The sequence below is a fragment of the Equus caballus genome, chromosome 17, assembly GCF_041296265.1.
Source record: "Equus caballus isolate H_3958 breed thoroughbred chromosome 17, TB-T2T, whole genome shotgun sequence".
Classification (NCBI taxonomy): Eukaryota; Metazoa; Chordata; class Mammalia; order Perissodactyla; family Equidae; genus Equus; species Equus caballus.
This window is the reverse complement of record NC_091700.1, coordinates 71,823,356-72,111,713: the sequence shown is the minus strand read 5'-3', so window position 1 is coordinate 72,111,713 and position 288,358 is coordinate 71,823,356. Positions and strand designations below refer to the sequence as shown.

The 288,358-nt window shown below is 38.5% G+C and overlaps 2 long non-coding RNA genes across 13 annotated transcripts; one reads left to right on the top strand and one right to left on the bottom strand.

The window, feature by feature from the left end:
- Positions 1–56,204: 56,204 nt before the first annotated feature.
- Positions 56,205–283,028, bottom strand: LOC138918543 (uncharacterized). 10 transcript variants are annotated; one of them, XR_011428023.1, is made up of 7 exons: positions 282,729–283,028; positions 70,665–71,046; positions 66,423–66,505; positions 64,468–64,569; positions 64,232–64,327; positions 60,173–60,243; positions 56,205–58,957 (listed from the first exon to the last, which is right to left on the bottom strand). It is a non-coding gene; the product is annotated as an uncharacterized lncRNA (long non-coding RNA). The 10 variants fall into 10 exon arrangements; XR_011428025.1 differs by having other exon boundaries at positions 64,232–64,324; XR_011428028.1 differs by lacking the exons at positions 60,173–60,243; positions 64,468–64,569 and adding an exon at positions 97,345–97,460.
- On the top strand, positions 241,736–251,870 carry LOC138918544 (uncharacterized). Of its 3 annotated transcripts, none has more exons than XR_011428033.1 (4): positions 241,736–241,906; positions 246,375–246,490; positions 247,903–248,009; positions 251,518–251,870. It is a non-coding gene; the product is annotated as an uncharacterized lncRNA (long non-coding RNA). The 3 variants fall into 3 exon arrangements; XR_011428032.1 differs by having other exon boundaries at positions 247,903–248,219; XR_011428031.1 differs by having other exon boundaries at positions 247,903–251,870.
- Positions 283,029–288,358: the final 5,330 nt, after the last annotated feature.

Here is a 288,358-nt window from a genome sequence, read left to right as displayed (position 1 = left end):
ACTGAAGAGTTGTGACTTACGAAAGGAATACGGCGCATACCTTCTTCTCTGATTTGACACTGTCATGTTTGTAAAATCTGGAAGAAGAGAAATCAAGTTTTATTTCCATTTGTGTGTGTGATACAGGAATGAAATGGTGTGCTTTCTGCATGATTAAAGTAATGGCTTCATTTCAAGAAAAATAAGTGGCGTTGATAAAACCTTATCAAAGTGTTTAAAAGCAATGTGGCTACAGATAGCAGCGCACCTTGACTTCCAACATGGCACTTTGATGGAGAAAAGCATTAAGTTCCTGGGTCCTATTTTGGGATGTAGGAAATCAACAGCATTAATTCACTACCTTCCTCTTAATCATTTTATTAGACATCCTTTAAATCTTGTGTGTGATTAGGATAGCGAATAAGCTGTGACAAAACTTGGTGTATATTAGATTAACTAAAAGTAATGTCATATTGAAGTTTTGGATAATAAATGTTGTCTGGTTTTAATATACTATCAATGAGGAATGTGGCATGACCTGGCTGTGGACGACGTTAATAACCTGCTCAGACAGAAGTAGGTGTGATAAAGATCATGCCGTCCAACTTTAAATAATGGGCTGCCTTTTATCTACCTTAGTCCTTCCACTCAGAGCTAGACTTTTCCCGACTGTTTCTGCACAGACGATACAGAAGTTAGGAAGCATTCAGTCACATCCTCCACTCACCCACCTGCTATTTCTCATTATACCAAATCCCTCTGATCGTTCCTCACTCATGAGGAATGAATTTCAAAGGCAGCTCATACCGGAAGAAAAGTAGTCTGAAAAGCTTGCAAAGCACTTGGTGTCTCCTTCTTAAATTCTTGGGTTCTTTACCTTATAGCTCATATTATTGTTACTATTATTATTTTACCTTATTAATAACCATTAGGCTAATGTTCTTTCAAAACAGATTTGTTCTCGTTCCCTTTGTTCACCAGCAGCTCATTTCAGTGCAAAGAATAAAATTCTTTTGGTAAGGAACTGTTAGATTTGCCTCCTGTCTGCAATTTACTCTAGAGTTTTCCACAGCACTTTAAAATACATATTTGGAAAGTTGTATTGTTTTAAATGCATGCCAAAGCCATAGAAATCCTTTTAGTTTTAGTCCTCAACCTCTCTGATATACCTTTAGTGTTTGAGTGCTATTTATGTGACGTGAATGTTGCCAGCTGGAATCAAGAAACCCCCAAAGTGTGTCCATTGTGTGTGGTGTTCAGGCTAAACCACACGTGCAATCTACTATCTAATTCAGATTAAACACTCACTGAGCACCCATAAGAAGCCAAATTCTGTTCTAGCCATTCATGGACACACTGCATCCTTTCTAACCACTTGGAAAATATAGTAAATGAATTTTTGTCCATTTTAATGTAATTTTACTCAGATGCTTTGACTAGCCTCACAGCATTTATTTTAAATAAATAATTGTACTATTTTCATTCAGATAAAAATGAAGGATAAATAAATGAGTTATTCTGAGAAATGAAAGTCTGTGTATTTTTCAAAATAGCAGTTTTTGTAAATATAAAAGGCCTCTCGAAGAAAAAGGACGATAAATATATATTGGCTGCCTACTGTTTGCCCCTGTACCTATGTTACCTGCTCTCCCCAAAATATTAACTGAGCGTTTACTTTGTGACGGGCATGGTGCTTAGCAAGGGGGTGTGAGGGTGGATAAGGTAATGCTCAATGCGTTCGAGGGGGTATAGAGAAGTGAGCAAGCCCTTTATACACAATGTTCTACTTGCTACAGAAATGGTGAGTGCGGAGTGTTATCTTCTAGGAACACATAGAGAGTTGCCTGGTTCCTCTTTGTTCAGGAAGACTACACAAAGTGACGCTAATGTCGGGGCTCTAGCTTCTGTTTAGGATCCTTCTCTTCACTCTCCCTGCTTTCTTCCCTCCCTGCCTCTCTCCTTTCTCCTTCCTCCTTCCTCCTTTCCTTTTCACTTTACTAGGTTTTAAAAAAATTACAAAACCATCATCTGATTTTTGTAACACATCTAACAATGAAGAGACATAGAAAACAAAGGTTAACAAGATCCTCATTATTTACTCCCAATAATGATAATTCTCTGAGGTAACTATAGAAAAAAGATATTATATGTATATTTTTTTCCAAAAAATGAGATTGCACTGTACAGATTATTCTGTAACTTATTTTTTATTTTATTTTATTTTTTTTAAGATTGGCACCTGAGCTAACAACTGTTGCTAATCTTATTTTTGTTTGTTTGTTTTTTTCTTCCTCTTGTCCCCAAAGCCCCCCAGTACATAGTTGTATAGCCTAGTTGTGAGTGCCTCTGGTTGTGCTATGTGGGACACCACCTCAACGTGGCCTGATGAGCGGTGCCGAGTCCTCACCCAGGATTTGAACTGGAGAAACCCTGGGCCGCCGAAGTGGAGCGCGCAAACTTAACCACTCAGCCACGGGACCCGCCCAAGTCAAATTCATTTAGCTATTTATCTATGGGTGGTTGATTGGTTGTTTTTTGACACTACAAAAAATCTTGCAACAAATATCCTTCTATATATGTCCTATGTACTGCAGCTTTTATTTCCTAAGAATAAATTCTCCCAAATAGAGATTGCTGGGTTCAAGTATAGGTGTGTACTTTTAGCTTTATAGCAATGGCCAGATTGCTTTAAGGTTATGGAAATATTTGTCAGCAATATAGGAGACTCTTCTGGTACCTTCATCGACACAGGATCTTATTGCTCTTTATGGTGGAGGTTGGTATCATCTGTCTTATTGTTATTTTTAGTAAAAATGATTTAAGCATATAACTATTATGATCTTTGTAGCTGGTTTTTATAGTAGTCTGTATCACACTTAAGTAATTTCTTTCTATTTCTTTTATATGTAAAATTTTTTTTTTTTGAGGAAGATTAGCTCTGAGCTAAGTGCTGCCAATCCTCCTCGTTTTGCTGAGGAAGACTGGCCCTGAGCTAACATCCGCACCCATCTTCCTCTGCTTTATATGTGGGATGCCTACTACAGCATGGTTTGCCAAGTGGTGCCATGTCTGCACCCGGGATCCGAGCTGGGGTACCCTGGGCCGCCGAGAAGCGGCACGTGTGAACTTAACTGCTGCGCCACCGGGCAGGCCCCTATATGAAAAATTCTTATTGAAATAATTGCTAATTTTTAAAGTGTCTATTCAACATCTATCAATACAATCATATGGGTTATCATATTACATTTTTTGATGTGATTATGTTGTTGGATCATTCATGTATTCCTGGACTTAACCCTTAACTTGTCATATTTCTTGTGGATTTAATTCTTTAGTATTTTATTTAGGATATTTGTCTGTATCCTAAGTCAAATTTTTACCTGTGTTTTCCATTTTGTACTATTTTATCAAGCTTTGATATCCTGTTAGTGACTTTTACTATTGTTTTCCTCATTTTTTCTCTTCTTTTTTTTTCTGCTTTTTTTCTCCCCAAATCACCCCCAGTATATAGTTGTATATTTTAGTTGTGGGTCCTTCTATTTGTGGCATGTGGGATGCTGCCTCAACAGGGCCTGATGAACGGTGCCATGTCCACGCCCAGGATCCCAACCAGAGAAACCCCAGGCCGCTGAAGGAGAGTGTGCGAACTTAACCACTTGGCCACGGGACCGGCCCCTGTTTTCCTCATTTTTTATATCCTAAATTCTTTTGTTCTCTAGTTTCACAGAGTAGAATCTAAAAGGAGGGCATGTTGTCTCTAGACAAGGAACCAGATTTCTTTAACAACAAATGGGATGTCCTTTGAAGTTTTGTGTTTCTCATCATGAATTAAATTATCTGAATCTATTGTAGAGGGAATGTTCCTCTGACTGGGAGATTTGATCTAGTTGAATTTTAAGGTCCCATCCAACCCTGACATTGAGGATTGTTGAATTACGTAGGGGTTAGGAGTGTAGCCTCCAGAGTCTGATTCCTGGGTTTGGGTTTGGGCTGTAACACTCCCTAGTGGTGGCAATTTATGTAACCTCACCAAGCCTAAGTGTCTTCATTTTTCCAAAGGTGAGGATCAAACGAATAAACCTGTGTAAGGTATTTAGCATGGTGTTTGGCACATGATAAGCAGTCTTTAAATATTAGCAAGTAATTTCTTGGGGTAGGAAACTTTCCACAAATTTATCAGAAAGAATACCCTTCATTTAATTTTAAGATGTGGTTTGTGTAAGAAAGAAAATTGCTCTTCTAATATTATGATGTTCTAGAAAATATCCTACTTTGCATAATCCCTAGTCTTAAAAAAAATCTTACCTGTTTCTTAGATGGCATTATTTTTCATTGCCTGTTTTGGACCCTTTTTCTGCTCTGCACATATTTTCCGGGTAGTTACTAACACTCTCTTGGCTTTAATTATCATCTATTTGTTGATGACTCTCAAACAGCTCTCTCTCCTGAGCTTCCAATTCATATATCTACCTGCTTACTAGATGTACCCACCTGGAGATCCCACAGGCACCTCCATTGCAATACAACCAGAACAAACCCACTCTCTCTCCTAAGATGTTCCTTTAAGATTCTCTTCCTCCACTGTCACCTGTCTCAAGGAATGAGTCTACTTTTCTTGCTCAAACCAGAAATCCAGAGTTATCCTTGACTCCTTCACTCTGTCTCCCTACCCTCACCTCTAATTCCAAATTCGAAAATATTCCTTAAAGCAGTCCGTCACTCTCTAACTCCACTGACCCCTTTCTAGTTTTGGAAAGCTTTCAAAGAACTTCCCTTTCAGTAATGAGCCCCATTTTTGAAAATGTAAATCTGATGGCTCAAGCTGACTATTTCAGAATCATTTCTAGTCTCACCCTCCCACTTTGTTCTACAGCCATAACGAATTTCTTTTAGTGACTTTAACACATCATGCTCTTTCTTGGTTCTATCTGTTTACGGGGATTCCTAAGTAGAACACTTTCCTCTTGTTTGTTAACTAGCTTACTGCTGTTTATCCTTCAGGTCTCTGCTAAACAAAAGCAACATCAACGGTAATGTCAATGGAAACAACGATAATAATAGCAAACCGAATATGCTTCCCATGTGCCAGGCACTCTGCAAAATGCTTTAAGTACATCATCTCACTTCATCTTCCTGGCAACCTGTGAGGTGAGAATGCATTATCCCATTCTCATGCATGAAGAATCTGAGGCTTAGAGAGTGTAAGTAATTTTCCTGAGGTCGTGGAGCCTGTATGTGGAGGAGTTAGGATCTCAACCTTGATCTCTCTCACTCCCTGGAACCTGTTTTCTTTAGGTGTCATCAGCTCTGGGAAGTGTTTCTTGTACCGGCGTCCTGCTTCCTCTATGTTCATTTGCACATCTCACTGTCTTTGTTTGTCTTGGTCCCTTTGGGCTGCTGTAACAAAATACCATAGACTGAGTGGCTTATAAACAACATTTATTTGTCACAGTTCTGGAGGCTGGGATATCCAAGATTCTTTCAGAGGCAGATTTGGTATCTGGTGAGAGTTTCCTGGTTCATAGACAGCTATCTTTTCACTGTGTCCTTACATGGCAGAAGGGGCTAGGTAGCTCTATCTGGTCTCTTTCATAGGATTACTAGTCCTAAGGTACGTAATCATCTCCCAAAAGCCCCACCTCTTAATGCTATCATCTTGGCAGTTAGGATTTCAACATATGAATTCTGGGGGGACACAAATGTTCAGATCATAGCATTATTCCAACATACTAACACTCAAGTGTAACCACTTGTTCTGTTCTCTGTGTCTCCAACTATTTTGTAAGCACTGCAAAATCAAGCACTGTTTGTCCTTGTAATCCTAGTACCAAGCACAGTGCCAGGCACACAGTAGGTGCTTCATAAATATTTGATATATAACCTAGATGTCACTGGTGCTTCACTGTTCTTTGGCCATCCCTGTTCTTTGGGGGTCTAGCACTTTGCCTGCAATTCCTTTTCATTCTAGCCCTATTTACTCATGGTCCCATCTCTCTCTGCTTCTGCATTGTAGCCTACCATCTCGGTTAACCCTATGTCCCATCTTTTGCTATTTTCTCCCCAAAACTCCTACCTCACCTGGATTTCATGAGTTTGTTCATTTTACTGAAGTCTCAAGGACTTACAGGGAAGGAGCATGCTACTCACAGCCTCCCATTCTCTTTCTTTCTGCTCTTCTTCTTATGCTCTGCTGCCTTGAATCCCCAATACGTGACTCTCCCTGCCACGCTCAACATCCAGGTAGGGATGACTTTTTATGACTTACTGGAATTCTGGTAACAAACATTTACCGTCATATTATACCTAAATGAATAAATGAATAAAAGTGTAAATGAATGAATAAGTCCAGGCTGAAGATTTGAGCTTAGAGCTACTTTATATGATTTTAAGCTACCCCAAAAACCTTTCTTTAAGGCTGAGTCATTGAATATATTGATATACCACATCTGCTAAAAATATATTTTCACAGGCAATTCTGTTTAGCTCTCCTTTAGGTACTGTATTATGAGAGAGAATTGTTTGTTTTTACGAAGCGCATGTTTATCTATTTTGGGCTCTGACACGGTGAGGAATATGTCCTATACTTCTTTGTGTCTGCCACGTGATTTAGCAAAATGCCTTGTGTGGAGTGGCCACTCAGTTAATAGTGAGTTGATTGATTGAGTAATCATTCCACCTATAAACACTTCTGCAGTATATTACCTGATGAGTGTCTATTTCAATATGACGATGGCTATGACCTTCGTGTAGTTCATTAGCAAATGAAAAGTATGCTCATTTCCATGGGAGGAAATGAGAATATAAAAAATGTGGTTCTATTTGTAGTGCCATTACTGTCTTACTGTTTGATTAAGAACAAATTCTTTACCTTTTAATGTTACTAGTTACCTATGACTCTCATCTCAAGGGCTACTGCAATACCAAAATCCTGGGAAGGATAATATAATAACCCTGACCCATTTGAAGGGCTAAAAATAGGCCACAAATGAGGGAACTCATTGACCAGAATTACTAGGTAGTGGAGGAGAGGTGATGTCTTTAGAAACAAACAAACAAGCAAAGAAGCAAACAAGCCGTTGCACAATCATATTATGTAATTATAACCATTTCCTAGGAGAGTATCACCATTTAGCTGATAAGGACAATAAGGCTGAGAAATTTTAAGTTATTTGAGTCAAGTCATGAAACTAGTGAGAGGCAGCCATTCCTGGTCCACTGTTATCTCTACTCTCCCTGCCCCCTACATCAACCCATTGTTCATTGTCGGCTTCTCAGTTCCAAAATGTTTGTGGTAGGATGCCTAAGGCCATGACGATCCAGTTCCTTAGGAAAAGGAAAACAGAATTCCTCTGAAGTGGCAGCTGAAAATGAGAAACCTGGTCATAAAATCTTTGCACATTACTTGCTGTTATGCAGCTGATGTGCATTTACTGAACCCCTTTTCTGTGCCAAGCACTGGGCCATGTAGTAGGGGTGTGCAAGAAGAGAGGAGCAACCTCGCTGCCTTTTAGAGGATTCTGGTCATGAAGGGTGAGAAGGTTCCCAGATGGACGAGGGAGGAAGGAGATTGCAGATAGAGGGCACAGCAGGCACAAAGGCAGAGAAGCAGGCAGGTCTGGGCATCTAGGGGCTGGGAGTGTTTCAGTCTAGCTGGAGGGCCAAGGGCCATTGCAGATGTGAAAGCAAAGGAGAGTGGAAAGACAAAAGAGACAGAGAAAAGGAGAACCTTGAGCTGACGAATTTGGCTTTACCTGGAGGCAATGGAGCGCCAGCAAAGAATTTTAAGCAGGAGACTCTTAGGATCAAATTTGCATTTTAGAAACAATTTACTGATACTGAAGAAGAAGATGCATCAGAGGTAGTCCGTGGAGATGGGAGAAAAATGGAGACTGTTGGGGTGTAGGAAGCTATTGCTGTCGACAAACAAAAATGGCAAGCAATAGAATATTTTGGAGTATATGAGGAAGGCATTTTGTGTAAACCTAATTCAGTCTGACTTTGTTTTCCCAAAGGGCTTGAAGTGGCCATTTAGCATGTATTGTATATCTGCTTTAACCATTCACTATGTTCCAAAGACAAAAACAAATGGCCTTAAGATAAAGGTGCAACTTCCCCCACATTGGCATTTCCTTAAGGATAAGCATCTTTCCCTAGGCTGGGAACTGATTACTGGGCTCACCTGTGACCACCCAGCTCAAGACAGCAGACCTACTACTTGCTGTGTCCATCAGTCGCTATGCAGATAGAGCAGTCTCGTGACTATCGTAAAAGGGACATTTCAATCATATGTGAAACATACTCTTTGAGGGTATATAACCACTCTTTACACCCCACTTCTTTGGTGTCCTTCCTTCTTTGGGGAAGGAAGGCCCCAGGCTATATGGTCCTCACATTTGGCTCAGAATCAACTCACCCCAATTTTCATTTATAGACTGGTTATGGATTATTTGTGTCGACACTGTGAATTGGAAGCTGAAGCCACTTTTCCTTTGGCAGGTAGGTGGGAGATGCTATACTATTGGTTTTAGTCAATGATTTGATTTGGGTAGTAGACCCAAGAAAGTCGATACATTGGGTATACTTTAAAGTTTCCACTGAGTAGCAATTCTAGTTGCTCCTTCTTCTAAATTAAATCTTACCCAAGTGATTTTATGGCCTTCTCTGCGCTCAGATGGTGATGTTTCTTTTCACTAATGCCCTTTCCTTATTTGCTTCCGTAGACTGCTTAAATCCTTTCCTGCCTATTTACTGTTTCTATCATAACTCGCTGTGTTTGCTCTTAATGTGTTATAATTCTTCATAATCTGGTCTTCACCTGATCCTGATTCTCTCTAATATTTCTTTTTTCTCCCTTGAGGAAAGTATATCCATTTTTGGTTTCAAATGCTCCTCACTTTTTGTAAATATTAAGGCAACGATTCAATTTAATTTAAAAAATAATGTTTTTCTATTTCTTCTTCTGTCCATAAATTACCTTTGCCATCTTTTAAAGCTGTATTGTCTCATAATTTTCTTCTCTGCCCTTGTTGTTTCATTTTGTTGTTCCCCAGAGGATGTAAGAATATATATTGATATAATGAACAATGTGGAAATAAAAAAATAAAAAACAAGAATAATTTAGGGTCATATTCATACTCTGCAGTGTTTACTAGTGATCTATTTCAAAGTAAAACATATATTTCAGTCCTGATGAATCAAATATTTAAGAAACATTCTTTAAGTGGAGAAATATACAGGGAAAAAATCACTACTGACCCTGAGAGGCCTCTTTGAAAGATTCTGGCCAAGGATCATTTAACTTCGATTTCAGTCCTACTTTTCCTACCAAAGTTATCACAGTGAACATTGCTCATGAGGGTTCTGGGAGTATCAATGGGGGTCAAAGATCAAAAAACATAAGATATAATATTAGATAAAATATTAGCAGCCTTGGAAATATTCACAAAGTCATACATTATGTTAGAGCTACTGTATTCCATGTAAGAAAATAAAAATGGGAAATTTCACAAGCTACTTTCTTTCTCATTACAGAAATTAAAGGTCTAGTTTAGAATTGTGAATTTATGTAAATAGCCACTAATACCATTTTATTAGTTCAGGTACTCAGGGTATGAACACATAAATACAGCAGAAGTTTTATAGCGTCTGCATTAGTAATTAAATATATACATATATGTGTGTATATTTATGATAAAGTTTTTAAAATTTAAGAACTGCAAAGAGGCTCTGAGCAGCCCTTCAAGTTCATATTCAACCATGTTTATGAAAGTTGCTTAATAGATACATTTGCTTCTTCCTCTCTACCACTTACATGATGGTGTGTGATGATACTGGGGCAAACAAGGATGATGGTAAAAGCTATCAGTTCTAATAAGTACTTTGGCACTTTCTGCCATATATGCGCTGTGCCACTTGACCTTCTCAGTCCTGCAGTTTAGGCATTATTCTCATTTTACAGATGAAGGAAAAGAGACACAGGGAGACAGAGGAACTTGCCCAAGATCACATAAGTGTGTAGTACAACTGGGAATAAAAGTTAGTGCTGCCTGTTGTCAAACGCTGTGCTTTTCTGTTGATGTTAGTAATAAAGGAGCATTGAGTGTGAACAGAGGTGACAGTGACTCCATTTAATTCATATTAAGATGGTAAATTTTCTTCACTGGGGACGTTCACAAAGAATCCTGATGACAACTCTGCATAGTTTCTTTCTGCGTTATATGATTTATTATATGACCCAGAAGGTCATCATGTACTTCATAAATATCTAAGTCTTAGACAAAAAGTAACAACCTTTGTTCTTTTTCTTTATCATCTTCCTTGGGCTGGCTTGAGAATTTGTGCCTCTACTGGTGAAAGTGGAGAATTAAATCATTATTGATTCAGTAAACTTGATCAACCTGAATTGTGTAGACTATTTCTTTCCCTTGTTTTACTCATTTTTACCTTTAAAAAATTGAAATGTAATATATATACCAAAAAATATAAATAATATGTACATGTAATTTAAAAGAATTAGTAAAAGGAACATCTATATACTCACCAACCCAGCTTACCAAAGAGAACAACACGAGTAACTTGAAGACCTTGTTAGATCTTTCTGGAACACATTTCTCTCCCTCCCTCCCAGAGATAACCACTATTCTGAATTGTGTTCTTAACACACGCTTGCTTTTCTTTGTGATTTTCCCATACGAGTAGGTATTTCCACAGGTTCATTGTGTGGTTTTATTTTCGAACTCAACATCAGGCTTTTAAGATTCATCCATTTGAATGCTTGTAGTTGTAGTTTTTCATTTTCACTGCATAGTATTTTATTAATACTGTGTTGGGTATTAGTATACCACAATCAATCCATTCTATATCAATAGGCATTTGGATTTTTCACGTATTTTTGCTGTTCCATTTACAGTTGCTATGAATATGTTCGTACATATCTCCATATACACACATACAAGGGTTTCTCCAGAGTATTTGCCTAGGAATGACATTGATGTATTGTACTGTGTATAAACCCTCTAATCAAGTGGGACAGGCTGTATTATTTTCTAAAGTAGTTGTACCAATGTTCATTCTCTTTTTGTATGATCATTGGCATTTATGTTTCCTCTTCTGGTAAAATGCCTATTTCTGTCTGTTCCTCATTTTTCTAATAGTTGTCAGTCTTTTCCTTATTATTCTTTTCCCAGGAACTAAAAAACTATCTGGCTACCAGTCGTTTGTCAGTTGTATGTGTTGTCTCCCAGTTTTTGGCTTGTCAAATAAGAACTTCCTTTCTGCAGGTCCCTCTCCTCTCTCCCTGCTACTTCTCCCAAGAGTAGTCAGGAAACATTGGAAAGGAGAGGAAAGGAGAGACAGAAAAAGCCGACCACACCCCTTGCCTGTCAGAGCTTTCTCCCTGAAGGAGGCATAATTTGAAATGAAGGTGGAAGAAGCTTTGGCGATGACACTGAACCGCACATTCAAAGCACAGAGCTGAGAGTACTTTTGGTGATTAAAGTCGGCAGAGGACTTTGAATTACCTAAGAGTGACCAGCATAGTCACGGGACTGTCCAAGTTTTTCTCCAGAAGAGGGGAGTTTTTCTCTGCAGCATATATTTCAAAAGGCTAGCAGGAAACAAAATTCAGTTGCACTATGATTAAATCCAACAAGGCCTGATTGTTCAATATACACATTCATATTTGCTGAGGACCTCTCAAGTATTGGGCACCAGCATAAGTTCTAGGTATGGAAGGGGCAAGATAAACACTGCTTTGCTCTTGGGGAGCCTGTCATCTCGTTTGGTCAGAGAACCTTTGGGAAGGAGAAAGTGATGGCCCAAATCTCCTCAAATCTCTGGCAGAACTTTGGCCATGTTGCTTGTGGGAAATATGGCTTCAATGATTAGCCACCTGAGTGTAAATTTGTATGAAGGTGAAACTTACGAAAAAAGCTAAGGTGGGAAGAAGGCTAAGGTGGTCTTCTGCTACTCCCACATCCGCATATTATGCTTCTCTATACATAAAGGAAATTAACCAATGGAATGTGAATTTCTTCATTATCATACAACAACTCAGTTAGTTTTAGCTGTAGTGTGAGTTAATAAGTTGAAAATCTCAGTGGAACTGTGGCAATAGAACATAATTGTAACTAACCACTTTCTCACAAACTAATCATATTTAATGTCAATGACATAGCCCTTTCTGCAGATAATCATGTTTTAATTTCAAAAGTAAGAATACTAATAGAATTAAATGGGACACCAATAATAGTTTACTCTTGATGAATTAGAGTCAGGATAAAGCGACTAGCTTTAGTAAGGTATCAGTAGTAGCTATAAGGGGAAAAAATTTATAAATACCTGTAATTTAGGAAAATAAAAATATGAGAAAATAAAGTAAAACTTTAGTAGCATCAATGTCATTGAAACAAATATAACCAGGCATGTACTATATGAAACACCTTTGGAAGGCAATTAAATCAGGATATTAAATTGAAGTTTTGGGGAAGATACCAAGTTACAATAATTGCTACACCCTGATGGATATGTTGGATCATATGAAGAATTTACCAAAGAAGCAACAGAAAATTGGTTAGAAGTGTCCTGAGCTCCTCATCCACTGAAAATATAAAATTGTTGTGAGAGTAGAGATGGTCAGAGCTATTTGTGAGCATTTTCTTTTTTCTTTTTTTTTTTTGGAGAGAGAGAGCTGCTCCAAGCATCCTCTCCTCTACATGGGGGAGGATGTGGAAAAGTGCTGTTTCCTACACCCAATCTGAGAAGAGAGGCTTCATTAGGTCTCCTGTGATGCTTACCATATAGCTCTTGCAGATAGGTATGCATTCTGACATGCTACCATGGAAATCTAAATGGCAAGAGAGATGGACCATTGAATTGTTTTGGCAGCAGAGTGAAGGAGCATGGCTGATGGTTGGAAATTGACCTGTACCCCAGAATTGGTCAGGGCACAAAGTATATGAATGTTTCCTTTGGTCAGAGGAGGGTCATGTGAAGAAAGAGCTGACCTGGAGGCCATTTTAAACTCTACTCAGGGAAATATGGATAATTTGGGAATTGCTTTAAAATATCCCTGGGGGAAAAAAAGCTAGGTGAAAAATGTTGATAACTATTGAAGCTAGATGATTGGTACATTGGGGTTCATTATAACATTCTCTCTTCTTTGGGAATGCTTGAAAAAGTCCTTAATAGAATGTTTAGAAAATCCTACTCACGAGAACCTCCATGGAAAGGCAGCGGGATTTCAACAGAGAAGGTCTATTTGGCATATACCTCTTGGCAAACTAGGAGCTGAGGGAGCATAGAGGCTGAAGGAGTAGAACCCACTGTCTTCATCAAGAGAACTTCAGGAGAGGTACCCAATGCTTGAGAATCTCTGTAGAGTGTGTGAAAGTCCCTCCATGGGAAAAGTCTCCTTTAAATGTTTCTCCAGCCCAAACATTGAGAAGCCATCATCAACAGAACCAGTCAAGTAACAGCTATGCTGTTCCCACTCATTCTTCTTTTTCTCTTTCAAAAAGAGGTCTGGCAAGTGGAGGAGGAGATAAGCAAGAGAGAGAAGAATCAGGGAAGGAAGTAAGTAAGACAGAAGGAGAAGAAGAGGAGGGGGTGAGTAAGGGAGAGAGAGAAGCTACACACCCCATTTCAGGTGGGCAGTCAGTTTAGTTAGGAAAAAGTGGAAACAAGGGATGGAGAAAGAAAACAGGAAGACCACACCCTGTCTACCATGTCAAGGGCCTGCAGGGAGCAGCGTTTTGCTGGGAAGGGGAGAAGGTTTTTAATTCTAAATCAAGATCACAGTTTTGATTAATACATGGGACTGAGCAATTTTGATTACTGAACTGACATTTGGTTTGTGATTTAAAGTATCTGAGGACTCTATAATATCTTGGAGTGACCTGTAAAGTCATGGGTCTTGCCTGAGTTTTCACCCAGTGACAGGGGAAGAGCTACCTGTGTTGAGTCCACTGAGAAGTTTTAAAGAGGCAGATTCAAAAAAAAAGATGAAGAAGATGCCCTTGGTTTACACTGCAAGCATTCTGCTTGTTCAGTCTGTTTTACACATATATTCTCTCATTTTGACCTCATACCAACCCTATGGGTGATCAAGGGAAGTATTATTCACCGCATTTTACCAGTAAAGAAATTAAAGAAGTAGAGTAATTTGCCCAGGATTACACTGTTACTAAATGGTTGAAGCAAAGCTTGAACTTGGGTCTTTAGTTCCTTCTCTGATCCAAGGTTTTTTGCACACTATCTCCTAAATCCAGGCCAGTCTTGGAGATTTAGAGAAACTCTAAAGAATGGGCTAGAAGAGTTAAGAACTGTCCTGGGGTAATGGAGAAGCACTGGGGGCCACTTTGTGGGTTTTACCCTTGCTCTGGAAGCTGGCCCCACTAGGCCCCAGAGCTGGGCCATTTCTCCAGGGATCTGGGAGATTGAGAGTTGATTCACATTTCGAGAAAGCTCCTAGGGACAACAAGTCATGCCTTTATTTACCAGAATTAAACCTCAGAGGTTTATGGAGATTGTGATTTTCTCCTGACAGCCTAAGATTGATCAATCAATTATTTAATCAATCATTCACTTGCTCATCAAGAATTAATTGAACACCTAGTATATCCAGTATTCTGCCAAGCTCCGTAATGTGCATGTGGGTGTTCCTTGCTGTCTGGAATATTGGAGAGTAAACCTGTGCAGTGACTGCCCATCAAGGATTCATTAGATTCTCAGTGAATGGAGAGGTGGATATTAACTAGTTTATATAGAGATAATTCTTAGATAAATTAATGAGCACCTACAATGTTCCACCACTGTGCTTGGCACTGGGGATATGATGGTCAGGGGGGAAAAAGGTAAAGAAAAAAAGAAAGGAAAGCAAAAGAGAAAGTGCTGTCTGTGGTGTCATGGGACATACAGTCTAGGAGAGAAACAGACCTTAATGAACGACTCATACAAAGAAAAGCTGAGCATCAGCTGTGACAAATGCTAAGAAGAAGAGCAACACGGTTCTGTAAGAAGCCAGTGCAGAGACTTGAGCCCTAGTTAGCAGAATCAGTAAACTGAAGGAATTTAACATTTCATCAGCAGAGATTAACTCAGTGCCTTCTGTTGGGGTCAGGGAGGGGGAAGGGAGATGGTTTTTAGAGACTTCCCCTCCAGAAGTGTTGTCTTTCTTCCTGAGAAAAATAGACTATTAATACAAATAGAATTAAAATTGCATTAATTTCCATGGGGAGAGCATCTTACTTTCCTTGATCTAGGAAACATGAAATATCTGAACTTAGTACTTTTGTAACTTCTGTGCTTTTAATTTTTGTGGAATAAGCTCTTTGTTATGCTCTAGGCTTTGAGGGAGCAGGAATTAAGTCTTGGACTTAATTTCTTTTTAATGAACATAGTGACAAAAGAAACTTCAGCAGGACTCAGCAATCGTCTTCCCTTCCTGAGGCAGAGGGGAGGGTGGCAGGCGGGACAGGAGGATTACAGTCAGGCAGCAAACAGACCCCCATAACAGCCTCAGGGGGTGGCAAGTCTCTGTAAAGAAGACAGAGCACCAAGGACCAGGGTTTCAATAAGGCTGTTGGTGACCCAGGGGTAACTCTCCGTGAGTGCTAGGATCCTCATGTCTCTCTCTTTATTTATTCCCATGCCTAACACAGTGCGTGGCACAAAACCATGTTCGTTGAGTGAATGATGGCACCCAAAACTACTTTTAAATGTCTTGAAACCAAGAATTCATACAAAGTAAGGTTATCAGTAGAAAGTGAGGACCTTGAAAAGAGTGGAGAAAGACCAAATTTGTCGAATAAGAGGGCTGATACAGTGGTTGTAAATCACTGAGCATCCAAATTTGCCCTCAGCTTCCTAGCCAGCCACATACTGTCAAACACTGATTTTTGGTTTAATGCTCAGGTGAATCAATGAGTCTCTACTCTTCTTTGTCAGTAGTGTATATGCAGGGCAGTTTTTGGAGACCTACAAAACCCAGCTCAGTCACTTGAGTGGGGAGAACAGGGTGATGAGTCAGGATGGCTAGTGTCAGATTACAGGTCATGGAAAGGGGCCCTGCTGCCTGCCGCCCAGGAGACACAGCAACACCCAACCATTCTCCTGCACTCCAGGTAGTGGGAAGAGGAGGGATGACTGCTGAGGGGAAGGGTTGAGTGCATCTTGTTTCCTGTTTCACTTTTGCTTTTGGTTGAAGCAATGATGACTTGGCCCCATGTATTTCTTTAAGACTTCTGTACATATTCACTGTATTTTTAATTACTAATAGCTGTCACACAGTGGCAGCATTCAATGAAGAGTCATATGTGTACTGCGCCATCATCATGACATCAAATCAATGTCTTTCTACACTCTTGGGAATATTCATAACTGCACTGCAGCTTCATATAAAGTACATTAATCAAACCAGGAAAATATACTGCAATAAATCAAAAGATGAATTGCAGAAATGACAATGTAACAGTGTGAAAGAGAGGGAGGGAACTGTTGCTCATTCAGAACTTTGCAAAAAATTTCAGTGTATCAATTTGCTTTTCTCTCTTAAGATAATTTTGATGCCTAGAACAGTGCCTGGCAAACTTAGGTGCTCAATAAATATTTGTTGAAATGAATAAATTTTCAGGCTGTGCTAATGCTCATTCTGTGAGTTTGAAAAAATAAATAATTAATTATACTTCTTCCTTGGAGTAATAATGGGCTCATGGAAATGAACCCCTTCTTTTCGAACCTGGTTTTGGGCCCTATGTGGCTTGCTCTTTAGGAATAAGTGTTATTTCTCAGAGTGCCTGGTTTTTGTGTTCTTTATTTGATCTTAATCTTGTTAGGTAGATTTTTAAAAAATCTTGGTATCAGAGTAGTAAATTTAAATTCATAACATCAAAAAAGTTACTTGAATGTATATATCTGGGCCATTAAGACAAGCCACTAGGAATCAACTACTCCCAAGCCTGACCTAAGAGCTGGTGGATGGCCTCACTCTTTAGGTGAATGTCAGGCTACAAGGCAACCTTGCTCGTAGCTATACCTAATTGCAGGTAAGTTCTGGGGTTCTTGTGACCCAGGTGGAGTGATGGTAGCTACACAGGAAGAGACCTCACAACTTACCTCCCTTGCCATGTCCCCAAGGGAACTTCCGGCTAGGTCAGGGAATTGTTTTATTATGGTGATGTAAACCCCCCCCCCCCCCGCAGCCCATCCCACCCACTGAGTACAACCAAAAACTCTGAGCGATATACAAAAAACAGCTATCAAGGACTCAAGAGTCAAAATTAACAAATGCAGCTAAATTGTGAAGGGACAATCCGAGGGGAAAGAGGTAGTGAGATATTCCTTGTTTTCTTTTTTTCTTCTATGGCTTTGCCCTGAGGGTGGCCCTCGGTTGCAGAGCTACTTGGTAGAAGTGGCTAAAACACTGGTAAAACCCTTCTTTTTCTGGATATAAGAACCAGAGAAAGGAGCATCTGTGGATCAGAGAGTTTGGGGGAATCTTGGAGAAGAAAGAGCTAGAGAAAGAGATCCCCTATTTCTATGTGTAAATCAACACAAGTCTCAGATTCACTGCTAGTCTGTGCGTGTGTGATTTAGACCCAAACCAGCACAGCCTAGGTTTAAAGACTTAAATTGAAATTTGGACCACTGCTCACAGAAGGTGAGACAGAATTTATAATCTGAACCTGAATGGGTTGATTGCTGGCTAAAAAAAAACTATCAACACTCTTTGGAGGATTATAATAGGACCCAGAGTCTACAGAATGTAACATTCATAGGGTCAAGCATACAATGCAAAATTACTCAAATCTAAAAAAAAAAAAAAATCAGGAAAATGTAACCAGTTCTCAGGATAAAGGACAAAGGACAACCAACAGATGCCAACCCCAAGATGATTCAGATGTTGAACTATTAAACAAAGACTTTAAACCAGTTATTATATCTATGACTCATGAAGTAAAGGAAAACAAACACTTCAGCAAAGTATAAAAGAGAATCAGATGGGAATTTTAGAACTGAAAATTTAATATCTGAAATAAATATCTCACTGAGTGGGCTCCATAAAAGAGTGGAGATAAAGGAATGATTGAAGATTGATCAATAGAAATTATCCAATTTGAAAAACAGTGAGCGAAGTAGATTGAAAAAAATAGTACAGAAATTCAGGCACCTGTGGGACAATATAAAGAGATCTGACATGCGAAAACAGAGTCTCAAAAGGAGAGGACAAAGATTGAGACCAAAAATATCTGAAGAAATAATAGCCAAACACAAATTTGATGAAAGGCAAAAATTTACAGAATCAAGCTCAGTAAAGAGCAAACAGGATGAACTCCAAGAAAGTCATGCTTAGACACGTTATAATTGGACTACTGAAAATCAAAGATAAAGTAAAAGTCCTAAAAGCAGCTAGAGAAAACAGCACTTTGCATACATGTAGACAATGAATTGAATTACTATGGATTGCTCATCAGAATCTATGGAGGCCAGAAGACAATGGAACAGCATTATTAAAGTGCTAAGAGAAAAGAACTGTTAATCCAAAATTCTAAATCCGGTGAAATATCCTTCAGAATTTAAAGTGAAATAAAGACATTTTTAGATGAAAGAAACTTGAAAATTTGTCTCCTGCTCTATAAGAAATGCTAAAGGATGTTATTCAGGCTGAAGGAAAATAATACTAGAAGGTGAATTGGATCTTTAGGAATAACGGAAGACCAATAGAAATGGTACATAGCTGGATAATTATAAAAGACTATTCTTTTTCCTTGTAAGTTCTTTAAAACATGCATAACTGATTAAAACGTAAATTGTAACGTGTCAGGTAGGGTTTTCAATGTGTAGAGGTGTAATTCATATGTCAACTGTAACATAACCTTCTGTTAGAGGGGTAGTAAAAGGACTATATGATTTCAAGTTTTTTCCATTTAATAGGAAGTAGTACAATATTAATCCTATGTAGATTGTGAAAGGTTAGGTACGTATATTATAACCTCTAGAGAAATCACTAAATGTAATAGAAAGAGACGTAGCAGAAAGGCTAATAGATAAATTAAACTAGAATAATAAAAAATATTCAAATAACCAAAAAGAAGGTGTCAAAGGAGGAACACAGAAACAAAATACAAAGTGACAAACAGAAAACAACAAAACGGTAGACCTAAGTCCAACCATATCAATAATTATATTAAATGTTAATGACTGAGACACTAAAATTAACGGGCAGAGATCGAGTAGATAAAAGGCAAGGATCTACTACATACTGCCTACAAAACATACACATTCAATATCAAGACACAGGTTAAAAGAAAATTGTGAAAAAATATACACTATGAAAATAGTAAACACATCAAGGCTGAAGTGGCTTTTCAAAATTTCAGATTAAATAGAGTTTCAAACTCAGAGTATTATCAAGGATAAACAGAGATATTTTAGGTGCTGGTCCTGTAGCCGAGTGATTAAGTTCACGTGCTCCACTTTGGTGGCCCAGGGTTTCCCCAGCTCAGATGCTTGGCGTGGACATGGCACTGCTTATCAGGCCATGCGGAGGTGGCATCCCTCATAGCACAGCCAGAAGGACCTGCAACTAGAATATATAACTATGTACTGGGGGGCTTTGGGGAGAAGAAGAAAAAAAAATGATAAGAAGATTGGCAACAGATGTTAGCTCAGGTGCCAATCTTTAAAAAAAAAAGATATTTTTATAATGATAATGGGAGCATTCATCAGGAAGACACGACAATTATAAATGTATATCCATCTAATTGTAGAGCTCCAACGCACACTCCAGCTCACCGGGCCACCTTGGGGAAGGTATCGCTGAGCCTGTTCGGTCCCTGCACGGCATCTGCAGCCTGGCTCCAGTGATGTGTAACACATGGGGCCCCTGAGTCAAGCTGGGCCTAACATAAAGTTAGGAGAGCTAATACTCTCTCACCCTTGGCTAACTCGCTTTTGAAGAACATTTTGTCCATGGCATTATTAGTTTCTAGACATTTAATCTCTTCCAAGAGATCATCTTGTCTTCCCAGTAGAAAAACAAATGAAACCAAGTAACTTTTCGTTTCATTTTCATTTTTAATTTTCTAGGTGTTTTAAAGGGATGACTAACACAATGAAGATAATTTTTCAGAGAAATTCAAATGAAAGAAATAAATAAAAAATTTAGCTTCTATTTGAGTGAGTCTCTTCTGCATTTTCTGATAAATTTAGAAGGCTCTTCTTTTTGACAAAATACAGTGCCTAGTGGTGTAGAAGCAGGCACTATAACCCTTTGCAACTGAAAAATAATTTTCGGGTGTTATAGTCTAAACTGTGTTCCCCAAGATCTGTATATTAAAGTCCTAACCCGTAGTTATCTCAGAAAGTGGCTGTATTTGGAGATAGGGTCCTTAAAGAGGTAATTAAGTTAAATGAGGTCATTAGGGTGGGCCCTAATCCAACATGACTGCTATCTTTGTAAGAAGAGGAAACTAGGCCACAGACACACACAGAGGGAAGACCACGAGAAGACACAGAGAGAAGATGGCTATCCACAAGCCAAGGGGAGAGGCCCCACAAGAAACCAACCCTGCTGACACCTTGATCCGGACTTCTAGGCTCCAGAATTGTGAGCAAATAAATATCTGTCGTTTAAGCCACTCAGTCCATGGTACTTCGTTATTGCAGCCCTAGCAAACTAATACACTAGGCAAATGTCAGGGAAGCAGCAGGAATAAAGTGGGGTCCTTCTGGAACTGAGCAACACTTAGTCTGCAATAGAAAGCATTCCTGCCCCATGAGGGTAGTGACTCATATCCCAGGATTCTATTGTTAATATTTGTGAAGTTTTTCAATATGCATAAGTACATCTCCAGGATGTTCTTGTGTAATGAGAATAATGGAAGTCATAATAAACATTGGCGTGGAAGTAATTGTGGCAGAAAGGATGCTTTTATTATATGGGAAAGGATACTGTTGGGTAGAGCCAATTCATTAGCCTGCCCTGGCAGTCTGTTGTTATTATTATTATTTCTAGCCCTTACTAGATTTCATTCTTTTAGGTAAAAACATGCATATCAGCTTTGGAGTTTGATTGCCTTATGGGCATAAAGCTTTGCATATTTACTGCCCATGAATCATACCAGTATGTGAAATCCAGAGAATATTCAATTTTTCCTGCTAGATGCACCTCCAGCCGTTTAATTAAAATATGTATTATTAATAAAACTATATTTAAGTCATATTTTTTACAGATATGACTGAAACATTAAGTGCAAATTGTTTCATACTTTCATAGTAATTTGCTTTTAACGTTTTGTGCCTTAATCAAGGTAGCACACCAGTCGAAGGTTTGTGGGACCGCCGACTTCTCAGTAGTGAAGTTGAGAAAAGCAGATGGAAAGTGGTGATTAATGAAAGGACATATTTACTTTCCAGAAGGACTTCGTGATTTTATTGCAAAAGGGATCTGTACCGAATAGGAAAGTGCCATTAAATGAAATAGCAGAGAAGAATATTTAGTCTCTATTTCAGTACACAACAATGACATTTGCCATTTGCACGATAGCTTTTCTCATGTTTCTGAACCAACGCTGGGTTTCAGCCTGGCCGTCTGCCTTTAGATGTCACAGTTGTTCTTCCACTGAACTGAACCAACTTCAGCTCTGTGCTTTCATAGCTCTCCCACTTTCCAGAAACCTTGTCTAATGAGTAACACTGATTAGAAGCACTATGGCTCACTTACGTAATTCTTAGCAAGGCAGTGATTCAAAAGAGTTTTATTAAAATAGGTGATGAGGGTGACAGCTGGGTGACTCTGTTAGACACTGTATAGCTTGCTGTAAAAATGTACTCATGGTTTATGGAATTTGTTATTTCAGGTGATAAAATTTCCAAACTCACACATTTGGTCCAAGTGGTGACTGGAGGGAATGGGGCAGAGAAAGCGGAAAGAAAAACAGTTAATATGCAATGATTCCTACTATGTGCCAGGCACCGTGCTGACCCATTTGCCAATTATGTTACTCACAAAGCTTCAAGCAAGAAATGCTCATCTCACATGTTTCACACGAGGGAGTGTAGGTTCTAAGAAGGTATGTGACTGGCCCAGCATCGTAAATGGTAAATGACTGAGTTTAGTTCAAACCTTTGACTTTTTGACGTCAAAGCTCAAGTGAGACCATTGTATATTCTCTTGCCTACAGGGGCCTCTACAAACACATACATTTGTTGTGTCTGTCTCTAACCAATTATATGAACACCCTCCAGCCCACCGCATCTCCGACCCGCAAGGTCTCCAATCAGCCCAGCTTCTGCCCCTTGTGCTCTACTGCTCCAGTCCTGTCCTCATCCTTCGCGTTCCCTCCCTGCTTTCTCTCTGCACCAATGCACGGAAACTCCAAGTCACCCTAGGTGGAGTAATGAGGAACTTTCTATTTTGACATACTCTTTAACATAGAATCCTACATCCATTACGCTGTTTAATAGTGTCCATTAAATTCCATTATAAAAGTTCTTTGCTGAGTGGCCTAACTGATAAAATTTAATTTTTAAAAGTAATTTATTTGTGACTCTAGAGCTTGTAATTATAGAGCTCAGATTAACGAAGCCCTCTCCTTTACTTTGAAACTGGTTAGACCAGCTAAAACAAGAAGGCATTTTTACATGTTTCCTTTCGTTGGGGTGTGTGTGTGTGTGTGTGTGTGTCTATATATATATATATATATATATATATATATAGACACACACATAGTGTATTCTCTCTTTCCCTTTATATACACACACATGTACAGCATATACTTACATAGTATATATATAGTGTGGTTCTGACCCCATGACATCTACTTAGGTAGTGTTAGACTGGAAAGTTTTCCTTTAAGAAGAAAATAAGAGCTTAGAGCTGACTTAAGCCATAGAATAAAAATCTTCACTAAAATGTGTTTATTATGGTACAGAAACCTCTTCTAACCCTAAGTTCACATTATAGAGATACTTAAATACACCTTTTTACCTTCAGTTTTTCCCACTCCTCTACAGTAACTATAGATGTTGAACCGAGTATCATATTGCCACCTGAAAAATAGATGATTCTCTCTTTTCCCTAACCAGTGGGAGAGTTGACCTTTGTTTAAAATAATAACAATGATTATGCTTGAAAACCAAGGGAAGTCAACCAAAATCAGATCTAATTTTCAATAATTGCAAAAGAAACTCTAGACAAAAAAACCAGAAAGTCTCCAAAGCCCACACAATCCAAATTCTAGGAAACAAGTGGCAATTTGTGGGTCTGGTTTGGCAGGGTGCTGGTGAGTTTCTGCGCACTGTGCGTTTTTTTATTTTGTCTTTCCCTGAGTGTCCCTGGAGAGAGCTCCACTGGCTTCCCGGAGGAGGTGCTGCCTCTTGACTCCTCAGAGCGCTTGGTGTGGAAATTAACCAAACTCCAAAAGCCCTGAGTGCTCTGGAAAACAAACAACACACACTCTGAGGGACTTATTATCTGCAACACTCAAATTCCAAAACACGCACACACGCTCATGCACACACACATACACGCACTTATACATATTTCGAAGTGTGATAATCTACCGCGAAAATTTTGTAACTAGGCCCCCAAAGCAGCGTGCTCTCTCTCAAGCCAGCCTAACACATACAAAGTAGAAAATACCCAAAATAAATACAATTAACTGGGCATCAGATTTGCACAAACACCAGTCTTCAAAGAAGAAAAGCCTGAGAGGAAATAAGCTAGAGAAAGCCAGCAGCTCTGGCAGGAATGGGTGCTGGAGAAGCCCTTTGTAGAACGGCAGCTGCTAAAACCCCCGCCACACCAGATGGTCCAGGGGAGTGGGGCTCGGCCTCCATGAACATTGCTGGGTTAGGTGATGTTTTTTCCATTGTGCCACATTTATTTTCAGAATCAGCCTGTCCCGGGAGAACTTCATGGCAGCAAGGTAACTGAGATCTGTTAAACAAAGGGTTGTCTGCTGCTTTCCCTTATCTATAATTTTTCATTCTGGTTTTGGAGCTGAGGGAAGTTCAATAAGCCTCATGTACAGTCAAGCATCCATCACTTAACGATGGGGAAATGTTCCAAGAAATGCATCATTAGGCGATTTCGTCTTTTTGTGAACATTATAGAGTGTACTTACACAAACCTAGACGGTATAGCCCACTACACACCTAAGCTCCATGGTACTAATCTATGGGACCACTATTGTATATGTGGCCCACCGTTGACTGAAACGTCATTATGTGGTGCATGACTGTATTGGGTAGATGTGAATGAGATAAGACATTGAAAATTGAATTTAGTGAGTTTACTAAGTTCTGCTTTTGAAATTACATCTGATTAAATAAAAAATTTCAAATGACTTAGCTGCTTTCTTTTTGTTTTTTAACAGTCAATCCTATGAGGTTGGACTATGTTCTTCCTGATCAATCTGTTTGTCCTCCCCAGGTACCTGGTACCATGCTGTATACTGAGAGGGCAAGCAGCAACAGACATCATTATGGTAACCTGCATCTCTGTCTTCTTTCCAGTCTGATGGTTGCAATGAAAAATAGAATAAAAATCTGATTTTTAGATTGGAATTAAAAAAAGTTATACTGTGCTGTCATATTGCTGATGCTTACTTACCTAGGGAGCCGTTTCTGAAAACTCTACTCAGTTTTAGCAAGGGCCGGGAAGAGTGGTCCTGGTTCAGTCCCTATAGCTGCTTAGGGCTGCTAATAAGTAATTGTTCTTTTTCTTCTCTTCCTCCTTTTGTATTGCCTTGGGCAATGCAGTTGAGAAGTTGAATTACTTGTGAACCTGTTTTAGATATTTCCGAAAAATCCAGAGATATTTAAATTCTTTAGTACATTTTGCTTAAATTGTGAGGGTGAGGTGAGTCGTGGGTAGGAAAAGGAATTTGATGCCCCGGGAAACTTGGATGGCCTTTTCTTTCAAAGCCATTCTTGAACCCCAGGTTGGGCCAAGTGTCCATCCTTTGGGCTGCCATGAGACACAGGGAAAAGCCCTGTGTACCTCCCACATTTTATTCAACAGACACGTTTTTGAGCTTGTCTCTCTCAATGGAAAGCTCTTTGAGGGCAGGCACTGGGTCTGACTCCTCCGTGTGCCACAATTACCTATTTTGGTGACTTTGCACAGCATAGACCCTTAATAAATGTTTGTTTAACAGAACGGAAATGGGGCGGGGAATGGAGATAACTACCTTTTCTTGTAAGAATCTCCATTCCTTTTGAATTAGCCTTTATTTAAAAGGTATGATTGCATTTTGACTACAAATACCTGAGAGGCTCTTGCCAGACTTTTTGTATTGGATTTGCTTATTCTCCTCTCCTTGGGCAATATGTTGAATCTATCGATTTTTTAAAAAAAATTTCTGTGGTTAGACAATTTATTTTACAATAATTCTTCATCATGAAAATTAAGTTCTAGACCCTGCAACATAACTTTGCAAAAGGTTCTACTTAGATGCAACTTTACCGCACCGCTTGCTGGTCTCTACCATCTGTGGAAGCCAAGTATGCTTATTTGTAATATTCACTTCTAAGTATTTTCCAATTTCGATTATTTTTCGTAACCAATGAATTATTTAGAATAATTTTTTACTTTACAAATGATTGCTTATTGAAACTATCTTTTGTTATGATATCACTATTGACAATGCTGCCAGAGAATATCATCCATGTGATATTCTTTTTTTTAATAGACTTCATTTTTGGAGCAGTTTAGGTTCACAGAAAAATTGATTGGAATGTGCAGAGATTTCTCATGCAGCCCCTGCCCCCACATATGCATAACTTCCCCCAACATCAACATCCCCCATCAGAGTGGTCCAGTCCTTACAATTGATGAACCTACGTTGACATGTGATTATCACCAAGTCCATAGTTTACGTTGGGGTTCACTCTTGGTGTTGTACATTCCGTGAGTTCAGACAAATGTAAAATGATATGTATCCACCGCTATAATATCGCACAAAGTAGTTTCACTAAAAATCCTCTATACACCACCTGCTCATCCCTCTCTCCCCTCTAACCCCTGGCAACCACTGATCTTTTTACTGTCTCCACAGTTTTGCCTTTTCCAGAATGTCATATAGTTGGAATCATACACTATGTAGCCTTTTCATATTGGCTTCGTTCAGTTAGCAATATGCATTTAAGTTTCCTCCATGTCTTTTCAGCTAATTTCTTTTTATTGCTGAATAATATTCCATTACCCTAATGTACTACAGTTTATTCATTCACCTACTGAAGGACATCTTTGTTGCATCCAAATTTTGGCAATTATGAATAAAGCTGCTATAAACAGCCATGTGCATGTTTTTGAATGGACATAAGTTTTCAGCTCCTTTGGGTAAATTCGAAGGAAGGCAGTTGCTGGATTGTATGATAAGAGCATGTTGAGTTTTGTGAGAAAGCATCGAACTATCTTTCAAAGTAACTGTATCATTTTGCGTTCCCACCAGAAATGAGTGAGACTTCCCGTTGCTCCAGGTCCTTGGCAGCATTTGATGTGGTCAGTGTTTTGGATCTAGGTCATTCTAGTACATATGTAGCGAAATCTCATTGTTGTTTTAATTTGCAATTCCCTAATGACTTATGATGTTGAACACCTTTTTATATACTTACTTGCCATCTGTATATCTTCTTTGGTGAGTGTTTATACAGGTCTTTGTCCTTTTTTTAGTCGAATGCTTTTTTTGTTGTTGTTAAAGGCTAAGAGTTCTTTGTATATTTTGGGTAACAATCCTTTATCAGATATATCTTTTGCAAATATTTTCTCAGTCTGTGGTTTATCTTCTCATTCTCTTGACATTGTCTTTTGCAGAGCAGAAGTTTTTCATTTTAACGAAGTTCAGCTTGTCAATTATTTCTTTCATGGATTGTGCTTTTGGTGTCGTAGCTAAAAAGTCATTGCCAGACCCAAGGTAATCTAGATTTTCTGCTATGCTATCCTCTATGAGTTTTATACTTTTGCATTTTTCATTTAGATCTATAATTCATTTTGAGTTAATTTTTGTGAAGGCTGTAAGATCTATTTGTAGATTCTTTTTTTTTTTTGCGTCTGGACGTCCAGTTGTTCCAGAACCATTTGTTGAAAACAGTATCTTTTTTCCGTTCTATTTCCTTTGTTCCTTTGTCAAAGATCAATTGACTATATTCATTGGGTCTATTTCTGGGCTCTCTCTTCTATTTCATTGACTTATTTGTCTATTCTTTTGTAAACAACACAGTGTCTTGATTACCGTATCTTGATAGCAGAACTTGACGTCAGGTAGTGTCAGTCTTCCGATTTCTTTCTTTCCCTTCAATATTGTGTTGGCTGTTCCTGGTCTTTTCCCTCTCCATATAAACTTTAGAATCAAGGGAATTCAAATTAAAACTGCACTTTATCTATAGATTCAGTGCAATCTCAGTCAAAATCCCAACATGTTATTTTGTAGATCTCAACAAACTGATTCTAATGTTAAAAGACCCTCCACATGATGTGTCATCAGGGAGACAAATTCTTTTTTATGAATTGATACTTCCTGTATGGCCTAGAACATAGGAAATCTTTAAAAATGCTCCATGTGTGCCTAAGTAAATGTGTGTCCACTAATTTTTAGGTATAAGTTTCTATATATGTCTATTAGTTTGAGCTTTTTGATGTGTTGTTCAAATCTTCTCCATGTTTATTGATTTCTTGAAGGCTGGATCTATGTATTTTTTTGAGATCTGTTCTTTTTTTAAAAAAAAAAACAAATTTTATGGTAGATTTATCCATTTTTACTTATAATCTTTTAGTTTAACACTTTACATTTAGTGTGAATACTGATTTTGGGGGAACTAATTTATAATGTGTTATTTACTGTTTTAAATTTATTGTGCTTTTCATTGGTTCTTTTTTCTCCTTTCTATTTTCAATTTATTCAATTTTTAAAATTTTATTTCCATTTCTTTCTCTCTCTTAATTTGGAAGCTATATATTCAATGTCTATTCTTGCACTTACATTCACATTTTTACCATGCTTTTAATCATTATATGATTTAATCATATCAATAAGCAGTCAATAAGTCTATCTTCCTATTGAACAAGGTTCTTAGAATATTTCAATTCCAATTAACTACTAACATATTTTATGTTACTGTTTAATATTTTATTTTCACCTTCAACTTACTTGATTGTTGTCATAAATAATACTTTTGATTTTTAAAAGTTATTTTTTCTTTAGATTCATCTACATTTTTAGACTTCCTTTGCACACCATTTTCCTTGCATAGCATTCATTCTGAGTTTAATTCTTTTGTAACAGAAATATGTTCTTCAATTTTTTTGTTTGTATTTAATAAGGTATTAACTGTAAATGGTAAAGTTTTCAGTGTTTCTTTGTCTTAGAGTGTCTTTATTTTTGTTCATTTGAAAATTACGGTTTTGTTGTCCACAGAATTCTACTTTAACAATTATTGTCACCTCTGAATATCTTATTTCAATGTCTTTTGGCTTCTATCAATATAATTTATTCTTGGCATTTTTATGGGTAATTTTTTTCCCTCTTCAGTTAGCTTGTAAAATTTACTTCTAAAAATTCTATCTTGTTATTCAAGTTTGTTTATTTTTAGTTCTTTTTTTTTTGCCCTATTTTATCATGGTTTCTCTTTGTTTTATGCTTATTATTTTAGACGTACTTTTTAATATTTTTCTTTCAAATTATTTTATTTGTAGTGCCATTCCTCATTTGCTACATCTGCTGATGCTCCATATGGTGCTTTATTTTCTCAGTGTTTTATTGTGAGTTCATATTTGATAAGAGATTTTTGTTTGTCTTCTTGGAAAGTTCACTGTGCCTTGGGTTGAATATATTTTCCTATGTGGCGATTGTACATCTTTTGCCAGAATCCTAGAGGTTTTAATTTTTCAGTTTGGGATTTCCACTGCATAAGGATAATATAAATTTAGCCCTCCACATCTGTGCAAGGTACAAAATAGAACTTTTCATTTTTACGAACACTTTTTTTTCCTTCCTAGAAACAAGGGCATATAGCAATCTTCCTTACCATGTCTACCAGCAAGCGAATGGAGCAAGTAACTGGGTAGACCTTTTAAGGATCTCGGTTTTATAAGAGGTCTTTATCTCAGCTTCTCTCTCAAGATCGCTTTGCTTTTTCCTACACTGGCATTAAAACCACAGTCCGGCAACTCCTAGTATCATTTCTGGCTTTAAAATGTACCTGGGTAGCTGAGCTTTTGCTGGAAATGCAGCCCTGATTTTGAGCTCCTCTTTCAATCCTTCGTCTGGATTTAGCCTTTCTTATTTTTCAGCTTGGCTAGGTTTTCAAACATAGTTTTTAGCATCTTTAATCTAGTATGTCGAATTTTATTGCATCTATGGCTTGTCGCTAGAGGGGAATGCCTATTATCGCAATCTGCCATGATGCCAGCACTGGAATTAAACTATTCTTTAAAGAAAATAAAATAGGTTATGCAAACATATTTGAAATATATTAAGAAAAGAAGTAAGTTTCCAGTGATTTATTTATTATTCTACTTTTGTTTTATGTTTTTCTAAATCAACAGTTCACCTTTCTCTGAGTATTTGATTTAATTGTTTGCTTTTGTTTGCTTAGAATAACTATCCTTCTCAAATTAACTTGAGAGACAAAAAGTACTTACTGTCTTTAGGGGTGCAAAGGGCTTAACTGAGAGGAATTTACTGTTACCTTATATTCTGTCCAGGGAGAAGGAATGAATATGTTATGCTTTATATGTTTGTTTTCTTGTTTTTTAATTGGTATTTAAAATCCTCTGCATTATTTACCTACAGGAACCATTCAAAGAATCTGTTTTCTAACTTAAGCCAGTGATCCTCAATACATGCCGAGACTTAGGATTGTGCCCATTTGTTTACCACTGTAATTCCACGCCTAGCACAGTCCTAGCACGTGGTAAGCACTCAAGACCTAATTCTGAAACAAACACCAGGGTATGACTACGTGAATGTGCCCACGGTAACTCTCCAAGTACAACAACAGGAATGTGACATATGTTAGCTATTGCCAGAGAAATGCTGCCTAGAAAACTGTAGCCACAACTCAGTGGTTTAAAACGATAATCATTTATTTTTATATTAATGTGATCTGGCTCCTGTAGAGTAGATTCAACTGGACTCACTCAACACTCGTCTGTGTGTTGAGGATTGAAAATCTAGGCTGGGTTCACTGAAGGCAGCTTCACTCTGCTCAGAGTGCCTCTCTTGGAGCCGCTAGGGTCGGTGGGCTAGGCTAGACACGTTCTTTTAAGGTCAACGGCAGAGGCGAGGAGAGCAGATCAATTGCTCAAGAGCATTTCAAACCTGTCTGTCTCATGTCTGCTGACATCTTATTGGCCAAAACAGGAAACATGGCCAGGTCCAAGATCACTGAAATGGAATGTTTATGCGTCCTATGGAAGTGAGAACAATGATCCAATCTACCTCATGTGGTAAAAATTCAAACATACTGAAGAGTGGGTCTTCAAAGTACTTTTTCGGTTTAAAGGGTCCCTACTCTTGCAGAAATCCATGCAAACTGTAGGAAGTGTGAAACTCTCCTTTTAAAAATCTACACCGTTTTCTCGTATTATTAAGAATGGCTACTCTTTTTTGAGTGCCTACCTTGTGCAAGTGATTTATATGTACTATCAAATTCAATCATTGTAATATCCGAACAAAGTAACTATTTTACTCATCTTTACTTTTCAAATAAAAAAGTGGCTCACAATGTCACTCTGGGGCAGTCCCAAAAACACTTTCCACGTCTAATCCTTTGTTTTTAAGTTGTGCTTGCTTACAGGAACCAAGGCAAAACATGGTCAGATGACCAAATCACAGAACCGGTCCAAACCAGAAGGGTGTAAGACAGCCATAGGGTGCCCTGCACAAGAGGAAACGCGCGAAGGGTGCCGAGCACAAGAAGGGAAGATCTGCGCATGCCCCAGATGCCTCCGCTCAATGGATGACGAGGAGAGCCCTCCCACTTCACGTTCCATAAGAACCTTTCTCACCTTCCCTTTGGGGTGAAGGGAAAGTGTTCTAGCGCGCAGCTCTCACTTTCTGTGTTTCTTGATTGACAAGTAAAGTTTCTGTTCTGTTCTTCCGAACCCTGTCTCCTTCTACTGGTGTGAGCGACCCTGGGCAAAAGGACCCACTTGCAGGTCATCGGTCCCTTAGGGCTTGGTAACAAGAATAGTTAAGTACCTGGCTCTAAGTCAAACAGCTGGTAAGTGGTAGGGTGGGCATCCAAAACCACTTCTCCCTGAATCCAAAGTCCATGCTTTGGTGGTCTGGCAGCGTAGCTGATCCACTCTGCAAATCTGTACCACATTTTCACCAATACCCTCCTAAAGCTGCTTCAGAGGGATGAGTTCTGAGCTCTGAATAAAAAAAGGGATCTAAAGACAAGATTTATTTTTTAGAGGGCTATGTTTTCTTAACTACCAAAACAGGGATTTTTTTGTACAGTATCTCTGATTTATCGTTGGTTAGAACCGAATCAACTACTGATAGCTATAGCTTTTTCAAAGTAATATCAATTTGTTGCCACTGTCACCTTTACTTTCTTTCACCAATATTGTCATTTTATGGAATATTTGTACTTTTGATTGCATTTTTTCCTAAAAACCTGGCTTGCATTTTTCAAATATAAATCTACTTTAGTTCACGATGTCCTGGAAGCTCAGGCCTTCGTATGTCTTCAGTTGTAAAATACATTTACAATTTTTTAAAAGTAATATTCTGAGCACTAAATTGTAACTTATATCCTCTATGTTCTCAATATCTTCCTTGTTGGAATGTCCTCCGTAAACAACTATTGTCTGACAGTTTTACAACTCCAGGAAAAAAAATAAATAAAAACAGAATTGTCAGTTTACTATTGGGGATGGATATCTATATAGGTAGAGATATCACTATTTACCATTTTCAAAATGGGGGAAATCTCAGCAAGTTAATTGCTGATGCTTGAATTGGTGGTGAAGTGTGAGCAGAGAGATGTGAATTGATGATTGATAGAGGTGTGAGTACACAGTGGTAATTCTAGCTATTTTGGCTCTGCTGCCAGTTCTGCCTCCACTTATCTCTGTAATCTTGGTAAAGTCATGTTACCCCATCCCCCACTGAGCTATCAGTTCACAGCCTCTCCCGTGGTCAAACTATCCTCTTATTTATTTTGAACTTGTCACTGCTTCCTAGCATTGTTTTTGATAAAGAAGAACTTCAGGAGCTGGCCCTGCGGCCAAGAGGTTAAAGTTCTGCGTACTCTGCTTCCGTGGCTCTAGGCTTGCGGGTTCGGATCCAGGGTGCAGACCTACTCCACTCATCAGCCAAGATGTGGAGGCATCCCACATGCAAAGTAGAGGAAGCGTGACCCAGATGTTAGCTCAAGGCTAATCCTCCTCAATCAAAAAAAAAAAGAGGAGTATTGGCAACGGATGTTAGCTCAGGGCGAACCTTCCTTGCACACACACACACAAAAGAAAAACTTTGATGCTTTATCTCTTCTTTTTCTTTTAGAAAGAATGAACTAGACTTATGCATGGAGAGATTCTGTTGTGGCTTTTCAAAGTGCTGTGTGGATTGGAGGGTTGTAGTGTCAGACATGAGGAATTTATTGATTTCAAACATAGGTTTTTGAGAGCACTCTTAGAAGATGGAGTATCCCCAGCCTCTGTGAATCCTTCTGCATAATAGCCACCTTCCTTCTTTCTTGCTAACAGAATGCCAATTTTGTGTAGCAATGTTGGTAATTTCAGGCTTTCATCCTGTGCAGATTACTGCTCTGAGTCTATGAGATGTTGGAATTGAAGTAGCCCTCTTTCTGCTACAAGTACAAGGCCTAGAGTGGCATTGACACTGACTCAGCCCCCTGACTCCATGGAGCTCTTGAGCTAATTCTGGAATCACTCACCTCCAGAATGATTGTTATATAAGATAATTAAATGGTTTTCATTATTTTTGTCTCTATTAGTTTGGCTTTCTGATATTTATAGCCAAATGCATCTTTAAATACACTATTTGTGGGAAATCCTAATTCCTCATTGAATAGGCTTATATTCACTTTTTTTGGCATTCTGAATGCATCATTACCCTTTTCATTTAAAATCACTTTCCTATTTGTTTGTGAATTGGTCTAGGCATTGGAAAATAAATTGATAAGCAATTCAGACTCCACTATTCACCTGGTACTGGGTAGAGTGAAATGTGCCATCATCGTGTCACAGTCTTTTTATCAAGTAGCATAATCATTAAGAGTTTCTAGAGTGTGTTGAGCACCTTGGACGAAGTTACTTGGCTCAGAATAAATTGAAAAAGAATTTTAACCTCAGTTGAAGATTAATTTTTTCTCAAATCCCTCTCCTATTTTGTTTTATATTGTAAGTATAAAACTTTGTTGAAATACACAGAAAATGCTCCAGGGCCACAATATCCAATCAAGTTGTGATTTGGGGACAATGCAGTCAATTCAGTTTGCCTTTGGGGCAGTACGCCTGGTCATTTAAATCTATGTGGAACAAATCCCTCCCTCAAGAAACCTGATTATGAAGATGAGCAATTGTGTTTGTCTGACAACTTTCTCCTTCAATTGGCTCAAATTGCCAATCACCAGGTCAGGTTTTGCTGAAGAGGACTGGACTTGAGAACAATGAGAACCAGAATGACATTTGTATAACCTGCAGTATACTAGTGTGTTCTCCTGTGCCTATGTAATTAATATTAAAAAAAAAGTTCATGGCTCGAATGAGATTCAGCTTTGTGTCTTAGCTTATTTGTGTCACCCCATGCCATATGTTCCATGCCACATCATGTTGCATGACCAATATCAAGTAGTGACTCAGTCTTCCCTTCTCCAGACAAGTAATCATAATTACGATCATCTTACCATAAACTGTTTCTACATCAACCAAAAAGTGTCAGGTACAGGGTACAGCATCTTCCTTGAGAATCTCATCACATTTCCTGCATCTTGCATATCTGAAGGAGTCTGAAATCTGAACACCATGTTTACTTTACAGTTGCTTCAACCAATCAGGTTTGAAACTTGTACAGATTTGCAAAGATGCTTATATTTGAGGGCTCAGAATGTTGATTGTCAGGTCTTTCTTTTAAAGTTGTGATTGGATAGCCTACCAATGTTAGGCATGAAGTGACTGCTCTCCAGCAGCTGATGCTTTTGCGAAGGAACTGACATCAGAGGTCCAGTGCCAAGGTGATTTCAGCCCAGATCCCAAGCAGGAAATTATTTTTTTCATCAAATAAGATGTGAAATCCCTTCCTGTTGCTGTATGAAGGAATGCTGCCGGTGACCAGGAGAAAGCAGACCCGGTTGCATGCTCGGTTAATGAATGCTTGGGCTTAAAGAGATAGCCAGAGAGTTATGACACCTCAGGGCTGGTCTTTAGACCTTGTAAAGCAGGTGCCAGCACTTTGTAAAGCATATTGGAGAAAATCAAAGCTTATTGGAAAGACGAAATCCTTTCTTGGAATCTGATTGATATAGACTAAATACTTAATGACAGCACTTTGAACAAGTGCATTAGCAAAGACTAAGAAATTTCTGTAGTTCACAATAAGGAGGCAGGAAGCAGATATTCCAGTATAGACCAGCGAGGGGCAAGAAGCAGTTTGGTATCTGCCAAGGGCCATCAGCTATTGTGAGAAGGAACAGGAAACTGGCATCAGACCCCATCATGTGTGCTTCATATTTTGTGTCTATACATCATAAGTGAAATATAATTATCACCAAAGAGTGTGGGTTCACTTTGTAGTAAGAGGAATGTAATTGTCACTATGGAGTTTGTGTTCCATCATCTCATCATCTTCACCGCGTAGCAAGTAAAGAGACCACCTTGGGATGGTTTAGAGAGCTGCCTGGGTTGCCCAGCACTGATTTAGTGGGGAATGGGATACTAAGTCTTACAGAAATCTTAAGACTTACTTTAAGTGTTATTTCTATTGGTCTGACTGTATTTCTAGCTGTCTGTGACAAAGCCACCACATACAGCAGCACATTCCCTGTCTTGTATTCATACAGTTAAACTTCTCCCTCTTCAATTTTAATATCTGTTGATTAATGCGCCATTTATTTTGTTATTAATTCATTCAACTAACACTTTTTGGGGACCTATTATGGGTCTGGCATTTAGTTATACGTTGTATGTCCAAAGGACTCCACAGTCCAGTGAGGGAGATAAAAATCCACAGATAATCACGCTACAGGGTCATATGTGCTGGTTAACATGTGAGCAGGGTCAGGAAAGCTTCTTAGAGGGAATAGTTTTTAAACTTTACACTGAGGGGTGGTGAGCTTTTAGGGGAACAGAGAGGAGAAAAGGAAGAGGGAACAGTATTGGTGACACTAACAGGGAGTTGGAAGCAGCTCCTCTGGCTGAGGTGTGGGCTGCCCGTGGAGGCTGCAATCTGAGAAGATAGGTTAGACCAGGCTCCTGAGGTCTGACTTCTAGTTGAGGTGGTGGGGTTTGGACTTTGTCTTATAGGTGGTGGGGACTCTCTGAAAGCATATGAGCAGGGAAGAGACATATTTTTATTCATGTTTTAGAAAGCTGTGTCCTGATGGCAGCGTGCAGAACTGGAGCTGCAGCAAGCAGACAGGTTAGGATGGCTTTATAATGACCCAGACAAGATGATGCCAAGTAAGACAATGGGAATAAGGTTGTCCTGGCTGCCATCGTCCAGCATAATCGGCTGCAGGTAGTAAATACTGAGTGTTGCTCTCTCCTCCGCTAGACCAAGATTTCCTTAAATGCAAGGATTGTTTTTTATTCATCTTTGTATGATCAGTAATGAATGATCCATGATCCACCTCTTTTGAGTCAGACAGGCTCAGGTTCAAATTCCACCTCTATAACTTAATAAATGTGTGGTCTTAGCTAAGTCATTTTACCTTCTTATCTGTAAAATGGGGATAATATTTTTGTAGAGTAAGGACAATTAGTAAAGTAAGGATTACTTAAATAAATTTTACTACATAAAGCAATTATTGTTCCTGGAGGCTTACAATTTGTTTAGGAAAATATAATATGCATGTACATAATTCTTTATATGGCTCTAAATATGGCGAACCCCATGAGTAAGGGAGAATAAATATTAGTGTGTTTATGGGAAAGCCATTACCCTTCATATACACTTTGCTATTCTCTAGAGTACCCTGTGTCCACAGAAAATGCCTTTTCCCTGCATCTCCACCTGCCCCAACTCTTCCTATCTCTCACGTCCAAATGCAAATGTTACCATCACTGGACCATCTAAAGAGCTCGCTCCCTCCCTCCTCTGAGCCTCCATGGCACTTAGCATCTCTTTCCTATGGCGCTTCTCACTGTGTACCTTATAGTTGGGAGATATTTAAGAACAAGCTTTGTTTACCTCAACTCTGTAAAGTTATAAGGCTTTTCCAAGTCCTTCTGTTTCATCTTCTCTTGGTGCCTAAAGTAGTTCCATTCACACAGTGGAAACTTATTAAGTCAATATGAATGAATGCACAGATAAATACTCATTTCTGGGCAGAGAGCAGGGAAAGCTCTGACGGGGAAACTATTCAGCTGGCCTTGAAGAATGGTACGATTTGAGTGGGGAGAGATGGAGAGAGGGCATTTCAGAACTGGGGGAGGTGCACAGTGCAGATCTCCATCAGGCGGGGCCTAGCACTGAGGAGGGAACTTGTAAGATGTCTGGGGAATGGTGCATGTCAAGGCAGGGATTCTGTGGATAAAACCAGGAGGAAAGTGTTTTATATTAGTTAGGAAAGATGGGGGCCAGATTGCGAGGGTCTGGGATGGAGACTGAAATGTTTGGATTCTGTAGTCAGGATCAAATCTTGCAGACGTGTGCAGCCTAGATTGGCGGTGGAGAAAAGATTGGAGGCCAGTCTCTTGGGGTATCATTTCTTTATGAAATAATGAGGGCTGAGCTGCATTGATGTGGTGGAAATAAAAAGAAAGGGGAATGTGCTGATGATCATGCAACACTTAAAAGGAATTGGTGGTATGCAATTGCTTGGGTGAAGAGAAAAGGATGGAGAAGTAGAAAGCAGAATAATAGTGACATTAGGAATAATAGGGAATTCGCCAGTCAACACTGCTTCGTGGAAGGTGATGATTTTTTTTCCGAGGTTGATTATGAAGCCATTTTGTTGAAATCAAAAAGGTGATTGTGATTTTGGGAGAGAAATCAATATCTGCATTGTAGTTTTGAAAATCTTTAGATAGACATCATGGTTGAGTCGCAGACAGCTCAATGCCCTCTGTTTGTGCACTGGGTTCTCACAGTGGGTGTGTCTGGCAGTGGATCACCAATGGGAGGTGTCAAGTGGGAGCAACTAATGCATTTGTGATTTTTTCTGAACCTTGTCCAAGCTTTGTGTATGTCTTTCGCTCCTGTATGCTGGAGTGCCAAACCTGGACTTACCCATCTTTATGAAGTCGAAGTGGAAGAAGAAGAGGAAAAATTTTTGTTTCCACTTTATGGATGGGACTAACAGGGCTACTGAAAGTCAGAAATTATCCTCAACTCCCTCAAGCCTTAGCTTCCAGAGTTCAGGTTTTCCACATATAAAGAAGATGTATTACTTTGATAATTGATAATATAGCTCTCATATTAAGCAACAAATTCCCTTTTGCCACTTGGGTGTCTCCCAACACTCCTTAGGCATATGTGTAAGGGGACGTTCTCTTAACAAGCAGTTACTTCACCAGAAATGTGCCTGGGTGGTCCCCATCCCCAGTATTTAGTAGTTCATCCCTGCTGGCTGTTATAAATTGTGCCTTTGATGCCTACAGCTATTTTGCTGGTTCTATTTTAGCATTGTGATTATAAATGAAATAGTATGCAAAACGGGATCTATTAGCAAAAGAATGTGGTTTGGGAACTAATGCTTGAATTTTGAACAAATATTCTGATTAGTTTATATCATTTTTCTGTTTGTTTTTTCAAATAAAGTTAAAACTTTTCCATCTTATGTTTTTCTCTAAGAAATGTCCTAAAAAAGAAGAATAAATAATTTCCAGGTATTACCAAAACACACTTAAAATTCATGTTTATTTTCCTTTCTTGTGGGAAGGTTCTTATTTGCTTATTTATTTTCTGCAAAGGATTTGAAATAGGTAGGTCAATTTCAGAGACTAAATTTAATTGAAGTTTTCTTTCTTCTTTCCTTCCTTCCTTTCTCTTTCTTTCTTTTTTTCTTTCTCCCTCTCTCTCTCTCTTTCCCGCCCCCTCCCTCCCTCCCATCCTCTCTTCCCTCCTCCCTTCCTTTCTTTCTCCTTTAAAGGCTTGGGAGTAGCTGGGGTATACATTTGACAAAGGACCAGATGGTATTTGGGAGTCACTCGCTGTGGGGAGGAAAGGAAAAGTTTTTCATCTGAGAAACTTGTTCTTTGCTCTTTTAACCAATGAAGAACATAATTGTAGGTACACTTGAGAATACCAGATCATATATTTTGATAAAACAGTTGTCTGTAGGAAGCGGACAATAGCTCCTCTGCCCTTTTAACATTTTACGTCGGAGATAAGTGTGGTAAGAACATTGCCCTGGGAGTCACATGACCTGTGGGCCAGTTCTGACCTAGGCCCTTAAGTGAAGATTCTCTTATTAAATGAAGGGGTCAGATTCAATGATCTATGGTCCTTTTTACTTTTGGATATTCTATGAAGCTATGGTTTTAGGAGAGCTGGATCTCTTCAAAATGTCTCCTTTTCCATTGAAGCAACAGCTGAGAGCCCATTTAGGATTCAGAGGAAAGATCCTGGACATTTCCAGGCAAGGCAAGTTTTGGAGTGTATTCTGAGAAATCTGCACAGACAAAGCAGTGTGATGGATGCCATTGTAAATATTGCTAAAATTTACAAGAGGGAGAGGGAAATTAGTAGCTAGGAAGATCCTTCCAGATTTATTTGATTATGTTTCACAGTGTTTGCAAACATGAATTTTAAGCATAATATTACTGTTTAGAATCTAGGTTTATGTCTGATAAAGAAGACTGTCACAATTAGCAAGCTACCTTTGTATCCGAGAAATGGCAAGCTGTGGTCTCTCAGTATTTGCTGGTCTCAAAGATGCAGCTACTGGAATTTTGAAATGGGTCAAACAGCTTTTAACCTGGCTACTGTTATTCAATTTTATCAATTCTTCGTTTTCTAGTAGCAGAAAATCTGTTTCATGACTTCAATATATAAAAGGTAGAAAGATCACAAAGCAGCCTTGAAGCAGATAAATATTGACCAAATCAAATATGTGTGCTGCCGAGACTAAGAATAACTTGTATCTTTGCTCTGTGACCGTGAGAATGTTGAGGTTGTTCATGCCTGATTTACTCAGTTTATCTCCATTTTTGTGTTTTGTTTTGTTTAGTAAACATCTGCTTTCTATTAGATGGTTTTATCCTCTTAACCTTTATAAATGACAATTAAGTCCATCTAACCTGTCAATAGCATGTCATTTATTTGTTGCTACAGCTGAGCCTGACCTTCATTGATTTTATTGGAGTAATTTGCTGGAAATGATTTTTTAATGTTAGATTTATTACCAAGGCACTTCATTGTCAGATAATTGAAGTAAATTGTAATTTTTTTTTTCAAACCAAGTGCAAGAAGTAAGGGAAAGGGATATATTATTTTCCAGGATTATTTGCTCTTGGAATAGAGACATACGTTATATCTGATGTCATACACTTTTCAAATTTGCACACACATAGATTGCGTTTGAGTGCTGCTTACTTTTCTCCTTCTTTGGCTTTCCTTAAGGATAGCTGAGGTAGCAATAGGAGCTGGTAATGAATTAGCATTCAAAAATGATGTTGCAAATTAGATTAGATATCTACGTAAATCTGTCAAGTAACTACGACACCACTGTTTACATAACGGGCCTTCCTGTTTTAATTTAACTTCAGGTTCAATTATGAATAGACCGATGTTACATAGTTAATCTTACTCTTACACAAATATAATCCCATTTCCTCAGTATTGGTGCTAACGAGGTTTTTATCATATTGTGCTTTTGACTCTCCAAAAACTTTGATGGTCTGCCAGGATAATCATGACCATTTCAGTCCCTAAGTGAGGCTTTCTTGGTATTTTTTTCTTTATCCCACTGATGCCAGGGATGGCTATTCTATTGCTGTATCTATGAAGTAGAAGGAGGACATCCTGAGTTACAGATTTTATATTTTGTGAATATGTGACTCTTTCCTGGACATGCTGTTGGGTCCTGGTGTCAGTAGGTCCAGGCCAGTAAAGGTTTGCCAGCAAAGCTGATGCTCTTGTTCTTCTGGAAGTGGATTCTGGCTTGAAATAAAGGAAAAGGGCTTTCAAACTCAACTTTAAATATTAGCAAATGAAACATGCTGTTTTTCACACTAAAAAATGATGTGTTGTTGCATCAGAGGATTTCCAATAGATTAGAAATAGTTAAAGGAAAGTGGAGCAGAACTTAATCCTTATTCTTTAATGAGTGTGTCCTTTTTTTTATTCTCATGGGAGCAGAATCAAAGCAAGTCATCTTGTAACCAAAGGCAAGGAGAATACTGGACCCCAAATCCCTGGAAAACTGTTCTAATTGCAGCATTTTCTCCATTCATCCGCAATTGTTTGGAAGCAAAAGAAAATAAAGTAAAAAATACGATTTTTAAGTTTTTTACATATTTTATATGGATAAAAGATTTCTGGAAACGATACCCCTGTTGTCAATTTATAAACTAAAATTATGACAATATGATCAGATATTGGCGATGTACTGGTTCCTGCCCATGTGACCAATGACTTCCTCTCGCGTCATATCTTTTAGAGCAAATTTTATCACATTATCATGTCTTAAAAATTCAAGCTTGCTGCATCTCAAAAGGTAGTTACACACAGCCTTACAAATAATGTTCCAAAGGTTGTTCATGGAATAGAGTTCAGCAGGGATAGAATCTGCTTTCAAAATAGGAGCCTGATGTGACCATCTGAGAATGAAAAGAGAGCAGGCAACAGTGTCCTTCTCAATAGATTAAATTCTGAAATTCAATTTTAATCTAAGTTGAAATTATGGGAAAAAAAACTGTAAGGACTTGAGGGAGAAACTTCTTGCTTTTAAATTGTCATGCTTTTTTCTGTCTCTGTTCCTGTCACTATTATTGATATAAAGAATCCATCAACATATTTTTATGGGTGATTAAGAAAGGCTGACCTTTCCTTTGCAGGTACAAATAGGTAGTTCTTCAGGGGCTGTAACTGAATGACAAGATAATTCTATCCATTTAATATTGAAGTGATGTTGATAGTATCATTCTTCTCGTGTTGGAAACAGGACAGTGTAGAGACCCTTTCTGCTCAGCCTGTTCTGCCCTGGGTGATGGATTTTCCCTCTGACTAATCGCTGTCACATTAACCCACACTATTTCATCCTTCAGAGCTGTCAAGATAATGACGATAATCCAAGTGCCTCATTGTAGGTAAAGGAAATTATATGAGCAAAGTAATATCGTAAAACAGTGTTTAAATATTTTAATTTCATTTGTCAGGGCTGCCCCAACACTTCATTACACATATAACCATCTCTCATCAGTGGAATTAGTGCATTATTCATTACTGTTAATTATTTTCACATAATGGCTGCCCTGATATATTTAACCTCCACATTATATCTCAGATAATGGGTCTGTAAAATTGAATTGTGTGAAGAGTGGAGTTCTAAAGCTCATTTGCAGAACATCAAAGAACAAAGAAGAGGAAAAGAATTCTAAATGGGACATTTCGCCCAGCTGGGGCCAAACATTTGTTTCTGTCTGATTTGCATACAAAAAATAGGTGGTGTAGAAGTGGCTTAACACTGTATAGGCTGACTTCTCCTATCATGCAACCAGTTAGGATTTGTTAATATCACACACGTTGGCAACAACGTGAGAATTACAGCAAGGAAAAAATGTAACAGTTAAGAAAGTACTCTTACACAATATAGGCAAAATGGAATTTCCTTTTGGGAGCAATATATGTAATGGGGAGAGAGGAGGAGGAGAGAGAGAGAGATAGAGAGAGAGAGAGAGAGAGAGAGGAGAGAAGGGATGCTACTGAGTTTCAGATTAATTATATATTTTTATGAATAACTTTAATAAGGAGACACTAAGATTTTTAAAGTGGTAAAAGCAAAGAAAAACCATAAAAATCATTTAGATCTTTGTCATTTGTCTCTATAGTGGCCAGTACAAAACTTACCACTTATATTTATGGTAACACTTTCTCAGTAACTTAAAGGCTTTCAACATTCGTGTAAAGAAAGCATTAATTTTAGAGTCATTGGCACCCTATGAATGGAGGACCAGTTTTATAACAATTGAATTTTTCATAACTGTGAGTTACCATTCCTTTATAGAACATTTAACAAGCTTAATGATCTGATTAGCAATGTCCAAACACATCTGTTTGCAAGTGTATTTTCTTTACTCTTTTTCAGTGTAGTTAGCTGAACCAGAGCTAAATGAAATTGGTGCAATCTGAGTCAGAATGTCCTGGTGGTGGGGCTTAGACTTGTATATATTTTAAAAGCTCTGTGAGTAATTCTGAGGGGCTTCCTGTGATCAGACCCTCGGCCTTAGAGGTTAGAGGAGCCTGTGGCTCATGGTGGGCTCATAGCCTCCCATTTTTTGTGTTTTGAATGACTGTTTCATTTTTTGAGCATGCACAGTAAACTTTGCCTTGGGTGAGCTCGTGATGGCAGCAACCGTATCTTCTGGGCTTCCTTCGCTGCTATCACAGAGCACAAGGTAGAGAGTCACTCAGTAACCGCTTGTGAAATTTACTTTGCCTGTCTCCGATTTTCACTGTTATAATTATACTGACATTAATTTCTTCAAACCTATAAATTTTCCTTCTTTTGGATTTTTCTTTAGGTCAATTCCCATGAGTGGGATTCACAGTTTTTATGGCTCTTGGTTCACTTTGTCAAGTAGATTTCTAAGCCTTATGCCAATTAATACTGCCATAACAAGGTATAAACATAATTTTATTGCAAACTTGGCAGAATAGATAGAAAATGACACCTCACTGTTTTAACATGCATTTATTTTCTTACTAATCAGCTGGAACACACCATTTTGAATTATATTTCTTTTTATGTGAGTCAGTTCAGTTATCTTAGTCTTTTTAGCATTTATCTATCGATTTCTTAGTATTTTTCTTACCAATTGAATGATCTTTTTATATAATAAATGTGTTACGCTTTTATTTGTCTTATTTACCATAAATATTTTTTACTGTTTTTTTGCATTTTTCTTTTAGCCTTTTTTTTACTTGTATCAAAGTTTTTCATTTCTTATGTAGTCAAATGAATTGATCTTTTTCTGGTGTTTTTTTTTTTTTTTTTTGCCCTGTGTCTTCAAAGCTTAAAACATTATCACAATTAGCTGATTTTAAAGATGGATTAGAGAACCAGCCCCAGTAGCCTAACAGTTAAGTTCAGTGCATCCCACTTTAGTTCAGTTCCGAGGTGTGGACCTATGCCACTTGTCTGTTAGTCGCCATGCTGTGTCCATGGCTCACATAAAAGGAAAAAAAGAGGAATATTGGCAATGGATGTTAGCTCAGGGCAAATCTTTCTCAGCAAAAAAAAAAAAAAAAGAGACAGATGAATTAGATCAAGTCCTGAGAAGTTTGAAAATACATTGGAGAAAGCCTAACTACAGAGCTGAAAATAAAAGGATTATAACTTATCTTTCAGTCTGTTGCACCATTCTTATAATGAATTAGGCAAGCATGCCCCTGAATACCCATCATGACAATAAACCCAGTTGGTGGGAAATAAACAGAAGAGAAGTTCATCTCTGCCACTATCATCCCTCTTATTCTCATTCATTATGTACCATACTGATTTGTCCTATAGCATCAATTCATCAGGTCATTACATATGAAATAAAGTCTGAACTTTTGCACAGGACATTCAAATATTTCTTCCTTTCTTTTTGCCTCTATCTATCCTTTTAATCCTACCTCCATAACCCAATGCCTTATTCATTTATTTAACATTTCTTGAGCTTCTGCCATGTGCCAGCAAAGTGTTGGAAATAGACAAAAGCAATCCCCGACTTTAAGGACTTATAGGCACAGTCGGATCCCTCTTCTTGGAATATTTCCTGTATTCTCCTATATTCTTAGAACTTAGATATTCTTTCAAAGCAGCGCCTATCCTTTAAGGCTCCCTTTCAAATTCCACTTTCTTTAATAAACCTTCTCTGTTCACTACACCCCTGTTGGAATGAATCACTCTGTTCCGAACATCCCCAAAGAATGATGTTTTCATCTCTATTATGGTAATTGATCTTTATGATCTTCATAACAGAGTTATTGACGTATACTTCTGCCTCCTCCACTAGATTATGACACTTGGGACAACAGTTGGATCTTACTTGGCTTTGGATCTCACTGTACATAGCAAGGCCTGTGCCCACAGTAGGAACTGAATGAATATTTGTAGAGTTTTTCTTACTGTTCATTTGATTGAAAGCTCAAAGTCCAAGATCACAGTCAGCTCCTCCAGTATAGAATCACAATTGGCATGACTTTGCCATTCTTAAGTCTGTATATTCATTGTATATTCACTGTAGCAGCGATGGCTTCCACACAACTCCAATTTAGTATCCAGTAGGTGCTCAATAAGTATTCTTGATCGACAAGCTGAAAGGGTGGCATTAAATCTATGTGGACAATCTGCAATAACATTTATTATCCACCTTATCTGTCATATATTTCTGTAGATTTGCAATTTAAAAATGGCATAAGACATCATTTAATTTGTTGTCAGTTGATGCCTCATGCTTACTAAACCAGTTCCGTCATTGAAGATCTTACGTTAGTTCCTTTCAAAGTGTTAATTTACATAGCCTCTTGTTTTCATTGTTTGCTAAAAAGGTTTATTTCACAATTGCCAAGTGGCAAAGGGTTTTCGGCTCTTTCTGTTAAGTATTAATAAAACATCTAGTAGTATAGATCCGCTTCACCTGGCTCACATGGGAGTTGTTTGGAAGAGATCCATTTATTTCACTTAAAGTTTGTTACATTCTTCCATTTCCGTGGCAAATCCCAGGGTGCCACCACAGCCCAGAAAGGTTGGTGTTCATTTGTTTAGAGACTTAGGAAAGATTACTCTTTGCTGTCAGTGTCAGGATGTGTCAAAAGCAGGGTCCTTCTTTTATTTTTACTGGTAACCCTGAGAATGAAGACAATCTGATGTTTCTAATGAAAGTGACTTTTATAAACAAGTTATCTCCCACTGCTTGCTTGACAAAATACCAAGGCCAATCCTGGGAAAAATTGGGAAGCTGAGAACATTTGTTTTCTGTCCTTGCCCACATTGTCTTCAGAGCCACTTAGCCTTCTTGGGAAGCACCCCGCATTGTGCAACTTGCTTGTTCCTTCCCTCTCTGCCCTTCTACCCAGGCCTAACCTCCGACTTTTATTCCAGAGCTGTTTCTCTGTCCTCTTCCACTTTTTCTCAGCTCCTGCTATCTTCGTAGGGAGGTATATAAATAATGTTTCCTGATCTCTTAATATGACCCTGGCACTATGCTAAGCACCTAATGTGTATTGTCTCATCAGTCCTCAAAGTAATACCATGAGGTGGCTATAATTATTACCTTTCATTTTACAAATGGAGTAATTGAGTCTTCGTGAGTTTAGATGATTTGCCCAAGGTCACACAGCAAGTATGGTAGATGGTAATTTCCACAGATGGCTGCAACAATATCTCTTCTCCTGCATGTTCTTTGACAGTGTGACCTTGCGACTCCCTCCCATTAAGGGGTCAGGTCTATGCCTTTTCCCTTTGAATCTGGCTGAATTTATGACTACTTCACCTAACAGAGTATGGCTGATGTGACACTACATGGCTTCTGCATCTAGAACATAAAAGGCAATGTAGCTTCTGCCTTGGTCCCTGGAACACTCGTGCTTGGAGCCCTGAGCCTCCATGTGAGAAGTCTCATTACCCTGAGGCTGCCATATTGTGAAGAAGCCAAGCTACAGAGAGAGGTCACGTGTAGGTGCTCTGGTTGTCACTCCAAGCCTTTGAGTCATTTCATCTCCAGTGGCAAACATGAATGAAGCCTTCTTGGACCCTCCAGACCAGCCCATCTGCCAGCTGTGAATCACGGGCTGATCTCAGTCAATGCTACAAGAAGCAAAAGAATCACTGAAATGAACACTCCCAAATGTCCCTGGCCCCAGAATCTGTGAGCAAAATAATATGGTAGCTGTTTTAAGTCATTAAGTTTTAGGGTAGTTTGTTATATAGCAAAAGTAACTGGAACAGCGAGGAAGCGGTGGAAACAGTATGTGAACTGGGCGTTCTGACTCCAGAGCTCTCACACATAAGCCCTGTACTATAAAGGCTGAAGTAACCCTGTAATCTGGGACACACCTCATACCAGTTTTGCATATCACAGGATCCTGCCTTAACTGCAAAGGCTGAATTTCTAACGGTGAAATTTATGGCAACATTGGAAGTGTTGGAGTTCCTCAAATCAAATTAAGGTACTCTTTACCTATTTCACAAGAGAAACATTAGCGTTCATCACTGAACACTGAACATAATTTATTTTATTCTTATTTCCTGTTTATTAGAAAACAAGTTTCTAAGCTTTGTTTATTGAAGTGTAACACACGTACAGAATAATGCACAAATCATAAGTGTGTGGTTCAATAAACCGTCATAAAGTGAACTCCCCATCTTGTCACCACCCAGGGCAAGAAAGAGAACACTGCCAGCCTCCAGAATTGCCCCTTGAACCACCTCATAATCCCTTTCCTCTTCCTCCTCCTCCTCGAAGGTAACTCCTACCCTGACGTCCAATGTCATAGATTAGTTTTGGCTGCTTTTGAACTTTATGTAAATGGAACCATACAAAAGGTATTGTTTTGAGTCTGGCTTCTTTTGCTCAACATTATGTTTGTGAAACTGACCCATGTTGGTAAAAGTAGCAGTAGCTCATTTATTCTTAGCGTCTATGTCAGCAGTATTCCCTGGAGTGAATGTGTCATGATCCAGTCTTTGTGTATCAGTCTATTTATGACAGATAATTAGGTTAGAAAAACTATTATTTTTTAATAAATGTTCTTTCTTTTTTTCTTTAGATTTTATTTTCCTATTTTTTAATTGAGATATAATTGATATACAACATTATATTAGTTTCAGGTGTACAATATAATGATTTGGTCCATGTATATATTGTGAAACGATCACCACAATAAGTCTAGTTAACATCCATCACCGCACATAGTAAACCATTTTTTTCCTTGTCATGTGAATTTTTAAGATCTACTCTCTTAGCAACTGTATAATAATACAGTACTGTTAACTACAGTTCTCTCTTTTCATTACAAATATAGAAGGAATATAACACGTGGCGAATAACCACCAAATGAAATATAATCTCCATCCATTTATCTCCCACAGGCAAATGAGAATAAAGATACGTGAGCACAGGGGGAGTCTTCACACACCGAGAGGACTTGTTAGAACTTGGGCAGACTCGGATTGGAAGAAAGCTGAGATTTGGCCTGACATGGATATGGGGGCAGGGAGGATAGCCAGTGGGAGGGATGAGGGCAGGTCTCCATAAGGGCAACCGGGAGGTCAAATCTTGCATACAAAGGTGGATTTGCAGCGACTATGAAGGTGGAAGATGAAGTTCAATGGGACAGATGGGGGACAGTCTTTGGCAACATCCTCCTGATTGGTGGTACTGTAGTCAGGCAGTGCTATGTTTCTGGGTGATGAGCAGTTTAGTATAAGGCCCGTCCCGGAAACTGTGGGCCTGGGCCAATGACTGCCAGCTCCAATACTATGGACAGGACAATCTGTGGAGAGCTAGAAAGGATTCCAGAGCCCTCGTCAAAGTGGCTGCAGGCTCAGTGCAGCTCTCTAGAGCTCATCTGGAACTCTAGGCAAGAAACAAAGCAACCACAGGAGGAGGTAAGGAATAATGGGACCTGGAGATGAAGCGGATGCCCAAACTCCCCTCCCAGCTCTGCCAGCTTTCATTCTGATTGGGTAGTGCCCAGGTTGTGCAACCTGTTAATGTTTTGATTATCACTTTGGCCTCGGACAGGGAAGAAGTGTCGGTGCGATTATAAGTTTTGTTGCGAATTCATCCAAAATGTTCTTGCGGAGATCTCAAATTGGAGAAGGCTAGAAATAGGTTCTTGCTTTTCTTTCCTTTTGACTTTTACCTCTGGTGTGAATTGGGTTTGAATGAGAAATGGAAGAGAAAAAGAAAACTTAACCGGAGTCAGGATACTTGGGTCTGGTTTTAGTTCTGCAGCCATACATTCAGCTCCTGTGGGGGAACTTTCAGACAAACAAAGAGCAAATCCGGATCTTACTGGCTCTTTCTCAAAAGATGATCAGGACTCGCATGTTTGATTGAATTGCTGGTGCTGGGCCACCACTTCAGTCTCACAGCCCTGGGGATTACAACTGACCACTCCAGCTACCAATCTCTCCACAGACATCAGAATTCACATTAGCCAAATAATGTGGATTTAAAGATATCTCAAGAGGGATTTGATTCCATTAAGAGTTATTAAGTCCTCACAGTTCAATAGGAAGAGCCAAGGAGCAGGAATAGCAGGACTATGGGTTAATCGCCTCTCTCCCATTGACTCACAGGGGCACATACTGTGGTCTAATCTTTCTCAACTCTTCAAATACAGAAGGAAAAATGTTGGCCTCCCTCACTGTTATATTCTAGACAATAGAAATAGATTGGATATTTTGTCCAAGAGAAATATAATGCAATATACACCTCAAGTCAGATGCTAAATTTTCATGAGAAATACTTAATCCGTATTTAGATTTCCAAAAATTATGTTGAAAAAGTTTACCCAAGTTGTATCAAATTCACTTTAAAATTTTCCAGCCATTGAAATGAGTATCTGCTTTTAAATTTAAATTAAACTAAAAAAAAAAAGCTAAAAATTCAGTTCCTCAGTCATACTAACCATATTTCAAGCGCTCAATAGCCACATGTGGCTAATGGCTACTGTACTGGACAGTGCAGGTCCAGACCATGTGTGTAAATACTATATACACACTGGCACGGAAATCCATAGGAGTAAAACTCTAGCCATGCAAATAAATAGAGAATGCTTTTAAGATTACTTTCTTACACACAGCTTAGGGTTTACCCCTTAAGTACCCAAATTCTTTCTAATTCTAGATAGATTCTTTTTAACAAACTTTACAGATTGTCCTGACTTCTTAAATGGAGAACACCAAACATAATCAAACATTTTCATTTTTTTTGAGGAAGATTAGCCCTGAGCTAATATCTGCCACCAATCCTCCTCTTTTTGCTTGAGGAAGATTGGCCTTGAGCTAACATCCGTGCCCATCTTCCTCTACTTTATATGTGGGACGCCTGCCACAGCATGGCTTGACCAGTGGTGCATAAATCTGCACCTGGGATCCGAACCGGCGAACCCCAGGCCGCCGAAGTGGAACATGTAAACTTAACCGATATGCCACCAGGCCGGCCCTAATTAAACATTTCTTGCTGAGCTTAGACCATAGTTATAAATATCAGTTACAGTATTGTGTTTTAACACAGCACGGCCTTAGAGGTCATTAGGCCAGGGGTTGGTAACTCACAGCTGGGGGCCAAATGTGGCCTCTGTGTTCTCTTTAAATAAAGCCTCATTGGAACACAGCCTTGCCCATGCACTTGTGTACAGTCTGGGCCTGCTTCTGTGCTACAATGACAGAGTTGAGTACAGAGACCGTACAACCTGCAAAACCTAAAATATCTACTATCTGGCTTTTCAGAAAAAAGTTTGTCAATCTAGGGAGGAGACTATACTGAATGACCCAAACTGGAAAGTGTTGAGGTTCTCATGTCTGCTTTTTATCATTCTCCTTCCGTTGTTAGCAAGAAGTTGTCCTTCATTGCTATCAGGGTTCCTACTTACAACAACTTATTGATTTAAACTACTAAGCCTTTAAAAAATGGATAACCAAATGTGTTAGATGCTATTTCTATCAGAAGCAAATTGACCATCATAGATCAGCTTGGGGTTTTGTGGCATGTATTTGGCTGTGCAGGACCTTTCATCTTTGTTTCTAAGTTCTTGAACATGTTGGTCTCTGCTCAGCCCTCCTACCTCGCCATCCACTGGCTCCTGGCTCAAAGGGTGTTCCCCAACTGAGCCTAGTGGCTTGCACACACACCTTGCACATTTACGGCCTCCTGCATGAGTCATGATTTTCTGTCTGAGAACACCTTATACTCCGCTTCTTGGCCTTGTGAACGCTGCTCCACCATTCTCACCTCTGGGAGATCGTCTCTGACCTCTCCCCACCCCCACTCCAAGCTCTCAATGACACCAGGTGCTGTCTGGCTCAGGATTTCCTGAACTTACGTGATTATCTCAATTACGATGTTTGTCACACTGCCTTGCCATTATCTGTGCCCATTTCTACCTGCCACAGAAAGTATGAGTCCTAAAGGGCAGGACTTTGCATGTTTCCTGACACATAGCAGTGAATTCATAAATATTTATTGGACTACTTGAGTTACTACAAGTCAGATTTCTCCTTTTTTATAAATAAATCACAAATTATAGAATAATCAATAGATAATGAGAACCTTAACTCAAGCATTTTTAAAAGATATTTTACAATTTAATAATCTGCTTAATGTAATCAAGTAAAATATCAGACTGAAGTAACCCATAGCATTTTAATGCAAAACTACCATACTTTCTCCTCCACTAAAACAGATCAAATATTAATTCAGTAAAAAGATCTGCAACAATGGGAATCTTTTATTCCTTTGGTGTGTAACGTGGATGTCAAAGTTTCATCAACTTGTGAGAATAAAGTATGGGCATACTTAAACGAGGTCACATTTCCATTAATACAGAAGTTATAATCAGTTTTTGGGTCCCCACTTCCCAATACAGATACTGAAAACATTTCCACATTGCCTCACTTCTCAGTCTTCTCTGAAAATAGTTCCTCCTTCAGCCTTGAGCCCACAGGTACAGATTTCCCGCAGCCACGATCCTCTCCCACCCTCTCCTTGCTCTGCGTGTTTTCCCTTCCCCCTCCCTCACCTCTCCCCCTTCCCCTCACCCCTCCCCATCTCTCTAACGTCTTTCCTCTGTCCCTCCCAGACTCACAGAACAGGCACAGAGAAGATTCAATCCATACTAAGGAAAGAACACTTCTCTGAAGGAAACACAACCTGCAGAGATCCGACGCCGACTCCACTAGAGGCAACTTCACAGTACCGCCCAGAGCAGTTTAGCCCTTCGTGATAAATTAGTCTCAAATAGCTCCGATTGGGAAGAGTGACTTTGCTCTACATTTGAAAACTGAAAAGACTATTGGGACAATTTTCCCTGAACTCAAGGAATAGTCTGCCCCCTAAAGAGTGTTCATAGAGTATTTAAATGTTGCTTTTAAAAGACAATTTGCCCAGCTACCTCCTTCAGGATTTTAAACACGTTAGGGCTCAGTTTTAGTAATAGCACCCCAATCCCAAGTGGGGAAGAGCAAAAAATTGCATAACATGTGCGTTCCCAGGAGTTCGTCTTCTGTTGTATCATGAATATTTCCTAGATTATTACTAAAAAACATTAATGGAGGAATATAAATGAATGCCTTGGTAATTCTGTCAAAAATTCACATTGAATTAAACTCTTAATAAATCCATTTATTTCTTGGCATAGGGAAGAAATTCCATCCACATGGGAAAATGAAACTTCAAGGTACTGGGAAATGCTCATTACAATAACAAATTGAGATCAAGAAGTTATAAAACGGGTTCATTTTCAATGACCAGAGCCTCCTGTGCCTTCTGCCTGGAGAGGCAGCTTCTAAGAGTGGATCTTAGGATTCTCTCCAAATAAATAGCCTTCTCTCTCTAAATCTCTGCATATGGTTGAGGATCAAAGCCAATGCTCTGAGGAGGCTTGTGATCTGAATACCACCGTTTTCTGGTAATAAATAATTCCTTATTTAGATCAGAAATATAATAGAACAAAAAGGTTAGAACTGCTGAGCTCTATAATCTGACACAAAAGAAAACCTCATTCTTCAAATTGTTGCTCACCAGTCTTTTAGATGAAGCTTGAAAGATTTTGTTTGCAAAAAGCTGTCGAGAGGTTATAAGGTCATCCCCAGCTACAAAGCTCCTTAGGGTTTTCAAAGTACTTAACCATTCCTGAAAATGCCCTTTCCCTGGGAGTGTTCAAAGCCTCCCTAGAAGATTCTTCAATATTTCTTTTTCTACAGTCAAACTAGGCTCATTGTTTAGAAGAAATGGATTAGGTGAGTGTCTTTGAACTGCATTTTGAATGGACTATGAAGTCAAGTGGCCTTAAACAGACACATATAAGCAATTTATAGTGAAAGAAGGATTAAAAAACGTTAGCCATCATAATGGGGGGAAAATGTGGTTGGAGTGGAGGTGTATTATGTCAGTTAAAAAACAAACATGTCTTCTTGAGAGAGCTGGATGTCAAGGGTTTTATCTGGCATTTTCCACGAACAGCTTGACTCCTGGCCGTAGGCCAACCCTGCCCTGTTGAAGTGTTGCTATTTCAGTCATGGTGGCTCTTATATTCTAACAGCTGTGTGGACAGAGTAGAGATTTAGAGCAACATCAGGACCAGTCAGGTCAAAAGACGCACTGCTGTCAAATAACTTATTAGTAAGTATTTATTGAGCAGAAGCTATGTATAAGACACTGGTGTGTTTTGTGGCCTCATTTCTTTAAATCAAATCCTATACTTTTTAAGGTTTGGTGAAAGAAAGGTGTGACTCAGATTTCTGTAATTAGAGGCAAATTGGGTGAATTTTTTCACAAGCCAGTCTTCACTGTGTTGAGTCAGACCAGCAATCTGTGTTTATACCTGTACCTCTAGACGACGACAAGTAATGCCCCTTCTGTGACATGAGGTAATTCAGACAAAGTTTGTCCTTTCCTTTCTTGCTCGAGTTAGTGCTGTCACATACAACTTAAAGTTCCAGGTGTTAGAAGTTAGAGAAAAATATAAAATTGACAAAAACAAATCTTAAGTAAATCTCTGTCAGTAATTTTAGCATTTACAGGAAAAAAAAATAGCTCTTTTACCTTTCCAAGATGCCCAGACACTTTTTTATAAATACTTACCTATTTTCAACTATTCCCATCCTTCTGAGCAGATCTTACTCCACATGCATAAATGATGGATGACGTGCATGTGCACACACACGCGTACACACTCACGCTCATGCACACACACACCCATGCACGGGTATTTGTTCTCACCACTTGCTGTGGAGACAGGAGAAGGCAGGGAAGATCAGTGTCCAGTAGACTCATCAAGCCAGAGATCGTTTGTTCTGACTGGGCATTTGTTGATGAGAAATCTGAAGGCCGAATTGTGCAGGAGCAGTTAGTTTTCTCGAGGCAGAACTAAAACCAGACGCAGGTATCCTGACTCTCAGTTAAGTTTTCTTTTTCTCTGCCATTTCTCATTCAAACCCAACTCACATCAAAGGTTAAAGTCGAAGGCAAAGAAAAGCAAGAATCTATTTCTAACATTCTCCAGTTTGAGATCAACACTTCTAATGGTGCCAGAAATTTTGTCATTAGCAAGTTAGCTCTTGTGTTTAAGGCATAATCTTGTTGTGTGAAAATACTGGTAGAAAGTGTCTCACAGAGTACTGGGGGTTCATTCATCCTTGTAGCGTAGGACTTAAGTGTGAGAGCTCTGGAGCCAGAATGCCCAGTTCACATACTGTTTCTACTGCTTACTAGCTGTTCCAGTAGTTCAAACACACTCATCCTGATGACTCCTTGAGAAAAAGCCAAGGAGATCTCGATCTGTTCTTCTTCATCTGAAAATTGCCCCACATGAGCAAAATTTATGGCAGCAAGGCTTTTTTCTTTTTTGCTGAGGAATATTTGCCCTGAGCTAACATCTGTTGCCAAAGCAGAGCTGGTGAAACTTAATCACTAGGCCATGGGGCCAGCCCCCTCATTTTTTTATTGTTGTTATAGATGATTAAAAAACTAGCAATTTTATCCCACCTTCCTTTCCATTCTACTAGTGACTTTTAGTCATAATTATATGTCTAAAAATTCAGTATTCCTGTTGGTGAAGCTACAGTCAATAATCTGTCCATTCTTCCTGTGTCATGTTGCAAGTGGGACAAATTAGCAGAAACACCATTAAGTATACCCCAATTTTATAGAGACAAATTTCACCATCTCATCCATAATCTAAATAATAATAGTAATAATGATAATAATAAAGTGCCACAAAATCACACAGAGAATATCAATATAACAAAGTTTCCATGTGATGAAACTCCTCCATATATTTCTACTTAAAGCCCCGTGAACTTTTTAATTTAATACTATGTTAAGACACACAAGGACAATTTGAAATCTGCTTCAGTTTGTAGCACTCTCTGTCTCTCAAAAAACTCCCAAACTGTCAGGACCTAGTTTGTGAGTTATTGCTTAGAAATCTTTCAAACTTCCTTGCTTGTATGAAACCTTCTCACGGGTAAGGACAGATATATAATGGTTAAACTTGAATCTGAAAGCAACTTTCATAATGTTTTACTCCTCTTTCATTTTGTCTTTGCCACATGTGAGGCCATTCGGGAATGCTGGAGCCAAGCATGGTGGAAGAGCCGTCTTCCCCCACACCATTGGCTATTCCTCCTGAGGTAGTTTAAGATTGTGAAGAAATGGAAGCTGTAGGAATGAGAAGTGGGTTGAGGAGAAGTTTTGACTTCAGACTAATTAGCTGAGAGAAAACAAGGAGCAATACGTGACACAACCATATTAGCCAAGAATCAGTTAAAAACGTGATATCGTGAAAGTATACTTAGATAAAATAGCTTTTGCTGATTTAAAAATTAACAAATGATCATCTTAAGATCATTTGTAAAATACAGAGAAGTATAAAGAAGAAAATAAAAATCACTGACAAGTTCCATTGAGCTAACCACTGTGGACATTTTGTGGCATTTTTAAAAATCTTTTTCCTTCCCTTTTATATATACATGGTATATGTGTGTGTCCTTTCCTGGAGTGAAGTCAGAGTCCACCTACAGTTTTACATCCTGCTTTTTTCACTACACCTATCATGAGCATTTTTCCTGTATCATTAAACATTTCTTGAAAATATGATTTTAATTACCATATTTTATTCTGTTCTATAGAATTCTATAATTCAATCCTTTTCCATACATATAACTTATCAATTAAAGGGAGCCTTCCATTTGGAATGCCTTGATTAGTCAATGGCATCTAATTAACAAATGTATTTCACTGAAGTATTGGTTTTCTGTATCAGGGCTCACAGGGCCCCTACAGACCCATTCAGTGGGGGAATTGGTGGCAGAGATGCAAGTGGCACCATCAGCTGGGGATGAAAATAACTAAGCCTCCATAATGGTGACCTAAACTTTAATTCTCTCTGATGGGACACATAAGCCTTATCTGCCCCATCTCAAACTTCAACATCTTTCTCCAGAGCACCCTGGATTATTTATCCACCAATTCTTTTCCTTTTCAGACTATGATGGAATATCCCCTACACTCGCATCCTAAGTTTCCTGGTTTACTTTTTAACCTCATTCAAACAAACTCCCCACATCCTACTTCAATCCAGATGCTTCTCCAAATCCCTGAAATAGTTGTGAATTTGGCTAGAATGAAGATTTTGTAACTTCCATTTCCACCGTACAAAATCAGCTTCCTTTTCATAATCACAATGTAAATCCTTTGCTCTCTTTATGTTTCTCTAATATGTCCTCACTTGTGTGCATTTTATTGTTCTGCATTTGTTGCATCAGCAAAGACAAGGTGTACATACGATACACTGGGCAGATTTGTGCTAGAATTAAAACACTGCTTTGCCTTGGTGTGTGTGTGTGTGTGTGCACATGTGTGTTTACTGAAGGCTCCTTTTTAATCCCTTTCCTCAAATATTCTTTACAACTACAATGTCACATTTTATCTTGGGCCTGAAATGCATTCTGTGAAGTCCTCTCTGTGTTGGAACTAAGCAGAGGTGAGGCTGGAGCTGAGGGTAGGCATTAACCTGGGAGCCGAGTTTGGACTAAAAAGGAAATGCCTCACTTGATCCGGCAGACATTTGAGGATACTGAATGCTCCATTCTGCAATGAATATTTTCCTGGTCAGTACAACCATATGACCAAACCACTTTTGATTGATGTTGATTGAAGTTGTTGAATAAATTTATTGGAGTTCCTCAATGTACACATTATTATACGTCATGCCTGGATTGCTAGCGAGAAGGGGTTGGGAGATAGACTCTAAGATAGTTATTATTCTCAAGGAATTTATAAGATATAACATGTAAGACTTATCTGGGAGGACAATATGTGCATCAATTATGAATGAAAAATATCCCTAATATACAGAGATATCTTATACATTAAATATAAAAAATGGACAGAAACTATGAAAGGCAATTCTTACAAGAAGAAATGCAAATTGCAAGGAAGAGAATTAACTTCACTGGCAGTCAGAGAAATGCAAGACAAAACTGTGAGATGCCACTGTTTCCTCTAACCACCATCCAAACCCTTTTGTCTTGGTAAATATTAAAAAGGTTGATAATACCTAGAGACGTCAAGAGTGTGAGGAAACAGACATTCAAATATATTAACGGTGGGAGAATGATGTACTAAATATTTTGGAAAAGTAAACTGGAGGTATCTTTAATAATTCAGTTTTGCAAAATAACCATAAACTCTGTAGTCCTACTGTGGGCATCTACAAAGAAATAAAAGCACAAGTACAAAATGACATTGACAAACATTTATGGTAATGTCGGTTATCATGTTGGAATAAATGGCAGCAAGGGAAATGACTGAATAAATTATGCTACAACCACACAATGGAATTTTACCCAGCTATTAGAAAGAATGAGTTGGATCTGTTTGTATGGTTGTGAAAAAAAAATAGTTACAGGATAAAGTGTATAATAAATAGGAAAATATCCTCATGTATTTTAGAGTATACGTTTGTATGTTTTGTAGGACATCGGAACAGGTGTAGACACGACATGATCGAGGAAGAATAGATGGCACTTGCTGGAGTGCAAAAATGACTTGATCTTGACTCAGTCAATGAGCAATTGCTGAAACTTTTAATGTGCATAAACCTGTGCTAGACTTTGGGGAAAATACAGATTTATGAGATGTAGTTACTGACCTCCGAATAGAATTTAAATCTAGTTAGGATGAAAACGAACACATGTAAAACAACATGAACAGGACAGAAGAGTACACAATACATGCTAGGTTATTTGGTGTGGGCTCCAGGCACAGTGGAAATTCAGAGGAGGGCTTGACGCCGAAGAATGGAGTTGGGGCGCAGGTGGAGGGGAGCTGGTGGTGGAAAAGGACTTGGGTTGTGTTTGGAGAGGCTACTGCTTGCATTCTTCTTATTTCTCTTTCTTCTTTTTCTCTGCTTCTTTCATCTTAGACTTCCGCTGCTGTGCACCTAACCCGATTATTTGCCCTTGACTCCATCTTTGTTAATACTTGCTAAGTATTTCGGACCCTGAATAACTCAGACCACAGTTAATTCTCCAGGGTGACTTTGAACCCAGACTTAGTCCCTAGGAAGAATCATTAGATGGACTTTAGTCAACTACCAAGCTCAGTCAGCCTCCATCTTTACTGACATGGGTAAACATGACAAGAACCATAGCATTTAGTTGTCATGGCTCATCTCCAAGTGGGAATCCAGATCAGGACCCTATAGGGCTTGTTTAATTCCTGCCTCCTAGGCTGTTAAAATGAGCGAGGGTGGATCATGCAGGTGGAATTTTGCCATTCTACATCCCGTTTACACAGACCCAGCCTCAATTAAGTAAATTTCTCTGCAGTGGGAGGGGTCATCCCATGAGCGAATTTGAATGTCTGCATAGATCAGCATTATTGTTAATCACATCTGCACTTACATATATTTATATGCACACTCACAAGTGCAAAGATGCAGTTTCAAACTTAATTAAAAATAGAAAGCAACCTAAAGTGTGCTAGTATTTCCCCTGACTTCAGCATGATCTACCACTTTGACAAAATTTCATAAATCTCCTGCAATAGAAAATTCTACTGCACAGAACCATTTTATGCAGCAATATAGGTACTTAAAATATTCAACAACTTTCATCATGTTTTGCCTCTTGGTACATGGGATTTTTATGTATTTAATAGTTACATATGTTATATATTTTAAACAGTATTTTTTACTAATGGTCCCCCACAGTACATTTTTCTGAAACTCTAACATCTGTGTTTTGTTCTAGCGGCTCATGATGATAATCTTAAATTGAGCACATCTAACCACAAAGGACAGATTAGTCGGCTATTTTTTTAAGGTGGCTGGAGCCAGTGATGTAGGCGTCAAAAGTTGTCAAGTCCTGGTGACAGAAATACCTCCCCCTCACTTTTGGAAGAGCGATTCCGGATCTGGCATCTGAGCAGCTTGTACTGTGGCCAGGCCTGTAGCAGGTACACAACAATTCAGAGGAGAGTAACCGTGGGGAATGTTCATTTGTTATTTATTTATAGACTTGCCGTGCCACGTCATGTAAAATTAACACCTTTAATGGGCTCCTGCCTCAGTTGCTTCCACTAGCCAAGGCCACCCACCAGCTTCGGGGCAGCGCTGCTCTGTGTTTCTTTTGGGCTGCTGGCTCTGTGGAGTCTGTCTGCTGAAGTCACCCATGTGCGAAGCCGGTCAGCAAAGGTCTGGCCCATTGGAGAGAATGTTCAGGAAGCAGAGTCTTTGGGGATTTCGTGGCTGAAGAAACAAATGATTACTTTGGAGCGTAAATTCTCTTCTCTATCTGGATTATCTGGATAATGAAGAGATTTACTCCAACATTCATTTATTATAAATTGGGGGGATGCCTTCTCCCATGTGCCAGCATTCAGAGGGTCCCTTTCCTGTAAGAGTTCATAAATAATCAACGTTTACAATGAATAGGTTTTGTAAGCATTACCTTTTACTGACATAAAAATTCCCTCATGCTTCTAAGGGAAGACCAGTATAATTGCAGACAAAGATTCTGGAACTGAAATGGCTTTATGCAGAGAGTGGAAGTAAGCATTTGGGGATTTTGGAGAAAGATCTCACCTTTCACCCACCCACCTCATTGCTCCTGCCTCAGTGCTTAAAATTTCAGTCCAATTTTATAGCATTATTCAAACACATATGATGTCTGGGAGAGGGGAACACAGTAAGTCACTCAACAAACACTTGTCAGCTTTTTATGTGCTGAGTATTACATTTGACAGATACACAGGCTCCTGAAGAGCTCATGGTCTGATGGAAGAGAGAAACAAGTGACAGATCATTAAAAGCCACCTTAAAGTATTATGGTTGTGGTGGGAAATGTAGAGGCAGGAGGAATTAATAATGTCTGAAGAGATCGGGAAAGGTTTCATAGAGGAAGTGACATTTGAACTTGAAGAATGGATAAGCATCTATAAGATGAGAAGAAAAAACAATTCCAGGTAATTTTCGAGGGAGCAACGTGGGCACAGGTGTGGCAGTGACCTGTGTTTGAAGGCCTGCCAGCTACCTGTTGCTTTAGACACACCATCTAGTCCAATTCTTATAAGGGAGACAGATTACCACAGTTTTATATGTGAGAAAACAGAGGCCCCAAGAGGTTAAATCACCTGCCAAATTTGGGGGCTTCAGACAGGTCTATCTACCCCCCAAGCCCACGCCCTTTCTTTGATCTTATAGCACTCATGGCTGCTTTTCCACACCGCTGTGAGGGAGCATGACCTGCCAGGGGAAGGGTGAGATTGCGTGTGGCTCTGAAGGGAGAGGGAAGGGGCTCTGGGAAGGCAGGTTGTGGCCAGAAATGACAAGCCTTGAATGCTATGAGAAGTCTGGACTTCTTATCCTGTGTCTCACAGGCAATGGGAAGTCAGCCATCAAAGGCGTGTGTATGTGCGTGTGGTGACTATGTGGCAGATGGACTGCAGAGGGGGGCAGCGGTGGTGGGTGGGTGGATGAGGAGGACAATCTTTCTATGAGATATAACATACGCTAAACGTAGGCCTCCCGTTAACAGAGCTATAGAGAAGTCGGCCTCTTCAGTATGAAAGAGTCTGTAGACTTTGGAGGTACGTAGACCTGCGACTTACTGGCTGTGGGCCTTAGGCAAATTATTTAATCTCCCCTCACATAGTCGTAATGCAGACTTCGGTCACCTCATCTATAAAAAGAGAACAATAATCGTTTATTCCTTATCAGACTGTTACGAAAACTATTAACATAATAATCGATGTAAAGTATTTACATATCCAATGTTTGGCTCATTGCAAATTCCTAATTATTGATGGCTATTCCTCTATGAACACCTTCCAAGGAGAGTTACTTTATTAGACTATTTTGTGAGTTACCCATGAAGGCCGTGAGTAAAGGGGGCTTTGAACACACAGTGATGTGTGCAATGGGGTGGCAGGTAGATTGGAGGGTAGAGGAGAGTAAGGGGGCTAGAGCATTTTCCCGGAGTGAGAGCTGGGTCTGGAAGCTGTAGAATGAAGCCCAGAGTGGGATGGGGAAGAGCAAACCAAAGGAAGACTGAGGACAAGCAGTCCCTCCCACAGTGGCTCTTGAAATGAACTTCATGCACAGATGAATATTTATGATTTAATAGTGTTATTTTAATGGCAATAATTAAAGTTGTTTTTTTCCTCCATTCACTGTAGTGGTATAAAGTGGGTCTATTTAAAGGTAAATATTAAATACACAATAGTGCAGGTGATATGTGGATATAGCAAAAATTGTGAATGTGGTCTGAAGTTGGGGACATGTGGCACTAACGAATGTGGCCTTCTCCAGGGTAGGGACTTCTTTTTTTTTTAGGAAGATTAGCCCTGAGCTAACTACTGCTAATCCTCCTCTTTTTGCTGAGGAAGACTGGCCCTGAGCTAACGTCCATGCCCATCTTCCTCTACTTTATATGTGGGACGCCTACCACAGCATGGCTTTTGCCAAGCGGTGCCATGTCTGCACCCCGGATCCGAACTGGCAAACCCTGGGCCACCGAGAAGCAGGACTCGTGCACTTAACCCCTGTGCCATCAGGCCGGCCTCAAGGCACTTCTGTTTTACCAGGCCAGATGCCTTCCTGGTGCTCTGGGAGTGTGCTGGTTGAGTTTTAGCATTAAGTCTTGTGTGCTACTGTCATCTTGGAGATTATCTCTTGCCCTCTCTGCCCCGAATCGGGGGCATTTCTACTAACACTGTGAATTCTAAACTCTTAGAGTACTTACTATGCATTTGCCGAATTTACACTGACTATGTGAAGAAGGTGTGTGATGCTCTATATAGTATTCAGCAGGGGTCATAATAAAGGATTAGGAGCACAGGTTTAGAGTCACACGGACCAGGGTTCAAGTCCCTGTTCTACCTGTTAAGAGTCACTTAATCTTGGATAATTCACTTAACCACTTAGAGACTCAGGTTCCTCACCTGCAAAGGAGCAATGTGATGATAATAGTACTGAATTCGTGGGCTGTTAGGAACAGAGCTAATATAAATGATGCACAGTACCTGGCATAGGGCTTGTCAGAAATATTTAATAAGTATTTATTATCATCACATTAATATCCTGCTAGCTCTGCTCTCGGAAAGTTAGCAGGCGTTATAGGTACAGTGCACAGTTTACGTCTGTTTGGGAGAGTGCAGGGTTCATCTGCTGCCTAGGACAGAGCCTGGCACATAACTATTTGCTGAATAAGGAGACAAAGGAATAAGCCTTGGAAGAAGAAGTGAAGTGAGCTGATTTGGGGGCAATTTGAAGACGTTTTAGCATATATGTTTTAGTAAGCTTCATAGGCAACATGGCTTGTGTTTGCCAAGGAAAAGTAAATAGCCATGCTCCTTTTAAAGGGTAGTAGGCTGCCAATATGCAAATTACCCAACATCACCTCTGCTTTTGCATTGCCAAGGGTATCTCAGGTGAAACCACGATGGGGTGAGGCTTCTCATAAGCAAAATGCACTCGGAGCAGTGATAGGACTGGGCAATTATAACATAGCTCACACAGTGTTATAATTCCAGAGTCTGGGAGGCAGAATTGTTTTACTCACCTAAGAAATGCAATAATTCCCTCATGCAGTCTGCTGCCTCATGAATAGCATTGCTCATAAGATTTGAAGTGCTTTTTTTTTTTTTTGAGGAAGATTAGCCCTGAGCTATCTACTGCCAATCCTCCTCTTTTTTGCTGAGGAAGACTGGCCCTGAGCTAACATCCATTCCCATCTTCCTCTGCTTTATATGTGGGACGCCTACCACAACATGGCATGCCAAGCAGTGCCATGTCCGCCCCAGGGATCCGAACCGGGGAACACCCAGCTGCTGAAGCGGAACACGCGCAAAATTTAACCACTGTGCCACCGGGCTGGCCCCCTGAAGTGCTTTTTGACCAAGACAGCCTTACTGTTCCCCTCAGCTTGACTACACTTTAGACAGCCTTATTCCTGACTCTAGGCCCCAGACCTCCTTTTTCTTCGAGCACTTACTTTAAAAAACTTGCAGGTGTAAATACTTCCTCTGCTCCTTTGAGATGTAAATCTTCTACAACCCAGAAAAGTCTTTCTCAGGGACTGGCATCCATCCCTTTGAAATGTAATTGTTGACAGAAGAAGTATCCCTGTCTCCCAGTCTCTATGGGCAGGTGGGAGCCTAACTTCTATAAGGCCAATTAGCAAACACAGATGGCCTAATCATATTGACCAGCCTCTCCCCTAAAATCCACCATACTTTTCCATTAGCCCAACTCAAGTTTAAAAACATTTCCCACTTTTTATTTCAGAAGAATTGAGTTCAATTTCTCTTCCCTATTGTGATAGTCTTGATTAAAGTCATCCTGGCCACTTTTTTTTTTTTTGGTGAGGAAGATTGCCCCTGAGCTAACATCTGTGCCAATCTTCCCTTATTTTATTTACGTGGGATGCTGCCAAGAATGGCTTGATGAGCAGTGTGTAGGTCCATGCCTGGGATCTGAACCTGCAAACCCCACGCTGCCCAAGCAGAGCACAGAAACTTAACTGCTACACCACCAGGCCAGCCCCATCCTGGCCATTTTAAAGAAGTGTGCAGTACCATTTTTCTTTTACAATCCCATGAATTAAAAAGGGGAGATGACGACCTGCCCTGAGAATTTACTGGCTGTCACTAAAGTGGGTGTGATACGCATCACAATCAATCAGACAGGTCTCATAATACCCAAAGGTGATGCTGACGTTCACGATCAATTCTGAAGAGGATGTGAATTGCTTGGTTTAATCCACAGTGAAGATGGTGGTGACAGGCCTCAGGCTGAAGACCCAGCGCTGGGAGGGCAGCCAATACAGAATTAATGCTGCTCAGCTTCCCTAGTGAGGTCTGCACTAATATGTTGATTTTTAAAAAGCATACTACTCTAAAAGAGCGAAGTAATTGAGACTCACAAGGTCTGCGCTGCAACAGAAGGTAGGAAATTTGGGGTATCTTTACCAAGTTGGGTTCAGAGAATTCTGGAAATTAGTCCTTGCTCCACTAGGGCCAGGACTCTGCCTTGTACATTCTGTGTATCCCCAGCAGAGTCGCCTGACCCAGGAGAAGTGCTAGATAATATTTTCTGAAGTATGTGGGCACTGTCCAGAATGCAGGCTGAGTCTACGAACTGAAGAGAAAGAGGGTCTGCTCCTAGAGCTAGCACACGAGATACGAAGTCAATATCAAATGCCAGCGGCAGATACAACAAGGGTAACAATCTCCTCAGGGCTTCTTGACCTTAGCCAAGCGTTGGCAAGACTTCTCTTACTCTAGTAAGCCAGATAAGTAGTAGCTATGATTTTTTCCAGGTAGGGGGCAAGGAACAGGACAGGTGGACTCTTTATTGACCATAGGGACCCTGAAAGCATCTAGAAAATGTACTTAGAGGGCATAGTCTGGGGCCAGGCACGTTAATCAGTGTGGTGAGTATCTGATACAGAGACCCATTTCACCAGAACAAGGAGATCTACTTTCAGGCTTGGATGCTTTGCTTGGCTGGTCTTGGAGCCGGTCTTGACCATCCTGACCTACGTGGGCCATGCCTGCTGGCCTGGATTCTACCAGGGGAGTGGAATTCAGCTGCCTGCAGCACTCTTTCCTTTGCTTTTTCTGTTCCTTTCCTGTCATCATCAACACCTCCCCTTCTATAACACTTACCCCCTCTTCCATTCTTTTCTTGCCTGAGACTCCGGTAGTCCTCAGTCTTTACACTGAAAAGCAGCTGCTCTGTACGTTGCCATTTGGCCATCCCTGCTGAGAAAGAACACACAAACTTCAGGTGCCAGGGCTGGTTCCCTCCTTTTATGTACAGACTGGCTTGGTTGCAGTTCTGCGGGTCTGGTTGGAAGGCTTCATGCCCTGGGCAAGGTGAGAAAGGGAATTCTTTGTGACACCTCGAAAGTGATGCTCGGACTGGCACTCGTGGTGTTTCAACATCTTTTGTACTTTCTCAGTTCATGTCGTGTGGTGGTTGCTGGGTGTCTTCAACTTGATGACTGGGTGGTTAAAAGAAAGGTGAATGAGTCAGCGCTTTTATTTTATAAAATAAGATTTCACTAGTGAATACTGATTTAAAAAAATAAGATTGATGCCCTAAGTTCTGAGTGTTATTTTGGATCAAACTCTACCTGTACTATGAAAATGCACTTGAGAGATGCATACCTGTGCATGTCTCTATTAGGGGTGGACAGTGATTCCAGGAGCAGAGCTATTGAGGCTTAGTGAGTGTGGTGGGATGTTAGCCTCCTCAGTCAATGCCTGATGCTTAGGTGGAGAAATTGTACAGAGTCCCTGCTATGATGTGGCAGTCACCTACTTCTTCAGCGTTATTGGTCAGTGTTCCCTGGCTTTAACCAACTTTCTTATCTCTTAAGTCTCAACTCGACGCCCTCTCGCCTGGGGTCCCTCCTGTAAGCTCCTGCTGAACCCTGTGAGCGTCTCCATCCTAGTACTGAGAACACTACACTGTAATTGTATGTTTACATCTTTGCCTTTTCACAGGATTGTGAACCCTTGAGAGTAGGGGCTGTATCTTATTTATCTTTGAATTCACAAAAACTAGAACAGTCCTTGTTTCAAGGTTAGCACTGAGCGAATCCATTTTTAAAAGATTAACGAATAAGAAAATATTATTATTTTTAGTTCAATAATAGATTTGCATGTATTAGACTTCAATGATATTTTGGATGCCTAATGATCAAATATTCACAAATTAAAATATGATTTTTATCTTAAAGTTTTTTTAAAAAGTGAAAAAGCTTTTGTAAAATAGAGAAGAGAAAAAACATCATCCATATTCCCAGTTTTCTTCTTCATTTAGCAGTATTTTAAACACTTTACCAGAAGAACTTCAGGGTAGTTTGTCAAATTTGCTTTCTAAAAATTCCCACAGGGACTTGAAATGCACTAAATGTGTAATAATTTGGGAAGAACAGCCCTGTTTGCCCTTTTTAGTCTTCCCCTTGGACACATGATTGCTCCTGCCAGTTACATGTCTTTTTTTCCTTCTAAGATGTTTGGGAGTTTTCTTCACTGAGATTACTCCAAGGTATAAGTTTTTCGTAGTTTTGAGTTCCAATTAAAAATATTATAGTGTTGGCGAGGATGTGGCGAAAAGGGAACCCTTGTGCACTGTTGGTGGGAACGTAAGATGGTGCTATGGGAAACAGTATGGAGGTACCTCAAAAAACTAGAACTAAAACTACCATGTGATCCAGCAATTCCACTTCTGGGTATTGAATTTATTCAGTTCAAGAGAGCTGAAATTTCAGGATCTTGAAGACACATGAGCACTCCCATGTTCCTTGCAGCCTTATTCACAATAGCAAAGAGTTAGAGACAACTTAAATGTCCATCAACAGAAGAATGGTTAAGAAAATATGATATATACACACAATGGACTACTATTCAGCCATTAAAAAGAAGGAAATCCTACCATATGTGACAATATGAATAAACCTTGAAGACATTATGCTAAGTGAAATAAGTCAGTCACAGAAGGACAAGTACTGTGTGATTCCACTTATATGTGGAATCTAAAATAGTCAAACTCATAGAAACAGAGAGTAGAAGAGTGTTTACCAGGGGCTAGAGGAGGGGGAAATAGGGAGCTGCTCTTCTTCAGCTTCAACTCTTTGTACCACAATGGGTACAGTTTCAGTTATGCGAGATGAATAGATTCTGAGATCTGCTGTACACCATTGTGCCTATAGTTAACAATACTGTATTGTACACTTAAAATTTTGTCAAGAGGGTAGATCTCATGTTAAATGTTCTTACCACAATAAAAAATCAAAACGAAACTGAAAGCCAAGATCAACAGGGTTACCGTAATTTATTTAGTACTTGCCTCATCCTGAATAACTCTATGTAGCTTCCTAACATACGGGTCTATGACATAGTAGAATGTCTTTCTAAGTTCAGTTTTCTTATCTGTAAAACAGGACATACAAATAAACAAGCAAATAACAAAAAGGATAGTAAGATTAAATCCTAACAAAAGAATCCCCAAAAAACTCACATAGCCTCAAATGTTCAGCACTCTGTCCCCACTGATCCAGCCACTGAAGTATAGTCTCGTGCCTCCCCTTCTTCCCTTCTTCTTCCCAATCTCTAGTCTCCTTGTGGAAGTGCCAGGACTCCAGGGGAGAGTGGGAAAGCTGTGAGAATCCACACCTTGTTAGGCTCCTCTTCCTTCATCACCACTCCGTTTAAAAGAACTTGGAGAATCTTTTACCCTGCTTCTGGTTTGTGGTCCTAGAGAGCCAGGAAGGTGTCTACAATTTGGAGGGACTCATGGAACAAGGAATAACTGATCCCTGTCTCTTATTTACAGGGCTGGGAAACAACAATGGGTGAAGGGGAAGCAGTGTCCCAGTTTTGACAGTCTACTCTAGCGGTTTCCCCTAGAGCTTTCCACAGTGTTGGGATATGATTTTTTTTTTTTTTAAAGGAAAGATTCGCTCCACTAAACCGGTTCAATTTCTCAGGCAAGTGCAGACATTGTTGTCAAATCTCACTTTCTTCATCGATTGTAAGAGGATATGGTATAACTCAGATGCACTTTTCTGATGAGACTGCTGAACCCAGCCTGAAACTGCCAGTCCACAGAACCATGAGCCAATAAATAGTTGTAGTTTTAAGTCACTTAAATTTTGTCATCGTTTGTTATGCAGCAATAGCTAATGGATACATTCTGATTTTCAACGACCTTCCATAGTCTATGAGAAGAAGAATAAGAGAATACTTGGAAAATTGGAACATTTAATAAATGTTCATTGAATAAATAATTGAATGAGTGAGCAAATGAATGAATGCAAGAAGCAGCATAGTCATATTTTTTCTTAGTCAGATTTCAGTTTTAAACACGTCCATTTTGGTACCTTGGATGTTGATGTTTCTCCTCCACTGCTGTATACCTGGCACACATCTCTCTAATAGCAGCAATTGCACTGAATTGCATTATTTATATGTGTGTTTCATTAGATTATTTGCAATTTGAAAGCCAGGACTGTTTACTAGTCACCTCTGTATCCTTAGTGCCCAGATATTCAGTGCACCCAAAAGGGTGATTCTTTGGGATTTTAAAAGTGTATGAAGTTTTGACCTCTGGAAACTGGATGACAGCTCTGTAACCAGTGATTCTAAACCATGGCCAAAAAGTAAACTAATTTGAAAAGCTTTACCAAAAAATCAGTGTCCAGCCTCACTTCAGGCCAATTCAGAATCTCCAGGAGGTAGCGGTAGGCGATGGTAACATGCAGCCAGGCTTGAGAACCTGTGAGTTCAAATGCCCTAAAAGTTTATTAGTATTAGCACTGGGAAATGACCCTCTCCAGCAACAAGGAGAACTTATTAAGAAATAACACTAAATATTCTAATTTTCAAAGTTAAAACATGAGTGATAATTGAAGTGCGAAATATTATACCATAAAATGAAGGCATGAATCTGTGTAAAGGCCTAGCGCAATTCAGGATAAAATCTTGTTTGTTATTTGATATGGAATCATCTATCTTTTAATTTTTCCTTTAATTTTTTTCATCAAAGCTATAAAATATTTCTTGCAGTTTTTAATTTTTTGACAAACACCAATTTCATTTTTCCATTTTATTTTCAGTCAAGAGTTTTAAGACGCTTCAGTCTTGACTCCTTGGTGTTGATTTTGAACATTTTAAAATGGCTCATTTAAAAAAGTTTTTGTTTGACAATAGCTCACTTAGAACAAACCACTTAACATTGCCTCTCTCATGAATATTTATACCTTAAGGCCTCAATTTGACAACATTAAGCTCTGTATTCTTATTTCTTGAACAACCAAAACATGTTTATAGATTGCTTTCAATGCACTTTTTCCCCCTCGTTTGAATACACTATGATTAAAAGTTCACAGCCTTGGTTACATTATATAATTTGAGAAATAACCAACAATGTCCTTAGTGATTAAATATTCAAGTTTGCAATTATTTTGTAACTTTTGTTCTGCTCTTCGCTCACTCTAAAAATTATCATAAAATTTTGAAAGATGTCCTCAGTGTAGAATATGTCCATAAAATATTAAATATTCAATTTTCCTCTATCATGGCTTGAAAAATTCATAATTACATGATGATCCACATAATAACTCATTCTGAAAAGTCATATACGGCACTCCCTCTGTGACTGAGTTAATAATTTACTGCTGTGTGGGATTTTCACTCTGCACTGTTAGTCTTGGGAACATTTATTAAGCAAATGTTCATTTGCAAAGATCAGGATGTGAATGAAGAGGGTAAGAATTTAATGAGGAGTGACAGACAGGTGAACTGATTCCATATAGAACTTTAGTACAAGGGAAAGCAGAGAGCTTTATCTTTCGTTGCCTCGATAGACACCTGAAATGAAATATAGAAGACAGAGGGCAGGAGAAAAAAAATGATGCTCTCCTGAAGGGGCCAACGGAGGATAAATCAAGGGAAGTGAGGAATACAATTCAGGCCATTTGAAAAGATGCCGTCGAAGGTGACGCTTTGAGCTTATGGAGCAGATGCTGACTTTTTATTTGAAAGTCACCAGGTGCTGCCAGAGAGAATGTTTCATGTCTTCTCTTCTTTCTTTTGGTATTCTAAATTTTAATTGACAATAGATCGAACGACCAAAGCATGCAATGAATAACAAGTAGACAGAGAAAGAAGTTCCTCAGGACTGGTTATTTCAGGACTTGGAATTGCTTATAGAGACTCTTGGGAAAATCTGTTACTTAAATGAAGGCCTAAAATTGTTATGCAACACCTAGGAGTAAACCTTAGAAATGGATAATCCGTATTCTCATATTTGGGTCAGTTCTGTGGGGACATAGGCAACGTGAATGAAACCAGCAGTTTGTGTTAGATTAATTGGATAATTGTATTACATGATAGGTGTGAGTTCACCTTTCCAAATTGTTGGAATAGTCACGGCAGTGATGCGTCACCGGGAGAAGTCATCAGATGGGTAAAGTAAAACTGCCGGATTACCTGATTGTTACGTTAATTTTGACTAACACGTGGAGGCTTGACAAAAGGGGTATGGGTCCCATGCATAGCATGGCAACTTCCATGCCATTTTAATTGTTTTTAGAATATGTTGAGGGTTAAATAAATACGTAAATAAATAAAGCTAAAGTAAATTTACAGTAAAAATAACAGGCTAGACTATACACATATGATTTGAAATTTATTGAAGATTTATCCATAGTCACCAGTTCCAATATCTCCACGCTTGAGTTTTTCATCTGTAATGATAAGTTATGGAAACCAGAATGGGCCAGTGAGGAGGGTGAAAGAGACAATCAAATTTTGTTGACTGGTGAAGATTTAATTTGATTTGTTTCCCCTCAAAAGCAAGGGTTACATTTAACATTTTTGACAGTGTTGAACTTTGCCTGAGCCCTGTGCTCCTGAAAAACAACAGAGGTTAAGACACATATGAGCAGACCCTGGTTCAAGTCCTGGCTTTGCCATTGCTCGGCTATGTGACCTTAGACATGTCACAACAAATCTGAGTTTGTATCTTCAACTGTGAAAATCTGTGTCATAGATGAGAGAATCTTTTCCAAATTCTTACAGCTCTAAAATTCCATGGTTAGAGAATGATGCTGGTGTTTCCATATACATTGATAGGGACAATTCTAAAAGCTTTTTTCCTTTTCACCATCCCGTTTGTTCTTTTAGGGATATCTATTGACAGGTTTTCAGCTGTACTGTTTTAACTCTTTTTATCCATATGAAGTGGCTATGCATTCTTGAATTTGGGCATTTATTCTGAGAGTAAGCTAGACATATTTGTGCAAAAATATGTCATTGGACTTTTAAATGTTTTTGTGAGGAAGACTGGCCCTGAGCTAACATCTGTTGCCAATCTTCCTCTTTTTGCTTGAGGAAGATTATCACTGACCTAACATCTATGCCAGTCTTCCTCTATTTTGTATGTGGGATGCTGTCTTAGCATGGCTTGATGAGCAGCGTGTAGGTCTGCGCCCAGGATCCGAACCTGCGAACGCTGGGCCCCTGAAGTGGAGTGTGTGAACTTAACTACTATGCCACTGAGTCAGCCCCTGGACTTTCATTTTTTTACCTGGAGATGTTTGCCATTTTGACCAATAATAACACCAGAGATTTCCTTCCTGTGCGGTTCCCGGGGGCTTCAGGTACATAGAAGAGCTTGGGTGAAATGCCAAGGTGTGTTGGTTTCAAATACTCAAGTACTTCGAAGAGATTTCTCTTCAATGTTCTCCTCTTCGTGAAGATGTGGATAAAAGCTGGCGTTGATTGACACTCAGTGAGGAATCAATGAAATATTTTTTTAAGGTGTAAAGAAAGGCTTGGCTTCTGGTTTTAACTAGGTCCAGCTTTTTAAATCAGGTTCTTTTCATTTTATAAAGAGAGAATAGTAATTTTAGCAGTAGTATATTTCGCAGATACTTTGAACAGGGAGTCTGTGTTCCATTTTGCATGCCCTGGGGGAATGAAATATATCGTTTACTACATTCTATGCATATATTTATTTGAGAAAAATATTTAATAATATTTATTTAAGAGTCAAAATGAGTCTGGTCTTTTCTCTTTAATCTCCTAACTTTGTCCTCATTCTTGTTCTCAGTCTTCACTTTCAAATAATGTAAAATCTAAATTCTAGCTTGTCCTTGCTGAAACTCACATTGCACCAATGGTCAATTTATTCATGTTTACTGCAACACTGTCACCATCCCAAGAAGGACTCAATTTTCAAGACTGATAGAGACTGGAAAAGGATTTTTATTTATTTATTTATTTTTTTGCAGAAGATTAGCCCTGAGCTAACATCTGCTGCCAATCCTCCTCTTTTTCTGAGGAAGACTGGCCCTGAGCTAACATCCGTGCCCATCTTCCTCTGCTTTCTATGTGGAACGCCTACCACAGCACGGCTTGCCAAGCAGTACCATGTCTGTGCCCAGGATCCAAAACAACAAACCCCAGGCCACCAAAGCGGAAGGTGCGCACTTAACCGCTGTGCCACAGGCCAGCCCCGTGGAAAAGGATTTATAAGCAAGTTCTTTGAATCATAATAAGCCAATTTCTTCATCAAAAATATTGGTTACCAAGGTCTAAATGAGGTCACTTTTAAATGCCAGGCAGAAATACAGTGCTCAATGGTCTACTCTAAGTAATTCCTCTACCTATAAATTTCAAGATGAAGCAAGGCAGAATCTTAATCATAGCCCTGAAAACACTCAAACTGAATGTATCTCTATTTTAAAAAATGGGTAAGACAATAGTAACAGTAACAGTGAATGTTAGAGAAACATTTTTCTCAGATATTAAATACAATGAGTTCATCATTAATGTGTTCTTGCATAGTAATACCAAAAGCAGGAAAATGTAAAATATACACCCCACACGTATATTTCATTAAAAGTTGCCAACGATACAAAGTACAAGATTTTGTAACTGTAATGAAAATATTTTGTAGGATATGTAAACTAGAGGCTCCACCGACTTGCTCAAAAATTATTTGGTTAAAGGGTAAATACACCTTGTACATCATAATGAAAGTCTTATAGGTAGGGGTGGAGATTAACACTTCAGGCTGTCTACAGAATATTAATAAAATTCAATATATTTTCTAAAAGGTATAATTTATATTTTGTGGAAATGAGACCCTTTTCTAATAAAATTCTTCTGTCCTTCATTCTGTTCATATAATTTTGCTATAAATCATCCTGTAGGAATTTTCCCCCCTAAATATTCATCTCAGGGAGAACCTATTTAAATAAGCCCTCTTAGCAAGATCTTTCAGAATTAAAATTATACCACGAGCGATGCTCCATCCAATATGTTTCCTCCTATGAAATTTTCTTATGCCTACAATAATATTTCTGTTGAATTACATTATGTTAAAGTTGTTGATTTGAGGTGACTTTGATAGTAAAGAAACATTGTGTTAAAAGACCAACAAATTATCTTAGCCTTTTTAATCACACTGTCTCTGAGTCAGTACCATCACAGCTCCTTTCTGCTCCCCATCTACATATATAGTGAGAAAAACCTAAGGGCATTATTCTCAGCTTCACCACAAAGAAAGAATAAGAAAGAAGAAAAATTGCTACTGGATATACTAGGTTTCCTTGGTTTGTGGTAAACTAGAACATTATGCTCTTTCATAGTCGTCTGAAGCTGATTTTAGTCTACTGTCTGGTAGTCATTAGAATAAATTTTTATTTTATTCCTGATAGGAATATAACAAGTAATTTGGTTTCTTAGGATGTGAGGTATAATATGGAGAGTAGATAGAAGTGTCAGGCACTGACACACACAGACACAAACACACACGCACACACAGTACATGAATATCAGTTCCTATGCCAGGTCTCATACTTTGAGGTGTCCCTTGAGGGTATCGTAGAAGGATTCCATGGGTCAGACAACTCTGACTCTGCAGAGCTCAGAGAAGGTTTTTTGGTGAGGTAATTAACAAATCTCCTGACTTTGTGAATTATCAAGTGCTTGACAAATGAATATTCACATGCTTTAATTCATCTATTTCTTTTTAAAAAAATTTTTTTTTGCTGAGGAAGATTTACCCTTAGCTAATATCCATGGCCAATCCTCTTGTTGTTTTGTTTTTTTGTTTGAGGAAGATTCACCCTGAGCTAACATCTGTGCCAATTCTCCTCATTTTTCTTTTTTGGTTTTGCTTGATGAAGATTTGCTCTGAGCTAATGTCTATGCCAGTCCTCCTCTATTTTTTTTTGTACGTGGGACACCACCACAGCATGGCTGGTGAGTGGAGCAAGTCCACGCCCAGGATCTGAACCCACGAACTGGGCCACCAAAGCAGGGTGTGTGGAACTGGGTCATGGGTCTGGGCCCTAATTCATCTATTTCTTACATCTGCCCTATGAGGTAGTGGAGCACACTTTATCATCCCCATTTGCCGCATGGAAACTGAGGTTTAGTCAGGTTCAGCGATTTCCCAAGGTTACACAGCTCACTGTACCGCTCTCTGATGCAGGATCCAAGAGTTTACTCCTGTGCCTCTGTCAACTCACCTTTTTATCCTCCTGGGCTCTCTGGAGGCCCTCACACTGTGTCAGCCCTAAGCATCAAGCAGGAGATAAACCAGGGGCTCAGATTAAATGTAGACATTTATTGTTTGTTGTGGGACATATGTGAGAAGCGGTAGTGTGCACAGCCTCCACAGTCCTTGCAAACGTCAGGCACTTGATAAACCTCCTGCATGAGACATGGGGCATTATCGCCTGCAGCTTAAACAAGTTTGGGAGCAGAAATCACTGCCCTGGTAATTTGTGACCTCCAAAACCATTTAGTTCCCTAGAGAAGAGAGGGGGCTAAAGAGTAGCTGCAGTCCTTCAGTACAGCTCACATTTATTGAGTGCCAATACTAATTATAAAACATAATATTTATTGGGTGCTTACTATGAGTTGGACATTGTTCTAAATATTTGCACATGAATAAACTCACTTAATACTCACAACGATGCTATTGTTATTATTACTATTATTGATTACAGCTATTGTTATCTTCCCCGCTTAATAGGTAAGGAAATTAAAGCACAGAGAGGTTAATTACTTGCTCAAAGTCACATAGGCAGGATATGATGGAACAAAGATCTGGACCCAGCCAGAACTGGGGTTCTGCTGTACTGCCTCTCTGGATCTTAGGAGCTGTACTAAGTGATGGAGATACAAAAATCCACAAGGTTTGTTTCCCAGGAAATCCCGAGTCTCTATCGGAGACAGACATACAGGAAGTCCTGCTCCACGTGAGAGTTGCCGTAGGAGAGGCATAGGCGAGGTGCAGTTAGCACAAAAAGCTCAGCACCCCATTTCTTGGGGCTCTCAGGGAGGCATTTCTGGACCCATTCAGGCTTCAGCTGAGTCAAGAAGGATGAATGAGGGTTTGTCATTCTTTAGCGCCTGGGGAAGCTGATGAAGCTGATCCCAAGTACTAGGAATAGCATCTAACAAGCTCAGAGGCAAGAAATGACACAGTGCATTCAGGAATTCTCAGATTTGGAAGGATTATGGCACAGAATGCCAGGCAGTGATGAGCAGAAACTGAAGCTGAAAAACTAGGTGGGGTCAGGTCATGAAGGGCTTTGTAGAACGTGCACAGTAGGTCGGATTTCATCATGGAGACCATGGGGAACCATGGAAGGGTTTTCAGGAGAAAAATCTTATGAGACGTGTTTTAGTAAGAGACTCCAGGATCAGTGGAGAGGGTAGATTAGAGGTGGTGGTTGAGATGAGAGGCTGTCAGACTTGTTATTGCTACTTGCTATGAGAAATGATGAGGACATCCTAAACCAGGGCAATGGTGGTGAGAATCTGAGAGAGAGAACTCTGGACTTTCAGATCTCTTATTTCTAGGATTAATATTGTTAATATCATTAGTTTCCTTTAATATTTTGCCCAAGTTGCTCAAGTTATCATCTGCCTTGGAGGAGAATGTTACAGAAAGACAGCATATCAGTTTGGATACTTGGTGCTCCAAATAACAAAAACCTAGGTAGAAATGACTTAAACAATGAGGAAAATTATTATTTTATATAGGAAGTTTTGAGTTAGGGCATCTCCAAGTTTGTTTCATTCAGTAGCTCAATGACAATACTAAGAAATCTTTTTTTTCTATTTATCTATTCTACCTTCCTCAGTATTACCTGTCTCTCCTATGCCTAGGTGTCCTCATGGTCTCAAAATGGCTGCCACAGTCCCAGGAATCAAGATCAGCAAATAGATTAGAGAAGAGTTCAACCTCGACTGACACACATACCTGCATGATACAAAACCAGGGTTCTCGTGGCAAGGAAGAAGGAAGGAAGGATTTAAGAGACAAGTAACAGTGTCTGCACAGAATGCAAAGAGAAAGAAGACAATATTCCGCTTCTTGCATTAAAAAGACAGGATTGTGCAGCAAAAATCGAGCCTTGTATGCCAGATCATCTGAATATATTATCTGAATTCCTTCCTCTGCTCTTTCAGTGTGCCATTAGACAGGTTTAGCAGGTCCGATCATAGAGTTTTACGTAAAGGAGGTTCAGACCGGAAAAGAAGTAGGGGAAGACAGTCTTTTTTGGCCCCTGGAGCTTGTGGGAAGGAGGAGAGAGAGAATGAATGAGAGTGGAGGTGTTGTCATGTTTTCCCTTCTTGGGGTTGGTTTGGGAAATGGCAGTGGTGTTGTGGTGTGGGGTCGGGAGGCACTGGCATTAACTAGCTGTCAGGAAGCAGTGAGAGGATAATATCCATGTTCCACTTCCCCATTTGGAATTCTGGGAAGAGTCTGCTCTGCAGAGATCCTTATCAGGAGAGGGGAGCAGTGTGGTCAGACAGAACGAAGATCTAGCTGGCACTCTTGGGGCTTTCTCAGTTTGCATACACTGTAGAAGTTGAATCAACACATAGTCAACCTGTCTTGGGACAGCTCTGCAGAGGACTCTTCATGAGCCAGGGAACTGGATAGCGAACATGGTGGAGACCCAGAATTTTCCCAGGAGCCAAAAGAATAAACCACAGGTAGATTCAGGGCATAGCAGAGGTGTGCAGGTACCAGCCGGGGCATCCCGAGGTCTAGCATGTCTGCTTGTGCCAGCCTCTACCGTCCCCTAATGTGAAGCCATGTACTCCTTTCTCTTTATATTTGCAGGCTATACTTGGAGAGAAGCAAGGGAAGCGTGAGTATCTGAGAGTCTGAACCAACCAAGATGAAGCGCGAGTGAGCGTGGCAACCCTTCCACATTGTCCCTGGCAGGGAGACAACCCCTGGGACTGTTAGGGTTTTCATAAACATGGTTTCTTCTTCCCTGAAGTCTTGGGTCCTCTAGTGTACATATGAGATAAAAATCTGCTTAGGAAAAGGAGAAACATGTTGAACAAACCTATATGATACCTGTTCTTTCCTAATAAGAAAATTTTCTTCATTGCTATATATAAGAAGGGAATACTTACTACTAATGCAGTGCGTTAACTTAAGAAAGGGACGCATTTGTGTTAAGGAAATGTTTACTAGGAAGTATTTCCTGAGATAAGGCCTAATTCTTTAATTGCCATTAATTTGTACCCAATTAAAAGTAAGCACTAAAAACCACGGTGAGCATAAATGAAGGAAATCACAGCGGTGAAGGGTCTGGGAACCCTGGGGAGTTTCACCTACAGAAGATAGGACAGTGGTGAAAAACTACTGGCTATAAATATATAAAGGATTATGTTGATAAAATCAGATAATCAACATAAATTTGCTTCATAAGCTCTAAAGTGTTTTGGAGATGTTGGCTCTTTCCACCTTATTTCTTTCTGTGGTTCCAGATGAAAGTAGACCCAGTGGGTCAAAAGTATAAGTAAGCAGATTGCATCCCCAGAGATGAAATGGTGAGCCATGTAACAGCGGGTTGTGCGGCCTTAAAAATGGAAGCTGGGAGTATTCAAGGACAGGACAGCTCCATCTTTCAGGGCCCCCTTAAGGATCTAATCTCTGCCGTTCTAAGAAATGATCTCTTAACTCTCTTAGTAAAGTATTTGTTCATTTACGGGTCTTTCTCCCCTGAAATTAAAGAGGCTAAATCATTTACTCCAGGGCACATATCTGGGAAATGGTGGGTTTTTATGCCTGTGAAGATAACTGAATGCAGTTGCTTGTTATTCAGAGTGCAGGCCTCCTGCCAGCAGCCGCAGCATCACCTGGGAGTGAGTAAGAAATGCAGAACCCTGGCCCACTCAGAGACCCCAGGGCTGAATCTGCATGTCAACAAGACCCCCAGGTGATTTGTGTGCACGCTAAACTGAGAGAGGCACTGAGCTAGATACTTAGAGGCCACCTATAACCAAACACGGGAGGATCTAGAATTCTCTGAACCAGCTTCAGACTCCAGCTCACCCTTCTGCAGGACAAGTACCCCAAACCTCAGAGTGAACCCAGTGGGTTTATTTTGGGTTAAAATCAGTGGTGCCCATTGAAAGGACAAATACAAATTAAAAATAAGAGGCTTAATTCTTTCTGTTGAAAATAAGGGCAGAGATTCCCCTCCCCTCCATTTTCTCAGAGCATTTCTCTTAGAAAACTTGTGATTGCATGTACTTTCTCATCTCTTTGAAATATATATGAAACCTTTGAAAACTAGATGGCCCTTCATCACCTTTCTGACCTGGGAATGTCTTTCTTAAGGACCTGGGAGCCATCTCTTTAGAATGTAAACATCAAGGAAGGTAGCACACCTGTTTCCCAGTTTCTGTGGGAGGATAGGAGCCCAATGTCGGTGGGTGCCTGTTGCAGGTTGCAAAGCTACTTCCTGTCATAGAGATATGAGAAGTTGGTTTTCCTCTGGATAAAGCCAGTTAGCTAACACAGATGGTCACTCCAATTAGCAGATTAAGATGAAGTACTTGTGACAAATGGTGCTGTCTAGTTCTCTGACTTGAGGACTAGTTATTGTTTATCTCGAGAACATGTAAGTAATGAGTTGTGTCTGCTTGGCTGTGTAACGGGGTCAGTTTCTTTCCTGTCTTTGCTATCTCTTAGGGGATTGCCTGTGATGCCTATCACATTCTGATTTAATGCTTATTAGTAATAAATGTGTTTTCTTTCTCTACTACCTTTGTGGAGAGGTTTTCCGTGTTGGAAGAAAATTTTATGTTTTAACTATATTTCCCCAACAACATACTATTATGTTGATAAATTATTAAGTATCTTACCTATTTATCCTGTATTTCTACACTGCCATAATCCCTTCCTTTCTTCCGTCCTTCCTCCCTCCCTCCCCAGCTGTCTTTCGTTCTTTCTTTGTGTTTTAATTTTTCTTTTTTTCCCAAATTGGCATGTAAACCTCTTCTTCTTAAGCTACATTATTGTGCATAGATGGGATAGTACATTTACAACAGGGTACCTGTCACAGACATTCTGGAAAAAAGGTGACAATGTGGACCCAAACAATTAAAACACTGGTTTAATCCAAAATGTAGTTTTCTTTCCACTGAGGAAGTTTTAGAACTGGGCCCTCTGGTGTTTAACCTGGAGAATTCAGAACAAAGGAAGATGTTTATTTGAGAAAACTGGTAAATATAAGAAATACGGACTTCTGATTTGAAGAGGTCATAGGTGGAAATTGTAAAATGCCCTTAGTATAGTATAGTATAGTATTATGTTATATTATATATTATATTGTATTAGAATCAGTCATATATATATGTGTGTGTGTCTATCTATCTATCATCTATCCATCTGTCAGGAGCCATTTTATTTGTCCTTTTTGGGATGAGAAAAACATTCATTTGAATACTGTGACAAATTCCATGTTCTAGCAGACAGGGGAAATGCAAATTATTACCATTGTTCATTTCCAGGCATCATTCTTTAGTTATACAACCTACCCAAAGAGCATATTAGCAAACCAGTCTATTTAAAACTACTCGTTAAACAGAAACACAGAACCCCTGTAATGAGTTAACCAAGTGATATTATGATTCTGCTTCTATTGATACAATATAGGGATTGATTAGTTAATGGGGCTCGCTAAGTCTTTGGTGAGGAAGAAGCTCCTGTGGGCAGCTACCTAGCTTAATATAAAATCTGCACACCATTTGTGTCCCTGAACTTTTTAATTAGCTATAGCAGCAATATTTCTGATTGAATACCCTCCTTTGTCAGTATCAATAAATACTTAACCTTTTGAAGCCAAAATGCACATCTGAAGTAAACAATATCTCTTAATTCTCTCAGAAGGCTTAGACCCTGAAATTGTTTGCACAGTCCTGTGACTTGATTTCTGAATATTACCTTTTCCACCCCTGCTATTTTGACCCTGTCCTTGGTAGAGAGCCATGAAGCAACTTCTGACTCACGAATAAATACAAATAAAATCTCACATTTTGCATAACCACAGATATAATTCCACATTAGGCAGCACTACTTAGTACTATCTTAGGTCTACTGAAGAATTCTATTTTTACAACAAATGCAAAGCGACCCAGTGTTACTTTTCTTAATTAAGCCGGGCTGCTCTCACAATTCAAAAAGCTTCATTTTTTTTTCTACTTAAATTAAACTCCCTGTGCAATGCAGTGACCAAAACAAATAATCTATGACCTACAAACAAGACACTTGCGTTCCCTGAAGAATTACGTTCTTGTTTTCTCTAGGTTATACATCTTTGAACCTCTCTTTGCTGTAACGACCTTCTGGTGCTCATTAGCATGCTGATTACCATTAACACAGCTATAATGCAGCAATTTTCTTGCTGTATGTCGAGGAGAAATGCTCATCTGAATGCAGTCAGGGGACAAAATTAACTGCATAAATCTACAGCACAAACTGGATCTCATCCAACTTTGCACGAGTCGTCTTTCCTTTCCTAGTTGTGACATCATAATCCAGATTCCCACTGACGGCTTAATAAGTATCTCAGGGTTTCATATTTAATTTCCTTTCATCTACATATATTACATTTCAACTTAATTTCAGGAGTTCCTGACCACCTTATTACCATGTCTCATAATATATATTTACCTTTAATCTTTTAGCTGTGTCCCTTAATGGCTCTTTTATGACATTCATATCTACTTTACTTTTTACGTTCTTTTTTCACATTTATATCTTTTTAAAAAATATTGGCTAACGGAGTAGGATTTCAGCACACACGTATACACTGATACAATTATGGAGCTAAGAACAAGATTGAGATATGTAAGCTACGTGTATTTTAGGAAGGAGGTATAAATTTTATTCCTGTGCAAGAGAGGATTATATAAATAATCATGAAAGGAAGTGAAGTTTTGGTGGAGAGAACAAGGAATGCACGACACCTGGATGTTCTTGCTGTTGTCACATTCAGTGGTTCCTTGACATCGCTGGTCTCCAAGTATGAATTGAGGATTCTTAACTCTCAGTTTGTAGCAGGCAGTAAAGCTCATTGTGATCCTCTGAAATTCTTATTCTGGATTGTTCTTTGAGGGTGGTATTTTAAATATTATTGCCATTGAACAAATGGCATCAAGGACATTAGGAAAATTGGTTTCCTTAATGTTTACATAACTGGAATGATAACAAATGCGTCCGAGTTAAAATCACTATTAAAATAAGATTCGATGTGTTTATAAAGTAAACTACAGTGTGAATAATTGTTCTAAAAAAGGAAGGAAAAGTTATGTATTTTATAATCAAGAATGGACTAAAATTAAGTTTTATATTTTTTTAAAGACAATAAGCTGTGGCCATTTTTATTTTTAAAGCATGAACTAAATTCTACTCTGTGCTCTTCCAGTTTCAGAAAGCAGACTGAGAATCATTCATTTGCTGCCTCAGAGTGGTTAAACTCCATGAGGAGTAGCCTCCTGGTAAATTCTTAGGACTTCTCAGCATGGAGGAGCTGATGAAAGGGTGGGGCCAGGAGAAATCAACCAATGTGCCACTTCTCATGTTCCACTCTGATCTGTTCTATATTAGCGATATGGACAAAGTACTGTGGATGCTCATGGAAGGGGAGATTAATTCTGATTCTTCCTTGTGGGAATAGAGCTGAGGAATATGACAGAGAGGATGTGGGATACTGTCCAGGAAAAAGGGAATATTTAAATTGAGTTTTGCAGATGGGGTAGAATTGCATTAGACTGAGAAGGGTAGAGGAGAGAATTCTCTCTTCTCACTTTAACTATTACAACTGCAGAAGTAGAATCACTGAACATAAAATTTGGAAAGGACTTCAGTGATCTTTTCTCCACTGCTCATCCCTTCAATTTACAGATGATAGGAAGCACTACTTCTCCCTGTGTCCCTGGCCTGTTTGTGTGATAGATGATAGACCGTTAGGATTATAAATATATCACTATTGCAAAGAATGATAGAAAACTTTTTACCATTTCCAATTTGTACTTTTATATACAAATAAAAATTGCAAAATGATGCAGCAGAGAAAAAATCGTATTTGTCATTACTCTCACATAAAATACTTGAATTTAGTATATATGAGCATTTGCTTTCTGAAAGTATCCTCAATAAGATTCAAGTTCTGCTTTGAATGAGATTCTCTAAGTAAATCCTCTAATAGCCATTGCTCTAAAATTGACTTCTTGCTTGAACCTAGTTCTCTGTGTGTGGCCCATCCCTCCTGTGTCTACACTCTCAAGGCAAGATTTCTTTAATAAAAGCAGTAACCTCAGAAGGTTAGTATGGCTTCCCAGCATCCCCAACTGCTTCCCAAGGAGCAACTCATCTTCTTAAGCAAAATAGCTCAACAAATGCCCATGATATTCTCCACACTGTCCAGAACACACAGGGGAATTCTCTGCAACCAAGAGAATTGTGCAGATTCGCTGCATGACAATCAGAAATGGTTTGCCCCACACTAAAAATCTGTAAACTGGTGTATATCTAGATTGTGAAAGTCCAGCTGTAAATGCTTATCTTTCTGTCTATCTGTAATCATTCAATTATTCAGTCATTCATTCATTCAACATCCATTGCTTGGATTTCTGTCTACTATATTCCAGTCACTCTGCTAAATACTGGAGTTATGAAGACATATCATGAACAGTTCCCATTGAGAAGCAGCATAGTATTATAGAAAAAGATAAGTCTGGATTTAAATGCTGGCTCTGGTATTCATAGTGGTATTAGTCTGCTTGTGCTGCCATAACAAAACACTATAGACTGTGTGGCATAAACAACAGAAATTTATTCTTGTCCAGTTCTGGAGGCTGAAAGTCTGAGATGAGAGATCAGGACATCAGAGTGGCTGGGTTCTGGTAAGAGATCTCTTCCTGGCTTGCAGCTGGCTGCCTTCTTGCTGTGTCCTCATATCTCAGAGAGAGAAAGCAAGCTGTCTGGGGTCTCTTCTTAAAAGGGCACTAATCCCATCAGGAAGGCCCTGCCCTCATGAACTCATTGAAACCTAGTTACCTCCCAAAGGCCCCATCTCCAAGTATAATCGCATTTGGGGTTAGAACTTCAACATGCGAATTTTGGAGGGACACAGTTGAGTCCATAGCAGCAGCAGTGCTGCTTCGATAGAATGTCGTAGCCTCTCTGAGAGGCTACTTCCTCCGTTAGAAAGTGAAGATAATACTGCATGCATTTGAGGTTATTTGATAATAACACAAGGTAGTATAAATGAAAGCACCTATTACATATGGTACCTGGTGAAGAGCAGGGACTGAATAAATATTAGTGTCATGTCCCTTTTCTCCCCGCTTTTATCCAGCTAAAAGCTCCCAATGGTAGGAGTAGATTAGAGAGTTGGGCAAGGAGAAACAAACCAGCAAGCCACCTATCATAATGCGTTCTGATTCATCCTGCATTACTAATATGAAAAAACGTGCTGGAGATGCTCGTCGAGGGGAGAAATTAATTCCATTTCTGCCTTCTGAGAATAGTGAGGGACACAACAGAGGGCTATGAGTAGTGTCTAGGAAAGAGGGGATATCAGGTTAGGTTTTGAAGATGGAGTAGAATTACCCCAGGCTGAGAAGTTGAGAAGGACCTACCAGACTGAGCAAAGACAAGAATGCAGGATCGGGCAGAGTTCACACAGGGAATCTGGTGTGACATGACTGTGAGCACCTATCTAAGAACTTTCAACACCCTTTAAGGTGACTTGCTTTTTTCCTTTAGAAGCTCCTCTATCATTTCATCTTCTCATCTTAGTAGTATATCATCTACAGGTAAGGAAAACCTCTGCCATTTATCACTGAGTGCAAATCAGGAAGAGTACAGCATCCTGGGTTTGGGAGTTGTAGATATAAATGGCTTCACAGGGACTTCCAAATGCAAGGAGGCACTTGAAGGAAGCCTCAGCCTCCTGTGTGGCCTGACGGAGCCTCTGAGCAGCTGCTAGTTTATGTCCTTGAAAGGATGTCTCTTAAGGAAATTTCTTTTGCACACGGTCTCAAATGCTGAAAGTTTCCTTTTCCAGATTAAAAAAACACCTTTTATTTCACAAATAGGGACCAAAGTAATAGAGGAACTTATATTAACACTTAGGGTATCTGATTTTTCTTCCTAAAATAAAACAAAATAGAAACCTCCTCCTTTTTTATTATAATGGTGGTGCATATTCACTTTAAAAATTATAAAATACAGGTAAGTAAAGGAGAACAAAATAAGTCATCATATTCCTATTACCTAAAGATAGGTAATGTTTAAATTCTAGGGGATTGTACACTCTTCAATCTTTATTTTATGCAGATAATATCTTACTTTTCTATATACCTTTTAATCTGTTTTTATTAGATTTTACTGGAAATAAAGTGTTTTTCCAATATAACTGTAATGCCTACTCAGTATTTTAGTGTTAGATTGTGCCATACTTTGTTTTAACCAATTTCATATTCTTGTTCATTTAGCTTGTTTTTTTCTTTTTTGAAATTCTGTGATATACTCTTACAGCTTGTGAATTTTGCATAAGTTAATACTTCTTAGGATAAAGTTCTAGAAGTGGAATATTTCAGTTTATGAGTATATACATTTTAAAGGCAGTTGATAAGTGTTACAAGGTACTGTCTACAAAGGATGTACTGATATGAAATTTTACCAAACTTTTATGAGACTGTCTATGTTCCCATATTTTTGGGAACACTAGATATTAGTATTTTTTAATTGCCTATTTGATATATTTTTTTCAGAATATGCTTTAATAGGGAGGGGCTACTTGAGCGTTAGAGGAGGGAGAACTGAGGAGAATGGAAGTCCAGATAGAAAGAAGGAGTTGAGAGTCCCAGGATGCAATTTACACAGTTTATGTTTTCCCCAGGGCTAGCCCAGAGTTGCAAGATGTGTATTCTGCATTTTATCCAAGAGGTCATAACATACTTATTTGGTGTTCCCCCCCACACACAAAAACAAACAAAAAACCCCCACAAACCTTCGAAAACTTTCCCCATTTCTCTACAAATATGCCATTTCTTTCTCATTGGAATTGTCTCTTCCTCTGCAGCAATTAAGGGCAAGTAACAGAGGTCAGGCTTCGGCATCTCTACAAGGGGTGTCCATACCCTCTCCAAAGACCACTGTGGAGTGAGGCAGGGTTACCTCTTGGATTTTTGAGATGTTAATTTTTGATTTATTTGGTGACACAAAGAAATTGAGCTTTTCATGAGGTAGATTATTGAAATGATCATGGAAATAAAAACCAAAAAAAGGAATTTTTTTTTTTTAAGTAATGTTCTTAGGGAATGTCACCTTCCTTGCTCATAATTTGCCAAATCATAGCACTGGAGCTGTGTTTTAAAAAGGGTTCCTGCCCTGAGGTTTCTTTAAGTTCTAAATTGTAGTTGCATGTGGTTAGGAGGACTGTGTGTGGCCTAGTGTAGTATGGGAAAAGGACTGGTTACAGTGTAGTATAAAGTTGTTAGAGGACTAGTTGTGAGGCAGGGACCTGAGTTAAAATCCACTTCCATAGTCTACTAGCTATATAACTTTGGCAAGTGGCTTCATCTTCTTATAGCTCAGTATCTTATCTATAAAGTAGGGATAATAAAAGTCTCTTCAAAGGGTGTAGGATTAAGTGACATATCTGTAGAGTACTTAGCAAAAAATGTCTAGCTCAAGTGGTCAACAAATAATACAAACAGTTGTAGCTGACTGAGAGTCTGATGGCCTAACTCATGTGCTAACATTGTGTGAAGTGAAGAGGTTACATTCTATTAACTATTCTCTTATAGTTTTACGATGTTCACAAATGATAAAAACAAGATGAGGAGCAGATGCACACAAAATTTAAATTCTCGTAAAAGAAAAGATATAATGTAGGTCATTGTCCTGCTACTTTACTGAGATTTGTTTTTAACCCATTTCAACCAGAAAATTGATCTTGACTAGGGCAGAATATACAGATTTTTTTTTTTTTTTTTGGGACAGGCCTCAGTTCCTATAGGCTTCTTAGATTGAGATGAAAGACAGCTGGTTCTTTTTCCAGGTAATAGGTAAGGCGATGTCAACTAAACTATAAATTTACAAATAGGCTCTATCCATTGGTATCTTGGGAAAGTGAGAATTCTGGCCAAATCATAAATCAGATCCTGGAAAATGAATCCAGATACAAAGACTATTTAACAAAAGGCTGGAAACAATTGATGAACAATTCAATGACGTCTATCTCTAGATTAATGAATCAAGCTTACTGAAGACGGTGTAATGAATGACTGGATATCAAAGTGTCTTGTTTATCCTTTTTATCACCCCTCGATGTCCAGCAGAGTTCGTATATATATATATAGGCACTCAAGAGCTACTCATTTCTAATTAACTCAAATGCGTTAGATTTGATTTTATTACCATGACTTTAATACAATATTCTAATACGTCAATATAGAAAGAGTAGAATATTATATATGTACTAAATAGTTTAATGTTTAATTCTAGGAACAGTCAATTGTTTTAGTCAAGGATCCCTTCTGCAAAGATGATAGGCTAACAGTTTACCATATGGGCCATACTGGAGGTGGCTACCCCAAAGTTCTAGAAAACTATCCGTATTCCAACCAACACTTGAGGTGATGTTAATTAACATAATGAATGTCAAAAATAGGTTGTTGCTGATGAAATTAGTGGCTTGTTATTTACTATGTCTAATGTCAGAATTGGGTTTTCACTGAAGTTAAAGTATGTAAAACATGTGAACAGGCTAAAATATTTATAGGGTATCCCTCCCCTCCTTTGTTCCTCTTGCATAAACAAGGATTAAGAATCTGGCAACATCTGTAGGAACTTGAGTTACAGGGCAAGACGCCCCACATGGCCCTGAGCTCAGGCACTGGTTTAGGAAGACTACTGCTTGCCTGATACCAACTATAAGGGTAGTAGAAATTTGTTTCTAGAACACAGTCACATCTCATGATTGCCCAAAGGGACACACAACAGACTGTATGAAGTACATCCAGGCTTACTTGCTAATGAATGCTTATTTAATAAATCTCTGAATGTGTGGAAGAATTCAGCTTGGAGTGGTTTTCATTGACAAAGCTATTTGTGCAGGAGTAGCAGGAGAATCGTCACCCACCTCAGTTTCTTAACGGGCTACTGTTGCCTACCAAAAGGCACCTAAGAGCTACGCGTGACCAACTGGTTTTAAGTAAAATTCACAGCACTCTTGCTTGCTCTGTACAGTGACTTTTTTAATTACTTCCTCTGATTTTTGGAGGAGATCCTACTTGTTCAGGAATGTTTAGAGCAGGTTATATAGATCATTCTACCATCCTTAATTAACACTGCTATTATATTTAATTTTTAAAAAATTCCGATATTGCATTCTCTTTCTTTCTGCGGAGTGTACTAGAACCAGCGACATTTGGTTATGATGGATATGGAACACATTGCCTCCAATTTTCCCCAAAGGGAATGTTGGTAAAAGGAGAGAAACGGCTTCGTCTCCATGCACAAATGCTATGGTGAGGGGATAGAACCTGTTATATGACCCGAAATAGGGTCCTGAAATGGGAGTAGGGCCAAAGACAGGAGAGAGGATGACCATAGTGTTGGTCTTGGTGGGAATCTGGAGGGGATAAGAGGAAAATTTTTTTTCTAGTAATAGTAATAATTTTTGTGGAGACTATTTACTGAGGACTTAGCATGGTAAGGCAATGTGATAAACTTTCAGCACAGATACTGAAATACTTCTTTAAAAGCTCTGAGGCCATTATAATTATCATCCTCATTTACAGAAGAGAAAATTGAGACTCAGAGATGTTAAGTAGCCTGCTCAAAAGTGGTGGCAACAGAAATCAACCCAGGGGCTGTCAGATCCTAAAACCTGTAACCCTGCTTCTCAGCTGACCAGAAACACTCCTTCAAGCTCTCCAGACTTTCTTTATCCACTTAAGAACAGAGGTTTTTACCTACTTTTGAGACAATTCTACACACTTTTATAGTCCCATTTTTATTTTATATTCTTTCAGTAATTTGATTACTGAATCCTACATTTTCTTCTGCTGATACTTGTAAAGATTCTGTAACCTGCGAAAGGAAAAGAAGCACCTCTCCCATTTTCCCTGTGACCTTCGTTGTAGAAGCTGAGCACAATTTTGAGTATTTTGGATGAACTCCCACTTGCGAAAATGTTAAGAGCAGATTATGTCCATCATTCTACCATCTCAGAAGTAGATGAAAGTATTTCCTTTTCTTCTTTTTCTTTTAAAAGGAAAATGGAAAATCCATGCTTATGATAAAATAATAGAAAACATGGGCAAGCAAAAGAAAAAGAATCAATAATAATACTATCACCTAGAGCATACTACTGTTAATTTTGGAATATGTATCTTTCAGATTTTTTTTTCCCGATGCATGTATAGTAACAAAATTGCATCACATTATGGGTACTATTTTACAACCTGTCTCTTATTAACTACCTATTATAAACATCTTTCCATGTCACTAACTGTAATCATGTGAAATATGTAGTCTTAATTTAAGAATTATAATTGGTTTCAACATTATACCTCTCCTCCTACCCCTCTGACATGAAGTCTTAAAATCTTTTTACTGTAGCTGTATGACATTTTTACTCAAGAGAAAATAAAAATTGTTTATCAAATGTGTCTGTGCTATTCTCCTCCAGCACTGTTTTGACAGGAACAGTAGTATTTTCAACAAAAGTATTGACACAACTTGAAAATCAGCTTCTCCTTGATCATCACAGATGGCATAACTGGAGCCATTTGATGCTGCTGTTGTGTAAATTTTGTTACATTTTGTTCTGGGAATGGGGTCAATATGATCATAGATCGAAGCCTGGGCACTTGGGCAGCAGTGAAATCAATGCTGTTCTGCATTTCCTTTATCGATAGGCTCTGGAGGACCAGACGTAGACACAACTCTACATTTGCGTTTTGGTAAACATTTCTCCAAAAAGTGGATATTAACTCTTTGACCTCTGAGAAAAGTAACCAGCAGCAAGGCCCTCCTTCAAAATGAAAGAATTATAAACTCTCAACAAAAAATTTCATTATTTTATTTCTTACATCTCTATGACATTCTACTCCCTTCCCTCTCTTTGTGCAACTGATGGTTATGATGATTAATCTTAAGAAATCAATATGCAAATATATGTCTAGCTACATTACTTTTTTTAAAGTTGCAGTTCTTTACTGATGGTACTCAAATGAGACAGATAATCTTACAAGTGAAAACACAGAAACTAAGCCCCAATCAAACAAGAATACCAAAAGAATTCGAGGTTTTTATCTCCCAACTTAAGGGGAAGGTGAAGGCACTTAGTCGATCTTGCCTTCTGCTCGTGTTCAGTCTCTCAGGCCCTCCTCAGTTTTCTGAACCAAGAGCCACCAGAGGGAAATAGGAAGTTGAAACATATTAATATGTCAAAGTGTGGAAAGGTGAGTCTCAGCATTTCCCAGGTGGATGAGTTTTGATTTCATGTCGATTTGCTTATTTTCTCTCTTACCTGTAGCTTCAGAGGCTAAACCTGAAAGTGCAGTAGATCCTGACTGAAATATTAAATTACTCTTTCAGTGGCTATGATTAACGTACTGTAGAGCTCCAGCATTCGAAGTATCCGTGGTAAAGTTTTCTTAATTTATCTGTGTTAATCCCCAATCTATCAGAGACTCTTTATTTTGGTAAAATACAAAATCATCTTCTTGGTTGTTATGGTAATGCCAAATTGCTATGAAAGTTTCATACACTCACTCTCAACTTCTGTACCAGTAGCAAACAATGAAAGAAATATTGGTCTGTGGACTAGGCGTTAGTTTGAAAAGTTTAGAAACTGGTGTTAGTCTCTGTTTGTATGCCAAAGAGTTCAAATGACCCAGTTAGATCATCTAACTTTTCTAGAACTCTGTGGTTTTGTTTTTTTCCAGGTTTTAAGTTCCTCAGAGTTGTTTTAGGATCATATGAGATGTTAGATGCTAAACAGCTTTGATTAAAAATGTTTCAAGCTCTATACACAACCTGATGGGAGACTTTGTTATCCACTCATTTGATAACCGGGAGCAACTTCAGTCTATCTGTTCTCAACTTTCCTGTGGAATTCATTTCTTAACTGAACTGTTGGGAAAAACCACTAATAACAGGTAACACAAAACTAAAAACGCACACAATCACATACACACAGGCATACACAAGTAGTACAGTCATTATGACTATGTGTAACCTTGGAAAGGATTGGTGTAAGAAACCTGAATGGATCTAAAAGACGTGAGATGGACTATGCCTTCTTCTAAATTCTTGTAGGTTTTTTCAAAAGAAGGTGAGTTTTCTCACAGGAAGGAGCTTGAGGGATCCTGATTAGGCTCTCTTTAGACAAGGATCTGCTTTTTCTCCCTACTCTGAGGCAGGGACCATTGAAAAGGGGAGATAAGGCTTGGATGAAACGGATGTATTATAGTTTGCAGTGGGAAATGTTTTATCAAAATTGGGGAAAACTCTAAAGCAACTGAAAACTTTTTGAGCCCATCTCCAAGACAGGATTATAAATCTGCGAAATGGTTGCAAATATGTTGCTTCTGGGGTGTTAAACTTTGCGTGCCATCACACTTCCTCTTCCCAACTTTCATGGGTTTCTATAAACAGGCAGGAAGTTTGCCTAAGCTGAGTCAGAAGAAAAAAGGTGAGCAGACCCCATCCAAAAGCATCAGCAGCCAAACAGATGTGGTAAGAAGGATGTTTCTGATGTTACAAGGCACCTGGCTACTGCCTCCCAGATTCAGGAAAACTGTACCCAGAGAGTTGCTCTGGAAATGAGTCAAATGATCCATGACGGGAGAAGCTGATTTATTCATCCAAATTTAGGCAGGAGGCATTTGAGACTACCCCCACTCATCAAGGTTTATGCAAGGCCATTAAAATATTTCCACATTATCTCTCCCTTTATTAATTCATCCAAGCAGTCTATTTGCTTTTTGGCCCTATGAAGCCCATTGAGCAGACATCTTAATTGAGCTGTTCATAATGACGCCTAGATCTTTTTCGTGAAAGGTGCCAGCTAATTCAGAGCCCATCAGACCCATTAGTGTGTGGGAACTTTAAACGATCTTTTTCAATATGCATTACTTTGCAATGAACTACTTGGGAGTGCATTGGCCATGCATAACCCAATCAATTTCTCTTTTAGTTTCTTTGGGAATACCACAGAATCATATAGTATTTCAGTGAGCCTTAAAAGTAATGGTGTGATCTCATGGTTAAACCCATGGGCCAAATTTCAATTCTTTCTTTCAGGACTTACTTTTTCAGAATTTGTTAAATTCAGCAAAGTTATATTTAAAGAATGTTTTATTTAAAAAATATTTACCTGAAAAAAAAAAGTTTCAGGAGGTTTCTACCAATCTCCAAAGAATGAAGGAAATCAGAATATGCGAAAACCCAAGTAGAGAAAATACGTTTTAATATTCAAACAAGATAATGGATTCCATAATGGAAACCATATCTAATAATTCTGCATATATTTGAATCTAGTGAAACATTGATTTTGTTTATAGTCTATGATTTGAAATTTATTGAAATGAATTGTTCTTTAATGTTTTTTTAAATTCTCTATCAATAATCTTGAGAACTTAAGACTGGGAGCAATCTCTAGGGTCCATTCTGCCAAGAAATAGGCTTAATTTAACTTTTTCTAAGGAGACGGGCATCTAATATACTATAGAACTAGGAGAATTCTGTTCTGTGATATGGTGACTCTTATTGCTTTATCTGTATCTACAAATCTGATGAGAAAATCAGTCATAATATTTGGTTCTCTGGAACGTGGCATATTTAGATTGCTATAAGGCTAACCTACTTATTAAGCTTATTATTGTTTCAACCTTGACTTGAGAATATTTCAAAGCTATGTAGAAAATAATTCGGGACTTTTTAGAATCATGATTTGGTTATCATCAAGATACATTCTTACTCTACGTGGAGAAATGGACTTTCACTGTGGCTCTATTGCTCATCACCTCCGCCATCCTCCCTGCTCTGTCCTAATGCTAGTTGAGTTCTTGTGCTTTGCCTCATTTTTATAAAATTATATATAATAAAGAAAGTAAGTATCGATCATGTGATGCTTTAGTTAATTCTGATTAACCGAGTTAGGATCTCAATGTAATATTGATAATGGTAGGAGCAATAATATACATCTTTATCCTTAATAATATAAACAACGAATATATTTTTGAGAGTATTTTTTTGTGAGCAATATATTTTGAGAGTAATTTTTCCCACATGATAGATTAAGGTCAATAGAAGTCATTTGGTTCTTCATCTCTGGACTATTAAAAATAATTTAAACTTGAAAGTGGCAAAAGAAAACTATTAATGTTGCATGTGCCAATGGCATACAATGCCAAGAGCTGCCAAATATATTTCACTAAATTCAGATATCCCTCTGAAATTGCTGGGGAATTGTGATTGCCAAGGATGATCAAGTGAGAAGTTGTTTATTGGAAAAGGTTTCTCTTGGAGGACAGAAGCTGAATCATGCTCAATTGGCTGTTTAATAAATGATTTGGATGATGATATTGGTTTTACATGTCATGAATGTCACCATTTTTAAAGTCAACTTTGTATGCAACTTGCCTGCCCATCTTTCTGATGTTATCAATTATTTTCAGATCCCTGGATTCTCTCAAACTCCCTGGAGAACGATTGGCATTCACTGGCAACCAGTCTTGTTGCACAGGAACTAGCAACAAAGAAGAAGGTATACAAGGATCCTTCTATGATTTGATTGTTTAAATAAATATCAATGCTGTGATTTACATATAGATGTGTTGAGAACTTGAAAAATTATATGTGAAAAGGAAATATAATATTTTTCTGTGATGACACTTTGGTAGACTTTTTTCCCAACTTAAATTTGTGGAATTAAAAATAGAGTAGGTCAAGAACATTTTTTTTCTTTTCTTTATATTGTATCTATATGAGATGATGGATGTTAGTGAAACCTATTGTGATAATCATTTCACAACACATTATATGTAAATTAAACCGTCATGTTGTATGCCTTAAACTTATACAGTGACGTATGTCAATTATTTCTCAATAAAACTGGAAAAAAAAGAAAATTATTTCGGATCACTTTAGAAATCAATAACAACCTCATGAGAATAATATCTCTTTTGAGTGTGACAGAAGCAGTGTGTTTTCTGGAAACGAGTAGTTACAGGGAATTTAATACTTGTGGTGATGAAAGAGGGGAAGATGAAAATTTGCTTTTTATAATTACTGTAGCAGCATTAGAGATGGCTGGGCAACCAAGCAGTGGAGAGAGCAGCCTTGACAGCTGATACTGTGTAAAGAAGGACAGCTACTTTTGTAAAGAAGTCTTAGAGTTAGGATTGTAAAAACCAATGGAAGCAGTAAACAGAAGAACTAACTCCACTAATTTCCAGTGTAGAAGGGCCTCTAACCATATACAAATGCAAACAGTAGCATCATATGTAGGGAAGGACATGAGTTCTTTGAAACACATATGTATTCTCCTAAAGGAAGTCTTTCTTTGTATCATTAAAAAGATTGTCCCCAAGCCCAAAGCAACACGTATCCATAGTTTTGAATTGAGTTCGCGATTGATACTATATCATAGTCTTTGAAATCAACATGCTTGATGACTGAATGCATAGAAATAATCGTAAGAAATCTTGTAGCCTTGATCTTTGCCAGTATTCAACCAACTTGATTCCTCTTATTGTGTTATGTAGAGTAACATAAAAGCATCGCGTTAACAAAGTAAAGTGCCCCATGGGCAGAATAAGACATCATGGCAAATTATTTATTGGAAAAGAGTGCTGGAAAGAGGGGGCGTTTTCTTAGACTTGGGTCCCCTTAGGTAGTAAGCAGATAGTCAATGGCTGTGACATTTGTCTTTTTATAAATACTTGAATACGAATGTCTCAGGAATGCTAAAAAAAAGAAAACAGTAGGACCTAAGAATCCAATGGTGAATGCAAAGAGATGGTCAACACTTTTTCTATGACAAACCAGAAAGATAGACTCTTTTTATGTTTTATGTTCTTAGCACTCAAGTCCTTTTAGAACAAAGCTTATTTTTTAATGTATTTTGTTAACGATTCTTGCAAAAATGTGGGTTATTAATACATTATATTGGGGAAAAAAAGACATCAACATGGAAAAACAGCCATTGCCATAGAAAACTAAACATATGTTGCCTGTGTGGGTTTAAGCAAAGAGAGGCGTGGTTGTCTACCCCGTTTCTTCTTCACTCTGAGGATCTTAATGACTACATTTGGACTCTCTGAGTAGTCTCTGGGGTGTGCCATCATTCCCCCAGCTCAGCACAAATGGCTATGGAACAAACTACAGCAACACGTATTGCATACACAGAGCAAAAATAAAGTAGCTGGCATAAACCAATAAAATCAAAATTATGGAAAGAAAAAATGAGGAATAAGGAGAGTAAATTTGACATAGTGTTAAATTTAAAAAAATGAAATTTTAAAGGAACATCATAAAAAATCTTCAAATTGGAAAAGGCGTATTTTAATGTCTACAAAATAGTTAGGATTTGCTGATTAGGAAATAAGACAAAGCTGATGAGATAAGTGTAATGGGGGCAATATTTCAATATCATCCTGTGTGTGAGTATGTGGGTGCACGCATTTATCTAAATATTTTCAATCAACTTGACTGAAATATAATTTACATATAAGAAAAGGCACATATGTTAAGTATAGAGTTCAATGAGTTTTCAAAACATATGCCCCTGTGTCATCCCCACACAATCCAGATACAGAACATCTCCTTTTACCTGAGGACCCTTTCCCTCATTGCAGGTAGCATCTAGAGCAAACTGCTTTGAGAAAAGGAGCAATAACGTATAAACTCTTCAAACAGAGTTTTATAAGTTTTAACAGAAGTTATTGGTCAAGGAAGGAATTTTAGGCTTAAAAGCTTAGGCATTGGAATATGAGAGTCAAGATTTGATTAGCCAAACAACAGACTTGGGAAGAATGCTGGATGAGATTTCTACAGGAATCTTGTTGTCTCTAAACGTTGCTAAAAATTTCCTTGGGCTGTGGAGATGGAGGTGAGTCAGAAAAGCAAAGATTTAGCCTGTTTGCTCCAGTAGTGTGGAGCACTAGGGTGCTAGAAATAATGATGTGGTGTTCTTCAGCACACAGAGCCAGTCTCTCAAATCTCTAGAAGTCCCTAGAATAGTGTGTGAAGGCATCCAGAACTTCCCATGACTTCAAGAGAGAAAAAGAATGTCAGACAGAGGACCTGTAGGCCTGAAGTAGAGGACTCAGGGTTCACTGACCATAGACTGGAGGCTGATGGGAACTCAGGCATCAGCAGTGGATACTGAAACAAGGGTGACCTATGACAAAAATCAAGAGTCTCTCTCCTAACTTCTCTCCCAGTAGCATAGCTGTGATATATGATCCCCAGAACTTAAATGAACCCTGGGGAGAATGGAGAAAGGGAAATCCTGAGTGTCAGAAAACAACAAATTGACTGATTTTGACAAAAATTAAGCCCTTTGTCAATTGGCGGAATGGGGCTCAAAGCAGAGATTAAATTGAGTTGTAGAAAAAGAAAGTTACATGCTCTTTCTTGCATATTTAAATTCTGAGAAATTTGTACCTACTACCTAAGCAGAATAAATAAATCCAATATCATATTAGAAACTAAAATTAGTAATGAATAAGCATTGCTCACATATATTGAGTAACTATATTTGTAAGACACTTGAGAGTTGACAAGTGGTTTTGTGTACTTAATCCCACTTGGTCCACTCAATAGCCTGCAAGGTAAGCAAGCCAAAGACCCTTCCTTTACATGACAATATAGACAGTCATGACATACCATTCTTGAATATTAATTAATTCAATTCATCCAAGAAATCAGTAGAATGCCACTACTTGTCACCTATTTGATATCCCATTTTCCCTGGAGTGCATTTCCAGGAGGCTGTGAGAGATACAGAGCAGGGTCATGAAAGCATTGTCAAGTGCAGGAATGACCCTTAGTAGGACCAAGGAGTAACTATGCCCATAAACAGAAGTAGGTCTGGGGAGTGAAAGGACCAAAGAGTGAGTTCTTGAAAATTTATGTTGGCATTGCAGAAAGGAAGGAGAGCTCAAGTTAGTGACACCTTAACCCCTGCTGGTGGTAATTTAGATGGTGTGGAGAAGGAGAAAAGGTTGACAGGTGGAATAACCTTACTTATCTAACTCATGAGCCTGCCGTGGTGTCAGTAGCCCTGACTGGTGGTGAGGAAGAGCCTGGACAAGATAAGAAAAGGGCTTGGAGAAGTAAAACTGGTTTCAAAGACTGATTCTTGCAAAGGATGTGGCATCCTTGGGCTTGGTCCATAGCTGCATAAGTCTAGACATGAAGACCTGGACAAGGCACTTCTCATCCAGGGAGCAGGTGACATCAAAGCCTGCCAGGTGGCTGCTGAGTCCTCTCAGCATGGGCTCAGCCCCTGCCTGGGTTGTGGAGATTCACCCAAACAGCTCAGGGATTAGAACAGAGTTTCAGTTCCAGCTGCAACTGGAGGTCTGGAGGGAAATGAAGGCAGCAATCTAGTCTGTGGTCTAGGCCAAAGGAGAGAGAAGCAGGGGAAGGAATAATGGAGATGAAGTGTAGGACAGCAGGACCCCTTCCCTGCCACTGTGGGCTGCAACTGCCACTGACCTTCTGACCTAGTCAGATTGACTGGGGAACTCCAGGGACCCTGGACCGCAGAAGGAGGCCATTGGCAATGCTAGTGGAAGAGTCTAGAGAAGACAAGGATTGACCATCATGCCACCTACACAGGCTAGAATTTGAGCCAGACTGCCAAGGAAAGCCCAGCCTAATAGAACATACTAGTCATCCATTTGACACGCTGTTGAGACATGAGAGCTAATCAGAAAACAGCACCTTGACCAGTAAGCCATTCGTTAAAAAAAACTAAAATTAAAATAATTTTAACCAGACAGTTAAAGAATTTTCATACTAATTTGTAACTTTAATATGGTTTAAGACATAGGAAACTTTCTCCAGGTAAACAGTAGGAAATATACCATTTTCTACGTTAGACTCAGGAATGACATGAACAGCAAAATCATTTCTGATTACCTCTATCACATATGGAAGAAGGTGGTCTGTTTGACTGTTTATCTAACCAGCCTGGTCTCCTAGAGGACTCACCAGGTCAGTCCCATGATTCTGATTTCTCCCCTAAGTCTTTAGATTCTGCAGTCAATTTTCACAGAGCCCTAAGAGATGCCTTCCGACTAGGGATTTTTTCCCCCTTTTTTCTTTCTCATTGCTTAGAGAGCTTTCATTCTACATGCACACAGGGCAAAAAAGTATAAATTTCGGAGGAATAGGAGCAAGCTCTTATACACCTGTAACACCTGCACGTGTAGCAGAGCCACTGTACAGCTTTCAGAGCACCCAAAGCACCAGATGATGGGTCTTTAATTTTACTTATTCCACTTTCTAGAGCATGTTAAATTAGCATTTCTTTATGCATGCCTTTTTTCTTCCCATGTAGCAGAAATAATAAAGATAATAAGAGAAGAAAGAACACCTGTGGGACGTGTACTGTGTGCTAGATATCCTTTAAGGTGCTTTACAAGGATTATCTTATTCTGTCTTCACAGCAAGCCTATGGGGCAGATACTGTTATTATCCCCATTTTCCTGGAATCTAGAGAAACAGGTATCCATAAAATTTTAGATCTGAAAGACAAACATGTAGCCCTGTTTTCTAATTAGCTCTCATGTCACACCAGTGTCTCACACGAGTAAGAATGAAGGAGACGCCAGTGTCTTGCATGAAGGAAACACCAGTGTCTTATATGAAAGAGATGCCAGTGTCTTACCTGAAAGAGACATCAGTGTCTTATATGAAGGTGACGTTAGTGTCTTATAAGAAAGAGAAGCCAGTGTCTTATATGAAGGAGACACCAGTGTCTTATATGAAGGAGATGCCAGAGTCCTACATGAAGAAGACACAGCAGTTAAGACAGTGACCCAAGGACACACTTCTGTTATATGACGGACCTGGGGTGAATATAGGTTATGTCACACTTATTTATCTTTCAACACACCATGCTTTCTCTTAATTATCAATAAGAAAGTAGAGTAATACTCCTTAAAAATACAGATACACAAAATAAATGAGGTCTGGTACAACCGCCAGGACTAAGTAAATAAAATTCTGTAGAAGCTGCAATGTGTGTGTGTGTATGGACATACATATACATATCTGTAAATATTATATTTACGCATATTGCCTTTAACAAAACACCAGCAAAGGAAATAAAAGAATACATAGAGATCTCAAATCCTTGAAAGCTTGCCAGACTTCCTGACGGCCAAATTTGTGTCAATGGTTTGGAACCACTTTCATCTGAGATCCTACAGAAGATCCGAAGAAGGTACCTATTAAAATTTCATAGGCCATAATTAATGATCCTGCTCATAAAATTGCTTCTAATATCTCTGGCTCTAGATAGACAGCTTACCTGCAGGGAGAATTTTCTTTGCAGCAACACATGGAAGATCGTAAATTGGCCTGGTTCAGTAATTTAGTGGATCTTGAAGAGCTAAAACCTCCCTCTTTCTAAATCAATGATTTCAAAATAAGTTTACTGCTACAAGAAATTGAGAGCTTGTTTTATACTTGCTTTCTAAATATGCTACTGTGTCCCGAGGTTTTGAAAATTCAAGGAAACTTTTGAATTTCACCTCCTGTTGTCGCTTTCCCATGTCCATGCCCTCACGTCTGTGCATCATGCTTCCACAGATATAGGGTACACATTGTGAGCACAAGAAAAATCTGCTTCTCTGAAACCTTTGCTGCATGCAGGGCAGTGTGAGGAACAAGGAGCACCCATATTTGCTAGATCATCCAGGCCCTTTCTTTCACATACTTTGTCCTCTTCCTTCTCTATTTCTCCCTCTCTTTCCTTTTCTCCACCTCTACTATTCCATCTCAAAAAGCCCCCACCCTCACCCAACAACAATCCCTTAATGGTTAGTGTACAATTGAGCCAAGAAAAGCATTTCATCACCACACTGCTTCGTTTGGCCTCTCAAAGTGTTCTTTGGTCTCTCCTCCACTGTTAGAGGAAAGACATACACGGATAATGCGTTGGTGTGACTATGCTTCACAAATGCCCATCAACTTTAATATTTGCTCCTGGAACGTATGAAGGTAATTCTATTAGAGGTAAAAAAAAAGTCTCAATTTAAATTTAAACAAAAGGTTCATTGACCCATTTGACATTTCTGGTTATCTGTACAGATTCTCTTCCATTAGAGATTGTTGATTGAACCTAGAATTTTATCTGAAATAGTTTTATATTCTTTACAGACTTTTTGATGGTAATGCAGTAAAAGTCATTAGCTGGCAGAAAAGAGACTCATTAAATTGCCTTTAAATAACAGACCCAAGTGACACACCATAGCAAAAATGTTGACTTGGTTTCCCAGACCTCACGGAAATAGGCTAAGGGGAGGGAGGGAAGGACGTTAAGCACAAGGGTGAAGATATAATTTAAACTTAGTTATTAACTTAACCAATGTTGTCAATAGCATATTCTTCCTTGGCCTTGGGGCTAGCTGGAAATAGTAAAATTATCTCCAGTCCAATCAACTGGCACCTGCCATTCACGGTGTGACTAATACTGTACTTAAAACTTGATAGAACAACTCATCTTGTGTAGACTTTGAACCGCCACCACTTGGAAATTACATCTCAAGAAACCAGAATCAAATATGACACATTGACCTAAATTGGGGAAGGGTCAATAGCCCATTAGTGGTTCCCCAGGGCATTTGAGTTATAAGTGACCTTACATTTCTGCTGTCACTCTTACACCCAACTGCATCAAAGCTGCTTGGGGAAGAGACAAACTAATCACTTGCATATACTAAATTTGCTGCAGGCCATCGTGTGATAAATTGTCCAATTTCACTAAGCAAGGTAGCTTGGAAAAAGAAAGAAAATTCGGTCTCACAGAGTAGAGAGTCATTGTGTGGTCAGGTCTTCAGCTGCAATGCAGACTAAAACTATCTACGTTTTCTGGCACTCTCTCCAACTTTCTGGGGTTGTGGTGCATAGGGGGTGTGACTGTTATGATGATTTCTCTATACAATTTAGAAAACAGCTGCCAGCTTAGTTTCCCTGGCCTGAAGAGCTTGACATTTTTTAATTGATATGTCATTTCATTGATTTGGGGGTTGCATTTTAATAATTTTATTCTTTGAAGAAACTGAAGGCATAAAGTATGAACCCTAAGACTGAGGGAAATTTGAAGCACACTATATGGCTAGTCAACCTGACAACCTCTGAAACATCTTTCATTGGCTTTAAAAATAGGAATAATAATTTAGGTAATGGAAATGATGGCATAATAAATTCTACTGCCTGATCTAAGGGTTAAGTAGCCTAGGAAAATTCTAGTGGTATTTCGGTTTATATAGGCAGACAGTCCAAAAGCATATTTAAGTTGAACTTTGGTTGCTAATTTTGCCCCAGCGTTTCTAGCCAGTAATGTAGGGATACCAATTTTTCCATTGGCCCATTCTGAATGGATGGTGAGTGGGACATTAAGTGGGCTTAGAAAATGGGATGATCATATCTCTTGTCTCCCCATTTGACCTTGGCCCTTGTTTGCTATGCTATTCCATCTCAAATAATAGCTCCTTTCATTTCTGGAGTATCTCGGCCAGGCTTTCCCAAAGAGTATGCCTCCTCAAACTGATTACACAGCATGCAAATAGGTGCTACTCCAAAAAGAGATGTTAAGTTGACTGGGAAACTCTGGGTTAAATACACTGAGATGGGTATTTTCCTACAGAACTTCTCAGAGCTTCAATTTACTAATGTGCATTGTGGCTAACAAAGAGGGATAGATAGTATGCAGCATTTACCAAAACTATTTGTCCAAATATTTCTTTTAATTTAGGAGGATTTTATGTGAGTGGTGTTCTCATACTTTGCCAAACATTTAAGTTGTCCAATTTCAAATGGATGTCCTTAAAATGATCTGCAATGTCTAGCACAGTGAACCTACGTAAAAATATAAATATAATTGGGGTGTTAGCAATATACAAAAGTAAAACTTCAGGGTGAACTGCCATCATGGAGTAGTTTTGGAAAAATCTAAGAAAAGTGTACAGAAATTCAAGGGAGAAAGGGCATTGCTGCTTCCTTCTGCCCTACCCTCCCACAGATTGCCTGGTCAGCTTTCAGGGTGACATGACATTAAGAGATTTCCCTCAGCTGCGAAAGCTGGGAGGAACATGACAGTCTTGGAATTTTCATTCTCCTTGTAACAAGCAGCTCCTGGGAATTGTAAGTGGGCATACTCAACAGGGAAGCAATGTGGCCATGGGGGCATCGTGTTGAGATGGCACTTAACCCTACAGGAGAGCATTCGTAGCCCCACAAAGACCTCTTCTCTCTGGGGAATTCTTAACAAGACTTCCTTTCACTCTGGGACCAGATACATCCATGACCAATCAGAATTCTCAGGGATTTGGCTTAACTGGGTATAGGAAAAAAATGCATATAAACTATAGTTCCTTATAATTCTTAGGTTAACTTGAATAACTTGGAATGCTACGTAATTAAAATGCTCAATGAAGCAATTGAACCTATTTTGTTATTTCTCTATTATTTTATTCACTTTTTGAAATTCTTTTAACAATTATCAGCTATCTTCTAATCCTCTGCCTCTTTCCATATTTTCTGTTTCTCTCCTTCCCTTGATCTCCCCGTTCCTGCTTCTGGCCCACAACCCATAGCATTGATGGATTTGTAAAAAAATGTCCCTAATATCTTCACGTTAACAAGAACACAAGTCAATCCCCAACCAAAGAAAAAGCATAAATTTTTCAAGTGCAAATTGACTCAAAGAGGAAGAGAAAAACTCATTGAAGCATTTTCTGCTTTTTCCAGGACCCTATAGTCTACGACTCGGGTACATTTACTTGGAGAGAAATTTTTCAATGGTCAGTATTCTGAAAGTCAAGCTGAAACATAGATAAAACAATGTCTGCTAATACGCATTTCTTTTCCAAATTAAGTAAAATTCCACTTTAAAACATGATCGTATTAACGGGCAAATAATGCTCCAAAGTTGTGTTTACTTGCATTTAAGCAGAAATATCTATTTTGCTGAATTTCATAACTAAAATCAAATTATTGTGTTGTTTTATTTTTGCTTATCTAGTTGAATATAAACATGTCTTCTCCACACTTTTTCGTTTGCTATTTAATACAATGATGGATAAGTCCTTAAGTTGCAATGAGCCTGGGAGAACAGGGTAAGTACTATTTTCGCTGATTTACAGGTCAAAGAATAGAACTTTTAGATCTTCTTTGCCCCAAATCCAGGATTCTATCTATCAATATATACTGCTACTTCAAAATATCTAATGCTTTTAAAGCCAGAAGCATTTTGTATATTCATCATTTCTCAGCAAATGTAAGAACTGCCACAGAAATGCCCAGCTTTTAAAATTCCATAGCAGAATTAAATAAGCTCAAGACTAAGCAGAAAATAAGAATACTGAAGCTAGAAGAAGAAAAATGAACATGGTTTAGCTTGTTTCTGCTGACAAGCCTATTTATAGTCTTCTCTTTAGGCTAGAGTGTTCCTACAAAGCTGTGTGCTTCTAGCTGTTGCACTGGAATCTCCAGCTTAGATTGTGGGACTGTTGTGGAGCTGAGCTCATCTGCCTTGTCTCACCGATGGGGGAAATACCAGCTCTCCTTCTCTCTGAACACCTGAGGTGGCTCACGGGCCATCACGACAAATGCTCAGTAAGCCAGAACCTCATCTCCACCTCATCATTCTATGGCAGAGGGTAATAAGTCCAAGCTGCGAGGACGCTTGACCAAGGTTGTAGAATCAAAATTAGCCTTTAGGTCCCTGGCATCTAGACTAACCATCTTGTTCTGGGCTCTTCTGTGCTATTGCCTCTCAAAACTCTGCAGGTGGGACTAACCATGCTGATTTCCTGAAGACAATTCTTGCTATCCTTATTCAAAATAACTCACCAAACATTCTTAAAGTGTTTTATGGGGAAGTTAGACTCAAAATGCTTATGATATGGAGGGTGAGAGGAAAGCAAAGAGGAATTGCCTCTTGTCTCATAACAGCGGTGCTATGGAGTGGGAACAGCACCCAAGCCTTAGGAGAAATACCTCCACAGTGGGGAAGTTATAATGGATGAAGGAGTTGCTAAGGCTTGCAAAGGTCTTAGAAAGGTGGAACTATGTTTCAGGAACAACAGTTCATTCCAAAGTGATCTTCCTTAAGAAGTACAGATTTTGACATCCAAGTCTTTCTGATAAAACCATCTTAGATTTCAGAGACCACTAAGCAAATTCCAGATGCCTGGATTAAGCTTGAGAAATCAGTTTTAACAAAAGAAACTAGTCAGGAATAAAGAACTCTTTCTGAAAGAAAGAACTTTCTAGGTAAATTTAGAATATTCATTAATAAGTTGGCAATTTTATACAATGTCTATTTGATGTCATCCTGCTAATGTTGTGTCCAGAGCTCCCTAAGAAGAAAACAAGTAAGATTTTATTAGATCCAATATATAAGTAGTTTCTATTGCCTTTTCACTGAGAACATTTTACTATTAATATTATTAGTAAGAGATGGCAACTTATTTCAATACAATTGCTTCCTACCATTCTGAAGAAGCCTTTGAAGTCACGGTCCTTTTGAGCAGATGAGGAAAGTGAGGGCTGATGAGCTCAAATGATTTATCCTCAGAATCAAAATTGAGCCCTCATGGGGCTGCGGTAAACCACAGGTCCTTACTCATATGAAGTATTTATACTTTTTAAAGATTTTAGATAAAAATTCTTTTTGCTTCTCTCCACAATATTCATTAGTTCTAATCATATTATGGTCCCAATGTAGCTATTTTAAAGTGAAATTAAAAGGCAGCCTAGCTTTGGAGGGTAAGAGTTATTGAAAGAGGCGTCTGGAGAGCCATTTAAAATTTTCAACTAAAAAAAAAAAAACGAGAGAGTGTGTGCGTGAGAGCTGTTCTTTTCCTTTTAAAAATTAAGAAATCAAATATAGAAATAGTCTAATTTACATTAATGATCTGCAATCTATGAAACAATTTTTAACCATTTTAAAGTGAAAGGCTGGTGATTATGTGGGTGAGTAGATGGCGATAATAACCATAAATCTTTGAAAGCTGTGGATGTGCTAGGTAATAGTATGTAAAAATGAGGTTGGCTAGGTTCCTGGCCTGAGAACTTTCATAAGGCAAGCCTAAACCATCATTCTGAGCCCTTGAGAAGGTGGAACTTACTATTTCTACTTGTCCTTACACTTCAAGGGTTGACCTTTTCTTCCCTGACATCCCAAACACCCTTGTGCACATTGTGTAGGATGTAGTTAGGTCCCCAAATGAGCATGGGCCCTTCTCAACCTCCCTGCCAGGGACAGTAGGGCCAAGGACGTCTAAGGAAATGGGATGCTGGACGTGAGTGATAAAACCTCTGCGGCGCTGCTACTGTCGTAGGTGGGCTCCAAAGGAGAATTCGCCCTTTGTTTTGCAGGGAAACGGGAATTCTTTTCTCCCGAGTTGTGCCACAAAAGTACGGTGTGCACCAGCTGCTGAACTTTTGTTCTCCTTCCTGCTAGGCCCAGTCCCTCAGAGAGAAGAAAACAGTAGTGCTCCTGGGGGCATACAGGACTGAGAACGGAGGGTAGAGGAATGGAAGATGGAAGTGGAGAGGGAGGTATGTCTGACCCCCGCAGTGAGTAGAATGGATCCCAGATCATATACAGAGGGAAGGCCAGTACCCGTGAAATGATTCTGTAAGAAGAAGCAGAGGCAGTCATGAGATGTGCAAACTGCCCAGGAAAAAATGCTTTGAATTAGAGACCCGACCGAAGAGAGAGTCTACTTGCCTTGTTTCCCAGTTCTAGATCCCATATCATCATTGGGAAAGAACACCTCATGGTGATCCACATATAAAGCATAGTCAGAAACCAACTGATTCTCAACCCACTCAGTGACACTTTTAAACATGTCGCGAACGAGCTTTCAAGGAATTCCCCCTCTATTTCTGGACTTCGAACTTGAAAGTGTAATAAAAGTATGCTTGACTGTGCTACAATAAATAGTATGTTTCTTAACAATTTTAATATCTCAACTATAACCCCAGGTCTCTTAAGATCAATAGTTAATGGTCATCATGTGTGAATGTCAAACTCTTAGGGAAGTCTGTGGCTTGGATTGGGTTTTATCTGACAGGTCAATACTATGGAAAGAATTTCAACTTTCAACCTTATTTTTAAAGATAAAAATGGATTTTTTTAGAGGTCTGCAGAGAATTGGTTCCAGCAATGCCATTATGCATTATACATATTAGAGAAGGGGGCATGGCATGTACTCAGAGAGTTTTAGAGGAAATTAGAATGCTACAAATGATCCCCTTTCTTGAACCCTGAAAAATTCCACTTTGATTTAGCACCAGTGGAATTGTTAATAGAAACTTCTTTGCACATTGTGTATAAACAGCACAGCCCAGCCTGTATCAACTTTATGCTCCAATAAACAAGACAATAATGACAAATTATCAAAGCAGGCCTCAGATGTGACCCTCAATTGGGAGAGCAGCAATTTAATGAAGACAAAAGCTAGGTGAAAGCTGCTAATATCATTTACTGATAAACAGATTTTCTCGAGAGGCTCCTAGCTGAATCCCCTAAGGACCCATAAACCTGCATAATTCCATTTAAAATATTGTGCAATTCACTAAATTAGTCTTTGAACATCCTTACTATCCAATTACGAAGCCCCAGCATGGACAGAATAATGAAATTTTTCAAACTGTGGAATGCATGTGGTCTTAACAAACTTATGACAAACACGAAAATTAGCTTTCAATTTTGAGGCCAATGTAGCTCCCTTTAATATCTCAAGTCAGAGTGGCAACAATAAAACACTATTGCAGGGCTAAGCAGAACAGAAGAAAAATAAATCTTGACTTACTCAGAATTCTGAACACGATCTACCTTCAGGAAAAAAAAATCATAAGAAGTTGAATGATGTTTTGCATTTGCAAGCTATTTGGTCGCTTAAAATCTAGTAAAAGCTTTACTGAATAAAGGGTACAAAATACCTCCTGGACAGTTCTATCTTCCAGGCAGGCAGAAAAAGGCGAGAGTTTGAGGAAGTGAAATTTATTTCTGTTCAAGCATTGCAAGCTGCATTATTAAAGTCATTTGTCATGGTTTGAATATTTCTGCCTGATTCACCATTAAATTGGCCTTCTAATTACCAACTCTGTCATGAAGAGTGGTCTGGCTGTTTCATTCACCAGAAAACTTCAATTCTTTAATCATCACTTGCTTCATGTGTATAAAAAGAAAGAAAAAGCAAGAAAACAACAAACCATATATTTTTGTCCTTAAATCTTAAAATAAATGTCAAGTTATGCTTAAATGACCACAGAGCTACATATTTTTAAGATGTTGATAAGTATTTAGAAAGTGAGCTATCAATTGATCTTAATAAAGGAACTTGCCAACATTAACCTATTATCTGGTTACATAACTCAGTCTTGCTATTGACCACATGACTGCTTGTCACGATTTCAGAACCAACAGTTACCAACTGTAATCATAATGTACCAGGCAAGTAATTTCTCTTTCTCGTATATTCTAGCTTCTTGGCTTTCTGGTGTCTATACTTAACTCCATCCACAGAAAAGATCTGGAATCTGGCTACTCTGAGCAGCCTAGTGGAGTCGTTGACAAGTCGTTTACTGCACGCTTGCTCATACTTTCAGGCAGACAGGGATGGGAAATTGTGGCTGACAATCACATAGGTACAGTGTCTTTCCTTCTACATTCATTTCTGTTGGCTATGATAACAGTACAACATGCACTCATATTTTAAACTATACATTATACTTCCTCCAACGTTTGGAAAAAAGAAGACCAACCTATTAACATCGTTAAGAGAACTCCAAGAAAGGTTTAGTAAGACAACCATATTTGGGAAACATCCAAATAACAAAACAGAGACTGGTAAACATGTTTCGACCAAAAGCACACCAAATTGTGAGGTATTTTACATTTTATCGATGAGGAAACTAAAGGATGGAGGGGTTTTGCAAGTTCCCCCAAGGTCACACAGTTAAGAAGAGCCAATCAGACCTTCTGGAGCCCACAAACGTAATCATCTCTCCGTGTGCATGGAAAGCACTTTGCACAATGCTTGGTGTGGGTGTGTGCATCAAATCTCTGAAATAGTTAATTTTTATGTTTAGATCATCTTTAAAAAGACACACAGACTTTAGACGTTTTCACTTCTAGGCTCCACATGAAGAACTCCATGTTTTAACTGCTGCAAAGGCAACTGAACTAAATCTGAAGAACCTGAAGATTCCATCATTGAGATTCTTATATTAGCATCTCATGATCACCCTTATAGATGCCTTCTATTATGAAAGCAATCTTTAGGTACACATTTTCTACTGACCTATATGAGTAGCAAAAATGGGTGAGACATCTGAATCAAGCTTATGTGTGTCGAGAGTTTAATTTTTATGCATTTTTCTTTTGTTTAATTGCTAACTTTACCTGGAGGAAAGTTTCATCTGCTAATGAGAGGTTTAGTCATAGCATAATTATTTCATAGCTTCAAGATAACTGTGTATATTTTCTGATCCATTTTTCAGATTGTACATAAATTAATCCACTGGTTTTATCATGTTTTTTGACATTGAACCAAAATGGAGAAATTTAATTAAGAATCTTGAATGTCATAAATGTGAAATTAGATATCTATCTTTTAAAAATAACTAGGACGTCTTTGAGAATAAAAGCAGCGCTACTAAAAATTATGCCAAAACAATAAGACTTTCCAAACAAACCGAGACTTTTTCTAACCCTACTGTTACAATGTTTATATTTTGGGTCCACTTTCTTGATTCATTCCCTACTTTTTCTGTGTTATAACCCACAGTGGGCTCCTAAAAAAGGATGATAATAGGTACAATTTTTAGCGTCCTGGTATGCCTAAACATGTATATGTAATTTTGACTCTCAGACCCAGTTGAGAATGTTGATAATGTAAAATTTGGGGTTTAAAGTCATATTGCCTTGGAATTTTGAAAGCAATTTTCTCACTTCTAGTTTCCTATGTTGCTTTTGAGAAATCTGATGCCATTCAGATTCTGTGCTCTTTATATGGGATCTGTTGCTTCGTCTTCTTTTTCTTAATCTCATTCTCCTTTTTTCTTTCCTTTTCTTCTTTCTTTCTTGAAGTGTTTAAGATTTTGTGCTTATCCTCGATGCTGTGAAAATTCATGAAGATATGCCTTGGTTTGATCATTTTATTTCATGTATTGTGCTGCACACTTACAATATACTTTTATAACCTGGAGACAGATGCCTTCTGTTATGAAAGTTTTTCTTGTAATTTTTTTAGATAATTTTCTTTGCTCCGGTCCTCCTATTCTGTTTAGACCTTTTATTAATAAAACATATCTTCTCAATTGATTAATTTCTTTTTTATTCTCTCATTTTCCATTTCTTTGTCTTTTTAATATATTTTCTGGGAAATTTTCTTGTCTTTATCACTTTTCTATTAAATTGTTATTTTGGCGAACCTATTCTTCTTTCATAATAGCTTTTTCTTGTTCTCTGATTGTTCTTTTTCACAGCATCCTGTTCTTGTTTTATGAAGACGATATCTTTTCTTGACTCTCTAAGGATATTATTATTTTTTTAAGTTTCTTCTGTCCTCTGCATTATCTGTCTGCTTTACATTCCTTTGTTTGTTCATGTGATTATCTTTATACTCTTTCTCACATTGCAGGCTTTACTCAAATGCCTGGTATTCCTCTGCTGTCTGACAATGTTTACGAACGGGGCATTAAAAACAAATCAGAGGCTCCATCTGTGTGGATGGGACCATTCCATTGAAGGACTTCACTGTGGATTCCTTAGGAAGCAAGGTGACCTTTTTATCTGAAGCTCTCTAAAGGTTGGTTCAGTTTCCCCAGAGAAGATTCCTTCCATTTTTCTGCTTTCCAATTGGAGGCAAGCACTCTACAAACCTGCTTTTCTCTTAATCAAATCACTCTGTTTTCAGTCCCACACCTGGACCCTGACCACTTTGTGTCTGTTGTACCTGTACAACAGACAAAACTAGAGACTTTCTGGCAGAAAATAAAACTTTTTATTTCTCCCAGAAAATAAAACTCTAGTCTTCTTGGGAGAGTCAATGACCGCACTTAGACATTTAGCCCAACCATGTCTTTTTGTCTCTGCACCCATCAGACACCCGATGTCTCAAGTGCAGAGCCTCTCAGGTGTTCACAGGACCAGCTGGGTCACCTGTGTTGCTGCTGCACCTCTGTCGGCATTTGTGCTCTAACTTCCTCTGGTCGGCTAAGTCCGTTACTACCCTTCCATCTGCTTGCCATTTTTAAAAGATCTGATGAAAATTCTCTTCACGTTTTTACAGTTTCAGTCTCTGTGGAATCCAGATATGCTCTAATCAGCTCCTGGGCTGATTACCAAATTCCACCGATGAGATGGATGCTCCCAATGCCCAAATTTTATCATTTGTTTCAGAGGCTACTGAAAATCTAGCGATCGGGTAACAATCCAGACCAGAGATCTGAAGCCAAAGAGCACGTCTAACTTCACAAGATCCCTGAGGAAGCGTCAAAGCAGGCAGCCTCCAGCAAGCAGGGGGTTGCTGATCTTGAATCCGAAAAGGAATTGGAAAAGAAGTGGCGAATTTTCAGAGAAAAATAATTTTTTTGAGTAAAACATAGACCAGACCTGCAGTGTTAGCAGTTGACGTTGAAAAAAAATTTAAATGATGAGCTTGTGGCTTTAATATCACTGCTCTATCCAACCCTCTGAATCTTTTTATCATCCTTAGGAATTGTTCATTCATCTTTCAGGAATACATTACAGCAGGAGAGTTTTCCCATAGGCAAAAGCATTATACATATTTGCAAATGTCTCACATAATGATGTGAATACTATGCAGAGGGATGTTTTGATGAAAGGTAAAAACAATGCAGCAATTTCCATTCTGTTTCATTAGCTATCATACTCCTAAGTAAAGGGAATTTTCTTTGTTGTTAATGCTTTTTCAAACATTAAAAAGGCTGGTATTTAGAATTCATGGTACTGGCTGTAAATGGGAAAGCTGGTTGTTATTTGATGGAAAATGATCGTTTCTTAATACAGATGTTTCATCTCACACTCATATTTCTGGTCATTATTTCTAATAATTTATTTAAAATACCTGCTTATTCAAGAAAAAATACCAATTTTTTATTGGGATTCTTAAGTATTTTCAATATATCATAGAGAGAAAATAAAACTGTAAATTTCAGCTGCAGGGACGAAATAAATTCTCTTTCTATTTGGCTTGTTATGGTCAACTCAGGTTTAAGATTTTATTTTTGCAGCAGACGCTTAAATATGATGACATATTAGGACTTAGTTGTCAATGTTAAAAAAATAAACAGAAGTCCCAACAGCCTGGTGACTGCTCTGCATCTGCATAAGAATTCCCCTTTCATTACACCCCAGCTACTGGCAGCTTATTATGGCCATTGTTTAATTTGTGCTCTGTTTTTACAAATGACACTTGTACAGGCCTCTTGGGGCTGCGGAGAGAAGCCAGGCTCCTCTCTTTCCCTTGTGTCAATTCTTTTGTGAACCTTTATAATTAGCCACTTAACAAATTGAGGGAAATGAACCTTCAGCTCCAAAGTATATCCTGAAGTTAAGTCAACCATATGACAGGCAAAACCGATACATGAAAATCTCCTTAACTCAATTGTTGAGTTGCCTCAAGGGTTAAGAGGCATTCTACCAGTAATGGCCTAAAAGAGAAGCTTTAGAAGTGATATTTTTGATGGTTCACTATCCAAACGCCTGTTAGCCTTTCCAAGAAACAGCACACGTTAGAAACAGCACACATTTCAAAGCATTATGGCTACTTCTCTTTCAAATCTTTTGTTTTGCAGGAGAAAAATGTCAAAAGTCTGACTTTGAAAGAAACAAGATCCCCAGGCTCCAAACTTACAGATTAAATGTAAAAAAAAAAAAGGAAAGCTTATGTCTTTTGGGCTGAAGTATTTCAGTACAGAGAATGACATGTATATTAAGATATTAATGAATTTGTTTTCAGACTCTGTAATAGGGACCCTAAGAGCAGGGTGCTATCATTACAAACTCTTCCCTTCTTACTACTAATTAGACTTCTAAATGTGAGCATAAATATACCTTAGGGAGTATGTATTAAAAAGTTGCATATGTATAAGAGATCATTTTAAATTCATCTTCCAACGAAAACTTCGACTTTGATATTTCCTCATGTTCCCACTTATACCACATTAACATAGTCTTTTGTATTTAATTTCTAAATTCCATTGTGGTCGTTCTACCAAGGTATTTCCTTTTGGGAACTGTCTGATATCTTAATCCCCAGTTCAATAGCCAACAGTCAGGTATTATCAATTTCACGTACCCTATTATCATCAGTGATTCTTTTTCAAGTTAAATGTATATTGCCTCTAATGCATACAATGATATTTATCTGGTTTAGTGGCCAAATCAAAAATATAGATGGTATCTTTTACACAGAGCTGGGGAGACATAAATAGGGTTCATATTCAACAAGGGCTTAGAATATTATAATATTAGAAGATAAAAACTTTTAAGATGCTTTAACATAGTAAGATACCAGAATCCTTTATATCTTGAGAGTAATAAAACGGAGCACAGGAATATTTCTGTAGTTGTCAGTGAGTTAAAATAAGACAGGCTTCACTTCACACAAGCTCAAAGTGTTATTTTAAATAAAATTTTTGTTTTTATTTTAATATATATCCCAAATATCTTAATTAAAGGCTTTTAGCAGCATGCCATTGGTTTTGCAGACCGTGAAGTTGGCTGTTTAGTCTATCGAACTGGTGGTTGAGATTGCTCAATTAAGGCCGTGTCTATACAAGATCTGTTAACTCATTCATGCCTACCTTGCCAACCTTTTTATTTAGCTTCATTGAAGTATAATTGACAAATAAAATTGTATATATTTAAAGTGTACAATTTGGTATTTTGATATATGTATACTTTGTGAAATAATCATCACAATCAAGCTAATTAACATATCTATCACCTCACATAGGTACTATTTTCTTTTCTTCCCTTCTTTCCTTTTTTTTGTGTGTGATTGAGAATGCTTAAGATCTATCCTCTTAGGAAAATATTTTTTTTAAAGATTGGCACCTGAGCTAACAACTGTTGCCAATCTTTTTTTTTCCTGCTTTTTTCTCCCCAAATCCCCCCAGTACATAGTTGTATATTTTAGTTGTGGGTCCTTCTGGTTGTGGTATATGGGACGCTGCCTTAACATGGCCTAATGAGGGGGTGCCATGTCCGCACCCAGGATCTGAACCCTGGGCTGCTGAAGCAGAGCGCTCAAACTTAACCACTTGGCCACAGGGCCGGCCCCAGAAAATTTTTAAGTGTAGAATACAGTATTGTTAACTATAGTCACCATGCTGTATGTTAGATCTCTAGAACTTATTCATTTTGCATAAATGAAATTTTGTACCCTTTGACCAATGCCTCCCCATTTCTCCCTCCCTTCAGCCTCTGGCAACCATGATTGTATTCTCTGCTTCTCTGAATTTGACTATTTTACATTCCACATATAAGTAAGTTCACACAATATTTGTCTTTCTGTGTCTGGCTTATTTCACTTAGAATAATGTCCTCCAGTTTCAACCATGTTGTCGTAAATGACTGGATTTTCTTCTTTTTTTAAAGCTGAATAATCGTCCTTGTGGATGGACATTTAGTTTGTTTTCATATCTTGGCTATTGTGAATGATGCTGCAATACAACATACAACTCAACAGCAAAAAAATAAACAACCTGAATAAAAAACGGACAAAGGACCTGGGTAGACATTTCTTGAAAGAAGACATAAATAGCCAACAGGTGCATGAAAAGATGCTCAGCATCACTAACCAACAGGGAAATGCAAATCAAAACCACAATGAGGTATTACCTCATACCTGTTAGAATAACTATTATCAAAAAGACAAATGATAACAAACATTGGCGAGGATGTGGAGATATGGGAACCCATGTGCACTGCTGTTGAGAATATAAATTGGTGCAGCCACTATGGAACACAGTATGGAGATTTCTCAAAAAATTAAAAATAGAACTACCACATCATCTAGGAATTCCACTTCTGGGCGTATATCTAAAGGAAATGAAAGCAAGATTTTGAAGAGATTTCTGCATTCCCACACCTACCTTTTTGAATGGTGTAGTAGTAGGAGCCAACACTTATTATATGACTGACAGTGTGCACCAGGCACTATTCTAGGCACTTTACATACGATAATTAATAAAATCCTCATTGCAAACCTATGAGATAAGTAGTCTTATCATCCCCACTCTACAGATTAGGAAACTGAGACCAGTGAGGACAAGCTTACATGGGCAGAAAGTGGCAGAACTGGGATGTGAACCTGGCTGCCTGGCTTGAGTCTGTGCTCTTGACCACCAGGCCATGGTGATTTGTTTCTCTGACTTTTCAATTGTCTAGCTCTGTTGACCAAACTGACTAGTTTTTAGTATCACGTGACTAGCTCAAGAAACCCCTCTAGCAGTTCTACTCGATAAGAAGTACTTTAACCTATCAGAAGCCTTCTTTCCCAAATTGTTGATAGATTTAGAGACCTATTACTCAAGTCTGAAGTCAGCTAGTATTAAAGTGACCATATAATTTATCATGTCCGTGGGACATTTTAAATAAGGAAATTAGGTGCTATTAATAATCATGCACCTGGACAACTGGCAAAACTGAGACTGTCCCAGAAAAATCTAGGCATTTAGTCATGCTAGTACAGCACCTCAAAGCCTGGAAGCTCAATTTCCTTATGGTGCAGACAGGAGAACAGCTGGCAATTCTTGCCAGTTGTCCCAATGCCCTTGCAAAATGAGAGCAAATAATATATTAGATGGAATCACCTCACTGGCCTTCTACTTTGTACATCAGAACCCCATTTTAAAACCAGTTTGAGAGTTCTAGTTAAGCCCACCTTTCAGAAATTGTCAAAATGAGCCAGAACTCTAGCCACCCTTAAGAGCAGTCTTAGCCTCCCAGATGACCAATGGGAAAACAGCTAACAATCTTTGCAGGTCAGGAACTCAGTGGGGGTGAGTGCTTAGGTCAGGTAATGCCCTCTGCTATCTCCTCCTTATCACCACCACCATCCGCCGCTCACTGGCCATAGCCCTGGACAGTTGCTTTAGTCCCCTAACGTCACCATAGTCGCGAGGTGATAAAGAATACTAAGTAGCATGCCCTCAACCCATTGAAACTGCTTCTGGTTTAGCACAATTCATAAAACATAGAAGGTGCTTAATCCAGACTGCTGGTTGAATGAATGAATAAATAAACAAGGGGAAAAGACTGTGGCCTCCTTGGCATTTCTAGTAGCAGTAACACACTGCGTGGCTAATGGGATTACACGTAGTATTTTCACAGCTTTTCATGTTTTGGGGAATAAGTTATAAAATATTCTAACTGAAAGTCAAGTTGCCTATAAAATAAAGAAAATCCACAATTTTTATGCCTGAGTGGCCTATTAGAATAGATTAATTCTGGTGGTATGGCTGCTAAGACACCCATAATTTGATGATAATGTTCCTCGTGTTCAAAATGTTGCTCCAACTTTGATGGCAGGAATTATAATAAGTGCAATTCGATAAACATGTGAGCCTGTCTACAGTGTTTCCACTCTGGAACTTTTGTTGGTTCTTTTCTGCTTAGGATGTCATTTGCCCCACTCCAACCTTCTAAGGCCTGACTTTTCTTAGAAGTCTGGCTCAGGTTTAGCTTCCTCTGTGATGGATCCCTCCACCGCCATCCACGGTGCACTCATCCACCTGAATCCTATAACAGATTCTGTCTGTTCCATTGTAAAAGACAGAATATGTGCTGCTTGAATTGGTAGGCATACATTTATTTATATAGTAAATTATATAAGAATGTTTTACAGAGCAGATTCTGTGTCTTTTTTTGTCCCTGCTTACTGATAGATATTTATATGTGATAACATGTATTACATGCATGTGTGCTACAGAATTAATCCTCAGACTTGCTTTTATTGTAACATGCCACTAGGTAGCAAAGTTTTAGGGGAGAAGAATTTTAGCCCTCACCTACTTCTAACTATTAAAAGCTATGTTTGTCTACCCAAAACAACTTTATAACTGTGAATGCCCGAATAGGCTTAAATCAGTAACAAGAATAATAATAAAAGGCTTGGGAACTTGTGTTATAATTTTCTTATTTATTAATAGTACTCTGTGATTGCTTGGTTTACATGTGAGTGCTGGATTTATATACTTTATTTATAAATGTTAATGAGTGATCAGTTATGTGCATAAATAATATATATTTACAGCATTTATTATATAATTAAATAAATGCAATTGTGCATAGCAGTTCAAAGCATCATATGTGTGGTTAATCAGAATGATGTGGATGTTAGGTTATAAAGGAATTCAGGTAAGTGATCACCATGAATTTTAAAGTTTTTTCTAGTACTAAAGCAATCCCTAAGGATTTGACAACTCTTTCAAATACCCACTTAATGATATGAGAATGAGTTATTTTATACTGATTATAGTGCACTAAATTCAACATTAGTATTTTAAAAGGGTTAAAGGGGGGCTGGCCTGATGGCACAGCAGTTAAGTGCACATGTTCCGCTTCAGTGGCCTGGGGTTCTCTAGTTCGAATCCTAGGTGCAGACGTGGTGCCGCTTGTCAAGCCATGCTGTGGTAGGCATCCCACATATAAAGTAGAGGCAGATAGGCATGGATCTTAGTTCAGGGCCAGTCTTCCTCAGCAAAAAGAGGAGGATCGGCAGCAGATGTTAGCTTAGGGCCAATCTTCCGCAAAAAAAAAAAAAAAAAAAGGGTTAAAGCATCCCCCATATACCAGGACTCAAGTGAAAAGAGCCTGATGAGTTTTTCCTTGATTCTCCAGCTCTGCTAAGTAAGAAGGAATAGAAGGAGAAACTCAGGCCCAAGGATACTTGCTGCTTTTACAAAGGCCACACAGGGAGGTTTCCCGAGTCCCAGCTCAGTGTTTCTTCTTCAGTAAGTAACATAATGAATTTACACTTTTTAATGGGTGAGGTACATGAAGGACATTAGCAGGATTATGAACTTCCATGTTTCCCCTTCTCTGTCCCCTGTCTGATAACTGTCCCTAATTGGAGAAAGGAGAACTTAAAGTATACCATGATGACCGTGGATGTTAGTACACTCCTTCTGGTATCATTTTTTCACATATAGGTCCTCATAAATATTTGCTAGTGCTGCTAATGAAGAATTCATATTCCAAAGAAAAGTGCTTCGGAAAGACGAGAGTGGAAAGCATTCTCTTCTCTAATTTTTGTTCTCTTGTCTAGTTTTTCTGAATGATGCTGCAGGGGGCAGTGAGAAAGCTCCATCTGGACATAGAGAAACAGTCTCTTTTGAGTTGATAGATAGAGAACGTGGGTTTGCAGGTGTGCTAGTCAATCAAGTTAAAGCAAATGAATAATATATCCAAACTATTACATGTCCATGGGAAAAACAGGATGCAGGCACATGTTACATCATTTAAAAACACTATGTCCATATAGCAATTTTATAAATTCTTTGTCAATTTTACACATATCATTCTTCCCAGTGACTTGTTGAGATTTTAAGCATACTGTTCTTAACTACATGATCATGATGAATAGAAACAAATTAGACATATTATCCTATGTAGCAGGTGGTATTGACCTATTCTAAAATGCATTATTGGACCAATTTTCAAACAGAAGAATCAAAGTAATTGATTGGCGGCTCTGGGAATGTTGCTTCCATCAATATTTAAGTGTATTTTGAACTCTCTGTATGCAGTTAAGCAAACCCAATTGAAGTCATTTAAGCATGATTTTTGATGCAACAAAAACAGAAAGAAAATATTCCAAAGAGCAAATTTTAAATCTATATCACTCTAATTTTCTATTCAAGTAAAAATTAAAAGTCCTTTACATTAGCATAAAATATTATTTTTTCACCTTTTTAAATAATTTGTAAAGCAGGTTATTCTCACTTTGAGATAAATGTGTTTTAGAAAATTTTCCAACTTGAGTTTTGAAGAATGGTAACAAATACCTAAGATCAATTACAGATGGCCAAAATTTTAAGAATGCAAAATTCTGAGTGATAATTTTGGCAGCCTTTACAAGAATAACTATTTTATTCTAAGTTTTATATAAAACGTGCTAAATAAACGTATGTTTATTGTTTCTACTGCTTTTTCAATGACCATACTCCTGACATATTATGGTATCTATACCTTAATTTCTTTATGATTCTCAAATTACTTTTGCTTAAAAGTAATTAAGCAAATTCATCTTAATTTCAGTTCATCATTTCATTTGGTGGAAGCCAACTGAAGGGAAAATTAGGACACATCGACTTGCATGTGACCAGTTTTTCATCCACCTGGACACAAAGTAGTTATGGTAGATTGAGAAATGAAATCAAGCTTCACATGAACTGCATTTAACATTTAGGAAAATTCTCCTCTAATGAAAATTGAAGATTCACTGATTACTGTTGTGGGTGCCTTGCTTCTCAATTGCCCCCTATATCATTTCATGGTTGAGAGAAACTCATGTTTCTTAAGCAGATTTGGGGACCCAGTGCGCACATAGCACACAGCTGACGTATTAGTCTGTTTGCTGATCTCTTAAAGCTCAGTGCACACTGATGGAAGTCATCCAAACTACTCTTCTCTACCCTTCACTTAGCAAGCATAATAATAAATGAATATGTCAAGTAGCAGCAAATATATTTACTGGAAACAAATAGGTTTCATTTGTAACAAGTGCACACAGGTTAATTAACAAGAAGGAGCTTTTGTGTTGAAACAAGGCTCCCTGATGCTGCTCGGGCAGGTGCCGTTAAGGGCCAATTGAGCTCTATAGGATAATTATCAAGTACCAGCGTGTTCTTCCATTTGTTAACAAAGTGCTGCCCACAATTGGCCTAAACCTATAAACCATCATCTGTGATCCTCACCAGCAATTAAGTGACAAACATCTCCTCATTGGAGACTTGGGAAAACAAAAAAGACATGATAGTATTTAAGGAGCCAGATGGATATTTTTGAGTGTCAACTCAGAAGGCCACTTTTTCAGTAACAGAGCATTAGAGAGAAACCTGGTATTTGGTACCAGGTGAGAGAGGAAACAAAAAAATTAAAATGAGAATATTGAAGAATTGAAGCAGTACGTATATATATGAACAGCTTTTGGTTCTAAACTCTTGGAATGTTTAGCAGATTTAATAGAATATAAAAACCTAACACACATCCTTATAGCACTGTCGAGCCACTTTTTCCTACTTTTCTGGCTTCCCACCTGCATTTGCAGGGGCTCTGAAGAACATCGTGGAAGTTCCCTCGCAGTGTAAATTCTAACCAATATGCAGCAGTTTCTTCAGGGCATGAGTTGCTAATTAGTTCTCAAAAAAAAAAAAAAAAAAGCCTATTACTGAAAATGATATATCAGCACAAAAAAAGCAATTTTAGACCTAGAGATTGCCTTCTATCACCAACTAATTGATCTAGAAGTTTTTAAGGATGTAACATTTAAAATGCTCCTGTAAGCACAGCAACAGTTCCAGGAGCTATAAACCTTACAAAGGCATCATTGAGTTAGTTCAATTAATTGTTTGATTGGAGGACTCTCCAAAACTTACAGAAGCTCTTGTTTTTATAGTTAAGGATCTTCTGGGCATTTAGTTGCCTACATTAAACAACGTTGTCTGACTGGTTTGCATAATTGGTAGAGCTAAAAGGCTATTCCACGACATTAAAAAATACAATTATAAATGTATGAGTTTGCCTCAGTCAGAAGGTACTGATTTTTTTTTCTGATGCCAAAATAACAGCATTTACGAATGTTTCCACGAACCGTGAGAAGCTATCGCTCAGTGTGCTCTAACGTAGGATTAGGTCAACAGCTCTCTTGAAAGAACAAAACCAACCCAGGGCCAAGCAGGCAGACAGCCTAATTAAGCGCTCCAGAGTGAGGAAAGCTCTCAGAAAACGACGTTGGGCTCGACCCCTGCTTTGAACTTCACCAGGTTTCTCTACATCTTTGCCACTTTCCTCTGGATTTATTATTTTTTATGAATTATTTAAACATGGCCAATTCACATCCACAATTAGTTTTCAAAGAAAAGGCAACAGGAGAAAATAATCACAAGTTAAACAGCTTGAGAGTGGCTCCAGTTTTGGCAGGACCTTAAAGGCCTGTCACTGTCTCAGAGCCTGCCTTTGGCGGTGGCTTCCCAAATCCCGTTTTGTTTTAAGTCCCTTAGATTCCGTCTACATAGCAGCCCGAACCCCTCTTTCCAACAGGGAGGACATGCAAATATCAGAGTTGCTTTTCGAGGGGACGTGCCTGTGTTTTTTTTATGTACACAAATGGGAATTAATGGTCATAATTTCAATAATAGGGAAAAAATAGCCTATAGAGAATAGGATATTTTTCATTATCATTAAGGAGTAACAATCCACTGAAAAATGGAGATACTAGCACCTCTAAGCGCTTGCAAAAATAGAAGTGCTTAACAATTGTTTAATGCTAATTGTCCTTCCCCCATCGGCACATGGCACTCAGTCTTCGCTTGCTGGGGAACGACCTCCAAAAATCACACTATCCTGACCCCCATTTCTTATCACAGAACCATTTAGCTGGAGTAGACAGCACGAGATCATCAAATTCATCCTTCTGCCCTCAGGTATGGCCACACTCTGCTGGCACTCATCATATTGTAATAAAATATAATATAAAATGCTTCATCTACCAGACTACAAACTTTCCTAGGAGAGGAACTGAGGCCCAGTTATCTATTATTCTCAGAGCCTGGCGCGCAACGCCTCCTCCCAAATATCTGTCCAGGAAAGGATTAAACTCCTTGCACAAAATATGTCTTTCTTGAGGAATCTTTGGGGAAAAAGGACTTTAGAATTCACTCACCAATCCTTTCTGCCCATTTTGAAATTTCACAATATTCCCTCTGGGAATATGCTGTATAGCTAGACAAACAGCAATTTCTACTTCATTCTTAGCAGCTTGATAGAAGAATTACCTTGGAAATCACATTTTCTAAAAAGTATGTAGGCTCTATAGTGCCACTTATATTTAAAATTGCAAAAAAGTCACTAATCTCTTATTTGGGTTTAAAGCAAATTGCTAAAATACATGACTAGGAAGAATTGTATTTGATATGACATTGGAACTATTTAAGATTATAAATTGGCATTTATTGAAGGGGTACCATTTGCCAAGTCCTCAATAAAAGATTATTACTAAAACTCTGACAACTATATTACAAAGTAAATTTTGTCAGCCTTAACTGGACAAATATAGAAGCTAATGCTCAGGGAGGTTAGATGACTTTCCCGAGGTCACACAGCAAGGAAGGAGAGCAGCGGAGGGTCCGGGATACTGAGGTTACACCACCAGATGTCAGTTGTTTGACTCTAGGCCTGGACCACTGCAACCAATTTCTTCTCTGTGACTGAGTAAACTCTGAATTAGGGTTGGACTTTTCTTCCCTCATTTAGAGGCCTGAATCCACAAATGGTCAGTGACTATGGCTGAGTTAACTAGAATGGGAAAGGTGACACCCGTCCCAAATCAGCCCCATCTCATTCAAAATATGGCAGAGTATCCATAATACCCTACATCGGGGCCACATAAGCACCAAATTGAGCAAGATGCCAGGACACTTTGGGTTCTTCGTGAGGAGCACTCAATAGGACTTTATCCTCAGTGCCTTGGGAATGACTTGTGAACCACGGCAAGAGAGAGTAAGTCCTGCCCCTACCCTCTGCCACCCTAGAACCAATGAAAGAGGCACTGTCACTCCTTCCCAACTTTTTCCCGCTGGTGACAAATCTTTAGTCAATCCACTGCTCATTAGTACTTACACAAGAGGATGTAATAGGAGAGGAAGAAAAATTCAAACAGGCTCAATTTAAAATGTCCCTATTTGCTAGTAAATCAAAATGAAAATGGTGTTTCTAAAACTGGATTTTAAAACCAATGGCTATTTGACAACTTCTTGGAATGCTAGTAGTTACTCAACCATTATTATTATTTTATGCTTTGACAGTATAAGGCAGAAATCCAATGTGTTAGCAGAAGCTATCTGAAAGCAATTGCTAGAATATGCGAAATTTCAAATAAAATTTCAGGAAGATCAGAGGCTTCTGGTTGGTGTTTGTGGACTCCAGGGAAAGGAACAGTCCATTGCGACAGTCACAAGAAGCCAGAGCTACAGCTGGGTCAGTGTGTTCCCCTTTCTATAACCTTCTCATCTCTGTTTCCTCTGAGCCAGCCAATTGGAAGACAAAGTGCTCTTTCTCACTCTCTGGTCTCCGATGATTGCACGTGCTTGTAATTAGTTGGAATCTGTCAGACCTATCTCTCTTATGTCAACATGTTCATGCACAAAAGGTGAAAAGAAATGAGAGGAAAGGCAGGACTAGATCACATCTCTCCTTGGCTCACAACCTCCCAGAGGCTCCAGATTTCTCTCAGAGGAACAGCCAAAGTCTTACATGATCTCTCCTCCCTGCCCACGTTCCCTCTCTAAACTCACCCCTTATCACATGCTCTTCCACCTGCTTTGCCCTGTTGTGCCCAAAACATACCAGATAAGCTCCCACCTTAGGGTTTCCCACTGGCTGTTCCCTCTGCTGGGAACACTCTTCCCCACAATGTCTGAATGACTCACTGCCTCCTCCACCTCCAGTCTTTGCTCAGCTTTCTCGCTGAGCTTGTTGTGGCAGTGTTCTCTAGATTGCAATCCGCACTGCCACCCACTTGGCTCTTCCAGAGCTTCTTAAACTGCTGTAATTCCCTTCCATAACACTAACCACCTTCTAAAATGCTATCCATTTCTCCTACTTGTTTAGTTATTTAGTCTCTGTGCCTGCCCAATCCCTCTCATCCACTAAAATTTAAATTCCTTATGGGCAGGGATTTTAGTCTGTTTGGCTTACTGGTGGATCCCAGTACTCAGGACAGAGCTTTCTGCCTAGCTGGTGCGCAATAAATATTTGTTGAATAAGTAAATGAATAAATGCTCTGATTAAAAGTAATTTATTCACTGAATGAACATTAGTATGAAGACATTATGCTAAACACTTGAAATACAAATCGGATAAAAGTCTGCAAGGAGCACTCACGTAGTAGTGATTTCAACCAGCATACACACACCATTCTGCGGGGGAAGAAGTGATAGTTCCCCAAGAGAAGTGCAGTAAATTGGGATTTTTATAGGGTTTTATTCAGTAGCAGATTCTTCAAAATGAAGTATATGGGAATTAAAAAGCGTTAAGATTGGGGCAGTTCTGGTAGCGTAGTGGTTAAGTTTGCACACTCCACTTTGGCGGCCCGGGGTTTGTGGGTTCGGATCCTGGGCGTGGATTTACACACTGTTCATCAAGCCATGCTGGGCAGCATCCCACATACAAAATAGAGAAAGATGGGCACAGATGTTAGCTAAGAGCCAATCTTCCTCAGCAAAAAGAGGAAGACTGTCAATAGATGTTAGCTCAGGGCCAATCTTCCTCACCAAAAAAAAAAAAACAGGGCTAAGATTACGTCCCATTAGGGGAAATTAGTAAAGACCTCAGGGAACAGGCAGTATGTAAATTGAAGCTTGGGGAAGGTTGTATTTGTCCACTCTGACTAGGAGTGGGTGTGTGAGAGAGAGAGAGGAGATTTTAGCACGAGGAGGAACAGCATGGATGAAATCACACATGGATATAAGGACAGATGAGTAAGCTGTTTGTTTTTGCTGAAATATAAGGAATTTGAAGGGTAAACTGATTTCAGATTAGAGAGAGTTTTAAACAATAGAGCAGTTTGGAGCATGAGACTAACAGGCTTTTTTTTCTTTTTGCTTTAAAAAAATAGTTTTATTGAGGTATAATTGACACACTTGCAGGTATTTAAAGTGTACAGTTTGCTGTTTTGATGTATGTTTATGCCCATGAAACCCAGACTCCAGTCAATATAGTGATCATATCCGTCACGTCCACAGGAAGTTTCCTTGTGCCTCTTTGTAATCCTTTCCTTCCACATCTCCCCACTATCTGTTCCCAATCAACTACATACCTGTTTTCTTTTGCTTTCTAGAATTAGTTTGCTTATAGGTTAGTTTGCTTTTTCTAGAATTTTATATAAAAGGAAGCATTTTTTTTCTGCCTGCCTTTTACTCAGCATAATTATTTTGAGATTCTTCCAGGTTGTTACATGTTTCAATGATTTAGTTCTCTTCATTGCTGAGTACGGACACAGTCCTAAGCAAAACAGCACGGGCTGCCATGCATAGGACGGACAAGACAGGGGAGGCCAGACACAGGGGAGGAAAATTTTGCCGAGAGTCCAGGAAGGAAGGAAGGCAGTGGGGCCCAGTGAAAGGTAGTAGCAGTGGGAATGCAAGGAATAAATGAACAAAAATTATGGGAGTCAATTTAAAAAGTGAACTCATTGGATGGAATGTATGGGAGGTAGGACAAGAAAAGGGAAGAGAGTAGCTCAAATGTTCTAATTATTAGAAACCTCTAAATTGTTATTATTTGATTCATTCCAAGATCCATAAATACCCTTACACTTCAAATCAAGCCATTCATTTTCTTTTCTGCGCTGTAGTCTCCCTTTCCTGAAGTAACTGAGGCTCAAAGAATTGTGGGATGGAGGAGGACCATTTAGTCCCTTAGGAAGGGGTATGTGTTAGGGCCTGATAGCGGACGGAAGATAAAGAGGTGACGATGTGTCATTATTATCTGCATTTTACACTCGAGGAAACTGAGCCTTAGTGTAGTTAAGTTGCCTGAACTTGTATAGTGAGAAAGCAGTGGTTTCGGGATTCAAATTCAAATTTTGACTCCAAAGCTACTGGGAAACCTGTTATTTCTCTAATTACCAAATAATTTTTTCTAGAGGAGGCCCCTCTATTCTCACCCCTCCCTGCCCCTTCTCTCTCTTCAGTGTCCTCTGAGAACTTCTAACCAAATGTTGTATACACAGTAGGTGCTTTGGTTGAATGACATAATATATTCTTTGAGAAAATCTAAACTACCTTGAATATTTTCCCCTTGCTGACCCTTATAATAAAAATATACTTTAAAAATAATGATAATATGTGAATTTATACAGTGAAAATTATATTCCATACAAGATAGCTTTCAAACACCGTGAAATAAAATACTACAGTACTTAGAACTAGAGGCTATTAACCTAATTAGTGTACTAAGCATGAAATATAAATGATCATACTATATTGCAAAAAAAATAATTGAAAATAATGGCTAACTACATTTCAGAATTATACAAATGACACAATTATTTTATCTTATAAATGTTAAGATGACAGGAATATTGTTAAGTAAATGGATTAAAAAGATGAGTTTTAGGGAATCCTATAATTTCAATATCATCTGCTAGAATTGGGCGTAAAGCTTTAAGTATAGTTTCAATCGGCTATTTTGAGGTTGGTGAGGGAAAGGCAAAGTTTGCCTCACATTGCACTGTGGTTCATTTCAGGTACTTTCTCCTTCTGCTAGCTTAGAAGGACAGCAGGCTCAGGATGTCCAGGGGGAGGTTAAGAAGCACAAATAAATACAGGGCAGACCAACTGCAACTTACAGAGGTCTTTAAATGTGGCTCAAATTCGAATGTTAGAAACAGAAAGAAAAAAGCCATAGAGACCAAAGAAGGGAGATGCTCTGTAAGAGCAGAAACCATACACTCTTTTGGTCATGTGTGCCTCAAACCAGCACAGCATCTAACCTAAAACAGTCATTCAGTGAGGAAACAGTCAGTAAATACGTAAAAGAATTACAAAGTGAGGCTGAGCAGCAGGATTCTTCTAATAAACAAACCTAAGCACGGTCCTTCAGTGCCGCCCATCACCGAGTAACGGAAGTCACATTCTACCGTGGGGAAAGCAGAGTCTGACCCAGCCCCTGCCCAGAGTGCAGTCGCAGCCCCTGCCATCGACCAGGCACCCCATAAGAATGGGTCTTTGGGAGACTCCTCCACAATGCACACCTCACACCACAGTGTCTTCAGTCCCCTTTCCTGCCTGGAACACTTCTGTTCCCCACTCAAGACTCCTCCTTGGAGTCATCCATGTTATCATTTTCTCCACTTGTCTTCCCACTATCATTGCACTTATGAAATATACTCTACTAGAATTCTCTGTGTGTCTTAGACTCAGAGCTGAGTCTGACTCATTTTTGAATACCCAGCAATTCACATGGTCTGGCTGCATAGGGGCACTATGAAAGTTCTGTGAATGATAAAAGGAGCAAAGAGATGGAAAGAAGAGAAGAGAAATTGTGAAGCTCAAATATGAAAAAAAAAAAAAGCTGATTTGCAGCTGGATGTGCAAGGAGGATAGCTGTGTGCAAAAAGGATAGCTGTGTGCAAAGATGACAGCTGAAAAGACATGGTTTCCAAATTCCACCTTCAGCGTCTGAAGTTGACCGTACTTAAGTTGGACTAAAACAACTTGCTTTTTGACTTAAAAAATTAGTTACCTGTTATTTGGCACTACATGAGCTAAAAGAAATGACAGTTTTATCAACTTCTAACTCATTTTTATTTTTCCCTTTGAAAATGTCAGATTTGTAGAAAGGTTGCAAGAACAATACAAAGAATTCTCATATACACAATTCTCTAAATATTAGCATCTACCACTTTCTTTTAACTGAATAACTTAAAAGCAAATAGCAGAGATGAAGCCCCTTTAGCTCTAAATTCTTCAGTTTGTGTTTCCTAAAAACAAGAAATTCTCTTATGTAACCACAGTGCAGTTAACATAATCAGGAGACAACACTACTAACTGATCTACAGACCTGTATCCAGATTTTGCCAGCTGCCTTAACATCTTTTATAAGAAAGAAAATCCAAAGTCATGTGCTTCATTCAAGTTTTCATGTCCCGAGTCTTCTTTAATCCAGAACAGCGTTTGAGTCTTGCTTGGCATTTCATGACGCTGACTTTTTTGTGCATGTGTGTGAGGAAGATTGGCCCTGAGCTAACATCTGTGCCAATCTTACTCTACTTTGTGTATGGGATGCCACCACAGCATGGCTGGATGAGTGATGTGTAGGTCCAAGGCCAGGATCTGAACCCATGAGCCCTGGGGCACCACAGCAGAGTGTGCGAACTTAACCACTACACCCCCAGGCTGGCCCCCATGACACTGACGTTTTTTTAGAGTACAAGCCAGTTGTCTTATAGAACCTCCCTCCTTTTGAATTGGCCTAATGTTTCATCATGAATTTAGATTCAGGTTTTACACTTTGGGCAGGAATATCACAGAAGCGATGCTAAATTCTTCTCAGTGGTGCATACTAGGAAGGACAAACTAGATTTGTGCGTTTGCTGGTGATATTATTTTTGGCCACTGAGTTATGGGTGATTTACCATGTGTCTTCTCTTTCAAGTTCCTATTTTACCCTTTTTAATGAATAACTATTCTGTAGAGAGATACTACGAGACTATGTAAATAGTCCTCCTCAAACTTTCACTCCCTACTTTCACGTTCAATAAAGATACTTCCCTGAATCAATTATCATGATGAAGGTTGTCAAATGGTGCTTTCCTAATTTCATGATTTCTTTCATCTTTATTAGGTGCTTTTCTCTTGCACAGAAAAGCTTTCCTTTTTCACCCATTTATGTATTCATATTAGTGTGGATTCATGGGGTTTTTATCCTATTCAATAGGGTACAAACTTTTACTCTCATTATTTATTTTGATTCTCAAATGGTCCCAGATTTGGCTGGTGGGAGCCCCTCAAGCTGGCTCCTGAGTGTTAGCGGTTTTTAATCCGTTTTCAAGTGCCTCAGTTTGCACCCTCTGTTCAACCTCACTGTCTTTTTGTGGGAGTACTCTTTAAACACCTATCTTTGAAAATTTTATTCTTCATAACCAAATTTTACATAGAGCAAATCCCAGTATCAATTTATGCCCACAATTTAACACAATAACAGCAACTGAAATTAGTTTTTTTAAGGTTTTAAAAAAACCTGCATTTTCTTTTTTTGTAACTAATCCTTTCTTGATCATTTTATTTGTAGATTCAGAAATGGTTCAATTTGCAAAAAATTCAAGTTTCTGTCAATCGAGGCAAGGTGAAATAGAAAGTTGAAGAAATCACCTGGACCATTACAGTAAAACTCCACTTTTTTCTGTTGGAAAAGTGTTATAAGCTTTCTGCTTTGTTTTGGGGGCTACGAATGTATGTCTGGGTGCAGAGTGGGGAGTGGCAGATGGCAGAGAGGTGGGAAGTGGTGTGGCATAGGATTGCCTGCCCAAGAAATCTTAGCAGGCTACGTTGATAAAATGTAAAGAGGAATTATTCAATTAGGCTTACTCTGTGTGTATATTTGCCTCTATAAACATATTTACAAATAATATAGGATTTCAAGGTTTCTAGGGCTAATTTTGATTGACATACCAACCCCTAAGCAACACACATGGAAAAAATGATACCTTTCCTTTGTGATGATTTTTTTAAAAACTAGTGCCTCATATGCAAACTATAGCAGATACATGCATAAAATGGGTGGTCATGGGTCCTCCAAAAGTCCTGCAGCTAGGACACCTTAGTGTAGAGGCAAACGTATGTGACTGCTGCGCTCACCTCTCCAGCCAAGACTGCCAAGGCCGTGATACTGTCATTGATCCAACTGAAACTACGAGGAGTTTCAGCAGAATGTAATTCTCCAAATCATCATTCGGCCACAATCGTGTGTTAACAATGGTCCAGAAATTAGCCTACATGTTCGTTTGTTGTTTTGTAGCTTTGCAGGCATGATGGCCTATCTACCTATCTGCTTTCTCTGGCTGGCAGAGGCCTTGCTTCCTTTGCTGGAGCTCCATTTCTGCGACTCTAAGAAGTTTAGAAAGTGGCAACCAGGGAAAAGACGGGGAACCGAATCCTTCTGCTCTCACAATCGCAGCACTGTCTGTGCTCCTGTCTGGCCCATCGTACACCATTACAGTTGATCAAGCTTAAAAAGCAAACTCAAGAGTTTCAAGCAGAGCAGTCACTGGAGTACATTTATGGATCGTGTTCTCGTTCCGATACAGTTCCCGGGGGAGAGAGTGCACAGCACAACTATCGTATCTGCTGTTTCCCTTCGATATAAGTTTTGCATAAAACAGAAATGCTGCAGTCTGTAGACAATACGAGTGCATGTCATACACATGGCAACCAGAAGGTGGCACGATCTTAACATTGACCGAGGGCTGTCAGCTCCGCTGTTGAATCGAGCAGATTTATTGGTGAGGATGACTGCTTTTTGCGCGGTGTACATTCATTTACGCGTTTGGGTCCGTCCACACTACATACACACAAACTCCTTCCTATGCTTGGAAACAGGACCCTTTGCTTGTTTTCATTTTCTTTTTATCCTGGCCCCCCTTTTAAAATTGATATTGCTTTGCTTTATCATGAGAGGACTTGAATACTGCTCAGTGCTTATCTTCCTGTTAGAAGCGTTTGGTTAATAAAATCTAAATGGAGCCTCGTGCTTTGAGTCTTGTTTACATCTTATTTGTAACCGATTTCCATCATATAAAGATCTTAATTTTATATTCACTCATTAAAAGTTTAGTTCAAACAGTAATTAACTCTTTGGTCAAAACTAGCAAGATGAATTACTCATGAAGTGATGTGCATGTGTATAATTAAAAAGGGCACTCTAAATTTTAGATGCATTAAACACTGCGTTTATATCTCAGATTCTATCATAAAGAAAGCGAATGGCCACGCAATTCACTAGTATTTTTCTTGCATCAAGAGAAAAGAGACATGCCTTTGTATTTTATGCAACTGTCTTCATTAAAATGCATCAGAGGCCTTAATAGTAAAAACGAACAATATTTAAACAAGTCTGCAATATTTCGTAGCAACTTGTGAATGCTGGCAAATGGCCACCATTTCGATACTCAAAAAAGTACCCTTCTTAGATCACTAAGTGAACTCTCTAAGGATGGTGATCTTTCATTTGTGAATAAAACAAATGCACATTTCCTTGATGTGCATTCTTGTATTTACGATTTCTTTCTTAGTGATTTAAGTGGGAGGGCCAGATTGGAAATGACCTCCTGTTTTCCAATATTCTTCCTTACAGCTCTCTTTACTTACTACCCTCCTGTGCTTCCACTCTCGAACCCTCCCCACAGATGGGAATTTTTCACTGAGCTGTTCCTTTAACTTGGCTTTCGAGGCCTTCCCTCCTTCTGCCCCCACCATCTGGCAGCCTCCTTGCCTCTACACAATTTCCTCCACTCTTCTTCCCACAAGCCTGTCAGAATGCTTCTTGGGAGATGTGGCTCTCTCTGACTGGGAAGCTTACTTAGCTCTTACATAATAGGCAGCATCTAAAATTAATTGAGCTGAACTGTCGTTTGATCTTGTAGAATCCAAAGCAACACAGAGGGAAATACCTACAAATACATATATATATTTGATAATAGCATAAATTCTAAAGCAATGACTCATTCCTGTGGGCATTCCATCCAACCATCCAACCAAGCACCCCCTAAAAAAAAAGGAAATCACCAATAAGCCAGATTCTAGATATTTCTCTCCTCAGAGTATGGAGATCACAGGTTTAAGTGAAGTTAAGTGGGTGAAATCTACAACTACAGCAACTTTTTCATTGTTGGACATTTTTAAAACATATTTTATAAGTATAAGCAGGTCATACCTCAGAGAGCCCCTCAATTTTATCTTATATCTCCTAACCTCAACGCACTATGCATTAGAATCAATAATGACATTTTCTACTCCCCCTGGTTCCATTTCTACTCATGCCATAAAGAAGAGAATTGGAAGTTTAACCTCATACTGGCTCCATGACATTTCGACTCTCCCCTTAAGGTCCTGGAATATCCCAGCATATGTCCATTCTGGTATAGATCAGAGAAAGGCAGGCTCAGGGGACACCATATGGTCAAGAGCTTACATGTTACACTGGGGCATGCTGGGGCTTCAGGTACCCCTAGTCAGGCTTAGATCTGGTCTTTGGTCTCAAGGGTCAGAATTGGATGCTAAAAAGCCCCCTGGGGATGAAAGTCCAGTCCGTGGAGGGCTGAGAATAGTTACTACCCTGGAAATGTTTCCAGAATCTATGTTAATTGAGCCGAATTGTCATCCTGTCATGTGAAACACAAATTAAACTCTTTACTGCTCTAGGATAAGTGGTGAAGTGAAGACTATTTACTTCTGTAGGGACAAAGTGGAGACAATTCCCCACTCCTGTTTGGCATAACCTGGAGCTCTTTAGCACCCAGGAAGCTTTCCTCTTCCTCAACTGCATAACCCCTTTCCGTCCATCTCCAGCGTGTACATCAGAAGTTACCTAGTGCCCTTTTTGGGAGCTGGGATGGGACACGGAAACTTGACTCACAACAAAGGTCAATTGAGGTCTCATATTGCTTCTTTACTAAAGCATAACAATTCAAATCAACTAAATTTAAACTTCAGAATGGCATAATATGGTCAATTATGTAGGAGTAAAATGACGAAGGCAAAGCAGATACAGTGAGAAGAATTCAGAATGGAATGAAAAATAGAAAAAGAGTGAGGGTAAGCAGGCAGGAAAGAGGTATAGAGAGTGGATTGTGATAACTATCTACTAAAGAAAAACATGATGACTGGGCCAGAGATTTCTTAAATATTTAAAAAAAATTCTGCTTTATTTTTTCCAGTTTTATTGACATATAACATTGTATTGACAACATGATGATTTGATATATGATTACCACAATAAATTTAGTTAACATCCATCACCACCAGTGATTTTTTTTAAGGCTTGCTTTCCAATCTGTGCTTGAGTTCCCTCACTTGTAAATGGGTACCTTCTTCTGAGAACTGTTGTGGAGATCGGGTGAGTTGATAGGTGAAAATACCTTGGATTGGCCAACGGCAAGCCCTCATAAAGGTTAGCTGTTATTTTTTTTCCCCTCATGGGCCAATCAAAACTGTAAAGATGTCATATCTTCACAAATTAATTTCTTAAATAGCAAACTAATTTTTATATTTAACAAAATCACAGCAAAGATCCTAGTGGGATTTGGGATAGAGATAAATTAATAAAATTATTGAATTAATCTGAAAGAACGAAAAACAAAGAAAATTTCGAAAAGAAAAATGATTCAGAGGACTTCTTGTTATAAAGCAAAACTAATAAAACAGCAGCAGTAGAGGAAGAAGTAAAGAAAAATCAGAAAATTGCACAGGTAGTCTTTCAACAGGCTTCGCCTAGTACAGCTTCTTTCACAATGAGGAAGCACCATGCACCAATGCTGCTTAAATATAGCTCTTTAGAAATGTCTTGGTGCCGTTTTTTGGTCACTCACAATATACCAAGCATCATATGAAGTCCCATTTCTCCCACTACAGTGTCAAGTAGAAATGATGCCTCTCGGTTTGCAGGGGAGGAGACGGAGCTTCCCTAATGTGAGATGCTTGCGCTCCAGCCGGAGGTCCGACCTGAGTTTGCTCTCAAGTAGCCTCACCTTTGATGGGTGAAGTCATTTTAGCTACTGCTTAACCGGCACCATGAATCATAAGTATGAATTGGATTGGTGAATTAAATGTAAAACTTGAAACCAAAAAAGCCACAAGAAAATATAGATGACTCTTTAGCTGATCTCAGATATGTAAAAGGCTTTCTTTTCTTTTTAAAGATTGGCACCTGAGCTAACAACTGTTGCCAATCTCCTTTTTTTTTCCTGCTTTTTCTCTCCAAAGCCCCCCAGCCCATAGTTGCAGGTTCTAGTTGTGAGTGCCTCTGGTTGTGGCATGTGGGACACTGCCTCAGTGTGGCCTGATGAGAGGTGCCATGTCTGTGCCCAGGATCCGAACCAGGGAAACCCAGGGCCAGCAAAGTGGAGCGTGCAAATGTAACCACCTGGCCACGGGGCCATCCCTAAGGGTTTTTTGTTAAAAAATTAGTTTCCTTTTCCCCCCCAGCTTTATTGAGATGTTATTGATATATAACATATGTAAGTTTGAATACAACGTGATGATTTAATACCCATATATATTGCAAATTATTACCACAATAAGGTTAGTTAACACCTCTGTCCCCTCACATAATTCCCATTTTTGAAGGGCTTTTCAGTACAAAAGGAAGGGAAAGGAATATTGATGGGCTATGCTAAGTTAAAAAAATTAACTTATGTATGTAAAAATGCCATAAAAATAAAATGGCCATTGACAAATTGGGTGAAATATTTGCAGCAAATATAACAGACACAGGAACACTATCCTAAATGTATAAAGAATATTGGACATTAGAAAGATCCTCAATGTGCCAACATAAAAGTGGGCAACGAATATTAATAGTTAAGAAACAGGGCAATAAATTGTTGAAAAATATTCAGGCTAACTAATAATCACATAAATACAAATTAAAAAATTTTTTCACCTCTCTAATTATTAAATTTCATAATGCAGGTGAGATAGTCACGTGTTCTGATGCTGAGCAGGCAAAAGTGAATGGACTTTGTAAAAGCAATTTGGCAATATACATTATCAGATTTTTTTTTAACATTCTTAATTTTTGAGCCATAAATTTCCAACTTTGACAAATCTACTCCAAGGAACTAGTTAAATTTAAGCCAAAAATTTTCTTATAAAGTGAAAAATAAACCAGAACTAAATTCAATGTATGCAGGGGAAAGGCTAAATAATGTTTATACATCCATAGATGGAATACTATATTTCCAGTAAAAATGCTGTTTTCAAATAACGTTGGGAAAAGATCATAAGACAAAGTCAAGTGAATAAAGCAGGACTTAAAAATTATATGTATAACATGCTTCCAACTGTGAAATATAATCCTAGAGAATAGACAGAAGACTGCATCAATTTGATTTTCGTATACTTTATTTTCTGAAAAGTCTACAAAAAACATGTCCTACCTTCACAATCTAAAAAGATATTAATTTTTTTGTGATCTTACTTTTTCTACTTTTAATAACTCCACACACTTTAAGATATAAAAGATGAGTAGAGACAAAAAATAAAGATGAATAAGATTAAAATATTAGGATGATCAAAACATTACTAGAGATCATTAGCATGAGAAGGACAGAAATGCATTTAATTATGAAGTGTGGCAGGAAAGCCAGAAGAGCTAGGAAGTGAGGAGAAAAATGAGAAGAGACAGACAGACATTAAATGCTTCACACGAGTAAAATTCCAAGCTCACATCCCCGAATTCACTGAGGCCCTAGGCTTTAAAAGGCATCTAGATTAAAAACTGACTAGGTTAACACGTTGCTCTCTCATTATTTAAATCCTCACACCTTAGCTGTGAAGCTGAACTCTGAGTAGATTTTCCAGAGCAACAAAACAGAAAGTGTGCTCTGGTTTGAAGCAGCCATTACCAAAGCAATATTGCCCTGAGGGCGAGAGGAAGCAAGTCTCGGCCTTCCCAGCCTGGAGGTCCCCACCTGTGTCAACATTCATTCCCCATCTCCGGTCTGACAATCAGGAGACTGCTGTGTCCTGAAACCACTGACCTGAAAATTGTCCCTGCAGAACCCATCGTTCAGGTGCTGTTCTGACAGCTCATGGGCTGCTTATGACATTCTTGGCAAACTGCGGTCACCAGGAGACTGGGAGCCATGGGATCCTCCAAAGAGGGTAGCCCCCCCTCAGCTTTAGCATTGCTTCTGTGTTGGAATATGAGCTCGATGATGCCGGATCTCCTAATCGTTTGTTGTTGTTTTTAAAAACATCGAGCTAGAAATCTGGATTTTTAAAACGATATATCCCTCCATTCTTAAAATTGGCAATTAATTAAAAATATTTATTACCGGTGCTGGGCAACTCTTTGTGGATGAAACAGAACATGCCTGCTGGTCTCAAACAGCCCAAGGGCTACAATTTGAGACTTCTGTTCTATAGCGTCAAGTGTTCTAAATGGTCTCTATCCTAAAAATAATGTGCCAGCCTCTGAGAGGGCCCAGGGGTGTACAGATAAATACAACAAGTTCTCTGCCTTTAGGGAGTTTCCTGTCTGGTATAGGAGACAGACTTTAAGAAGGCAAGTCAGATACAACAGTGTGGTCTTACACAGAGAAGAGAACAAAGAGCTACTTATCACGAGAGGTAGTTTTGTCTGAAGGGGATCAAGGAACGCTTGCTGCAGGAGAAGCCGCCAGCCTTGGATGTGTTCTGTGATTCCAAAACAGAAAGGACCGTAGAGTTTGGTTTGGTTTCTGATGGAAAGAGGTCATTTGAACTGAACCACAAAGTCAAGCCTTTTCTGATCAATGACAGTTTTCTTAGAGGAGAAAAACAGTTCCATCTTGTGTAAATGAAAGCAGAAAGCAAAGAAATAGTTGACAAAAGAACAAAAGTGGGCAACGTTTAGAGACAGAAAATAATAATGAGAGAAAATGAAAAGCAAGTACGAAAGCATGAGAAGCTACAGGAAATAGAATGTCTACGTGAGAGAAAAATTCGATAAAATGAGAAGTGAGCTTGTAATGACTCTCAGCAATGCCTTAAAACTCGAGGGTTGTCTGGACATTCGGTTCCTTGCAGAGGAAGGGCGGGCAATGTGTAAGTGAAAAGTGACTCAGACTCAACTATCTACTTCTTCCAGCAAGGAGGAACTGGTGATCAAAACCATTAATACCTACAGAGCTTTCTCCTAGGATGGAGACTATTTATAATTAGTAGTGCATTGCAAACTCTAAACGCTTAATAAGCATGCTTATAATGTTATCCTATTTCCCATGTTGACCTATTTTGGGGACAAACTTTTCACTTAATGTCCTAATTAAGTAATCCCAATCAAATATTTGTGGCATTAATCCTTCGGTCACTCTAGCAGTGCTCCGGGAAGCATATTATTCCTCACTGAATCAGCCTGTGTGCTGCACACTCAGTAGAGAAAAGAAGACTTATATGAATAGAAGTGGTTACCCTATTCTTACATAGAATCAGCTCATAATTATCCTTCAAAGCAAATACGATTACCCTTTTCATTCCACACATAATTCTTAGGTTGAATATTGCCAAGCTGGGACTTGAGTTTCATTTCAAGCCTTCCCTTGATACTAATTTTAACTTGAATTCATCTGGATAAAAACATCTGTGAGACAAGAAAGGAACATGCAGCATGATTTTCCCTGAACACCATTCGTCCAGAAGAGAAAAATGCTAATACCCAAGGACATTATACTGGTCAGGATTGGCTAAGTTATGTTGCAGTAACAAATAATCCTAAAACCTCAGTGGCTTAATATAATAAAAGTTTATTTCTTACTCACTTTTTATGTGACAAAGGCTGCATTCACACATACTTCCCTGATCACGGCGGTGAGAGGAAGGGGATGTGGTGAATCGTGCACTATCTCTTAAAGCTTCTGTCCAGAGACCATCCAATCACTTCTATTTCATTGGCTAAAGCAAGTCGTGCTGACCTAACTTCAAAATGGGCAGGGAAGTGCAACCCTACAGTATACCTAGAAGGAAAGAAGAACTGGAATATTTATGAACAGCTCTAATGGCTATCATAGGCATAATCCCTGGTGAGAGAAATTTCCTCTTTAGGTTACTGCAAAGTATAACCTAATAGGTACTAGGAGATGAGATGGGTTGTTTGAACCACGCCCCAAGTCATCACTCAAGAGGAGACGTGACTTAGGGGTACAAAAATGAAAAGATTATCCTTTTTCTCAAGAAATTTGCAGGCCAGTGGCAGGGAGGGAGATAATGATATGTACATAATCACAATATTTTGTAATAATTGGTGGAATGGAAGGAAGCAAAAGAAGCAATGGGATCACTGAAAATGGTAAGGATTTAAGAGATGCATAGAGGATATAAATGAGAGCAGTTGGTGATTGATTAATTATTGAGCATGAAAGAGAGACAAATCTTGGATGATTCCTAGGTTTCTGATTTGGTTAACTGGATAGACATTGGTACATTAATCAGGTACATTAATCAGGTAAGGATCACAGGGTTAAGAACAATCTTGGGCAATAGTAGGGAGGATTATGAATTCTGTTTAATCCAAGTTGTCCTCGAATACTGAGGAGATTTAGCAGAGATGTCCAGTAAATGTTTAAATATAGAGGTCTAGGCTAGAGAGAGCTGTTTATGTTTAGTTGAGCAACTACCTATTGAGTGACTCCTATATGAAGTACTTTGCAAGGCACTATGGATAGAAAGATAAAAAAAACATAATCCCTGTTATTGAGGAGTTACATCTATGGGAGAAAAAGACACATCAACAGATAATTGCCCTAAGAGATGATCCCAATTATAAAAGATGCATAGAGTGCTCTGGGAAGAGCAGAGAGGCCTCTGGCCAAGGTTAGAAGGATGATGGTGTTCATTATTCAGCGAAGTATTCTTGGAGGTGATGCCTGGACTGAGTGCAGAAAGTTGGATAGAGGCACTTTAGGCATAGTTAAACATGGTTGTACGCAGTTTCTGTAGTCATAAGTCCTGGATTTAGATCTGGGTCAACTACTTTTTTGTACAAGTCACTTAAGCCTTTCTGTTTCTTGCTTTTCTAATCTATAAGATGACGATAATAATAGTTCTACAATACCTATTTCAAGGTAGTCCTGAGGATTAAATGCAATAATGGTATATATGAGCAAGGTACAACCCCAGACATAAAGGAAGAGCTCAATAAACATTATTATTATGTTTATTATTTGTGGAGATGGGATGGAGGAAAGGATGTTACAGACAACAGATATAGCAAAACAAATGTTTATGAAATCATAACAGCTGGGTTATTTTTAGAGCTATAAGCAACTGACTATGGTGTGAGGTTGGGAGTGTCAAGAAAGGAACCTGGAGAGGCTGCCAGAAGGGAGATAACACAGCCTTGGGAATTATTACACAGAAAGTAACACTATTTATCAGTTTTAAGAACAGAAGAGATCCCATTTCTGTTGTTAAGAACTCTTTCCAGCAGCTGTTTGGAACTGTAGGGAGAAAGAATGGAAGCTGAAATACTCATTAGGGGTATATTGCAATTTTGTGTGTCAGAAAGAGATTATGACTGAATTAAGCAATAATAGTGGGGATAGAGCAGAGAGAATGGACTTAAGAAATACTTAGGAAGTAAAATGAGCAAATCTTTTTGATTAGATAGGGACAGGGTGAGAGAGAGGAGTGATTCTCTCAGGTTTCTTCCTTGAGTACCAGGAGGATGATATTGTCACCAACTATGCTGGAATGCAGGAGAAAAATCAGGTTGGGTGTGTGTGTGTGTGTGTGTGTGTGCTGTAATTGTGAGAATTCTAAGTGGAAATACTCAATTTGGAGCTTGAATTTGGGTGTCAATAGCACACAGCCTCTACAAAAATCTTTAAGAGAGTAGGTAATCTCCCAGAACATGTGTTGAGAGGAAAGACCAGTAGGCTGAGGATAACATTCCAGAAGCCCCAGAAATTAAAGAGTGGGAAAAGGAAGAGAAACCCATCTATGAAACCTAGAAAAGTGGCCAAAGAGATTAAAAAAAATTAGAAAGTCTGTTCATATGGGAGCTAAGGGAGTAGTCATTGATTTATTCAATCAACAAATATATTGAGCACCTACTCTGCCCAGCACTGTGGGCAAGAGACATATTCAGAAAAGAGTATCAATAAAGTGCACTGAAAATTGTCCATCACATTTAGCCATAAGGAATTTCACCAATGATCTAAATAGGCAATTTCTGTGGAGTGTTAAAAGCAAAAACCTGAAAGCAACAGTATAAAGAATGAATGATAGGTGAAGAGGAAGAAATAGTATGAGGAAAGTTGTGCATAAATTTACATAAGAAAATATGTAGTGAAAAGAGACGAAAGCCAAGGACAGAAGTGAAGGATAGGTAGAAGAGAAGACAGTGAGAAAGAAGAATTTATCAGATTTAGATTGAAAATGTCAAAGGGTTTGCACAGTGAAAGGCAAAGGGAGAGGATTTTTTGAAAATAAGTAAAAAAAATTATTGCAGATATTAAAATTTTTGTTTCTAAATTTTTTGTTTAAAGTTTCTGTTTCTCTCCAGAGAACTTCTATCTTTCCATTCATTTCTAGAGTGTTTGCCCTTCTTCATGGAATATACATATAATAACGGCTTTAGAATATTTACTGGATAATTCTAACATCGGTGTCATCTCAATTGGCAATTATTGATTCCCTTTGGAATTAGGCACATTTTTCTAGTTCTTTGCAAATTAAGTAATTTTCTATTGTATCTTAGACATTTCTTAATATTATGTTGTTTAGACTTGGGGTCCTGTTAAAATCCTCAGGAGACTGTTAATTTTGTTGTTGTTGTTTCTCTTAGCAGGCACTCAACTCAGTTGTCTTCAGATTGCAGTTTCTGTCTCTCCTTTTGGGGGTGATGGTTCCAATATCAGTTCAGTTGTCAAACTTTTGATATGTGACTTTGGATCTGCTGTGGGCATGTGCCACCCAGGGGTAAATCTGAGACCTGGGTGATGGTTTAAATTAAACTTCAGTTCTCAAAACTTTTGCTATGCTCTTTTGGGTCTGTGTTAACTGCAACTCAAGAGTCTAAGCCGGGAAGTTATACTCCTTCATTCGCAGAATTAAGGGACACCTCTTCTCCAAATCTCGCATCTTCAGGATTTCTCTCACACTCTTGAGTTGGAAGGGACTCCTTTCCCTGGTCCTCTGCCCAAAAAGATGGAATTTATCTTGGAGTTTTAGTTGCCTGTGCTGTCACTGCATAATTCCCACGACTGTGGCCACCTCAGGCAAATTGGGGAGAAAAAAAGAAAGAAAGAAAATGAGACTCCCCTTAATACTCTCCTGATTGCAGTGGCCACTTTCTGCAATTTGTCAAGCCAGAGGACATAGTTTCTATCAGAGTTTAAGCTTATAGCACCGCCCACCACATGGGCTCCACTGGGAGCCTAGCCTTGTCAAGCCATGGGAGAAAAAATAAATGGCAATTTCTCCCCATATTCTTTGGCTCACAGAGGCCTATATTCCAGTCCTCTAGTCAGAAAGACAGAATTTACCTCAGAGTGTTAAATGTCCATGGTAGTGTCATGTCAGGTCGGCTGGAGGACTGTCTTTGGCTTAAGCCTGTAAAGAAGACAGGAAAAAAAGAGGGGAAACCCATCCCCCACTATGGGTCATTTTCCTATATTTTGACTCTCCTCCTCAATCTACCTGCTTTTGTTTACTTTTAATAATAGTGAGGGGAATCCTGAGTAAATTTAAAAGCTTAAAAATTATTTATTTGATCTTGTTCTTAGGAAATTATTGGAGGTTTACACAAATTCAGTAGAGGGTGGGGCCAGAAACAAGAATGCAGTGGAATGAGGAATGAATGACGAATAGAGAAGTGAGGATGGGTACAGGGTATCAGGATTGTCTATTAAGGAAGGTGAGAGCAAGAGCAATAAAGAGAAGTGGATGAAGACTGAGGAGCATCATTAAAGGAGGGAGGATATAGTCTAGCCCAAAGATAGAAGTCTGTTGATAGATTTGCTGGTGGTAAGATGAGGTAGTTCTCTTTGATTTTCTACTTCCTCCATGACATAATAGGTGAAGTTTTCAGCTGCCAACCAGAAGGGGGAGGAGTTGTTGAAGGTTCAAGAAGTGAGATGTGCAATAATCATCTTGGTAAGAAAGAAATTTAATGTTCCAGTGAAGATTGCAGGGTTGATAGTCAGTGTGGTGGGTTTACTGTAGTTTCTGATGCTGTCCTGGAATCAAATCCATCCATTTTACTAGCTCAATAATTTTTTACCTTCCTGTTCTCTAGTGGCTTTCATCTCCAATCCACATCTACAAGCCACTGCTGTGGCCACACACTATAACCTACGGTTATCTGGGTGTCAGTCGTATCAGAGAGGATGAAGTAGACCTGTTGGAGACAACCTGAGGAGAAGAGGTACTAGGGATCAGAGAAAGCCAGAGAGAGGTTACCCTCAAGGTAATTCAGAGAATCATAGCATCTTAGAGGAGAGAAGGCAGGAGTAGTTAATAAGGAGACTTAGGTTCCCAGACTAGAAGGAAATTAATCAGCCCTGTTTGCAAATATCATTTGCGTCATGCTCAGTTTTGTAAGGAGAATGTTGCACTATTAAGAGATAAATGTAAGGAGCTTAAATAGAAGTAATTAGGTATATTTTTCACTTTCTGTGGTCCAGATCTGGAATGGTTCCTAGGCATGTGAAATTAGTGACAGGGGAAAAATATAAATATATAGCTAATGTAATGAATGTTACAAAAATAGTTTGCTTTGTGCAGTGTTCACTATTTTAACCCACTCCACATATCCTAACAGGAAATTTCCAAAATTTTTCATGCCTTTTAGAGGGAAAAAGAAGAATTTAGCTAGTATAAGAAGGTCGACTTTGGAAACTGGAGTGTAACTGAAAGATGAAGAAGCTGAGCTAAGACAAGCAGCCTCAGTGTCTTCATTTATAAAATGCTCAGATTTAACTAGATGATCTTGAAGGGCCTGGTTTTTTTTTTTTTGTTTTTTGGGGGTTTTTTTGCTGAGGAATATTAGCCCTGAGGCAACATCTGTGCCAATCTTCCTCTACTTTATGTGTGGGTTACCACCACAGCATAACTGATGAGTGGTGTAGGTCTGTGCCAGGGATCCAAACCCGTGAACCTGGGCTGCTGAAGTGGAGCGCACTGACCTTAACCACTATGGGGCTGGCCCCTTGAAGGACTTTTAAAGCTCTTCAGTTGTCCAAGTATATGAAAGTTTTATGCAAGGGAGTGTGTGGATCGGTCACCACTTTCCCATTGACATTAGGCAGATGTTTATTAGACTGGTTTCATAAGGAAGGCAAAGTGACTGCCATTCATATCATTAATAAAAGGATTATTGAGTGTGCCACTTCTGGAGATCCCCAGATAAGCTACGCACAGCCCCAGGTATAAGCCTGGGATTCTCTAAGTGTGGTTCCTAGATAATACCCACAACTTGTTAGAAATGCAAATTCCTGGGCTCCACTCCAGACCAACGGAACCAGAAACTCTAGGGGTGGAGCCCAGCCAACTGGTTTAACAAGCCCTCCAGGTGATTCGATTGCATGCTGATATTTGAGAATATTGATGTATGTGACTAATTTCAGCAGTTCAAGTGTCAATGTAAATTTTAACAAAATGCTAAAAGAGTACAGAGAAGAGAGGGCTAACTGTCTTGGAAATTTGGACCTTGTCTCATGAACAGTTCAGACAAATTTGAGAAGATCTTCCCCAGCAGAAGAAACAGGATGTACAAAGTTCAGGGAGTGGGGAAGACCAGAGTGATCCCAAGACCCATAATGGCTGGGTGGGCCAGGGGAGCAGGGGACACTCTCTTTCCCAGGCACTCTTCCTCTTTTCTGCTCCGTGGTGCCAACACATGGTGCTGGTGATGAAGGGGACTGAGCGAGGGTGGAGACAGAAGAGTGAAAGTTAGGGCCTGGAAATTGGCACCGTAGGGCTCAAATCATGCTTGCAGATAGGCTATATTTGGTTGGCACAGTATTACAAAAATAAGCTTGAGCCAACATTTAATGATTAGTAGTTTGGACTTTAAAAAAAATTTTATTTTTGGCTTTTCTTAAAGAAATGGACAATTTGTCACATTTCACCCCCATTTCTACACAACAACAATTTGCTGATGGTAGTAGAAGCTACTATTCTTTGTTGGATCATGTCTTCTCCATTTACTCACAGTGCCCACCACTCCCCTTTATATCCCCAGTAATCATTACCCTTGGACTGGTCTTCGTAAAGAAAGTGTTCTCTGTTTTCATGTCTCAACCAAAGGTGAGAAAATGAAAGAAGGATCAGGAATGCTGCCTCTTTCAAAACCAATGGGAAAGAACACATTTGGAGGGACAGGGAGAATATTTCTACATGCTTGGTAATAAGTGCAAAGAAACATATAAACAAAATTTAATAGGAGTAAAAATTAAAAAGGTGATAAGCACTGTCTTGGCAAGATTTCACAAATGAGACCCGTTTCTTCGCAACCAGAAAAGGGTATTGAAGAATGAATAGGAGTTTTCCAGATAAAAATTAACCCCTTTGATAGTCATCCACTCAATAAAATGTGGGGTCTGAGGTAATTTATTATTTTGGAAGTGTGCACCTTTTTTCTGTAATTAAAATAAATTGATAATCCCTCAGCACAGGGCCACATATCATACGGCCATATTGTTCAAGGCGACGTTTTAATTACCCGGGCCTGAGGCCCTCCTTGAGCCCAGAGCACCTGGAAGTCTTTTTTAATAAGGAGTTAATGCTCAAAGCTCACTGCAAAGCCGTAGCCACTCTCATTTGAAAATGAGGAGTGGAGATACATTCCATAAGTCTAAAGCCTGAGGAAAAATAGTTAACCCAATATGTTCTGAGCTTTTCCACGCTTCCTTGAGGGGCTTCATTATGAATGAATACTTGGCTAGGTCGCTGAAATATTTAAAGGTGAGAAGTAAAAAGCATCAGAATCTAACCTTGTGTGCATGTATACATGTGTTTTCCAAACCAGCACATTCTTTATGAAGGTTAAGGCAAGGCAGCCTTCCTTCAGAATTCTGGCTGCTGCTGGAACAGGAGCAGAGGTGGCAGATATGCCTGCCATTAGCTAAATGAGAGACCCCTCCATTCCAACAGTGGCTTGCTGTCCTGAGCGAGGGGTTGCAGTTCAGATCCAGATGGAGCAAGTTCCTCACAGGGGTGCCCAATTATGGGTCCTGATGGTCTGTGCCCAGTCCAGCACAGGTGAGTTAGTGGTGTACACCTGCTGGAGAGGCCCCCGAGCCAGGGACGTGCTCACAGCACCACTCAGCCTGGTCTGTTTTTGTGTTTGTCGTCGAGCACTTTGTGACTAGACAGGGAGAGTGTAATGGCGTCCCCTCATAGCTGGAGGCCTGGAAAGAGGATGTAAGTGTGATTACTGCTGACAGCTAATGGGGCATCGCCGTTAGAGCCAGTAGTGGAGACGCTGCTTTTGGATGTCAGCTACTTTGGTTCCCATCCCAGAAAATTTCTCATAGGGAACTGATTGATCTTTCAAACAAAATGACTAAATCAGCCAAGTTGTTTTTACCTCTTTCATTTCAGTTCCTTATCCTTAAACCACAAAGACAGATGGCAGTTTAGAGGTGAAATGTTTGCTGGGCAATGAAAGGGAGTAGAGGGAATGCCCAAAGGTCTCTGCCACCACCTCCTGTTCTGCAGACGGAGCAGTGATTGGCTGGGGGAGAAGGACAAAATGAAAGCTGTCACATGCGATTTGCATGCATCTGAATACATATTGGCATTGGAGACTCACACATACTCACCTCAAACTTGTTCATGAGACACGCCCGTTAACTTATGGGGATGGCATCCACTTTTTATAGTGCCAATGGAGATCAGCAGATATAGATTTGAGAATAACATCCGAATAAAATGAAGACTTAAAATAAGAAATGATGTGGCCTACTTGGCTGCAACCCTCACTTTCTTGCACCTTCCCTCCTGGGCCGTGGTGGTTCATGCTTCCCTCAGGCTCCCTTGGACTGGAAATCCAAGCTCCACACTTAAGCCTTTATTTAGCCATTTAGTTCCAGCCTCTGCTCAGGAAACTCTTCTCTGAGTATCTGCAATTTATTGCAAGTATTGTATTATAACTATCTATATTGTAGATGACTCCTCAACAGTGAGCCCCTTTCTTTGTCCATAAATTTAACCAACATCAGTTGAACAGTTATGTGCCAGACAATATTCTAAGTACAAGGAATACAGGGGTGAAGGGAGGAAACAGTAAACAAATAAAGGAACGGATCATTTCAGATACGGAGTCCTGCCGTGCTACAGCACTCAATCACTTGGAGGCGGAGCCGAGGCCCAGGGGGCTTCAGAGGAAAGGGAGGATTCAGAGGAAAGGTAAGAGCATTCTAGGAAAGAAAGTGTTCCAAGAAGGAAGGAATGCTCAATTGTATCAATTGCATCTGTCCGTTACCTTGAGCAAGGGGAAATCATTGGGGACCTTAATCAGAATATATCGACAGACACTGGGAGCAATGACCCTCTGGAGGAGAATGCAGAGAATAGAAAGACAGGTATCCTCTTTCATTCATCTTTGTACCATTTTTGTACCTCCAGTGTCCAGTGCTAAGTAGGCACTTAATAAATGTTTATTGAAGTTATGAATTTTCTGGTTCTCCATCCCAGCCCATGTGGATTTTAATTTAATTTTTGGACCCCGTCATATCCTATATAAGCATCCTTCATAGCAATGACACTTTGAAGCATCAATTTATTTACATGGAGAGCTCCCCTACGGGACCATATATTCCTTGAGGGGAGGGGTTTCATCATATCCATCTTTGTGTCCTGAGAACCCAACACTGTTTTTGGAATACAGCAGTTATTCAGCTAATAAATATTGGGTGAATGAATATTTATCAGATAATAATATTTGCCTCATTTTTTTCCTAAAATTCACTAAAATTTTCAGGATAAACTGAAAAATAGCCTAAGCAGAGAGCATCCGGAAAGGAGATTTTAAATAGAACTAGGCCCTGGACAGTACAATAAACAAGAGACATAAATGACCAAAGTTTAGACATCTTACTTTTAGGACTCAAATTCATAAACTGACGTTTATCTCCTTAAGAATAGTAGCTTACATTCATTAAATGCCTCTTGTTTGGTTGACACTCTGCTCAATGATACACTTACATCTATGAACTTATTTAATTTTCAGAACTATCTTATTAGGTAAGTAACATTATTATTCCCATTCTACAGATGAGAAAACTAAGGCTTGGAGAAAATTTAAACTTGCCAGAGGTCATACAGATTTAAACCCACGTGTGACTGGAGAACCTGATCTTTTGCCACTGTGCCCTTCTGTTTTTAGGTGGAATTTTGAGATATGATTTTTAATGATATGGTTGCGAGAAATCCTCACTCAAGTCCATATTCAAATTGTTATGAACTTTTGTTTATCTGAAAATCATAATTCTAACAATAAGAAAAGAGCTGTCAGTTACTGTGTACTTTTTGAATCCCACATACTGTGCTAGGCACTAACATCTATGACTCTAATCCTTGAAGGATAGATATTATTATCCCCATCGACAGAAGAGAAAAATGAGGCTCTGGAAAGTTGTACATGTTCCCCAATATCACAGAGATAATCAATGAGTGGTGAGGTGGGGATTTTCATCCATGTCTTTCATACCCCAAATCCAAGGTGTTTCCACCTGCACTTTATCTCCCCTTGCTTTCAAATATAGCAGTATCACAAGTACAAAAACCAAAAACAAAACAAACCGCATCCATGCCTTCTTAACTTAGGTCAATAATGGGAACAGACAGAACTAAGAGGCTACCCAATAAACAAGTCCAGAGGCTATTTTTAAGCAATTAATTCTGTCAAGGTTCTCGGGGTACCCAAGAAGTCATAAAATTCAGAAACAATCCAGAAAAGTAGTTTTATATACATAAAGTACTCTCCCTCCCCCGCTCCTCCCTCTCTGACAGCCAGCTCGGTTTGTTTATTTACGTTCCATTCCCGGACACCTTCGATGAGCCGCCCCGCACTGACTCAGCGGAGCTGGACCTTCACTGGGGCCCGGTTCTCGGCAGCTGCTGCAGCTCTGCGTTTGCCTACAGCGCTGTGCCAGCTGTCTCTGCCTGCATTACACCACAGTAATGTGAACAACTGGAAGCAATAATGTGTCTCCCCATTTGCCTAACAATACCAACATGGACAATAACTCAGAAGGCTGAAGATTTGTGCTGTAATTTAATAAACCCCATGCACATTTCCACAATTGAGTATCACATCTGTGCAATGGATCCTAGAAGTGTAATATTCTTTTATAAGGGACCATTAACCAATCTTAAGTTTATAGGTTTCCTTAAATCTTTTTCATCAGCTGTTAAACTACAGTAAAGAGAAAATTGCCTCTTATGAGACGAGGGATAGTAAAATACAAAGACTGTGATTAAACGTCAATCAATTAAGGATTATAATATAATAAAATGCTGACTGATGATTAAAATGAGCACATTCTAGGAGAATTGTATAAGCAATATTAAGAATTATTTTTAAAAGTCGATAGAATAAACTTCAGTTAGATCACATTATATATGAGTCTTTGCTCTATAAGTAAAAAAGACTTGTAAGAATTATTCCTCGGGTACAAAGATCTCAAAATTGGCATTGATCTTCCATGTTAAAAAGTATTTTTTTAACTTCTCATTTTACTATTCCCCAGTCTCGAGAATTTTAAATTCTCTTCTGAACAGAATAAGTAATGGCATTTTTGTTTCAGCTAGTTTTCCACCAGTGTGTGCAGCTGGGCAACAGTTTATGAAGATGGGTTGTGTAGTAAAACCACCAAACAAACAAACAACATTGCAACTGAGATAACAAAACACTGTCTAGAACTTAGGGCCCCAGAAAGGAGCTCTGGGACTGTTTGTAAAACTTTGCAATCTAAGCCTTCCTGAAATGAGCCCTCGCAGAATTTCTTCCTCTGAAGGTCAGAGCCCACTTTGGTCTGGGAAGAGCTTGCCTGCTGCGGAAGAGTTACACATAGTCCAAAGCAATCTACTTCATTTATTTCTGCCTTCCATCAGCCGCATATCTCTAACCATCCACTTCTCCATTTGGGCTAGAGTTATGATGGAATATCCAGCAAACGACATCAGGCTTGGCAGCCTAGCAGGCCAAAAAAGACGAAGAGAGGCTTCTTCCTCTTGGCTTTTGCTGCCATATTTTTTCTCCAAGTATATTATTGGTGAGAGGCCATTTTTTTCTCTGCTGAGCTGCTCCTTCCTCAGACTTTCTCTTCCACATTGGCTTCCCAAAGCAATTTTCCTGCTACACTGCTTGAACCTGGTCCCACTGGAGCTCTGAGGGCATTCAGATTCCTGCCAGTTTGCAGGGAGCATTTTGAAGCTTGTTGCAACAGCTGGCTTATATGAGCCTTGAAGGAAAAGCATGCATACACGTGGCAGCACATTTGAAGTGCTAAAGCAGCTGGCAAAGTAAGCAGAGACCAAAAGGTGCGGGTAACTCACAGCTTTGCTAGAAACCGTGTTGGAGGAACCTCACATGGCAGACGGAAGCGTAATTAACGGATAAATCCCAGTGCAGCCTGGCTTCTGCCCTTGCCACTCTGTGGAAAATACTCTGGTGAAAGTTACCAATGACCTTCTAATTACCCAATTCGATGGATGCTTTCAGCCACTGTTTTCCTAGGCGTCCCTAGGCAGGACAGTTGAGTGATGGGCAAAAAATCACACGCTCACTAAGGACCAAAGCTGGGATTTGAAACAGGTGGATGTAGCCCTAAATTCAAGACTTCCCATTGAACCTAGTTGCCCCTCAATGTTTCACAGATAGTGTAAAGAAAGAGTGAACGGGAGAAAATGATGGAGTGACTATACACTAATTTTCTCTCTTTATAGGACAGATCTAGCATGACAGTAATGGCATTTTAAGAAGGTATAGAGCCACAAAGACAAAGGGAATGAGAGAATAGGCAGTGGAGGACAAGAGATTCTTGAAAGATAGAAAGAGACAAATACTCAAAGTGCATGCAGGGATAGAAGAAAACCTCTTAAAAATCCATGATTAATAGCTAAGAGAGATAAATATATGTATACATATGTATACATATAGGAAGAATAGAAAAGAAACAAACTAACTTGCCCAACACAACAGGCACAGGGGACACCAAGTCCTGAGGAAAGGGGAGGTGAAACTTAGGTGAAAAAAATTAAGACTGGTTGAAAGCATATAGCCATATAGAGGAGTTGCTGCCTCGGATCGCCATCGCTTCCTTTTAAAACAAAGTCACTGCTCTCCACCGTCACAAGAGAAAAATGGAAAGTTTAGTCACTGAACAAATCCAGCCAAAAAACTTCAGACGTGGGGCACGGAGATGGGTAGAATGAAGCTGAGAGCTGAAAAGACAAAGAGTAAGTGGAATTCTACACAATCAATAAGGGAATTCCTAGTCTCTTCACTTTGTTCTCCAGTCTTGTTTCCAGAGCCCCCATAGTCAGGAATACACTGTTCTTTACTCTACCCTTCATTCTTAGATTATCCCTAGAGAGCCTGAAATGCCATGAGGACAGTGCTTCCAGATACCGACATGTGGGAATTCTCTACATGAGAAAGCCAGGTTGCTGCCTAGGCACCACACAGTGACAATGACAAGACTCGCTCATTCAGACAGAGCTTCCAACCAGCTCTGTAGCTCTGCCTATGAATTATGAGCAAATGGCTACTAAGGAATTCCTTCAACATGAAAAGGCAAAAAATGAACACATACAAAACAAATAAATAGAACAAGGAAATCTAGACACTGCACATTAAGACAAGGAGAAGAAGAAACTTAAGTTAACAACCTGACAGAGATAAGAACATACTGCCTCATGAAATAAACCCCCTAGATAACAAGAGCTCTTGGAAACTAAAAATCAATAGCCCAAATGAGAAACGCACAAGACAAGTTAGAAGATAAATGCAAGGAGATCACTCAGAGTGTATAAAAAAGTCAAATATGTAGAAAGTATGAGACAATAGTTAAGGAAATTAGAAAATTAGTAACAAGTTAAATATAGGAGGTGCAGAATAAGCAAAATCAAAAACAGGCAGAAAGAGAAATTGTCAAATAATAAATATAAAATTTATTCCCAAACTGTTAAACACAAGTTTCTAAATTGAATTGTAAATTCTCCAACACAAAAAAATGAAAACAAAACTAACCTAGGCCCATCATCACGGAACTTTAGAACCCTGGAGATGAAGAATGATATTTAAAGTGTTGAGAGAGACAGAGAGATGAGAGAATGAGAATCATACAAAAAGGATCAAGAGCAATGCTGCATCAGACTTCTCAACAGCAACACGTGAAGCTAACCTACCAAAGAACGATGCTGTCAAAATTCTGATGGAAAATGCTTCCCAAATTAGAATCTTCAAACCGATCGTGTCTGAATGTAAACCAAAGACAATTTTAGACGTGACAGAATTTTCTTAGTAAGATTCTGGATCACGTGCTCCAGCAAAATGAGGAAATAAATCAAGGTTAAACACCAAGAACGGCATCAGAATTTTTCCGGAATAAAGTAACAGCTGTTCAGCAATGCCAGAAGGAGGAAATCACAGGGCTGTGGGAGTGAGGTCTCCAAGGGAAAAGATGGAAATAATATATTATCTATTTGACTATTTTGAGAATATGTTAATAGATATTAGAAAGATATATTGGAGCACCTGTTCAAAATAAATAAGCATTGTATTTATAGATAACTAAACTAATGAAGAATGATGCACTTGTTACTCAAGGGAGAACAAAAGTTGAGCTAGAAAAAAACCATTATGAAAGTCCACTCTTTGACTCAGGAATGAAGAGAATTCACATTTCATAATAATGTAAACATTGTCTGCAGATTTTAACAAAAATGTTACAAATCTATGAGAAAGAAAAGTCAGAAAAGTCTTCATCTATCACAACAGGAAGTTAAGTGGGTAATGTTTAAGAAATAAAGAATTTGCAATATGAACACGTTACTTTGAAGTACGATGGTAAATATTGAACACCTGAAGGGTTAACAATGGTGGCCTCTGGGACTATGTCCTGGACATGGCATACAATATGGCAGCAGATCTTTTTCATTATGATGAAATGAAAATTCATTCATTTCTGGTATTCTATGACTTTTTTTAAAACAAACCATATACATGTTATTTTTATATAACTGATAAAAATTAAATTTTTAAAATTTAGAAAAATACCAATGGTCTCTAGGTGATTTTGCTATATCCTTCCAACTGGGCATGCTCTTGCCTCTTCTGGCTGGGAATCACTAAGCTTTTGGAATAAATGCACTGGTCACTAGCCATTGGGAATTTGGCCCTTTGACAGTTATTTTGCAACGTCCATTAATAATTCAGTATTCAAGTTGTATGTGTGTGCATATATAGAGGTTCACGACTAACCAGTTTTGAGAACCAAGAAGAAAAAGGAGCTTAAGGTGCTATCAGGATTTCTAGTTTAGGGGCTGGGCTTTGACCATTTTCCAATTCTGTTATTCAATATGAACACAGTAGGGTCACTTGTATCAATAATATTTCTTGAGTCTAATTATTACAGAACAGAGGGAAATCACTGATGTGTTGTTTTTAAAGCTTTTATTATTTTGTAATACAACACACATAAAAAAAGTTCATCAACTTTAAAGAACATCTTAATGAATTTTTACAGAGTGAATCTCAAAGTCATTACCATGCAAGTCAAGAAACAGAGCATTACGGGCCACCCTAGGAGTCCTGCCATTCATATTTTTAAACACACCCCCTTCCCTCTTTCTAGATGTAACCACGACACTAACTTTTATGGCAATTTTCTTCTTGCTTTTCTTTATGGTTTTAGCACTGAGGTACGGATTTAATTTCACTAGGTTCCTGCTTAGATTGGATTGTAAGTAAACTGGAGTTTCTAGTTGGCTAAATGGAGTCATGTGGAGTCTGGCTGGTATGGGGGCCGGGGTAAACTGAGGGACTTCCACACCTCAATCAGGGTTTCTCAACCTCTGTACTATTGACTTTCTGGACCAGATAATTCTTGGTTGTGGGGAGCTGTCCTGTGCATTGTAGAACATTTAGCAGTACTCCCAGGCTCTACCCACTAGATGCCAGTAGCATCCCCCTCCAGTTGTAACAACCAAAAATGTCTGAAGATATTGCCAGATAACCCCTAGGAAGGCGGCAAAATCATCCTTAGCTGAGAAACCCTGCTTTAGACTAATTTAAGGACTACCATTGTCCAAAACAGCACTTGATCTAAAAATCAAATTTAGGCTCTTTTGGGCATTCTACTGCTCAGTCTTAGCCAAAAGGTGAAGAAGTCAGTCTGAAAGTTCTAAACTATTCCACAACTCAGCGAGCCTGTGAGCTCTGTCCAGAATCAGCCAGGTTCAGTGGCCTGAAGGTCAACTCCCAGGGTCCCAGATGGCAAGCCTCCCATGATGGGATTTTTGGGCTCAAGTGACAGAATGCCCAGCAGCTTTTTCAAGGAGTCAATGAAAAAGAAATCGTGCAGTTAACTTCTTTCCCCACCACTCCCTTTTCATATTTCGAACCTTTAAAAACTGCTAGCTTCTGAAACGGCCATGTGGTAGCAAAGAACCTCAATATCAAATGTAATATATGTATACACACACATTTGTAAACACTTATTATGAAATATTATAAATATGCACACACCCGTATTTATAAACACATTATGTAAACTGTGATAAAATACACATTATATAAAGTAATATGTAAATAATTGAGGTTATGATCTAAAGCAGAGTGGGTGATAGGGTCTCAGATCTGATATTTACCTGCTATTCAACTTTGAGCAAGTCCCTTAATCTCTCTGAAGTTCACTTTTTTCATTCATACCATGAAACTCACCAAGTCCACCTCTAAGGGTGGTTTTTTTGATCCAATGAGGTGAGAAATGTGGAAATGTATTATAAATAGTAAAGCACAATAATAATCCACTGCATTGTTATTTTCTAAAGCTTCAAGGAAGAAAAGAGGCTCAAAGCTTGCAGACAATTAATAATAATACGATACCGTAGAGTCTTTCAATGATTTGTTTTCATTGGGCTTTAGGACTTACGGACTTACAGCAGAATGAGAATTGACTCTTGTACTTTAGGACTCCTGAACTTTAGCTTTGAGGCAGAAGTGAAGTCAAGAAAATTCATTGCAGGAGTAAAAAGGCTCACAGCTGCCCCTCTTGGTGCTGTACACCCTGTCATGGTGTCAGAGAGTCTTCCTGACTTTCGGAACCTTGTTACTCCCACTAATTTTAAGTATTTAACTAATGTATTTAGTGTATGCGCTAAGTAAGTCTTGGTGAGACAGTGTTGTTTGTTCCGTGTTGTAACCATGGTTAGGGTTCACCCTTGTGCTGTTTGCTTTGCACACTGCCTAACAGAGAAACACACTCAAAAAGTTACCTAATGACTTTATCGGATTAGAGAAAGAAGTTCTCAAGGATCGCGAGGGTTCCCCGGGTGGAGATGAGCACCAGAGTCCTCTCTCTCACTCTCTTCATTTTCAGCATTTGGCCCTGTGTACTGAAAACCTGATTATTTTTCTTTGAATGCCGGAATTGTGTATAAAATATATACACAATTTCTTTGATAGCAGCTCTGTATGATGCTGCCTTCCTCCAGAGGGACTGAATTTTCTTCTGGTAGGTGTTTACGCAGGAGCAGGCCCCCTTGATCCAATTAAGGACGGAGATGTTTCAGGCCTGAGCTTCAGCCTTTACAGGGCTGGTTGGTTTCTGCTCTGCCCTCACTTCTTGGGCATAGCCTTTTAGGGGTTTCAACTGAAAGCCTAGTGGGTTTAGCAGGGACACTCTACCTCGGCAGGCCCTGAAATCAAATTTCTATCTTCCCAGCACTATGAAACTGCCAAAAGCTCAGCTGGAAAGTTACTGGTGCCTTGTTGTGGGCTTCTAAGCCTTTCAACGACTGCATTTTAAGAACTGGCAAACATGTTGAGGGGGAAAGTAGCACAGAATGTTGAGCTCCCTTCTCTCAATTTCCCTTCTTTCCAAGCCTATACCTCTTGTTTCTGTCTGCCTTAGTAGCCCTGAACTACAGTTTTTGTCTCAATTTCCATGAGGCTGTAGAATGCTCCAAGGCACTGCTTTTTACTCAACCTTTTGAACTCATGCCACAAATCAGCAACTATCTCAAGGGGAAAGCATCAGAAAATACTGCCCTCTGTTATGGACTGAATTGTCTCCTCCAAATTCCTATGTTGAAGCTCTCACCTGCAATGTGACTGTATTTGGGCATAGGACTTTTAGGGGATAATTAACGTTAAATGAGGTCATAAGGATGGAGTCCTAATCTGATAGGATTTGTGGCCTTATAAGAAGATCTCTCTGTCTGTCTCTGTCTGTCTCTCTACCATGAGAGGACACAGGGAGGAGGCAGTCATCTGCAAGCCAGGAAGAGAGTTCTACCAGGAGCTGAATCAGCCAGCACCTTGATCTTGGACTTCCCAGCCTCTAGAACTGTGAGAAATAAATGTCTATCATTTAAGACACTCAGTCTACGGTATGGCAGCCAGAGCAGAAGAAGACACTTTCCCTTGTGCATTTTCCTTCTCTGTGAGGTTTGATCCATAAAATCCTGGCTACCTTGGTTGCTCTATGGTTCCTTCAGTTGTTTTGGTTTTGCCTTGGCATTTATATAGTTGTCCTAGTAGAAAGTTTGGTCTGATAACTATTCTGTCAAAGAAATGAGCAACAATCTCACAAAGAGACATTATAATATTTGGTGAAAGAGCATTCCAGAAAAAGGGAAGAGTAAGCAGAAAGACTTCAGAGCAAGAAGCTGCTCAGGAAATGGAATAAAAGAATGGAAGACCAAAAGCATGGGCAACCTGATTGGAAAGGAGAATTGTATAAACTGAGTTTGAGAAGTAGGCAAGAGTTAGATCTGGTAGGGTCTGGTGGGCTGGGGGAAGAAGATGGATATTATTCTGATGGCAATGGGACAACATTTTAGGGTCTTATGCTTGGAGGGGATATGATCTGATATATGTATCAGATATGGTCTATCTACCTACATATGCAGATGGCATTTATAATCTGATATATATTTCTGACCTCTGTGACATAGTGGATCATAAGGAGCACAGGAGTAGACATGAAAGTTTACTTAGGAGGCTACTGTAGAAATCCAGGTGGGAGAAAAGTTGGCTAATGTGGTAGCCAAGAAGGTGGTGAGCAGAGGTCAGATCTGTGATATCTTGCATGTAGTAGACTTGCTGATAGGTTGAAGACATGTTATGTTGGGGGAAGAAAGAAATCTAAAATGACTTGAATATGTTTTTCAGCCTGAACAACACACACTAGGAAATCTTGGAGGACTAATAGGGGTTCTGTTAATTTTGAGATGCCTGTTAACCATCTGTGATGGTCAATTTTATGTGTCAACTTTGCTAGACTATGGTGACCAGTTGTTTGGTCAAACACTAGTGTAGATGTTGTTGTGAAGGTTTCTTTAGATGTGTTTAACATTTACAATCAGTCGACTTTAAGTAAAGCAGATGATCCTTCATAATAACAGGAGGCCTCATCCAATCAGTTAAGGCCTTAAGAGCACAGACTGAGGTTTCCTGAAGAAGAAGGAATTTGGCCTCCAGACTGCAACACAGAAGCTCTCCCGAGTCTCCAGCCTTCAGATTCAAGATTGCAATATCAACTCTTATCTGAATCTCCAGTCTGATGGCTTGCCCTATGGATTTTGGACTTGCTAGCCCCCATAATCTCATGAGGCAATTCCTTTAAAATAAATCTGTCATAAATATATATGTATATACATTTAGGGCTCATCCTAATCCAGAATTATCTCATCTCAAGATCTTTATATTAATTACTTCTGTGAAGACCCTTATTCTAAATAAGGTCATATTCTGAGATTCCAGGTGGACATATATTTTGGGGGACACTACAACCCACTACAATAAGAAATATGTAATGTTGATACTACTTCTACTATTAATAAATGATATGTGGCACTATAAGATCCTATTTGCTTAGTACTATCACCCTCATATAGAATTACACTCATCATAGAATTACACTTTTGAGATAAGCCATTGTCATACAAATTACCTGGACTGTACACATTTATACTTTACCTTTGTGTTCAAAGAAAAATTGTATCAAGGTTGTATGTTCCAGAGGGTAAGAACTGTGTCACTTTCATTGGCTTTGCTGTAGGCACAGTGGAAGCTTTATTCAATAATAATGTTCCAATCCATAAAATAGACCCACGTATCCAATGGATTGGTGTGGATACAGTTTGCCTCAGTTTAAGTTTCCATCTTTTAGAATGTAAGGAAAGTTAGATAATCAATATTCTTGACCTACTGCCTCTTCTAAACTTTTATGGCTGCCTACCCCTAGAGAGATACCATTTTCTTTGCACTGAAAGATCTGCAAATTGTCTGGACCAAAGTGACTAGAACTGCCCTCATTCACAAAAGGCCTCAGAGAGCAGATTAAAGACCAATTCCCTTCCTCTGCTGTCTTTTCATCTGACTCTTGTGGTCACTTCTGCTGATGTCAGCTGCACTCTCTCCAGCTATCACTGTCGTTTTCCTACAGAGATGGATGGCTGAGCAGACTGCTGGAGTAGCTATCCATCACATCTGCCTATGGATGATCAAGGTCACGTCTGGGGCTCCAAATTTGGCAACAATTAGCTGTGGGTTGCATCCAGCAACACAGCCCTCTTGTGCCTCCCACAGAGAATCAGGGAACCTGAGAGATTTTTCTACTTATTTCAGAATGCTGCTAACTGCTCACCCACTGAGATTGAAAAGTGGGAGCAAAGATGAGATGAAAAGTGAAAGCAAGATGAAAAAACTGAATAAAGATATTCAGGAACTTAGGCAATGGGATCTAGTGGTCTTTGAGCTCATTGATCTTGCAGACAGCAGTTTGCTATGTGTTTCAGGGATTAGTATACAAACAATAATGCCTTTGTGGGTCAAAGGAGCTGGATGCACTGAATTAGGCACATACCTGGGAGTGAGAGAGGCAGATTGCTGCTCACAGAGGTATGGAAAAATGTGCTTCCTGATGACCCTCCAATATTGAAAACCAAGGTGTACTGATAGCTTAATAAACATTACAGCAGGGTCTACTTCCTCCTCTACAGCATAAATTTTGCTGCAGTCATTCGTTCAGCCTTTATTAGGCAGACACTATTACTGATTCACTGATGAATTGCAAAGAGAGGCAGTGAATGCAATGTGCAACCCTGGGTTAAGAACTATTTGAGAACAAGGGTTCAGATTTCTAGCTCAAGTCACTTAAGACCCATATAAAAATAGAAAAAGAAATAGTGGTGAAAAAAAACAGCTTACACTTAACACATGAAAAATGTGACTATCTTCTAGATGGGTCAGGAAAATCCTTTAGGATACACATGAGTCATCATGCTCTCCAGAGCCTTCCCTCCCTTCTTCCAAGACAGTCACTCAGTAAATACTAATTGGGCACTTACTGTTTGGGGACAGGTAAAAGACACTGCATTCAAGGAGTGTACAGTCTGTCTAGGGATGCCAAACTCACAGGTCCTCGTTTTTTTTTCCTTTGGAAATATACTGATTTATGTCTGCTTCCCATTCTCTAAGCTGGGAACTTTGTGTCTTCGAGGGTGGCAAATAGAACACATAACAAACTGATTTATGTTAATAGTGAGATTAGAAAGAACACCCTGAAGGCCTCCTACATCTTTCAATGTAGAGGGAGCAGTTGATGGGTGACTTCTGGAGACAGTATCATGGCGTGTGTTACAGTACATCTTCTTGGAGGCTTTGAGCTACCTCCACAAAGAAATGGAAGGGTCTACATAAAGTAAGTCAGGGAGATATTTTTGAAAGGCTCATGTTTTTCCTATGTAGTTGTCTGGTGCTAGATCACATGGTACCTGTTTTCAATCTGATTTTATATATTTACATCGATTTTACATATTATACACTCAGTACATTTTATATATTTAACTAGTTAAAGTCATGTCTGCTTTAGAGTTCTCTGTATTTACTGAGACATTAAAGAAGGAGATAGTTGAAATGCTGTGAAGAAAACCAACAATATTACATTATGAGAACAGCTAGTACTATTTTTCATTCAATATAATGCTATTTTGATTGGAAATCCATAGTCTACTGTTAACCCTGAAATTTTCCTTCCGAACAGTGGACAAATGATTTTTTTTTCTTTAGAATTACTTTTCTCTGGAGCCTCATATCCTAAAATGTGCCGAGTTTAGCACTTTATTCCCATCACAATGTATTGTGCCTGCAAGAAGGTTGCAAGATTTAAAGGCCCAGAGTAAATAATTGTCTTTCCAGATTTGGCATAAATTCCTGGAGTTTAAGTTGCTGCTGCTGCTTACTGCTTGCTACACTCATTTTACCTGCTAGAAGGGAGAAGGTTTAGGGATATCCTCTAGCTTTTCACCATCCCAAGATCAGCTTGACACTGATCAACATATCCTAACATTAGGGGAAATAAATTATTTGTCTTGTCTCTGCTGCCCCTATAGGACTTGAGAATTGAAGGCACCTGGCTGAGAGGTGAGGGGGCTGGAATCCAGCCCACATTTTGCTCACCCAGCTGTGTGCCCTGGCTTGATACTGAACTGACTCAGAGGAAGAGTCACCCCATTCTAATTTGCACAAAGACACCAGATCAACTGAGCCCTGTGCAGAGCAGGACCCATACAAACCAGGTTTAGGGACCTGATTCGGCTTCCAGCCTTTTTGATACCCTCCTGCTTTCCTACGCACATAGCTCTTCTTCACCATTTGTAGGAACAAGCTTCACATACATCCATGACATCTCTTGATTTCAACTAGCTGGGAGGGGTATATGAAGAAGTTCTTATGTTGCCCTTACATTGAGAAGCATTTTTGCTTGTATTTTGCCCTAGTATTTTAGAAGCATTGCTAAATTGTTGTTATGTCATGACAAGGCAAGACTTGCTCATGTTCTGTAGCATCCCAAGTTTGGGGAAATAAGTGCACTATGGCTAGTACTAGGTTAGATGCTATGAGGAATGAAAAAAAGAATTGTAGGCATATGAGATTATTTATATTGCGCAGATATGTGTGTACATGTTAGCAGTTTTTGTTCTTGCTTTGGCTCAATGTAGACTCTAATTTGGACAGTTAGAATATCTTTCCCATATCTTTAATTTGCTGCCTAATGAACTGTTTATTCTTTAAGGCTTAATTTAAATGTCACCTCCTCTGGCTAGCCTTCCCACCACCAGGCAGTATCCTACACGTTCCCGTAAAACTACCTACATTTATTGCACTTTACCACTGGTAGTTTATATTTGCCTGTTCTTTTGAGACAGTCTGACTATGAATGAGCTCTTTGACTGCATCGAATTCCTTTCTGTAGCTCCAGAGTCAGTGTAGGGTCCTGCACATCTCAGTTATTCAGGAAATGATAGGTGAGTCCATGGTGAATGACGTAATTCCTGCAGTGTCATCATTAATCTTTGAGGGTTATGACTTCTTTGAAAATTCTATAGGCTCTCTCCTCAGAAAAGAAAAGTCCACATATGCGGTACATGCAAATTTTGCATGAAATTTTAGGCTGCTCCTGGGTCCTCCGAAGCCCTTCCATGGACCTGCCTATCAGTCCACAGAACTCAGATCAAGAATCACCTGCTAAAGGACATACTAATATACTAATACCCTTGGTACAGTAAAGTGCTAAACATTTCCCTGCTATTTCCTTCACTCAAACATTTATCACGCTGGATGCTGAGGGTGCTATGATGAATATCATATAAGTACTCACCTCCCAGCGAGAGAAACTGACAAATGAGTCCATAATTATACTACAGCATGGTAAATGCTATTGTAGCATGCACATAGGATGCCAGTTTAGGGAAGTGGTTTTCAGATCCATGATTTCATGGGTCAAAAATTTTCAAAAAAATATTGGGCAATGGATATGAATGGTAAAGTTTTTATCATCCCAAATCAGTACCTTAAAAAACGTGTTCTCCTATCACCCTCATTTCATAAAATCTTACTACCCCAAAAGAGGAACTGTATAATTTTGGAATAAAGAACAATCCTTTTAATTAATCACACACAATTTTGTGACAATAAATATTTTCTCATTTCATTGTGGACCTCTGAAAACGTCTCACACACTGGCACCAGGCACCTAGTATTTGAATCCCCCTATCTTAGTAGTCATTGAAGTCTTCCCAGAAGAACTGTTCACTTTAAATCTTAAGGGACAAATAAGGAGCTAGAATTGGGGGAGAACCAGAGGGAGGGGTTTATTCCAGGCAGATGAAATAACAGTTGAAAGGCTCAGAGACTAAACATATAAACTTTGTGCATATAAGGCAGCAGCGGAGGTGAGTTCAAGTTAGCAAGAAAGCCTTCATGGAAAAGGTGAAATGGGCAAGAGTTGACAATTCTTAGGAACTGGACTTGCACAGAGGAAGGGCATTACATGCTAGCAGGGAGCAGAGACAGCATCTACTGCAGGCTGGTACAGAGGCAAGAGATGTAAGATGTTTGGGGGCCCAGTGTGAAGACTGACTCGTCCTGAAGCCACGTACAGCAAATTAGGCAGCAAGGGGCTCCTACTGGCAGCTTACAAGACAAACTAAGACTGGAAGGCAATGAGGGCTGCCTGTGAGGCTCTGGAAGGCTGATGAGGGAAGGCTGAATGGAGAGTGGCATTTGCGCAGGAGACTGATGCAAGGAGGGGGCAACTGGAGTCAAGGCAGGCACCCCAAAAGCTGTTTAGTCGTAAGGTGAAGAGGGCCTTTTTTGCCAGGTGGAAATGGAAAGAAAATGTAAGGATGACGGGCCGGCCTCGTGGCCAAGTGGTTAAGTTCATGTGCTCGGCTTCAGTGGCCCAGGGTTTCTCTGGTTTGGATCCTGGGCACCGACGTGGCAGCGCTCATCAAGCCATGCTGAGATGGCATCCCACACAGCACAACCAGAGGCACTCACAACTAGAATATACAGCTATGTACTGGGGGGCTTTGGGGAGAAGAATTAAAAAAAAAAAAAAAAGAAGATTGGCAACAGTTGTTAGCTCAGGTGCCAATCTTTAAAAAAAAAAGAATGTAAGGAGGAATGCAGGATACAAGGAAGAAACAAAAGGACTTGAGGTAGATCCAGATACATAAAAATCCACAGTTAACATTATCTTATTTTAAAAATAATTTGAAGATATTGTCTTCTACTATCTACATGCCATAATTTTCTTGAATCAGCATATTAGTCTAACAAAACCTTAGTAAATATATAATTCACTTTAGGAAAATTTCTTAATTGCATTAATGCTATTGGATGGTATTTGTTGACAATGATTTTTTTTTTAAGTTTCAGCTTTGTGAGAGTTTACAAACAGATTAATTATTCACATAGTCTACCTAATTTAAAGTAATTTAAAATGTCATACAATCCAAAATTACTTTTTCAAACGAACTGCAGGTATGTGCTCCTCACCCAATCTAGCACTACTGCTACTGAATAATCCTCTAGCGAGGAAAAAAAGCCTTTAACAAAAGGTAATGTTTATATTTCTGGGGATGTTTCTATTGAGAAAATATTGTATGTTATCAACAGCACACTGTCAGATGCTTTCTACTCATGGCATGTGAATATTTAAAAGCCATCTTCACCTGAAACCACCATTTCTTACCTGTCTTTTCTTCCACCCAAGATTATCCTTTTAAATCTGTGGCAAATAATTTTTAGATGCATTTCTTATTATAGCATTACCACAGCCAGCAAAACATCTTCTTTTTCTTTTCTCCTGCCGTGTGTACACATAATGGAGTTTCTTATTAAATATACATGTAATCCCTCGTTGCATATAAATGTACTTCATCAAAGAATAAGGGAGACCCTGGAACTCTGCTATCGATTGGTCATAAAGACAGGGTAATATCTGAATGGTGTTCTCGGGCATTCTCTTAAAAAAAAAACTTAAGAGTCATGTAACTTTAGCAACCATCATCGGGAGCTCTAATGCGGTTCCCTTCTTACGTATTCATTAGGCTGCTTCATTGCATATTTTTGAGACCACAGAAGCAGAAGCTGCCTTCCTACTTCCTGAAGAGAATTTACAAAGTCACAGGTTTTGTCTTCATCGGGTAATACTCTCCTCTTTGGGGAAGATGCCAGTCTGAAGAAAGCCACACTGCAGGTGGAGGTAAGGGGAGAGGGGCAGGGGGTGTTAAAAGGAACCAATAGTGAAATGCTTTCTGATCGTTCAAGTACACCTCAGAGGAAACACAACGCGGTGCCATAGAAAATATCCTTCGAATAAGTAAAGCAGAAGAATATTTCTCATATCCACGCAATTTCACTTTAACATTAGATGCAAATAACTTGAAATTCACAGGAATGTTATGCAGGGGAGAAAGAGAAAATCAGAAGCCTATTTAGGAGTAATAAAATAAGGACTTGGAAGGACAGTCTATTGTTGGGACGAGAGTGCAGGCTTTCTCAGAAAGCTCTTCTCTCTCTGGTTTGGCCGTGCTAAATTACATTGCTGGAAAACACACTTGGTTGGGTGACTTCCGCCAGGTCTGCACACACTAGGTGAAACGTATCTATTGACTTACAAGCTGGATGCATGTGTCAAAACGCAATCTGGTATTTTTGTAATAATAGCTAGCAGTCACGACTGTAAATTATTTATGGAGAGTATTCAGTGCAAACAGGTTAGTGCACACATCCTCTTCAGCTTGACTGCCCTGGTTTTAGATCACGCAGACATTCAACTCCTCGGAGATCTGCTCTTATCACTGCAGAACCTAAAAGGGGGCCCAAACTACAGTCAGTTCAGCAACTCACAACCACCAGGCCACTTGCTAAAGCTCCACCTCAAGGTTCAGTGAGTAAACACGGTCCCTCTGCCCCTCTCTCTCACACCCGCCTGGCCCGGGCGATGTAAGGTAATATCAGACATGAAGGCCGATCGATCTCTAGAGCAGAGGCATGGCTGTGCTTTGCTATCTTTGTGCAGAAACATGGAAGAATGTGCACAGCAAAGGCCACTGGTGATCTTAACTCAAGCTGACATTTCACTAATGCCATGTTTCTGAGGCTGGAAAGAGCTGGCTATCCAGCGAAGCCCTCGGTTTAAACTTAAATAAGCGTGGCGCCCTATTGCAATGCAGAACATGGATCGCCCCTTCTGCCCTGGGACTGTTTCAGCCATGGCCATTTCCATTTCTTCTCAGTGATCAATGTAGGCAAGTGGACTTCTCTGCAGTGCCACATAGATGGCCAGAAAGGTTACAGCACCTTTTACGTTTTAAGAATTAAAGCCACAAGAGAAAGCAAACTCTTTGTTAATATTTCAGGAAGGCTATCCGCCTCCCCATCAAACAGGCAATTAATGAGATATGAACCTCCAATGTCCCAGGTCAGACAACCATACATTTCACTGTATCTCCTTTGTCCTTTAAAACGAAAAGCTATTATGGCCTTTCCACTGCTTAATATGGAAGAAATACTTTGTCATAAGAGATCATAGCTTTTATTTGTGGGTTTAGAACAAGGGAGTGCGTTAAGCTATCTGTTCACCAATTTATAAACAGAATAAAAAAAGATGATAGCACAACTGGTGGGGCAAAACTTGGAAACATAATAGGCACTGAAAAGTGGAAAGAGCAGAAAATAAAATCCGTGGGTTCTCGAATCAGCCTTCTTTAGGATTGGATAGCAACGGTTTATCTCCCAAATGGTTTTGCAGACTGTTAGAAAGCAATAGATAACAACATCTCCATAGCTCAAAGGGTACGCTCCTGGGAATCAGGAGCCCTGGCTCAGGCCTGTAAAATCCTGTATGACTTAGGACCGTTCATTTAACCTCTCTGAGTGCCAGTTTCTTCATCTATAAGATGGGGAAAGACAGTCCTCCCTGGACATCATGTTGTTGTAAGGACAAAACAACGTGATATAAGAAAATCAGGTTATTGTAGAAGATTGAATAGTGGCCCCCCAGAAGATATGTCCATGTCTTAATGCCTGGAAGCTGTGAATGTAACCTTAATTTGAAAAAAATGGTATTTATAGATGTATAAGTTAAGGGTCTTGAGATGAGGAGATCACCTTGGATTATCCGAGTGGTCCCTAAATCCAATGACAAGTGTTCTTCTAAGAGACACACAGAGAAGTCCACGTGAGGAGAGGGCAGGGATTGGAATTATGCAGCCCCAAGGCAAGCAAGCCAAGAGCCACCAGAAGCTGGAAGAACCTAAGAAGGCTTCTCCCCTAGGGTGTTAGGGGGAGAGTGGCCCTACCAACACCTTAATTTTGGACTCTGGGAGAGACTGAACTTTTGTTGTTTTATTTAAGCCACTAATTTGTGGTAATTTGTCATAGTAGCCACAGGAAACGATATAATTATGTTCAGAGTGGGAACTGGGAGGGTTGAGTGAAGGAGGCTCTCACCTCTGCCACAAAACTTAGAGTGGTCCCCCAACCTCAGTAATCAAGAGAAATAATATTTTAAGGCAACATTTAAAAAAATCGAAATCAATGCCAAAAAATCCGTGATGAGGAAAATATTTAAATTTCTAGGTGGTAAAAGATTTGCCTTTGATATTAAAGAAGTACCCTCTCATTATTACAATTTAAAAAAACCCAGATGAGGTGAGCCACCATTTTTCTGTTAGAGCATCTAACTAAGAAGTGTCAGGGCCGTCCCAGTGGTGCAGCAGTGAAGTTCACACATTCTGCTTCTCGGCAGCCCGGGGTTCACCAGTTCGAATCTCGGGTGCGGACATGGCACTGCTTGGCATGCCATGCTGTGGTAGGCAACTCACATATAAAGTAGAGGAAGATTGGAATGGAAGTTAGCTCAGGGCCAAGCTTCCTCACTTCCTCAGCAAAAAGAAGAGGATTGGCAGCAGATGTTAGTCCAGGGCTAATCTTCCTCAAAAAAAAAAAAAAGTGTCAGTCATTAAGCCAGTTTTCAGTTGAATTATGCTTTGGAGACTGGTAGTTTTGAAACCCTAGTAAATGAAAATACAGAGCCCTCAGGGTCAAATAGAATGCTAATCACAAAGAAAATCTTCATGTATAAAACCGTGGTTCTAGTCTCTGGTTGCACATTAGAATTGCCTAGGAAGATTTACAAAATCCCAGTGCCTGGGCTGCACCCTAGACAAATTATATCAGAATCTCTGGGGATGGGACCCAGGCATCAGCTTGGAAGTGTTCTAGGAGATTCCAGTGGCCAAGGACATTGTTGAATTTCCTTTGCAGCTGTTTAGATTCTTTAGAGCTGTCGATGGTAATTCACTGGGGATGATAATAGTGACTGTGATGATGCTTGTGTTGTTTTCTAGAGTTTGCAAAACATGAAACTATCTTCCCCTCAGTCGCCAATGTGATCCAGCAAACACAGGTCTGTATTCTAAAATAAATTTCTTTAATGCTTCCATGAAGTAGGATAAATGGTATCACCCTCGAAAAAAAGCTATGTCTATGTGGGGCCTATTTGGAAAAAAGGTCTTTGCCGATGTAATTAAGTAAAGGATCTCACGATGAGGCAATCATCCTGGATTATCCAGTTACAAGTGCTCTAAGAGACACACAGAGGGGAAGGCCAAGTAAAGATGGAGGCAGAGATTGGAGTTATGCAGCCACAAAGTAAGGAAGGCCAACAGCAACCAGAAGGTACAAGAGTCAAAAATTGATTCTCTCCTGGAGGCTTTGGAGGGAGTATGGCACAGCTGACACCTTGATTTTGGTCTTCGGGCCTCCAGAAGTGTTGGGAGAATAAACTTCTGCTGTTTTAAGCCACTCACTATCTTTAGGATAGAATTTAAACTTTCTATTACTAAAAAGCACCTCATGATCTGGCCCCCAGCTATCTTTCCACTCTTACTTCCTGCCAGTGCCTTGCATAACCCTCCTGAGCTGTCCTCTTGCTATGGCTCCCCTAACTCATGCTTACCCTGGCATGGCTGTACCTCCCCACGGTTGCAGGTGCAGCTCCCACAACAGACCCACTTCCACTGCCGTATGCCTGGTGGGCTCCTCGTCAACACTCAGCCCAACGCACAGACTCTGAAGCCTTCTTAAGCCTCCAGGTGGTCTAACCCTCCCTGATCTGTTCTCAGACTGCCTTTTATTTATTTATTGTACCTTTTTATTATCGCACATGCCACACATGACTGGAATCAATTGTTTTCCCAGATATTTCCTCCACGTAACTCTGAACTCCATGAGAGAAGGGAGGGTGATATTCAGCTTGATTTTCCCAGTACCTAACATAGTGTCTGAATTCTCATCAATGCTCAATAATCACTAGTTAAATTAGCTAGCTTATTAATACTGTCTTTTAACATGAATTATTTCATCTACTATATTAAAAGTCAAATGAAATGCAGATTACTATTATCATAGTTTCCGCAGAAGAAAATTGAGGAACAAAGTGGTGAATTAAACTGCTAGAATTCAAACCTACAAACCTGTTTTCAAATCAGTATATCTTATATATATTTAACCATACATGTATGTTATATATTATATAGGTCTCTCTGTAACACGCATTGCCTCATTGTTTTCTGCCTGGTGTTAAAGCTATTTGTGTAAGTCTTATCTCTGGCAAGTTCATTGAGAATAGGATCCAGGTTTTATTCAATGTTTTTGCCCTACTGTGTCTTCTAAAAAGCAGTCATTCAAATATTTGTTTAATGGATGAATGATCATTGCAATGAGTATATTTTATTAAAATTTCTTCCATATTTCTACACAACTACTCTATGAGGCTGCATAATGTCGTCTTACGAAAAACTATAAATATGGAGTTCCCAGTGTATCACATGTCTATTTTCTGCCGTGTTTCAGGAGATCACAGGCTTCTTAACCGGACCGCTATTTTACCCTCACTGTGGCCCTGCTGCTCTGGTGATTCAGCTGTGCTTATATTTTCATTGATTTTGTCAAAAAGTTAATAACAGATAGAATTTCACTGTAGGGGCAAGCTTATCAAAAACAGTATAGATGCTGCCAGGGACATTCTCACGGAGAGGGTGCACTCTGATCCCTTATTTCTGATGCCAACCGTGAATAAGAACCACTCCAATGAGGAGTTGAGACTTCCAGTACAACTGTCACCACAAAGTAAACCGTTACCCAAATTTTAATTATAGTCACTAATAGGAGGGTGGAGGTGGGGTCCAGGGTCCAGAAAGTGAAAAGATGGAAATTGTGGGAGAGGTTAAGCAAGGTCAGCAGAAAGAAGGCAGTGGTTATGAGCTGGAAAGAGACTGCAACATAAGAAAGGGTAGAATGAAAGCTAATGGCAAGAACCAGCAAAAAGAGAGAAAGGAGAATGTCCAGGAGACTAGAAGGAGCCTGAACATACCCTCTGTCTCTGTCACTAGCTTAGGAAGTGACAGTAAATATTTATCACATCAAATGTGTGATAATTTCATCGGCAAGTTGTAAGGATTAATTTTCCTGTGAAATGCTTAAGACAAAACAGCTCTGAAGAGTAACAAGTAGATCACATGTTAAATATTTTAAAAACAGATGGTAGGTAAGCAATGGCAGTTCGATCACATAGGTGTTCTCCCCATGAGAGGAGCTTGGTTTATCAGTTACTGGGTGTTCCAAGTCACGTCACATGCACAATGTGCTGATGATGCGTTTTAGGTGAACACATGGAAGAAAATCAAACTGAAGCTTACTAATTAAGATTTTTAATTTTCAACCAAACAACTAGGCTTATTCTTCATGCAAGTGTTATTTACCTCCACAAGTAAACCATTCCACAAAAATGGGTTGTATCCTAAAGAAAATTATTGACATTGGTTGAAAATTTATAAAACATTTTCTCATAGTTATAATACTATTCTGAGTCCGTAAGTTTCCAAGTCATTTCCCTCAAAGCTCCATTTAAACCAGGAGGTAAATCCTAATACTGGTAATCCTAATGTAGTGCTAGACTTCCCGCCGTGTAATCACTTATGCGTGTAGTTGTTCCATAAACACTTATTAAGTCCATTCTATGAACCCAGCACTGGGCTGGAGAGACAAAAAAAGTTATAACATAGGTTCACATTCTTAAAGTGTTCAGAGTCCAACTGGAGACACAGACACATTAATAAATATGATATAATATGCTATATGATATGATATGCTGTAAATGAAGAATGTGCTTAGTTATGAAAGTGTAGCTTACACCATAGAGGCACAAAATTGTGAAACAAGGACACTCCCATTACACTGCAAACAAGGAGGAGGGTTTTTAGGGAAATCCAGGAAATACGTTGCCTGTGTGTCTGTTCAATGGCAGATCTGAATTTGTAGGAGATGTTTCTTAATGTTCAGTTATGATTTCATACTAACCATGTTAATGTGAAAAAAAAGGTAAAGTAGGTGAAGGGCCATGTATTATGACTTAGCTCAAAAAAATATAATTATGATTTTTCTATCTTTGAAAAATAGAACCCAAGGCCATACTGACAAATTTTAGGGTGTAGAAAGTAAAAATGCTTGTTTGAAAATGTACAGTGGATCAATAGAACTTTGAAAATGTAGACAAGGAATTTAGCCAAGTAGCAAAGGAGGACAAAGGGAGTCAGGGGAGGAATTATAGGTAATGGAAAAGCATGAGCTAAGCACGAACTTGTGAAAGGGTGTTGGCATGGGTCTACATGGACCCAGAGTTCTTATCTGAAAGGCTAGGAACACATCTCCTAGTTGGTCAGCATGTGCTTTATCTCTACTGACTTGGCAATAAAATGATGGCTTATTGGAAAGAAGACAGATTCTGGAGCCAGATGACCTGACTTTGCATCTTACTAGTAGTAAGACCCTACATAAGTTACTTAAACCTCACTGTGTCTCAGTTTCCTCATGTGTAAAATGGGGATCCTAAGAACACTTAGCTCATAGGGTTGTTCTGAAACATATATTAGTTAATAAGTGTAAAGTCTTTAAAACAGTGCTTGGTGTTGGGAGAAGTAATCCACCACTGTCCCTAAGCATCTCTACACTTTCTTGCTGGAGATGCCAAGAATGTGAGGCCCTGATTGCTCTTAATCAGGGACCCTTTTCAAGCTTGTATTTACAGCAAGAAACTTTGAGAGATGAATTAATGTCTCCTTCTGGGACAAAGAGCACCCTTGATCATTGCTTGCTATAAAATGGCAAGGTCTTCAAGCCCAGTGTTCCTCTCCTGTAATGCACACAGTGGCAGGTGCAGTCATCCATCTGGGCTCATACTGCATCACCCCCGTGGGACTTGTGGGACAAGGAAATGATGCAAACCTGATGCTCATGTTGCTTGCTCTGCTGTAAGTAATAAAGTCCTTTGTCTCTGACCCATAAGTCTCTGTCTTCAGACAGTATCCGTGAAAGAGAGACAGGCTAAATTATTAGGTTTTAAGTAGAATAAAATCTAATCCTATATTTAGCAATTGGCACATAGTAAACTTTAAGTAAATATTAGTTTTAAGGGAGAGACTCTGTCAATGGCAGCTGGAAAGGCCTGTGAAGACAAGATGGGACTTAGGGATGGGACCGACAAATGCGTCAGGGGGTTTATGGAACGGTTTGCTAGTTCTTTCCTTCTATTTTTCCCCGCTTGCCTTCCTCCTATCCACCATTAATATCAGTAGTTTTTGCACCAGAACCTCCTGAATTTGTCCACTGACGATACAATCTGCAGGATAGCTTTTCCTCAACTCACCTACTTCCAAAAGGAAAACACAACCATTTGCAGAATGAGGTAATTAAAAGATTTTTGCTATGTCTAACAAAGGAATAGGGGAGAAAAAGTTACCTATGATATAGTATCTTTTTTATTTTGGTTTTTTAAAATTTACCGAGAAAGACCAAGCTCCACTCAGAGGCTAATGAAGAATCTTTGGGGATGTAGAGAAATGAAATAATATTAATCCACATTTAAAAAAAACACATTTCCCTGGGGGCACTGGGACAAGTGGGGCTTCTGGAGTGAAGATCCATACAGGAAGGGAGGTGCTGAGAAAGTAAAATGAAGGTTGAACATACAGAGCTGGAGAAGCTGGCTTACACCTCTGCGGTTCTCAGGCAACCAGGGGGAAGAAAGCACCACTTCTTTCATCTTCCTCCTCCCAACCGTTCCCCCTTTCTTCATTTCCTGTCACTGCATTTTCATAAGGCCTATGAGGATAGAAATGGTACCAAAGTACAGCAGATTGGGAAGGAAGGAGACAGAGAACGGGCAGCCGAGAGGTCACCATTGCATCAGCAGTCTCTGATATGTACAGGAACCAGCACAAAGTGCATAGTAAATAAAATCTCCAATGAGATAAAGTTTGGGGAAGGGGTGCCAATTAATCAACTATTATTGTTTTCAAACACTTCGAAAGGATTCTCATATCTTTTTCGAGGGGACATTCTCAGAGAATATCCAAGGTTTAAATTTTAAACTCATTGCTGAGGCCATAGCTTGACCTAACAGAAAGAGCAGTGCACCAGGGTCAGAAGACCTGAGGGGTTTTCTTGCCTCTGTCACTTCCTCATCCAATGACCTTAGGCAAGACGCTTAGCCCAAGCTTGAGTTTCCTCTTCTCTAAAAGGATGGTTTAGACTAACTCACAGGGCCCTGGAAGCATAAGTCAAGATAATGGATGCAAAATTCTTGGGGACTGTAAATTGTGAAGTACTATATATATGATGAGAAAAACAATATGAAAGAAATTCACTTTCAGAACGAAATCATATAGACTATAAAACTATAATCTATAAAACTGTAAAACTGTAATCCTAAATCTGTGTAAGAATATAATCCTGTGCTAGCCATCCTAAGATCAAGCGGTTTGAAACTTTAGTATATTAATAGTCTGAACAACAGAAGCCAGACCACATGACCATACGAACTTATATGTACATGTTTAAGTACCATAAACATGGATATTTTGAGATTATACATGTGTTTATAAGTAGAACATGGAGCATGAGTTGTCACTACAAGTTCTCTCACAAAAATGATCTTAAAACAAAAAGCATCCATGATTCTTAGAATTAGGGATCCCTGAAATACCATTCTTTTGGACTGTGTTATCAGGGAATAGCAATACTTTGAATACGTGAGCAATTACAGATGGAAGTCAAAGGAATACCTCATTCTTCTATTTAACAACTCTGCTGGTGGCAAGGTAAAGGTGGTATTTGTCTGCGCCTCCACGTGTATGCTCATCTTTTCATGTCAAATAGAGACACAGATGCAACCTGAAATATTTTGCCTAACAACTTACATCAGAATGAAAGAAGCCTAAAATGGTTAATAACTTGGTAGGAACTGTCGTCTTAAAATAGAGGTTGTCAGATAAAACACAAGACACCTAGTTAAATTAGAATTCCAGATAAACAACAAAAAATTGCAATAATACACAACATTTGGGACAAGATATTATTATACAAGATTATTATACAAGATATTATTTGTTGGTTTTCTGAAGTTGGAATTTAACCAGCATCCTGTATTTTTATTTGCTAAGTCTGGCAGCCCTATGTGAGGCAGTGAGCTACTCCATGACCCCGAATGTCTGTGATATCCCTGTGATCTCACCATACTCAGTTAACTTCATGAGGTAAACAGCTCTGTCCCTTTTGGCCTCTGTGGGACTTGATATTTCTCCTTGTCCTCCCTGACACTGTGAAGGAGGAGATCATGTATCCTGTCATCAGACCAACTGTGCCTGCAGTAACAGACACTAAATCACACGCCTGCCTGAGATGGCTTAGAATTCATCAACCACATTCCTATCTTCTGTTGGAGAGGCCTGGAAATAAGTATGCAGGTGCTTTGGAACAAACAAAACACAACTTCCCTTTCTGCAAGAGAGTAAATGGAAATTTCTAGAAGCCCCAGATTCTAATTATACCCTGGGATGAGTAATTGCAGTAATGGTTACTGTTTACATTGTCTCGTTTTGACATTTCTTTGATTATTTTTAAAAAACAATGCCACTGCTACAGAGCTAATTGGAATCTAATTATTTCCACATAGATTAGTGTTCTCAAGCCTCTGTTTCAGACAGGTCAGGAGATGGTGGTCTCAGATCAGCTTCTTGTAGTTTACATTATTAAAAAAAAAAAAGGAAAGGGTACTATTCTGCATAATTAGCAGCCTTAATTAAAAACTGGACCAAGATATCAGCTGCAGCAGTGGCTTGACAAACCCCTTAGGGCTAGCTCAGAGTCTATGGCCTTCTGATTAGAATAGGAATCTGGAATCCACCTCCATTATCTCCATTAAGGCTTGATGCTTTCAGGCCTGATAATCCATTCAGGCCTGGTAATCATTTTCAAGAAAGTCTGGTGGAAAGGAGGAGGATGTGAGAGTCTGGTAAACATGCCCCATGATTTATGGTTCCCTATAATAAGCTGATATTCAAAATTACTGATAGAACTCTGAAGGGGATCCCCAGGCTCCTTCCCATATATGTTAGGTCTAATATCCTTAAGGATCACAAGGTTTGCAATTCTCACAGTCCCCACATCTGAGAATTTTCCTGGGAAATGCATTATGTTTTTTTTTTAATAAAAAGCAAATAAAAGTAATTGATTCCCCTTTATTTAACTGCCACCCCAAATAGGTGAGATGAAAGAGGCACTCTATAATAGCACTGGAATAAAACGCAAACCGTCCCTTTTTGACAGTTCTTTCAGGTAAAATTGTCCAACTTTTTGATAATTACAACGTAATTACACCAACTGAAGTTTGTGCAGATTAAAGGAATAAGCATTCTTCCCATGACCATAAAGTTGCACCTATCTGTTTTACCGCAAATCATCCTTAACAATAGTAAAAATATTATAATATTTTTGTACATGCTTATTTTCATGGTTTTGCAGAGTAGCCAATAGATTGAAGGGAGAGAGGATACCTCCATTTCATGAGTTTTTAGGAGCACTAATGTCCAGAAAGCTTTTAAGGAGTTTATAATATAATCACAAGCGTAAAAACTAATTAAGTGAAGACAGAAAATCCAAGGATTAAATAAGCAGCATGTTTGGAGGAAAGAAAAGTGGTAAGCACCATCAGGAGAATGCTAAGGAGGCCAATGGTGTGGAAAACTAAACAGCGTGCTGAATTTAACTCACTTGCCAGCAAGCAGAAGAGAGAAGAAAGCAAATAAATTATAGAGTTCTCATTGCCAAGTGCTAAAAGGTATTCCAGTTTCCCAGGAGAATCAAAGTTTGCCTTCACCCATACCCCTAGATGGAAGTGGGAAAATGCTGTGATGTCATTAAGGGTGTCCTTTTGCATGGACTTGACAGAAGCCTGGTATTTCCAAGCAACTTTCAACACCAGATGGGAATTAAGACACCTCAGAGGCCAGGTGCTCTAAATCTCCTCTTTCCCTGAGACTCTCTAAAGCAGCGCTCTTCAAACATGTTGACCAGGGCGCACACTTATAAAATAATACTTCCTTCACTGCGTGTTAGCCTGATGTTCTCTATTCTATTCTGTATTCACGTATTTTTTTAAGTTTTGGCCAAAACCCACTAAGTTGACTCTTTGAGCTACTAATGAAAAGATGGAGACCACAGTTTGAGAAACACTGTACTTGTAGGCATAGCATTGTCTCAAAATACAGAAAAGCGGTAAAATGTAACGTGCATTGTATGTAAGTGTGGATATATCTAAGTCTCTATACATCCACAAATATATATAATCTCAAAATGTATATGTAAAATTTTGCAGATGCAGTAATAACTTGCTTAAGTTCATGAGAAATCTCAAAGAAGGTGTAAACATATCTTTTAGTCACACAGTTGAGTTAAACCCATATTAAATGTTAAAATAGTAGTATGTATTTTTATTCATTTCATAGATTTTAGGTTATCTTTTAACACAAAGATATAGCTGACTCTTTTGAATTCTTATTACCTTAGTTTCTCCTATAACTAACTCTGATGTTTCCTCAGCTTCCAAGCAAAGTCTGTGCTGTCAAGCACATGAGTGGGTCATTTATAAGCATCTGTCTATCAACCTAGTGCATATTTTTATTTAGATATGATTTAGATACAATATGATCATTAATTTAAAAATTTTATTATTGGCGTATTTTTTTCAAATTACAAATATTTAAAAATAAACTGACTCAGTTGGATCTCTCTTTTTACCTGCGTTCTATTCACTGACTTCATTTTTCTCATTCTCTGTCAATATAAAAGAATGTCAAATCTCATTGGTCAAGTTGTTAGCCCTCTTTTCCCTCCACATAATTGTTAGCTTTTCCCTCTGTTTTCAAATCTATCATAATTGAAACAGCCCTGTTCACTAGCACGCTCCAGGGGAGATGGGATTGGCACACCAGGAAAGGCATCCAGAAGCGACAATGCTCAAACTGAGATAGGTTAGAGGTTAGCCTGATAGAGAGGCAGGGAAGGAATCCGTAAAAGAGTGAAACTTGTTACAAAGAGGTCAAAGTCATTGAGAATAACTGAAGAGTTCAGGCTGAAGAACAATGAAAGTAAGGCTCCAAGTGAAGGCAAGGACTGGATTGGAAATTTGTTATTTATTACATAGGCAGGGAGAGAGGAGTGACATGATTAAAGCAGAGGAGTGACATGATTAAACTTTTGTTCTAGAAAGATCACTTTGACAAAAATGTAAAGAATGGATTGAAGGAGCTCAAGGTATGAGCTTGAGAGTTCAGCTAAAAGGCCATGGCAATAATCCAGAGGAGGAATGATAACAGCTGGATTAAGACATTGGTAGAATTGAAGGAAAGGACAAGGACTCAATAAGACACAATGGAAGCCAAATGTCTGGGCCTTTTGGAGACTGTACAGGTGGATTGGTGAACAGTGTTTGGGGGTGGGGGCAAAGGTGGAGAAGGAGTCCCAGAATGATTCCTGGCTTCTGGCCTGGACATCTGTATAAAACGTGGTGCTTATAACACAAGGATCAAGTTGTACAGGAAAGATGATGAGTTCAGCTTTGAATGTTGAATTCAGGATGTGTGTTACCCTTCTCCATGGAGATGTTCAACCAAAGAGCTGACCTGCACTGAGTACTTACTATGTGCTGGATTCTGTGCTAAGCATTTCACATGCATCAACTTCCTCTTCTAAAGACTCTTATAAGAATGACTAGTATTATCCTTATTTTACACATAAAGAAACTGAGGCTCAGAGAGTGAACTTATTTGTCCAAGGACACAGAGCTGGTAAATGGCTGAGCAGAAACTCAGATTCAAGCCTGTCTGACCCTGTACCTGTGTCTTAATCCCTATGCTATACAGGACTGGTGAAATAGAGATTCGGAATCAGTGAAACACCAGTGGTAGTTGAAGTTGTAGTTGTAGCTGTTAGTGAGGCTACCAAATTAGAATATATGTAGCAGAAAGCAGAGGCCTAAGGAAAGGCCCCAAGGAACACCAACACTTAATGCACAGGCTACAAATTCATGGTCTCCATTTGCCCACAGACAAGTTTGTTTGGCTAGCACAGCATATTAAAAAACTTGGATTTGAAAGCCTTGTGGAAGGGGTAGGGCCCCTCTCAGTCCCACAACCCCTTGTTAATTTCCCATAGCTACTTCACACCTGTACATTTCCTGCCCAGCCCCTAGCTGCACTAGAGTTGCAACCCCTAAAGACTGTAGAGGAAGAGAAGCTCATGTAGGAAAGGAAAATGCGATAAAGAGAAGATAAAAAAAAAAAAGAAATATAAAAAGAATGTGCCTTCATGAAAGTGGAAGAAGGAAAGGGTTTCAGGAAAAAGAGGACAGTCAACCATATTAAATGTCACAGATGGTCAAGTAAGATGAGGAGAGAACAGTGTCTATTGAATGTGGCAATCTGGTGGTCACTTATAATCTTAGTAAAAGGCAATGAGGTGGGCGGATGGGTAGTAAAGTCAAATTACAGTGAGGTGAAGAGTGAGAGGGTATAAAGGAAGTTGAAATAGACAGTTTGGAAGGAAGTTCCTTCTTAAGAAAGCGTATGCGGCTCTGAAGGGAAGAAAGTAGATAGATAATTAACTCATGGGAAATGTGTGGTCAGATGGGAACTTTGGCTCTTAGAATAGGAAATATCTGAACATGTTTTTACGCTGAGGGAAAATAGCCACAGGGATGATTGCCTGGGAATATGGAAGAGAGGAGACGGCAGGATCAACAGTGATGTTTAGAAGTGATACTGGGCACCAGGCATTGCCATAAGACAGTGGGGACATAGAGGTGTAATAGGAGACGAGATTCCTCTCCTCATGGAGATCATATTGCGGAGGGGGAAGACAGCCAGTAGACAAGGATAACAGATAAAATAAAGTAATTTTAGATAGCATATAATAGAGAATGGAGGGTCTCTTTTATGTATTTATTTTATTTTCTTGTTGTAGGATGGCTTTCTATTGGGTATTCAGAGAAGTCCTTCCTGAGGACTGACATTTGAGCTGAGACTTGAATGAAAACAGGAGCTAGCCACACATAACCTAGGGGAAGAGCATTCTAGATTGAAAAAATAGTCAGAGTATGCTTCTAGGGTGGGCGTGAGCTTGGTATGATTGGGAAACAGAGAGAAGCCACAGTGATTCAAGAACTACATTGTGGTGGGAGAGAAGGTCACAGAGTTGGGTAAGGAGTCAGGTCAAACAGTGTGTTGTAGTCTGCATTAAGGAGCTTGGGTTTTATTCGAGGTGCAATGGGCGAGCACGAGAGGGCTCTAAGTAGAGCAGTGCTGTCTGCTCTAAGGAGGTGAGACGAGCTGGATCCCAGTGCAAAGTACAGGAAAGAGGCTCAAACAGGTATGCTGTCAACTCTTGCACTGAGATGGGGGAAGCAGGAAAGAATAGGTGGAAGTGGAGATATTTGTAGAAAGAAGTTATACGATTTAATACTTAAGGACCTCAATTTTCTCAGTAAAACTAGAGGCAAGATCATCTGTAAATAGTAAATGGGGGGACTGTGGAGTACAAGGTTATATTAGTCTTCTCAGGCTGCCATAAGAAATTATTACAGACTGGGTGGTTTAAACAACAGAAATTTATTTTCTCGCAGTCTGGAGGCTAAAAGCCCATGATCAAGGTGCCAGCCAATTCAGTTTCTGGCCAGAGCTCTTTTCATGACTTGCAGACAGCCACTTTCTTGCTCTGTCCTCACAAGGTGGGGAGAGAGAGAATTCTTGAGTCTCTTTCTCTTCTCATAATGACACCAGCCCTATTGGATTAGGGCCCCACCGTTATGACCTCACTTAACGTTTATGACCTCTTCATAGGCTCTGTTTCCAAATACAGTCACTTTGGGGATTAGGGCTTCAACATATAAGTTTTGAGGGAGACACAAACTTTCAGTCCATAACAGGGTTTGTGGAGAAAACAAAAACTTTGGGGTATTGAAGAAATGGGAAAGGAAATTGATTGAGAATATTAAAAAAAACACCTTCCATCCTAATTTTTTTTCTGTATTAAGGCTAAATTACTTCAATCTCTCCACGATTCCAAACTTTATGTAACAGGAAAATATTTGGGTGATGAAATCATTATCCTTAATGTAAAATTTCCCATTGATTCAAAAAATAGGTGGATCCTGGTAACTCGAAAGTTCTTTATTTGGCAGTAGATAAGTCAGGTTGGTACAACAGCCTGCGGCTGAATGGCAGCTAAGGTAGTCTGTATAAAAAGAGGATAGACATAATAGAGAGAAGCCCCAAGAGCCAGGAAGCAGACATAAGGAAGCCAGGGACACTGCACAAGAGAAAGGAAGGGAGAGAGGAGGGCCCCTGTGTCTGGCAGCCGAGGAGGACCTGGGGGAGAAGAGAAATGCCTCAGGATTTGTATTAATTTCTTTCTGACGTTAAGCATGTGCTTCTTTCTCCAAAAGAAATCTTCAACCAAGCCTATAGTGCTCATTAATGCTATGTGGAACAATGTTGCTTTTTTTGGAGTGGGGAGAGTGGTGAGCCTTGTTTTAAAATGCATGCCTTGAGGGAACCAGAGGAAGACAGCCACATGTTGGAGAGAGACATTCAAAGGCTAATGACCACAAACACAAGATAACACACAAAAACTAACAAGAATGCAAAATTGTAACGTTTTCACAAGGTCCAAAATATCTAATTTTGACTAGTGCTCCTTTAGAAGATCCCCTCTAATTTGCAAGTAACAGATACGGATTACTTTAAAGCACTTTTACAGCTCGCATGCACCCTCCCCCTGCCTGGCCTTTCACTGTAGCTTGGGATGCAGTTACTGAGTCTGACTCAGCTTAGTAACATTTACTGCTGATATCACAAATTCTCCTCACTAAAAACAAACATGACACCTAACAATGCTTTTCAAAAATCCAAATCAGAACCCCAGACTCTTCTAGTTTGTTTCTTGACTCCCTCAGTGTAAAATTAGTTCACACAGATTCTTCACTTAATTTCAATTCTCCGGCACCTATAAATGTCTATAAATGATTGCTTATTTCTCACCATGTGGTTTTTTTTTTCCTAGATGTTCCTTATCTGTAGGAATTTTCTTCCACGAGATTGAGAGAGGGTTGCCCTCAGTTCCTTTCCATTCCTTGGATCTCCATTTTGGTGTCACGCCCACAATGGCCCATTAATCAATGCTGCTGAGTATATGAATAAATAATAATTAATGACCATTTTGATGCACGCTGGTGTGTATCTGCTCAGCTGCATGATGGAGATGCCAAGGGTATCTATAGAAATATTTGCTGATCGAGGAGCTTATTGATAGACGTGAGTAATGTGGCTGCTTTATTTTCAAGGCTCTCCTGAAGTGTCGGTGCAGCCCAGGGCTCCATGTGGGTTTCTATTACAAGTGATTACAGAAATGGCATGTGGAGAGTGGACTGGGAGGCAAAATATATGCAGGAAAAGTGGAAATCACCAAGGACAACGACTGAAGGGGAAATCAATATGAGGTGAAAGGTCAACAAGCCTCCTGCTGTTAGTCTGTCAAAATGTATTTAATGGGTTCATTGGATATTTTTCACATTTAAGAAATTGACATGAGAAAGGGTTAGCCTGTAATAACTTTTTTATCTCTCACTTACAAAATAGCTATTTTTTCTTCTTTTGAGAATTTTACCTCTGATCTCAGTATTGCATTCATGCCCAGGGGTTTGAGGCTTCAGCAGAACTGTAATGATGAGCCTTCAAAACCGATAAGGTAGTTATTTTCTAGGTAGTTAATTCTGTAATCAGAGCCACAGTTTTTTGTCAAAATGTAATTTAAAATATATTCATTAAAATTAAGTAAGGATCAAATATGGAACTTGCCATATCCAAAGGTCTAGTTTCTGGGTCCAACCTCATTGTACTTATTAGAAGGATCCCTTATTTATTCTCTTTTCTACCATCTGCACAATTAGATTGATCTTCAGTTCTCTCCTCTCCAAGCAAGAATATACCTGATAACAAGATAAGAGTAACAGTAACAAGTAAGAGTAACAGATAGAAAAAATTCAACTCATTTCCAAGAACAGATTTTGGAAAAGGACTTTAAAAATAAAAAAACTCTCTATGTAAAATCACGTTTGTACTAACTTTTTAAAATTTCTGTACTCTCACCTGATGAAGATTTGTACTTATTTAATACTCCTCATTTTGTAGACAATTCAGCCAGCATCTTATTAGAGGTTCCTATTTTTGTATTTTTCTAACATCTTTAATCAAAGTACCTTTGGGTACATTGGAAACACTAATTCATTTGATGGTTCCTGAGCTACACAGAGAGATTAAACATTAAACATTAATATCTGGATAATTCTGCATGGTGGACTTATATATGTTAACTGTTTTCTCCCTCTTCTAAGACTAAGAAATTTATGTTCAAGACTTAAATTTCCATCTCAAGCACCTGATGCCAATTTGGCAAGCTCAGACCAGAATCTTGGCTTTCAGGGCCGATCTGCTCCATTAATTTTGGTGAGCAATGCTATAGAAGTAAAGTATGGCCTGGGGATGTTTCTTAAAATTGTCAAGGCCCCCAGGGATGTGGCACCTTCATTTGACATAGATAATATGAGCAGGGCTCAAAGTATCTACATGAAAGAATTTTAAGAACTAAAAGTACTTTTTTTTTTTTTTTTTTTAAAGATTTTATTTTTTCCTTTTTCTCCCCAAAGCCCCCCGGTACATAGTTGTGTATTCTTTGTTGTGGGTTCTTCTAGTTGTGGCATGTGGGACGCCGCCTCAGCGTGGTCTGATGAGCAGTGCCATGTCCGCGCCCAGGATTCGAACCAACGAAACACTGGGCCGCCTGCAGCAGAGCGCGCGAACTTAACCACTCGGCCACGGGGCCAGCCCCAAGAACTAAAAGTACTTTTTAAATTTTGCCAAGACACATTGAGATTTGAAATTTCAAAAAGTTCATATGGAAAGGTATCATAAAGGGCAAAATGGATATTATTATACTTTTCATTTTCAGAATATTAAATATCAATTACTTATTAAACAAAAATCTATTAAATATTTACTATACACAAGGCATTTTGTAGACATTGGTAAAACCAGGATGGAAAGGACACAGTCACTGCCTTTTAGGAACTCTCTCATCTAGCAGGGAAGCATTAATGTAAACAAAAATTATGTGACGCCTGCTGTATATTAGTTTTCTATTGCATGTAACAAATTGCAACACACTTAATGACTTAAAACAACATACATTTATTATCTCACAGTTCCTGTGGGTACGGAGTCTGGGCACAGCCTGACTGGGTCCTCTACTCAGAGACTCACAAGGCTGCAGTGGAAGTGTCAGCCAGGGCCGCAATCTCATCTGAGGCTCAGGGTCCTCTTCCATTTCATGTGGTCATTAGCAGAATGCATTTTCTTGAACCTGCAGAACTCATGGCAGCTTCCTTCTTCAAGAGCAGTAGATGAGAGTCTCTGAGCTCAGGAGAGCCCTAAGCCCTTTTTTAAAGGGTTCACCTGATTAAGTCAGGCTCACCCAGAGTAATTTCCTTTTGATTAACTCAGAGTCAACTGATTAGGGGTCTTTCATTATATTTTCAAAGTCCCTTCACCTCCACCATATAACATAATTAGAGGAGTGATACACCATCATATTCACAGGTCCTGCTTATACTCAAGAGGAGGGGATTACACAAGGGTGTGGGTCACTGGGCCTCATCTTAAAATTCTGCCTACCACATGCTGGAACAGACATATTTAAGAAAGCAGTGACAAATGACTAAAGTCCAATAATGGAGAAAAAGGACAAAGAAAGTGTCCTGGGCACTGGCTAGCTGTAGACCAGCAAGATTGGAGTACCGAGGTGAGAGAGCAGAACCTCAGTATCTGAGACTGCAAATTCTGGTTTGAGGAAGCTTTCCTGTTAGGAGCCTTTTCTCTCTTTATGCCAAGGCATAGTAAGAACAATGATAACTTAATCTCTAACTCTGACTTTGATACAATAATTACTGTAGACATAAGGACCAGTAGGATAAAGGTTACATGTCTAATCATCGTATATCAGTTTTGGTCCATACAAGAGCCGTCATCTGAGCTCTTAGTTCAGTCAACCACCTCAATCAGACTGGGGAGAGAAAATATGTAAACAGACCAGTGCAATCTTATAAAGTTAAAGAGGCAAACTGAAAGCACTTTCTCTCTTGAGAAGTGGATGCAAAGGACTGCACGCTCATTCATATCTAGGTTAAATAAAGTATCACATTGCAAGACAAAAAGAAATTTCACTAAACTCTTAGATAAAACAAAGGGAGAGCCATGTAAGAGAGAAGATGGAATGAAAGTAAAGTGTGGTAATATAGCAGTCATTAAACAAACATACAGTCACACAGAAAATAAGGAAAACAGTAAACTATTAGATTTCCTCTCAAGAACCCCTAAGATGTCCAGTAATAAACAGCAAAGAGAGAAAGAGAGCTCTCTGACATCAAATATGGATTTGAGTATTGATTCGCCATAGTTGTTCGCTCTTTTGCCTCTTTTGTGATGGGTGGAAATATTGAAAATTCGAAGATGCAAAGTTAGCTCTACTATTAGATGTATAATGATTTTAGAGTCACCAGAAAGGAAATGAGATTTGTTATCCAAAATCCTATATTAGTTTCTAGATGTATATTAGAAATGTCAAAATTTGTAGAATTAGTAACACCATTCAAATCTCTTTGAAAACTCATTCACCATTCATTATCTTTATAATCACTTTTAAAAAGCCAAATAACTCATCGTGACCACTGAGAATGCATTTTGAATCTTCTTCTTCCTACTTTCTTCATACTCCTGTGAGAATTGAGACTGACAGGACTGAATAGTTTTGCTGGAAGTGGAGGAATATGTAAGAAATGCCTGGCTTTGGCTTGCTAAATGCTAAAGAACCATCCTTAGCATTTTGGCCTAATTCATCAGCTTTTTTTTTTTTTTTTTTTTAAGATTTTATTTTTTCCTTTTTCTCCCCAAAGCCCCCCGGTACATAGTTGTGTATTCTTCGTTGTGGATTCTTCTAGTTGTGGCATGTGGGACGCTGCCTCAGTGTGGTCTGATGAGCAGTGCCATGTCCGTGCCCAGGATTCGAACTAACAAAACACTGGGTCGCCTGCAGCGAAGCGCGCGAACTTAACCACTCGGCCACGGGGCCAGCCCCCTAATTCATCAGCTTTTAAACCAAATTGTACCCAGATGTTCTGATCACCTATGTCACCTCCTTGAGATCCATCCTCAGAAAAACCTGTCAGTATGTTAGAGAAAAGTATTCCCATCCATATCTTTGAGCTACCTAGAGTGTTGCAGGAGCTCAAATCCAACTAAGTCCCCCTATAGGTAATAAACCAAAGTACTTTACTCTCTAATAGAGGAAGAACTGATACTCTTAAGTGAAACGAAGATACTGAAGATGTTGGATACCATAAGAGAGACACTGTACTATCTCATAAGGCGGATAAAGCTTTCCACTGCTATGGACTGAATGTTTGTGTCCCTCCAAAATTCATATGTTGAAGCTGTAATCCTCAATGTACTAGTATTTGAAGTGGTATTATTATTCACATGAAGTGGATTAGTATTCAAATAGTATTTGAAGGTGGGCTTTAGGAGGTGATTAGGTTTAGATGAGAGTCATGAGAGCAGAGCCTCCATGATAGGATTTTTCCTTATAAGAGGAACGTATTAGAGTTCTCTTTCTCTGCACCATATGAGGATACAACAAGAAGGTGGCCATCTGCAAACTAGGAAGAGAGTCTCATCAGACAACAAATCCGCTAGCACATTGACCTTGGCTTCTCAGCCTCCAGAACTGTGAGAAATGTTTGTTGTTGAAGCCACTCAGTCCACAGTATTTTGTTTTTTTAACCCAAACTGACTAAGACACCAACTAAACAGCAGGAAAAATATTTAAAACTATTTTTACCAAGTATCCACTGAATATTGAACACTACTAATTGCTATACATATAATTAATTCTAAACCTCCTTACAATCACTAATACTTTTACTTTAAATCTATTTGTGTCTACTTTTAAAGTGTGTTTCTTATAGACCGCATATATTTGGGTCTGATACTTAACCTAATCTGACAATCGGCCTTTTAATTAGGGTGTTTAGACCTTTTACGTTTAAGTATTTTACATAAAGTATTCCTATGTTTAGGTTTAAAATTATCTTGTTATTTGTTTTCTATTTGTTCCATCTGTTCTTTTCTCTTCTCTCTTTTTCAACCTCTTTTGGATTGAGTTTGTTTTTATGATTCCATTTTATTGACTTTGTTGGCTTGCTATCTATAACTCTTTGTTTTGTTATTTTAGTGTTGCATTATGGTTTAAAGTACACATCTTTAAGTTATCACAGCCTACCTTCAGGTGGTTTTGTACTTTATGTATGATATACAGACTTTACAAGAGTACACTTTAATTTCTCCTCTCCTGACCTCAGTACTGTTGTCACACATTTTACATATATTATACATTATACATATATTATAAACCCCATACTACACTGTTATTTTTTTTGTTTAAATAGTCAATTACCTTTTAAATTGATTTAAGTAATAAGGAAAAAATGGTACATATTTACTCATGTTGTTGTCATCTCCAGTGTTCTTCATTGCTCTGAATAGATCCATATTTCTACTTGGTATCATTTTATCTCTGTCTCAAGGACTGACCTTAACATTTCTCATAGCTTTGTTGGTGATTAATTCTTACAGCTTTTCTATATCTGGAAAAAAATCTTCATTTTACCTTATTTATTTTTTAATTTTTTAATTTTTTGTGAGGAAGATTCACCCTGAGCTACATCTGTGCCAATCTTCCTCTGCTTTGTATGTGGTATGCCTCTACAGCATGGCTGATGAGTGGAGTGGGTCTGTGCCCAGGATCTGAACCCACAAACCCTGTGCTGCCGTAGCAGAGTGCATGGAAGTTTAACCACTTGGCCATGGGGTTGGCCCCCTCACCTTTATTTTTTAAATATGTTTTTGCTGGGTATAGAATTCTAGGTTGATAACTTTTTTCTGTCAATAAGATGTTGCTCCATTTTATTTTTCACTTCAATTGTTTCCAATAAGACATATGCTATTGTCCTTATCTCTTTTGCTCTGTTTGTAATGTATGTTTTTATATTGGCTGCTTTTTATATTTTCTCTTTATCATCAATGTTCAGCATTTTAATTTTGATGTACCCTTGGGTTATTTTCTTCATGTTTGCTGTGGCTCATGTTTGTTGAGTTTCTTGGATATGTGAGTTTATGGTTTTCATTGAACTTGTAATATTTTTGGATGTTATTTTATCAAATATTTTGTTTGTTTGTCTCCCTGCTTCAGGGGCTCCAACTGCATGTATATTAAACTGTTTTAAAATTCTCCCCCAGCACGCTAATGCTTTTCTTTCTGTTCAGGATTTTTACATCTATGTTCATGAGAGATATCAATCTGTAGTTTTCCTTTCCCTTAAGTCTCTCTTGTAATGTTTTTGTCTGGTTTTTGATATCAGAGAAATGCTGGCCTCATAGAATGGGTTAGGAAGCAGTCCCTCTGTATTAACTTTCTGGAAGAGATTGTAAAGAATTGATATAATTTTTTCCTTAAATGTCTGGTAGAATTCACCAGTGACACCATCTGGGCATGGTGCTTTCTGTTTTAGAAGGCTATTAATTATTTGTTACATTTATTTAATATATGTAGGCCTGTTCAGATTATCTATTTCTCCTTGTGTGAGTTTTGGTAGATTGTGTCTTTGAAGAAGTTGGTTCATCTCATCTAAGTTACCAAATTTGTGGGCAAAGAATTGTCCATAGTATTCCTTTATTATCCTATAAGGGTCCTTGGGATCAGTAGTAATGGATCTTCTTTCTTTTATGATATTAGCAATTTATGTCTTCACTATTTTTTTCTCAGTTAGCCTGGCTAGAGGGTTATCAGTTTTATTGATCTTTCCAAAAGACTAGTTTTTGAATTTATCAATTTTCTCCATTGGTTTCCGTTTTCAATTTCATTGATTTCTGCTCTGATTTTATTACTTTTTTCCTTCTGCTTACTTTGGATTTAATTTGCTCTTCTTTTTCTAATGTCCCACAGTGGAAACTTAACATTTTTAATTTTATATCTTTCTTCTTTTCTAAGATATGCATTTAACAGTATATATTTCCCTCTAAGCACTGCTTTCACTGTGTCCCACAAATTTTGATGGGTTGTATTTTCTCTTAAGATTTCTACTTTCACCAATGTGTTATTTAGAAGTGTTTTGCTTAACCCCCAATTATTTTGGGATTATCCAGCTATCTTTCTATTATTGATTTCTAGTTTAATTCCATTGTGATCTGAAAACATGCTTTGAATGATGCCTATTCTTTTAAATTTGTTAAGGTGTGTTTTATGGCCCACAGTGTGGTCTATCTTGGTGAATGTTCCATGAAAATTTGAGAACATGTGTTAAATATTCTAAAAAATGTCAATTGGATCCAGTTGATAGATGGTGTTGTTCAGTTCAACTGTATCTTTACTGATTTTCTGCCCCAGACTTTGCAATGATGCAAAATCTAAACTTGGAAGATGTCAGAAATGCACAAGAAAATACCATTCCAGGACTTTGAGTCTTTCTGTACAAAAAGATTAATCTGTTTACTAAAACAGAGATGCTCCTGACACCTTATAAAAGTATTTCTCCAACAATATAACATCTGAATCATCTAGAGGAATTGTTAAAATAGAGTATGCTGAGGTTCATTCCCAAAGTTCCAGATTTATTAGATCTTGGGTGAATCCTGAGACTTTGCATTTTTACCAAGTTTCATAGGTGGTGCTCATGTTGCTGGCCCAGAGACCATACTTTGAGAACCACTGCCTTACACTATCCAGCTATATTTTATTTATTTATTTATTTATTTATTTATTTATTTTTCTGCTTTATCTTCCCAATTCCCCCCTGGTGTAGTTGTATATCCTAGCTGCAGGTCCTTCTAGTTGTGGCATGTGGGGTGCCGCCTCAACGTGGCCTGATGAGTGGTGCCATGTCCATGCCCAGGATCCGAACCAGTGAAACCCTGGGCCACCACAGCGGTGTGCACAAACTTAACCACTTGGCCATGGGGCTGGCTCCCCCAGCTATATTTTAAAATCCATAGTCTCCAGCATATATAAGCCAAGGATTTGGGGCAAATTGTGCTCAAGGTATGCTGAATCATGATGAATAGCAAGGAGAAAATCTTTCATGAGGAGAGTTTTCTATGTTTTGGCCTGATCTTGGTGAAGAAATATGTGGTTACTAAACTGCTGACAGCCACTCACTTGAGGAGACACAGTATGGAGCCAGGTTTCTAGCAATGTTGGCCATCATTCTACCTCAAAAAAAATTTATTTCTAGATTGTTCTTCATTCCTTTTCAGCAAAGAAACTCTATTATTTTGACAGAATCCAGATTGGACAATGCAGTCTTACTCAGCAAATTGGAACCCAAAGAGAAGAGGAGTCACAGCAAGGCTGACTTTGACTTACGTATCCCCAGGAAAGTTCTTGATACACTTAAAAGTGACTGAGTCCAGCTTCCCAAAGTAAGCAGAGTAATATTATTGGGAGATTATTATTTTTCAAGTGTAGTTTAATCAATCACCAAAGCCTAGGCCATCATTATAAAGTTATGTTTCTAGATACTTTTCTCTCACTAGAAATCTGCTCAGGTGCTCTTGCATAACTTGGTCAAGGTTAGTTGTCACCCTATGATGACTCCTGTTCTGGTTTTACACAATATAGTGATAGTACGTCTTACTCAGGCTCAGGAAAAGACATCTTTTCTAGCTTCTTTCTGACATGTGGAATGACTCTCAAGCTTCTCTAATCCTTTGTCTGAGAACACTATCCCTAGACACAGCGATTGATAATACTCCATGTTTACTCTCTCATCAGTCAACCAAGAAAGTTCAGTCTTCCTCATTCTAGAACTATTTTTCTCTCAACAAACTTGACTTTCCAGACAAAGGGTGAGCAGCACCAGCAAGAGCCATGACTTCATCTGGTGCTAAGCAGCACAGTAAGGTTACACCGTCTTCATATCAGAGAGATTCACACCTCTCAGCAACTAACATTCCTCTTTGGGAATGTAGTGAAATGATGTTGCACAGCTAAGATCCCTGATCAGTTTGGATTTTCTGATAGAATTTTTCATATTGATTAACCAGAAAAGATCTGGATTGGGGCAGGCCCGGTGGTGCAGCAGTTAAGTTTGCATGTTCTGCTTCTGTGGCCCGGGGTTCGCCAGTTCGGATCCCAGGTGTGGACCTATGCACTCCTTGTCAAGCCATGCTTTGGCAGGCATCCCACATATAAAGTAGAGGAATATGGGCATGGATGTTAGCTCAGGGCCAGTCTTCCTCAGCAAAAAGAGGAGGATTGGTGGCAGATGTTAGCTCAGGGCTAATCTTCCTCAAAAAAAAAAAAAAAAAACCTGGATTTTAGAATATTGATCTCCCTGCATTATCTCTCTTGTTTGGAGAAAAAAAGACAGAGGTCTGGCTAGGTTTCCATCTTCTATATCTGCCAAATGCAGGGGATTAATTCTTGAGGATAATTTGACTCTGCCCTTGAGGAGAAGATTTTTCTCTCATCCCATCTCTGTATGGGGAAAAGGGGTAATTACCTTCAGGTAAATGTCCTCATTGGGCTTCTCCCTTTTCATAAAATCACATCGACACAATTTCCTGCTCAAGTTTATTATTAAAATATGGAGTTTTGATCTTCAATGAAAACATAGTGCTACTGCACTTTGAAGTCTCCCTCGCAAGTAAAACTCTGAATTCTTTGCTACCCTACACACCAAAATTTTTGGTTGAAAGGCACTATATTTATGAGAGAATGTCTTAAAGAGTAAAACATTTGTCCCAGGATTAACAGAATCAGGAGCAAACTTTGTTTGACTTCTGCATAGACTTGCCTTTACTAATTGCAATTGGTCTACCTTGCAGTCATCATAAAAATCTGAAACTTTTTTGTTTCTCAAAGCATGGGGTTCTGGTAAGGATGTTATTTATTACATTATGCAATCTCCTCTTTATGGACACACAGGATAAAATCCCTTTTAGTTCAAAAGCCAAGAATAGTTGTGCTTTTACTAAGAAATTGAATTATTTTGCTAAACATATTTTATGAATATGTTTCCGTTTCCTTCTTAATTGTTGGCAAGCTCAGAGCCACAATGGCAGCCACAACTAGCAATGTCAAAGACATATGGTATAGTTTTATAGTTTTATGTAATAATTCTTTTTTTCTACTCTCATTTTTCTCTTCCTCTTATATTTTATTTAGTTGTTTCTTACAAATATATTAATAAGAAGACTTTTAAAAAAAAGAGTCAGGGTAGATTTAGTCATTCCCAACTAATCTCTTAGGTTAAAAGTTTCCATCAACTTTCAAAACTTATGCATCAAGACAGTGCAGTACTGGCATAAAGGTAACATATATATCAATGGAACAGAGTTGAGAGTCCAGAAATAAACTCTTATATTTATGGTCAATTGATATTCAACAGAGGTGCCAAGGCAATTCAATGGAGGAAACAATAGTCTTTTCAACAAATAGCACTGAGACAATGGAACATCCAAATGTAAAAAGATGAACTTAGTCCCTCCTTCCATATAGAACAATTTCCATATACACCATATAGAAAAATTAATTCAAAATGGATCAGAGACCTAAATGTAAGAGCTAATATTATACAGATTTTAGAATAAAACATACAAAAAAATATTTGAGACTTAGGGTCAGATAAAGATTTCTTAGATATGACACCAAATGCATGAATAATAAAAGAAAAACTAAAATTAAACTTCATCAAAATTAACAACTTGTACTTCAAAAGACAACATTAAGAAAGTTAAAAAAACAACCCACAGAATGGAATAAAATATTTGCAAATCATACACCTGATAAGGGACTTGTATAAAGAATATATAATTTTACAACTCAATAGCAAGAAAACAAATAACCCAATTTAAAAATGGGTAAAAGATTTGAATAGACATTTCACTGAAGAAAATACAAGAATGGCTAATAAGTGCATGAAAAGAAGCTCAAGATCATTAGTCATTAGTGAAATACAAACTAAAACCACAATAATATATCATTTTACACCCATTAGAATGGCTATAATCAAAAAGAAAGGCAATACTAAATGTTGGCAAGGATGTGAAAAAACAGGAACCCTCCTACGTTACTGATAGGAATATAAAATAGCACAGCCACTTTGAAAACAGTTGGGCAGTTTCTCAAGATGTTAAACATAGAGTTACCATATGACCCAGTGATTCCATTCCTAAGTATCACTCAAGTGAAGCCAAAATATATGTCCACAAAAGGATTTGTACAAAAATGTTCATAGCTGCATTATTCATAATAGCCCCAAAGTGGAAACAACCCAGATGCCCATGAAATGAGTGGGGAAACAAAATGTGGCACATTTATACAATGAATACTATTTGGCAATAAAATGGAATAAACTTTTGGAAAATGCTATAACATGGATGAACCTCAAAAACCTATGCAAATTGAAAGAAGTCAGATACAAGGGCCACATATTGTATGATTCCATTTTTATTAAATGTACAGAAAAATCAAACCTATGGAGACAGAAAGTAAATTAGTGGTTTCCTGGGGCTGCAGGTGGGAATGAGGATTAACCATAAATGGGCACAGGAAATCTTATTGAGGTGATAAAAATGTTCCAAAAATGGATTTTGGTGATGGTTACACAATTCAGTAAACTTACTAAAAAATCACTGGATTGTAAATTTAAAACAGGTGAATTTTATCATGTGTAAATTATACAATTCAATAAATTAATTAAAGATTCCAACAACTAATGTTGAAGAGAAGTACCTCAACTGGAGACAGCTGACACTTGACCTCTAACTCCTATAGCCTATAACAGACAGACCAGGAAGGTGGCACCCTCCCAGGGTAAACCCTGAGTGCCAGGTATATTTTTATTGAATGTGCAGCTGTCACAGCTCCATAGTGCTTAGTTTAGTTGGGTTATTTTTTTTTGAACCACCGCATTTCTGAGGCATCACATGACATCTATATAAAAAAACTCCCCTAAACCAAAGGGTTAGATCAATAAAAGTACCCCCATGGCCAAGAATGGATAATCAATATGTCAGACCACGTTTATCTCAACTGAGGAAAATCAGAGTGACATGAAAGAAATGAATGCTTATACTTGAGTATTAAAGCTTGTCTCCCTCAGGTTATTTTGATAATACTTCAAATATTTATGGAAACAAGGGAATCATTTTTTTTCAAACAGCTCAAATTTGAGTAGGGCTGTTTCTGGTAGCATCCTAAGAAACACTGATGCCATCAGGAAGTCCTTGATTCTTTGTAAGGACTCTGAGCACGTACAAACTTTTGATGAGATCCAAAAGAAATGTGCGAAACACTCCCGGAACATAACAAAATGAAACATTCTATAAGTTTCCTTCAGAAAAATGAAACATCTTATACATGTAATCATTCATTCTCTTCACTGCAGTCACCCAGCATCTGGTTGTTATTTCTATTATGAAAAACATAGAACTTAAAATACTGTAATATGTTACTTGAATTTATGCCTGTCTTAGAGGACTAGATTGTGAGTTCTAAGAAAAGGAACTGGGTTACATTCATATTTGTATCCCTAGCACTGGCCAAGATTTGGACACAGTAAGTGCTCAATGTATATTTTACAAGTGATGACTAGAGTGACTTAGTTATGTTCATTGACAACATCTATTCCCTGTCACAATAAATTAATCCATAGAATTCATTTCTTTATTAACTTATTCACTCATTCATTTAACAATATTTGCCCGGTACTTACTATGTACTAAATACAGTGTTAGGTGCTGAAGTTACAGTGGTAAAAAGACACAATCCTTTACCTCTTAGGAGCTCTGGAGGACAGACACAGAAATAAAATACTCTGTGATAACCAGAGACAATATTAAGCAAGGGGCCTTAGGATCAGCTTCTAACACAATTTAGGGTGTGACTGGGGAGGGATCCACGCGGAGGCCTGGTAACAGAGTGAGGAAAATGGAGAAGGAGAGAGAGGACAGAGATGGAGGGAGGTTATACTGCAAGAAGGTTCAGAGGCTTGGAAAGGGTTTGGGCTTTCAGAGCAGACAGACCAGGGTTTATATCCTTACTTAGCCGCTTACCAGCTCTGCGACCTTGGCCAAGCTATCTATTCCTCTGTTTTGCTCATCTGCAAAGGGGGCTAATGATAGCTATCTCACTGTGTTGTTGGCATGATTAGAGCTAATGTAGCTGATGTAGACCCTGGCACACAGTTAATACTCAAAAAATTCTAGTCATTGCTATTATAGCCCAAAAATGAGTGATACAGCTTCAAAGTGATATATGAAGTTTTTTTTTCCAACTGTTGCCAATCTTTTTTTTTTTTTCTGCTTTATCTCCCCAAACCCCCCCGTACACAGTTGTATATCTTAGTTGCAGGTCCTTCTAGTTGTGGGATGTGGGATGCCGCCTCAACGTGGCCTGACGAGCGGTGCCATGTCCACGCCCAGGATCCGAACCCTGGGCCGCCGCAGCGGAGCGCTCGAACTTAACCACTTGGCCACGGAGCCAGCCCCATATACGAAGTTTTTAAGATGTAGTTTTAATATTTCAATTTGAATAATTCTTAATAAATACTGGCAAACTTTTTTTAACAATTTTTCCTCATTTGCAAATCTTAAGTGGCTTCCCCTTCCTTATAAAATTAAATCTATATCTTTTTTGAACAACTGTACTGAAGCATAATTTACATATCATAAAATTCACCAGTTTTAAGTGTACAATTTGGTGGGTTTTAGTATATTCATATTTTATTCATTCATTCACTAGTTGATGAATATTGGGTTGTTTCCACTTTTTGGTTATTATGAATAATCCTGACAGGAACATTTGTGTACAAAACTTTGTGTGGATATATATTTCCACCTAGATTACCTGGGAGGAAAATTGCTGGGTCATGTGGTAACCCTGCGTTTAACATTCTGAGAAACTGTCCAAATGTTTTGTAAAGTAGCTGCACCATTTTACACACGCACTACCGTTTGCATCTGGCACCTTTCACCTAGCATAATGTTTTTGCATTCATCTATGTTGTGGCACGCATCAACACTTCACTTCCCATCATTGCTGAATAGTATTCATTGTGTTGACATACTGCTTTTGGTTTACTTATTCATCAGTTGATCGGCATTTGGGTCGTTTGCACTTTTTGGCTATTACGAATAGTGCTGTTATGAACAAATGTGTACAAGTCCTGTGTGGACTTGTTTTTACCATGCTTGAATAGACAGCTGGGAGTGCAACTACTGGGTTATATGGTAACTCTAGGTTTAATACTTTGAGGGACTGCCAAACTGTTTTTCAAAGTGGCTGCACTATTTTACATTCTTACCAGCAATGCCTGAGGGTTCTCATTTCTCTACCTCATGCCAACACTTGTTATTGTCTGTCTTTTAATTTAAACTTTTAAAATGGGAGATTATTGGGGCTGGCCCCGTGGCCGAGCGGTTGAGTTCGCGCGCTCCGCTGCAGGCGGCCCAGTGTTTCGTTGGTTCGAGTCCTGGGTGCGGACATGGCACTGCTCATCGAGCCACGCTGGGGCAGCGTCCCACATGCCACGGCTAGAAGGACCGACAACGAAGAGTATACAACTATGTACCAGGGGGCTTTCGGGAGAAAAAGGAAAAAAATAAAATCTTTAAAAAAAAAAAAAAATGGGAGATTATTTCAAACAAAGCATTTCAATTGCATAAATTTTGAAAATATATAAAATTAGAAAAAAGCAAAATAACAATTTCACCACTTATGTCATCTGTTAATGTTCTAGGGCATATCTCTGTTATTTTTTTGTTAAATAGCACTTTTCTTTTTCCTGGTTGTGATAATACTGAATATACAGCTTTGATCCATATGAATTTAGAGAAGTGACTAGTATGATCAAAGAAAAAATATATATTAGCAAACAGTACTTACTACTTATGCCAGGAAGTGTGTTAATCCATTTTTTTAACATTATCTCATTTAACCCTCAAGGCAGTGCTATGAGAGAGGCAATATCATCATTTTAGTCATTTTGCAGATGACAGTAACTGAAGTTTCAAGAGGTTAAGTAATTTCTCTAGGTTATAGCAAAGTATATAGTGGAGCCAGACCTCACTCTCAGGTCTGAGCTCTCCAGGACCTCTGCTGTAAACTGCTAAACTCATGTTGGTTACAGGACTTGGCTAGGCCTAAAGGATAGGTGAGATTTCATTGATAGGGGAGGACCTGTTGGTTGGAAAGGGAATTACATGAATAGCACTGGGACAAAAGCTTTACAAACATTTCACTGATACCTGAATACAACTGACCTAAGAAGTAGGAATTATTTCCATATTTTTACAAGAAACAAAACATAACCTCAGCAAGTCTAATTAATTTCCCCACTGTCAAAGGTAGAACGTTCCAGAGCCAGGATTCACCCACACCTTACTCCAAACCTGTGCCCCTTCTCTACTGCATCTCCTGTGCCTTTATGTTAAAATGCTTTATCATCTACTCTCACCTGAGCTATACAATTTGAAACTATAGAATTTAGAAAAAACGATTGCTTCAACCTAACTGGTCATTTTAAACACATTTATCTCCAGGCTGAAATCACTTTTCGTCTATGAGAATAGTGATGCACTTGTTTACAGAACCATTCAGATATTTCCTGTGAGAACCCCTTCTTTCAGTGGTTTCCCTGAGAGGTGGGCGCTCATTGCCATCCTGTTGTTATCATCCAGCCTGCCCTCTGCCTTTCACCCATCTGTTCCCTTTGTCTGGCCTGCCCTCCACCCTTCACTCATTCTATTCCCTTAGTCTACCTACAACTCTCATCTACCTTTCCAAATGTGACTTATCTGTCAATGTCCTATTCAAATGCCTCTGTCTGTTCCTTTCCTAATACTTCTCTGGAATTACTGAAATCACTCCTAATCTGTACCGCCAAAGAACATTAAACCCGCCCACCACCCACATACACTCATTGGTTTGTATAAATACCTGTTTTACTTACTAAATTATGATCTGTTTATGGGCAAGAACTATAACTTATCTATCTTACCTGCACTATTATTGACCGTTATAACTGCAATGCCTAGCACAACACCTTAAACTAAATTGATAAATCTTCAAAGGTCATCTTATTCATTAGTTATTATGTTTTACTTCATATTTGTTCTGCTTGTTCATCAATGTATTTATCACGTAGTTTGCTTGGATGCTATTCTAGTTCATTTTAATTTTTGAACAAGGTCCCCATCAAGGGAAGTGTCACTCTAGAAGAGTCAAAAAAATTAGTTCATACCCTATCTGTATGACAATGACTGGCTGGGTCTGCAGCCCGGATCACATTGGCAATATCTCCAGATCCACATTGGAAAATCATATCTACTTTTTGGGTTTAATCACAATCATATTTAAATCTCTTTAAGTACTACTCTCTTCCAAATGCTTCTTCCCAGATGTGCTGCATTATTAATAGAATGGAATTAAATATAGGGGTTTTAAAATGAACTTGCTTCCAAATATATTAGACTTCATCTTCTCATTTTGACATTATTTCCTGATACTGCTATTTTTCACAAGTCTTTTTGCCCCACTTTATCTTCTTTTGTGTTCATATTATCCATCCAATTAATACCTCTTACAATTTAATTGGTGCTCTGTTTATGATGTTTCTAGTACATCTAGTTAAGACCCTAAGATGTGACTTAATACTGATCTTTCTAGTGTCCCTGAATGACTCCTTCTAAATGGATAAACTGCTATTTATCATGATCACAGGATCTCCTCTATCCCACCCCTGTTTTGTTTTCTTTTTTTCTGATCAGGGCTCCAATCACATTCCAAGCCACTGTCATCATTCGTTTCCAAGATATTCTGAATTAATTTTCTAACCAAAACACTCTATCAAATTATTTACTCTAATTAGGTGCTTTCCCTTTGTATGTTGACAAACCTCAGAGGGAAGGAATTACTCAGAAGGAAGGCAGCCTCAGAGACTCCAAGTATCTGTGTGTAAGAATGGGAAGCGGTGAAGGAGAAAGAAGAAATACAGTCTGATGGTAGATTAGAAACTCGAAAACACAAACCCATATGAGCTTACTCTGTAACTGCAATGATTTGCTCTGGGAACAAACTTAACAGATTGGCCAAGTAATTTGTTCAACAAGAGTTTCTGGAATGAATTTTAAAGAAAACAGATAAAATCGTAGGTTGTTTTCTTCAACCTACAATGTTCTGGTATTTTTCACCATCATCAAAAAGCTAGTCAATGTGGATACAGAATTCCTTACAGACTCTTATCTTTGTCCTCTAGGATTGATCATCTAGGATGGGTACTCTAAAGAATTCGTTTAGAACAACCATCACTCTTACTTCACTCAGACCTCTATTCCTTTTTTTTTCAATCTTGAGTAAAATATTACACACTGAAATGTAATAAGCCTTATTATGACAGTAATCTGTCTCACCTGGGTCATCCTTCCTGGGTTGTCCTCTCTTGGGCCAAAAGAATAGTAAGTAGAAAAATCACATAGATTCCACAGAATTCATGTGTCAATTTTAGCAACATCTGAAAGGGGTCTCTGACTTGAGAAATTGACCAAGGAAGATGTCAAGAAGTATTGAACCCCCCTTCTGTAATGTAAACTACATAGAAACCAAATGAAAAATAGCCAAGATAAACTCTAGGCTTGCTACATGGTAGGCACCTTGCTAATAGATTTTCATATAGCATCTTTAATCCTCACAACAGCCCTATATGGTAAGTACAATTATCGTCCCCATTTTACAGATGAGAAAACTGAGCCTTAGAGAACTTAAGTAACAAACCCAAGGTTGCAAGGGTGGTGCTATTGGACCTAGTGGGTAGAGGCCAGGGATGTTGCTAAACACTCTGCAGTACATAAGACAGGCCCCACAACAAAGAATTATTCATCCCAAACTGTCAATAATGCCAAAGTTGAAAGACCCTGTTCTAGACTAAAATTAGACACCTAATTTTAGTACCCTAGGAAGGATGGGGAACTGTGATAACAGAAGGTTTACTAACAAATTTTTAGTCATTAAGGAGAAAAAGGAGAATTCAGATTCAGGATGCCCCATGTTTTCTTAAGACTGTTCCAGTGTGTTCTGTGAGGTCTATTTCTTGCTTCTGGATGCATATTATTGGATCTTGGTTTCTCTCAAGCAGTTGTTCAAAGTACAAGCTTTGGGGGAAAAAACCCTTTTATCACAGATTCCTATGACAGGTGTGGCTTTTTTCTAGTATGTTCTGTAAAATGCTTCATTGTTCTCTCTAACCTGAGTATATCATGCCTGGGGGCTTTCTGGTGGCCAGTTTCTATTCGTACAATCTGTGCCATTTGGTACTGTGATGGGTTATGGGTAGCTATAATTACTCTTGAAGAGAATATTTTCCACCAGAATAGTGTCTGAACTTAAAACCCACCTCACTTTTGAGCAATGCCATCTTACTTGCTAAATAAGATCATCAAACACCCTCTAGACAGCAACAGCCCTGGACAACACTGTTAAATCTTTCTGTGTGGGTTTCATGTGGGCCAGCTTTATATGCCATTGTTAATCTGCTACTTCCCCCATTACACTTCTCCTAACAGAGCTGTTCAAAGACAAAACAAACTAATATTCTCAACTAGAAAGTTATTTCAGTATAGCTTAGAAAAGGCATGAGGACGTGATCAAAGTTTGTATGCATCTTTTGGTACTTTGCCTACTGGAATAGAAACTCCTTGAGAGTAGGAACTAAAGTTTTTGGAGGTCATGAGCAGAGTCAAACATAATGGAGCTCAGGGAGTATTTAATATTAGCAGTATTTCCATCAAAAAGTTATCAGATATTCCTTTCTGATTATTTTAATAACACTTTGGGGCATTTAGATAAAAGAAATATGATGACAACTTGAAGGGAGTTCAGAATGAAACAATAAAAATGAATGAATGGTTAGAGTGAAGAGGGAATCAGTTACGTGCTAGCCAAGCAAGAATGAAAGAAGGAAAGACCTATGAAAAATGAAAGGTGCATGTGTCAAACAACAAATGCTTAGCTGTTGATAGGCTGTTGAGTAAGACGGCTACCACCTCTGGAGCCATATATTTTGGGATTCACTGAGCTTTCCTTTGCCCTCTCTACAACTGAATTCCCTTGCTCCAATTCTAACAATTTCTCCATGAGGAGTCATTTACTGTGCTTCGTAGGAGTCAAGGCATTACCCAAGGTTTTGTGAGAATACATTTCTTTTCTATTTTCCAAAGACTTGACATCATTCGAAAGCTAATAAAAACAAAATATTCCTAACAAAAATTCTAGTTAATAAGAATTCTATAAAATCTTAAAGGGGTTGGGGACTGTGTAACAGAGATGTGGAGACGGTGGGAAAGAAGACATATGGTGTCAGTAACTAACTTTGAGAACAGTAGGTAAGGCTTTAAGATATGAATTCTGCCCTATTGGCTGGGGATCCCCATCCCTGTGCTGATGTGACCACACCTAAAATGCTATGGAATCCTGAGCACCATGTTATAAGAGGGGCATTGACATCGAAGAAAGATAACCTGAGTGAACGGAATTTGAAGATGCAAATAAGAGACGTGGATGATTAGCCAAAGAAAATTTATCAGAGAAATTACAGACATCTTTAAATGTCTGAGGCACAGCCAGACAAAATGGAATTTAGAGTCTTTGTTAGTATCGCAGAGTAAGGAACAAGGGCCATTCGGTAAGAGTCTCAGCAACATAAATTTCTGATCAACATAAGGGAAAATGACCAATAACAGGCTATACCATAATGGAAGGGCAGATTACAGAGAGAGGTGACTGTCACTTGAAAGATCAAACCAAGACTTAATGATTATCTGTTAAATTCATAGATGGTATTTATGCACAGGTAGAAGAGATGGGACAGAATGACCATTAATGTCTTTTCTAATGATAATGTGTTTTAGTTGTGTTGAGCACATCTGTTTTCTAATTAAACCCAAATAAATGATTGAAAGACGTTCAACTGATGTCTACACACCTTTATCCATCTTTTGCTTCTACTGATAAATATTAAAACTAGTTATATATGGAGGGTTATTAAAAGGGACAAAAATCATCTTAATCAATTTTCATTCTTAAATATTTATTAAATCTTACCTCCACACTCCCATTCACACCTTCCGTCTCTACTGTCTCTCTCTTAATTCAGCCCTCATCAATTCTTCCCTGGATTATTGTAATGGCTTCTGAATCGTTTTCGCCACTCTCTCTACTTCTACCTTTCAACTCTCCTTTCCCAGTGCTAGCAGTAAGAGAGTTGCCCCTGGAGATCCTCACTTAAAACGTGCTGATGGCTCCTGTCTGTCCATGGATAAAGGCCAAGGTTCTGAACACAGCACTGGAGATCCCTGGCTCGTAGATCTAGCCTCTCACATTTGCCTTATCTGCTGCTCTCCTTCTCCTGAAAATGTTCCCTCCAGTAGTAACAGATCTACTGTCATCTCTGAAGGGGAAATCCTGTCCCACATTTTTAAGACTTTGTGTGTAATGTTTCAACTTTTTTGAATGCCTTTCCCTAATCCTGGTCCAGTTTACCCAACTTTATGTTTTAATCATCAAATGCATGGTCTTTATTAATAAATCCACTACGCAATCAGTCTGTTTTATCTCCTCAACCATTTATTCTCAGGACTACCAAACAAAAATGAAAAAGAAAAAAAAACCCCCACAATTATTTAGTTAAATTGTATTCTATACAACCTATTTCTCAGTAAGTTTTCCTTGACTTCCTTGAGTATGAAGACTAGTACCTCTTTTTATCACTGTGTTTTGAACATTTTATTAAAACATACTGTTCTCCATGGTAATTATCAGATTTTTTTTTCACATTTAGGGAACGTGGTAATATAGTATTCTTTCTTATGAAAAACAATTACCAACTCATAAATATTAATTTTATTTTCCTTTTGCCATGTACCACGTTTCCAAGAGCCCTGATCAAATGCAGAGTATGATTTCTGATGTCAGGCTAATGAAAATGCCTCTGCCGCTAAAATACTAAAAGCAGACTCTTTTGCATATCCAAAATGGGCAGCACACAATTTTATTTACAATGCGTCCAGTTATGTAACATTCATCATCCTTGATATATAATTTGTATAATTCAAGTACATTTTAAATATAAATCTTTGCATAATGCACATTTAAAAATGGATTTGGCATCCTTTATGTAAGACTACACACAGATATAGTACCTTTGGTGAACTATAATAAAAGAAATTCCATAAAGATGAATTTAGTCTGATAAGTGGAACCCTCAATAGTACATCATAATAATCAAAGCTTTAAATGCAATAATGTTTAGGAATTGAGCTGGCACCAGGGAGACTAAGTCCTCAAGTCAATATTTGAAAATTAGAGCTGTAGTGTGAAATGAAGTGCTAAACTGGAGAGCTGCCAACGGCTTGAAAGCCCAGATGTAAAAGCTGCAACTGAGAAAATAGAGAGTTTCCAACGAAGCCAGCGAGGGGATGCTGAGGAGGGTTTGCCTCATCGTCAGGGCTGGTACAGGCCTCAGATCTGGGCTCAGCCCTTTTCTTGCTCTCTTTCCCTTCCTGTCCATCGAGCTTTTAGCTCAGAGATCCTGTCTCCCTGAGTGAACTTACTGTTTACCGTTAGCAGCTCTTTGGGGCCAAGAAAGAACAGAAAAATACCGTTATTTTTTAGATGGTGGTGGAGACTTGGTTTTTGTGTCAATTCTGTTAAGGTAAGTGTCGCATCATTGTACAAGACGCAGAAACACATTAAAACAAAAGTGAAAAAACCACATTTGCTTCAGAGTTGGGAAAGCCTTAGATTAATGATGTGAACAAAATAGAAATTCAAGTGGAAATACTGGACAAATTCTAAACTAAGCATATGGACATTAAGTGCGTGTAGCTTCTCTCTTCCACTCAGTACAAAATCTTCAGTTCCTTTTCCTTTTAAATACCTTTGTATCTCCCTCACAGGAACACTGAAGTGCTACAGACCACGTCTTCTAGGGAAAGAGGGAGAGATGAGACACCGATATTGTTTCAGTCACAGTTCACTCAAGAAAACAGTGCCTGTGCTAGGTAATTCAGTAGAGGAGATTTAATATGTGGAATTAGAGACAGAGGGGTTGGAACAGCCAAAACACCAAACAGGGGACTGCAAGGCAACTCAGAGATTCACAACAGCAAAAACAGCTACAACTCCAGAGGCTGAAAATTTATGCGGATGAGAAGGTGGGACCAGCTCCCAGAAGCCGGCCATTGTACTGGGAATTTAAACAAGATGGAGCCTGCGCGGAGGAACCATGGAAAGAGACGCTTTTTGAGGAGTGGGGAGGAAGAAGCAATTTCCATTTCTTCCACCCTCCAATCTTCCACCAATGCCTCCCAGTGGCCAAACCTGGCAGGAAGTCAGAAGCAAGGAATCCTGGGAAATGTAGTTTTCATGGTTCGGTCCCCTCAAACACAGAGCCCAACAGCAAAGGTAGAGAAATGGATCCCAGAACAAATTGGCAAATCACTGACACAATTACATACCCAGTCAGAAATATTCTTGTAAATGGGTAGGATAGCAACATATTTGATTTGCAGTTTTCTTTCCCTAAAATTCTCCTGGTATAGAAAATCAAATCTCATAGTAAGAGATTTTGACACAGAGTTAAGTAATACAGAGTTGATCTACCTCCCAGTGACACTCCTTTGCCCATCATGAGTTGCTGAACTTGTGTAAATGTAAATCAGGTTATCAGAGAAGTTTTGATTAAAGGCGTCCAGTGTACTATGAGGGGGCGTGGGAGGGCGGTGAAGATGGGAGAGAAGGCAGGAGCTTAAATATAAGCTCAGAGATAAAATGTTAAATTCTGTAAGACTTTACAAAATGAAGTGCTCCATCTTGCTCTATAGACTATGGACTTAAGGAAAAAGAAAAACAAAAAAAGAAATTCCCAGGAAACAGGAGAGCAACAAGAACACATACTCAGGAAAGACCCTACACAGGAGTGGGCTTCTGGGCATAGTCTTAAAGAAGTAGGTTAAATTAATACCGGCGGAGAAGAAAATACTAGATATTCCAGGTAAAAGCAAAAAAGTGAAGGCAGGAATGAAGCTGGTCTTTTCTTGAGTCAATGAGGTAGTTGTTCTGATTAGAAAGGAGCACACGAATTAGAGAGACTGAGAGAAAAACGTAATTGAATATTTGCGTGGAATTGGAGTTTTAATAGAAAGACTAAAGCATCATGTAGGCCAGCAGTTCTTTTCATGGTTCTGCTGCCCCAGCACACACATATTAGTAACAGTAGTTATGATTCCAAGGTGGGGGGCAAGTGGGAGTGATGCAGACCCTGCTAGCCAGGCCCTCACCACCCTCCCCTCCCACATGGAGATCATGGAGTTAAGGCATCTTCCTGCACAACCAATTTAATCATTTCCAAAATATAACTGTCACACTGTCCTTAAGAAGCTTTGAAAAACTGATGGATGGGCCAATGGGTAGACAATACAAGTATAGCAAAATAATAATTCTTTCAACTTTATATTTGGAAATTTTCATCATAAAATTTGGTTGGGGAAAAAAAGCACAGGAGGGGAATATTTCATTTCCTTCCTAGGAAGAATATCACTTAGCAAGTTCTTCCTATGATCTCCTTCTTAATGCATTTTAAATGTGTTTCTCCTACCCTGAGCCATTCTTCAGCCCTATGGTGAATTCCCTTATAATTATTGAATATATCTGTACCTATTTGTTTGGGTTTCTCTTGCCTCCATAAGTAATTATAATTTCTTTAATAAGAATAAGGGCAATATCTACTTATATTTACTCTGTGAATGGTCAACACATACTCTCTACTTTTTCTTCAATGTCTTGTGAGACTCCAAATTATTCAGTTGCTGCTATAGGCAAAGAGTTGGTCATTAATCATCAGATACTTACATTTTTAAAAACTTCCTTACTAATGAACACACTGGATTATAATTAAGATGATGTTTTAGTTCCTGTGGAATGCATTTTTTTCACTATTTTTTATTCATGTATATTATTTACTATGTGGTAATGACAGTCCCTTGGATTTGCATGTGTCTATTAAATATTTCAATTTATCCCACCAACATGAGTTTCATTTTTATGGTAGAATGTATTCATTTTACTATAGTAGAAGAATAGGTCCAGTAAGCCTGAAATGAAAGTGGCATATTTTATAAATAGGTAATAATATCCAAAGACAGTTTTATTGCCTAACAACCTCCAGATTTAAAGTTATATAAATAAAATATCCATTTTCTATCAATGTCCTACTATTTACAGTTATGTGAACTAAATTAAAAAAATTCCATCCATTGATTTAAAATCCATACACTCCAATTACCTAAGCAAAATATTTAAAGTCAGTTATTCAGCTGGACAGAAAGGAGAACAAATATTCATTTGAGAAGTCTGATCTTACAATCAACCATCTAAGAGGTGTACACATTTTTAAACTCATAATTCAGAATATTTGAAAAAGCTGAGGAGACTTAGACATCATTCAGTTCCATTCAACATTTATAGGACTCTTAAAAGTGCTGTGAGTTGATCAACAGGAAAGACAGAACTGTTCATCTGTGTATCTGCAGAGCCTGTTATATGATGAAATGGACAAGTTTACCCAGCTTACAAAATATTTTTTCTGAACTCCAAGCTCCCAGATATTTTCTTCTTTCTTCCTACTCTAGCCAACTGTGATAGAATGATGACCTCCCAAGATGTCTACAACCTAATCTCCGGAAACTGGGAATATGTTACCTTACATGGCAAAAGAGAATTTGCAATGGACTAAGAAATTTGAAATGGAGTGATTATCCTGGATTATCCGGGTGAAACCAATCTATCACAATAGTCCTTATAAGAGGCAGGAAGGTTAGAATCAGAGAAGGAGATGTGTGATGGAAGCAGAGGTAGAGAGAAGGACATGTGAGGGTGCAATGCTGCTGGCCTTGCAGATTGCGGGAGGGACCGAGGAATGCAGGCAGCCTCTAGAAGATGGAAAAGGCAAGGAAACGGATTGTACCCTAGAGCCTCCAGAAGGAATGCAGCCCTCCTAACAACTTGCTTTCTGACCTCTAGAACTGAAGTTAATGAATTAGTGTTGTTTTAAGCCACTGAGTTTGCAGCCATTTGTTACAGCATCCGTAGAAAACTAAAACACCAATCTTGAAAATAGATAACACTTACCGTGTCTACCTTGCCTCTCCTAGTCACTTTCCTCTCACCCCCGTCTGGTTTCCCTGCTCCTGTCTTCTCTGAATTGCCTTCACTCGTCATCGATAATGCTGATGTTGCCAAATCCAGGGATCACTTTTTGGCCCTTTGTTACTTGACCTTTTTGAAGCATTTGGCGGGAAACTTCTCTTCACCTGGGTGCTCTCTTAGTTGGGCTTCTTACTGTGCAGTGAGATTACCTCCCTCGTTTTCCTTCTACTAATGCATTAGGCAACTTCTGACGTGGCTCCCAATGATGCCCATCTCCTGGTATTCACACCCTTATGTAATGCTTTCTCCTTGAGTGTGTACTGGACCCAGTGACTTGTTTCTAATGAACAGAATATGTTAAATGTGATGGAATGTAACTTCTGAAATCAGGTTACAAAAAGGCAGCAACTTCCATCTTGCCATACTCTCTTGCCCTCTCACTTGCTCTCATGAAGACGGCTGCCATGTGAGCTGCTCTATGGAGAAGCTCACCTGGCAAGGAATTGACAGAGCCCTCCAGCCAACAGCCTGAGAGGAACCGTGCCTCTCAGTGCAATGCTATGGAGGAACTGAATCCTGCCAACAACTCACAAGTGACCTTGGAATCAGATCCTCCTCTAGTTGAGCCTTGACATGAGACCACAGCTCTGATTACAATGCCTGAATTGTAGCCTTCTGAGAGAACTTGAGACAGATGCACCCAGCTAAGCTGCAACCAGATTCTTAACCCACGCAAACTGTGATAAAATAAATATTTGCTGCTTTAAGTCATTATGTTTTGGGGTTATTTGTTATACAACAATAGATACCTAATACATGTAATCAGACTCTGAGTTAAAAACTAAACCATGAGGTCCCTTAACAAAAATAGGAAAAGTAGTATATTGTAGAGTCTCAGGTCAGAACACAGTTTAGGGACCAGAATGTGATTCAGGACTTAATCACTCCAGGTCACCTCATTTCCTCGTTCAGTAGCTGAAATCTGTGGACTCTGACCATCATGCTCTGCCAATAGAGATTCAGTTCTGCTTTCACAGCTCCTTCTGTTTCCAAGCAACCACCTCACCACCTCATCTTTTTTCTGGCTTCCACCTGCACATGGTTTTGGTTACCTCTTGGATCCTGTAGCCTGCCTTCTCTCTGTGTTTGTCAGCTCTTACACCCATTATTAGTTTGCTAGGGCTGCTGTAACAAAGCACCGCAAACTGGCTTAAACAACAGAAATTTTTTATCTCATAATACTGGAACCTGGTAGTCCAAGAGCAAGGTTGGTTTTTTCCGAGGGCCGTGAGGGAGAATCTGTTCCATGCCTCTCCCCTAGCTTCTGCTGGTTTGCTGGCAATCTTTCCTGTTCCTTGCCTTGTAGAAGTGTCACCTCGATCTCTGTATCTTAACATGGTGTCTGCCTCCAAACTTCCCCTGTTTATAAGATCACCAGTCACATTGGATTGGGGGCTCTACTTTGGTATGACCTCATCTTACCTTGACCAAATATATCTGCAATGACTCTACGTCCCTCAGCAGCGAGCAGAGAGAAATGATCACTTTGAAAAGCGCTATGGGATAAACAGGCAGGAATTCCTAAGCCTGCTCTTCCATTAAAACTTTTATGGCATTATGATCTCCCAGTTTTACTTCTACCTCTCAGGCACTCAACATCAAGCAACTCTTTCTTCACTTGCTGTTTAAACCTTAGTTCCCTAGGCCTATGTTCTCAGTCCTATGCTCTTTTTTCCTGAACACTTTGCTCTTGGTGACTTCATCCAAGCTCATGGCTTCAACTGCCAATTTAAACTTTCAAATCTATTTCCACAGCCTAAGCCATTCTGTTAAGCACATTGACTTAACTGCTTGCCTCGCTCCTCTGTATGTATCACACAGGTACCTTAGACTCAACAGGCCCCAAACTGAATTGCTGGCTCACCTCCCACAAACATGCCTCTCCTTTAGCTCACCCTATCTTGGTATCCTCCCAGTCCCTCAAATGGGAACACTGGCAGTGCCTTCCTCTCACCAGTGACCCTGACACAATCAATCCCTTGTCAAAACTTATGGCTTCCCTCTAAATATTTCTCATATCTTTTCCTTCATAGCCATTCCCACTTTTGGCCCCTTAATCCACAGCCTCCTCACTTCTCTCCTGGATGATACCAACTCTCAGTGCAGCTCTCAGAATGTTCTTTCTTTTTTTGTTTTTGGTGAGGAAGATTGGCCCTGAGCTAACATCTGTTGCCAATCTCCCTCTTTTTGTTTGAGGAAGATTGTCCATGAGCTAACATCTGTGCCCATCTTCCTCTATTTTGTATGTGGGTCACTGCCACAGCATGGCTTGATAAGTGCTGTATGTCCACGCCTGAGATCCGAACTTGCAAAGCCCAGGCCACTGAAGTGGAGCACACTGAACTTAACCACTGTGCCACTGGGACAGCCCCAGAACATTTCTTAAAGTACAAAAGTTATCTCATTATTTCTCTGCATCAAATCATTTAGTAATACCTGACAGATTAAGGTTAAATTTGAAGCACAAAAAATTCCTAATTCCAAGGACTCTGCCTACTTTTCTAGTCCTTCATCTCCTGACTGTATGCTGAGGAACAGTCCCTGAAAGACGTTATAAATAGCCCATATTAAAAGGATTCTGTGATCAAACATCACCTAGTCTTGTCAAACCCTCCACCCTCAGGATTTAATTTAGATTTAGATTTACATTTATGTTAGCATTTATCTGCATCCCCACCAAATCCAGTAGATCATGTTATCATAGCCCTTATTACCTTGTACAATAATAATCAATTTACTTGATTGTTTCTTCCATTAAAAAACAAATTTCTGGAGGGCAGGATCTATTTTGCTTTTTGACTCAGAGCCTAGTGATGTACTCAATAATTTATCGTCAAAGGAATATATTCATATATCAGATGATATATTAATAACTTGTAGTGAACAAGTTGCAATTCTTACCATTAAGGAATCATATTGAAGGAAAGATATATTTCATAAATAATTATAATGCCAAGTTAGATATCTGCTACTCACAAAGTACAAGGGTCTGGTGTAGAGAGAGATATATCTTAAGGAAACTGAAGAGTTGAAGAAGATGAATTCAAGATAGTGTTCAATATCCAAATCTGTAAAAATTGTGGTTCACAAGTCCGTCCTTTGGAAGAATCTTTCCTTCATGTGCCTAGACATGTGAGCCTTTGCTCTCAATACAAAGAAGCAGCTTTTACAATTTCACACAGTGATCTTTCCTAGTCTGACAATTTGGTGAGAAAACACTCCAGTCTAAGAGAGAATTTGTGGCAGAGCTTGTTAACAATGTGAAAGGATGCTTTATAAGATAGTAAATTCCCTGTCACTGGAGATGTCCAAGCAAAAGCTGAATAACCTACTTTGGGGGAATGTTTTTGAAGATGTTGCCATACAGGATGGGAAGATAAACTCATCTCATACAAGCTTCAATTCCAAACATGAATTTCTATTATTCTATTATTTATTTCTAATAGTTAAAAATGAAACTCACCTTTTTCAGATCTCAATGACAGTAACAGCTTTGATATAATCATTTTATTCTTTAAAACCTAAATTTCTCAGGCTTCATAGCATATAGTACAGAATGTACAATTTTATTTTATTTTTTCATTAAATTTCTCAAGTTTTATTGACTTTTTTCCTCCACCTTTAACCTTTTTTATTGATTAAAATTAGTTTTAGTTCTGTTTACACTATGTATATATGTATATGTGCACATGAGAGAGAGAAAAAGGGCGAGAGAGAGAACACTCCTAGTCTCTATGGGGTTGAATGTCAAGAGAGATTTATTTTTATTCCTTCCAAACACTTGGTCAAAAGGGTTATATTTGCAGCAGATTACGAGGGTTAACAAGGGACTTGAATCTTGAAGCACCATTCATCTTGAAGTAGCAAGTGCCCAGTCTCCTATAAATGGAATGTCATGTTATTTTTAGATGAGGCTTTTGCCAAGAGGATCCAGGACACGGTGAACAATGTTCAGTCTGATTAGCGACCTTATTTAAACATGTGAATGGCTGCGGTTCCTTAATGTTACTTGCAATAAGTCTGTGGCAAGCCTAGTCCCTTAGTGAAGCTGCATTATTTAGTTCATAAATTTAAAAGAGAGGAAAAAAAAGCCTTTCAAATAATGCAGTCTTGTTTACTAATAACAGAACACAGAAGTTTGCGATTAGAGTTCTAATCGAGTAGAGTTCTTGTTAAGTAGGGCACCAAGGTATATTTCCAACTCGAGAACTCTAAATGTTGTAACATTTCTTAGATCCAGATCTGTTCATCCAGAAATCAGAGTCCAAAGACCAGCCATTTAAGCAGATTACTCCCTACACCCAGGAGAAAAAAGGAGACACAGGATGTTAGATAGGAACAAAATAAGTGTTCGCTACTTTATTAGGCCACTGCAGTTGAGAAAATCGTGTTATGAAAAACAACCCCCCGGGTAGGTGGTGGTGATGCTTATGGGTATGTATAAGGAGGAATCTAGAAGCAGGGAGCTTTGTGTGGCTATAATTCTATGTCACATGGAGGAAGGTTCTGGAAGGTTTGTCTGCTGGGCAATAAAAGATGCACTCGGGGCTAAATAAGCGTTCCATTGAATTTCCATATCTAGAGTCTCCTTTTTTTAAAGAAGTTTTTGTTGAGGAACCGTAAAATAAACACTATTATCTTAGCAATAAGATTTAAAAAGTAAATACTTTTTCAAGTCATATTCCATTTCTTCCTTGCCCTTATAGTCTCTTCACTTTTATTTTTAAGTGATCAAACTCTCTAATGCCAGGGCTTCAATACAGCTCCTAAATTTAGACAGACGACTCATTCACACAAATCACTGCCCTACGCTTGTCTGGAGGGTTTTTCTTTGAATGGACAGTGCTCTCCTCCTTAGAATGAAGTCCTATCATACCGTTCTGAGACAGGAAAAAGAACTCTTATTTATCATACACAAAGCTTACAATAAGTTGAGGCTTATTAAATCCAAATGGCAAGCAAATTGACCCCCAGGGAGGACCACCATATATCTAGGTCCTCCAATTCTATCAGAGGAAACAAAAGGAGTTAGAACAGCCCGAAACCCCCCCATTGCCAGTCTAGCTCTGCTAACAGCCTATTGCAGGATTCCTAAAAGGATGCCCAATGACTGCCTACATTGGTATCATCTGGGGTGTTGTTCAAAATGCAGATTTTTTGGCCCATGCCAGTCATGCTCAGTCAGAACCTCTAGGTCTGGGGACCAAGAATCTGCATAGTTAACATGCTCCTTGGATAGGCCTTATACTAGAAAACTTTAGAAAGCACTATCATGGTGGCCAGTCTTCAACCAAATTCCTCTTCCAAAATAGGGGCTGAAACAGAAAAGAATGAGAGGTTGAGTAGGAGATCAAGTACCCTAAAACTATTTCCCTAAAACTTAAATAGTATCCTGCTTTAGAAGGACTATTCTAACCGGCCTCTGCACGGATCCCTGGGGATCTCGAGCTCCAGGTGCCATCTTCTCACATAGGAAAATCTTAGGCTGCTTTTGACAGCTTTAACTTCACAAGACTATTGTTCTCAGATCCAACTAGCTACTTAGAAGCAGAATTTTCTTTTGTGGCTACTTCACTTTCCACATAACCAGGGACCTTGCTACATGTTTTATGAGCATGGCGTATAATCAGGATTTAGGCCTTTGTTCAATGAATGCACTATCTGCAATTTAGGAGACCAGCACTTCAAAACCAGGAAACAGCAAATTCCTTGCAAGACAGGTTACTCCCAAGAGGAATTTCCCTATCACTTTTCACATACAGGCATTAAAATACACTTCCTCCCTGGGCATCATTTCAAAGAGAAAGTAAATTTGAAATCCTTTGAGGTTCCCTTATATCTAATCAACATATCATACAAAAACAAATTGCATTTTGTAAGCTGGCAATCACAAGAAAAGGGCGGCTAGAGCTCACTTAATTAACTCATTAGACTTGTCTATTAAAAAAATATATAAAGTCAGTTCCTATCACAGAAATCCCGGGAATAATCGTGGTGAGTGGCTTTACAAGATATCTCCTACACTCTTTTGCTTTGGAATTTTAGTACACTCCCTTGTTTTCATTCAATTGTTTCAAGCACAAAGAAATGAGATTGCAGCCCATTAACGCCAGGATAACACTGGCCTGGAGAGGATGCCACCTTTGCCGGCAAGGACTTTGACTGAGAAAAGTAACCGGACAGGGCAGTGTGACACGATGTGTGACCTGTCAACCTTTCCCAACGATCCTTTCCTTGGTCATGTTGAAGGCCTTTGTGACATGAACAGCAAGTGTTGTGGGGTAATTATGTGTAGTTATATAAAACAGACTAATGCCAGCCAAGCAAATTGCGTAAAAGGACTGGTTGTGTTCCTTGTTAAATGTTTTGTCAAGCTGACCATGCCCTTTATTTATCTCTAACACAACATGCTTATTCTGCCCCATCTACTATATTCACCCTGCAAATTTATGAGGCTCTATTAATCTTCTGCCCTGCTGACTATCTCTGTTGCAAAGTGTCAGCAGACTTTTGTACCTTGCTAATGTACAAAGGGCTTCCTATGAGTAATATCAGCATTTTGCCTTTTAATTGCACATATAATTTTTAGGTCTTACAGCTAATAAGGGAATTGAGACCACAGTTCATCACTGTCTCGAATGGTACTCCAGGGGTGTGGGGACTGTGGAAGCTGAGAGAGGAATGTAGCTGTTCTGGTTTCAAGCAATAGTTTCTCTCATTATAATGGTAACATCCCCACTATAGTGTTAAGGGTCTGTCACTTTTCCCATAATACATTCTACTTTTCTGGGGCTTTATAACTCCACAGTAAAAATGTACTCTTCTTTGAAAACTTTTTCTGTGGGCTCTTAGCTCATAAGGATTTTTATCACCCTTCATATCAATTCCAAAAGAAATTAGCTGTGTGATTTTTATAATCAAAGAAACCAACATTATCTATGGGCCAAACTCCTAAGGCTTTCAAATAGGTGCAATTTTGCTACTCCTGCAACTCACCTTTTTCTATTGGATTTTTTTTAAATGCAGGCTTAGTTTTAAGCACTTTCAGGAAAAAAATGTTAAAATAAATGGGGGATTAGTCTTCGCAATGTGGGCATTTCGCTTTTGCATTAATAGCCTTTCACAAACATTTTTACTGTGCCTGAAAAATGTACATTATTGATGAGTGTACTTCTTACTGTGCAAAAGCCATTAGGAAAGAAATGAAAGGTCTGTGGCAAGAAGTGGATGCCCAGAGAGGGCCTGGGTGGATAGTGTTTTCAGTTAGCAGTTAGGGAGTACCCATAATCATCCTGCCTAGCCCGAACTATTTCATTCGCATTTTCTTACAGGTACCTCCATAGTTACTGCACACCTCTTTTGGCACCTGGAAAACAGATATTCACGAAATTGTGATTACATGTCATTGAAAGCAAATTGCTGAATTTATCATACAATTAGTTTAATTAGAACAGCAAATCAGACACCAAAATTTGAGGAAGAGGCAATTTGGGGGAAGTGGAAGACCTGGGTTCTTGTCTTGACTGTTTATGACTCTGAGCATTTTCCTGGGCCTCAACTGCTTTAACTGTGACTTGCAGAGTTGAATTGTGGGTTAATGTCCTTTTTGTGGCTTTGATTCCGGACAGGTAGAACAAAGAGAGAGAATTAGAATGGCTGAACATCAACCTGATTCCATCAGGCAGGGAAAGGTCAGCAAAACTGAATGCCATGTTTGGCAGCTCGAGCCTCTTATTTCCTTCTTCTCCTTGTGGAATCTGTATTACCTCCACGTTTGAGCACCAACCCACGGGGTTAAGCCACCTCACTGCTAGGTGGAGGCCTTTCCTCTCGAGTGCTTTGACTCAAGATCCTCAGTGTGGTCTTACTTTACTCATTCTCAGGAGTTCAGGAATTTTAAGCTATTCTTGGCTGAATTCCTGAGCAGTGTCAAAAGCAAAAGAAAGTCCTCTGGTGATCCCAGAGGTACCACAAAATGTACCAAGCTAAAATGAGATAACAGAAGTTCTCCATGATTTATGGAAAAAAATCTAAAGCTCTTTGCTAAAATGGAATTCCGAAGATGAAACTAATGTAATCTAGAGACTGCCATGTGCCCTCCACTCTCTCATTTAACTCTCTCATTAACTTGGTCTGTAGATATTATCTTCAGGTTACAGACAAGAAAGCTGGGATTGAAAAAATTTAAGTAACTTTTCCTCAATAAGGGGTTCAAATCTAAACTTCCTGAATGTCCATAATCATCTTTGTTTGTATCATGGAGCCAAAAATCTCCAAAGAAGAGATTGGTCTATAGCTTGGGATTTATCCTTAATGTCATGGCTTAAAACATACTGTTCCTGTAATCACTTTCCAGCTTCACTTTTGCCTTGTTATTTATTCATTTACTCATTCATTAAAAAAAATATTGATGAAGGGGCCAGCCCGGTGGTGTAATGGTTAAGTTCATGTGCTCTGCTTTAGCGGCCCAGGGTTCACAGGTTTGGTTCCACTTGTCAAGTCACACTGTGGCGGCATCCCACATAAAATAGAGGAAGATTGGTACAGATATTAGCTCAGTGACAATCTTCCTCAAGCTAAAAGAGAAAGATTGGCAACAGATGTTAGCTCAGGGCCAATCTTCCTCACACACACAAAAAAGAAAGAAATGTCAACTGTAGGCCAGATGTCAGTAGGTGGCATCTCTGTATCATTTATATACAAAGGTGCTGCTGATGCCATTGCTCTCACCTGCACAATGGGGCCCAGGAGGCTGATGGGTGAGCAGCAGTGCCTCCCCTGCGAAAGGGCAGAACCGTGGTGTTAGGCTGCCACTGACGTGGGAGCCTCCTAAGTGTTTTTAATCTGGCTATGTCACATGCTATTTGTCTTAAGTATTTTTTTAATCACAATCTATGATTATTTTACCTAACTTTCAGTAAAAAATAAACAATAACCATTGCTAACCCCATCCTGGCAACATCATAACTAAAAGAGCCTTGTTACTCAGCTAATAGAAGTTTACACAGATTCTTCTTTTTAAATGAAAATCAGTTTGATCAAAAGAATAAGAGTTTTGTAGCTAAAAAATTCCTTGAAAATTATAGTAAAAATTAAGGGTATATCTTCAGTCATTTGCAGTAGTTTAAATCTTTGCTTATCCTAGGGTAACTCTTTTCTGCCGTCAGTTCCATCATGAGGAAGCCTATCCAGTAATATTGATTAAGAACTCATATAATAGCATAGTTCCATAAACTGTTTATCAACATTGGAAATAAGACTGTGCATTTTCAGAGCACATTACCTACTGGAATCCTTCTTGCTTTATTCAGAGAGAATTCCCTTGGGACTATAACAATCAATGAGTTGGATCTATAGAAGGGTTATAGATTCAGAATCAGAGACAAAGTGGGCACCTTCCTGGGAAAGCACCTTTGAAGGAGACATAACCTTGCATTGATTTTTTTTCCTTCCATGATATTTAGTAGAAAATCAATAATATTAAAGTTGTGAATATTTTGTATTTTTTTCCTCTGGTACTGGCATCCGTGTCCACCTTAAAAAACTTTCAGAAAGGTCCTATTGTGGTGTTATAACTGGTGAGTACATTGACTTATTATGGGATCCATTTCCAGTTTTCAATTTATATTAAGATTGTGTGACTGTGTTCATGTCTCACAGAGTGAGGGCTCTGGGGTCAGGACACCCCAGTCTGAATCCTGGCTCCATCACCTATAAGGTATATAATTTATGCTAGGAAACATAACCTCTGCCTGCCTCAATTTCCCCATCTATAAAATGGAGATCAAATTAAACTACCTCAGACTGTTCTTGTGAGGATTAAATTAGATTATATAAGGAAGACATAAAACCATTCCAAGCACCTAGTGATAAATGGTGATTTTAAAACCCTTTCAAAGTCTCATTTCTCAGTCATTTTTGTTGCCACTTCCAGGAACATCTCTTAAGCCTACTGAATAGAGAGATAATTTCTCATATATTGTTTTATTCAGAAATCATTTTTTGCAAAATAATTGGATATCTAAAAATAAAAACTCCTAATGTGCTTTTCAAATTTATCTTTACATTATGTCATGGTGCTAATTTCAATAACTGCACAGTAAGTCTATGGAAGAAACCAGAGGGCACTTTAAAATCATAACTGAGGGGCCAGCCCCATGGCCTGAGTGCTTAAGTTCACACACTTTCCTTCAGCGGCCCAGGATTTCACCAGTTCAGATCCTGGGCACAGACCTGGCACTGCTCATCAGGCCATACTGAGGCAGCGTCCCACATAGCAGAACTAGAAGGACCTACAACTAGAATATACAACTATGTACTGGGCGGCTTTGGGGAGAAGAAGAAGAAGAAGAAAAAAAAAAAAAAAGAAAAGATTGGCAACAGATGTTAGCTCAGGTGCCAATCTTTAGGAAAAAAAAAATTCATAACCGAGAGACGTGTATCCTGTCAGAATTGATGCAAAGAGACTTGGCTACTGGGGTAGACAGACTCTAAGATGACCTTCAATGATGACTATCGTCTGGTATCCAAGCTTATGCGTAATCCCTTCCCTTTGAGAATGGGCCAGACAGATTAACTAGCTTCTACAATAGAAGTGTTGGGACACCACTTCTGAGATTAGGTGATAAAGGCTGTGGCTTCTGTCTTGCTCAATTTCTGTCATTCTCTGAGATCACTAACTCAGGGGGAAGCCAACTGCCAGTCACGAGGCAGCCTCACGGAAGGTCCACATGGCGAGGGACCAAGGCCTGCCAAACGCTACATGAGCAAGCTTGGGAGTGGATCCCCCTGACCTGTCAAACCTTCCGATGGGACAGCAGCTCCATCTATCAGCCTCACTAAACCTCATGAGAGACCAGAACCAGAGGCACCCAGGCAACCGCACCTGGATTTCTGCATCATGGAACTGAGAGATAATAAATGTTGTTTTAAGTTGCTAAGTTTTCTGATGATTTGTTATACAGCAATAGATAACTAATACCAATATTGTTGGACCAAAAGAACCAGATTTCCAGTTTTAGCAGGAGATAAACCAGAGTTTGGTAAACCACGGCTTGTGAGCCAAATCTACCCCATATTCTTTTTTTTCCTGTATTTCTTGGGTTTTTTTTACTTATTTTTTATTGAGATATAATTGACATCCTTTTTTGTACAGTCCCCAAACTAAGAATTGTTTCCACACTTTTAAAAGATTATAAAAAAAGAAAAGAAAACAAAGAATATGTAACGGAGACTACATTTGGGACAGCAAATCCTAAAATATTTACTATCTGTCCCTTTACAGAAAAGTTTACTGAGCCCTGAGATGAACCACTGCGCTTCCCAGAGGACAATAACCCTCCCAAAGTCACCTGAACGAGCTGCAGACTGTGGAACACAGTTGTTCATCACTCCAGATGGTTGACTCTTAAATGAGCTGTCTTCTCTAGTCTGTGCCAAATGTTGTGTGTACTCCTCTGCACAGGAGTAAAATAATAATTATCAACCATCTCTAATTACATAACGCTATCCACAGAGAGAGAGAGAGAGAGAGTACTTAAAATAAAGAGAGATTAAAATCACCTTACATGACTATGCATATATTGAATTTTATTTTCAACTGTATATTTCAGTTAATGTTTATAAAAGTCTAGGATTTGGATAGATTGTATGTTTTATAGAACCTCAGTAATGGATGCATATCAGTTCTGTGTTCTAGATGCCAAGAATTCCCCAGGACTTAGGGCATGAGGACAGTGAGACTGATACCCTGTTCGTGGTGGCAGTAGAAACAAAGCAAGCTCCAGATGAGTGCTACTGAAAGTGTGGTCCATGGACCAGTGCTGGTCTATGAACTGTTTCTAATCTGTCCATGATAAGGTAAGTACTAAAGTTGAGGGAAAGCATTTAGAAACTAGTATAGTAACTGACAAATTGTTATGTCTGTTGAATATAATTATAAACAAATCTGAACCTTGCCTTTTGTACATCTTTGGGATTTTAATTTCATTTTTCTAGTAACCACAAGCATTTTTATTCTGTTTTACTAAAGCAGTAATCCACCAAGGATTGGAAATTTTTTTAAAAATGGTTCTTCATCATAAGGAGATTGAGAATTCTTTAGGGGGCTAATAAAAAGCCTCCAATACCCTGAGGTTAACTCAAGTTTTTTATGACAAGGTCTATTTCTATCAATACTACAAATATTTCGGTCAACCAGAGCAATGAGCCAAAGCCCACATTCTGAAAAGAAATACATATAAGCCGACCAAAGATCTGTCATGGGTACTCAGGATGATCATACATGAGCCCAAAATGTTAAGATGTCTGCCTCTCCTTTCTAGATGCCCTCTCCTCCTGATATTTCGTTTCATATTTAAGCATGATTTGCTAAAGATAGGCACTTCTATCCTCCACTCCATTAAACAGAAAACTTCTAAGAATGAAAGGGATTACAATAAGTGGATGGAGATGTTGAAATTTTGCAGCACAATGTACAGGGATGACAAACCTTTGACAACATCATTGAGTCCTTCCTCCATGGCGGACATTGCTACCAATCAACACATTCTTTCCTGCCAAGCCAAATGCAGCTGTAGGAGCCTTCTCATCAGAGCATTCCAGGAAGCCACTACAAATCAGTCAGAGTGGGCACATGGGCCGAACACTCTTTGCCATCTCTAGTATAACGAGAAGAGCTCAGGTATCACAAGAATTAGATCCAAACCTGGTTCTGACAGCCAGCCATTGGAATCTGGGACACTTTCGTCACCTCTCTAGATAGTTGTGGTGTGTGTCATCTGTAACACAGGGGCTTGGACTAGGTCAGGGATTTTCACATTAGAATTCAGTGTAGCCTTTAAAAAATCCTGATGCCTGAGCCCCAAATATTGAGTCCTTTTTTAAGCTAACAGTATCTTAGGCCTTGGTAATTTTTAAAGCTGCTCCGACGACTCTAATGCACAGCCAGACTTGAGAGCTAGTGGATTATAAGGTCTCTACAGTCCTTCCCAACTCTAATATTCCAAGATTGTGTAATTATTTGAAGCAATGATACAGTCAGTCACACAGACTTAGGGTCTACCAATTAAATTGGATTGGTTGGGACTTGAACAGCAACTTAATCCCTTGGGTGGTTTATAACTAGAGGGAATAAAAGGCATAGGGATTTTGAATTATGAGGTAATAATTCTATCTTAGGTGTATGTGATCACAACCACTCAAGCTTTACTCTTGTGGTTTTTATGACTCCTCAGGATACCTTGTAAGAATTATTATAGCCCCATAAATCACTGTTGCCTATTATTACAAGTATGTCATAATTTATGATAACAATAATAACTATTGTTATAATAATAAGCATTGTAATGATCCAAGTTCTTTTATTTGAGGATCTCATGCATTTTATAGATCTTAACTCATCAATCTTAATATTTCTGTGAAAAGGGCATAAGCTTGTAATCACGATCCCATTTCATAGGTAAAGAATCTAAGTCAACTAATCAACTGAGTATGTGTGTGCCTATATAAACACATTCACACATGCTTAAAGTGCAATATAGAATCTATAGATTTTATTCTTATGATGCTAAGCATCTGGAGATCTAAACATCTTCTCTTAAAATTCCCATAAAGGGTAACCTTATTTTACTTATTTTTCCATATCTACTGTTTCCCACACTCTGGAGAGACAGAGATGAGCAAATGCTCTTGTATGGGGTTGAGGGAAAGACACATTCATAAATACAATAAAAGTTAACAAGTGTTTTAAAAGAAATATGTCTGTGGTACCTTGGCATTGGGAAGAAGTGGGCTGATGCCAACATGGAAAAGGTGCAGGTTTTACAGAGAAAAGGACTTGAGAGCTAGGTTTTGGAGGCTACTCTGAGCTCAGCAGCTGCAGAAGGTGGAGAAGTATGTTCCAAGCAGGGCATTTTGCTGATATACAGAGGCTTGATGGTGATGTGTACTATGTGTGAGTGGGAATGAGAGCAGATAAAGCTGGAAAAGAAGGTTGGGAACAAATTCTGAGGTTTGTTGGACCTCCTAAGGATTGTGCTCTTTTTCCAACAGGCAATTTGTATTTATGGCTTGTATTTGTGAATACATCCTCCTTTTAATTTGAAAGTCCTATGAAGCAAACTCTATAGTTTTAATGTCCTCCTCTTTAGAATATATTTTAAAACCTTGAGAAAATAGTAGAGTATGCCATGGATTTCTACGTTTTTGTAGGCAAGGGTCTCAGAGTATTTCACTCATCACTGGCCAGTTTCCTGGACTGAGAGATGAGAGGAGCCTGTTTAGAACTGCAGAATTTTAGAATTGAAGAGGTCGGCTTCAGAAGCTTTAGAACCACTCTCCACCAAACAAAGCCTGTGGTCTTATGCCTTGTCCAGTGGTGTTGTGCAGCATTCACAGGGTGTCCTGTCAAAGTGCTCCATTAAAAAAGGAAAGGTTCCCAATCAAGTAAGTGTAGAAAGTCCTACACTCTAGATCTCTGTCTCAAAGAGTCACAAAATGCATTAGAATTTGTAAAGACTATGAGGAATCCTGTAGGAAATAGTCCTATTAAAGTTTGTGTAAACCAGTATTTCCCAAACTTATTTAATAATAAAACTACTTCTTTCAGAACTTCAGTTAACAATCACCCTTTTTCTCTCTTGTATTTGTCACCTACTATTATTAATTTTAACCTACCCTTCAGACTCTTGAACTTGGCTTCTTTACTGGCTTCCTTTTTTTTCCTACCTGAGACATCTTGGTTTCATTAAGCTAGAACAGAAAGAAGGCTGTCACTGGTATCACCCTATTCTTATCAGTGTACTCAGCTTATACTCAGTATACTCAATGTACTCGTAGCAGACTCAAGGGCTGCCCATCCCAGGATATGAACATAGAATTCCCCCTTTTGGTGTTTCCTTGATGTCCATTTTTCTCAGACATCTTTTCCTGGCCACTCTTTTCCTCTGGGCTCGAGTACTCCTAAAGAATTGTTCCTCTTACCTGTCAGTTTCCCTGGTGGCAGTGAGCAAAATGGCAACCACTGTGTCTTCAATACTCTCACACAGCACCTAACAGAATCCTTCATTCCCAATTCAAAGGATCTAAAGAAATGCTGAATAAGCCTTTTTGCATGATGTGAATTTAAGAAATATGAAAGTATTTTCAAGCTACATTTTTCATTTAATTCAAAGTGAAAATAACTTGATGGAGTCCCATGGAAACATCTCTAAATATTGTCATAATTAAGAGTACTACTTTATTAAACAGAAGAATGTTAATGTGCAAATGGTACTGCTTTTAAAGCCACAAAAATGTTACCATATGGCCCAATTTGAGATACAGCAACTCATGGCACATCTATTCATTCATAGCTTACATTGTAAAGTTCTTTACGACTCAGAAAGTGGCTTCACTGACATATTCTGATTTTAAACTTGAAGCTAATCTGCAAGCATGTATCATCATTATACCCACTTCACAGTTAGAGAAATCACAGCTCAAAGAGGTGCCACAAAATTGCCCAAGGTACTCCACTGAGCTTGGACTGGATGGGTTGGGTGCATTTACCACCACCTTTACTGAGAACCCAGGTGAAGGAGGGACCTTCTGGGCCTCAGGATGTACATGTGAGAAAGATAGGATCCCAGATAGCTCCCAATGCAAACCTGACTCTCTGTGGTCATAGTAGAGCCTCTGTATTTAAGCTGGGAGGGCCAGATGTGCAACCTGGACAGCTTCAGTGTCCCCAGATTTCTCAGAAAGGCTGCCTGCTCTATGCTGGTCCTAGAGCACCCAGATGGCTGCTGGTGCCCAGAGGTCTTAGCTTGCTTTTGGCCTAGATCTGGTCCTGTGGGTGGGACTTTCTACCACACCCGACTTCTACACTGGTTGCCACAGGACTGGGAACAAGAAATTCTAAAGGCCATCCACACTTTTACGGGACCTAAGATGTTTCCCTAGGTCTAGCAGTGCTTCTCAAATATGAGCATCATCAGAATCACCTGGAGAGCTCATTAAATTGCAGTTTGCTGGGCCCCTCTCCTCAGAGTTTCTGATTCAGTGGGTCTGGAGTAGGGATGGAGAACTGGCATTTCTTACCAGTTGCCAGGTGATGGCGCTGCTGCTGGTCTGGAGACCACACTTTGAGAACCACTGTCCTAGAATCTCTCTTTCCCTCCCAGCAAGCTCTCCTCCCTCCATTCATTTACTTGTGCAGGAGTTGAAGTGTTACTTTAGAAATTAGATCTTGAGTCCTTACAGAAGTTAGGTATTTCCTCTGTTCATACATCTCAAGTTGCTTAACTACGAAGTGAGAGAAAAGTACCTTGACTACAAATGTTCCACAGCCAATCATTAATGCCAGTTCTGTCACTATACAGCTTTTAAGCTTTGAGAAAACAGGCACCTTGATTTTCTTGTCTATAAAATGTCCAGTCAAATAGCTTACAAAAGGATAAAATTACCCCCATATTTAAAAGAAGCTGATAGTTTTTAATGATAATGGAGTTAATGATAAGGGGTTCAAAAGCTACAAACTTCAAGTTCTAAAACAAATAAGTTATGAGGATGTAATGTACAGCTTGGTGAACAGTTAATAATACTGTGTTGCATATTCAAAAGGTGCTAAGAAGGTAGATCTTAAAAGTCCTCATCATAAGAAAAAAAGATTTTGTAGCTATGTATGGGGATGGATGTTAACTAGACTTATGGTGATCATTTTGCAATAAATACAAATATCGAATCATTATGTTGTATACCTGAAACTAATATAATGTTGTATGTCAATTACACCTCAACACGAAAAGAAAGGTTAATGACATAGATATAAAAGTCAAAGTGAGGACTTTCCCTATCATGGAACTGACTAGTTATTGTAGAAAGCTACTCATCTAAAAATATACAGCAAGAAAAGGGAGAATCAGATATAAAATCCAGGCCTATTCATTCCTCTTACAGATTTCCCCCAGGTATACTACTCCACAATAGTAACAACAGTAGATAAATACTCAAATAGGCTTTGGAAAGAAAGCCCATAGAACCTGACAAGAAATAAAGTGATCCATCTACTCCTCTAGGTATCTATTTCAATGGTTCCATTAGTAATAGAATTTCTCTTCTGGATGCATAATTGATAACAAAATAGAAATAAAAATAGATCTTTAATCTAAGTATCTAAGTACAATACATATTACAGTGCAGCAATCACTCCCGCAAAACTCAGGGGTGTGATTTCATTCTGCCAGGTTTCAAATTCCCTCGTAGCTCATTGACAAGGCTTTCAGCTAAATTCATTCTGAAAGATGTTTATGTCTGCACTTGGGGGGTTAACTCTCTCTTCTGTAAGTGAGGGTCTCCTCCATTTCCAAAAATAATCCTATCAAGGTACATATTTTATTCCCCTTTAAAAATAAATGGTTTAAAACTCTAACTCTCAGATTGATTACAAGACAAGAAAGACTTGTGCTGATGGTGAGAAGGATGCATATAAAGGAGTCGTCCAATAGTTTAGATGAGGGAAACTGAGGAAATGACTTCATGGTGACTTGGTTTGCCTTCTAAAAATAGGATCTTAAACAGTGTAGAGTTGCAGATAGTTTACACGAGGTAAAAGCCTGCATGGGCAGTAATGATTTTTTTTACAAGCCAGCAAAGGAAATGCAATTCTATCTAATTCAGTTGCATGAGCATTAAGTAAGTGCCCACTGTGCACTTGGCAGTATTTCAGTCAATGGGAATGCAAAGATGAGGAGGCATAGCCTCTGTCTTCCAGTGACCAAAGAAGTCATATCATAATGATTCAAAATGAAATGGTTTCAGTTTCTTGCTTAGACTTACATTGCCGAAATTCAGCATGGATCACATTAAACAAATTCCGATCAAATATAGGGTAGCTGGACTCAAGTCAACACATTCTGGGTATTGTGCCCTTAGTATGGGGTAATGGATGTGCAAGGAGCACATGATGAACAAGGCGTTGTACCTGCCCTCAGATTGTCATCCAGAATTTCATAAGAATAGCAGAAGGAAAAAGAATGATATGATGTGTGACAAACATTCTGTCAAGGAAAGAATCATGCAATTCCTAAGAAGTATATTTCATCAATAAGAAGCATCTATGTCTTTCCGTCATGTGAGTTTTGGGCCTGAGTTCATTGAACTCCCATGGGCTCGAGCATGGAGGAGCAGCGAGTTATGTCCTGTGACCATGTCACCTGCAGAAATAGGCCCAGAATGGTTTTTTTTTGCTTTTTGATTTTATTTTATTTGAAGATAACTGCTACCTAATAATTCAAACTGCTCTGTTCATGGACTGTCTCATAAATATTAGGAAGAGAACAATAGCACTGTAGTAAAACAACATCATGTGACAAAGATAAAATGAAAAAATTGGTCTAAAATTCTAGGCTCAGCATATTTTAACCAAGATTATTGTCTGTCACTCATTCCCCACTTTGGGGCATTAATGTTGGCTCAAGTGGAAGTAATTGTTGACAAAACAACTTTGAAGTTAGGAAAAGAGATGAGATTGGTCAGATCTTGTGAATCCAAAAGACCTGAAAACAAATATCTGACCACTTCTTTCTCTATGTCCCTGTTCTACCATATTTCAACATTTAACCAAGTGCCTGCCATAGTATTTGATTTTTGACAGTTCAAGATTCTTGAATGCAGGGACATTGTTTTATAATTATAGACCTAGAGATCAGCATATTGCCTAGTATGCACATTACTCTGAATGGATGTTTGTTGAACACAGAAGTCTAGAGAACATCAATGAATTTGAGGAGCTGGGAGAGAAAGACCAATGAAACACACTGCATGGTTTCTTTATACTGAGTTCCAGACATTCACGTCTGTTACTATTCTATACAACGGTTAAACTACTGATAAATACTAAAGGGAGAAAAGACTAGAAGGAAGATAAAAGTCATTATGTAATTTTTTTTAAATGCATAGAAAAAAAGACTGGAAGGAATTGTGCTAACATTTTAAATCTTTCTATACAGTGAGATTATGGGTGATGTTTCCCATATGTTTAAATATTTTTCTATAGTTTCCAGTTTTCTCAATTTAGCATGCCCTAGCTTTGCAATAACCTTATGAGTAGCAAAATTAACTATATAGTATATGTCCCCTTTTCTTTTGGCTGCTAAAGGGATTAAAGGCAAATTTATGGAAACTATGACAATTACATAGATTATTGTTCAGTTGAGTTGTTTTGAGAAGTCAACTCAGTAAGCTGAATGAAATGGAAATGTGTTGAATATACGCTCAGTCTTTCTGCAAAAAAAAGTGCCAATTCATTGTGTTTGTATTTACAATTATTTCAATATCAGTGAAACTAGTAATAAACAATATTTAAATATTTCTTTCTTAGAGTATAGATTAACCTTTTCCCCTGTTGCAAAGTAATTTATAAAAGGAAATTCTAATTTAAAATACAAAATGAGTAACATTTGCAAGTAAAACCACAAAAACTCCTGGGGCTTATATTTCTTTAATGTTGGAAATATTTGTTAAAAGTTATATTTCCTGTTTTTTTATATTTAATGAATATGACTTTGCCTCCAGAGTCTCTGATTTTTTTATATGCTCTCTAGAATCACTTCACAGAGTATCCTAAGGAAATCTATTTTTAAATGCTTAGAACATATAAGTAATAATTAGTGTTTCATATATACTTTGTATATGTAATGTTCAACCTCTGGAATTAAGTTTGAAACACATGTCTCTAAACCTCTAGTCAGGCTTTTATTTAACTAAATTAGCAAGCTAACACCTGATAAAATCACAAAGGTTTGCAATATTATTCAAGGAAAGTGGTTTTATTTAAAGAGTCTATTGTCTTAGTTTGTGATTTAGGAATTATTTGTCAGCACATTTATGAATGCTAGATAAAGGCTATATCAGGCCCTGTGGGGAACACAAGGCTTCATATGGAATGAATATTGTTTGCAAGAAGCTTAAAGTCTAATCGAGAAAAACAAGACATGAAAACACACACATTTATATGAAAGAAAGTGATAAGGACTACAAGGAAAGCACAGACAAAATGCTGTGGAAATAAGAGAAGGGAATAGGAGATTAAGTGTCATGTGAGCTAGAATTGGAGGAGTAAGATACAGATATGTAGAGATGGGTACAAGCATTACAACTTTGAGCTCTTATCTATCATATTAAATTGTAACGATTGGTTTTCCCGACTATTCCTATTTCACTAGACAATGAACTCTGAAAGCCAGAACCACGTCTTATCCCCTTCATATAGCCTCAGCTCCTAAGACAGTGACTGGAATAGAGCACTAATATGTATTTGTTGAATGTTGAACGACTACAATTAGAAAAAGCACAGCAATGTCAAAAGATGGAAACTTTGGGGAGGGGTCAGGGCAGCGCATCAAGTGCTGATGAGTTCACTTTGTTGGGCAATAGCAGTATGAAGGGGAATGGAGAGAGACTAGCTGGGGAATGTGAGTTGAGGACAGCTATTAGAAGGTCTGAAATGTCAGGTTTTGATTTTATCTTATATGTAAGTGGGGAACTGGTGGATATCTTTGAATAGAGAAGGACATCGTCAATGCTGCGGGAAAGATTTGGTGGCAGCATATGAGGAAGTCATTATCAACTGTTATCTTAGTCAGTTTGGACCACCATAACAAAATACCATAGACTGAGTGGCTTAAACAAACATTTATTTCTCATAGTTCTAGAGGCTTGGAAGTCCAAGATCAAGGCACTAGCAGATTTGGTGTCTGGTGGGGTCTGGCTTCCCAGTTTATAGATGACTGCCTTTTTGCTGTGTCCTTGTATGACAGAAGGGGCAAGAGAGCTCTCTGGGGTCTCTTTTATAAGGGCACTAATCCCATTCATGAGTGCTCTGCCCTCATGATCTAATCACGTCGCAAAGCCCCCACCTCCTAATATCATCACATTGGGGGTTAGGATTTGAACATATGAATTTTGAGGGGGCACAGACATTCAGTCCATAGCACCTGGACTGAATATTGGTCAGAGATGATTTTGGTCTGCAATAAAGTAGAGGCAGTAGGAATAGAGAGCAAGGATGGTAGATGGAGGAGAGCTGTTACATGTAGAAGCAACAGGACATTGGCAACTGCGTGAATTTAGGCTTCACAGGAGGAAGTGGAATGAATGGTAACTGAGGTTTTCTACCTCAGCAGCTGAGGAACAGCATTCTCAGAATTAAGCAGAAGAAGCATACGTGTGTGAGGAGGCTGGGGCACCTATTTTAACAGTGCGGAGTGTAGAATGCCCAACTTTACAAAGCTAGCAAATGGTTCAACCAGTGCTCAGATTCAGATTTTCTACCTCCAACTGAGTGCTATTTCCAGGACACAACAGTCCACTTATTCTGATATACATGAACAATTGGCTTCACTTTGAAAATCTACTATTGAAATAATTTCACCTGCACTTTGAAGTAATACATTGATATGGACTGAACTGTGTCTGCCCCAAATTCATATTTTGAAGCCCTTATCCCCAATGTTACTGTATTTAGAGATAGGGCTTTTAGAAGGTGATTAAGGTTAGATGAGGTCATAACGATGGAGTCCTAATCCAATAGGATTGGCGGCCTCATAGGAAGAGGAAGAGATCCCCTCTTCCCTCTCTCTCTTCTCCCCCTCCTTCTCATTCTCTCTCCACACACATGGAAAGGCCTTGTGAGAACACAATGAGAAGGCCACTGAGCAATCCAGGAAGAGAATCCTTACCAGAACCTGACCATGCTGGCACCCTGATCTCAGACTTCCAGCCTCCAGAACTGCTAGAAAATAAATTTCTGGTTTTTAAGCCACCCAGCCTATGGTATTTTGTTATGGCAACCCGAGATGCCTAAGACATACATGTTTCTAAATAAGGCAGTAAGAAGTTTAACGACCTTCAAGCTGAATTATCACTTCAACACAAACTCTACTTTTTCTCTTAAACAGCAAATGTGTTTTTCATGTGAGGTTTTGTTTTTAACCTGAATAAACTAAATGCTCTCAACTCATCACTAGTCAATAGCCTGTATAATCCTTGGGGTAGAGCCTGCGTTTTGTCTACCATGGTGACTAACACATGGAAGACACTCAAAACTTTTTTTCTGAGTGAACAAGTATTATTCATTTCCCTGCCTCGGGGGTAAGACACCACTAAATCTTAACTTGAGCAGAGGTTCTCCTTTCTCAGCTACCCAGATGACACCAGCCTAGGAATATGTAATGTGTGATTTTTTTCAAACTTAATATATTCATTCTTAGGTTGTTTTCTCATTAAAAACACGTCCTGTAGTCAAGCAACAACACTAACTAAGCAGTACAGAAATGGTTTTATGTAGCTCCTTGACAAATATGGAATGGTAGCTTCATTTTACAGAACTACTTAGGCTCATTCAGACAAAAAAAATTGATTATGTGAAATCACACAAATGAAGAAAAATAGCAGGCAATTCAGTAGAGCAAATGAAAATATTTTACTTTTATTTCTATGTATCAAGTGAGAAGTGAGGTATGGTATAAATAATTTTATATGACATTGGGAAACAAAACTAACACTTCTTTAGAGTTTAATGGGACAGTTGTACTCCATTTGGTTTTAGTTTGCAAGAGGACATGATTGACCCTATATAATGCCATGTAATAATCATTTTCTACCATAGATCACGTAATTACTTCAATCCCACTGGCACGACCCAGTGCTTAATCTCCGTTTCAGGGTTTGACTTCCGCTCAGGTCACCTTCCTCTTCAGACCTGCTCTAATGATCAAAACATGGCAATTTCAGCTCTCTTCACATTAGTCAGATACAGTTAGCACTGTCAGGAAACTGCAAAAAAAAATCTTATTGAAATTGAAGAGTATGGAAAGTACGTACTTGCAGAAACATACTAGGGGGACTAAAATGGCCCAGGTTTGGAAGCTAATTTTTGCAAGGGATGATCAAGGAAAAGGCAAAATTTACAAGGATTTCTCAGAATATCAAACCTGATTATGTCCACAAAGCCCGTCTGCTCTGCCGTCGGTGAAGGTTTATCTAGGATCAGTCCCTGGGAACAGTAGCCACGCAGCAGATCAGCGGCACAACTCTGTGTGGGAACTAACAGGCCATTACTGACTCGTCTATTCATTTTAGATTGTTTCTATGGAGGATTTATAGAAACAATACCAAGGTGGCACCAAGGTGGCTATCAATGCTGTTTACAGACAATTTAGAGGAATAAACCGGCAGTTATGCCCAGGCTGGCTTCCCTTGTGGTCCTGGGGCATAGTGTTCTAATCCTATTGTGACGTGATTGTTGTACCATAAACTGCTCCACAGAGGCCTGTAATTGGCGTACAGGTTCAAATTAGATTGCTGTGTGTTTAGGAAAGCAGGGGTCATTTCACATCAGCATCTCTCATTAAGAAGCAGGCAACCAAGTCTCCATTACAGGCAATCTAATGTATGTATTATCTATTTTGATATAAAGAAAAAAAAGTATTTTGATATAAAGAAAATACCCAGAGTATATACTCACACACACACACACACACACACACATATTACCCATTTTGTCTTTCATCACCCTGAGGAGGAGGGTAATGTGAAAATGCAAAACACTTTTCTGAGAATGGTAATTAAATATTTACCAGCAGTGTATTATGGAACACGAGCTTCAGGAGCTAAAAAGGGGAGACAGGAGGGAAATTAATAGATGAAAAAGCCCGACACTTAGTTCTTCTGTCTTCTAATAATATCACGACATGATGGTGATCTTTCTCTGAAAGCCAAGAAGGCCTACTGTCCCTCTATTTTCAACTCTAGTGATGCGTGAACCCAAGTGAGGTCTCAGGACAAAACACCTTCTTCCTAAACTCCCCTGATTCTTTTCAAAATCACCAAATAAGTCTTCAAACCATTCACAGCAAAACGTATTTATTAAAGGATAATCTACACATGGTGCAAGGTTACTCTCTGGATAGTTAAAGCCTGGGACAAACAAAACTCCAGTAGAAAGAATAAAATAAACACTTCACAATCCAATGCCATCAGTGAATAAACGTTTTTCAGACTGCTTCATCCTTCCTGTGATCCATGGAGGAAAAAGAAAAATACTTAAAGGAGGCCAAAATGAGAAGAAAATTATGTGAGGCAAAAAAAAGTAATGTTAGTAAATGAAGAAAGAAAGCAGTAAAAAATGAATTATGTTCATGAATGGAGAAGGAATATGCAAGACAGTGAAAGAATCAATAAGTGAAAAACACAATGTGGATATGATAAAAAGTGAGAGAAGTAAAGGGAGAGAGATGGTAAGAAAGGGGTTAAGGACATGGAGAAAGAAGAGAGACTTCTACTTCTAAAAACAACATGGATTTGCTCTCAGATGTGTAAAAAAGATGTGAAAGAATATGGACCACCCATAAGCTCGATGCTAAGGAAAAAGTCAACTATTGCACACACACACACACACACACACACACACAGACTCAATAATTTCTCTGACATCCAATACACAGCTCCTGGCCGTCAGCCATGGAGATGGATCTCAGAGAGACCAGCACAAAGTTTCAGTGCTGATTGAATTATGCCCTGAAAAAAGAGATGTTGGAATCCTAACGGCTAAGACCTTGTAACGTGACCTTATTTGGAGATAGTTCTTCACAGAGATAAACAAGTTAAAATGAGTTAATTAAAATGAACCCTATTGTCAAAGGACTTTTGTTCTATAGAAAGGGTTAATTTGGACATAGAGACAGATGTACATAGAGGAAAGCTGATATAAAGAGACAGAGGGAGGAGATAGCCATCTACATGCCAAGAGGAGAGGCCTAGGACAGATCCTTTCCTCAAACCTCTCAGAAGGAACCAACCCTGCCAACACCTTGATTTTGCACTTCCGGCCTCCAGAACTGTGAGACAATAAATTTCTGTTGTTTAAGCCCCCAGCTGGTTAAGGCATCCCTAGCAAATGAACGAAGTCCCACAGTTAGGGAGTCTGACTCTCAGTTGACGGATACTTTAGCACCCCTCTGTCAACCTTCCAAATTCCTCACAAGTGCCTTCAGGAGATTCCTTAAGATGAACCTCAGGACTGCAAATGCCTTGCCTTTTGCACAGCAGCCTGTGAATTCTCTGCTACTTTCTTACTTGTGTACATCAAGCAGGCCTATTACCCACTGGCAAACGCTTCTGGCTTGCTGTCCTCAGGGACCTACAATGTTCAAAGCCTATGGACACAAGAACTTCCCAGAGGTTCAGAAGCATACCCTAACAACAGTGTCTAGGGACACAAGGTAAGGCCTTGCCCACAGTGGCTACAGCCACCAACCAAAGAGCTATCTTCATTTATGTACAGTTTCAATAGTTTCAATAGGTCTTCTGGTGACATTGTGTTCTTTCCAGACATGCCAGCACAACAGGCAAACCATCTGCGCCATTGTTCCATAGGAAGCAGGACACACCAGCTGATGGGTTCTTGGGGGTGCCAATCAGTACCCTCATATGCTATTGCTATACGCCCTGAATCCCTGGCAAGCATTCTCTCTTACCCCATCCTGGAGCCAGCCTTCTCCTTGCTAATACCCTCCCCACTATGATTTCAGAGAAGGACCTACAAGACATGCTTCTTTGCTTGACAGTGATCTTAGTGGCAATTGCCAATGAGGGGACTGTATCCTAAATGTCCTGGAGACATTGATCAGAAGTCTTGTACTTCCTGTCCTTTGTCCCTGAGAGGCATTGCAGTTTGGTGGAAAAGGGCATAAATAAGATGTGTGACCTTGAGACTATCAACCTCAACCAGAAACTGAAGGGAGGGTGTACTGGAAAATCTCTAGATCCTGTCTCTGATAATCACATTACTGGTACTTTGAGGGGTTCCTCTTTCCTAAATCCTCCGTGTTTTGCTGGCTTGGAGCCATTCCCAAAGTGATCCTTTATCAGTCCTGTCTGCCTTCATCAACAGTTTTCTCCAAGGTGAATGCTTTATGGTAAGTGCTCACATAGCTCCCTCTGAGTCGCTTTCACAAGTAAAGAGAATGAACACTCTATACTCCATACGAAACCCTAGCACGTCAGTGGTTTAAGCAGATTTCTTTCACCAGCAGAAAGCTCTGTTACGTAATGTAACTATTAGGCTAGGCAGAACTTCATCTGCTGATAAATGTTAGGTCACAGAAAGTTCAGGCCCAATAAAAGAAGTCACACATCAGTATGACGAGGAGCACACACATGTGAAAGGATGCAGGAGCCATCAATAACCATATTTGGTCCCGATAATTATTATTAGCTTAGTAATAGTGATTGCCATCCTCTCTCCCCTTCTGCTGATTTAGTAAAGAGCAACTAATAACAATGAGGGGTCAAATGTACAAACCAAATGATACTCCTTCCCAGACACATAATGAAGTTTCTAATGAGCTAATAAATGCTGTCAGTGTGTGTTTGAGGGTGTTGCTTAACCCAAGAAAATTAAACTTGCTAGGTGGCAGGGGAGCCACCAACTACAACATTTTCTTTTCTTTTTACTAAATCACAGATCTACCATAAACCTTCTTTGAAACCCTGCAATATAGCAGGGACTAGCTAAAGAATTCCCCTTCTGGCTGCACTTTGAATCTCCTTAAATCCTAATTCAAAGTATTGTCATTCTTTTGTAGACACGAGTCTATAAACTCATTCTCCAGATAGAAGTTTTGAAACAAAACATGGGGACTTCTGAGACATGAAGGGCTCCTTAGTAATTAAGATAAAATAAGGATTCCCACACGGGCTCTCTGTTACAGATCTGTGGAACAGCTCGATACTTCCCTTCACCGGGCTGAAGCCCATTCGGGCCATCGAGTTGAAAACTGCTGTATTATTATTCTTTGATGTCTACAGCTTAGTAGCACAGAGCTGGTCTCTGAGCACTTACTCTGTATAAAGAAACTCCAAATGTTAGGCCTTTGGGCTGTAAATATTGTGTCACCATTGATTTTTAACATATAAAGTGTATTTTCCTGAATGTCAAGTATTTTCAAAGTGCAAGGCCTCCCAAGACCACAAAGTGGAAGGAATTAAAGATGGTTTAAAAGCTAGAGCTACAAACAAGTGAAGAAGAAAGGCAAGAGAGGGAAGAAAAGAATGAGAACAATATTCCTAGTACTGTGTTCTCTTTCATCGTGTGGTTCCCAATGTCACATGAACATTCATCTCATTGTCACCAAAGACACGTTAACACCAATATTATCAGTTCCATTCCTTTACCCTAAACACTACAAACAGCTCTACCAGGAAATCTTCGTAAGAACTTTCTCTCCTTCATTTTGACATCTCTTTAATTACTCTTCATAGTAAATAGAAGCCAAGAAAAATTTGTTAAATGACTAAGTTCTATCAAATCCCCTACTTTCTAAATGGTAAAATTATATTTCAAAGCAAACTGCTATCAAATATCCTGTTAGAACTTTCGTTCAAATTAGAAAATGAAATAATTCCAAGCAGTAGTTTACACATTAAAAAGTCTGTCAGATTTCATCTTTATTTCTTGGCACTGTGTTGACCACAGCCAGATTTAAAGCAAATAAGTGACATTTTTCTGTTTTTTATAAGTTAGGAGAAACGTCCTAAGCTGTGTCCCAGACCCGCAGCGGATCACCTTGCTCTTTCTTTATCAGCCTCCTGTGCCAAGTCGTAATCGGACCATTGAGTTCAGTGTCTGACCTCCTAGATGCAAGCTGAGATGTCCCTTGGGATTCAGATGAGCTGGGGGAGCTATTCTCTTTCCCTCAGTCAAGCAGACAGATGCAACCGAAGTTAGGAAAAATCTCCACATACAAAGCATTTCTGATTTACATTTGCCTGTGTGTGAAGCTAAAAGAAAGAAAGCTTTTGTCACCTATATTTGAAAAAAGGAGGAATAAACGCCGCCAGACAACCTTCAAATCCCTCATTGCTTTATAAAACTTGGTATATGCGACTATCTAATACAAGTAATTATTCAATTTCAAAAACGTTTAAAATGTAGACTTGTAGCTTAAAAGTCCAAAGAAATAAAATTGCAAAACTAGAGCATTGCTGGAAGAGACCAAAAGAAAGTCTAAGGGAAGAGATTTATAGCAAAAAATATGTCCACTAACTGATATAAAAGGTAGGGAGTAAATGCTAAAACTGTTCCTGCTGACTTCATACATCTCACGAATCTCTTCTCTTACACGCCTGTGCTGGCTTGCTTGGGAGTTCTAGGGTGACCACTGTGATTCCAATAATCCATTCATCCACTTGCCCTCTCCAATGCCCATCCTCTATCTCCTGAAGTGCTCCTAACCATCACTAATAACTGGGAAAATGCATCGATGTCAATCCTTCAGCAGTTAGCCAGCAATAAATATTCATGTTACTTAATCACACTCTGTCTATACTTAATGCTGCATCATGCATATCCTCTAAGGATGTTTTTCAGCCTGTTAATAAAAACAGGTTGACTACTTTTAATTCCAAATAAAATGTAAAGGGATTTATGCTGACTCTGCACAGTGTAAACCTGCCAGTATTAATTGAGCTCCCTCATAGTCTCAGGTAAATTCCGAGGCAGGTCACCAAAGGAAAAGCGAAAGGAAATTAGCCTTTCCTTTCAAAGAATAGGGAACTCTCAGTCCCATCTCCGCCACGAAGGCACTGCATTACCTTTGGCCTATCATCTCTCTGGCCCTTCGTTTTCTAAATTAAAATAACTAGCCTGGGCAGACTTTAAGCTCTCTTCAGTATTTCAAATAATTCCTGTGTCTTCTGAGCTCTTAAACCTGTGTGTTTTTTATTATATTCTAAGTATGTAGGTGTATGAGGTAGGGAATGAAGAAAATGAAGGATAAAATGATAAACCATATATATTTATTCATTATTTGACTACAAAAGAGAAATCTGAAGTCAAACAATGAACAAAGAATAGTGTTTATGGTTATGGGGGTCTAAGTATATATATCAAAAAGGGAAGAGATTTACTTTTATAGCCATTTTATTTGGAAAACTGACTATTTGCATACACCAGCAGTCTGAAACGCTGATGACAATAGATTTAATCTAAAATTATGCTAAAATATTGATAATGCAAGGGCCATTCTTTTAGAAATTTTAGGTTGCTATTCTTAGTTGCAATAAGAAACCTTTTGTCTTTAAATGGGTATAAAACAAAGTTATAAACCAAAATTCTATTTGATATGTGTTTGTAAAGAATGACAGATTAATTCAATAATTCCCAAAGAGTTTGAACTGGAGTTACTTCAAGGGCTTGCTTCCAACTATTGTTGAAAACCATTAAATGTTATAGATATGATATGGCAATGTTCAGTGTGAAAATAGTCACAGGCTGAGGTTAGCAATGAAATCAAAATGAAGTGACATCATATTGAGACAATTTTACTTCATCATTAATTATTCCTCTAATACAATAATCGCTAAGAGTCTAATACTCCAGGCTGGGCATCTTAAAATTCAATTCCCTTTCAGGAATTTATAGTCATTTAGATCAACCAGTTTTGGGTTTTTTTTTAAAGATTAGCCCTGAGCTAACATCTGTTGCCAGTCTTTCTTTTTCTTCTTCTTCTCCCGAAAGCCCCCCAGCACATAGTTGTGTATTCTAGTTGTAGGTCCTTCTGATTCTGCTATGTGGGACGCCATCTCAGCATGGCTTGATGAGTGGTGCTAGGTGCGTGCCCAGGACCCAAACCTGCGAAACCCTGGGCCTCCAAAGTGGAGTGCGCAAACTTAACCACTTGCCATGGGGCCAGCCCCCGATTAACAGTTTTGATAGATAGCATATTGCCTTTCTCACTCCACTTTCTTGACTACATTTGATTATCTGATAATAATATATTCACGACACAGCTTAGGAATAACATACGCCTCTCACTTGATTACATTGGATGAAATAAACGTACATTGTTTACTTACAACTTATAACTTCTTACTTATAACTCCTAATTTCGTGGTTAATATTAAAAGCTAATATTCATTCATTTGTTCACTGATCCCTAACTTTGTGCCAGACATTGTTCTAAGAGTCATGGCTACATCACTACAAAACAAAAAAATTCCTTGCCTTCTGGTAACTTACATTCCAGTGTCAGAAAGGCAGATATAAACATAACAAACATAAAAATTGACAAGTTCTATTTTAAAACGTGGCAGTACATATGTTGGACTATTTTTCCTTATATAATGGTTCAGTCTTGGTTATGAATAATGCATCTTGCTTCCACAAAGCATTCAGATACTGATATAATTAGACTCATTTCTGAGGTCTTCTTATAGTTCATGCATCAAACACAGGCCCTTCAGGCAGCTGTACTTGGGTCTATAGGCATGGGATGTCAAAGAAATGAGAGCAGTCATGCTAACACTGCCCTCACTCCCTTACAGATGTAGGATGACAGTGATTGCCCAAGGCATTCTAATTACAAAGTATTTAGTAGTCAGGATCTAGCACACACCTGCCAGAAACTTGAGAGGAGAGATGCTTCACCAGGATTTTTATCCTACACAGGAACCCAGCTGGAAGCCAAGTTCTAAAGATGCTGGTGGCAGCATAAAAACCACATGCCTCCAGAGTTCAGTTGGAAGTCCCTGGAATTCTCCCCTTAGAAGGGCAGGTAACATCTCATCAGTCACAGTCCTCATTCCACAAGGATCAGCCACGGGCCTTGAAGCTGAGAGTGTGCGTCTGCCACAATGTGGAATTAGAAATGCGATTTACAAAGTCAGATGACTACACTTCTCACACAGACATATATCTGAAGGGTTTCCAAATGAGGCATGTGGGTTGTTTCTACAAAAGATAACATTTGATGGAGAGTTATACACCACTATCAAATTACTGCAAATATATGGTTTTGAAAATTAAATAACAGGTGAATGCTTAAATCACTCCTCAAATTTAGTATTGAACACATTAAATCATGAGTATTAAAGTTAAAATTCAAATTTCATAATGACTTGGAGAAATTTATTATTGAAATGAAAAATTAATAAATGTTTTTTAAGAATATAAAAAAATTTTAAATCAATGTGTCTTCTGCTGTTCCTTCTATGTTTGCAGATCAAGTTCTCTATTCACTAACACTTTAGATTTGCAGAATGACATTGTTTTTTAAATACTGTCTCATATAAAAATCCTAGAAAACAAGAAGAAGTCCATAAAATGAATCTGCTTCCAGACTGTCAGAAGCAAACTTAGAAAAAAGAAGTCAAATCCATTTGCTTATTGCACATACCTGCTGTGTTAATCTGATAATAATAGGACGTATAAATAATTAACTGCTACCTCATATGCCACTTTGTAGGTGGAAATCACAATCTCATTTTGCCTATGATCAAGCTAATGAAACTGAACTGTACAAAACCTAAAATTCATTTTCTTTCCCTGCAACTTAGGGAATGCAAATCCCCACATGGCTCCTACTGAAATCTTACTTTATTCATCGAGTTCTTACCCATTTGTCTGTATAGACCTTGTTTATCATATTATGTGTAAAATATTAGTCTGTAAATTTTTCAAATTAGGAAGCTAGGAACCAAAGAGGACCTGAAATGTCATCAAGCCTATGCCTTTGCCTTGTAGCAGTATTTCTCCTCAAAAAGCCAAGACAAGTTTACATTTATCCCATTTTAAAGACATTCACTGATGGAGATTCTAAACTTGCCTCTTTGGGAAACTCAGTTCAGCATTTAACAATTTCATGATTTGGAAAACACACGTTGTATTGAACTCAAATCCACGTTGCTGTAGTTTTCAATCAGTTTTCTCTGTCCTTCTCACGGACACAGAATGGCAGCTATCGTCACAGTTTTATTGCCTCCTGTGTAAATCCTACTATCAGATCATGAACAAGCCCCACTCTTCTCTTCCACTGCAAATGTTCTAGTTCTGTTAACCTCACAGCCCCATTTTCTCATCCTAAAATCCTTACCTGTCATAAACCACTCTAGATTCGGAACAGTAATGTTTCTATCCCTCCAAGCTTGTTTCACCCAGAAATCCTGCTTCTAATTTCCTAGAGATTAAGAACTAAACTGTGGGCAATTTAGTTCAGAAGTAGAAACCTCTCAACGGAGATGAGGCCTCAATGGTAATTTCTGGATTTTTCTGCACGTGACCTATAAAATCATGTCTGGTACCATGGACAGTGCTCTAGACTAGATGGACTCTAAAAGGTAGGTCAATTCTCACCACAGAATGTACTGGGTTTCAGATTTTAGTGTAAGAATCACTAGGGAAGCATATTAAGAGTGCATATTCACTTCACTGTGGCATCTCCCATCCCTCAAACTCTGAAATGGGAGTTCTGGCCAGAACCCAGGTCTGCACTTTCAACAAGCCCCTCTCCACAGCACCCTCCCTCCCCCAATGATTTTGAGGCACAGCCTCTGGGAATTACACTTAAGAAGGAGTTTTCTCTATCTGCCATTATCTTTTTCCTCTGGACTGACCAGAAGCAGGATTTGACTTGAATTCAGAACATACAGACAAGGAAATCTCCATGGATTAACCAAAGGAAGGGAAAAGCCTGGTGGAACGTTCTCAGCACAGCCTCCTCAATTTATTTGCATTTATTTGTGCACTCACTCATTCATTCATCCATGGATTCAACTTCAACTTCAGGGTCAACAAGCCAGAGTCTCAGGGCAGAGATAAATTCTGACCCATGCCATGTAAGGTCCCTTTATAACAAATGAGGAGCACAATAGTAAATATCGCTGTATAAAAATTCAAATAAATTATAAATCGTCGTGGACTGGGCAGTCTCAAAAAATTTCAGAAAACTGTTGAGTCATTCAATAAATATTTATTGAACACCTACCGTGTGAATGAATTAATGAAAAATTGTTGAGTACTTTGTTTCAGAGAGCAAGGACTGACAATAAAATGTATGCTGGGGCCAGCCCCGTGGCCAAGTGGTTGGGTTCACAAGCTCTGCTTTGGCGGCCCAAAGTTTTGCTGGTTCGGATCCCTGGCACGGACATGGCACTGCTCATTAGGCCATGCTGAGGTGGTGTCCCACATAGCACAACCAGAGGCACTCACAACTAGAATATACAACTATGTACTGGGTGGCTTTGGGGAGAAGAAGAAGTTAAAAAAAAAAAAGAAGATTGGTGACAGATGTTAGCTCAGGTGCCAATCTTTAAAAAATAAATAAATAAAATAAACAAAAATAAAATAAAATGTATGCTAAGTCATTCTCTTCATTCATTTATGAAACATTTATTGAGCATTTACTACAAACCAAACAGCCAACTAAGTGCTAAAAATGCACAAATGAATTCATTCAACCACAAATATTTATAGGATGCCTACTATGCGCCAAATACTTTTCTAGGCACTGAAGACACAATAGTGAACAATCTTAACAAAGATCCCTGCCCTCATGGGGCTCACATTCTTGACTGTACGTTGGGAGTACAAAGCAAGAAGAAAGGTTTTAACGAAGCAAGTGAAATGTGTAGAATTCAGTTAGTGAAAAGAGCCATGGAAAAAATAAAGCAGGGAAGGGGGATGAGAATGTCGGGGGGGGGGGGAAGGTTGCAATTATAGGTGGCCAGGGAAGTTTCTGCCAAGAAACGACCTTTAGATAAAAACCTGAAGGAAGTGAGGGAGTGAGTCATGTGGGCACCATCAGGGAAAAGCATTCCAGGCTGAGGGAACAGCAAGTGCAAAGACTCAGAGTGGAAGCATGCCTAAAGTGTTTCAGGAATAGCGAGGAGGCGGCAGCAAGAGGGAGAGTAATAGAAGATGCAGTAACTAATAAATGACAGGAGCTTTGTAGGACATTACAAGGACTTTGGATTTTACTCTTAGTGATTTTATTCCTTATTGGGAGCCACTGATGGGTTTCAAGCATGAGAAGGTGTGATCAGACTTACATTTGGGAATTCTCACAGTGGGAATTCTGGCTGCTGTGTAGTGAAGAGCTTTGGGGGGGAGGTCCAGGGGAGGAAACATTAAAATCAGCGAAAGGCGTTAGAACAATGTAAGTGAGAGATGCTAGTGGATTGGACCAGGGTGGTGGCAGTGGAAGTGAGAAGTGGTATGATCCTGATATGATTTTCCAACAGAGCCAAACATTTGCTGATGGATTGGACATGAGGTATGAGGAAACAGAAAGGAATTAAGGATAACTCCAAGTTTTTAAGCCTAGAAATCTTAAGTTGCCAATAACTTACATTATTAACAAACAATAGGAGAAGCAAGATCTGGGAAGATCAGGAGATCCATTTCCAGACCTGTTATGTGTGCGATGTCTATTAGACATCAAAGACAACATCTGGGAGGCCACTAGGTGTTTGGCAGTGCAGGGGAAAGGTCAGCGCTTGAGATACAAATTTGGTTGTTATTAGTATGTGAATAGCATTTGAGTCCATGAAACTGGGTGAGATGGCTGAGGAAGTGATTGCAGAAACACTCTGGGGCATTTTCAGGTTTGGAGATTGGGAGAAGTGAGGGAATCAGTCACAAAGGAGATAACCAAAGCTGCTGTGATAACCAAAGCTTTAAGAATCTCTGGAATTCCAGTCCTCTTTTCCATCACTGCATTCTGCATTCTGCACTTTGTGTGATCCTTTCTAAATAAAATGGAATTTCACACATCCCCTTTCTCATCTGAAATTATTTCAATAACTAATGCTCTTAGGATAAGATCTTCTTACTCTGGCTACAAAGCCTTGTATGGCCTGGCTGGCAGCCCCCTCTGCGGGCTCATCTTGTACCTCTCACCCACTGTTCTCCAGACACACTACTTTCTTTCAGTTCTTCCTACCACTGGGCCTTTTCATAGGATGTTCCATTTCCTGGTATACTCTTCCTCTTCTTTTTCCTTATCAACTCCATCAAAAACCTCCCCTCATTCAGCCACATTCTCTCTAACCCTCTGTTTTCTCTCTCAGCACCATATAACTTTGTTGTAGCACTTACACAGAGCTAATGTGACCTTTGCATGTATGATCATCTGATTTTTGTCTGTTTCTCCCTCCAGACCAGAAACATCATGAAAGCAGGGACATTGTTTTACATACCTCCAGCCCTTGGTACAACACATGACATGAAGTGATGCTCAATAAATCTTTAAAGCTACAGTTATCATATGAAGATAAGCTGCAGTTTTATTTCTAAAGATGTGGACCAATAACATATTCACTTTGCCCTGACTTGCTCAAAGAAATTTACACATATTGCCAGAAGTACCGTCACAATTGATGTAGAAAATAATAGTCCATCTCCTTTCATAATGGCATGTTCTAAATTTAATTTCTCTTACATTTTGCCTAATTTAGAGAAACATCCCTTTTATAAGCAAGTCATGGAACCACAGCTTCAGCCAGGGACAGTGTGTGTCTGATGAGTCTCAAGGCAAGGAAGAAGAGTGCTAGGAATTTCCTGGAGGGGCCAGTTTACACCATGACCTCGCACAAGTGAATGACCTCCAGTTCACTATGCTGCAGAGATTATGGAAAATAGATACTGGATTTGCAATAAGAAAAGGTCAGCCTGCAGAGAAAGCCATGGAACCCGAGGAGAAAAGGAGCCCACTCTGCTAGTGGCTGGAATTGCCACCTGGGGAGCAAGCTTCATGCACACAGGCTCTCAGCCGTGTGTTTCTGTTCTGGTGTGCCTACCGGCCAGGTGATGCCTTTTCAATCTTTGGGCTAAAGCAATGTTTTTAACCTGGCAAATAGCTAAGGGTCTCACTTTTTACCTGAATCAACATGATCTATGTTAGACTTTGAAAAGAAAAGCTAATCGGAGCGGTTGAAGGATTTTCCTTTGATATTTTCAGGATCCTATTAGCCATAAGCTGAAGTCCAGATAGTCTGTTTAAATCAAGTGAATGATATAAAAGACATTCTTATTAAGTGATGAATTTTGGAAGAATGTGACTTCCCAAAGGGGAAAAATAATATATAATTACATGACATCACGTTGCACTGTAACTTTGACTTTTTAAAAAAAACCAAATACTTCATAGAGATTGCCTATTATTTATCTGTGTATCTTTGTGAGAGAAATATGATGAACTCTATTTTATGGTTGAGAAAAATAAAAAATAAGATAATTAAAATAAGTTTAAAACTAATGTTAGTAGTAGAGTAAACTCAAATAGCACAAAGTCTAGATGCTTAGCTTTCTTCAAGAGAGAGCAGGCTTGGCAAGTCAGGCAGCTTTCAAAAACAAGGTGTGATATAAGAATCATATATACAATAAATTAAAATGCTATATAAAATGTAGTATGTAATTGCCTTCAATGATAATCTCTTCCTTAGAAGATGGTATAGAAGTTAGGATCCTTTCAGAAATTCCAACTCCAACTGTCCTTTAGAAGCTAGAAATGTGTTATCTCATAGAATGGCAACCTCAAAGCGTGACACAGTTAGGGCTGCAGCTCCACCTTTTGGAATTTCTCTCAGCCCAACACCCTCTGAATATCCACTTTGTCCTCAGATTGGCTTCCTTGTCACAGGAGGGTGGCCAGCAACAACTGGGATACAGGTTTCCCTGTGTATGTCTGGCTGAAAGAGAGAGATGACTTTCTCTTAGGGTGGAATAAAAAACCTTTCCCTTTATCTGATTGGTCCAACTTGGTCACATGCCCACCACAGCCGCCAACAACAGTTAACAGAGGAATGCCAAATACCCATTGGCTGCTTCACGGGGCACCCCTCAAGCAGAAGATGGATCCATCTTGCCTTGAGTCATGTGGGCTGCAGGGAGGAGTGGATGCCTGAACAGAAAATCCTGTTTGGAAGGAAGAAGAGAGGAGCAGCCTCTGGCAATCAGCAGTACCCGTTAAAGATGGCCAAAAATAATCTAGCTTTTAGTTCTAAAGCAAAAAACCATCCAGAGAAGAATTTTTAATAACATGAATTTTGTCATGTTTATAACGCTTACCAATTATCTAGTTTGGAATATTTAATCACTAAAAATAATCGTTTCTTCATCATTTCTGTTAGTCATACTATTGTTTACTTCCATTTTCATGGTTCCTTCTCCTCATTAGATTTTGAACCCCTTGTTGCATCTGCTTCTTCATCAGAGAACCCCCACGGCACCCAGTCCATTACTTTACATCCAGCAGGGACTAAGCCATTTGATTGGCTGCTAAATTTCAGCCAATTGGCTGCCTTACTTCTTGGCCTTTTGGCTAAGAGCAAGCACAGCATCAGTTTAGTCCGTGTGACATCTTCTATCCAGGGAGTCTTCCCTATCCTGGCAGGAGGACAAACCCTACAGGCTAATTACTACGCATGTGGTTTTTAATTAATAATGTGTAGGATTAACATGGAATAATTTTTATCTCATATAGGGTATCATGTAGACTGAAAAAATATTATCTCAAAAGACATCTCAAAACACACTTGTGTTTGGAATATAGAAGAAGCAAACACGTCTTCAATGGTTAAAACACACACGAGTCATGAAATTAAGGTTTCCTCTGGTGCAGTGAGTAAATTTTTAAAAATTCCAGCATGACCTAAGATGATTTTATTCTGAAGTACTCTGAGAGGCAATGGAGACTGCCGGTAAGTAGAGTAAATAAGTAAATAACTCTGCCCACCTCGGACAATGTCGTTTTATAGTAACTGTAGTTCTAGAACACTAAATAAGTGCAATGGGAGTTAGTAATTACACCTTTTTTTCTGATGGATATAGTTACAGGAGAGTGACAGTTGCTCAATTGTCTGCTATTGACCTAACGTGCTTAGATTGGTTCAGAGAACAAAGCCTCACATATGTTTTTGCTGACTCAAATGAAATTTCCATTAAAATTAAGAATTTGTGTATGCTCCAGCGAGATAAGTACTTTACATTCTCCACCTCGTTTGTCTATTTTGTTATTAATCTTTAAGAAGCTGATTAAGTAGTCTGGTTCAATCTTGTAATTCAATTCTTAAAAAATAAAAATGAATATGGTAGAAATTCTAATGCCTTCTGCATTATACAGTATCTTTTGCAACAGAGTAATGCAAAGAACATTGTTGTAAAACACTAAGTGCTACAAATAAAACATTTTCAATAATTCCCTCAGTATCCATAGGTGCTGTTTTCACATTTCTAGGTCATTTCCTAATTACTGTTCCACAATTTTTAGAAGATAATCTTTAGTAGCTGGGCCCTTAAAAGTATATTTTAAAAGTTTAATGTTTTTCATCATGCCATATTTTATTTAGTTACCCTAAAGTCATCCACATTTCCTTGGGTTAGATAATGGCCCACATGGTCTATATTAACCCTCCAATAGGAGCAGAATTAGTGCAAACAATTGAAATCCAAAAATAAACCCCAGGTTAGTGGATATTGAAAACTCCCCAGAAGCAAATCTTTGATCAGTCTTGAAGAAGTATTAATAGCACTGACAGTAATTCTAATAGCACTTACTTCCTTGCTTAACATGAATTATTTCATCTATTTTCTCCTATCAACCCTACGAGTAAGTATTACTGTTATCTCCTCTAATCTATAAGATTAGCAAACAGGCTCAGAGAGGCTACACTGCCCACTTGTAATGCCCCCTCATCTTGTGCGTTAAACATGGCCTGGTGCTCTTAACTAATGAATGGCACAAAGATCAGTGATGCAATGGACAAGAACTTCTGAAGAACTAGAGGAAAGTGCAACCCTCCACAGTTCGATAACGGAGACACTGAGACAGGGATGAGGAAAGCAATTGGACAGCATATGGGTTTGAGCTCATGTTACCTAACACGGGCCAAAGAACCTGAGATTCACGGAGACTCCAGCAAGTCCCCTGGCAAGGAACATCTTTCTCTACTCTGGCATATCATAGTTGCTACTTAAGGAGAACAGTATTTCTTCCTGGTATTTGATGACAACGAAGACTTGAAACTTGAGCCAAATTTCATCACATGGATTAAAAATTAAATAGTAATTATGAGGATGAGGATGATGATAAAAATCATGAAACTACTAGGAAAATACTTAAATAATCTTGAGTTATGGAATGACTTTTTAAACATGACCTTAAAAAGAGAAGCATAAAGAAACAAAGCAATAACTTTGATCCCATAAGAATTAAAAGGCGGATAGGGAGTTAAAAAAAAAAAAAAAAAGGCACTATAAACAAAGTTAAAAAGAAATAAGGGAGCAGGGAAAAAATCTTAAGCCACAGGTATGGCAGACAAATGGTTAATATCCTTAACGTGGAAAGAGCCCTTGCAAACCATTAGGAGAAAAAATGTCCAATCCCCAAATATGCACATCACACAAAGAGCTAAGGACATAAAGAGGCAAAAAAAATAATTGTAAATGGCCGAGAAATATGATTTTTAAATGCACACTTTCACTAATAATAACTAAACAAATGCAAAATCTAACTAGAATATTTTATTGCCTCTATCCATCATGTAATAAAGAAATAACAAAATTTTTTAAACTCCTTCTCCCCTTTTCACTTGTTGATAGAATTAAGCTGTTTTTATAAAGTACTTTCAGCTTCACCAAGCATAATATTGAGTTAGAAACTTTACACTGAAGCAATTTGAAAATAAAATACATATATTAATAGAAACAGAGTACCCACATCTAAAATTATCCCCAAAGACCTCTTCAGAGTGATATCTGTTCAGTTATTTCAGTCTCTCAAAAAATGTCATTGGCGCCAGCCCTACTGGTCTGGTGATTAAGGTTCAGCACTCTCACCACTTCAGTGGCCCAGGTTAGCTTCCTGGTCACGGAACCACCCGTCCGTCAGTTGCCATGCTGCGATGGCAGCTCACGTAGAAGAACTAGAAGGACTTACAACTAGGATATACAACTATGCACTGGGGCCTTGGAGAGGGAAAAAAAAGGAAGATTGGCAACAGATGTTAGCTCAAGGCAAGTCTCTCCCAGCCAAAAAAAAATTTCATTGGTCTGCTTTGCAAATGTCTTTTAAGAGACATCTTTCCTACAATATGTGCTGCGTTTGGGACAACAGAAGTGGACACAGCTTCATGTTTCCTGTAACACGTGGTGATATCCTTTGTCTTTCAGGGTGCCGCAAATTCAGGGTGTGTACTCAGAGGTGTGGTGTTTATTTGTGGTTTTGACTAAAGACTGGTTTCTTCTCTGAAATCTGAATATTTACATATATGTTTAACATGTCTTTATGTAAAGACTAAATCTACTACAAAACCAAGTAGAAACGCTTCATGTTCTCTTGAATTCATGAAGACTGCACAGAGAAAAGTGTATGGGCTCTGAAACAGGGGACACTTGGATTTAGATACTGGCTCCACTGGTCACAAGCTTTGAGATTTTGGGTAAGGGATCTAAAGCTTGATTTCTTTATATGCAAATTGGAATTATAGTACTTTCTTGCATAGGTTTTTAAAAAGCTTGCAAAGCATCTAGCAAAGGCTAGGCAATTTATTAATGAAGAAGGTGGAAGATGAGGATCATTATTTATGCAACTGTAATGGATTGAATCATGCCCCCAGAAAGATATGATCAAGGCCTAATTCCCAAAACCTGTGAATGTGAGCTTATTTAGAAATAGAGTCTTTGTAGATACAATCAAGTTAAGATGAGATTGTACTAGAATAGGGTGGGCCCTAAATCCAATGATTGGTGTCCTCCTAAGGGGAAAGTACACAGAGAAAGACACAGAGAAGGCCGTGTGAAGGTGGTGGCAGAGACTGAAGTGATGCAGCTATAAGCCAAGGAAAGCCAAGGATTTCCAGAGGCCGCTAGAAGCTAGGCAGAGGTAAGGAAAAATTCCTACCTAGAGCCTGCAGAAGCAGCATGGCCCTGCTGACAACTTGATGTTAGACTTCTGGCCTCCACTACTGTGAGAAAATAAATTTCAGTTGTTTTAAGCCTCTTTGGTAAGGCAGCACCAGGAAATTAATCCAATAATTTAGCCCAAATTCTCACTCAGGCTTTTGTATATCTTTTAAGATGACCTAATAGTGATATCAGTTAACACATTAGGCCTATTAGAAATTCCCTTTGAACAATACCCAGCACAGCACTGTAGAATGAGGCTACTGGCAATAATATAGGTTAAAAAAAAATTTGCCCATGACATCAAAATAATTCAAGCAAATTTTAAAGATTGGGTGTTGAATAATGCATCTAATTAACTTTATTCTACATCTTTGTGTATATAACTGTACACACCATTACCACTTCTTGGAAGTCATAGAAAGGATAATCAGTTCTGACAAAGGCCATATTCCAAGAATTGATCCTATATTTAAAATAAAGACTGATGAAAGAAAGAATTACAACGAAGGAAAGTCAATCCCATAAAGGATGAATGGTGTTGACTGACAGATAGATGCTAGCAAAAGGAAAGGAAATAAGAAATCTACAGTACAGATTCTACTTTAATTCCCTCAAAGGTTTGGGGGTTTTCTTTTAGTAGAGCAAAAGTAAATATTCCATTCCTTTACATGCACAATTAAGTTTACGCAATTCCATTTTATGCTGGCAAGTTTTTTCCCTCTACTAAAAGCCAAAATGGAAGAACTTCAAATATTTTAGAATGGATTTTGGCAATTGGTTTCTTATTTTTAAAAACTCCTTTAAGGATAAATCTCCACAAAGAAGATAATCTTTGAGTCCCAGACCAATTAAGTGTTCTGCTGAGTTTAAGCAGCAACAGTTTTGGACTTAAGGAAAATGTTAATACCAGCACTAAAATTTATTCTGTTAATTGCTCTAATAATCAATAAGTAATTTTCATTCTAAACTAGTTCTTTATGTGACTTAAATAAACCAACCAAAGATCATTTACATCTCAATAACAATTCCTAATAATGTCACATCATTAAATTCCACCCTGGTTCTCAATAATGTTGGTTAGTGACCAATAAAGGGACTTATTACCTTGGTCAGGTCCTCAGGGGCATAGAGTGAACCAATGGGTGAAGGCTTTTCTTGTTGCACCACGATTCTGATTGAGCCTTTCTTCTCCTGGGATTTTTCCCACAATTAGTTGCAGACTGGCGTTTTTCTTCTCTCTCTCTCTTTGTCCCTCTCTCTCTCTCTCTCTCTCTGTCTCTTTCTCTCCCTCTCTCCCTCTCTCCCTCTTCCTCCTTCCCTCCCTCATGGTCTCTCTCTCTCCCTCCCTTCCTCTCTCTCTCTCTCATCTTTTTTCCCTCTCTCCCTCTCTTCCTTCCTTCCATATTTGCTTTTAAATAGAATAGTTTTGATCCTAGTATTGGCAAAAGATTCATAAAAAGAAGAATCTTCTGTATCCTACTTCTCATTGCATGTAATTAATAGAAACAGCAAAATATTTTAAGAAAACTTCTGTACACTGAATTTGAGGTTCTTTACACTGAAACAATAAATAGAGGGAGTAGATATTTGGGAATTATCTATGCATATAGATTAATATAGATAACCTATGTGGACATTATTTCTAAGAGAAGTATTTGGGGCCTATGTTTCAAGGTTAGCTATTTATATGGACCGAATTAAATAGTCACTAGCCTCGTTATACTGTGCTGTTTAGTTGCAATGATGTAGAATCTACCGTGTGTCAGTAAAAAGTGTTTTTATGGCTAAAATGTGTATAACTAAAATAGTGAAAATCATTACTATTTTAAAACACATTTTTAACAATGCTTTTGTGATAGCAACATACGTGCTGATGATATTGAAATTTTTATGTTAATTAAACAACCCCTAACCACTCGGCACATTTCAGATATGTACACTTTGTAATTACCTCCATTATTGAAATAGCCGGCTTGATTTATCCTTGCCACAGTAACATTGTAGATTCTGTTATTTTTGTCTTTAGAAAAACATAGGTCCCAGCGAGGGAATATAAAACTATTACTGTAAATTAAATATTAAAGCTAACTTATTTTTGCATAAGAATGCTGTCAAATAATGGTGATAACTGTTGCTAGGATAGAAACTATTTTTTGGCTTTTTTTTTGGAAGCACAAATTAAAATCCAATTTTCAGTTTTTTTGGTAAATTGCATGTAGTTAGCGTGTATAGTTTTACTGATGGTAGTAGCTTAAGGGAGAGCTATTATAGTCTTAGTTTAGCGATTAAGAAATACAACATTTGTTGAAGGGCTAGGCCTTTTAGTCTAGAATGGATTAGCACTTGATCCTTCCTTAAGCATTTTTATACAGGAGTGCATTATCCTTGGAGCCACCCTGGGCTCCATGCCTCATTAGCTTGGGTGTTAGATAAATCAAAGGCAGCCTCGGAGACAAAGATAAGCAAACTGCAGGCCAGCAAGATGATGATGTATGGATCCAGGAGGCTAATAGGAAAGTATTGACAGGAAAATGGTGTGCTTATCCTGCAATCACTGCATATTGCAATGAGAGCTCCCAAAAGCAGATGGGATACACTTGAGGGAATGCGCAGCTACAAGACTGTTAGGCAGAAATGGATCCTTGTGTTTTAAATTCTAACAAGAACTTAGTTTCTTTTTAGCAGCAATTCAAGTGCATTAGAATGTGTAATGGCACAGACCACAGCAAACTCTAAAAAAAGAATCCTATTTCAGAAAAGCCAGCGTTGGAATTATTTTCATTCCAGAAGATTTTTTTTGTCATCAATATAACCTTTATGTAGCAAGGAATAAATCTTTGCCCATGCTTTCCATGATGTTACCTGCTCTACCAGTCTTTAATACATTATGAACTTTACTTCTTGATACTTCTACAGGATTCAGAATGAAGGCCTCCAGAGCACATTTAAGATGGGGAAAAATATATGTATTTGATGTCTTCTGTAGCTAAATAATATTTTCAGATTCTCATCTACAATCAATGTCTTAAACTAAATTAGACTCTTAAGATTATGCACAGTCTTATGCTCAGAGTTTTCTACTTGCAAGGGCTTTGTTTCCTTCTCTCTTTTGGAAATCATGTATTTTGTTTATTTTTAAGCTGATTTGGCCATTCGTAAAATTTAAGAACTTAGTGTAAAAAAATAATAATATGATGATGACCCTATCCATTAGAATCACACATTCAGGAAAAAAACTTCATTAATACTCATTTGACCTGAGCATATTGGGGTGCACTTGGGGGTTGAAGGTTAGCTAACAGAATTGATTCTCTAAATCATGATGTACCCATTCAATTGCCTTCTCCCCTGGCTCTAAGTAGGACAACCTGATACTCGAAATGCTGGAACAGTCAACTGTTATTCTGAAATAAGAGCTGCTGAGAGTTCTCTGGTTCAACTCATTTCCAGGACCAAGGAAATGAAACATATTTTTTTTTTAAAGATTGGCACCTGAGTTAACAACTGTTGCCAATCTTCTTTTGTTTTCTCTGCTTTATGTCCCCAAATACCCCCCGTACATAGTTGTGTATCTTAGTTGCAGGTCCTTCTAGCTGTGGCATGTGGGACGCCACCTCAACGTGGCCAGACGAGCGGTGCCATGTCTGCGCCCAGGATCTGAACCGGCAAAACCCTGGACCGCCTCAGCGGAAGGTACGAACTTAACCACTCGGCCACGGGGTCGGCCTGCCGGGAAATAAAATATGTTTATCCAGATGATGACCCAACAGCTGGGAGAGTTCTGCAATCCAACAAAGGCCTGGGTAGTTTCTTTCACATGGAATACACATTAACTCGTGCACCACAATTCTGATGGAAGTGCGTCTTTGGACTCAGGTCACTATGTTATTTTGATGGGCAACAATCGGATTGTAGTAGGAAGTGAGCCAGAACCACCCAGGCAGGCTAAGAGAAGAAATCACAGAAGAACAACCCTACAAATTAGAGACCATAATTTATTGTAATTGATGTGTAAATTTTGAAGTTACTGGAATGCTCTACATCACTATCTAAAAACCTCAGATTTTTCCAAATTTAAGGCATTGGTGTACTCATATACTATACATACAAGTTTAGCCAAACTGTTATTATGGGAATAGGTAGCGTACCTTAATTCATGCTAAACCTTTCATCTAAATTTCTGAATACCTTGTTCAAAGACTAGTAGAGACGTGAAGACTTTGTAGTTTAATTGCATTTAAGGGCAATGAGCAAAGAATCAATGAAACTCCATTTCCAAGTCCAAATTTTACAGATGAGAAAAAGGAGGCCCCCCTACCTTCCAAAATGAAACACTTGTGAAAGGCCAAACGATTAGTTATTGGCAAAGCAGAACGAGAGTATAGGTCAGCTGACAATTAGTTCAATGTCTCTAACGTGCTGCCTCTCTAATCAGCATAGAATTTGGGGGTGCAGAGGTGGGACATTCCTATACCACTGTTGCTAAAAATGAAAAAAGAAGCGAGTTAATTTGAAAAGGAAACTGAATCACAAGATGGAAACATAGTTCTCTCAGGTCTCTAGGTATCTCTAAAATAATTTCATCTTTGCAAAGAAAAAGGAAGGCAGGGGACTGTCCCTACTCTCGTCCCAATGATTGGCTAGTTGGAAAGTCACCCAGGCCAGACACCCTCAGGAGCTCTTGGTTTAAAAGGGAGAAACTTTGTCTTTCCTGTTATTCCCAGCCTGAACTGGTGCTCCATTTACTCTACTTACTACTTAATTCCATCCTCCTACCCCCCCTTTCTCCAAGAATTTCTGACAACGCATTTTTTTTAAAACAAGAATTAGAGCTATTATTTTGTCAAATGTGAAGGAGATTATAAAATCTTTCTAAATAAAAGGATTATAAGTAAATCATCTTATTTTATAATTTGGTGCCATACAATTGCTATAAAAATAGAAAAGAAAATGTCAATTGGTTTACCTTCCTCTAAATCATCATTCCTAAAAACTGCACATTATCGTAAGATCAGAGAATAGTTAGGTCACATATTTTCAATTTCTGCTCTTAAAGTTTGGTTGTCCTTGGCTAGCAAAAAGTCCTTCTCTTTCTCTCTCTCCAGAACTTCAAGAGGAAATGGTCAAGTGGAGCATGAGAATTCACTGCAGACAGCTAGTCACGTTCTTTTTTTTTTTTTAATGGAGATCTATCTGATAAATCAATTCAATGGTAATTTTAAGAATAATATAGAAATGCATTGCACACAAGGATTTTAAAATCATAGCTAATGATGTCATCTGTTATATCTCAGAAGTTACCCAAACCTTATTTTTACAATTATAACCAGAAACTAATTCAGAATTCGTATCAAGCCTGCAGTTCTGTTCCTCAGAGAGGAGTCTCTTCACCACTGAGATGAACCCCTTAGGAGGCTGCAAGGTAATCAGACATCCAAATAAACAAATCCAGGTTCACAAAGGAACCCAGGAAGAAATGAAAACAGACTACCCTAACGTACTACCTAATCATGCCTTATGCCTTCAGCTTGCTGTGGTGGTAACTGTCATTTATCTCACCTTCTAAAAACCAGCCTTGTAAACTCCCAGCTGGCAGAGGTGCTCCCTTCATCATGTTCTGCCTTTGTTCTGTGGTCCTGGCCGTTTTCTCTGACTGCCCATTAGCCTGGGAACATTATGATTAATGCACACGTTCCCTGCCCCAGCCAACAGGCCCAGCCCGTGGCTGCTCCCCCAGCAGGTCCCGGGCAGTCACCACTGTCCCTGCACCTTTAACTGCCTTCCCTTCATCTGCCCGCCCCGCCGCCTGCAGCTGGGCCTCCCCATGGCCTGACCCACTGCCTTCTGCACCCTGGGACTGGGGCAGGGGGCGTTCATTACTCATCTGTGACAATAACCCATCGAGTAAGATGTAGAACTCAATTCCAGCAGAAAGACCTATAATGTCGGAGTCAGGAGGTTATCGCTGGGGGACCTGCACCTTGCTCCTCGCCTCTCTTATCGAGAGCTTTACAGCCTCTGCTGGGGCCAGCATCTTGTAAAGCTGAGGGCGGCAGATTTAGCCTCAGATTAACATACATCTTCCTAAGTGGTACTACATTTAATTAAAAAGTAAACCTTAGTTAATTTTTTTTCCTTACTGTAGTATAGGAAAAGAGGAGATGTACATTGTAAAATCCGGATTGACCACGGAGAGGAAAAGAAAGCAGATATCCTGAACTCTTGTGACACTGCTATTTCTAGCTGTCTCCTCTTCCAGCAGAGGCAAATTACTCACCAGCACCTCAGAGTCCTCTGTCTGGGTCCCATGATGCTTGTCCCAAACCAAAAGGACACCAGCCAGCACCTGGTACTTAACCCCGAAATATATATTTTGCAAGTGTGGTGTCATACCTCCATCTCCCTTCGGTCTGGCCTTTTCTATTTTCCTTTGTGGGGCAGCGTGTTGGAGCTCCTGACTAAAGTTTGGATGTGTGCATCGCTGAATGGGGCATTTGCCACCTCTGGGAAATTCTGATTTGATGATAATTAGAAAACTTAAATCAAGGGCCCAAGTGCAAAAGAGGGACATCCCTGGAATGTGTCTTTTTTGTCATCTAATCATCTAGAACAACTTACATCACAATACTGAAGTAAAGGACAAGTATTCGACTCACTTTAATTTCATTACATTAAACAGATATTCACCAAATTGTAATAATTAATCAGACATATGAAAAGATTCGTTACACTTGATGAGAAAATTCAGGACATGACCAAAATGTCATTGAAAACCAATCATGCAATTAAATATTACAAACTGCTTAAATACTGTAAAAGACATTTTTCAGTAATTTCAGAAGGCTTATTCATCAATAGATAATACTTCAAAACTAAATGTTAGAATATTGGGAGAATATGAAAAAAATGACTCAGGGAAATTTTAATTAGGAATGGTTTAAGAAAGAGTTTACCAAGCAAAATGATATAAACTGAGCGTGCTATTTCATGTTAGTGTAATGATAATTATGTATATCTTTTCTAAACACTTTGTCATGACGTCATCTTCCTGAAATTTTACAAGAGTTTAAGCTAAACTCGTAGTAAATTGCCCTCTTCTAAACAACACAGGCTTCCACAGATTTGCCGTTTTCTGGTTCTGCACTTTATGACAATTCACAATTCCCTAACTTCTCCTACTATCATTTCTACCCATGTCAAGCCTGTGCCATTTTCATTAGAAATATCTTGAAATATATAACAGCAGTCACCATCCCTCTCATGCCTCTCTCTAAAAAGAGTATTTCAGAAAGTATACAGATGTTTGCCTAGAAGGTAAGCGACAGCCTAAATCAACAATTGTACAGAGTTCCACAAACCTTAGTTCCTTAAGGTGTTTATAGTTGTTATTTAAAACAGGAAATTGTATTTACTATTTGGGAAAGTCTGAGTTTAGAAATCTCCACAAGCCTCAGAACCTGTAAAATAGCATCATACGTTGCAATACTCCAACAGGCAAGAGCACTCCTTGTTTCTCAAATATATTCGGCTGTGGAATCCTTTTCAGGGAGCGTCTGTGAGAGGCAGCTTCCCTCAGAAAACACTTGGAGAATCTTGCACCTTCACCTTCTCAGGATGGCGTCTTAGAGGATTTGCTTATGTGGCAACTTCTCAGCGAGGGTCATGAAGTAGGAGGTAGAATAACATTAGGAAGAGCAAATGCCATAAAATGTGCAACACTTTTAGTACAGTTCTTGGACCACAGAAGATGGTTTCAGTTATTCCTATAAAAAGTCACCGTCTCTCTGATGCCTTTTGCAACTGCCCCACTCACATTTCTATCAGAGCAGTTATTAACTGCTTTATACAAATCACTTTACGTAAGTGTCTGTCCACTTTCTTCTTAGAAGAGGGCCAATGTCTAACTCATTCTTCCATCTCGACTTCCTAGTATCATATTGGACATGTGGTTGGCATTAATAGATGTTTGTTAAGGCAATAAATCAGCCAATGACTAAAATTTTATTCATCTTTGCACACTAAAATATAGAATCTTTCTAAACATAAAACAGGATCAAGACTTCTACCACCTCAAAGAAATCAAGGACAACTAATCTCATTATAACAAAAACAGTATCAGCAACTACATCAGCCGTGTATTAAGGCAATTTTGTGTCGGCTGTCGTGCTGGACGCTTTTACATATACTACCCTCCTAATCTTCATACCAGCTCTCTAAGGTAGATGTTGTTATCTCCGCTAGATAAATGAGAAAACTGAGGCCACAGGGGCTAACTGGTGTGCCCGGAGTCACGCAGGGAGTATCAGGTGAAGCAGAGATTTGAATCCAGGCTGGCCTGAGTCCAAATTCATAAATTAGCTGCTCTGCCCTACTCACAAGGAAACTCAATATGTAGGAGAGCATAGTGCTCTGTGATTCTTTACTACTTGCTTACAAGGTACCTTCACTAGCTGAAAAAAATAAAATAAAAGACACCGTTCACCTGACCTTACTTACCATCCTGTAGAAGACAGTGCAACACAGTGGAAAGTCACCAGGCTTTAGCATCAGCGGCTTTGTTTTCATAAGACAAATCATTTTCTCTAAGTCTCAGTTTTCTTATCATAATGGACACTACAACACTTAGTTGCTTATCAGTTAAATGTAAAAAATCAAGTACAAGACCTAGTAGACACTCGAAAGATGATGTGATTATGACGTATTTTCCCCGTTCTTTTCAGAGCCGTACCGTCTGAAGGTGAGGCAGAACCTGATGACTTTGGGTTTCTGCTCCCCACTCACTCTCCGATCCCTTTTGACCTCTTCTGACACTGTCCACCTCAATCTGCTCTATCAAATTCCATCACTAACCTTCTAGTTGTCAAATCCAGGGCTCTTTTCTCTGTAATATAGTCATGCCTTCTGCAACACTTTACAACCATTTAAAAATGATGTTTACTATGGATTTCCCCATTTAAGAAGCAACCCCTATTCATTGTATAAAATGTAAAACTTACAAGAAAAATATAAAGAAGAAACTAAAATCATCTGTATGCTCATTATTCAAAAATAAAGCCATTAATATTTTGGTTTATATCTTTCAATTACTTTAATTATGTGTATACTATATGTATTTTAATTTAGGATAACACTACATAGAAGGTTTGAATCCATATATATTTACTTAACATCATAACAGAAGTATTAAATAACATGTATTTAAATTTCATTTTAAACCAAAATTTTAACAGCCAAGTCATGTACCATAATTTATTTGACTCTTCTGATTTTATTTAGAATATAAGTATTATGATAAACATTCTTACATATGAACCTTTGACCGACTATTTTGCCATGAAATACAGTTATTAAAGTAAAAATATATTATATAGGCGCAGAGGGTATATAGGAAATCCCTGTACCTTCCTCTTAGTTTTACTGTGAACCTAAAGCTACTCTAAATAAATAAATAAATTCTTTAAATCTATCTATCTATCTATCTATATATATATATAAACATTTTTGAATTCTTGGTCTATGCTATTAGTTGCTTTCCAGAAAATGTAAGCCTGTGTTGTCCTATATGGTAGCCAATAGCCACATATGACTATTTAAATTTAAATTTATTAGACTTAAAAAAATTACAAATTCAGCTTCTGAATGACACTACCTACATATCAAGTGTTCAACAACCACAGATATGGAATAGCTCCATCATTGCAGTGAGTTCCATTGGACAGTGAAGCAAGAATGATCTGGAAGGAAGATGGAACCATGGCACCATTTGCATTTCTGCTTGATCCTGAAAAAGGGAGCAGATAAGAAACTGGTGGCCTTCTCAAGCTACACAGATTGGATAGCTATGTAGCAGAAGGGAGGCAAGACATGAACAATTCAACTCTTGTTTAATACAAAAATTCAATTGTTTCTACTTTTACTGATTTTGAAGCCATTTGTCTCACCCATGAGGAGAGTAACTCCGCAGGGGAGAAAGAAAACTTCTCTTCTCTTAAGAGTACTTATGTTGGTAAAGGCTTTTTTTTTATTCCTAAAGAGTCAATGCATTTTCATGTTGCTCAGGTCTTGCTTGGGACTCTGAACTAGTGGCCACTAAGCCCCACTGGAAGAAAAGGAACATTAGGGGGCTTTTGGGTGAGAGTAACCAGGGTGGGTTGAGACCCAGAAGAGACTGGGAGAAAGAAGAAAGGGCCAAGCAACAGAGCACTCACTAGCTTTGAAGTTGAAATGCCTAAGTAAGGCCCTATCGTAGAGCAAGGTCTCAGAGTGTGTATATTTCAGAAAAGGACTGGGAAGTGGACCAGGAAAAGGACCACTATTAAAAGTGCTGTTCCAGTGTACAGGTGCTGTGCTGGACCAGAGGGCCAACTCCAGTCCTAGTGAATGAGGGCAACTTGCAAAGGCCAGCTGCATTGCCAGATCCCACTTGTCAATTACCGGTATGTGTGAGTTTACTGTAGGGTGAGGGAGGACCGAGGGCCTGGCTATGCCTTGAATCTTAGCACTAGTCATTTACCTATCCCTCAGGCACACTTCTCTATTCTTCCCTGGAACACTCATAAGCCCTAGGGAAGACCTGAAACACCTGGATGGCCAGGGGAGAGCCAAGCTGCCATTTATACTCTTCGAGACCAGAGAGGGGACCATATAGCTTCAGAGAGTAGTAATATCCTATTACATGGAGAGCTGGCCATGGCCTTCATTACATTGCCAGCAAGGAATTGAAAGTAGAACTGAAGGCCAGGGCTGTAAGGCAGGAAACTGATCCAAGCATAGTAAATCAGTCAACCCTTGTTGAGTCCTCACCCAGGCTAGGGACTTTGCTTACATCTAGCTCACCCTTTCAACAATTGTGGGAAGAGTTTTCATTCCTCTCCTGTCAGAGTCAGAATAGGAATATGAACATTCAGAACACATAGGGCAGTGTAATAAGGGAGCTAAATCAGTGTGAGCATCTCTATATAGATATTTTAAGTCAATTCTATATAAAAAATGAATTAGTATGAGGTGTGGGCAATGTTAATAAGATAATTTACACTCTCAGCTAAGAGTAAACATCAAAAAGAGGGGAAAGTTCTAGAAGTATCTGCAATTTACAGTAGCATAGAATTGCATCCAGAAGGTTTGTAAGTTAATTAGGTCTAAACAAAATCATGAAGTTTATTCTTGATCTGTGACAAAAAAATGTCATTCTATTAACAGAAATGTAATGAATTCATTAACTAAAGTAGTTGTGAAGCTGCTAGGATATAAATACTGGATCCATTTGTCCCACCCCATGAAGGAAATGTTTCTGAGACATGCCGAAAGAGACAACCTAAGAATAGAATTTGAGTTCCTGGATCCAGCTGTGCCTGAAGTCAGAGGCATTCCCAGATTTCCCACTTAGGAGAGTTAATAAATCCCCTTTGAGTGTTTAAACATTAAATTACATTAAATTAAGTTAATAATGAAGGGCCAGCTCAGTGGCCAAATGGTTAAGTTCATGCACTCGGCTTCAGCAGCCCAGGTTTCACTGGTTTGGATCCTGGGTGCAGACCTAGCACCGCTCATCAAGCCATGCTGAAGTGGCATTCCACATAGTAGAACAAGAAGAACCTACAATGAGAATATACAACTATGTACTGGGGAGTTTTTGGGAGAAGAAGAAAAAAAAAAAGATTGGTGGCAGATGTTAGCTCAGGCCAATCTTTAAAAAATAATAATAGTAATAGTGAAATATAAAGATTAAAGGGATACAAATAAAATTATTTTCTTTCTATATTTTGTCTAAAATGTCTACAAGATTCCAACAGATGAAAAAAAGAACTTGTTTAAAGAGAGTTGAAGGTATTTACTTATTCCTGTCCCTTTTTTAATTGGAAGACAGTGTAGCACAGTGGGTGGGAGGAAGTTCTAAATTCGTATCACCTGGGTTTCAATCTTGGTCAAACCAACTACTAGCTGGATGACCTTGTACACATTATGTAATCTCTCTAAGCCTCAGCAACCTCATGTATAAAATAGGGGGAAATATTAGTATCTGCCTCATAACGTTGTTGTAATAATTTAATGAATTAATACCAGTATCACATTAGCATCCGGCACACTGTAGAACTCTATTAATCTTACTTACCATTATTATTAAGGCTAACAGGGTAGAGTGCAATCAAATTGTAGGATTTTTGTTTTGCGTATGGGCATTTCCAGGCTGACAACAGAATAAGCCTGGGCGTTGTGATCACTACACCAGGCTTTTATCACATAACTGCTAAGTGACATTAACACCGGCCTCCAGAAATAGTGGGAAGACCAAACAACAGAATGAATCATAAACATAAAAATAAGTCATTTGGCTGAGTTACATTCAGTTTTCATAATGCCTTTGTATGTCATTTGCAGATGTGAGAATGTACATATCCCTCAAGACAAATCAAATATAAGTATAATAATCTAGGTCCTAATTATGTCCTATCAAGCATTCACAATCCTTCTTAATAGAGTTGCACTTTTAAAATCGCTAGGTCTCTTAGCTTCTTCACCGTGTGTCATTTTTCAAAATACCAACAAATAAGTAAGTGAAAAATATCATTCACTCCAATCCCCTAATCTTGATATTGAGCTATAAATTCTAAGTTTGTCTTTGCATCTTTTTCTTTTCTTAGCCACATTTACTCAAACTTTTGATGAGTACGGAAGAAAACCTGTATCAGAACCATGACCTTAAACTTGGCAAATTATTTCCTCGTAATTGGTCAACTATATTTAAAATAAAAAGAAACTCTATCTTAAGAATGTTGAGGGAAAAAACTTCCCTATTAGTCAGAGTTTTGAGAACTGCTCTTCTTCATCTAATTTGATTTGGATGACTTATAAATTGTGAAATGGAAAGAATTCTATCAATAACTATCTTGGTAACTGGTGATCCATTTGGATGCCACGTTAGGCATAAGTGAATAGAAAATTGTTTGACAGTGACGTTACAAGAAAACAAAACTATGGATCAATATCCATCATAAATATAGAAACAAAAATCCTTAGGAAAATACTAGCAAATCAAATCCAAAAATGTATGAAAAAAATTATACACCATGACCAACTGGAACTTATTCCAGCCATGCAAGTCTGGTTCAATATTTGAAAATCAATTAACATAATCCATCACATCAATAGGCTAAAGGAAACAAATCATATGATCATATCAATCGGTGCAGAAAAGGGATTTTACAAAATCCAACACCTATTCATAATTTAAAAAATCTCAGCTAGCTATAAATAGAGGATAACTTCCTCAACTTGACAAAGAATATTTACAAAAATCCTATAGGCAATATCCTACTCAGTGTGAGAAACTAGATGCTTTCCTGATAAGATCAGGAACAAGCAAGGATGTTCCCTCTCAGTACTGCTTTTCAACATCGTACTGGAAGACATAGCAAATGCTGTTAATAAAAGGAAATTTTTCCTTGGAAAAAAAAGACAAGGAAATAAAAGACAAATTGGGAAGGAAGAAATAAAACTGTCTTCATTCACAGATGACACAATTATGTATGTAGAAAACCAAAGAATCAACAAAAAACTCCTGATACTAATAGTAATTTTAGCAAGATTGGAAGATACAAGGCTAATATACAAATTCAATTCCTTTCCTATACACCAGCAGTGAACAACTGATTTTTTTTTTAAAGATTTTTATTATTTTTCCCTTTTTCTCCCCAAAGCCTCCTGCTACATGGTTGTATATTCTTCGTTGTGGGTCCTTCTAGTTGTGGCATGTGGGATGCTACCTCAGCGTGGCTTGATGAGCAGTGCCATGTCTGCACCCAGGATTCGAACCAACGAAACACTGGGCCGCCTGCAGTGGAGCATGCAAACTTAATCACTCGGCCACGGGGCCAGCACCAACAACTGATTTTTAAAATTAAAAACACAAGACTATTTACATTAACACCAAACAAATGAAATACTTGGGTATAAATCTAACAAAATATGTGTAATGGCTATATGAGGAAAACTACAAAACTCTGATGAATGAAATCAAAGAAGATCAAAATAAATGGAAAGATATTCCATAGATAGAAAGACTCAATATTGTTAAGATGTCAGTTATTCCCAATTTGACCTATAGATTCACTGCAATCTAAATCAAAATCCAAAGTTACTTTGTGGATGTCCAAAAACTGATTCTAAAGTTTATATGAAAATGCAAAAGACTTAGAGAGCCAACACAATGTTGAAGTAGAAGAACAAAGTCAGAGGACTGCATTACTCTACTTCAAGATTTGCCTAAAGCTGTAGTAATCAAGAAAGTGTGATACTGGTGAAGGAACAGACAAGTAGGTCACTTGTGCTAGAACAACTGGACATCAATATGCAAAAAAAAAAAGAATCAAGACACTGACCTTACGTTTTTCACAAAAATTAACTCAAAACGGATCATAGACCTAAATGCAAAATGCAAAACTATAAAACTCCTAGAAGATAGCAGAAGAGAAAGTCTAGTTGATCCTGGATTTGGTAATGAGTTTTTAGATACAACACCAAAGTACAATTCACTAAAGAAAATTATTGGTAAGTTAGACTTCATTAAAACTAAAAACTCCTTCTCTGCAAAAGACACTGTTAAGAGAATGAAAAGAAGCCACAGACTGGGAAAAAATATGTGCAAAAAACATATCTGATAAAAGGCTTGTAACCAAAATATACAAAGAATTCTTAGGAAGAAAACAAACAACTCAATTAAAAAGTGGGTAAAAGATCTGACCAGACATCTCACCAAAGATGATATGCAGATAACAAATAAGCCTTTGAAAAGATATTCAACTTCATTATGCCCTTACGTAATTGCAAATTAAAACAACAATGAGAGATTTCTACACACCTACTGGAATGGATAAAATCCAAAACACTGACAATATCAAATGTTGGAGAGGATGTGGAGCGTGATAAATTGTTATTCATTGCTGGTGGGAATACAAAATGGTGCAGCCACTTTGAAAGATAGTTTGGCAATGTTTTACAAAATTAAACATGTATTTCCCACATGATCCAGCAGTTGATTCCTAAGTATTTACCCAAACTTATGTCCACTCAAAATCTTCACAAGAATGCTTTTATAGCAGCTTTATTTATAATTGCAAAATTTGGAAGTAATTAACATATCCCTCAATAGGTGAATGGATAAACAAGTTGTGGTACATCTATACAATGGAATAGTATTCTGCAAAAAAGACAAATGAGCTATCAAGCAAAAAAAGGTAAGAAGGAACCCAAAATGCATATTTCAAAGTTAAAGAAGCCAATGTGAAAAGGCTGCATATTATACACTTCCAACTACATGACTATCTGGAAAAGGCAGAAATACGGAAACAGTAAAAAAGTTCAGTGGTTACCAAGACATGGTAGGGTAGGGAGAGGGATGAATGGGTGAAAAACAAGGAATTTTTAGGGCAGTGAAACTATTCTGTCTGATACTGTAATGGAGGATAAATAACATTACGCATCAGTAAAATGCATACAACTGTACAATGCAAAGAGTGAACTCTAATGTAAACTATGGCCTTTAGTTAATAATAATGTGTCAAGATTGGCTCATCAGTTGTAACAAATGTACCATCCAAAGCAAGATGTTAGTAATGGAGGAGCCCCTAGGGGAGCAGGGGAACGGACAGGCAGTACACAGCAACTCACCATAATTTCTGCTCAGTTTTTCTGTAAATCTAAAACTGGTATAAAAAATTGTTTATTAATAAAAACGTATTTGTTTCCTAAAAATCTTCCATCAAATTTCAATTAAATAAACGAACAGCACAACCAGAGGCACTCACAACTAGATATACAGCTATGTCCTGGGGGACTTTGAGGAGAGGAAGAGGAAGAAGAAAAAAAAGAGACTGGCAACAGATGTTAGCTCAGGTGCCAATCTTTAAAAAATAAATAAATAAAAATAAAAAAATACACAAACAAAGTGGCAAGTCTACTGGTTGGATTTATTTGGTACATTTATAAGACTGAATAGTAGGTATTCCACAGAGAGAATATCATGTAAAATCCAATGCTAATTGAAGAGATTAACCCCTCCGCCTGCACACATACATACACACATACACACATACACAGAGTCCATATGGTCAAATTAAGGCTCAATGAAGACAATTAAGAAGGTAGGTTCCACAAAAGGAAGAGGACAGAGATTCTTTTAGCAATCTGTTAAGGTAAAATGAAAACTGAAAAATCATAGTATCTTTATGTTTGTGAGCCAAATGATGTCTATCATGCAATTGAATCTAAACTCTTTATAAGTCATTTGTAGTTGCCTTTACATTTTAGCTATACTGAGTCAAACAACTAATGAGAATAAATAGGGTCAGCTCTAAAGAGAAGAGGAGATTCTGGAAATGGGGGGTTGGAAGAACACTATTGATTGATGTGCTATTGGTCAGAGGGCCCTACTCAGAAATCATCAATGGTTAAATGTCAGCCTTGGGGGCATATTGAGTTGTGGTCCTCCAGGGGTCAGTCCTGCACCTGGTGCTATTTAATGTTTCACAAGCTACTCCAGTGATGCACTCTAGATTGTGTTTCTTAAGCTGGTTCATATTTTGGCAAAGACAGTAACTCATAATCTCCATGATATAGTGGAGAAATAGGGAGATGTTAAAACAGGGTCACATACAGAGGGAAAGTTCAGGGAAATTTATTTTAGAGAATAAATTCCACGTATACACCACGGAGTGGCCCTGTTATGAAACACCCACCCAGGCCCTGCCTTCATTTCTTTGGTTGAGAGACTGTCCCTAAGTGAGCCCAAGTGAGGTCGCTGCTCCCCTGAGTGAAACCATCTGAGACCTTCCTTGCTGGATTGGGCCCCCAGGGAAGAGCCTGGAAGGGACTGGGCCGGGGAAAGCTCTTCAAATGACTCTGACACGTAAACTGGCAAAATTTTTAGCCCCTACAAAAAGAAAAAAAATCTTGTAAATTATAACATTTTAATTGAATAACTTATAAATATATTTCTTATTACTTAAAAAGATAAGCTGTCTACAATTACAGTTCTATTTTATTGTCGTAGACACTAGTGACACAATAATAAGTAGCACTGGAATTCTGAAAAAGTACAAAATAATCGTTATGAATTATGATGGACAAAGAAGGCTCCACTTTGGAGCTGAGCTTTGGAAGAAAGAAAGTATTTGGATAAAACAAGAGAGGGAAATTTTTTAAAGTACTAATGAAAACTACTCAGTAAAGCAGGACTTCTCAAGCTTGGCGCTATTGCTGGTTTGGGCTGGGTAATTCTGTGTTGTAGGAGCTGTCCTATGCATTACAGGATGTTTAGTAGCATCCCTGGACTCTCTACCCTATACATGCAGTTCACCCCTCACGAGTTGGACAGATGACATACTCTGAAACTCTGGGCTGAGATTCCTCACTACTTCAAGGGTAAGGATGAGATAGTGACAGAGAAAAGGAGAAGTTTGTGGAGGCAGTGAACCCCCAAAACTGAAAGTAATTTTAATTCGCTGCTGTAATTTCAGGAAATCCACAGTAGATCAATGGATGCTTCAGGGGGAAGCAGCCCAACCACCTTGCAAATAAGGTGATAAAGGTCTCCATTTGTTATGTAATTATAAACCTAACAAATAGTTTCCATAAATTAATCTGACCCACACCTCAAAAAAAGTAGATGAACATAGAAAGCGCAGAGCTAAAAGTAAAAATTGATAAATTGGATTTAGTCAAAATTTTAAAATTTTGTGTTTCATAAGACAATGTCAAGAAAGTAGAAAGATGAAAAAAGAAAAAGGAAAAAACCCACACAATGGGAGAAAATGTTTGCAAATCACCTATCTAATAAAGGACTTGTATCCAGATTATATATAAAATCCCCACAACTCAATAATAAAAAGATAACTCAATTTAAAACGGGCAAACTCTTGGAATAGACATTTATCCATAGAAAATATACAAAACGACACTAAGTACAGAAAAAGATGCTCAATATCATTAGTCATAGAGAAATGCAAATCAAAACCACAATGAGATATCATCTCATCCACTAAAATGGCTATAATCAAAAAGAGAGATAATAACAAGTGTTGATGAGAATGCAGAGAAACTAGAGCCCTCATACATTTCTGGCGGCAATGTAAGCTGGAACAGCCACTTTGGAAAACATTTTGGTACTTTCATAAAAGGCTAAACACAAATTTATCACACCACCCAGGATTCTCACTCCTAGGAATCTACCAAAAAGAAATGAAAACCTGTCCACACAAACACTTGTACACTAAAGTTCATAATAGTATTATTCACACTAGCCAAAAAGTAGAAATGACGCAACCATCCATCAACTGGTGAATGGATAAACAGAATATAGTGTATCCATACAATGGAATACTACTGGCAGTAAAAAGGAAAGACGTACTGATACATGTTACAACACGGATGAACCTCAGAAACATGCTAAGCAAAATAAGCCAGACACAAAAGAATACATATTGTATAATTCCATTTATATAAAATGTCTAAAGAAGGCACATATAAAAAGAGAAAGTAGATTAGTCACTGCCTAGGGCTAAGAGTGGAAATGGAGAATGACAGTAATTAGGTACCCAGTTTCTTGTTAAAGTAGTAGAAATTTTCTAAAATTATATTGTGGTGATCATTGTACACATACTAAACTCTGTAAATATGCTAAAATTCATTGAATTGGACACAAAATGGGTGAATTTATGGTATATAAATTAAATCTGAATACAACAGTTTAAAAAAACCTCCATTAAAATAAATGAAATAGCAAACCACACCTGGGAGGAAAGAGTCTCAATATATGTGTCTGATGGGGCATGTATCCCACCCCAAAAAAGTGGGTGCAATCTGATTTTTGAATTTAAAGAGTAACAGGTAAAAGGTGTAATATGACATTCCCAAGAGAACATTTCTTGGTGTGTATCATTAATATGACACAACAGATATTAGGTGGAGATTATAATATTCAAATCAAATGACAGAGAGCTAGAAGTTTTCGGTAAGAGTCCTCTATTACTGTGAGGATAATTATAGAACAATTTATATCCCATATCAGTTAGTTTCTAATAGTAGTGCCCCCAAAGGAACCAAAAAAAAAATGTGGCTGAAGTTCAAATAGCAAAACATTGTGCCGAAAGACTGAGTAAGGAAAAAACGCACCACGTAAAAGTGGTTAGAAAAGAGGGTCTCGAAACAGAAGTGATATCACGGCAATTTCTTTGCAAATTCAGAGTAAGAGAGATAAGGGGAACATAATATGCTACTGTGGGTAGAAAAGAAGGTTCATTACTCTGTTCAAAAGCCTCACGTGAGTCTTCATAGTTGGTGAGGCACTCAAGGGCTTCCTTAATGTGGCTATAACTTATCTTTCCAGTTTTCAATGTCCTCTAGAAGTACCACCCCATACTCTGTGCGTTCTGGACCCCTGCTCTACTCTTTTCTCCATCCACCATGTATTTTCTCCTTCTAACCCACAATCCATGTCCTTCAGTGTGCGATGTCCTTCCACGATCTTCACCTGTTGAAATCTTGCTCAATTTTCAAAGCCAAGCTTAAAAGTCTCCTTCTTCCATGAAGCTTTCCTTAGATCCCGTTACTGGAAATAAGTCTCTCTTCTATGTTCCCGCAGCACTTTGTATATTTCTCCTGGCATTTATCCTATCTTTATGTTATAGCCCTCTGTGCAACTGTCTTATCTTCCTTTAAGATTGTAAACTTCTTCAGGTAAGCAGCTGTGCTTACTCATCTTTATATTCCTACCTAGTATGTGCCTGGAGAAGGCTAAGCTCTCAATATATTCTGAATGAAATTTCCAAAGAGTAAAGAAGATTCCACCTTTAAACTACCAATCAAATCTACCAAATCAACATCCCATATCAGTTAGTTTCTAGTAACAGTGTCTAAAAGAACCAAATCAAATTACCAAATTAGAAGTGATAAGAAGTTGACCATCTCTACAGATTTATGGTAATTAGCAAGAGGCAATGGTGCCAAAAGTGAAAGAAGACATTTTAAAGATGATAATAGCAAAACCCATAAGTATCCCTTTAAAAGTTATTGTAAAAATTGATTTAAATTCTAACATTATTGAGGTGTTAACTACATAATGAAACAAATAAATCTGGGGGGCTCAGAAAAGATTGAAGATAGGAAACAACATAAGATAATTAATCCATGTAAAGTATTAATTCTATCAACAACATTTAGCAGTGCATATAGAGGAAAGTTTTATGATAATGAATATGAAATAAAATATAAGAACTTATTTGTGGTAAAATGAAAAAAACTCTTCAGGAGTACACATTTACTTATTTAATCAGTCACTCAATCAAGCAAATAACCAAAATAAATATATTTAGTATTGAGTACACTATATGCCAGAAACTAGCAGTAGGTGTTGAAGAAACAAAAACCTGTTCATAAAGAAGGCAGATATATTAGAATGTGAGTGAAATAAGAAGTTAGGTGTATTGTAGGTTCTAATGAGTACAGTAGAAACCCAAATAACTTATGGTCAATTCCACCCTTGCAGAGTTAGTGGTTCAGAAAAGGCTTCACAGGGGAGAGAACCCTTGAGCTGAGTCTGGAAAATCCTGAAGGATAAGTAGCCTGTCATTCATGGGGGTATGGAGAAGCAGAAAAGAGTAAAGCTAACGGAAGACTGAGAGGAAAAGCACAAAACTGGGGAACCATCAATGTATCCTGTGAACTACAAATAGATCATTATGTCTGAAATCTAGGGTGCAAGGGGCGATGCCAAAAGAAGGCAGTTGGAGAGGTTTGCTAAGCTAGGAAGTTTGAGCTTAGGTAATGTGGATCCTTTGAAGAGTTTTCAACTGGACATATATTGGTATATTTGCATTTCAGAGGAACCACTTTGGTGGGAAGAAGGAAGGTGAATTAGAGGGCAACAAGACTAGAAGAATGGATGTAATTACGAGACTTTTACAGTATTCTAGTCTAGAGATGACGACAGAGACACGGTGTGCAGTAGAGAGGGTGAAGAGAGGTGACAGATTGGAGATATATTTAGGAAGAAAATTCAACAGGACATGGTGATTAATGGCAAGTGGAGAACAAGAGACAATGAGGAGTCAAGGTTTTTGAGTTAGGTAATTGGGGCATGTCATTTTGTCTTGTAGGAAAAATGAAAGAAGGAGTGGCTAATGGGAAAATGAATTCTATTTCAGACATCTTAGATTTGAGGAAAATGTGAAAACCTAAATGGTAATTTTCAGTAGGCAGTTGGATTAATGGGTCTGGAGACAAGAGAGGTAAGGCTGGAATTCGACATTTAAGGGTCAACTGCATATAGTTGTTAATTTAGTCCATAGTAGAGGGTGAGATCTCCAAGGCCAATGTGCAGAGTCTGAAGAGAACTGAGACTTAGAAGAAACCTCAGGCAATACCAAGCTTCAGACAGCATCCAACCACAAAGTAGAAGAGACTCCTGCTACAAAGGAAATGCTTTTCCAAAGTCATGCCTGCTGTGATATTTTACCCATGTTGTGGCGCCTGCCAGAATTTTATCCCCCTCCCCAATCTAAGTCTAGTAGAACCCTTCTTCGTCAACATTTTAACAAGCGCCGCCATGAAAATTCTCTTCCTAGGAGTCTTAGTTTTATAGGAACAAGTGATGGACAACTTCCTGTCTCCCTAGGATAAGAAGAATTCTTTAGAAAATCCCCTGGCACAAGAAAGAAAAAGTGCAAACTCTTCTACCCCTATCACAAAAATTAAAAGCAAGCCCATGCCTCTTTTTTTCCTATGTCACAGTTTTTAGAATACTGCACCCTGTTTAACTGAATTAATTCATTAATATTCTACCTTTGCAATTAACATACTGGTCTGTCTGTATGTGGCACTACAGAGTTAAGCAGATAGGAAGCCCTAGAAACTGACAATCTCTCTGATTTAAGCCCTAGAATCACATGATTGATAATTTAGTGTTTGGACGTGTAAAGTATCATAGAAAATTCTTGGGTCACCACTCCTGTTCAACATAGTACTGGAAGTCCTAGCCAGAGTAATCAAGCAAGAAAAAGAAATAAAAGACATTCATATCAGAAAAGGGGGAACAATGGTCTGTTTGCAGATATGTTCTTATGTACAGAAAATCCTACAGACTCCACAAAAAAAACTGTTAGAATAAATGAATTCAATAAAGTTGTATGATACAAAATCAACACACAAAAATCAATTCTATTTCTATATCTAATAATAAACTATCTGAAAGAGAAATAAAGAAAACAATCCAATTTATAAAAATATCAAAAATAATAAAATACTTAGGAAGTAATTTAACCAAAGAGGTGAAAGATCTGTACACTGAAAATTATAAGACATGGATGAAGGGAATTAAAGAAGATACAAATAAGTGCAAAGATATCCATGTTCATGGATTGGAAGAATTATTGTTAAAGTGTCCATACTATCCAAGGCCATCTATAGATTCTATGCAATCCCTATCAAAACTCCTATGGCATTTTTTGAGGAAATGGTAAAAACAATCTTAAATTCATATGGAACCACAAAAGACCCCAAATAGCCAAAGCAATCCTGAAAAAGAAGGACAAACCTGGAGGCATCACACTTCTTGATTTCAATCTATATTACAAAGCCATAGTAATTAAAACAGTATGATATTGGCTATAAAAAAAAGAGATAGATCAATGGAACAGAATCAAGAGCTCACACATATATGGTCAACTAATATTTGACAGGTGAGCCAAGAAAATTCAAAAGGGAAAGGATAGTCTCTTCATTAAGCAGTGTTGGGAAAATGATGTTCACATGGAAGAGAATGAAATTCAACCCTATCTTATACCACTCACAAAAATGAACTCAAAATATATTAAAGACTTAAATGTAAGACTGAAACCATAAAACTCCTAGAAGAAAACATAGGGAAAAAGCTCCTTGACACTGATCTGGGCAATAATATTTGGGATATGACATTAAAGGCACAGGCAACAACAACAACAAAATAAACAAGTGGGACTACATCAAACTAAAAATCTTCTGACAGCAAAGGAAATGATGAAAAAAATTAAAAGGCAATCCACAAAATGGGAGAAAATATTTGCAAACCATATGTCTGATAGGGAGTTAATATGCAAAATATATAAGGAACTTGTGCAACTCAACAGTAAAAAAATAAATAATCCAAAAATGGACAGAGGACCTGAATCCAAAGAAGATATACAAATGGCCAACAGGTACATAAAAAGATGCTCAACATCACTAATCATCAGGGAAATGTAAATCAAAACCACAATGAGATCTTACCTCATGCCTGTTACAATGGCTATCATCAAAAAGATGAGATAAATATTTGGTGAGAATATGGAGAAAAGGAAACCCTTGTGTACTATTGGTGGGAATGTAAATTGGTGCAGCACTATGGAAAACAGTATGGAGGTTCCTCAAAAATTAAAAATAGAACTATCATATGATCCAACATCCCACTTCTGGGTGTTTATGTTAATGAAATGAAGTCACTATCCAAAAGAAATATCCACACCCCTATATTCACTGCAGCATTATACAGAATTGCCAAGACATGGAAACAACCTAAGTGTCCATCAACAGATGAATGGATAAAGATAATGTTGTGTTTATACATGTGGTATATATATGTGTATATATACACATGTGGTATATTACGTATATACATGTATATACATGATGTGTACACACACACACACACACACACACACAGGAATATTATTCAGCCATAAAGAAGACAGACATTCTGCCATTTGCAACAACATGGATGGACCTTGAGGGCATTATGCTAAGTGAAATAAGTGAGACAGAGAAAGATAAATACTGCATGTTCTCACTTAAGTGTGGAATCTAGAAAAGCCCAATTTATAGAAACAGAGATTAGGATGGTGGTTGTCAGGATCTGGAGGGTGGAAGAAATGGGGAGATGCTGGTCAAAGGGTATAAACATCTCTTTGAGGTGAGAATTAAATGAGACAAATTTAGCACAGTATCTGGCACATAATACAGAATTATTAAACATTAGCTATTATTTATTAATAATTATTAAAATAATTAATTAATAATAAATTATAATAATATATAATATACATTATAATAGTATGCTAATAAATAATAATAAATTAATTTAATTAATTAATTAAAATAATATTTATTAATAATAGCTAATTAATAGCTTTTATAATATAATACTATAATATTATAATAATAGAATAGAATTAGCTAAATAAGACAAAAAAGTTCTGGGGATCTAATATACAGCATGGTAACTATAGTTAACAATACTGTATTGCACACTTGAAAGTTGCTAAGAGAGTAAATCTTAAATGTTCTGATCACACACAAAAAACTATGATTGATGTGTTAACTAACCTTATTGTGGTAATCACTTCACAATGTATATGTGTATTAAATCATTGCATTACACACCTTAAACTTACACAATGTTATATGACAATTATATCTCAATAAAGCTGGGAAAAAAATTCCTTAGACCCTTCCTTCTGAACCACCATGGCCACTGGAGTACAGTAAAATATAAAGAATGGCACAATCAAATCATCAAATCAGTGGGGGAAGCAGAAATTTAAGGTTTATCTGTAAGACTGAATATGACAGATCAGGACCTGGGGTGAAAGCAAAGAGAATCCAAAATTGATCATTTTATAGAGTTTGTTATACTAGTCTCTCTACTTCTGAGAGAGAGAATTTTCGTTAAGAAAAAGTTAAAAGACAGAAAGAATCTCAGATCAAGAACACAGATATGAAAATCAATTTGCCAACTAAATCTGGACAACTAAAGGGAGGCAGAATGACTGAAGGAGGCAGAAAATAGGATAAGCACGTCAGCTCTGGAGACAGACTCCTGGCTGTGAACCGTCCACCATTTACTCTAGCATTATATGATCTTAGAGGGCTTATTTAACCTCTGTGCCTCAGAGGTTTTCTTATCTGCAAAATGATGATAATAATATCCATCTCTTTGAGGTGAGAATTAAATGAGATAAATTCCGCACAGTATCTGGTACATAGTAAACCACTAGTAAACATTAGCTACTACTACTAATAATAGCTAATTAGGAGCTGGTTTTATAATAATTACATAATATAATATAACTAGCTAAATAATAGCTATTATTTATTAATAACAGTAAATTAATATTCTAGTCCAACAGATTAGAATACGATGAAACCAGGAAGGAAGAGTACAATAGAGAAGAGAGTGATCAAGAATCTAAAATGTATGTTTCATGCCCCATTTGTCCATCAATCTAGCCACTAATTTATTTGATCTTTATTATTTACTGTTTGGACACCTTGACACCTTCTTTCCCCGTCTGACCTTAGATCTCAGATTAACCCCACTGAACCTGATCCAGATACTTCCTCACCGGATCTAGACATAGAGTATCTGATCTATTTAAATTTAGCTAACATCTTAATGAAAGACACTGGGTGACTTGAGCATATTTCAGCTTTGCTAAAAGGCACCTGGGTGCAGATTGATCAATACGGAAGCCCTAGGGCCTCAAAGCTACAGTGGAGGGATGCTGATAGGGTTGGGTGAGAACACCTCAAATAATTATACCCCTTAGGGGCCAGGGAACATGTCTCTACTGTTCAGTTTCATTCCCAGAACTGAGCACAATGTCTGGCACTCAGTAGACACTCAATAAAAGTTAGATGAATAAATGAATGAATGAATGAAGTAACTGACAAACTAACTAACTAACTTGCACTGAGATCCTATGGTAAGGGAGTAGGAGTCTGGTTTCTCCAACATCTTCGTCCTGAATAGACTTGAAATTCCCACAAGTGTGACTTCACTGCAGAACAGTTCAACTAAAGTCCGTGGACCTTCAACGCCAGCTGAGCAGGTGGCTTACCTGGTTTGGATGTGCACCCAACAAACGGAGCTGCTCAAGCACCAGCAAGGCCTGACTGACATGGGTGGGAAGAACGTGTGGAGGAGCCATGGGCCTTCCACCATCACACTCTCCTTCCCAAGACCCTGCAGGAGCCATGCTAGTGGAGACCACTGCCGACTGCTGCCGGAGTGACCGGAGATACTCAACTTTTCAGCTTCTGTTCATCCTAATTTTCATGCTTCCGATTTCTTTGTCTCAATATCAGGAAGACAATCTCTATTCCATTTCAAACATCTGCTCTCCATAATGAACTTTTTTTAAAGCACCAAATTCCATTTACTTGATCTAAACCAATGATGTCCTAATATGCAATTTTTATTTTAATCCCCAACTTTTTAAAGTCCTAACTTAATTCCTATAATTTTATATTTTAAGGGTTCACTCTGAATATTCTTCCGATTTATTAGGGCTTTTTTCTTTTCTTTTTTTTTCTTTTTTTTGCTGTCATTTATTGTTTTGTTCTCAAACTGTTTCTTGGTCTGCAATGTTTTTGGTGCAAATATGTGCCAGGAACTGTAAGAAATTATATTCCACATTACTTTATTTTAGTCCACACTTCAACTCCACATGGTAGATGTTATTATTCCCACTTCACAGATAAGAAAAAGTGACCATAAAAATTAAGTAATTTGTCTAGGGACATATAATTAGCAAAGTCAGGAATCAGACCCACTCTGTTCTGAAAACACAGGTAGGTTCCTTTTTTTTATCTGGCATCACCAAAAACTAGAAATAGATTTGGAAGAACAAAAAGTCAATCCTTCATATGAGATAACAACTCACATATAGAAATACATTTAGAAAAAGAAATCAAAAGTACTCTTTTTGGTTTTCCGGGTCTTTCTCAAAGCAGGAACCGAGGCTCATAGGAAACAAAGAAAGGAGTTTTTGAAAGCTCTTCTCTCTCACCCAGCCAGGGCTGCTGATGACAAGACTCCTGTGCCAGAGTTCGGCTCTTCACTTCGCTCCGAGTGACAGCTTTTATTGGGACACAGTTGCTCTCTGGTTTATGTTCCTTTTTTTCCTAAGAGCTCTATGTCTCTCTTCATTTGTAATGGTTCATTTTTTCTCACTTGTGGCAGAGACAGAGAGAACTGGCTTTCAGAGAAATGGGAGAGCTGCAACATGGAATCTGCAGGCTGGAGGCAGGCGAGAGGGCAGCCAGGGCCAGCTCAGCAAGCTGCAGACAGGAAGTGTGTCTGAGGTTTTCTGGAGGTCCCTGGAGTGGAGCCAGGGACCTCCAGTCAGACATTTGTCTGTGTGTGTCCTAAATTATGATTTTGAAAGACTATCGTCAGTTCTATGACGATCTATAGAAAAGCAAACATTTGCCCTACTCCCCCTTTTCCCCAATTTTTTTATGATATATTTTTTATTTTATAAAGTCATGTAATCAATAACTGTGAACCATGATAACCAATAATGTTTATTGTACCACATCTTCAACTCTTAATTATTCGCAGCATAAATGATCTCCATATAATGACTATTTACAGCCAAAACTAGACTGAAAGTTTCTCAGCTCTAACCATCACGAGCTAAAAACCAAAGTGTCGGTCAATCTTTCTAGCTGATTGCTAGGAAATTGTATCGCTGAGACCATTTTTCACAAAGGACACAAATTTGGCCTCTCATAACAGGCAGATAAAAAACAGATGGATTTTTATCTATTCATTCAAAGTAGGGGGGAGGGGCCAAGTGATTTGTGGGTTTTGTGTATCTCTATTGGAGGACAATAAACTGATTGAGAGAGTTTTTTTAGGAAAAGAAAAGCAGACTCCAACTAAATCAGCAACCATCCCTTTGGATGCCAGCTGACCTCGATGGAGATTTAGCGCTAGATTTAAAAGGCTTTGTTTACAGACAATTAAAAACCACATAAATTTAAATTGTCAAAGAAGAAATGGTTTCCAAAGCATCTAACAGCCCAATGGCCTTCCTCCCCCCAGCTCGGTGCGGGGAAAGACCCAGAGGCAAACACAAAGCCACTAACCCAAATGCCTGTGGAGTGTTCCAGCAAGCCAGATCCTGCTGCTTCTGCTGTTTGCTACCGCTATTGAAAACCAAAATCTTACACAGCTTCAAATATAGGTTCTTTGACTGCTAATCAAACAGCAAGGAAGCACCAGACGACCATGGAGGAGGTGCTTCCCTGAAAGGACTCCACAAAGTATGGAATTACTACAATTAGGCCTTTAGGCAATCAATGTGTTTGACCCTTTTGTGTGCACTCTGTTTTTCCCACCGAAGGAATCAGATTTAAAGATTAAAAAGTGATACCAACACAAATGATCGCAGAGTTTAAAGCCTGAAATATTCCAAATTTTTCTTATCTGCGTATTTTACTTCTTTCCATCAGCCATTGGACAAATGGACATAAGCTTCAGAAAAGAGCAGCTCCAGAGGAAAAAAAAAATAACTCTTGCATGTTTGCATCAATATTTGGTGCTGATGTTGATGAATAAGTAATGATGTGTAGGTGTTGATAACATTTATACACATCTCCGATTGGTTCTGACACAGGTGCTCCATGGAGGATGAGGTTTACAAGCCGAAAATGGTCAGGGGAAAGCCATGTTTTCGGGCTGTCCCTCACAGATGCAGGGCTTTGCACCTGTGTTTGAAGTTGCTCTTTCATTTCGTCTCTCTGCAGAAAAGCCAGGCTTGATGTTCAAACTGGGAGCACCTGCATTTGGGGCCAACTTGGACTATTTCTGTGGCCTGAATGTGGTCTCTTGGATTCATTAAACTTAACAGGAAAACTTTGTTTCCTCAGAGTTTTGAAATTTAGATTAAAATTATGAATACACATATTAATCTCACTACAGGACCAAGCATATGCACATTGTTGTAAAGCTTGCTTGTGTTATTCAAGGACTTGGGTGATAAAAGACAAATGCTGTTAAAAATTGGATGAGGTCTGAAACCCTGCTAATTGGTTGAAATCTTTGTTTAAAATACATGGCAATTTTCTTATGTTAGTGATGCAACATTTAGGCACCAGGGTCAACTACTAACTTAATACAATCTTATTCTATTCTAATTTAAAAGCAGAAATTGAATAGCATCTCCAGCTAAATTAAAGTTTGCAAGATTTTTTTTCTCTAATAAACTGACAACAATATTGATAGATTTTTCACTCTGTGCTTAATTGGGTTAAGAACATTAAAAATTCTCCAGTTTAAAATAATAAGCCGTTTGCAACCGTAACTAATCTTTCATTCCCTAAGGTTTGGCCAGTGACAACTGGAGACAAATCAAGAAGAATTTATCACTCAGAATCATGGCCATAAGTCTCATTAAAAAAATTGCAGGGAGAACAATTAACTGGCATGTTCAAATTCTTTGGACCTGGCATTGGGAAATCTAAAGGCTAAAAGTATGCATTATGTAAATCTATTGGTTGCTTTAATTTTTTAGTCCAGTTTATACAAAATAAATTATATTTTCATCTGAACTCTTTTAATTTTTATTAAAGAATAAATGCAGGAAGAAATGATACATTTAGCTATCTTCAAAGAAATAAAATGCAACTGTCTGACCAAAATTCTATTGATAAATTATGCTGGTAACAGCATTCTGAAGAAACAGATTCATTATTTAGAATTCAGATTCAAGGGCAGAAGGTGTCAATCAAGTGATAATGTGATAAATAAATATTGTAGAGTTACTATAATAAAGAGGTTATGCACAAAAAATGTTATATTAGCAATGATTTTTGACAAATAATAACTGACTGCAAAAAATTTTCAGAATTAACACTTGTTTTTTTTTTTTTATCAATTAGCTCAGCCTTTGATTTGTATTCTCCACCCTCTGGCATCAAAGAGATGCCTTTTCTTTTCCTTAAACAAAGGATTATTCTTCCTCAAAAGGGATTTGTCTAGTTCTTTTATTGTTTTATGTCACACAAGGGAAAAATGCTTTTGAGGCATCACTACTGAATTTAGCAGGGACGAGAGTTTACTGCTATATAATCATTAGTCAATGCAGTAGCTGAAACCTTAAACAAAAGAAAACAAACTACAAACAGGCAAGCATCCCCTAAAGGCACATCACAACACCAGAGAGGGGCGGCTCGGATTTCAAACAAGGTTGCCCAAGCATGTGCTAAATATTGCTGCTCTTGACTTTAAACTGCACACCAAGGAATACAGTTTCACCTCCTATTCTGAAACAATACTGAGAAGCAAGGGGAAAAGAATAGAAAGGGTTTAGCTAAGGCACTTTACTCTGACTTTGTGGCAACTTTGTGAAAATTATATTTCACACCTAGCAAAAATCTCAGTATAAAGGGTCCTATCATAAAGCTATTAGAAAGCGATGCTTAAATTGCCAGCATCTTTCTATCTTGAGCCAGGCTTTGTTACTTCATACCAACTACCATCGTACACAGTTACAGGTTTATAATACAGCCGGATGCTGCTAGAAATCTTGGGAAAACACTTCAGCAAGGCTGCTTGCTTTCCAACAAACTGACAATTTCATATGAGGTTCTCAACGATAGGCATCAATATTAAAACTTGTCTATTGTAAGTTCCTAAAGCAGGCTAATGAGGAAATACTGCTTTGTGAAAACAAATACATGTAAAAAAGTATGAGCAAGAAAGAGTACAAAGGAAGTAGTGATGCCATTTTTAAAGGCAGGCAAAATGCATATGAAATACATTTCACAGAAAGGAACCCATGTGTTGGGAGAAAGAGTGCACACAACTACAGAAATACTTTTTATAACAATTTTTTTCATCTAAAATATTTCTTTAAATTATTGATTCTGCTCTCTGGGTTGTGCGTGTGTGTTTTCTTTTAATTATAACAGTCATTTTTGTAGTTTTGTTGTTATTCAAACTTGCTGATTAAAATAGAGCTAAAGTTAATTTCATAATATAAAAGCCAAGCTACATTGGTTTCTAGTCAGTTTTTAACAAGATCGTCAGGGCAGGGTGTATTAATCCACAGCAATATGTGTTTTTGCTATACATTCCCAAGCCTTACACACACTTTCTCACTCTGCCACACCCCCAAAATAATTTACTTTTCAAAAATAGTTTTCAAATTGGGGCTGGCCTGGTGGCATAGCGGGTAAGTTCGAATGCTCTACTTCGGTGGCCCAGGGTTTGCTAGTTTGGATCCTGGGCACAGATCTATGCACCGCTTATCAAGCCATGCTGTGGCAGGCGTCCCACATATAAAACAGAGGAAGATGGGTGCAGATGTTAACTCAGGGCCAATTTTTCTCAAAAAAAAAAAGTTTTCAAATAATTACAGGTCAATCAGGTATTTTGCAGCCAATACAACAATAAATAAAATTCTAAATTACATTGACTTCTTGGTTTTTGGTGTAATGTAACAAGAATTCAACAGGCCAGAGAATAGAAGGAATTTAATACTGTTTAAGTACACTCTCAAAATTCCCAATCTAAAATTCTTGACAAGATAAAATATCACTGAAGATAGCACTGATTATTGTGAAAACTCACAGATTTGGTTTCCACAGTAATATATCTTGTCTGGGCTTGAGGTTTTCTTCCTATTTCAATTTATATAAAAATACATTGTGTATCTTGGAACACCACAAAAGGCTTATTTCCTTCTAGTCATGTCATGTTTCCTTACATTTGGTTGGAAATATTACATGAAGTTGTCCGACTGGGAGCTGGATTAAACAAATTGAGATGTGAAAAGTGACTTACTTAATTTATACTTTTTTCTCCCAAATTAATTAATGAAAGCACTGCCTATTTCAGGTTTTATCAAGATCTGTGTAAGCTCCATTAGACAGATATTCCTTGAGCGGAGGGGCTCAGATTCTCATGTCCTCCGCAAACCGAGCCCCCTCTCTTCCCGCCCCCTACCCCTTGCCTGGCTCAATGAAGTTTATTAAATGAATGAATGAATCAATCAGAGAATTAACAAATGTCTTGCCCATGGAAGGATGGAAATCAAGAAACAGATAAAATACTTGAAACTTCAAAAGACTCAGATTGTGGGAGAAGGGTTAAAAAGCCTATCTCATATTTTCCTGAAATAAATCAATAAATAATAGAGATTTTCACATTCTTGAAAGAGTTCTGGTATAAAATTATCTAGTAAAATTTATTTTTAATTGAATCCCATGTTATTTAACAAGTCTAGATATCTGAAATATAGTAATGATTATATACTATCGAACTAGCAAATGAAAACAATTATCAAAATCATTGCTTGCCAAATTTGTTTGGTTTTTCTTAGAGATCTGAGTGTTGACATTGTGTCTAGAAAGACACAAAAAGTTAGTGGATAACTGATCAAATGCCAGCTACTTACCTGCACCAGATAAATATTTCAATCACCTTCGTGTCCCAAATTACCCTTTCAACCCACAGCAAGGATTTTTGCGTAAATGATTTGGATTGCCAAAACTCTGTTTTATCTATGTATACCATGGTGACAAAAAATTCTTTATGTATCCACAGAAGAGTTTCCATCCATTTTATTCTATCTAGGCAAAAGTTACTCTTCATCACCAAATTCAAATAGAACTTTTACAGATAAAATTTGAAATCATCTTTTTGGTCAGAAGTACTTTCTTGTGTATGCCAAATGTCTCAGTTTTCAAAGTGTCCTTAAAAGACCATAAAAGCATTATTACAATGCTTGCAAATCTGGCTCTTTTTTTTTTAAATAAGTTAATGATGTGGGATGAGAGATATTTCATCTTTTATACAGTTATTTGACAGTGATGAATTTAATTCATTCTATCACATTGAATGATACATTTATATTCAGTATGTAGTTTAAAATTTCATAAATGATTAAAGTCCCTGTCGTTTTAATTATAATATGCAGAGAGCAGCCAGAACTTATTTGCAACGAATAATGTACAAGTCAATAAATTTGGTGAGTACTCCTGACAACATATAAATAATGACTTTAGAAGTATAACTACCTATAGCGGAAAACTAAATAACAAAGGTCCGTGTCTGGGTTTTTATAAACTAGCTGATATGGGCTTTCTATAGAAGCTCTTTGGGGTTATAATTTGCTTTATTACATTGAAAATACAGTGGTGCAATAACATTACATTAGTAGTGAACCAATTTCAACCTAGAGTCCAGCTGGAAATAAGTCAACCCTGATCATATACCTGCCCCTGGACCTTGGCCACTGAAAACAGCTTTGGGCACGCAGAGCTTCCCTACAATCCTTTAAAGAGGAAGTCATCACCAAGGGAGTCCAATCTCCCCACCCACTGGGATGGCCCAACACTGAGGAGGACCACGTTGCTCCCTCTTACCACTACCCACCCCAGGTTGTACACTGCCATTTACAGGTGGAGTCATTTCCATAAAGAGCTGACTTTAATCCATTTATTCGTTCATTTAGCAAGTATTTACTGGGCATCAACTATGTGGCAGGTGCTACTCTACCCTCTGAAGTTATAGTAATGAACAAGACAGTTAAGGTCTGGCCAGAACCAGATCAGCCTGTATGGGGAAAAGAATGAAAGAAATTAGATGATCAGAATTTTATGGGAGCTATGGGGTTATATAGAATTATGAGTTATGACCCAGTCCCTCTTGAACACTACATTCCATTTATTTCAAGGCATTCCTCTCTACCTCAGAATTCCATTTCAACACAAGAAATTAAAGCTATATTGACAAAGCAGACAGCCCTTGCTTGAATCCTTGTTTAGGTTCAGGGATAATTGAGATAAGCTAATTACTGTATGCCACTTAGTGATTCCGATGGGCAGAATGCCATCCCTCCTCTGAGGGGTATCTGAAACTATCCCCTGCAAAAGGTCCATTGGAGAAGCAGCCATTCATGTTATCCCCACAGTCTTAGCACGGTGAAGGTTGATCACGGTCAAAAGATCTAGCTCAACTTTCTCACTAAGATTTATGAGCCTAGTATCATACAAACAGACCAGAAGTGAAGTTTAAGGCTGTTCCTGACATAAAGCATGTCATGACAAGCACAGTCATCATTCAAGGTCTGTGCTAAGAACGGATGACAGAAAAGAAGCTAAAATGCTAATATCATATCACCTTCATTTAGTTTCTAAAGAAGAAAAGAAAGAAGGAAGGAGTAAAAGGGAAAAAAGGAATAAGAAGGAGGGAAGAAAAGAAGGGGAGAAGGGAGGGAGGGAGTAGTAAGGAAGAAGGAAAGAAACTGACCTGCAACATGTGAATTTTACACACACAAAGGAACTGTTAACATCTCAGAGCGCAGAGGAACATAAAAAGAGAAAAAAGTTCTTTCTGTGATGTTCTAAGTAAGGAAGCCTACACCCATTTTCATCAGTTCAATTTTCTTCGTCTCTTCTGCTATCCTACAATTCCTCACTCCAACACTTCCACTCCCAATACCACCACTGAAATATAGAAAAAATCCTTGTGCCTATTTAGAAGTGAAATACAAAAATTAAACTCTTAGCCTATTATCAAAACAGAGGAGTAAACCATCATCCCTAAGCCGGGTATCTGGTAGAAACAATGACAGACCTTTAACTAGAGTGCTGCTGTGGGGTGACAGCCTACCGAACTGCCACCTAGAATCTCTTAGGGTTAATAAGCCACCTGTCTTGAAAGTAACAGAGATATTGGTCTTTGAAGCCTATCCCAATACTTAAACTCTTGATGAAGTTCTAACTGTGCCAAAGGAACTTACTAACAAAGCCACTGAGTCAATTTAACCTAGGGAAACTGGACCCAGTAGACTAGGCTATCAGAGTTTTGTGTTGAGATAATTACTGCACTAAAGAGAGCATATGGGCTGTCAGAGCTGGCACATGGCCTGCACCAGCTGTTACCTGGGCGCTTTGGAAAACCTACTGAACAGCATTTTGGACACAGCACAGCTCTGTGTAAGTTTTCCAAGGCTTCTACTGGGAGTCCTTCATAATAAATTTATTTCCTGTATAAGGGAGGATTGCACCCAGTAACGTAACTGGAACAAGCATGTTAAATTTTTCTGGCAGAATATCACTGGCTAAAAGGGAAAAACAATCTGGGGCATAAACAGGCATAAAGCCTGCAAAGCCAGGAATAAGCAAAACATTAACTTGAATAGGTCCCCTGTCATAAAAAAAAATTAAAAAGTTAACTTTAACACATTGAGAATTTCCTTGAAAACAATTGACGCATAAGATAATGTATTTAAAACATCTATCACAGTGTCTGGCACACAATAAATGATAGCCGCTATTTTTATTATTATATTATTAATTCTCCCTAGTAGACATATTCAGGATTCCTGAACTGCCACAAAGTAGACCATTCTTCTAGCATTTCTGCTAGAACTATTTTACCTTAAGAAAACGTTTTTCCAAGAAGGGATATCAAAGTGTCAGCCAATGAATGCCTCTTACAGACAACAACTTTCATTTATATGTAGCACATTTTCTTCTAAACAATGCCAAAGCTTGACAACTATAGTAGCCATGACTGACACTATTGAAATTCAGCTACCTCGGAATGTACCAGACAGCCACAAACCACAGGTAATGAAAAATCTGAAGATAAACCCAAGGAAAACAAAGGGGTGGAATAAGGTTTTTCACATTAGAGTTATCATACAAAAAGATGAATTTCCGTAAAAGTAATCCCAAAAATAAGACATTAATCACTGAGCTTTAATTCCAGTAATAATGTTATCACACTTCTAACTTAGATTAAACTTTCTTATTCAAAAATGATTTTTTTTTCCTTCCAGAATGTTAGGAAGACTAACTTTGGGCAACAACGGGCTCTCATTACTGAAAGGTCCCTAAAATATTGATTCAATGTTAGTATTCAGCAGAGAGTAAGCCTGTATTTTTATTTTTAAATTCAAACTTTGCAATCTCTTTGAAAACAGAAATAGAATGTACATGACAGTCACAGCTTTTCTCCACCTGTTTGGGAAGGAAAGTCAGCTTCACCTCAAGGAAATAATTTCAAGCCAAGTTTACTTACAAAATAGGTCTTGTTCAAGGTTTTCTTTTGAATCAGACACCACAATTAGTCTCGATTTAGTGAATTTACTTTTAGAAAATACACAGCAGTTAAAGACAAGCTATATGGAGGCATTGAATCCAGCCTCTTTTGTCGTATTTCCAGAGGGACAGCAGATTTGGGTTCCCAGATAAAGAAAGGCACATTTCAGTGGAATGGGTGCATGTCCAAGTTGGAAAAATTCGGTCATTAGATTTAAATTTTTAAAATGTATGCCTTAAAAACATTCAGGACATTTAGAAAATCTACCGCATTACATCACAGTAAGTGCATCACCGCATTATATTTTGCAAGCTTTAGCAAATAAAAAAATCCCCCAGAAGAATCTTAATTCTTATCTATGGAAAACATTAAACTGCTAAGCGCTAACAACTGGAATTAGTCCTTAAATCTCTAATGAGAATAATAAAACATGAGTGCAGTTTGTGCTGTAACTTGATAAGGCCTGAATTTACTTGCTGTTAGGAAAAGTCACTGATCCAGCAGTATGGCTTTTTACTCCCTGAGGTACAGGAAACAGTATCTGTCCTCTAGGAACCTCCTCTGCGGTAAGCACTTCTTATCTGTGCTATCAGAGGACGAAGATAGCAGGGTAATATCTAGTAACAGCAGCTTTATGAGATGATCCATTACTGATTTAAATCAATTTCAAGCAGGTAGTTCTTCTTAACCCATTCAGAGCAGACCTAAGCCCCGCCACAGAGGACCCTCAAAATCTCTCCAGATACTGCCTTGTCTTCAAACTCCCAGGGAAGGCACGAACTGCGAAACACCATTTTTTGTCCTCTAAACCAAGCATCTTTTTAAAATCTTGCCACTATGAAAGACTGTAGAATTGAGGCTCCTGACCAAAACTTGAAATCCAATTTTTGTTGTAATGATCAATTCTGTGTTCGCTCGGTAGATATACATAGCAGGAGCTTAATGAGCCTATTAGCAATTTGCTAAGACCCAACAACTTGCTGTGAGGAATGTGAAGATGAAATAACTCCCTCTTTCTACACTTGGGGAATTTTGTTAAAGACATATTTGCTGGGAAGCAAGTCCCACTGTTTATAGGCACAGATCAGCACAAATGCAAACAGAAGAATGTTTAAGAGCAAATTAAGACTTGCATTTCAGGAATTAAGCTAGCAGGGACATCGGAGGGGCATACAATATTAGAGTTTCATATGTTCTAAATGAAAAGTGTTCTTACGTATCTTAGCACTTGGATAAATAAATGCTAAAGATAGATTTCAGGCTTACTTGTAGAGTCAAATGAATACTTATATATTTTTTCACACACACGTAGAGATAAAATCATAGATTTCAGTGTGTGAGAGGGCTTTAAACGTGATCAACTTACCCCACTAATTTCACAGAGAGAAAACAGGCTTTGAGAAATTCAATAACTTATCCAAGGTCACAACTAGCTATCGGCAGAATTGAAATCTTCTGGTACCTGCTAATGCTTTTTCTAGCATACCTTGCTGCCTTTAAACAGAAGTCTTTGTGAATCCATGTAACTCCACATACATATGAGATTGTAGCACTTTCTGGATTTCAGAACTAATTCAAACTACGAACAAAAACAGTAGTCATGTATTAAATATTTAAGATTAGTTATGTTGACTTTTGGTTGATGTTTTATTTCCATATCAATTAGACTGGAATACATTCACCTTTTCACTCAGTATCAGGAGTGTAAAGTGTCAAAGTCAGATACGTACAGAAAAACAAAATCTGGTACCAGCCATGCACAGTTTTGGACACCATCGCTATTCTCCCCCACATAACACTGTCTTCAAATTGGGATAAATATTCCAACTTCTCCACTGTTATTTACTCTTTAGTTTTCAAACTCTGTGAACTCAGTAAAGTTAATGATGACACAGTAAACTGTCATTTCATTTTATTGCAATAGAAATTAATGAAAACGTAAATCACAATGCTTTTGACAGTTACTTTGTAAAACAGAAGCATGCTTTTTGGTTTTCTGAGATCAGCTTTTAAATACCTTTCACTAATACAACTTTTTTAAAGTTTATCAATGGTTCTATTAATTGGCTGCATCTGGCCCACTATGGCACTAATAATTGAGTTTTAAAAATTTTGCTGTTTAGAAATGTATTGATACTTAGACACCAACAAACTAAAAAGAAAAAAGCTCTTTACCAACTTTTCTGCTCTGCATTTCCTTCTCCTCCACCTCAGCCTCTGCTATTTGTGTCTCTTTCAGCTTCCAAACTCTTTCACCTGATCATGTCCAATTGCTGAAGTGCAGGCGACCACCTAGAGAATCACAATAATGGGCTTCCCCTTGAGAGAGCCACATGGGACTTCAGTTCATTCCTTTCATGTGGAAACAGCATGCAGGATATTTTATGATTCATTTTTCCCTTTTTGATAAGATATGAAAGAAATATCAAAAGAAATTCAGAGAGATTTCCATTTTCTCAGAATGAGATGAAGCACAAGGAGCTTCTACTTAAGAAACATGCTTTTTCTCCCTGGCATTCTGGGTTCATAAAATGAGAAAATTATTTTTAGTGCTATTTTTGTTTGATGTCTAAAAACACGAATCAGTGTCTTTTCACATTTTTAACCTTTCAAATTAAATCGCTTATCTTGATTAATTTAGTTAAATAAGAACTAAGCAGAACAATGCCTAACAACTGTAATTTTAGTAAGCACCAATTTGCTTATCAAATTAATAAAACTCAAAAATGCAGCAGGAAACATACAAGGACTAAAATCTTTAATGCGTCCCCAAATTAAAAGATACTATGTTCATGAGCCATACAACACGCCAGCAACATACTGTTAATATCTTGGATATTTAGTTAATATGAAAACAAACCTTTTTTATGTAGCATACATAATTATCTAAATATTGTATCTAGAGGCTGAAGGCTTACAGAAACAGTCAAACAGCCTTCTTCCTTTGTGTTATTTAATCGCATTTTGTAACAAATCTTCAAATGTCAAGGTTGTTCCTAAGATTTAAGAGATGAGCATTTTTATATTTTGTGTGCTATAATCAAATCACTTTGTCACTTATCACTTCAACATGCTTTGGTTTTTCAATGATTTTATGCATTCAGATTCCTGGATGTTTTAGCAATCTTATCAAACCATCACTTTAAAGAAATCTAGGATCAATGGATTTAGTACCACATACACCATACTTATTCAATAGCCTAAAGCTACAGTTCTTCTTTCCTGTCTTATCTTCGTGATACTTAATTCTCTCATACAAGAATAGGAACCCTGTATTAATATATTTAAACCAAAATAACATCTAACTGTGTGATCTTTGTAATCACTCTGTATGTGACTGTGAAACGCATGCTGACAGCGCTTTACCTGCTTTACCAATGACCTTGTTTATAAATGACCTATTATCAAATTTCAGGAAAGTTTGCTGTCAAACCACCCTTGGTCAATTTGAAAAAAAAAAAAAAGATCACTTCAGTCAGGTGCCATTAGGAAAATTTCAAGACATTTTACAACAGAAATTAATTCAGTATTCCTCTGCATTGGACATTACAATCTCATAAAATCAGAAGGCCTTTAAAAAAGAGAACACTTGGGAAATTTTAAATAAATCTAAATATGTAATTACACTTTGGTTGTCCTTCTCAATTCAGCTATAGTGGCGAGCCTGAGAGGGAAGGAATTCCAGAGCAATTAGGATATCTGTACACCAAATATAAATTTTAATGGATTTACTTTGTGCTTATTATTTTGTTGTTATGCTGCTCTTAAACTTGATTTGAATAAAAAATGTATTTCCCTCTTAGTTTTGAATCATATCCCCCATGCTAAACAAGTATTATTTGTACGTTCACACAGAAAGGAAGATAAGTAATAATACGGTGCAGGCTCCAAGTAAAATCTAGCCCAGTACAGACAGCGTAATAATGATGTCATTAAGACTCCTAGCTGAATGGGATTCAGACAGAACTGTTGTATAGCTGCAGACATAAATCTGAAAGAACTTTTTGGCTACATTCTCAGACTTACCTTGAGAGATATTTAGGAGCTCCAGCAAAATGAGTTGAGAGAAATGCACTCAAAAGAAGAAGGTATGCAGACTGCAGACAGAGATGTAGGCCCTATAGGTGCAGCCTTCTGAGATACAGGAGGAAACAGTTTGTTAAATGGATAAAGACAGAGAAACAATCTGAAGAAGAAGAAAACAGAAAACAAATAAACCTTAATTCTAGCACAAATAAATGAGAGAAAGGCAATTGTGGGGCTGCTCAAAGCCTTTTTGCCTAGCTGAATGAAAGCAATCCCTAAGACTGAATGGGTAATGAGATCCTGGCTCCTGAGATTTTAGCTTTCTTAATCATGTTCATAATTAATTCAAGAACATTGATAATTTCATTACATTCTTTTTGTCTTATCAATAAATGATGTGCCTGCACTTTTGGTCCTGTGTACAGGGAGAGGAGAGATGCTTTGGGTAATATTGCACTAGGAATAGTGGATATATATGATCCAAAAAGGTGAAGTGGTAATTATTATCCTTGACCCGCCTTCTATTATCAGAACACGATGACAAGCAGCTACAAATAATTAATAAGCTTTTTATGCAGAAATGCAAAGCCTTTGAGGAAAAATATGCTGCAAGTAGAATTCCTTACCAAATATTATGTACATAGCATAACATGCCTCTACAGAGAAACGGTTTGAAATGAAACTCGCTAAAATGCCTACATCACAAATACAAGAAGAAAATCAATAACTTGTTTTTAAAATATCATTTAAAAAACTTTTATTCATCTTAATGTTTTATTAAAAAATTCTGTGTCCTTCCAATTGTCTTCCTAAAGTCCTTTCCAGGATCAACCTACAAAGACGTTAAGCTGAACTACCCACTCAGTAAAACCTCCTTTTTTAAACCAAGACGGAAAGCTCTGTCATTATCTGTCAGTCATCATCAAAGCGGCCCTTTTCTTTTACGGTTTTCTATTCACCCCCATGTAAATTTTCACAAAGCCATCACTCATTAGTTTCAGAATCCGCGTTCAAGGGTTTGAAGGGAATATTTAATGCCACTTAATAGCATGAAACAGAAAGACATCCTCGTCTCCCAAAGCGTTTAGATAATTAACACCAAATTAAAAACCGGTCAGTTAGGAGGAGCTGCAAATATTAGAATTCTCCTAATTGGTAACAAGAATAACACTTCAGTTTTAAATAAAAAGTGTGTTGCAAATAATGCATGCTCAAGTGAACACAAAGTGATACATGGACTAGCATTTTTTTTAAGTAGACCAATATGGTAGGATAAAATTTCAGCAGTGGAAACCATCCAATAAAAATGTCTCTGAACTAATTATACTATTAAAGATAAAAACAATTCATAGGATGCTAAAAAGTATGCATGTTGGCACTTTGATCTGATTACTAAACAAAATTGTCTTTGAGAAGACACTGCAGAATCACTTAGTAAAGCAAGCTGTTGCCCGTGACATTGATATATGGGACAGAGATGATGTATATACTGGGTGGCTTTATCAGTAAATCACTGACTGTATTTACTTCCCCAAGGAAAAAGACCTCTCCCTGAAAGAGAACTCTTTGTTAGAACCACCAGTAGGGGATTAATATTGGCAAAACATTCAATTTGGATATAGTCCTGCAGAAGATTCATAAAACGGTAATTTAATAAGTTAACAGACAAACATTTAGCACATTGGCAGCATACGATTGCCTAGAGAACATTAAGTGTCTTTATTAATTTCATCAAATTATTTCTCTGCAAAGTCAATTATATAGGTTCTAGCCATGAGCAACTTATTTCTCAAGTGAAGACAACAAATTTGAGAAATTCTAAGTCCCTAAAAATAACTTTCAATAACATGCAAAAATACCAGCACCATATAGACCTATTGCTACTTAACAGACTATTAGATGACAGTTAAATTTAAGCTTAGATGTCAATTTCCATATGTTCCACATATTTATACACATTTCAGCTCTGCTTTTAAAGTTCCAGATAGGAGGCAGACATTGCAAATCAAATATGCCAGTCAATCTTCCAAGTTAATGCAGATCTTACCAAATTTCAGGAACAGAAGCTGGAATTGTGCTTCCTGTGCAGTTTCATAAGAGCAGTAAAATTAGAAAGACAAAATAAATATATACAATGGTATGTAGCTTGCACTAACATGTTTCAGATCCTATCACTTTTGTATATTTATTGCCAGCCTAGAGAAACATCAAAGCATGGTTCTTGACACATCTCTCAAATTCTCCCCTGATATGCAATCAATCATCAAGTTGTAATGCCTCAACCTCCCAAATGTCTGCAACCTGTCCACTCTTCTCCATTCCCAAAGCCAGCATCTCACTTAAGCTATTAGCCCCTGTTGCTTGAGTTTTATTTTTCAATGCTCTCCTAGCTGCCTCTAGGCTCACTCTCTCTTTTTCGCTCTCACACTACCACTCATCATCTTTTCAAAGTGCAAATCCGATCATGTCATTCCTCTGCTTCAACCTTCATTGGCTCCCCATTTCCCTCCTGTAAGATTCATTACCAGGCCTTTTGATCTCACTCCTCTTTGCCTCTCTTAGCTCTATCTTTTACCACACTGTTTCCCCAGTCACATGAATTACTTTCTATTCCCCAGATTGCTCTTTTCACTCAGCCTTTGGAACATGCAGCACTGTTACCATATTCAGTGATCAATGGCCAATTATTTTTTAACTGGATTTTATAAGACCTTTGAGGATTTTTTCAGTTGCTCTTTGCAATTTCTCAAAGTTCACATTAAAATCGAGTCTTTATCAGTGTAATTGGTGGTTCTACTTTAGTTAATTCTTGTTGCAGTCTATCAGTGGACTTTAGTGCCCTTCGGCCTCCCTGACCATCATACTAGCCACTCATCTTGTTATCATGGTCTGTAGCCTCTGCTGTTTGCTTCCCCACAGAACTGAAGAGTGTCAAGTATAAGCAGAAAGTTTCATCTATGTTTAAATTTGATTAAATATAGTATATTTTTGAAATATCAGGGTATTGGTTCACTTCATCTCATTAGAGTGATGTTCTTGATCTTTACTACAATTGCGCTATCAGCCTCAGATACATTTTCACATTCTTCTCTTTTGCGTCTGTGTTTGGGTCTGCAAGGGAAGGTGAAGGTTGCTGGGACTGAGAAAACCGGTAAAATGGCTTGACTATATATCATATAAGTATGTCAAATATTAGTGCATTTTGACTGCATTTTTTTAATTTTCTCTCTTGCTTCCTGAAAATCAAAAAAAAAAAAAAGTTTAATATTGGGAAAAATATGTAGTCCTAGCTTCTTACATATTAGACATTTTGTGTAACCTCAGTATTGTGGCAATCAGGAGGAACCAAATATAAAGACACAAAAAGGAGCATGGAATATAATGGCTGCTTAAAAAATCTTTGTTGAAATAATAAATAAAAATAAATTGAGCCTATAAAACTCAATTTCTAAGACAGCACTCTACATTTCCACCCAAATTCTTTGTAAGAAACATTCAAATTTATTGATTTGGTGTTAACTAAGGCATGGGAATGTGTGATATATTTTGCAAAGATTTTCATCGATAGAACATTTTTTGAAAGTTTTGACTTTCAAAGAGTTCTTGAAATTCCCTTAACAGTAAGAACTCACTTCCTGGTGATACCAAACAAATATAGTGTAATTGCAAAATGCACAGTGTCTCACCAGAATAAAAAGAGAAAGGGCAGAAGGCAAAGGCACGGACATTTATAAGCGGTTAAGAAAGCCACACTAGATTAACAGAGGGATGAAGTTATCAGAAACCTGGGTGTGAAAATAGCCAGGGGGCGCTAAAGGGCTGGGGCCATGTGATCTACATGGGACAAGTTGCTGGGCCCTTTGACAAAAACAGGTTAGCTAATTTCACTCTAGTATCTTAGTGTATTACTTGATATTAGAAGAAATTTCAAAGCTAAAATTTTATTTTAGGGCATTACCACAGAGAATAATCTAAAAGAAAGTGACAATATTTATGTTACTAATTAGCCATAAGGAGAAAAGGATGTATATTTTTACTCTTTTTCTCTCCCTTCTTCTATTTCAGAAAGTCACTTTCTTGTTTTACTCTGCATTTGAGAGTCCTCTCCTTTGTCTAGTTGGAGATTCAAAGGCCCAAATAAGAGTTGAAACAAATTTCTCCAAATACAAACAACAAAAAGAAGAGATGGCTTTTCCACAACAATTTTCCCTGTATAAGAGATAGTACTCAAACTTACAAGTTTAAAATCTTTTAGAACTTGAAAAGCCCTGTTAACTAAATAGAACCACACAGGTTAGCAAATATTCTACAGGAATGAATTTTTTTCAGAAGCATATTGAAATGTTTTACTTTAATCTTTTTCTTTTTTGATGGACATTTTTAGAAGCTCTTTCTTAAACAGTTCTAAACTCTCCCTTAACCTGAAATGATATATATTAAATATTTAGCTTTTTCTTGATGATACAGAGCCAGATTTCTGCTAGTTCAGCACTGTTGCTCTGTAAAACCACGATCTTGGAGACATGTACATTGTACCAGCTCCATGTTCTAGATAAACTGAGACAGAGGGATGCTGAGTTGCCCTGGGTCACAATGCTTGTAAACGATGAAAGTAGCATTTTCCCTTTTCCCTTTTTGACCCCTAATGTAATGTAGGCAATCTAAATGACAAAATGAAACTGAAATACCAATTATGAGTGACTTAACTTTACCTTTGCCCTACTGTCTATGTGGTCTTCCCTTTCCATATGGTCTTCTTCATTTGGAAACAAGAGGTATCAAGATCTCAGTAACAGTGAATTTCTTTCCCAAAAATTTTCCCAGAAATCCCAGAATTTCAAGGAGCAAAGATGCAATCCACCTTGTTTGGAGTATAAAGAAGGGAGGTGTTATTGAAGTCACCTCTAGGAGAGAGTAAGCAAGTTGAAAATATGGGAGCTTCACAGTGGGGCTGGGGCTCCATTGGGACAGGGAGAGCACAGCTCCAGGGTAATAAGGCAGGCCCCTATGGAGGTGAGGGTAAGGAAGGCAATGTGGTTGGCAAGTTCCCAGGGCATATCTGGAAATTCTGGAAGTTTTTTTGGTTGTCTCAACAAGAGAAAGGTGCCACACTCATCTAGTTGTCAGAGGCCAGGAATGTTGATAAACGTTCTACAATGCACAGGACAGACCCCTACAACAAAGAATTTATCTGGCCTAATATGTCAAGGGAGGTAAGGCTGAGGCACTCTGTTTAGGATAAGGCCTTTCTGAACATCTTTCTTCTCCATCTTTCCTGAGTCTTATTGAGGATGGAGTTGGGTAACAAAGATAGCATACAATTTCCTCTCCATTCCCTTCTCATTTAAGCAGCTGGGGTGAGCACACCAGTCAATTGGTTTCCCCTCACATTCTCCTTCCTCAGGCTACCTTGTAGCCTGTTGGTTAGGAGCATGGGCTTTGGAGTCACCAAGACATGGTTTGATCCTAGATTAGCTATGGGACTACAGGTAAATTATTTATCTTATTTAAGCTTCAGTTTCCACATCTGTAAAACTGACAGCATAATAGTACTCACCTCCCAAATTGAATGTCAGACTATTTTCTCAATTCCTAGTGCTGTGGCCTTTGAGTAGATCTGAATTGTTTTG